The 288358-nt window shown below is 46.9% G+C and overlaps 2 protein-coding genes and 2 non-coding genes across 5 annotated transcripts; 3 read left to right on the forward strand and 1 right to left on the reverse strand.

The window, feature by feature from the left end:
- Positions 1-29295: 29295 nt before the first annotated feature.
- Positions 29296-124985, reverse strand: patl1 (PAT1 homolog 1, processing body mRNA decay factor). Of its 2 annotated transcripts, none has more exons than XM_068059842.1 (19): positions 124845-124985; positions 103686-103788; positions 102093-102256; positions 101805-101888; positions 94934-95128; positions 80028-80135; positions 78221-78298; positions 70563-70735; positions 69321-69416; positions 67214-67394; positions 65173-65296; positions 58341-58438; positions 56956-57015; positions 55666-55817; positions 55209-55368; positions 45749-45892; positions 44567-44658; positions 37388-37537; positions 29296-34593 (listed from the first exon to the last, which is right to left on the reverse strand). In XM_068059842.1, exons 1-19 carry the CDS (start codon positions 124884-124886, stop codon positions 34572-34574), a joined length of 2226 nt encoding a protein of 741 aa, XP_067915943.1. In that variant the 5' UTR covers positions 124887-124985; the 3' UTR covers positions 29296-34571. The 2 variants fall into 2 exon arrangements, with proteins under 2 accessions (XP_067915943.1, XP_067915942.1); XM_068059841.1 differs by having other exon boundaries at positions 70563-70738.
- A 7132-nt stretch (positions 124986-132117) lies between these two features.
- Positions 132118-132190, forward strand: trnak-uuu (transfer RNA lysine (anticodon UUU)). Its single transcript has one exon. It is a non-coding gene; the product is annotated as a tRNA-Lys (tRNA).
- A 3626-nt stretch (positions 132191-135816) lies between these two features.
- Positions 135817-135889, forward strand: trnak-uuu (transfer RNA lysine (anticodon UUU)). The gene has a single exon. It is a non-coding gene; the product is annotated as a tRNA-Lys (tRNA).
- Positions 135890-229036: 93147 nt separating this feature from the next.
- LOC137385211 (probable G-protein coupled receptor 139) lies at positions 229037-239494 on the forward strand. The gene is made up of 2 exons (XM_068060200.1): positions 229037-229106; positions 238581-239494. The coding sequence occupies exons 1-2, from the start codon at positions 229037-229039 to the stop codon at positions 239492-239494; spliced, it is 984 nt and encodes a 327-aa protein (XP_067916301.1).
- The last annotated feature ends 48864 nt before the right edge of the window (positions 239495-288358 follow it).

The raw sequence follows: 288358 nt of genomic DNA on the forward strand, positions 1-288358 counted from the left end.
TATAAAAAGTGAAGTGTCTTTCAAAACAACACTTGGTCAGTGTGTTCTGGGCTAGTTACCATCACCTGAGGGGAGTGGCGAGGAAGATTCCAGAGTTTAGTTCCCCCTTCTGGGCCCTGGGTTCTTGGCGTTGCTTTTTGGCTTCTACAAGACATTACAAGGCTTTGTGGGGAGAGGGCAGTAAGTGTTTGGTCACTCCAATCATCAGGTACGCTAGCATAGTGGTTATGTTGCTGTGTAATGACCAAGGCAGGAGGAGTGCACTGTTTATTCTAATTCCACTTCACAGGTCACAACAGATATTTAGATTTTCCCATTTACCAATATGGTCAATCATAAACTCTATTTTTCCCAGAATAAAACACACCAACCAGGTTTCTTTAATAAACAACAACATTCTGAGTTTATTATCAATCAAGTCTTAACCAGTAATGAAGTAAAGCATAAACACACAGATTGAAATATTAAAGTTCCCTTTTTACCTTCGACCCTCACACACACATTTCACATACATACACCGGTCAACTGGTAAAATAAAAGGGATTTTTGTTCAGAGCTCTATTACAGACAAAAAAAGCACTTGGGCTGAACAGTTGCTCATTATTTGAACAGCGGTAGCAGTGAGAGTGCGAGCCAGGGGGCAGCTGGGAAGGTAATTTTCACTATAAATTACGTACCTAGTGATTCGGCAGCTTCTTTTTGAACAGCGGTAGCAGTGAGAGTGCGAGGCAGGGGGCAGCTGGGAAGGTACGTTTCAGTATAAAGTACTTCCCTAGCGATTTGGCAGCTTCTTTTTGTACAGCAGTAGCAGTGAGAGTGCGAGGCAGGGGGCAGCTGGGAAGGTAAGTTTCACTATAAAGTACTTACCTCGTGATTCGGCGGACGTGGACATGGGGACTGCTGGGTAAGTGAACTTATATATTCGGGCAGTGGCTAAACCCGAAACACTACACCTGCAGTGTCTCTCACACATCCTCCTCCTCTAACCAAAAAAAAAGGACTCTTGTGTGGAGGGTTTGGTAAGGTAAGGTTTTCCTTTATTTTTACTTAATCTCTGTGTCAATTTAGAGCAGAGGGGATGGAAGCTAGGGCAGTTGCATGCTCCTCTTGCAGGATGTGGGAGGTAAGGGTCACCACTTGTGTCCCTGCTGACTTCACCTGTGAGAAGTGCACCCAACTCCAGCTCCTCGCAGACCGCGTTAGGGAACTGGAGCTGGATGAACTTCGGATCATTCAGGCGGCTGAGGGGGTGATAGAGAGCAGTTATAGGGAAGTAGTGACACCTAAGTTACAGGATAAAGGTAGCTGGGTGACCGTCAGGGGAGGGAAAGGGAATAGGCGCACAGTGCAGGGATCCCCTGTGGCCGTTCCCCTCAATAATAAATATACCGTTTTGGATACGGTTGGGGGGGACGACCTACCAGGGGAAAGCCACAGCGGTCAGGTCTCTGGCACTGAGCCTGGCTCTGTGGCTCAGAAGGGAAGGGGGGAGAATAGGAGAGCGATAGTGATAGGAGATTCAATGGTTAGAGGAACAGACAGGAGAGTCTGTGGTCGCGAACAAGACTCCCGGCTGGTATGTTGCCTCCCGGGTGCCAGGGTCAGGGATGTCTCGGATTGAGTCTACGGGATTCTTAAGGGGGAGGGGGAGCAGCCAGAAGTTGTGGTACACATCGGTACCAATGACATAGCTAGGAAAAGGGATGAGGACCTGAAAAGCGAATATAGGGAGTTAGGTTGGAAGCTAAAAGGCAGGATGAGCAGAGTAGTAATCTCAGGATTGTTACCGGTGCCACGTGCTAGTGAGGCTAGAAACAGGGAGCGAGTGCAGCTGAACACGTGGCTACAGAACTGGTGCAGGAGGGAGGGATTCAGATATGTGTATCATTGGGATACCTTCTGGGGAAGGTGGGACCTGTACAAGAAGGACGGGTTGCATCTAAACTGGAGGGGCACCAATATCCTGGGCGGGAGGTTTGCTAGAGCTCTTCAGGAGGGTTTAAACTAGTTTGGCAGGGGGATGGGAACCGGAGCTACGCATCAGTGGATGGGGTAGCTGTTGAACAGGCAGATACAGAGTGCAGAGAGTCTGTGAGGAAGGTTAGACAGTTGACAGGGCAAAGTTGCAGTCAGTATGATGGGTTGAAGTGTGTCTATTTTAACGCAAGGAGTGTCAGGAATAAGGGTGATGAACTTAGAGCATGGATCAGTACTTGGAGCTACGATGTTGTGGCCATTACGGAGACTTGGATATCACAGGGGCAGGAATGGATGTTGGATGTTCCGGGGTTTAGATGTTTCAAAAGGAATAGGGAGGGAGGTAAAAGAGGTGGGGGAGTGGCATTGCTAATCAGGGATAGTATCACAGCTGCAGAAAGGGAGGTCGTCGAGGAGGGTTTGTCTACTGAGTCATTATGGGTGGAAGTCAGAAACAGGAAAGGAGCAGTCACTTTATTGGGAGTTTTCTATAGGCCCCCCAAAAGCAACAGAGACACGGAGGAATAAATTGGGAGGCAGATTTTGGAAAGGTGCAGAAGTAACAGGGTTGTTGTCATGGGTGACTTCAACTTCCCGAATATTGATTGGAACCTCCTTAGTGCAAATCATTTGGATGGAGCAGTTTTTGTCAGGTGTGTCCAGGAAGGTTTCCTGACTCAATATGTAGATAGGCCCACTAGAGGGGAGGCTATGTTGGATTTGGTGCTTGGCAACGAACCAGGCCAGGTGGCAGATCGCTCGGTGGGAGAGCATTTCGGTGATAGTGATCACAACTCCCTGACCTTTACTATAGTCATGGAGAGGGACAGGAGCAGACGGGATGGGAAAATATTTAATTGGGGGAGGGGAAATTACAATGCTATTAGGCAGGAACTGGGGAGCATAAATTGGGAACAGATGTTCTCAGGGAAATGCACGACAGAAATGTGGAGGTTGTTTAGGGAGCACTTGCTGCGACTGCTGGATAGGTTTGTCCCGATGAGGCAGGGAAGGGATGGTAGGGTGAAGGAACCTTGGATGACAAGAGATGTGGAACAGCTAGTCAAGAGGAAGAAGGAAGCTGACTTAAGGTTGAGGAATCAAGGATCAGACAGGGCTCTAGAGGGTTACAAGGTAGCCAGGAAGGAACTGAAGAATGGACTTAGGAGAGCTAGAAGGGGACATGAAAAAGTCTTGGCGGGTCGGATTAAGGAAAATCCCAAGGCGTTCTACACTTATGTGAGGAACAAGAGGATGGCCAGAGTGAGGGTAGGGCCGATCAGGGATAGTGGAGGGAACTTGTGCCTGGAGTCGGAGGAGGTAGGGGAGGTCCTAAATGAATACTTTGCTTCAGTATTCACTAGTGAGAGGGACGTTGTCGTTTGTGAGGACAAGGTGAAACAGGCTGATATGCTCGAACAGGTTGATGTTAAGAGGGAGGATGTGCTGGAAATTTTGAAAGACATGAGGACAGATAAGTCCCCGGAGCCAGACGGGATATACCCAAGGATATTACGGGAAGCGAGGGAAGAGATTGCCGCGCCATTGGCGATGATCTTTGCATCCTCACTGTCCACTGGAGTAGTACCAGATGATTGGAGGGTGGCAAATGATATTCCCTTGTTCAAGAAAGGCAATAGGGATAACCCTGGGAATTATAGACCAGTCAGTCTTACGTCGGTAGTGGGCAAATTATTGGAGAGGATTCTGAGAGACAGGATTTATGATTATTTGGAAAAGCATAGTTTGATTAGAGACAGTCAGCATGGATTTGTGAGGGGCAGGTCATGCCTCACAAGCCTTATTGAATTCTTTGAAGATGTGACAGAACACGTTGATGAAGGAAGAGCAGTGGATGTGGTGTATATGGATTTTAGCAAGGCGTTTGATAAGGTTCCCCATGATAGGCCCATTCAGAAAGTAAGGAGGCATGGGATACAGGGAAATTTGGCTGTCTGGATACAGAATTGGCTGGCCCATAGAAGACAGAGGGTGGTAGTAGATGGAAAGTATTCAGCCTGGAGCTCGGTGACCAGTGGTGTTCCGCAGGGATCTGTTCTGGGACTTCTGCTCTTTGTGATTTTTATAAATGACTTGGATGAGGAAGTGGAAGGCTGGGTTAGCAAGTTTGCCAGTGACACGAAGGTTGCTGGAGTTGTGGATAATGTGGAAGGCTGTTGTAGGTTGCAACGGGACATTGACAGGATGCAGAGCTGGGCTGAGAAGTGGCAGATGGAGTTGAACCTGGAAAAGTGTGAAGTGATTCATTTTGGAAGGTCGAATTTGAATGCAGAATACAGGCTTAAAGACAGGATTCTTGGTAGTGTGGAGGAACAGAGGGATCTTTGGGTCCATGTCCATAGATCGCTCAAAGTTGCCACCCAAGTTGATAGGGTTGTTAAGAAGGCGTATGGTGTGTTGGCTTTCATTAACAGGGGGATTGAGTTTAAGAGCTGCGAGGTTATGCTGCAGCTCTATAAAGCCCTGGTTCGACCACACTTGGAATATTGTGTTCAGTTCTGGTCGCCTCATTATAGGAAGGATGTGGAAGCTTTAGAGAGGGTGCAGAGGAGATTTACCAGGATGCTGCCTGGACTGGAGGGCATGTCTTATGAAGAAAGGTTGAGGGAGCTAGGGCTTTTCTCATTGGAGCGAAGAAGGATGAGAGGTGACTTGATAGAGGGGTACAAGATGATGAGAGGCATAGATAGAGTGGATAGCCAGAGACTTTTTCCCAGGGTGGAAAGGGCTATCACCAGGGGGCATAATTTTAAGGTGATTGGAGGAATGTTTAGGGGAGATGTCAGAGGTAGGTTCTTTACACAGAGAGTGGTGGGTGCGTGGAATGCACTGCCAGCAGTGGTAGTAGAAGCAGATACATTAGGGACATTTAAGCGACTCTTGGATAGGTACATGGATGATAGTAGTATGAAGGGTATGTCTGTAGTTTGTTCCTAGAGTAGGTTAAAGGTTTGGCACAACATCGTGGGCCGAAGGGCCTGTACTGTGCTGTACTGTTCTATGTTCTATGTTCTATTATTGAAGAAAACAGTAGATGAGATATGTTGTGTCCCAAAACTGGCCTCCAAGTGTATGTAGACAGGTCACTGGAATCTTTTAGAAAAGTTCTTTTCAGGTGGTGTTGAGAATTAATTTAGAAGGCTTTTCTTCAAAGTCAGGAGATGAGATGAGTTGACACAGTGGACTTCTCAGGGTCTTTTAGAGAGGTGCTGGAAAGCTGAGCTGGGTTGTGGTCTTCTCTTCTTCCTTGGGAATTCTCTTCTCTTCTTGGAAGTTCTCTTCGCCAACTCCAAACAATTCAAAAAAGCAACCAGAAATAGAAAGTCCATCTTTTGACCTGTCACTTCCCTGCACACAACTTCCCCAATTACCAGGGTTGCAGTTCTATTTTTAACTTGAGTCATGTGACAACCAGTAACGGTTGTTGTCAAACCAGTCCTCTTGATGACGCTCTTGGAAAAAAACTGTCCAACATTTCTTCAGTTTGACGATGAATGCCTCAAAAAAATATATATTTAACAAAAACAGAAGCACTTTAACAACAGCTGGACCAATAATCGAACAGTCTGGACTAAATCTGGAGATAACAGTGCAAATTGGACCACAACAGCTGGGAAATTTCAATTCAGTTACTTAAATAAATTTGAATAAAAAAGCTAATATCAGTAATGCTGACTGTGAAACTACTGGATTGTTGTAAAAACAAAACTCCTCATGCTCTTTTGGGAAGAAAATCTGCTGTCCATACCCAACCTGACCTTTTATGTGACTCCAAACCACAGCAACATGGTGGACTCTTAACTGTCCTTTGAAATGCTGATTAAGAGACTCCCAAAACTGCTATGAAAAACTATAATCCAGAGGGACTGCATTACCCTTCTCAAGAAGATGCCTCACCCACCACCCGTTCAAGGGCAAATAGCGATAGGCAATAAGTGCTGCCCACATCCTGTAATGAATCAAACAGGAATCGTGGTGCGTGGGGCAGACTCAGTGATAGGCACTGACATGTTGCACCACAGGCATTTGACAAAATTATTGACTCAACCACAGACATGGGGGCAATTAATCTGTTATAAAGTGTAGAGCCAATCTAATGCCATCAAAACACATTTTTCCCGATAAGTAAAGTAGCTAAGCATAAACGGAGATCAGCACAACTGTATTAGCTAGCTAACAAGCAAACTAGTATGCAATTCACACAGTGTCAGGAGTGCAAATTCATCCAATAAAGCATGAAACTCGAAGAGAATTGTTGTTGTGGTTATTGAGGTGAGGCATGTATGAACCCCCTCTTTCTGGTCTAAAGGTTCTTGACTTTACTCTTGAGATCAGTGGCACACAACAACTTAGATACTGTTTCACTAAATGTGATGCACCTTTATTAAATCTCTAAGCAATCTTGCCATGGAGAATACACCAGTTTATGGTGACTGACATTTATGAACAGTTGCTGAGATATTGCTGAAAACAGACATTTTGTCGAAGCTTTTCATCTTGCACTCGTCAGGACAATTGCAATTGGAAAGAATACCAATGTATGGGAAGCAACAAATTTATACTGTATGAGAAGAGAGTGCTGATTGTTTGGTAGTGGACTCTGAGTGCAATGAAGTGCAAGACGAAAAGCTTCGACAATATGTCTGTGTTCGCAAATCTTTGAGCAATCGTACATAAATGTCAGTCACCATAAACCGGTGCATTCTCCATAGCAATGCCTCTACCAATCAGAGTCCACTTGCCAACCAAACTCTCTTCTCATACAGTATAAATTTATTGCTGCCCTTAAATTGGTATTCTTTCAAATTGTCCTGATGAGTGCAAGACGAAAAGCTTCGACAAAATGTCTGTTTTCAGCAATATTCAAGTTCAGTACTACCAAACGACAATAGTACATACTCAAAATGACACGGGTTGCTTAGGAATCCCGCGAGCTAGGGTCCATCTTAGGTGGTCAGATCTTGACCAGTCCACTCTACCGACTGTAGTAACAATGTCCTTGAGGCCTGTGGCTTTATACACCTTCCTGACCCTGGCCCTTGGCATATAAGGCAATACCTTAAATCGGATCTTCCGATTGGGTTATTAATCCCACCCTGGCCATCCAGGACCACCCCCACGTGGTCATAGCCTGCCCTCAGCTGGGGGTTGTCTCTGGTTGCATGTCAATAATGAGTATGATTACTGTATCTTGGGGCAGGAAGAAGGAAATGCCCTGACACATCGGTGGGTGTGTCTGTTTTAGTTAAAGCTGTCCCAGCAACAATGTCTCCCTTCATAACTCTATCTTCTTACCACCATGTGACAACCTCTGCCCACAGGACTCCACCACAGCACGACTCTAATATGAAAGAAATAAAAGTGCGGTTTCCATGATTAAGAGTGATTAATACAATTCAGGTAAATAATGTACTGGCTTACATCAGCCACCCTTTAAGTGAATAATTTCAATTTCTGAGAACATTACTACACGTACGTAAGCTTTTCTTGCTCTGCACGTAGGCTTTTAGTCCATTGTTTCAGCTTTCTACATCTACATCGGCGACAGAATCATAGAATAGATCTATGACAATAATCAACTGCAGAACAACTAACTCATGGGAGCTGATTGGTATCCAAGGGTGGACTTCAATATTACTTCCTCAGTCCCATATCCCACCAAGACCGTTGTTTGAGGGTTTGAATTTCCTGCAGGATCTCATGATTTGTCTGTTGTAACTGATAATATATTTTCTGGGATTTATCAATCCTTTCCCGCAGCTCGACGAGATGTTCTGGTAGTGGGAGAATATCACAAGCAAATCTTTCCACATTCTTCCACAATTCTCCTTTACTCATGTCCCGTGCTGTTATGACCGTAAATATTCACCAATTCTCTTTCCTGAACCCTCACGGCTCTTGCAGGGGTAAAACAAAATGTAGGTAAGGTTACCGGGCATTTCAAATTCGACCCATACTGATACCATTTCCTATTTGTGGTAACAAAATACTCCCCTTCCCCTACATAGGCTTATTGAGTAGGCTTCGAGATTGCCTTCACTACCTCCACGGTACAATCTACTTCCATGATATGAAACCCACAGGTCAACTGACCATGTTTTTCCATCCTATAGGGACACATCACTTTACCCCTTCGAGTGTTACAACCCTCCAGACAGGTTCCCATCAGCTAAATTCACTGCATACGGTAAGATATCATGACAGTACATGGTTATCCACTTCTATAACCCTGATATTCTCAACTATATATATCGGAAGTGGTGTCACCCCCTGCGGTATTACATACATACGAACATACGAATTAAGAGCATGATTGGGCCACTCAGCCCCTCGAGCCTGTTCTAACATTCAATAAGTTCATGGCTGAACTGATCACTCCACATTTCCACCTACCCCGATAACCTTTCACCCCCTTGCTTATCAAGAATCTATCTACCTCTGCCTTAAAAATATTCAAAGACTTTGCTTCCACCGCCTTTTGAGGAAGAGAATTCCAAAGACTCATGACCCTCTGAGAGAAAATAATTCTCCTTATTTCTGTCTTAAATGGGCGACCCCTTATTTTTAAACAGTGACCCCAAGTTCTAGATTCTCCCACAAGAGGAAACATCCTTTCCACATCCACCCTGTCAAGACCCTTCAGGATCTTATATGTTTCAATCAAGTCATCTCTTACTCTTCTAAATTCCAACAGATACAAGCCTAGCCTGTCCAATCTTTCCTTGTATGACAGCCCGCCCATTCCAGGTATTAGTCTAGTAAACTTTCTCTGTACTGCCTCTAACATCCTTCCTTAAATAAGGAGACCAAGACTGGACACAGTACTCCAATGTGGTCTCACCAATGCCCTGCATAGCTGAAGCATAACCTCCCTCCTTTTGTATTCAATTCCCCTCACGATAAATGATAACATTCTATTAGCTTTCCTAACTACGTGCTGTACCTGCATACTAACCTTTTGCGATTCATGCACGAGGATACCCAGATCCCTCTGCATCTCAGAGCTCTGCAATCTCTCACCATTTAGCTAATATGCTTTTTTATTCTTCCTGCCAAAATGGACAATGCCACATTTTCCCACATTATGCTCCATTTGCCAGGTCTTTGCCCACTCACTTAACCTACCTATATCCCTTTGAAGCTTCCTTATGTCCTCTTCACAAGTTACTTTCCTACCTACCTTTGTGTCATCAACAAATTTAGCAACCATATCTTCGGTCCTTTCATCTAAGTCATTTCTATAAATTGTGAAAAGTTGAGGCCCCAGCACAGATCCCTGTGGCACACCACTCGTTACATCTTGCCAACCAGAAAATGACCCATTTATGCCTACTCTCTGTTTCCTGTTAGCTAACCGATCTTCTATCCATGCCAATATAATACCCCTAACACCATGAGCTTTTATTTTCTGCAATAACCTTTGATGTAGCACCTTATCAAATGCCTTCTGGAAATCTAAGTACAATACATCCACCAGTTCCCTTTTATCCACAGCACATATAACTCCCTCAAAGAACTCCAATAAATTGGTTAAACATGATTTTGCTTTCACAAAACCATGTTGGCTCTGCCTAATTACCTTGAATTTTTCTCAATGCCCTGCTATAACGTCTTTAACAAGAGCTTCGAACAATTTCCCTAAAACAGATATTAAGCTAACTGGCCTGTAGTTTCCTGCTTTCTGTCTCCCTCCCTTTTTGAATAAAGGAGTTACATTCGCTATTTTCCAATCTAATGGAACCTTCCCTGAATCTAGGGAATTTTGGAAAATTAAAACTAACGCATCAACGATCTCACTAGCCACTTCTTTTAACAGTCTAGGATGAAGTCCATCAGGACCTGGGGTCTTGTCAGCCCTCAGCTCCAACAATTTGTTCAGAATTCACCACTTCCCTGGTGATTGTAATTTTCTTGAGTTCCTCCCTCCCTTCCACTTCCTGACTTACAGCTAATACTGGGATGTTATTTGTATCCTCAATCGTGAAGACTGATGCAAAATACCTGTTCAATTCATCTGCCATCTCCTTATTATCCATTATTAATTCCCCAGACTCACTTTCGATAGGACCAATGCTCACTTTGTTAACTCTTTTCTTTTTTAAATATCTATAGAAACTCTTACTGTCTGTCTTTATATTTCTATCTAGCTTTCTCTTGTACTCTAATTTTACCTTCCTTATCAATCTTTTCGTCATTCTTTGCTGTTTTTTATATTTTGTCCAATCTTCTGATCTGCCTTCCATCTTTGCACAATTATATGCTTTTTCTTTAAGTTTGATAGTATCCTGAACAGTTTTAGTTAACTACAGATGGTGGGTGCCACCCTTGGAAGTTTTCTTTCTTATTTAAATGTATCTATTCTGTGTATTCTGAAATAGCCCCTTAAACGTCTGCCACTGCATCTCTATTGACCATCCCTTAACCTGATTTGCCAGTTCACTTTAGCTAACAGTGGTGCAGTGGTAAGTAAAGTACCAATCCCATCACCTTAACACTTTCCTTTATACAAACTATCAGTACAGGATATACCTGTACCAAACCTCTGAGTTGACACACAGTGATGTTGTTTTTATATTTAGTCAATGTTTCCAAATAGCTGTCATTAATCCATGACGGCACTTCCCCTGTGTGAATTTGCCTCATGTTGTCACGGGCTTGCTCCACCAACCAGGAGCCATACATAACACATGCATCATTCCTGGCAGCCTCATTGGAGGCATTCCTTTCCTCCCGGATGGGTTTATTGATAGTCCTAGCATGACGTTCCAATTGTTCCCCCACCTTTACCAGGTGGACTGTTGAAGAGGGCAAGTAAAGGGTAAAGATTAGCTAGCTTCATGATGAACCGGGCTGGAGTTGCACAAACACAGATGCAGCTGCCAGCACACAAGGGGAAGATGTGTGCAGGGTGAAGATTTCCGATGAACCACAAGGTGCTGTCTGTTCACGGTCACAGGAACAAAGGCGATGTGAATTTTTAATACAGAGTGTAATAAGTGTTCATTGCTCGAGGATAACGTGGTCTGCTGACATGTACTTTTGAGCTTTGGTTAAAGGTTGTGCAACCACTGCGAACGTGTCTTCATTGCAATAGGATAATATAATCACCGTGTACCAGTGAGCTTTGATTAAATAATGTCAATTTCATGTCAACCCGTGATTGGTGTATGCTAATAATTGGATGTATCTGAACTGTATAATAATGATGGAATGTAATTGATCGGGGAACTGTACGGGCTCGCTGGATACTTGCGCCTCCCTTGCATATGCTTGAATAAACCGGTGGAAAAAGACTTGAGTCCCGTCTGGTGACTGCAGGTGCTGAGGCGAGTGAACTCCCACGCCAACTGTCATAGTGTGATCCTCTTTTAGCTCAGAGTCCTGGTTGATATTTTCTCGAATCAGAATGTCCTTAATTTTCCTCTTAAGTTTTTGCATCTCTACCTCCGGAGAGACCAAATAAAAACTATTCGTTAATGAAGCGCCCGTATTAAACATTGCGGCTGCATCATTGACTACCTTTATTTTCCTCCTTGATTTAATCCCTACCGCTGCAGACTTGCCGTACTGTTTCCAACCCACTGTCCCTGCCTCTGAGCCAATGGCTTGATCCAGCACTTGTCCCAGCAGGCTCTCACACAGACTCCTTGCCTTTTTACCATACCAATCCAGTTATCCTATCCCTGTTAAGTCCAACATCGCTGGTACCACCTCCTGGTGCACATCATGATACGATTATTATCCCAGTGGGTATTAATACTAAACCATTCGAAGGACCAGACATGTGTTTAGGACACTCCAATGCCTGACTCTCATTACATCTGAGGGGTGGTGACTTGGTCGGTTTCTTCAGCAATACTACCCTTACTCCCAATGGTGTCCTCCAAGCACACTGTTTCTGAACAGGAACATGTGTACACACTCTTGTTCTCCCTCCGTCTGATTCCAGCAGACAGTACTAGCTTTACTATCGTCATACTGTACCCAAACAGACCTTCCTCCTAAATCTCTCTTCTCATATCCCCACTCTAAAGTCACTAGTTTCCACTTGGACCAAGACAGAGCCGTTCCCCGGGTTCCACGTCTACTGCTGTCACGTCCATGGGTGTTTTTCTTTGGCCTCCTTATCTCGAGAGACAATGGGTAAGCGCCTGGAGGTGGTCAGTGGTGTGTGCAGCAGCGCTTGGAGTGGCAATAAAGGCCAATTCTAGAGTGACAGGCTCTTCCACAGGTGCTGCAGAAATATTTGTTTGCCGGGGCTGTTACACAGTTGGCGCTTCCCTTGCGCCTCTGTCTTTTTTCCTGCCAACTGCTAAGTCTCTTCGACGCGCCACACTTTAGCCCCGCCTTTATGGCTGCCCGCCAGCTGTGGCGAACGCTGGCAGCTGACTCCCACAACTTGTGATCAATGTCACAGGACTTCATGTCGCGTTTGCAGACGTCTTTAAAGTGGAGACATGGACGGCCGATGGGTCTGATATCAGTGGCGAGCTCGCTGTACAATGTGTCTTTGGGGATCCTGCCATCTTCCATGCGGCTCACATGGCCAAGACATCTCAAGCGCCGCTGACTCAGTAGTGCTGTCACGTCCATGGGTAACACGAATCCATACTGCGGCGAAATCATGAGGTTTAACGTTTAACCCAGCAGCGGGACTAATCCTAGCCCTGAAGATTGTGGGTTGTGTGCCACATGCCATTTCCCTTCTATGCACAACAACCTCAGAGTGGCCTGCATCAGCTGCCTTGTGAAATGACTGCCTTGATTCCCGAGGGAGTCCCCATCTAGCGAACGCTTCTCTCCCTGATGCTTTTGCTGTGTATTATGCTGGTGCCACCCGCATAGATGTCTCTCCCCTCTGGGTGTGTCTGGACTTTAAATCCACCACTGTTATCCCACACCCCTTCCGGTAGCTGACACCCATGGAAATGCCTCCACCCAGTTGGTAAAATGATCCAGCAGCACCACCTGAATGTCTCATCCTTCTTCGAGGTTAGGAGCGGCCCTGTGAAATCTATCTGAATGCACTGCAAAGGCCCATCGACTGCTCGAGTGTGTCCAACAGGCCTTCTGTGTGGGTCTGGATTGTTTGCAGCACAGACTAAACCATCTTTACAGTAATCCTCCACATCTCCCCCTGCCTATGGGGCCACCATCCGACCATATTAACACCCTTCCACTGTGCCAGGACCTCCGTGCGTAGACTACCTCCATCACCTCTTGTCCGTACCCTTCAGGCACGATCGTGACATGTAAACATGGAGACTGAACAGGTAGTGTAAGGAGTGGGAAATTCCCGAGGATGGGTTTACTGCATAAATGACAGCTGCTGCTCCCGCCTGCCGTGTGTTTGGAAATTTCACGTCCACTTTTACACCTCTTTGGGGGGCCATCGAAACCAAACCCCTGTCTTCCGTTCCCCTTTCTCCACAAAGCTGGCTCGACACTGTCCCCTCCTGTAAACGGCCCCTCCAGTAATAACCTGGTCGGAGTGCAGTGGGTGGATTAGAGTCACTCGGATTCCAGTGGGCATGGCAAAATTGCTTGGTGGCGAACAAATGCCTTTCGCAGACGGAATATTCCCTTTCCTACCTCGGTTAGTACCCTTGAGGCGTCAGCTAGACTGTCCACTGACCTCTAGAATGAGAAGTGCACTTAAACTAACGCCCGTGGCTGTCTACTTCTGCAGTGAAGTCCTTCCCTGGGCTCATTGCTGCCAGTGCTGGGGCTGCCTGCAAGTCCCCCTTTCAACTGTGCAAACGCGCTCGCACATGCTTTCATCCCAATGCCACTTCGAGCTCCTTTGTGCAGGAGTCTCAACAGGGGTGCAGCCGTAGCTGCGGATCCTTCAAGAAATTCCCTGCAGTATCCTGTCAGTCCCAGGACTGGTCTGAGAGCTGTGACCGAGCCTGCTCACTTCAACTCTTGCACTGCCTTACGCTTTTTTTTTTATTTCCAAAATATACTTTATTCATAAAAATCTGCAAAAATTACATTGCCAAACAGTTTCAAACAGCACCAAAAAATACAAACATTGCAAGGGAGATCAGTTTCCTTCTATACTGTCATGAGTTTCTTCACAACCCTTCCGTTTCACTATTGTCATGCCAATTACAGTTTTACATTTACAGCAAAAAAAAATATCAACGATACAGTTTGAGGGGTTTCCCATGGATCCAGCCCCTCAGTCCAGCTTGGTGGGGGAACCTTACACTGTGGTCTTTCCCCATTGAGCCTTTGCTGTGGCTGCCCCAAGCTTTAGTGCGTCCCTCAGCACGTAGTCCTGGACCTTGGAATGTGCCAGTCTGCAACATTCGGCGGTGGACAACTCTTTGCGCTGGAAGACCAGCAGGTTTCAGGCAGATCAAAGGGCGTCTTTCACCGAATTGATAGTCCTCCAGCAGCATGTTTGTCTCGGTGTGCGTCCCTGGGAACAGCCCGTCGAGCACAGACTCCTGTGTTACAGAGCTGCTTGGGATGAACCTCGACAAAAACCACTCCATCTCTTTCCACACCTGCTTTGCAAAGACACATTCCTTCCTCTAAGGCTCTCTCTCCATGTCAGACCCAAGAACTGTACCTCCTGCTTGCCCACTTGACCCCTTTTGGGATTCACTTTTCAGTCCTGCCTTCCGCAGCTATCCTAACAGTTCCTCTAACAATTCCCGATGTTCTTCCAGAGAGACAGAGAGAGTATCAGGAGGGGAGCTTTACAAAGCCATCGGGGTGAGGAGACAGGTGACCTTATATAATTTAATCTATATCATTCAAACATAAAATAAGACTTGATCGCTTCATTAGTTGGAAATCTAAAGCAAATCTTATAATTTATAATAGAGTGGGAGAGAGAGAGACCAGCAGGGAATGTGTTCGCTCATATTCGAACAACCGAATACATAAGCTGTAATAAATATTATTAGCGTTTATCAGTATTTGTAAGGTTTACTAACAGTCGTCAGGTTTATTAGAATTGGTAACGCTGTATTAGCATTGGTAAGGTATATTACCAGTTGGAAGGTCTACATATGTGTGTAATCAAGAAAAGTATAACTTTAGAACAAGTGAGTGACTGGTGAGTATTACTTTTTTTGAGTACGGTTTTTTAACCAGTGATTGATTTTAATAGGATTTATCAGTACTAGTATGGTTTTATTAATAATTCTACGGTGTTGTAGTATTGGTAAGGTGTTTTATTTTTTAGCAGTAACAAAGGGTCAACTAATAAATAAAGGAATGACAGGGGTGCTTCAACCTCGAGAGTGCTATGTGGGAGCTCCAGGATGCTTCATGTATCCTGGAGAACCATTTGTGCAGGAAGTGTTGTCAATTGAAGCAGCTTGAGCTCCGGGTTTTGGAACTTGAGCAGCAGCTGGCGACACTGCGGTGCATTCATCAGGTTGAGAGCTACGTGGGTAGCACGTTTATAGATGTGGTCACCGCACAGCTTAAGAGTATGCAGGGAGAGAGGGAATGGGTGACCACCAGACTGTCAAAGGGAGTGAGGCAGGTAGTGCAGGAGACCCCTGAGTGCATCTCACTCTCCAACAGGTTTTCAGTTCTGAATACTGAGGAAAGTGATGCTTCACCTGGGGACTGCAGCCAGAGCCAAGTCCATGGCATCACAGGTGGCTCAGCTGCACAGCGGGGTACAGGGAAGACTGGAAGAGCCATAGTGATAGGTGATTCAACAGTCAGGGGAACAGACAGGTGTTTCTGTGGCTGCAGATGTGAATCCAGGATGGCGTGTTGCCTCCCTTGTGCCAGGGTCAAGGATGTCACTGAGTGGCTGCAGAGCATCCTGAAGGGGGAGGGTGACCAGCCAGCAGTCATGGTCCACATTGGAAACAACGACATAGGCAGGAAGAGGGATGTGGTCCTGCAGTCAGAATTTAGGGAGCTGGGTAAGAAATTAGCAAGAAGGACGTCAAAAGTAGTAACCTTTGGATTACTCCCAGTGCCATATGCAAGTGAGTATAGTAATAGAAGTATAAGACAGATGGATGCTTGGCTGGAAAGAGGGTGCTGGAGGGAGGGCTTCAGATCCCTGGGACATTGGGACCAGCTCTGGGGGAGATGGGACCTGGACAGGCCGGATGGGTTGCACATGACCAGAGCTGGGACTGAGTTCCTTGCGGGACGTTTCGCTCATCCCTTTGGGGAGGGTTTAAACTAGTTTGGGAGGGGATGGGGACCTGAGGATGGGCTCAGCTGGGGCAAAATCAGAAATGAAAATGGAAGGTGGAAAATTAATGGATGAGTCTGGAAGACAGAGGAAATGGGGGTTAGAAAAGAAAAATAAAAGAGTTTGGCTGTGCTCAAGGGTATCTATTTCAATATAAGGAGTATAGCAAATAAAGCAGATGAGCTGAGGGCACAGATAGACACATGGCAGTATGATATCATAGCTATTACAGGAACATGGCTGAAGGAGGGACAGGAATGGCAGCTCAAAGTTCCAGGTTACATGATTTTCAGATGCGATAGGGAAGGAGATAAGAAAGGAAGGGGAGTGGAAATTCTGGCCAAGGAAACAATTACAGCTGTGAGGAGGGATGATATGTGAGAAGGTTCATCAAATGAGGCCATGTGGATTGAGCTAAGGAACAAAAAAGGGGCAATCACACTGCTGGGAGTGTACTATAGACCCCCAAACAGTCAGAAGACCAGTCAGCCTGACGTCGGTAGTGGGGAAAATTCTAGAGTCCATTATCAAAGATTATATAGCAGAGCACTTGGAGAACAGTGGTAGAATCGGGCAGAATCAGCATGGATTTACGAAAGGGAAATCATGCTTGACAAATCTACTAGAATTCTTCGAGGATGTAACTAGTAGAGTTGATGGGGGGAGGGCAATGGATATGGTTTATTTGGACTTTCAGAGGGCTTTCGACAAAGTCCCACATGAGAGATTAGCGTGTAAAATTAAAGCGCATGGGATTGGGGGTAGTGTATTGTGATGGATAGAAATTTGGTTGGCGGACAGGAAACAAAGAGTAGGGATAAATGGGTCTTTTTCCGAATGGCAGGCAGTGACTAGTGGGGTACTGCAGGGATCGGTGCTAGGACCCCTGCTATTCACAATATATATTAATGATTTAGATGAGAGAACTAAATGTAATATCTCCAAATTTGCAGATGAGGGTGAGTTGTGAGGAGGATGCAGAGAGGCTTCAGGGTGATTTGGACAAGTTGAGTGAGTGGGCTAATGCATGGCAGATGCAGTATAATGTGGATAAATGTGAGGTTATCCACTTTGGTAGCAAAAACAGGAAGGCAGATTATTATCTGAACAGCAATAAACGGAGAGAGGGGAATATGCAGTGAGACCAGGGTGTTCTTGTACACCAGTCGCTGAAGGTAAGCATGCAGGTGCAACAGGCAGTAAAAAAGGCAAATGGTATGTCGGCCTTCATAGCGAGAGGATTCGAGTACAGGAGCAGGGATGTCTTCTTGCAATTATACAGGGCCTTGGTGAGGCCACACCTGGAATATTTTGTGCAGTTTTGGTATCCTTATCTGAGGAATGATGTTCTTGCTATGGAGGGAGTGCAGCGAAGGTTTACCAGACTGATTCCTGGGATGGCGGAACTGACGTATGAGGAGAGATTGAGTTGGTTAGGATTATATTCGCTGGAGTTCAGAAGAGTGAGGGGGGGATCTCATAGAAACCTATAAAATTCTAGCAGGACTTGACAGGGTAGATGCAGGAAGGATGTTCCCGATGGTGGGGGAGTCCAGAACCAGGGGTCATAGTCTAAGGATACGGGGTAAACCTTTCAGGACTGAGATGAGGAGAAATTTCTTCACCCAGAGAGTGGTGAGTCTGTGGAATTTGCTACCACAGAAAGCAGTCGAGGCCAAAACATTGTACGTTATCAAGAAGGAGTTAGATATAGCTCTTGGGTCTAAAGGGATCAAAGGGTATGGGGCGAAAGCCGGAACAGGTTACTGAGTTGGATGATCAGCCGTGATCATAATGAATGGCGGGGCAGGCTGGAAGGGCCGAATGGCCTACTCCTGCTCCTATTTTCCATGTTTCTATGTTTCTAAGAGCAAGTATCGGGCGGCACAGTGGTTAGCACCGCAGTCTCACAGCTCCAGCGACCCGGGTTCAATTCTGGGTACTGCCTGTGTGGAGTTTGCAAGTTCTCCCTGTGTCTGTGTGGGTTTCCTCCGGGTGCTCCGGTTTCCACCCACATGCCAAAAGACTTGCAGGTTGATAAGTTAATTGGCCATTAGCAATTGCCCCTAGTATAGGTAGGTGGTAGGGAAATGTAGGGACAGGTGGGGATGTGGTAGGAATGTGGAATTAGTGTAGGATTAGTATGGATGGGTGGTTGATGGTCGGCACAGACTCGGTGGGCCGAAGGGCCTGTTTCAGTGCTGTATGTCTAAACTAAACTAAACTAAATATGTAGACAAATCTCTGAGAAGTGCAAGAACAATAGGGCAGTAATAGTAGGGGATTTCAATTACCTCAATATTAACTGGCATAGTTTTGGTGTGAAAGAAATTGAGGGAGCAGAATTCTTGAGGTACATTCAGGAGAAATTTTTGGCCCGGTATGTAGCAAGTCCAACAAGAGAGGGTGCAGTTTTAGATTTATTTTTAGGAAATGAAGATGGGCAGGTGGAAGGAGTGGCAGTGGGAGAGCATTTTGGTGATAGTGATCATAATTCAGTTAGTTTTAACATAATTATGGAAAAGGACAGAGATAGAACAGGAGTCAGAGTTCTCAATTGGGGCAAGGTCAATTTTACTAAACTGAGGAGTGATTTGGCGAATGTAGACTGGAAACAGCTACTTGAAGTTAAATCAGTATCAGAACAGCGGGAGGCATTCAAAGGGGAGATTCAAAGGGTTCAGAATAAACATGTTCCCACAAAGAAAAAGGGTGAGGTGGCCAAATCTAGAGCACCCTGGATGTCAAGGAGTCTGCAGGGTAAGATGAGACAGAAAAGGAAAGTTTATTTCCAACACCGAGAACTCAATACCACAGAAAGCCAAGAGGAGTATAAAAAGCGGAGTGGTGAAATCAAAAAGGAAATTAAGAAAGCAAAGAGAGGGCATGAAAGAATATTGGCAAGCAAAATCAAGGTGAACCCAAAGATGTTTTATCAATACATTACGAGTAAGAGGATAACTAAGGAGAGAGTAGGGCCCATAAAAGACCAAAAAGGTAACCGATAGGTAGGAGTGGAAGATGTTGGTATGGTTCTTAATGAATACATTGGCTGGAATTTTTCGCTTACCGGTGGCCCCGGGGCGGATTCGCCCGAAGCGGATCAGGTCCCCGATCCCAGTCCGTGGCTGCCTGGCCGCCGGCATCACACGCTGATCACCTAATCAGCGGGCCCGCGGCGCAACTCCGAAAAGAAATGGCGCACGCCATTGGAACGTCAGCATCATTGGGGGGGGGGCGGGACCACATACGCGGAAGGCTGATTGTAAGCCCGACATAAAGGATTACTGATTTGAAACAGAGCCCTGAGTTCCCCATTTGATGTGAAGGAAGATACAACTGTGTTAAGGTCTGGAGATTTCAACATTGAAACAAAGACTGGGAGACAACAATATTGCTGTTAGAGGTGATGGAGGGCAGAAGCAATCGCGTTCCCCCCCCCCCCACCCCCACCCCGATTTTCTGACGATTCACTGCAGGTGCTCCTCCAAGCCGTTGAGGAGAGGAGAGACATTCTGTTCAGCTCAGATGGGAGAAGGAGACCCTCCGAAGTGACCAAGTGGGCCTGGCTGGAGGTTGCGGAGGAGGTCAGCAGCCGAGGCGTAGTGAGGCGTACATGGATATAGTGCCGCAAGCTCCTCAATGATCTGCTTCGCTCTGCCCGGGTAAGGGGCATTCCTCATTCATCTAATCGGTTATGTGCCAAGGGAGGTGTTTTGTGCACCCATGATGCATTGTGGAAGCCCTGTATGATCAATGCCTGGCTGTTGCCTTGAAATGGGACACATGATGGGCAAGTCTGAGATGAACGCTGATGCTGTGGTGTTAAAGTTGCGCCCAACACTGTCACAGCAGTGAAATGCAACACCAACCCTTTGGGTGACAGCGTCATATGCCATTGACTATGGATAAAATAATTATCTTTGTTTATTCAGGAAAAGAGGGCACTCAATGCCTGGGAGAGGTCACGTACTGGTGGTGGTGTGGCCACCCAGGCATTCCTCACCAGAATGGAGGAGGCTGCCTTAACTATAGCAGGGGAGGAAGGAGGACGCGCCGTGGCAGATGGTGAGGCCGGTGTACCTGGCCATGAGAGTGAGTGTTCCAGAATGTGGTGTAACACTTCATTATGGGGAGTGGGGGGGGGGGGGGAGCTGGTGAGGCTGCGCTACTGTGCCAATGATTTGGTGAATGTCAAATGCACTGAATGTTGCCCTCAATTGTAACATCACCCAGATGTAACCATGCTGGAGGCACAAACTTGTGCTTAATTCTGGATTGATGATGAAACTGATCACAATGCTTTTCCCAACAGGTGGAACCCAGCATGTGCCAGGAAGCTTTACCGTTGCCCGACCATCCACCTCTGAGGTGGAGGAGGGCGCCTCAGAGGGTGCACCGTCCCATCATCGCGACGCACCAAGTACCACAGCAGGTACTGACACTTGGGTTGGGAGGACTGTGTCTGGGGAATCAATGTCACATACTGGTGTGAGCACAGCACAGTTGCCGGACCAGACACCAGAGGCAGAATCGGCCGATGCATCACACGCTCGGAGGAGAGTGGGATGCCAGGCCAATGCAGAGCCGCAAGCTGATGACGTGCCTCTGAGATCATCCTTTCGTCGGGCGATGTTGCAGGTGCAGAATGCGGTCCATGGGAATCTGGCGGAGTTGCCTGAGACGTTGCGCGCTGTGACTCATACTCTGGAGACATCCATCCAGAGGATGAGTTCAGCAAACTCACAGGCATTTGAACATCTGGCTTCCTCTGTTGATAGACTGGCGGCTGCAGTGGAGGGACCAGTTCTTCATGCAATTCGGGACCTCAGAGCGAGTGTGGCCTCCCTGGACCAGAGCATCAGAGAGCAGAATCTGATGCGACTGCGCCAGGTTTGGACACTCAGCACTCTGATGCCACCATTGAGGACCATCCAAGCCTCACGAGGGCACAGGAGCAGCAGATTGCATATGGGAGCTCCTCACACGGTGCCTCTAATGCATCCTGCAGCTCCTTGCTCCCTGCACCAGGGACATGTGAACCGCTAAATCCTGGGGTGATAGAGGGTGCTCATGATATTTGTCATGAGAACCCTGAGATGTCAGGGCCCTCACGGCCGCGAGCATGCAGAGGACGTCCGCCCAAGTCTTCAAAAGCAGGGCGGCAACAAGACCAGCCACCTGCCTCTGGTAAGTCTGGTGGCGAGGGGTCATGCACATGAATGAGCACGCGTAAACAGATTAAGAAAACACTTTAATTTCACTATTGGTGCACTGGGTGACTTGAAGTACATTTATTTGATTTGTTAAATAATAGTGTTTGATTAAATTGGAGATTTTACCATTGGACATGTCATTCCTGAAGTCAGATATTACGTAGTCAACTCAAGTTGTCTCAGATGTGAGGCCACACATTTGGGTCGCGTCTCTCATGATGTGATGGATTGGTTATTCGCTTTGCCTCACCCCCTAAAGGTTAGAGATTTTGCACTGTCAGATCCTCACAATGATTAATGTCAGAAAGCAGATTGAAATGTGTGAAGATTTATATCATTTCAACTGAAACACGCTTCTATTCGAGATTCCCTTGTTTCTGTAGCAGTTAGAGCCAAGTTACATTCAGCTTCCTCTCCATGATCATCATTAGACTGATGCCCATCTTCCTCATCAGAAACGTCGTCATCATCTGATGACACATCGCGCTAACATTGATTATCCTCTATGGCATCTCCATGTTCAATCGCCAGGTTATGCAAGGCACAGCAGACGACAATGATTCTGGAAACCCTGGACGGTGCGTACTGCAGTGATCCACCAGAGCAGTCAATACACCTAAATCGCATCTTTAGGAGGCCTATGGTTTGCTCGATCGTCACTCTGGTGGCCGCATGGCTCCCGTTGTATCATTCCTCCGCCTCACCCTTGGGTTCCTCACTGGCGTCATGAGCCATGTCTTCAGACAATAACCCCTGTCGCCAAGTATCCATCCCTCCATTCTGTGTGGAGGACTGAAAATTGCAGGCACCTGTGAGTTGTGGAGAATGAAAGAATCATGACAACTAGCAGGGTAATGTGCACACAGCTGCATGATTCACTTCCGATGATCACAGACGAGCTGAACGTTCATTGAATGGAATGTCTTGCGGTTCATGAATGCCCCCGACTGTCCAGCTGGTGCTCTAAGGGCCACATGAGTACAGTCTATCACACCCTGTACCATTGGAAAGCCGGATATAATACTGAAGCCTCTGGCTCTCTCAGCTTGACTGGTTTGTCCGTCTTGAACGTGGTGAAATGGTCAGCACGTTGAAACAATGCATCAGTCACAACCTTTATGCAATGGTGCGCTGCTGATTGTGAGACACCGCACAAGTCTGCAGCTGAGGCTTGGAAGGAGCCAGACGCACAGAAGTTAAGAGCTACTGTGACCTTTAGAGCGACTGGCATTGGACGGCCACCGAGACAGGTTGATGCAACATCCACTGCCAGCATCTCACAAAGAGATGTGACAGTCTCCCGTGACAGCCGCAGTCGTCTTCTGCACCGGCGTTCTGACTTCTGACAGCTGACCATTTGTACTTCTGTCAATCACTGAATCACTGTCCTCCTCATCTGATGATCCACCTCCAGAGTGAACAATTCCCATTGTTGAACAGCAGAACAAATGCTTTGACCACAGGTAATAGCTTCCAGCTTTTGTGACTGGCTCACTTCAGGCAATAACTAATATTACATGGGTCCCTATCAGCAGTGCATAACATTCAGATTAAACCTTCTGCACAACCTGCAAGTTACAACCCTTGTTCGGACACACAAATAACATCAGCATGAATAAAGTTCAATAAATACATTTTTACCTCCAACTCCCTCATGAATCAATGCCTGCCGCCCTTTTGAACCTGCCGGGTTCCCAACACGCCCCACGACCCGATTAACGGCCAGAAAATCAGATACGTAGCGTAAAATCTCTGACAATTGGATCCTGAATTACCTTAAGTACTTCTCAATTGATGTTAGTCGGGCAGCGAGCGCAAACTCGATCGCGCCCGACTTCCCACGCTGGTTAAATTGCGTCATCGCGTAATGACGCCGGGGACCCGGCCCGACGTCTTCGCGCACCATTTTTCCCTCCGCACGACCCCGACGGGACCCGATTCTTAACGGTAAAATTCCGGCCCGTGTGTCTGTCTTCACAAAAGAGGGAGACAATGCAGATATTGTAGTTAAGGAGGAGGAGTGTAAAGTATTGGATGTGATAAACATAGGGAGAGAGGAAGTATTAATGGGAGTAGCATCCTAGAAAGTTGATAAATCACCAGGGTCAGATGAAATATATCCTGGCTGTTAAAAGAAGCAAGATAGGAAATAGCAAAGGGTCTGACCATCATTTTCCAGTCCTCACTGGATACAGGTGTGGTGCCAGAGGATTGGAGAATTGTTAATGTTCTACCTCTGTTTAAAAAGGGAGCAAAGGATAGACTGAATAATTACAGGCCAGTCAGTCTAACCTCAGTAGTGGGCAAATTATTGGAATCTATTCTGAGAGACAGGATAAACTGTCACTTAGAGAGGCACAGGTAAATCAAGGAATGTCTGCATGGATTTAGTCATAGAGTCATAGAGTTATACAGCACAGAAACAGGCTCTTCGGCCCATCGTATCTGTGCTGGCCATCAAGCCTATCTATTCTAATCCCATTTTCCAGCACTTGGCCCGTAGCCTTGCATGCTATGGCATTTCAAGTGCTCATCTAAATACTTCTTAAATGTTGTGAGGGTTCCTGCCTCTACCAATCCTTCAGGCAGGGCATTCCAGATTCCAACCACCCTCTGGGTGAAATTTTATTTCCCTCAAATTCCCTCTAAACCTCCTGCCCCTTACCTTAATTCTATGCCCCCTGGCTATTGACATCTCTGCTAAGGGTAAAAGTTTCTTCCTTTCTACCCTATCTATGCCCCTCATAATTTTGTGTACCTCAATCAGGTCTCCCCTCAGCCTTCTCTGCTCGAAGGAAAATAATCCTAGCCTATCCAGTCTCTCTTCATAGCTGAAATGCTCCAGCCCAGGCAACATCCTGGTGAATCTCCTCTGCACCCTCTCCAGCGCAATCATATCCTTCCTATAGTGTGGTGACCAGAACTGCACACAGTACTCCAGTTGTGGCCTAACTAGCGTTTTGTCCAACTTGATCGAATGCTTTGAAGAAGTAACAAGAAAGATAGATGTGGGTAGTGCAGTTGATGTGGTCTACATAGATTTTAGCAAGACTTTTGACAAGGTCCCACATGGCAGACTGGTTAAAAAATAAAATCCCATGGGATCCAGGGAGATGTAGCAAGGTGGGTACAAAATTGGCTCAGTGGCAGGAAACAAAGAGTAATTGTTGACGGGTGTTTTGGTGACTGGAGGGCTGTTTCCAGTGGCATTCTGCAGGGCTCAGTACTGGGTTCCCTGCTTTTTGTGGTATATATTAACGATTTGTACGTAAATGTAGGGGGCATGATCAAGAAGTTTGCAGACGACACAAACGTTGGCCATGTGGTAGATAGCAAGGATGATAGCTGTAGGCTGCATGAAGATATTGATGGTCTGGTCAGATGGGCAGAAAAGTGGCAAATGGAATTCAACCTGGAGAAGTGTGAGGTGATGCATTTGGGGAGGTCAAACAAGGCAAAGGAATACCTGATTAATGGGAGAATACTGAGAGGTGTAGAGGAAGGGAGGGACCTTGGAGTGAATGTCCCCATATCCCTGAAGGTAGCAGGACAGGTCGATAAGGTGGTTAAGAAGGCATATGGAATCCTTTCCTTTATTAGCCGAGGTATAGAATATAAGAGCAGGGAGGTTATGCTGGAACTGTATAACTCATTGGTTAGGTCACAACTTGAGTACTGTGTGTAGTTCTGGTCACCTCATAACAGAAAGGATGTAATTGCACCAGAGAGGGTACAGAGGAGATTTATGAGGATGTTGCTGGGACTGGAAAAATGCAGCTATGAGGAAAGATTGGATAGGCTGGGGTTGTTCTCCTTGGAACAGAGAAGACTGAGGGGAGATCTGTTTGAAATGTACAACATTTTGAGATGCCTGGATAGAGTGGAGGTGAAGGGTCTATATCACCTTAGCAGAGGGTCAGTGACGAGGGGGCATAGATTTAAAGTGATTGGTAGAAAATTTAGAGGGGAGATGAGGAAATCTTTTTCACCCAGAGGGTGGTGGGGGTCTGGAACTCACTGCCTGAAAGGGTAGTTGAGGCAGAAACACTCAACTCATTCAAAAGGAGTCTGGATATGCACCTCAAGTGCTGTAATCTGCAGGGCTCGGACCAAATGCTGGAAGGTGGGATCTTTTTTCGGACGGTACAGACACGATGGGCCACGATGATTCCCTGGTTTCTGAAAATAGCAGGAGCTCGTCTACGTACTGGATCATACTGGTCGGGCTGGATAAACTCTGACAGACACTCTGCCATACATTGGTGAAATATCAGTGGGCTATTGTGCAATCCCTGGGCAAGGAACTTATCCTGCACTCAGTTACTCCACCACTCACCATCTCCATCTGCTGGTGGCCCTCTCTCACTGCAGTTCCTGCCCCCTCTCACCATCTCCATCTGCTGGTGGCCCCCTCTCACCATCTCCATCTGCTGGTGGCCCTCTCTCACTGCAGTTCCTGCCCCCTCTCACCATCTCCATCTGCTGGTGGCCCTCTCTCACTGCAGTTCCTGCCCCCTCTCACCATCTCCATCTGCTGGTGGCCCTCTCACTGCAGTTCCTGCCCCCTCTCACCATCTCCATCTGCTGGTGGCCCTCTCTCACTGCAGTTCCTGCCCCCTCTCACCATCTCCATCTGCTGGTGGCCCTCTCTCACTGCAGTTACTGTCCCCCTCTCACCATCTCCATCTGCTGGTGGCCCTCTCTCACTGCAGTTACTGTCCCCCTCTCACCATCTGCTGGTTGATTGAGTTTTTTTGAGGAAGTGACGAAGATGATTGATGAAGGAAGGGCAGTGGATGTTATCTATATGGACTTTAGTAAAGCCTTTGACAAGGTCCCGCATGGCAGACTGGTACAAAAGGTGAAGTCACACGGGATCAGAGGTGAGCTGGCAAGATGGATACAGAACTGGCTCGGTCATAGAAGACTGAGGGTATCAGTGGATGGGTGTTTTTCTGAATGGAGGGATGTGACTAGTGGTGTTCCGCAGCGATCAGTGCTGGGACCTTTGCTGTTTGTAGTATATATAAATCATTTGGAGGAAAATGCAGCTGGTCTGATTAGTAAGTTTGCGGACGACACAAAGGTTGGTGGAGTTGCGGATAATGATGAGGATTGTCAGAGGATACAGCAGGATATAGATCGGTTGGAGACTTGGGCGGAGAAATGGCAGATGGAGTTTAATCTGGACAAATGTGAGGTAATGCATTTTGGAAGGTCTAATGCAGGTGGGAAGTATACAGTAAATGGCAGAACCCTTAGGAGTATTGACAGGCAGAGAGATCTGGGTGTACAGGTCCACAGGTCACTGAAAGTGGCAACGCAGGTGGATAAGGTAGTCAAAAAGGCATACGGCATGCTTGCCTTCATCGGTAGGGGCATAGAGTATAAAAATTGGCAAGTCATGTTGCAGCTGTACAGAACCTTAGTTAGGCCACACTTAGAATATTGCGTGCAATTCTGGTCGCCACACTACCAGAAGGACGTGGAGGCTTTGGAGAGGGTACAGAGGAGGTTTATCAGGATGTTGCCTGGTCTGGAGGGCATTAGCTATGAGGAGAGGTTGGATAAACTCGGATTGTTTTCACTGAAACGACGGAGGTGGACGATCGACATGATAGAGGTTTACAAAGTTATGAACGGCATGGACAGAGTGGATAGTCAGAAGCTTTTTCCCAGGGTGGAAGAGTCAGTTACTAGTGGACATAGGTTTAAGGTGTGAGGGGCAAAGTTTAGAGGGGATGCGCGAGGCAAGTTTTTTACACAGAGGGTGGAGTGTGCCTGGAACTTCCTGCCAGAGGTGGTGGTGGAAGCAGATACGATAGCAACGTTTAAGAGACATCTTGACAAATACATGAATAGAGGGATATGGGCCCCGGAAGTGCAGAAGGTGTTAGTTTAGGCAGGCATCAAGATCGGTGCAGGCTTGTCGGGTGAATGGCCTGTTCCTGTGCTGTACTGTTCTTTGTTTGGTGTCCCTGTCTCACTGCAGTTACTACCCCCTCTCACCATCTCCATCTGCTGGTGTTCCCGTCTCACAGCACTCACATGCCGCTATGGGATTCACCTCAACTACTCCTTGTGGTCGCAAATTCCACTTCCTCATCAATTTCTGGGTCAGGAAGTTTCTCCTTAATTCCCTACTGGGTTCATTTGTGATTAATCTGTGCTGCTCCAATTCTGGCTTCACTGCAATCAAGCTAACACTTCAAAAAGTGCTGACTTAATTGGCTGTAAAGTGCTTTGGGGTGCCTGGAGGTTGTGAAAGGCACTGAAAATGCAAGACTTTATTTTTTCGCCAGTATTCTGTGAATTCTGGAAGATTGTGGTTATTTCCTTCAGAATCCACGGGCGCATATTATCTGGGACGCTGACATTTCTCACTTTATGCTTGCATGTCTGCTTGACTGACCTTTGCAACACCCTCGAGCTGCCCTTACACATTAGGCCTGTCAGCCACCCCCCCCCCCTTGTCATACCGAGGCAAAAATACTGCACAAAGCTGGAACCTGCGTAGCACCTGTTATGCCAAGGTGACTCGTTCGAAGTTTTCAAGATATTCGGGGAGAACTGATAGTTTCCCACATAGGGTAAGTGAAGAGAAGCTGTGGGGTTGTCCACTTGGGCAGGAGGAATATGAAAGCAGATTATATAAAGGGAGACAGACTGCAGAATGCTGCCGTAGAGAGAGACTGGGGCGTGAATCACAAAAAGTTAGTACGCGGGTACAGAAAATAATTAGGAAGGCAAATGTCATGTTGGCTATTGCTGCAAGAGAGATTGAATATAAAAGTAGGGACGTCTTGCTCCAGCGATACTGGGCATGGGTGAGACCACATGTAGCGTACTGTGGAGTGTTTTGGTCACCTTATTTAAGGAAGGATAAACTTACATTGGAAGCAGTTCAGAGGTTCATTCGGCTCATTCCTGGGGATGAAGGAGTTATATTCTGAGGAAAGGTTGAGCATGTCGGGCCTATACTCATTGGAGTTTAGAAGAATGAGAGGTGATCTTATTGAGACACATTAAGATTCTGAGTGGGCTTGACAGGGTAGATGCTGAGAGAATGTTTGCCTTTGTGGGGGAATCTAGAACTAGGGGGCAGTTTCAAATTAAGGGGTCTCCCACTGAAGATGGGGATGAAGAGGAATTTCTTCTCTCAGAGGGGTGTTAGTGTTTGGAACACTGTACCCCAGAGAGCAGTGGAGGCCGAGTCATTGAATATATTCAAGGCTGAGTTAAACAGATTTCTAATTGACAAGGGGGTCAAGGGTTATAGGGGGGGGGGGGGGGGGGGAAGAGGCAGGAAAGTGGAGTTAAGGCCACAGTCAGATGAGCCATGTGATTATCGAATGGTGGAGCAGGCTCGAGGGGCCGAATGGCCTTACTCCTGCTCTTATTTATGTTATGCCCACTGGTGGCTGGGGAGCCTAGGACCAGCGGACATTGGCTTAAAGAGGAGCCAGGCCTTTCAGGAGTGAAGTTAGGATTCACTTCCACACACAGAGGGTGGTAGAAGTTTGCAACTCCCTTCTGCAAATGGCAGTTGATACTGGGTCAGTTGTTCATTTTCAACCTGAAATTGGTGGATTTCTTTTCAACCAAGGTGTTAAGGGAGATTATGGATTCCGCAGGTCACAGATTCGTCATGATCTCATGAATGTTGGGACAGGCTCCAGAGGCTAAATTCGCTCTCTTCCCATTGCTACGTGCTCACTGATGGCACTGAAATCATTCTAGTGTTCCCATCAGAGAAAAGGACGATTCATCCTCTCCATCTGGGGCTCGACTTGTGACCCAGATCTCGAGAGTGTGCCGATCTCAGGGTGATCTTATACTAAAAATGCCTCTCACCAAACTTCATTCCTCCGTCAGAAAGAGAACACCAGGAAATGTTGCCCAGTTACATTTTTTTTTAATGAAAGCAAAAAAAAAAGTTTAATTTTGGTATTTTAAAAACATAACTTGAATACATTTTGTAAAAGCAAAATCATTTTCCACGTTATGAGCATCACCGCAAGAACACACCCAGAGAGTGACCGGGGGAGGGGAGGGGGGGGGGGGGGGGGGGGGGCGGGTGGGTGGGAGAAGGGGAAATCGAAAAAAGAAAATAAGAGCCCATCACAATGTGTGTGTGTTTGAGGGCATAGCAAATATCGCCCCAGGTTTAACCAATGTCACCTTCACACACATAGTTCAGAGGTTAATTGCCAGCTAAACCCTACATCTTTCTAACCTGTCCATTAGGTACTTAAAAAGGCAACTTGTTTAAAATATATTTTAATGTTTATTTTTCTTATAAAGTGAGAGTTCACATCCCCAATAAGGAATCAAATGTACAGACATGAGGAGTTGACAAACCCGGGCATTGCGTGGGGGGGGGGGGGAAGGAGACAGGAGATTTAAGTCTATTGTTTCCTCTCTCTCTGACAATTGTTTGCCCTGAAACTACAAGGGGCAAAACGCTTCCGCAACGGAGTTTGGCTGCTTGGAGGTGCTGAAGCCAGGGCAAGCGGGTACCCCAGCCCTGAAGAGTTTTCAGAGTGACTCGGTGTGGGACCGTAATAAAGGTGGATGTGTAGCGGAATCAGAACTGCCAGATGGGGAAGGGAGGAATGGGGGAAAAAGTGTGTGCGTGTTTGGAAATGGCAAGACACAACTCGAGTAAGTTTGGACAGGGTTCACGACAGGCAGTGAGCGATGCAAGTCACGTGAGCGGGGGTTCACTGTTTGAGGCCCCGCAGGAGCCAAGGACGAGGCTGTGGCCAGCTACAGTCACACATCCCACCTGCCGAGGATCCCAATGTCATCGGAAGGTAACCAGGTAAAGCATCTGCAACGAACCTGACACTGCCCCTCAACGCAGTCGCAAGATCACCCACTGCATCATCACCCCCCACCCCGCAGTGCAGCAACTCTTCGGCAACACTACTGTAGGCGACAGCCACCTCCATCAAGTTGAGCACACCCACAGGGGCAGAACATCACTCGGTCATGGAGGCATCACTTTTAAAGCCCTTGTCTACACATGCCGACTGTATCTGTACTGATGTTAATCCAGCTCCCTCACACAGTCTCTCAGTAACCCCTCTCCCCCAGCACCCTGTGTTACTGACTGCATCTCTACTGATGTTAATCCAGCTCCCTCACACTGTCACTCAGTAACCCCTCTCCCCCAGCACCCTGTGTTACTGACTGTATCTCTACTGATGTTAATCCAGCTCCCTCACACAGTCTCTCAGTAACCCCTCTCCCCCAGCACCCTGTGTTACTGACTGTATCTCTACTGATGTTAATCCAGCTCCCTCACACAGTCTCTCAGTAACCCCTCTCCCCCAGCACCCTGTGTTACTGACTGTATCTCTACTGATGTTAATCCAGCTCCCTCACACAGTCTCTCAGTAACCCCTCTCCCCCAGCACCCTGTGTTACTGACTGTATCTGTACTGATGTTAATCCAGCTCCCTCACACTGTCACTCAGTAACCCCTCTCCCCCAGCACCCTGTGTTACTGACTGTATCTGTACTGATGTTAATCCAGCTCCCTCACACAGTCTCTCAGTAACCCCTCTCCCCCAGCACCCTGTGTTACTGACTGTATCTCTACTGATGTTAATCCAGCTCCCTCACACTGTCACTCAGTAACCCCTCTCCCCCAGCACCCTGTGTTACTGACTGCATCTCTACTGATGTTAATCCAGCTCCCTCACACTGTCACTCAGTAACCCCTCTCCCCCAGCACCCTGTGTTACTGACTGTATCTCTACTGATGTTAATCCAGCTCCCTCACACTGTCACTCAGTAACCCCTCTCCCCCAGCACCCTGTGTTACTGACTGTATCTCTACTGATGTTAATCCAGCTCCCTCACACAGTCTCTCAGTAACCCCTCTCCCCCAGCACCCTGTGTTACTGACTGCATCTCTACTGATGTTAATCCAGCTCCCTCACACTGTCACTCAGTAACCCCTCTCCCAGTGCTTTGTGTGGACTGCATCTCCCTCAGCGCTGTGACTGACTGCATCTCCCTCAGCGCTGTGACGGACTGCATCTCCCTCAGCGCTGTGACTGACTGCATCTCCCTCAGCGCTGTGACTGACTGCATCTCCCTCAGCGCTGTGACTGACTGCATCTCCCTCAGCGCTGCGACTGACTGCATCTCCCTCAGCGCTGCGACTGACTGCATCTCCCTCAGCGCTGCGACTGACTGCATCTCCCTCAGCGCTGTGACTGACTGCATCTCCCTCAGTGCTGTGACTGACTGCATCTCTACTTAGGTTAATGCAGCTCCTTCTGTGATGGTGACAACAGTGGTTGGACAATTAGTTTTCTTTTGGCAGGGCGGGGGGGTGGGGAGGGGTCAGGGTGGGGGAGGGAGTGGCGATTATCAGTGGAGCTCTTGACTCTGAGGATTTCTGCCCCCTGCAAAACACTAAGTAAAAACCTCAGCTCAGACTTCTGACACTCCGGGATCAGAGATCACAATCTATTCAACGAGTGACACACAGTCACACCGATTAAACGTCCAAAAAAGAAAAAGATATATATAGATTTGTGCATTTATACCCGCACAGCTCAGTGACAACATAATCCTGATAACACGGTGCCCACATCAATCAGAGCCAGTTGTACAGCTCTGATCTTGAACAAGTCCAGTTGCAGCCTATGTACAAATCCACCGGCAGACCGAATCTTTCAACAGCTCTCACCTTGGGGCAGTGTTCTGGAAACCTGCAGCCCCCTCACCACCATTCCCCTTCACCTCTCCACCGCACCCCTCTTGTTGCTACAGCCCTTCCCACCGACTCATACCCTCCGCGTGACTCGGTGCTAGTCGACTGAGGGAGGCATCGCAAAGCCGAACCCAACTGCGCCCTCAGACAAACTGCCCACTCTCGCTGGTACAGTGAGGTGGGGAGGGAGTGGGGGGGAGGGGGGGGGGGGGGCGGGGGTGAGACGAGGTCGCTAACTGTTCCACATCGAACAGTCTGAGGACCCTTTAACATGATCGGAATCAACTCGGGCGACAGCAGCTCTCTGAGGAAGGAGCTGCCCCCTCCCCTCCCTACCCGCACCCCGTCCCCCACCCCGCATTCAGACAGAGACATCGGACAGTAATGGGAGCAAAGACTGCGCGTGCGCAGCGAGTCCAGACGGTTAGCGGTTTAGATCTGCAGAAATGCAGCGGATTAATAGACGTCGGTTTTTTAAAAAAAAAAATGCTTTTCTGTATATATTATATAAAAAAAAACAATAAGCAGCTCAAATATCATCTTTGCATCATCTTCTGAAGACACGCGGCTTTCCCAAACGCACAGGGGCTCCCTCAGTCGCGGGGGGGGGGGGGAGCAGCAATCCAATTTCCAAACACTGCTGAGCAAATGAAGCCGCTGGAGCTGCCAGGTCCAGTGTGACCACATCTCCTGCCCTTGGCCATTTTATCTGGCCTGGGGTCCTGGACTGTACCATTCAGCTCACACCGCCTCCGCCCCTTCACCTCCAGCGTGAATATTATTTACAAACCCCCATTGCCCCCACCCCCCCTTTTAATAATTCTTTTTTAAAAAATGCTTCAAACGATCGATTACAAAGCGATCGAGAAGTACCAACCCGATCGAGCGAAGAAAGGGGGGGGGGCGGGGGGGGGGGTAAATTAAGACGCCAGGCCGCCACTTCACTCTCGCGGCGTCCGCCCAACCCGGGTGGCTTCCACTCGTGGTGAAGCTGTTGGCATCGCGGGTGCCTGCAGATCGAGCATATACCAGCGCCCAACAGCAACCCTCCTGCGAGTGCACCCACACTGGTGCCAGCCCTTGGCATTGGCCGAAATCCGCTGGGGGGGGGGGGGGGGGGGGGGCAAAGTGGGTGTGGCGGGGGCCAAGAAAAATAGCCTGTCTCTGCTGACCGGTCAGTTTGAACACCCGCCCCCCACACCCCCCACCGCAACTTCAGAGCTGGTTCTGTTTCAAATGGCAAAACATGAGCACCAAATAAAAAAAAAAGGGGATGGTGGCAAGACTAGGTGGAAACACAAGGCTACGGAGGGGAAGAGTCTAAGAGGGCAGGGAAATGACGCCTTCGCCACGCCTCCCTACTCCATTCACCCACCCTCCAAAAAGATTATTTCCGCCCAAGACCTTGGTGGCCAAATCCAGCGAGGGCGAGCAAACGGGAGGCTGGCAGCCCAAAGGCACCAGGGCTTCACGGCACAGACCCGCTGCCAAGTGCCAATCAGCGGGACCCAAAACTAAAGGGCGAACCGGAAACCGAGCTGGTTGGTGAACAGTCATCGACGGCAACGCGGGTTGGAGGTGAATTCTCTCCCAATTGGGGAATTCACTGTGAACTGGACGTGAATTCAACGTGAACGAGATGCGAATTGAAATTCATTGCGAATTGGTTATGAATTCAATGTGAATTGAAGTTCATTATGAATTGGCTGTGAATTCAACGCGAATGGGATGTGAATTCATTGAGAATTGAAATTCCAGGCCAACTGGGCGTGAATTCAGTGCTAACTGGTGCGTGCGAACACGGCAATTTTTTTGACATTATCTTATTTGACATTTGTGATGAACTCCTGACTTATAAGCGGACCCGGTGTTTGATCTGTGCAGATAGCAGCCCGACAACTTGGACCCCTGCAGGTGCCGGCTGTGCTGCTGGGTTTTTCTCTCTTGCTGCCGCTCCCAGCGACCTGGACATGCACACAAACACAAACACACACTCTCTCTCTCTCTCTTTGCCCCTTACAACCCGTCACTCTCTCTCGCGACCTCCCCCATCGTAGACCCAGACATTTCGACAAGACGGTTTAAAGGGGCACCGCCCTGCTTCGTGAGCTGCCACCCTCTTTTGAAACCAGACCTCAACGCATTGCACACGTACCAGCCCTCGCCTCCCCCCCTCCACCGAGCTCATCCTCACGTTGACAGCAAAGGTCGGGGGGGGGGGGGGGTGAGGGGGGGGGGGGGAGGAAAAGCCGGCCTCCTTCTCAGTCCACACAGCCCACCCAACCGGGATCTCGGAAAAATAAAGCCGGAAAGTTTCGGTTTGACTGGAAGCAACTCCGTGCCTGTTGCCCGCTCGCGGTCGCTGGCGAATCCCGCGCCTGGGATGTCATGGCTGGCGGGATACCCCGGTGTTGACCCCCGGCGCACCGTTCTGTGCCCTCTTCTACCGCGGCTTCCCGGAGAGCCTGCCGAGGGGGTAAGAGAGAAGAGAACACGTGTTAACGGAAGTGATTGAGACAGACGGTTAACAGTCAGCGGGGTGGAACTGGGCATGCGTGCCACCAAATAGCCACGATGTAACAATACGTGGATGGGGCTCTCACTGTCTGTGCTTTCACCCTCTGGGGACTTGGAGGGTTAACTCCATCGCCAGACAGAGGCGATGCAGAGCATCTCTTTCTGATGGGGGGAACTGGGTGGAGCAGTGGCTCAGACAACATGGCAGAGGAAAGCGTCCCAAGGCACTTCACAGGCGCGACCTTCAAACAAAATCTGACACCAACTCACCCAAGGAGATACTGGGACAGGTGACCAAATGCTTGGCCACACAGGTTTGAAGGGGTGTATTGAAGGAGGACAGAGAAGCGGGGAGGATTAGGGAAGGAATCCCAGAGTTTAGGCCCAGGCAGCTAAAGGCACAGCCGACAACAAGGGGGGGGGGGGCGGGGGAGAGATTAAAATCAGGGGGAACGTGCGAGAAGGCCAGAATCGGAGGAGCGCAGAGATCTCGGAGGGCGAGAGAGAGGCCGGAAGAGGTTGCAGAGTCGAGGAGGAGGTGGAGGTGGTGAGGCCACGCAGGGACATGGGGACAAAAGTGAAGATATTAAAACTGAGGTGGGCCAGCCACCCACGCAGGCCAGCAAGCCCGGGGAGTGGTGAAGAGTGAAAAAGACTTGGTGCGGGTTAGGACACGGGGAACAGAGTTTTGGACCAGCTCAGGTTTCTGTCAGGGTGGAAGATGGGAGGCCGGCAAGCACCGGAGCAGTTGAGTCGAAGGGGGGGGTGTGACAAACATGAGAATGAGGGCTTCAACAGCTGACAAGCTGAGGCAGGAGCCGAGTCGGGCGATGTTAGAGAGGTGGAAGTAGGCGGTCTTATGATGGGGAGCAGTTGCGGTCAGCACACTTGAGAGAGGACGTGGGGGTCCTTGAGACGGTGAAGTTCCAGGGATGGGGGATTTTAGTTACAAGGTTAGGTTGGAAAAGCTGGGTTTGTTCTCCTCAGAACAAAGGGGATTGAGGGGAGATTTAATACAAAAGTACAAGATTATGATAGACTTAGATAAATTAGACAAGCTGTTCCCATTAACTGATGGTAGAAGGCCTAGGGGACACAGATTGAAGGTTGTGGGCAAGAGATGCAGGGGGAATATGAGGAAGAACCTTTTTTTTTTTAACGCAGCGGATGGTAATGACCGGGAACACGTTGCCCACAAGAGTTCTGGAAGCAGAGACAATCAATGGCTTCAAGAGGAAGTTGGATGACCACTTGAGAGAAATAGACTTGCAGAGCTACGAGGATCGAGTGGACCTGACTGGATTGCTCCGCGAGAGCCGGCACAGACTCAATGGGCTGAATGGCCTCCTTCTGTGCCGTAAATGACTACGAAAACAAGGTTGTGAATGGTCTGTCCTTTCAAAATGCTGGGATCTGGAACCATAATCCTCCTGGATCAAATCCCATCCTGTTCACTCCCACCAAGTACAATCCCCAAATGAACCAAGCCCCCTCCTCATTGCTATCATTTTTTTCCCCATTCACTCTCACTGTGATGAATGGATACTGTTATGATCCTGTAGTTTTTTTTTCTTTGCCGGGAAGAATGCAACGTGCCTTTAAGGCTGGAAAAGGAGCAGTACTGCTTAAAGGCCAGAAGCTCCAGAGACTGAGTCAAAGAATGCATTCTCGTTGCCCCGGGATACAGCCACTCAGAGACTGAAGATCGAGAAATACAAAGTTGACTGTTTGAACTCTCAGACACAGACAGCTGGACCAGCAGATACTGAAGGAAAAGAGAGCTCTCTCGCAGTTTATTTGAACCCTATTTATTATCCTCTCAGAATTCTGATGTCAAACCAGATTAATTTCTTAAAAGAAAATAACCAAATTCCTTTAACTACTGAACTGTAATTGTTCAAATTCATCGCTGGAAAATAAGAGCATGAATTCAACTGCTAAATTAGACTACGGACCGTTGAAGAATCTTTTTTCCCCCATTGGACGGCTGAGGACTTCAAGCAACCTTGGACTGTTCCACATTGGAAGATTTCGCTTCGGCAGGAGCAAAAATATGCAAGGACTCTAATTTTTTTCTACTTTAAATGCTGTTTATATCTTAGTAGTGTTTAAAAATTTAGTTTTGCTAATTAGTTAGTTTGTTCATCTGAAGACACGTGGTTTGGTTTGCCTCATTCGGGGGTGAATACATGATACCATTTAGCTGGGTCTTTATTTAATTTGGAAAGTTTAAAATGATGTTAGGATATCTGTGGAGGGACGGGATTGTATTAACAGTGCATTTCTCCCACCACAATCAGAATCGTATATTTTGATTGGGAGCTTTGACCGGAGCGTAACAATACTTCAGTCCAAGCTGCCATTCAGGGTTGGGAAATCTTTAGAATACTCACCCTCAGAGAGGTGTGGAGGCTCAGCCATTGAGCACATTCAGGACTGAGATCGACAGATTTTTGGATCCTCAGGGAATTGAGGGATATAGGGAGAGCAGGGGAAAGTGGAGTTGATGTGGATCAGCCATGATCTTACTGGGTGGTGCAGCAGGCTCAAGGAGCTGTCTGGCCTCCTCCCTGCTCCTATTTCTTGCCTTGTGTTCTCCATGAAGCATCTCCAGTCGGAAAGTGCTTCGGAATATCCATGAGCTCAGGAAATGTGTGGTTTGAAATGGCAGTTCCTCCTTTCTGTTTGCACCCAACGGCAACGCCTGCAATTCCGGCGCACCCTTGTCCAGCTGATACTCACTGTAACTTGGACTCCAGCAGGTTCAGCGTCTGCCTGTCGACATAGTGGGAGAACAGCGCCAGGAGATTCGTGGGCACGAACGTAGGTTTGGCCAGTGATGCCTGCGGCATCTGCAGCAGCTCCCGGGTCACGGCAAACACCAGCTCGGTCCTAAACAGTCGGGGAGTCAATGATCAAATCAACAAATCCACTGAGGCTGAATTCAAACAGATCACACCCCCACCCCCCCATTAACATTCCCAGGACAGGTAAAGCACAGGGTTAGATACAGAGTCAAGCTCCCTCTACACTGTCCCATCAAACACTCCCAGGACAGGTACAGCACAATGGCATTTTAATTTGAGTTTTTTGTTTATTTATCTGGTTTTAATAAAGTTATTTTAAAACTGTAAATATGTATATAAAGGGGGCCTGAGGAATAAAGGCCCCCTCGATGTGAAAAATATAAAAGGGGCCTGGGGTATAAAGGCCACCTTATAGAAAAAAAAAGAAAAAAAAAAAACCAAAAAAAAAAACAGGGTTGGCTGCTGTCTAATTTGAGTGTTGACTGCTGATTGCAGCAACGAGCCTCAGCTGAGAGTGCTGGTGGCAGTTGGAGGTTGCTGAGGTGGAGAGAGGAGCTACACTGAGCAGAGGAAAGCTTCAACAATAATCACCATTAAAAAGACAGGACAGAGACTTTTGCTGGAAACAAGGCTTTGTCTGGAGGTGGGTGCTGAACACCAGTAATTTGCTTTGCTTTGGACTGTTGGGGGAGGAACAAGTGGCCGGAACAGCAAGGGGTGGGGCTGCCAATTCAGCAGGAATCTGTGCTGCTGCAACAAGCACACAGGGAAGCTCCATCCCCACCCCAATTGCCCAGCCTGGGTCAGCTGAAGCTGCCCAGCTAAAGAGACGGAAGGGGATAGATAGTGCCTGGGCAGTTTCAGCTGACCTAGGTGAAGACGCCTCCCCCAACCAGAAGACCAAGTGTGCTGGCAGAGACTGTTTTAAGTGTGCTGTGTGCACCACCTCCAGAAAGCAAGTCATCCCTTACAGCCTGTCTTTCCCTCCCTTCTATTCCCTCAGTCTCTCCCCTAACTGTTGTTTGTGTTTTTATATATATTCAATATCTTCTGTGAATCTTGTGTTATTCGGTTTGCAGGCCTTCAATTTGGGGTGGGTTTAGCTCTTAGACCCATGGCAAGCCCTTCATCACAGGTGGCAGGGCCCTCTACTACCTATGCAGCTGCAGCCTCTGTGGCTGCCCACGCAGCCCCGTCACCCTTTAAATTTATAACATCCAGCCATGTCGGCCTCTCAGCCATTGTTGCAGCCTCAAAGATGTACGGGAAGGCTGTGTTCTTTTTGAAGACCGAGCGGGCAGTGTCCCTGGCCCTGAGTAAAGGGATCACTGTGGGGGGGACCTTCCTGCCAGTGGACTCTCTGGGGGCCACTGCGCAGTGGATACGGCTATCAAGCGTCCCGCCCTTTATTCCCAGTGAGCTCCTCCTCCCCGATCTGCACCATCTGGGGGAGCTAAGGTCGGAGATCATCCCAATCCCGCTCGGACTTCGGGAGCACAGCCTCCCACATGTCTATTCCTTCCACCGCCAGCTATTTGTGCAGCTGGCACAGGAGGTGGTATTGGAGGGCCAATTTTATGTGGAGTTCCAGGGGATGGCCTACCGCGTGTTCTGGACCTCGGACGTGACGCAGTGCCATGTCTGCAAGGGGGTGGGGCATGTTCGTAAGAACTGCCCCAACCTCCCAGCCGCCAACTCCACCTCGGCGGCCCAGTGTGGCGCCACTGCACCTCCTCCCACTCCCTCTAAATCTCCGATAGACATCGCTCAGTCGTTTCCGGAGGCTGTGATTTTCATGGCCTCTAGCAGGGAGGGGAGTGCCCGTCCGGGTGGAAGGAAGGCGCAGAGGAAAAATAATCAAAAGGTGCATCCCCTGGACACATTGACACAACCTGAGCCTGAGCTCAGCCCAAGGCCCGATCTCGGGGAGCCCACTTGCCCCAGGGCTGGGCTCAGGCCCAGGGTGACTTAAAAAAAAGAGGGTGCGGAGGTTGAGTCCTCTGATGACATGGAGGTCTCTGAGCCTCCACGCCCAACTGGGAAAAAGAGAAGGCACCCCTCCACAGAGGTAACACAGGGCCCTGAGGTGCAGGGCCCATCTGTTGGAGGGGAGCTGTCTCCTGTTTCGGGTCCCCAGGTTCCCCCTGCCACCACCATTAAGGCTGCAAAGTCTGGGCAGGTGCTCCCTACCCCTCAGGATGGAGGGGAGGGGGAGGTCCCTGTACATGAGGCCCCTCCTGGAGGAGTAAATGGAGGCCTGCTTGTGGTGGGGGAGCCTGGGGACGCCGCCCATTCTGCAACTTGATCGGGTGCCCTGAGTTGAGGGGAGGGGGAGGAGGGGGGAGGAGGGGGGAGGCGAGGCCCCAAAGGGTCGGCCCTCCCAGCCAGAGTCCACCACCAACCAGGACACACCCAACCCGGTTGTAACTGAAAATTTTATCCTATCTGCTGGGGCTGTGGGTGCTGGCGGAGCAGGAGATGGCCTCCTCTCCCTGCCTCTGGTCTCGGCTCTGGCTGGATTTCCACAGTCGGGAACTGCCGTTTCCCCTGGACCGCTCATTGGCCTGGGGACGGAAGTGGAGGGGGGTCCTGAACTGTTAGCGCCCATAGGCTCCAGTTTCACTGAAGAACCCAGAGAGGACTCCTCCACCATCGATCCTGGGGGTGGGATCGTGACGTTGGCGGGACCAGCTGGCACGGCCGGGACGTCCACCCTAGTGTGTGGTGGGTGTGTCGGCCACTGGCGGTGATGACCCGGAGGAGGATGGGGATTCGGTGTGGGGCACAGAGGACCACCTTGATTCCATCGCCAGTGAGGTGGTGGAGTCCCTTGTGCCTCCCACCGAGTCTCCTCTCATCTCCACGGCGGAACTCCGGGATTTCCTCGCGGCATGCAAAGCTTACCACAATAACGTTCATCTGGCCCTCGGCCGTTGGTCGAATCTGGCGCTGATCATACAGTCCGTCCGTGCCGCCCTCAAGAAAGCAGGCAAGGGCGCGGGCATGAAACTGGTTGAGAGGCGCCGATTTAATGCGTTCCTCAATGGGTTGCTGGGGGGAAGGGCAGGTGGAAGGGCAGGTGCAGTTCCACTCCCTCCTCAGTGAGGTGTCGGCGACGGTTTTTAAGTACCTTAAACATGAAGATAACCATAGCCAGCCTCAACATCAACGGCAGCAGGGGGTCTCACCACAGATTTCACAATCTCTCAGTCCTCAGGGAAGGGAGATATGCGGTGAGCTTTCTGCAGGAAACCACACCGTTCCAGGAGACAAAGCCACCTGGCTCCTGGAGTGGCAGGGTGAGGTCTACATGAGTCACCTCACCCCCTATTTCTAATGGGGTGACTATCTTGTTGGCCCCGACTTTTCAGCCAGAGATCTTGGGGGTCAAGGAGCTAGTGCCGGGCCGCTTGCTCCACCGAGCCGTTCGCCTGGGGTAGCGTGCCGCTCCACCATCTGAACATGTACGTGCCCAGGCCCGGCGCATTGCAAGTGCGCTTCTTTGATGAAGTGTCCGCTCTCTTGAGCTCCATCAATAGCGGCAAGTGCATCATCCTCCGGGTGGGTGGGGGGGGGGGGGGGGGGGGGGTGTGGGGTGTTATTTTAAATTTACTCTCAAGGTGGGGGATTGCTCCGGTCCCCAGTGCGGCCAAGCATCGGTGGAGAAGTTGAGGGGACTAATCAGCTTCCTCAACTTGGTGTACGTCTGGTAGAATCTCCATCCTGACTCCAGCGCCTTCATGTGGAGGTCTGGAGGAGGGGGGTCCCGAATCGACCGCCTCGACTTTTCACAGGCGGACGTCTCCCGCATCTCGGCGGCCTCCATGCAGCTGGTGCTGTACTCGGACCACCATCTGGTGTGGGCGGAGTTCACTCTGCTCCGCACGCGGGCAGGGTCCGCGTACTGGCTCTTTTACAACCAGCTGCTGGAGGACGAGCGATTCCGGGACTCGTTCTGTCAATTCTGGACCTACTGGAGATAGAAGCAGGGGGGCTTCCCCTCCTTGAGGATATGGTGGGATCTGGGCAAGACTCACATCTGCGTCTTCTGTCAGGAGTGCGCGAAGAGGTCGACCCAGAGGCCTCGGTCATGCCGTCACGGACCCGGCCCTGTGGCAGGCTTATAAAGGGTGCGCTGAAGGACCTGCAGCTCATAGGGTCCCCGAGGCGCGTTCCTGAGAACGTGGATCCAGATTCTGGAAGGTTTGGACCGCGCCTCACCCTTCCTCTGCTCGCTGGAAAAATGGCGGGGATCCATAAGCAGCTCGTTGAGCTGCTGGCCGATGACAGATCCTCAATCGTGGATCCGGAGGGAATGGGCCTCCTGGTCCTTACCTTTTGCAGTGCTTTGTTCTCTCCGGATCCGTCCAGCGAGGAAGCGCGCAGAGTTTTGTGGGAGGACCTGCCACCTGGAGGTGCCAAAGGATTGGAGGCTCCGCTCATGTTGGCGGAGCTGACCGGCGCTCTCCACCAGCTCTCGAGGGGCAAATCCCCAGGGCTGGACAGACCGTGGAGTTCCTCAGGGCGTTCCGGGACGTCCTGGGGGACGATTACGCTTGGGTCCTGGGGGAATGCCTGGCGACTGGGGAAATGCCCCTCTCGTGACGCAGGGCGGTCATCGTCGTGCTGCCGAAAAGGGGCAATTTCCGCCTGCTTAAAAACTGGCGTCCGTTCCCCCTCCTCAGCACAGATTATAAGATCTTTGTCCGGGCTATGTCTATCTGCCTGGGTTCCATGCTGACCCACATGATCCATCCCGACCAGTCCTACACTGTCCCGGGCCGGTCCAACCAGGACAATATCCACCTGGTTCGGGACCTAATCCATCTTTCCCAGAGAACTGGTCAGTCGGTCGCCTTTCTCTCCCTCGATCAGGAGAAGGTGTTCAACAGGGAGGATCACCAATACCTTTCCGGGACTCTGCGCGCTTTCGGACTTGGGCAGCTTTTTGTTGCCCAGGTCCGACCTATATACGCCACCGCAGACTGTCAAGTCAAGGTTAACGGGTCCTTGACGGCGCCCCTTTGCTTCGGGAGTGGAGTGTGCCAGGGATGCCCCATGTCCGGCCAATTGTATACCATCTGCGTGGAGCCGTTACTGTGTCTGCTTCGCAGGAGGTTGACAGGATTGGCTCTGCCCGAGCCGGCCACGCGGGTCGTCCTCTCGTCTTGTGCCGATGACGTGCGCCTCGCGGTCACAGATTCCGTTGACCTGCGGAGGATGCGCGACTTCCAACAGACCTTTTCTGCCACGTCCTCCGTGAGGATCAATTGAGAGAAATGTTCCAGTCTCCTGGTGCGTCAGTGGCAGGTGGACTCCCCACTGGAGGAGTTAACACCTTTTGCGTGGAGCACCACGCACCTCCTCTATCTGGGAGTCCACCTTAGCCCCGCTGAGGAAGCCTGGCTGGCAAACCGGTAGGGATTGAAGGCGAAAATCACCACTCAGTTGGGGCGCTGGACAGGACTGCTCCGAGTGCTTTCCTACAGGGGCCGAGCGCTGGTCATGAACCAACTGGTGGCCTCGATGCTGTGGTACCGGTTGGTCACTCTGTCCCTGCCCCCTGCATTCGCCACCAAGAAATTCGTCGATTTCTTCTGGGGCAAGAGGAAACACTGGATCTCTGCCATGGTCCTGAGGCTCCCGATCGAGGAGGGCGGGCAATCGCTGGTGTGCGTCCTCACCCAGCCGGCGACTCGCCGCCTTTGGACCCTGCAGATACACCTGTATGTTGAGCGTCCTCCCAGATGGTGTACACTGGCGCTGTATTTTTTCCACCAGCGTCACTACCTTCAAGACAACACGCAGCTCCCAGCGGAGACCGTTAGCTGCGCCTCTCTGAGTGAGTTGCCGGACTTGCCTCAGCTGTCCGGGCAGCCGGCTCCGAGGACGGACCGATGGGCAGAGGAGTAGCCGAAGCCCCCGGGACGCCCCTCACCACGGGTGACGAGGGGGCTCGGGAGCGCTCTGCGCTCCTGGCTGAGCTGACCCCCGCTCGGCCGGAACTGCTCATTGGACCCAGGCCCTGAAACCCTCCTCAGGAGCCGGTCCCGCACAACTCGAGCCGCCTCTCAGAAATGCCCTCCGTGCCATTCCAAACGGTGCGGAGGGGTTTCCTGTACGAGCTGCTCCTGCACACTCTCCACTTCCTCACCTTTGTCAGCCAGCCGGACAGGCCCTGGTGGTCTGTGTTGCCATCTGGCGGCGAGGGGAAACCCGGGTGAAGAGCTCTCTATGCAGGAGTCCTCCCCTTTTGCATCGGGGACCTGGGGTGGAGGGTGCTGCACGGGGCAGACCCGTGCAATAGGCTTTTAAGCAGGTTCACGGACTCCCAGGCCGCCTGTAATTTGTGCATTCCACGTATATATGGAGTGTGCGAGGTTGCAGCCCCTGTTTACATACTTAAAGGGGCTGTTCCTCAAGTTCTGGCTGGACTTCAGCCCCACGCTCCTGATCTTTGGGCACCCGATGCGGAGGGGCGTGGGCCGGGAGGAGGATCTCCTCTTCGGTCTGCTCCTGGGCCTGGCCAAGGTGGCAATTCACAGGTCCAGGCTGTGGGCCGTCGGGGGCGGTGGGGGGGTCCGTCTGCCCTGATTGCCTGCCCCTCTTCCACAGTTACGTTCGCGCCCGGGAGTCCCCAGAGAAGGAGCATGCGGTGTCCGCCGGCACACTTGAGGCCTTCCGCGACCGGTGGGCACCGCAGGGACTGGAGTGCATCACTGACGCCGAGAATGGCATTTTAATTTGAGATTTTGATTTATTTATTCGATTTTAATAAAAGTTATTTTTAAAATGTATATAAAGGGGGCCTGAGGAATAAAGGCCCATCGACATAACATACACAAAAGGAGCCTGGGGTATAGATGCCACCTTCAAAAAACCTTGGGGTTAGATACAGAGTAAAACTCCCTCTACACTGTCCCCAAACATTCCCAGGATAGGTAGAGCATGGGGTTAGATACAGAGTAAAACTCCCTCTACACTGTCCCCATCAAACATTCCCAGTATATGTAAAGCACGGGGTTAGATACAGAGTTAGAGGGACGGTGTCAGCGGCTGGGGTACTGGGTAGACAGGCCAACACAGCCTGTAAAATCACAAGGGTGAGACTTACCACCTATTATCCTGCATCAGTTCACTGGCTGCCTCCGAGCTCTGTAACCTCTCTCCTTGGCTCAGGATCATGTACAACAATGTCAGTCCGAACTAGCAAAACAATGGGAGAAACACACTCAAAATTAAAGAGAGCTTGCATTTTATCGACACAGAACCATTCCCAACCTCCAGATGTCCCAAAGCACTAAACAGCCAATGAGATACTTCAGTGAAGTGTCGTGATTGTTGTAAAGAATCGCAGCAGTCAATTTGTACACAGCAAGATCACAAACAGAAATTGTGGGAACGACTGGATGATTTTTTTTGTAATTAATGCTGATTGAGGGATAAGTATTGGTCAGGGTAGCAGGAATAACCCCCCCCCCTACTCTTCCAAATAGTTCCACGGGATGTTTTATGGCCACCAGAGCGCGCAGATGGGGCCCTATTTTAAAGACCTACCTGAAAAATGACACGCCCAACAGTGCAGCGCTCCCTCAGCACTGACCCTCCCTCAGTACTGACCCTCCGACAGTGCAGCGCTCCCTCAGCACTGACCCTCCGACAGTGCAGCCCTCCCTCAGCACTGACCCTCCGACAGTGCAGCGCTCCCTCAGCACTGACCCTCCCTCAGTACTGACCCTCCGACAGTGTAGCGCTCCCTCAGCACTGACCCTCCGACAGTGCAGCCCTCCCTCAGCACTGACCCTCCGACAGTGCAGCCCTCCCTCAGTACAGGCAGCGGGGAGTGCTGACCTGAAATTTGTGCTCAACTCTCTGGAGTACCACACACAGTAACTGTTGCACACTGTCCAAGCTGAAGAGATTTGGCTTCATGGTTCCTTCAATCTCACCCGTTCTCATATCTCCTTTATCTGGGTGGCTATTTGTCACTTGTGCCCCCGTGAAGTGCTTTGGGGCACCTTTCCCACATTCGAAGACCATCTAAATATCACTGAAAACTCCTTTCTAAACTCCTCCAGCTCCTATAACCCTCCCCATCTCTGTAACCTCCTCCAGCCCCTACAACCCTTCCTCTCTCTGTAACCTCCTCCAACCCCTACAACCCTCCTCATCTGTAACCTCCCCCAACCCCACATCGCTCACCCTCCCCCATTACACCCCATTCCCCGTCCCCTCCCTCCCTCATTCACCTCACCTCTTTGCCCTTTTCCCTCATATTCCCACCCATTCTCCATACCTTGTTCTGCAGGATGGAGGGGAAATGGCTCCCGGGTTGGCCGGATTGAGCTGATCCTGTCAGCTGCTGTAGGAGTTCGGTCAGTGCGCTGGAGGGGAGCCGGCTGACCAACAGGGAGCAGGGTTCGGTAAGGCAGGGCAGCACCTGCAAAGGGACAGGATGGCACAAGATCAAATCAGATAAACACACGCTCTGACACCAGGTCAATTCCACGACCGGCAGCTCTGAAGCACAACTTCAATCTCTCTCACACACGCACAAAATGCACTGTGAAGATGTAGGAATCTCCACATAAAGACACCCTGAAACACATTGGACAAGCCAGGGCCATTGTCACCAGTTTCAATAGTCATCGGGCAGCTTCCCTTGTCCCATCCACCCGGACCCACCTCCACCTCGCTCTCCGGCTCTACAGTCCTCACTGGTTGCTGCAGCTTAATCTCACTCAACCCTCTGCCAGCTCAGTGACTCCTGCTGCACAGTTCTCCAACACTGTATTCACTCCTCAGAGTGTCAGGGTCAGATACAGAGTAAAGCTCCCTCTGCACTGTCCCCATCAAACACTCCCAGGACAGGTACAGCACGGGGGTTAGATACAGAGTAAAGCTCCATCTACACTGTCCCCATCAAACACTCCCAGGACAGGTACAGCACGGGGGTTAGATACAGAGTATAAAAAAAAAAAACGGGGGTTAGATACAGAGTAAAGCTCCATCTACACTGTCCCCATCAAACACTCCCAGGACAGATACAGCACGGGGGTTAGATACAGAGTAAAAAAAAAAAGAAAAAAAAAAGAAAAAAAAAATGGGGTTGGCTGCTGGCTAATTGGAGGTGTTGAGTACATCAACGAGGTGCAGTTGACTGTTGCTCTGTGCAGAGGCTGGAAGACTGCTGCAACAGGGAGAGACTGAGACTGAAACAAAGGGCTTCCACCTGTCTTTTTGAAAGAAGAAAGCAGGAGGCTAGAAGAACTGACAGCTCTTGTAAGTTTGAGTTTTGTAGCCCTTTCATTGATTGTTGTGGGGAGGGGGAAAGGAAGAGACCGGAAGACCTTGGGTGAGGTTGCTTGTAAAAGAAAAAAAAAAGCGGGGTTGGCTGCTCTCTGATTGGGAGTGCTGAGTGCCTGAACGAGGTGCAGCAGTCAGTTGCTGGAGGTGCTGCTGGAGAGGGAGAGCTGAGGAGAGAACTGCAAAAACTTTTGAACAACTTTTGCTGCAGAGGAGAAACAGACTTTGGAATAAGGCTGTATTTCGAGGTGGGTGTTGAGCACCAGACTTTGATTTGGACTGTTGTGGGGGGTAGAAGAGGCCAGAACAACAAGGGGCGGGGGCAGTACAATTTTGCAGGGACCTGTGCAATTGTATTTGACTACACAAGGAAGCTCCCTCCCCACCCTAATTGCCCAGCCTGGGTCAGCTGAAGCTGCCTGGCTAAAGAGACAGAAGGATCTAGCTCGTGCCTGGGCAGCTTTTGGCTGACCCAGGTGAAGACCCCTCCCACAACCACAACCAGAAAACTGGAAGACCAGAAGACGTGGAGTGGTTAGAGTGCTCAGAGTACCACCCTTTAAAGGAAAAAAAGCAAAGTCATCGCTTGCAGCCTGTCTTTCCCCTTTCCTGTATACCCTCAGCCGCTCCCCAAACCTACTAGCTGCTTTTTCTTGGGAACTTTGTTTTTTTTGTTTGCTTGCCTGCAATTTGGGGGTGGAATTGGCTCTTGAACCCATGGCAAGCCCATCATCACCAGTGGCGGGGCCCTCTGTGGCTGACCACGTGATCCCGTCACGTTTTAAATTAATTACATCGAGCCATGGGGTAAAAGAGCTATCCCCACCCCAATATGTCTATAGAGGCCTGTGTAAAGGCAATGGCCGAGGTTGTCGGCCCCTCGGCCGTTGTAGCAGCCTCAAAAACGTACGGGAAGGCTCTGTTCTTCCTGATGACCCAGCGGACCGTGTCCATGGCCCTGAATAAGGGGCTCACTGTGGGGGAGTGGGGGGGGGGGCGGAGACTTACCTGCTGGTGGACCCTCTGGGGGGGCCACTGCACACCGGATAATGTTATCAAATGTCCCGCCCTTCATTCCCAGTGAGCTCCTCCTCCCCCACCTGCACCATCTGAGGGAGGTAAGGTCAGAAATCACCCCAATCCTGCTAAGTCTTCGGGAGCACAGCCTCCAACATGTCTACTCCTTCCGCCGCCAGCTATTTATGCAGCCGGCGCAGGAGGAGGTCACAGAGGACCGTTTTAACGTACAGTTCCAGGGGACGGTCTACCGCGTCTTCTGGACCTCGGACGGGGCATAGTGCCATGTCTGCAAGGGGGTGGGGCATGGTCGTAAGAACTGCCCCAACCTCCTGGCCACCAACTCCACCTCGGCTGCCCAGTGCGGCGCCACTGCACCTCCTCCCACTCCCTCTATACATCCTACAGACACCGCTCAGGTGGTTCCGGAGGCTGTGGTTTTCACAGCCTCCGGCGAGGAGGGGAGTGCCCATCCGAGTGGAAGGAAGGCGCAGGGAAAAAATAAACACCGAGAGGCACATCCCCTGGACACCATGACACAACCCGAGCCTGAGCTCAGACCAAGGCCCGTTCCCAGGGAATCCACCTGTCCCAGGGCTGGGCTCAGGCCCAGAGTAACAAAAAAACAAAAGGAGGGTGCGGAGGTGGAGGCCTCTGATGAAATGAATGTCTGAGCCTCCGCGCCCAACCGGGGAAAAGGAGGAGAAGGCACCCCTCCACGGAGCTAACACAGGGCCCTCAGGTGCAGGTCCCCAGGTTCCCCCTGCCACCGCCATCATCAAGGCTGCAAAGTCTGGGCAGGAGCTCCCTACCCCGATGGATGGAGGGGAGGGGGAAACCCTTGTACGTGAGGCCCCTCCTGAAGGAGTAAGTGGAGCCCTGCTTGTGGTGGAGGAGCCTGGGGACGCCTCCCTTTCTGGGTCGGGTGCCCTGAGTGGAGTGGAGTGGAGTGGAGGGGAGGGCGAGGCCCCAAAGGGTTTGCCCTCCCAGCCAGAATCCACCCGACCCGGTTATAACTGAAAATGCTGCCCCATCTGCTGGAACTGTGAGCGCTGGCGGAGCAGGAGATGGCCTCCTCTCTCCGCCTCTGGTCTCGGCTCTGGCTGGATTTCCGGAGTCGGGAACATCCGACTCCCCAGGACCGCTCATTAGCCTGGGGATGGAGGTGGAGGGGGGTCCTGAACCGCTGGCGCCCATAGGCTCCAGTTTCACAGAAGAACCCAGAGAGGACTCCTCCGCCATCGATCCTGGGGGTGGGATCGTGACGGAGGCAGGACTAGCTGGCGCGGCCGGGACGTTCCCCCCACAGTGTGTGTTGGATGTCTCGGCCGCTGGCGGTGATGACCCAGAGGAGGATGGGGACTCTGTGTGGGGCACGGAGGACGACGACCTTGATTCCATCGCCAGTGAGGTGGTGGAGTCCCTTGTGCCTCCCACAGAGTCTCCTGTCAGCCCCGTGCCGGAACTCTGGGATTTCCTCACGGCATGCAGGGTTTGCCGCAATAACCTCCAGCTGGCCCTTGGTCGAATCTGGCGATCATCCGGTCCGTTCATGTCGCCCTCGAGAGTGGACAAGTGCGCGGGCGTGAAACTGGTTGAGAGACGCCAATTTAATGCGTTCCTCAATGGGTTGCTGGGGGAGTGGAAGGCCAGGTGCAGTTCCACTCCCTCCTCACAGTGAGGTGTCGGTGATGGTTTTTAAGTACCTTTGACATGAAGATAACCTTAGCCAGCATCAACATCAATGGCAGCAGGGGATCTCACTGCAGATTCCACAATCTCTCAGTCCTTGGGGAAGGGAGATACGCGGTGAGCTTTCTGCAGGAAACCGACACCATTCCGGGAGACGAAGCCACCTGGCTCCTGGAGTGGCAGGGTGAGGTCTACATGAGTCACCTCACCCCCTATTGCTAGTGGGGTGACTATCTTGATGGCCCCGACTTTTCAGTCAGAGGTCTTGGGGGTCAAGGAGCTCGTGCCGGACCGCTTGATCCACCTCGCTGTTCGCCTGGGTAGCATGCCGCTCCACTTTGTGACCGAGTATGTGCCCAGGCCCGGCGCGTTGCAAGCGCGCTTCTTTGAAGAAGTGTCCGCTCTCTTGAGCTCCATCGATAGCGTCGAGTGCATCATCCTCAGGGGGAATTTTAACTGTACCCTCGAGGTGGTGGATCGCTCTGGTCCCCAGCGCAGCCAAGCGTCGGTGGAGATGTTGAGGGAACTGATCAGATCCCTCAACTTGGTGGACGTCTGGCGGAATCTCCATCCCGACTCCAGCGCCTTCATGTGGAGGTCTGGAGGAGACGGGTCCCGTATCGACCGCCTCTAATTTTCACAGGCGTACGTCTCCCGCTTCTCGGCAGCCACCATGCGGCTAGTGCCGTGCTCGGACCACCACCTGGTGTGGGCGGAATTCACTCCGCTCCGCGTGCGGGCAGGGTCCACGTACTGGCACTTTAACAACTGGTTGCTGGAGGATGAGCGATTCCGGGACTGGTTCCGTCGATTCTGGACCGACTGGAGAAGGAAGCAGGGGGGCTTCCCCTCCTTGAGGCTATGGTGGGATGTGGGCAAGACTCACATCTCTGTGTCTTCTCAGGAGTATGCGAAGGGGTCGACCAAGAGGCGGGAAGCCGAGATCGGGCGCCTGGAGAGGGAGGTGCTCGTCTTGGAGACCCGCCTCGGTCATGCTGTCGCGGACCTGGCCCTGTGGCAGGCGTATAAAGAGAAGGGCGCGCTGAGACACCTGCAGCTCATCGGGTCCCGAGGCGCGTACGTGAGGTCGCGGATCCAGATCCTGGAAGATTTGAACCGTGCCTCACCCTTCTTCTACTCACTGGAAAAATGGCGGGGGGTCCGTAAGCAGCTCATTGAGCTGCTGGCCGACGACGGATCCTCAACCACGGATCCGGAGGGAACGGGCCTCCTGGTCCTTACCGATTATAGTGCGTTGTTCTCTCTGGAGGACCTGCTGAAGGTCAGACCAGAGGGCGCCGATAGATTGGAGACTCCGCTGACGTTAAAGGAGCTGACCGGCGCCCTCCACCAGCTCTCAAGGGGCAAATCCCTGGGACTGGACGGGCTGACGGTGCAGTTCTTCAGGGCGTTCTGGGACGCGTGGGTCCTGCGGAAAGCCTGGCTACTGGGTAAATGCCCCTCTTGTGGCGCTGGATGGTCATCGTCCTGCTGCCGAAGAGGGGCGATCTTAGCCTACTTAAAAACTGGCGTCCGGCCTCCCTCTTGAGCACGGATTATAAGATCTTCGCTCGGGCTATGTCTACCCACCTGGGCTCTGTGCTGGCCCACATAATCCACCCCAACCAGTCCCACACTGTCCCGGGCCGGTCCATCCAGGACAACATCCACCTGGTCCAGGACCTGATCCATCTTTCCCAGTGGACTGGTCTGTCGGTCTCCTTTCTCTCCCTCGATCAGGAGAAGGCGTTCGACAGGGTGGATCATAAATACCTTTTCGGGACTCTGCGCGCTTTCGGACTCGGGCCGCATTTTGTGGCCCAGGTCCGACTTTTATACGCCGCCGCAGAGTGGTTTTAGTTAACGGGTCCTTGACGGCACCCCTTCGCTTTGAGAGAGGAGTGCGTCAGGGATGCCCCATGTCCGGCCAATTGTTTACCATCTGCACAGAGCCGTTCCGGTGCCTGCTTCGCAGGAGGTTGGTGGGATTGGCTCTGCGCAAGCCGGCCATGCGGGTTGTCCTCTTGGCTGATGCCAATGACGTGCTCCTCACAGTCACAGATCCCGTTGACTTGTGGAGGATGCGGGACTGCCAGCAGACCTTTTCTGCCGCGTCCTCCGCAAGGATCAATTGGGAGAAATGTTCCAGTCTCCTGGTGCGTCAGTGGCGGGTGGACTCCCTGCCGGAGGAGTTGACACCTTTTGTGTGGAGTACTACGCACCTCGTCTATCTGGGAGTCCACCTTAGCACCGCTGAGGAAGCCTGGCCGGCAAACTGGCAGGAGTTGGAGGCTAACGTCACTGCTCGGTTGGGACGCTGGACAGGACTGCTCCGAGTGCTTTCCTACAAGGACCGAGCGCTGGTCATAAACCAACTGGTGGCCTCGATTCTGTGGTACCGCTGGTCACTTTGGCCCCGGCATTTGCCGCCAAGATCCAGAAGAAGCTTGTCGATTTCTTCTGGGGCAAGAGGAAACACTGGGTCTCTGCCACGGTCCTGAGTCTCTCAATCAAGGAGGGCGGCCATCGCTGGTGTGCGTCTGCACCCAGGCTGCGAATCTCTGCCTTCGGACCCTGCAGAGATATCTGTACGTCGAGTGTCCTCCCAGATGGTCTGCGCTGGCAATGTATTTTTTCCTCCAGTATCACTGCCTTCAAGCCGACACGCAGCTCCCGGCGGAGTCCGTTAGCCGCGCCTCTCCGAGGGAGCTGCCTGTCTTTTACTGGAATCTATTCAGAGTCTGGAACATGGTCGCCTCCAGTCAGGGCGTTCCCCCGCCGGCTGAGGAGAGCACACTGACTGTCCGGGCAGCTGGCTCCGGGGCGGACCGACAGGCAGAGGAGTAGCCGAAGCCCCCGGGATGCCCCTCACTGCGGGTGATGAGGCGGCTCGGGAGCGCAGAGCGCTCCTGGCCGAGCTGACTCCCGCTCGGCTGGAACTACTCTTTGGACCCAGGCCCCGAAACCCTCCTCGGGAGGGTTTCCTGGTCCTGCACAACCCAAGCCGCCTTTCGGAAATGCCCTCTGTGCCATTCCAATCGGCGCGGAGGAGTTTCCTGTACGGGCTGCTCCTGCACATTCTCCACTTCCTCACCCTCGTCAGCCGGCCAGACAGGCCCTGGCGGTCCGCGTTGCCAACTGGCGGCGAGGGGATACCTCGATGGAGGTCTCTCTACGCGGGGGTCCTCCCCCTTTACATCGGGGGCCTGGGGTGGAGGGTGTTGCATAGGGCAGTCCCCTGCAATAGACTTTTAAGCAGGTTCATGGACTCCCAGGCCGCCTGTACTTTCTGCTGCCTGGATGAGTCTGTGTTCCACGTATATATGGAGTGTGCGAGGTTGCAGCCCCTGTTTGAGTATTTGAAGGGGCTGTTCCTCAGGTTTTGGCTGCACTTCAGTCCCACGCTCCTGATCTTTAGGCACCCGGTGCGGAGGGACGTGGGCCGGGAGGAGGATCTCCTCATCGGTTTGCTTCTGGGCCTGGCCAAGGTGGCAATTCACAGGTCCAGGCTGCGGGCCGTCAGGGGGTCTGTCCTCCCTGATTGCCTGCCCCTCTTCCGCGGTTACGTTCGCGCCCGGGTGTCCCTGAGAAGGAGCATGGGGTGTCCGCCGGTACGCTTGAGGCCTTCCGCGACCGGTGGGCACCGCAGGGACTGGAGTGCATTGTCGACGCCGAGAATGGCATTTTAATTTGAGTTTGTGGTTTATTTATCTGTTTTTAACAGTTATTTTTAAAAAAATGTATATAAAAGGGTCCTGAGGAATGAAGGCCCCCTCGACATAAATTAGTTACAGAGTAAAGCTCCCTCTACACTGTCTCCATCAAACATTCCCAGGACAGGTACATCTCGGGGTTAGATAGAGTAAAGCTCCCGCTATACTATCCTAACAATGAGGCTAACAGGGAGTGGTCATTAACTTTTTGCCCACGACTGCAGCTAAATCCCCTTCGAACAGCCTGGACAGTTTATGTTGTGTGAACCAGAATCCGTTTACAGTCGCACGCTTCAGAGAGAGGTCTGTTAGATGTGTTGCCAGATATCAATGTCAGGAAGCAATCCCCAATGACTCTCATACCTTGGTGTCAACAATTACCCTCGAAACTGGGGCATATTTTGGGGAACAGAGATGGGTGATCTAATGTTGAGAGTTAAAGGGTTAAATGAGGAGCACAGGTTGTACAGCTTGTGTTCTCTTGAGAGTCGAAGATTAAGGAGTGAACGAATTGAGGTTTTTTTAAGATGTTTAATGGTGTTGATAGAGATAGACTGTCCAGAACGGGGCTTAACCTTAACATTGGAGCCAGGCCATTCAGGGGTGATGACAGGAAGCACTTCTTCACACAAAGGGGAGTGGAAATTATTTTTTATTTTTTCTTGTTTAGAGATACAGCACTGAAACAGGCCCTTCGGCCCACTGAGTCTGTGCCGACCAACAACCACCCATTTATACTAATCCCACATTCCCTACCACATCCCCACCATTCTCCTACTACCGACCTACACTAGGGGTAATTTACAATGGCCAATTTACCTATCAACCCGCAAGTCTTTGGCTGTGGGAGGAAACCGGAGCACCCGGCGGAAACCCACGCGGTCACAGGGAGAACTTGCAAGCTCTGCACAGGCAGTACCCAGAACTGAACCCGGGTCGCTGGAGCTGTGAGGCTGCGGTGCTAACCACTGCACCGTCCACATCCAGAGCTCTCTCCCCTCAAGAAACTATTTAGGCCGGGGTTGAGGGGGGGGGGGGGGGGGGGGGGTGGGGTCAACACAGAATTTCAGAACTGTTATTGATTGACTCTTGTTGAGCAAGGGTATGAAGGGTTACGGAATCAAGGCGCTTGGGTGGAGTTAAGATACGATTCAACCATGGTTTATTTGAACGAGGGAAACACGCTCGAGGTAGGTGAGTGGCCCCTCTCCTGTGTAGCGTGCTCAAGTGACCCAATAGCCTCCTCCTGTTCCTGTCTAACAGGCTTGAGGGGCTGAATGGCCTCCTCCTGGTACTTTGCTCCTGAAGAAGTGTTTCCAAATCTTTTGATACGCGCTGAGCGTGGAACATTGGCCAAAATACTGGAAGAACACAATTCTCTTCATCCAAACGTGGTCTGGGTTAGGTTGGATAAGCATGGGGGTTTTTTTCTTTTCTTCCTGCACCAAAGGAGATCGAGGAGAGGTTTGATTGAGATTTATTATTGAGGTTTAGATGAATTCGCCAAAGAAAAGCTGTTCCAATTAGCTGATGGTACAAGGAATAGGGTTGAAGATAAGATTTAAGTTTTTGGGTGAGAGATGCAGGGGGGCAGGAGGGGGGGGGGGGAGGGGACGTGAGGATGATTTTTTTTTTTTTAAACACAGCGAGTGGTGATGACCTGGAACTCGCTGCCTTCGAGGTTGGTGGAAGCGGGGACGATGAATCACTTTAAGCGGAAATTGAATGGGCACTTGGAAATAAACCTTGCAGGGCTACGGGGATAGAGCAGGGAAATGACACCGACTGGAATGCTCGACGGCGAGCCGCCACAGACTCGATGGGCCAAAGGGCCTCCTTCTGCGCCGTCATGGCCTGGAATCAAACGGCTCATCCGGATGAGTGCCCCTCGGAGCCTGACCCATGTGCTTGGGCCGCAGGGCAAACCCCTGACCTCCTGAGCTCGAAGAGCTGGGCGGCTGTCAGTGACGGAGCCAAGGGGCCCACGCAACTCCAGCTCCCCTCGGCAGCCCGCGAGCGGTCACTCACCTCGTCCTGAGTGTCCTTCTTGACCAGGTAGGGGAGGTTGCGGGCGGTCGCTAGCACCACGTTGGCGGCCTGCTCGGTGCCGAGGAGGAGCAAGACCTTCGCAGCCAGTCGCTTGCCCTTACGTATGCACATGATCTGCACAAAGTGCTCGTCGCTGACTCTGTGAACAGGTTGGGGGAGGGGGAGACAGTTACAGCGCTGCAAATAACTCACGCAATCGCAAAGGGGGGGGGGGGGGGGGGTGGGCGCCATTCTGTCTACTGCGCCCACCCTGGCTCCCCGAAAGAATCATCCCCTTAGTCCCACTCCTCAGATCCTTCCCCGTTCAGAGCTTGGACCCCGTATCGCCAGCACCGCAAACCGCTTCTGCCCTGTGCCGACCGCCCACCCCGCAGTTCCCCCCCCCCCACCCACCCCCCTGCCCCCCACACCCCCTCCGACCCCAACACACACTCACCTCTCGGTGCTGTGAGCCTGCTTCCCCCGCAGATTCTCGTACATCTGCAGGATCTTGGACTTCCTGTGCTCCAGCACGGCAGGCCGCTCCTCCTCACTCACCTGCAGGAACTTCTTCTCCAAGTCCTGCACTTCCAAAACCAAACTGTACGTCTGAAAACATGGGGAGGGGGGTGGTGGAGGGGGGCAGAGACACAGAGGTGGTCAGGGTGCAGGTTACAAGCAGAAGCCCCACACCAGGCTGCACCTTTTGGAACCCCAACAATGTAAGGCAGCACACAACCGCTGTCTCAACAAGTGGAGTGGGCTCCAATTAAAAACTGGGGTTGTGGCCCCGCTATCTTGGACAGAACCTCCAAAAACAGCATCTTCTGCCACCGACACACCGAGCAGTGTGTGCCATCCACAAGACACCAAGCTCCTCCAAGAGCACCTTCAAAACCCCTGACCCCTGAAGGATGAGGGTAATCTCCTCTCATCCCATCAACATACACCTCCATTCCTTTCACCCTCATTTGCTTATCTACCTTCCCCTCAAATGCATCTGCGACCTCCATTGTTGTTTCTTAACTGGGGGCAGCAAGGAGGGAAACAATTTACATCCAATCTGAGTCATCCCTCACCTCAGAATGATACTGTGAGGGAGCTGGATTAACATCAGTAGAGATACAGTCAGTAACACAGGGTGCTGGGGGGAGAGGGGTTACTGAGTGACAGTGTGAGGGAGCTGGATTAACATCAGTAGCGATACAGTCAGTAACACAGGGCACTGGGGGGAGAGGGGTTACTGAGTGACAGTGTGAGGGAGCTGGATTAACATCAGTAGAGATACAGTCAGTAACACAGAGTGCTGGGGAGAGGGGTTACTGAATGACAGTGTGAGGGAGCTGGATTATCAGTAGAGATACAGTCAGTAACACAGGGTGCTGGGGGGAGAGGGGTTACTGAGTGACAGTGTGAGGGAACTGGATTAACATCAGTACAGATACAGTCAGTAACACAGGGTGCTGGGGGGAGAGGGGTTACTGAGTGACAGTGTGAGGGAGGTGGATTAACATCAGTTGAGGTACAGTCAGTAACACAGGGTGCTGGGGGAGAGGGGTTACTGAGTGACAGTGTGAGAGAGCTGGATTAACATCAGTTGATATACAGTCAGTAATATTTATGGCCGGGCGGACGGGCTGGTAAAATTTTAATTTTGGCATTCGCAGCATCTGATCCAAATCATGAAAGCTTTCTAAAAACAGGCAAGCCTGTCTCCTGCCAGAAAGTTGGGATGCTGAGGACTCACCCGCTCAATGGTGAAGAGTATCTGTCGCCTCTTGTCCCGCACTTGCTTCTCCTTTGTCTCCTATGGCAAGTGGAGGGGAAAGGGCAGAGGATGAGAGCCTGATACTGAATTCAGCAGAGACTTGCAAACACAAAACATTTCTTGGGAAAATCGGCTCCAACCTTCCTCGAGACACGCTTGCTCACAGCGCATGGCTTCAAGGCAAGTAACAGCTTCGCCTGTGACACAATTGTCAGTGTGGGGGGGGGGGGGGGGGGGCGGTGTCTCCAGATACACCTGTAACCCTCAGCCCCTCCCTCAGTGTCAGTGAGAAGGGGGAGGTCTTCAGATACACGCGTAATCCTCACTGTCAGTGTGAGGGGGGTCTCCAGATATATAAATGTAACCCTCAGCCCCTCCCTCAGTGCCAGGGTGAGGGGTGTCTCCAGATACAAACCGCCTCGCCCCCCGTCCCACACAGGACCCCATTACAGACAGACTGACACAAACAAACAGAGCCCCCCCCCCTTCAGAGAGAAAGAGACAGACAGACAAATACACAGAAGAGAGGCCCCATTACAGACAGATACACAAACAGGGGCCCCCTACAGAGACAACGCCCTTCCCTCTCAACCACATCCCACCACACACACACAGCCGCAGTGGAAAGCCCCAGGTTCCACTGCCAGTCAGTGACGAGCGCCCGAGTTGAGCTACAACTGTGCAGGCATCAGGTTTAATGGTGATAACTCCACTGTAAAAACTCGCATTTGTCGAGTGCCTTTCATGATGTCAGGATGTTCGAATACGCTTCATAGCCAATAAAACACTCTTTTTGAAGGGTATTCACTGTTGTAATGTAGAATGCGAGGCAGTCAATTTGGGCTCAGCAAACTCACAGAATATCAATGGGATAATGAACCGACGTTCACATCCTTTACCCGTGATGTTTGTCACATGACTTCCATTGGCCCCTTGCAGGGGCAGAGATCTCAAGCCCTTCTTCAAACACTGTTCGGGGTATATTTTACATCAACCTGAGTGGGCAATACCTTGGCTTACTGTCCCATGGCGACACATGGCAAATCCAACAGTACTGCCCATTCGACAATGCAGAACCCCCTCAGTACTGACCCTCCGACAGTGCAGCACTCCCTCAGTACTGGCACCTGGGGAATGCCAGCCTGGATTATGACGACCGAGTCTCTGGAGTCTGGGACTCAACTACAAAACCCTCTGACTCAGAGCATGAATGGGTGCTATCCCTTGAGTCACAGCTGACATAGCGTAAAGCTACAAGAGGGGAAGCCAGTCCCTTGAGTAAGGTACAGAGTTAGGTCAATAGCCAGGGACCGTCACGCAATGCAACGTCAAAGGATCTAAGAAAAAAATGATCGACAACTTACATCATCATCCATGCGCGTTGTCACCACAGCATCGATCATCTTGCGAGGGTTGTTCACGCTGGATACGGTGAGTTTCCCCAAGGACCCCTCGAACTGCACTGCAACCAATAAAATGGCCATCAGCACCACCAGCTTTTTGTATTATTTGTTCATGGTACACTGTCATTAGCAAAGCCAGCATTTACTGCCATCCCTAATTGCCCTTGAGAAGGTGGTGATAAGCTGCCTTATTGAGCCGCTGCAGTCCATATGGGGTAGGTACACCCACAGTGCTGTTAGGAAGGGAGTTCCAGGATTTTGACCCAGCCACGGTGAAGGAATGGCGATATAGTTCCAAGTCAAGATGCTGCGTGGCTTGGAGGGGTACTTGCAGGTGGCGGTGTTCCCATGCATTTGCTGCCCTTGTCCTTCTCGGTGGCAGAGGTCACAGGTTTGGAAAGTGCTGTCCAAGGAGCCCTGATGAGTTGCTGCAGTGCACCTTGTAGATGGTACACACTGCTGCCACTGTGTGTCGGTGGTGGAGGGATTGAATGTTTGTGGACGGGGTGCCAGTCAAGCGGGCTGCTTTTTCCTGGATGGTGTTGAGCTTCTTGAGAGTTGTTGGAGCTGCACCCATCCAGGCAAGTGGAGAGTATTCCATCACACTCCTGACTTGTGCCTTGTAGATGGTGGACAGGCTTTGGGGAGTCAGGAGGTGAGTTACTCACCGCAGGATTCCCAGCCTCTGACCTGCTCTTGTCGTCACGGTATTTATATGGCTGGTCCAGCTCAATTTCTGGTCAATGGTAACCCCCATGATGTTGATGGTGGGGAAATTCAGTGATGGTAATGCCATTGAATCTCAAGTGTGTTGGTTAAACTTCCAACAGCAGCAGCACCGGGCAGGAAATTGCTCCTCCAACACTCCACAGGCAGGTATAGCATGGGGTTACATACAGAGTAAAGCTCCCTCTGCACCATCCCAAACACTCCCAGGACAGGTACAGCATGGGGTTAGATACAGAGTAAAGCTGCCTCTACACTGTCCCATCAAACACAGCACGGGCAAGATAGAGTTTTACAGTACCTTAACCCCAGGCACCAGCTTTAACATGTAGTGTTATAAGAAATGGGACCTTTAATAACTGGCATTTCTCCTAACAGTGTAGAATTCTTACAGAAATACTTCTGTCTCTTATTAAGAAAGATGCTATGGCAGACAGCCAGGACAGCATAAGCCTGCTATCACTGCCAAGGACATAACTCTTACACAGGCTCCAAAACAAGACATTCCTAAAGCTGATAAGATGCAGCCTCGAGCCCTCCCGAGACAAGTGTCTGGCAGAAGTTTACAAGCTATCCCAAGCACGAGATAAGTGAAAAGTGACTTCCATCTTTCACGCGGGTCATATGCTTCTTCTGTCTATTTACCTTCTGCATCATATTTAAACTGCTACTTCTCAATATTCATTACATAAATTTAATAAACTACTTGAAAATTACTGATGAGTTTTCGACTCCCCTTCTTTGGGTAATCTGACTCCCAAATCTAAACCTCCATGTGCCACTTCAAATTCTCTGACATCCACTAGTTATCGTGTTTGTGGCCAACCTATTCCACATCAGAGGTGTAGTTATCAGAAACAGGAGACCTCAGTCTGCTCCATCGCCACAGGACCTCCACCCAGATCCCAGAGAGTGAAAGGCCGCTCGGGCCTGTCAGAGGGCCGTGGGCTATTGGGACTGTTCCAAGGATTGCCCGACAATGCCTCAAATTTCAAGTCCTCACCCTTGTTTTCAAATCCCTCCATGGCCTCGCCCTTCTCTATGTAATCTCCTCCAGCCTCTACAACCCTCCGAGAACTCTGTGCTCCTCCAATTCTGCCCTGTTGCACATCAGTGAACCTGACTGCTCCAACTGGCTGTGCCTTTATACAAACATACGAACTAGGAGCAGGAGTAGGCCAATCGGCTCCTCGAGCCTGCTCCACCATTCAACAAGATCACGGTTAATCTGATTGTATCCTCAACTCCACATTCCCACCTATCCCCAATAGCTTTCAGCCCCTTATCAAGAATTTAGCTACCTCTGCCTTAAAAATATTCAAAGATTCTGCTTCCACTGCCTTTTGAGGAACAGAGTTCCAAAACTCACGACCCTCAGAGAAAAAAGTTCTCATCTCTGTCTGAAATGGGCGACCCCTTATTTTTAAACAGTGACCCCTAGCTCTAGATTCTCCCACAAGAGGAAACATCCTTTCCACATCCACCCTGTCAAGACCCCTCAGAATGATATATGTTTCAATCTAGTCACCTCTTAATCTTCTAAACTCCAGCAGATACAAGCCAAGCCTGTCCAACCTTTCCCATAAGACAACCTGCCTATTGCAATAGTCGAGTAAACCCTCTCTGAAATGCTTCCAACCCATTTACATCCTTCCTTAAGTAAGGAGACCAATACTGTATACAGTACTCCAGATGTGGTCTCAACAGTGCCCTGTATACCTGAAGCATAACCTCCCTACTTTTGCATTCAATTCCCCTCACAATAAACAACAACATTCTATTAGCTTTCCTAATTAATTGCTGTACCTACATACAAGCCTTTTGCGATTCATGCACTAGGGCACCTCTGCATTTCAGAGCTCTGCAATCTCGCACCATTTAGATAACATGCTTCTTTTTTATTCTTCCTGCCAAAATGGACAATTTCACATTTTCCCACATTATACTCCATTTGACAGAACTTTGCGCGCTCACTTAACCTATCTATATTCCTTTGTATTCTCATGTCCTCTTCACAACTTACTTTCCTCCCTGTCTTTATGTCATCAGCAAATTTAACAACTATCCCTTCGGTCTGTTCATCCAAGTCATTTCTATAAATTGTAAAAAGTTGAGGCCCCAGCACGGATCCCTGTGGCACACCACTTGTTACATCTTGCCAACCAGAAAATGACCCATTTATGCCTACTCTGTTTCCTATTAGCAAGCCAATCTTCTATCCATGCTAATATGTTACCCCCTACACCAAGAGCTTTTATTTTCTGCAATAAATTTTGATGTGGCACCTTATCAAATGCCTTCTGGAAATCTAAGTACAGTACATCCACCGGTTCCCCTTTATCCATAGCACATGTTACTTCTTCAAAGAACTCCCATAAATTGGTTAACCATGATTTCCCTTTTACAAATCCGTGTTGACTCTGCCTGATTACCTTAAATTTTTCGAAGTGCCCTGCTATAACATCTTTAATAATAGCTTCTAACATTTTCCCCAAGACAGATGTTAAGCTCACTGGCCTGTAGTTTCATGCTTTCTGTCTCCCTCTTTGAATAAAGGCGTTACATTTCCTATTTTCCAATCTAATGGATCCTTCCCCGAATCTAGGGAATTTTGGAAAATCAAAACCAACGCATCAACTGGCCACTTCTTTTAAGACCCTCAAAGTCCATCAGGACCCGGGGACTTATCAGCCTGCTGCTCCAACAATTTGCTCAGTACCACTTCCCTGCTGATAATTTTCTTCAGTTCCTCCCTCCCTTCCATTTCCTGATTTACAACTATTTGTGCGATGTTACTTGTATCCTCTATGGTGAAGACCGATGCAAAATATCTGTTCAATTTATCTGCCGTCTCCTTATTTTCCCTTATTAATTCCCCAGACTCACTTTTGATAGGACCAACGCTCACTTTGTTAACTCTTGTCTTTTTTTAAATATCTGTTGAAACTCTATCGGTCTTCATATTTCTCACCAGCTTTCTCTCGTACTCTAATTCTTTCCTCCTTATTAATCTTTCTGTCATTCTTGGTTGCTTTTTATATTCTGTCCAATCTTCTGATCTGCTACCTATCTTTGCGCAATTATATGCTTTTTCTTTTAAGTTTGATACTATCTTTAACTTTTTTTTTTAGATAGAGTGGGTCCTCCCCTTGGAATTTTTCTTTCTCATTGGAATGTATCCATTCTGTGTGTTCTGAAATATCCCCTGAAATATCTGCCACTGCATCGCTATTGACCTATCTTTAACCTACTTTGCTAGTACACTTTTGCTGGCTCTGCTTTCATGCCTTTCATGAAAGCTCTTATTTAGCTTTAAAATACTGGTCTTAAACCCACTCTTCTCTCCCTCAAACTTAATGTAAAAATCAATCAGATTATGATCGCTGCTGCCTCGGGGTGCCTTCACTATGAGGTCATTAATTAATCCTACCTTGTCGCACAATACCAGGTCTTGTCTTGCCTGCTCTCTGGTTGGCTCCAGAAGGTTTGGGTCTAAGAAACTATCCCGAAAACATTCTATGAACTCAGCTCGGCTACCTTTGCCCATCTGATTTTTCCAATCTATATACAGATTAAAATCCTCCATGATTATCGCCGTACCTTTCTGACAAGCATCCATTATTTCTTCCTTTATACCCCGTCCTGTGGGGTTACTGTTAAGTGGCCTGTACACCACCTCCACAGGTGAGTCTTTGCCTTCATCATTCCTCATCTTGACCCAAACCACTTCTGCATCCTGGTTTCCTGAACTTAGGTCATCCCGCTCTGTTGTGCTAATACTATTAATTAACAGAGCCACCCCTCCACCTTTTCCTCGCTTCCTGTCCTTCCTAATTGTCATGTACCTTTCAATATTCAGGTCGCAATCGGTCACCCTGTAGCCATGTGTCTGTAATGGCTATAAAATGGTACATACTTATTTCTATTTGCGCTAACAGTTCATCTGTTTTGTTTCGAATGCTACATGCATTCAGATACAGAGCCTTTAAGTTTTGTCCTTTTATTATTTTTGTAACCTCTGGCCTTGTCTGATTTACTCTCCAATTTGTAATCAATGTCCCTTCCTGCCACAGTCTGTTTATCTTTTCCCATATTAATACCTTTCTTTCTTGCCTTGTCTCTACTCTTTGATTTACCACCTCTTCCCAAATCTGATCCATTGCCCCCCACTATTTAGTTTGAAACCCTCTCTTCCCTAGTTACGCACCTCATTTGAACCAGCACGATTCAGGTGTAGACCGTCCCAACAGTACAGCCCCCACATTTCCCAGTACTGGTGTCAGTGCCCCACAAACTGGAAGCCACTTCTATCACACCAGTCTTTGAGCCATGCACTCATTTCTCTAATCTTATTTGCCCTACTCTAATTTGCACGTGGCTCATGTAATAATCCAGAGATTATATCTTTGAGGTTCTGCTTAATTTGGTGTCTAGCTCCTCATACTGACTATGCAGAACCTCTGTCCTTGTCCTGCCTATATCGTTGGTACCTTGGTCAGTCTACTCATCCACACTGCAGCCCTCGCTCTTGTCCATTCAAGCTGCAAGAACCTCGAACTTATTGCTCAATTGCAAGGTCTGAGGCTCCTCCACTCTCACATTCTCGATCCCCTTATCTGCCTGACTCGCAGTCACCCCCCTCCTGTCCCTGACCACTGACCAAAACAGATGACCCTATCCTAAGGGTTGAGAGTGCCTTCCGAAACCAATTGTCCAGGTAACTTTCCCCCTCCCTGATGCATCGCAGTGTTTGCAGCTTGACCCAAGCTCAATGGCTGAGTCGAAGCTCCTCAAGCCACCAACACTTACCACAGACGTGGTTGCCATGAATTGCCGTGGCATCCAGGAGCTCCTACATACTGCAGTTGTGACACATGACCTGTCCTGCCATCTTTATTGCAATAAAATTACATTCATTTTTTTTTCTTAATTTATCATTTCCCTCCTTAACGAACTCCCTCACTTATTAAACTCCCTTCTTCACACTCTGTGCCCTCCAGCAGCACTCAATGCAGACAAACAGCACTGAGAGTCCCCTGAATTTACACTCTCTGAAAACAATGATATGTCAGCTTTACTCGAGCTCTGCTGGAGCTCAGAAACCAGTTTAAGCTAGCTACTTAATTAACTCGCTGCAGCTACTCAGAGATTGTATCCCCGTTTAAAACAGTAAGAAATCGAACTTGCTTCTTAACTTACAGTAATTTCAATTAATTGCTAAACGTAACCCAAACAAAAACTAGACTTGAGAGATTAACCCTAAAAATCCACTCACTTCCCAAACTCCCGTCTTCACATTCTGTGCCCTCCAGCTGCCTTTTAAAAATGGGACGTGGGCATCACTGGCAAGGCCAGCATTTGTTGCCCATCCACTATTGCCCTTGTCAACTGACTGACATTTCAGAGGGCAGTTAAGAGTCTACCACATCGCTGTGGGTCAGGAGTTACATGTAGGCCAGACCAGGGAAGGACAGCAGATTTCCTTCCTTAAAGGACATTAGTGAACCAGATGGGTTTTCATGACAATCGATGATCGGTTCATGGTATCAGTACTGGGACGAGCTGACAATTCCACATTTAAAAAAAATTAATTGCATTTAAATTGCACCAGCTGTAATTGTGGGATCTGAACTGGTGTTCCCAGGGCATTAATTTGGGCCTCTGGATTACGAGTGCAGTAATATTACCATTGCGCCACCATCTCCCGCCTATCCCATATACTATGGACTTACCCTCCCTAAACACCTCCGCCCCCTCTCTCTCTCTCCCCTCCTTTACAATCCTCCTCAAAAGCTACCTCTATGACCAAGCCTGTCCTGATCGCTCATGTGGCATGGTGTCAAAATTATTTATTGCTAACGCTCTTGTGAAGTGCCTTGGTGGGAGTGGAGGGGTGGGGGATATGTTTGCTACATTAAACATGCTATATACAAACCCCCACCTCCCCCCAAACACCACCCTCAACATTTAGATCATGGTTGAGAAACAGGAGATCCACCGTCATTCTGTTCCCGTGCTGACCCTTGACCTGAGCCCGCGCTGCGTGGACACAGCGATCGGGCGTTACCTGGCCGGTACGTGTGCTCCAGTTTCTCCACCTGCGGCGTGATCAGCTTTGTCCGCTCCTTCTTGGGGCCCTCGTTATTCAAGTCCAGAGCTGCCTGCTTCTTGTCCAATCTCTCGAAGTAGTTCTACGTTGGGAGAAAGGAACGCCGACAAGAGATGAGCAGAGAGACTGGTGTCTTTACACACAAATCCTTAAAGGTGGCACGGCAAGTTGATAAGGCGGTTAAGAAAGCAGATGGGTTACTTGGTTTTATAACTGGAGGCACAGAATTTAACAAAGAAATCAGACTTGAACTTGGTCAATCAATGGTAGGTCTCGGCTGGAGTATTGTGGACAATTCTGGGCACCAGACGTCAGGAAAAGGTGGAAATGGTGCAGGGGATGTTTACCAGGACGATACCAGGGACTTCAATTATGAGGAGGGGTTGGAAACATGAGAACTGTTCTCCTGGCAACACAGAAGATTAAGAGGTTTTGAAGTTGACGAGACGTTTTGACAGGAGATAGAGAAAAACGATTCCCTTTTGGTGAGTGGGTCAAGAACCAGAGGTCACAGATTTAGAATCATTGGTGAAAGGACTAAAGGAGAGACGACTCATTTTGTTTTACTCGACTTGTGGGGATCTGGAACACTGTGTGAAAAGGTGGTGGGAACTGATTCCATGAATAACTCAAAGTGAGTTGGTAAGGTATCAGAGAAGGAAGAACTTACAGGGTTACAGATAAAAAGGACATGGAGGTAGCAACTGCTGGCTCTTTGAAAGAGCAGTCAAGGCCACGATGGGCCAAACGGTCTCCTTCTGTGCTGTAGGTTCCTATGAACTTGGAACTGCTCCAGCTGGAATACCAGCAGAGGTGGGGAGAACCCTTTTACATCGCTGAGCCTCAGTTTGCAGCCAAGATAATCAAGCTGCTGGGAATGGGGGTTTCCGCTTCTCATGCTCTCCGTCCACCTCCTGAACTGGGAAATGAGAGGGAGCTCCAGTAAAGGATCCAGACCATTGGCATTCTCTTCCTTAGGGAGAATATACACAACATGGAAGCAGGCCAGTCCGTGTTCGCGGTTCCCCTCCTCGCCAGATAACAGTTCGAGTCACAGTTACGTGGAATTACATCTAATTGTACAGCACAGAAACAGGCCATTAGGCCCAAATGGTCCATGCTGGTGTTTGTGCTCCACACGAGCCTCCTCCCACCACCACTTCATCTGACCCCCCCATCACCACTTCTATTCCTTTCTCCCTCATGCGTTTATCCAGCTTCCCCTTAAATCCATCGACACTATTCACCTCAACCACTCCCTGTGGTAGCGAGTTCCACATGCTCTGGGGAAAGAAGTTTCCCCTGAATTCACGAATGGATTTTTTCGTGACTACCTTATATTGATGGTCCCTAATTCTGGGCGACCCCCAAAACTGCAAACATCTTCTCCATGTCTACCCCATCAAAACGCTTTGATCTTTCTTCAAAACCTCCAGCAGGTCACAAAAGAGCCCCATTGTTCAGCCTTGCCAGATAGCTGTAACCTCTCATTTCTGGTATCATACTTGTAAATCTTTTGCTCGTTTCCCAGTTTCTCTATATTGTTTCTCTAACATGGAGGCCAGAAATGTATTCGTACTCCAAGGTCTAAGCAAGGTTCTATACAAGTTTAACATAATTTTGCATGTGGGGCTCAGTATCAGAGGGCACGATTAACTAGCTCAGCACAGGCCGGGATCGGAGCCTGGGCCTTTCCTGCTCAATGCGTGTGGGGCTCAGTTCCACACCAGCTGAGATCAGGATAAAACTGCATAGGCCAGGATCCGAGCCTGAGCCTTTCCTGCTCTGCATGTCTGGGGCTCAGCAACATAATGGGTGCAATCAGACTAACTCAGCACAGGCCAGGATCGGAGCCTGGGCCTTTCCTGCTCTGCGTGTCTGGGGCTCAGTACCACACCAGGTTTGACAACAGCTAAACTCAGCACAGGCCAGGATTGGAGCCTGGGCCCTGCGTGTTGATACTGCATGAACCTCTGCCGACACTCCCAGCTCTTCCTACCTGATAGTAGTAATCGTCCAGGTAGGGGTCTGCACTCTGTAGCTGCATCATTTGGATCTTGCTGACCCACTCCTTCTCCCGCTGGGTCATCAGGTTGCTGTAGGGGTCCTTCTTCATCTGCTCGTGATAGCTCTCCCTGCTGTGCCTGTCTCCTCCAGAACCATTCTGCCCTCGGTGCTGGCTGAGAGGGAGAAAGAGAGAGAGCAAAAGGATCGGGTGAAAGTGAAAGACAGTGTGACAGAGAGAAGGAGAGGGACAGAGAAAAAAAGAAACAACGAATTGTGAAGAGAGAGAGGAGAGCACGCGATACAGAGAGAGAGAGAGAGAGAGAGAGAGAGAGAGAGAGAGAGAGAGAGAGAGAGAGACACAAGAGACCAACATTGCTTTCCAGGTCTTGTGATTGACATCTGGCTCCAGACTGTATCTGCAACATTCAGTAAATGCACTTCCTGCTATTTATCCATGCCCTCTCCCACTGATCCTACATTCCTCCCTGCTTGGAATCAGCTACCGGCATTGACAAGATTCCCTCTTTAGACCAGAATCTCACACTGCTTTTTGAAGAGCTGGCAAATCCTGCAACCACCACTACCATGCAGCAACATCTGCCCCAGTGCAGTGTCGGGATGATGGTTCAAGAATGGAGGCTGGCCAGTTCACAGCGGGAAAGTGGAGGGGAACTCCCCTTCTATCACTGATGCTGTGAGGCATAACAACTCAGACCAAATAGGCAGCTACAAGGGCCTCGGTTTTATGTCTCGTGGGCAGGACAGCGTCCTCAGAGGTGCCACTGCAGGCTCAGGGCTGACAGTGGAGTTCAAATTCACAGACAGATTAAAGATCTTTCTACACTGTCCCAACAAACACTCCCAAGACAAGTACATCAAGGGGTTAGATGCAGCGTAATGCTTGCTCTATACTGTCCTGTCAATGCGTCTCAGCGTCAATCTCAGAATAATCACCCCAAGTTATTCAAACATTTCTGTTTCCTCATTAGTAAATGCACTTTTGGCCCCTCTGTTTGGGACTGGATTTGATTCGAGGTCCCAGAGGGGGAGAGAGAGAGAGAGAGAGGACCGTCTCTGACCCACTCACCCTTCCCGCTGCGCATTTTCCCCTTTCAAGTATTTGTTCTATTCCCCTTTTGAAAGTAACTATTGAATCAGCTTCCACAGCCCTTGCAGGCAGCACATTCCCGATCACAACTCGCTGCGGGGAAAAAGAATATCAACTTCTTTCATTTTTAATGGCCAATCACTTTGAATCTGGTTACCGATTCTCTCCCATTAGAAACAGTTTTTCCTCATTTACTCCATCAAAACCCTTAAAGATTTTGAACACTTCCATCAAATTTCCCCTTATCCTTTGCCCAGCTTCTCCAGTCTCTCCACATGAACTGAAGTCCCTCATCTCTGGTATCATCCTGGCAAAGCTCTTCTGCACCCTCTCCAAGGCCTCGACATCCTTCCCAACAGGTGGTGCCTGGAACTTTTTTTTTAATGCATTCATGGGATGAGGGTGTTACTGGCCAGGCCAGCATTTATTGCCCATCCCTAATTGCCCTGGAGAAGGTGGTGGTGAGCTGCCTTCCTGAACCGCTGCAGTCCATGCGGGTGCAGGTACACCCGCAGTGCTGTTAGGAAGGGAGTTCCAGGATTTTGACCCAGCGACAGTGAAGGAACGGCGATATAGTTCCAAGTCAGGATGGTGTGTGGCTTGGAGGGGAACTTGCAGGAGATGGTGTTCCCATGCATCTGCTGCCCTTGTCCTTCTTGGTGGTAGGGGCCGCGGGTTTGGAAGGTGTTGTCTAGGAGCCTTGGTGCGTTGCTGCAGTGCATCGGTGATGGAGGGAGTGAATGCTTGTGGATGGGGTGCCAATCAAGTGGGCTGCTTTGTCCTGGATGGTGTCGAGCTTGCTGAGTGTTGTTGGAGCTGCAGCCATCCAGGCAAGTGGAGAGTATTCCATCACACTCCTGACTTGTGCCTTGTAGATGGTGGACAGGCTTTGGGGAGACAGGAGGTGAGCTACTCGCCTCAGGATTCCTAGCCTCTGACCTGCTCTTGTAGCCACGGTATTTATCCGGCTACAAAGTGAAGAGTTACTTACTTCCTGGAGTTCTGTAGCTGGAGCCGCTGGTTGAGAAGGCGCCGGTGCTGGGGGTGAAGGTGGGTAGTGTCCGCTCGGAACATGGACTGCGAAGCCCTGAAAGATCAAGATGTTCAGGAATCAGTCTCTTGTAAGCATCACAGAACAACTTGCATTGACATGGTGCCGTTAACAGAGTAGAACATCCCAAAGCTCTTACAGGAACGATTAGCAAAGAGGTGAAGAATTTCGACTGTGCCTTTCATTACCTCAGGACGTCACAGAGGGATTCACAGTCAAAGAGATATATTTGTAGTGTGGCCACCGGTGTAATGTCGGAAATGCGGCAGCGATTTGCACACAACAAGCTCCCACAAGCAGCACTGTGATAATGACTGGAAAATATGTGGCGTGTTTTTGATGCTGATCGAGGGATAGACATAGCCACGGATGTCACAAACAGAATTTGACACCAAGCCACATAAGGATGACAAACGTTTGGTCAAAAAATAAAAAACGAGCGTCTTAGAGGAGACAGGGGCGGAGAGGCTTTGGGAGGGAATTCCAGAGCTGAAGGCCGAGGCAGCTGAAGACAAGGCCGCCAATGGTGGAGGGATTCACATCAGGGATGTGCAAGGGACCAGGACTGGGGAAGCATAGGCATGGCAGAATTGTCGGGCTGAAAAAGGTTAGAGAGAAAGATGACGGTGAACTAAAAACAGTAAGTGCTGGAAATACTCAGCAGCATCTGTGGAGAGAGAAGCAGAGTTAACGTTTGATGGTCAGTGACCTTTCATCGGAACGGATGGCAGGTCAGAGACCTGAAACGTGAACTCTGTTCCTCTCTCCACAGATGCTGCCCGACCTGCTGAGTATTTCCAGCACTTTCTGTTTTTATTTCAGATTTCCAGCATCTGCAGCATTTTGCTTTTATTATATAGGTAAGGGTGAAGCCTTGCAGGGATTTGAAAACAGGAGAAAGGAATGTAAAATTGAGGTGTTGCTGAATCAGGAGCCAATGTTGGTCAGCAAGCACTGAGAGGGGTTTGATGGCTAAACAGAACTTGGTGCGAGTTAGGATACAGGCAGCAGAGCTTGGGAGTGAGGTGGCTGGGAGAGTGTTTGGATTGTCCAGATTCGGTGTGAAGAAGGCACGGACGAGCTGTCTTCATATATTCCTCCATCGCGACCAGAATGGGTGGTGTGCAGACCCATGTCCTGACCAAACTGTCACAGATCCTCACCCCCACTGCCCCCCTGTACCTTATGTTCTGCAGGTGTCCTGCAGCCGCCGGGCTGAAGTAGGGCCGGAAACCGGTGACGGACGGTATCATCTGTCCCATCCTGCTTTGCAGCAGGTTGGCGTTCATGGCTGTCAGCGGACTCCGTACCAACCCTGGGACTCGGGCAAAGTGGCTTGGGGACATCCTCCCCGTCTGCTGTCGTGGGGACAACGAAGCACAAAGTCAAAAACACACGCGCACACAGAGGGGGTCACGTCTGCTCAGGATCAACAAGATATAAGGCCACAAACACCCACAGAGAGAGTCACATCTGCTTTAAGTCAAAGAGGTCAAACAGACACACGCCTACTAAGTATCACATCTGCCCGAAGTCAATCAGGCACAAAGCGAAACACACACAATGAGGGCCTTGTCTGCTCGGGGCCGATAATATCAAGAACACAGACACACACAGAAGGTCACATATGCAATACTCAATAATGTATCCCCAGTGAGGGTTCAGCCCCTCCAGGAGAGGAGAGTGGGCGAGTTTGAAGACCCAAACAAACCACAACTGGCAAAAAATTCCATGAGTCAGCAAGTTGAGCAAAGCTCCCTCTAAACAGTCCCCATCAAACATTCCCAGGACAGGTACAGCACAGGGTCAGATACACAGTAAAGCTCCCTCTACACTGTCCCCGTCAAACACTCCCAGGACAGGTACAGCACAGGGTCAGATACACAGTAAAGCTCCCTCTACACTGTCCCCGTCAAACACTCCCAGGACAGGTACAGCACAGGGTCAGATACACAGTAAAGCTCCCTCTACACTGTCCCCGTCAAACACTCCCAGGACAGGTACAGCACAGGGTCAGATACACAGTAAAGCTCCCTCTACACTGTCCCCAAACACTCCCAAAATAAAAGAAAAAAAAATGGGGTTAGCACTGCAGCCTCACAGCTCCAGCGACCTGGGTTCAATTCTGGGTACTGCCAGTGCGGAGTTTGCAAGTTCTCCCTGTGACCGCATGGGTTTTCGCCGGGTGCTCCGGTTTCCTCCCACAGCCAAAGACTTGCAGGTTGATAGGTAAATTGGCCATTGTAAATTGCCCCTAGTGTAGGTAGGTGGTAGGGGAATTGAGGGAAGTTGGGGTTGTGGTAGGAATATGGGATTAATGTAGGATTAGTATAAATGGGTGGTTGATGGTCGGCACAGACTCGGTGGGCCGAAGGGCCTATTTCAGTGCTGTATCTCTAAATAAAAAATAATAAATAAATACTCCCCAGGACGGTACAAAAAAAAAACTGGGTTGCTGCTATGTAATTGGGACTACTGAGTGCAGCAACGAGACTCAGCTGACAGTGCTGCAGTCCGTTGTAGGAGTTTCTGCTGGAGAGGGAGAGCTGAGGAGAGCACTGCAACATTTTTAACAACTTAAAAAAAAAACAGGGTCAGATACACAGTAAAGCTCCCTCTACACTGTCCCCAAACACTCCCAGGACAGGTACAGCACGGGGTTTGATGAGTTCCATACTGGACTGTATTTTCCAACTGAGTTATCAAAGGAGCTCAACAAAATTAGTTTTACAAATAAAATAAAATAAAAAAAAACGGGGTCAGATACAGAGTAAAGCTCCCTCTACACTGTCCCCCATCAAGAAAAAAAAAAAAAATGGGGTTAGATACAGAAAAAAAAACAGGGTTGGCTGTTGCTTGATTGGAGGTGCTGTCTGCTGATTGCAGCAACGAGCCTCAGCTGACAGAGCTGGTGGCAGTTGGAGGTTGCAGAGGTGGAAAGAGGAGCTGCATTGAACAGAGAGACAGCAGTTCCAAACAAGCAGAGGAAAGCTTGAACAACAATCACCTTCACAGTGAAGAGACTTTTGTTGGAAACAAGGCTTTGTTTGGAGGTGGGTGCTGAACACCAGTGGTTTGCTTTGGACTGTTGGGGGATGAACAAGTGGCTGGAACAACAAGGGGTGGAGCTGCCAATTCAGCCGGGATCTGTGTTGTTGCAACAAGCACACAGGGAGGATCCCTCCCCACTCCAATTGCCCAGCCTGGGTCAGCTGAAGCTGCCCGGCGAAAGAGACGGAAAGGGATAGATGGTGCCTGGGCAGTTTCAGCTGACCCAGAAGACCAAGAGTGCTGTGTGCACCACCTCCTGAGAGCAAGTCATCCCTTACAGCCTTGTCTTTTCCTCCTCTATACCCTCAGTCTCTCTCCAAACCTGTTATTTGTTTTTTATATAAAGTATCTTGTGAATCTTTCCTTTTATTCGATTTGAAAGCCTACATTTTGGGGTGGGTTTAGCTCTTAGACCCATGGCAAGCCCTTCATCACAGGTGGCAGGGCCCTCCACTACCTATGCAGCTGCAGCCTCTGTAGCTGCCCATGTGGTCCAGTCACCCTTAAATTGATAACATCCAGCCCTGGGCTGAAGAGCGATCTCCACCCCAACACATTCATTGAGGTCTGCGAAAAGGCAATGGCCAAGGTTGTCGGCCCCTCGGCCATTGTTGCAGCCTCAAAGATGTACGGGAAGGCTGTGTTCTTCCTGAAGACCAAGCGGGCGGTGTCCCTGGCCCTGAGTAAGAGGCTCACTGTGGGGGGACCTTCCTGCTGGTGAACCTTCCAGGGGCCACTGCGCAGTGAGTAGTGCTATCCAACGTCCCGCCCTTCATTCCTGGTGAGCTCCTCCTCCCCCACCTGCACCATCTGGGTGAGGTGAAGTTGGGGCTCACCCCAGTCTTGCTTGCTCTTCGGGAGAACAGCATCCAACATGCCTACTCCTTCCGCCGCCAGCTATTCATGCAGCTGGCACGGGAGGAGGAATTGGAGGGCCAATTTAGTGTGGAGTTCCACACTACCGTGTCTTCTGGACCTCGGACGGGGCACGGTGTCATGTCTGCAAGGGGGTGGGAGACGTTCAAAAGAAATGCCCCAACCTCCCGGCCGCCAACTCCACCTCGGCGGCCCAGGGTGGAGCCACTGCACCTCCTCCTACTCCCCCTACACCTCAAAGACACTGCTCAGCCTGTTCCGGACGCTGTGGTTTTCACGGCCTCCGGTGGGAAGGGGAGTGGCCGAAGTGGAAGGAAGACGGGGAGGAAAAATAAACATCGAGAGGTGCGTCCCCTGGGCGCCGTGTCACAACCCGAGTCTGAGCTTAGTCCAAGGCCCGCACCTGGGGAATCCACCTGCCCCAGGGCTGGGCTCAGGCCCAGGGTGACCAGGCAAAAGGAGGGTGCAGAAGCAGAGGCCTTTGATGACATGGAGGTCTCTGAGCCTCCTTGCCCTCATGGGAAAGAGAGAAGGCATCCCTCCACGGACTGTCGGAGGGTCAGTACCGAGGGAGCGCTGCACTGTCGGAGGGTCAGTACCGAGGGAGCGCTGCACTGTCGGAGGGTCAGTACCGAGGGAGCGCTGCACTGTCGGAGGGTCAGTACCGAGGGAGCGCTGCACTGTCGGAGGGTCAGTACCGAGGGAGCGCTGCACTGTCGGAGGGTCAGTACCGAGGGAGCGCTGCACTGTCGGAGGGTCAGTACCGAGGGAGCGCTGCACTGTCGGAGGGTCAGTACCGAGGGAGCGCTGCACTGTCGGAGGGTCAGTACCGAGGGAGCGCTGCACTGTCGGAGGGTCAGTACCGAGGGAGCGCTGCACTGTCGGTGGGTCAGTACCGAGGGAGCGCTGCACTGTCGGAGGGTCAGTACCGAGGGAGCGCTGCACTGTCGGAGGGTCAGTACCGAGGGAGCGCTGCACTGTTGGTAATGTCTTTCAGATGAGTTGTTAAACTAAGGTCCCGTCTACCCTCTCTGGTGAATGTAAAAACACCCTCGCTGACAACTGGCAGATCAGCGGGTGTATTCTTCATGGTTTCAATATTGGGGCCAATATTTAGCCATCAACCAACATCACGAAAACAGATTATCTCGGAATTAAAACATTCATGATTGTGGGAGCCTGCTGCGTGCAAATTAACTGCTGTGTTCCCTATATTAAAACAATGACGACACTTCAAAAATAAGTCGTCATTCATTTTCTGTAAAATTCCTTGGATGTTCTGAGGTGATGAAAGGCACTGGACAGTCATCAATTGTGAGAATCACTCCAAAACTTGTACCTGTTTTCAATGCACAGCTCTCAGACCAGTTATACCTTGTCCCTTTTTAGTCTGAAATTATGGAGAGCAGATTGCGAGCACAAAGTGTTCGCATGGGGTTGTGACACAGGCACTTAGCGACAGGGTGTTGCAAAGTACCCGAGTTCCTGCAGAGCAGAGTTATACAGTCATCTGCGTACCACTAGACATGCGAAGCTTGCCAGTTAGTGGCACCTTTATACCCCAGGACCCTATTATGTACTTCATGTCGAGTCTTTATTCCTCAGGACCCTCCTTATATACATTTTATAAAATAATTTTATTAAAACAGATAAATAAAACAAAAGTCAAATTAAAATGCCATTCTCAGTGTCAATTATGCACTCCAGTGCCTGTGGTGCCCACCAGTCGTGGAAGGCCTCAAGCCTACCTGCGGACACAGCACGTTCCTTCTCCAGGGAGACGAACATATCCGCGGAAGAAGGGCAGGCAATCAGTGCGGACGGACCCCCAGATGGCTCGCAGCCTGGACCTGTGAATTGTCACCTTTGCCAGGCCCAGGAGCAGAAAGACGAGGAGATCCTCCTCCCGGTCCACGCCCCTCCGCACTGGGTGCCCAAAGATCAGGAGCGTGGGCCTGAAGTGCAGCCAAAACCTGAGGAGCAGCCCCTTCAGATACTCAAACAGAGGCGACAACCTCGCACACTCCATATATACATGGAACACAGACAAGTCTTGGCCGCAGAAATTACTGGCGGGCTGGAAGTCGGTGACGAGGGAGCTTCGGAGTGCGGAGCATTCCCGGCTGAGCTGACCCCTGCTCAGTTGGAACTACTCATCGGACCCAGGCCCCGAAACTCTCCTCTGGATCCAGTCCCGCACAACCCGAGCCACCTCTCGGAAATGCCCTCTGTGCCATTCCACAGGGTTTCCTGTACGGGCTGCTCCTGCACACTTTCCACTTCCTCACCTTTGTCAACCGGCCGGACACGCCCTGGCGGTCAGTGTTGCCATCTGGCGGCGAGGGGAAACCCCGGTGGAGGTCTCTCTACATGGGAGTCCTCCGCATTTACATCGGGGACCTGGGGTGGAGGGTGCTACACAGGGCAGTCCCATGCAATAGGCTTTTAAGCAGGTTCATTGACTTCCAGGCCGCCTGTAATTTCTGCAGCCTAGACGGGTCCGTGTTCCACGTATATATAGAGTGTGCAAGGTTGAGCCTGTTTGAGTAGTTAAACTAAGGTCCCGTCCGACTGTGCAGTACTCCCTTGGTACTGACCCTCTGACAGTGCAGCGCTCCCTCGGTATTGATCCGCCCACAGTGCAGCGCTGCCTCGGTACTGATCCGCCCACAGTGCAGCGCTGCCTCGGTACTGATCCGCCCACAGTGCAGCGCTGCCTCGGTACCGACCCTCCGACTGTGCAGCGCTCCCTCGGTACTGATCCGCCCACAGTGCAGCGCTGCCTCGGTACCGACCCTCCGACTGTGCAGCGCTCCCTCGGTATTGATCCGCCCACAGTGCAGCGCTCCCTCGGTACCGACCCTCCGACTGTGCAGCGCTCCCTCGGTACCGACCCTCCGACTGTGCAGCGCTCCCTCGGTACCGACCCTCCGACTGTGCAGCGCTCCCTCGGTACCGACCCTCCGACTGTGCAGCGCTGCCTCGGTACCGACCCTCCGACTGTGCAGCGCTCCCTCGGTACCGACCCTCCGACTGTGCAGCGCTCCCTCGGTACCGACCCTCCGACTGTGCAGCGCTCCCTCGGTACCGACCCTCCGACTGTGCAGCGCTCCCTCGGTACCGACCCTCCGACTGTGCAGCGCTCCCTCGGTACCGACCCTCCGACTGTGCAGCGCTCCCTCGGTACCGACCCTCCGACTGTGCAGCGCTCCCTCGGTACCGACCCTCCGACTGTGCAGCGCTCCCTCGGTACCGACCCTCCGACTGTGCAGCGCTCCCTCGGTACCGACCCTCCGACTGTGCAGCGCTCCCTCGGTACCGACCCTCCGACTGTGCAGCGCTCCCTCGGTACCGACCCTCCGACTGTGCAGCGCTCCCTCGGTACCGACCCTCCGACTGTGCAGCGCTCCCTCGGTACCGACCCTCCGACTGTGCAGCGCTCCCTCGGTACCGACCCTCCGACTGTGCAGCGCTCCCTCGGTACCGACCCTCCGACTGTGCAGCGCTCCCTCGGTACCGACCCTCCGACTGTGCAGCGCTCCCTCGGTACCGACCCTCCGACTGTGCAGCGCTCCCTCGGTACCGACCCTCCGACTGTGCAGCGCTCCCTCGGTACCGACCCTCCGACTGTGCAGCGCTCCCTCGGTACCGACCCTCCGACTGTGCAGCGCTCCCTCGGTACCGACCCTCCGACTGTGCAGCGCTCCCTCGGTACCGACCCTCCGACTGTGCAGCGCTCCCTCGGTACCGACCCTCCGACTGTGCAGCGCTCCCTCGGTACCGACCCTCCGACTGTGCAGCGCTCCCTCGGTACCGACCCTCCGACTGTGCAGCGCTCCCTCGGTACCGACCCTCCGACTGTGCAGCGCTCCCTCGGTACCGACCCTCCGACTGTGCAGCGCTCCCTCGGTACCGACCCTCCGACTGTGCAGCGCTCCCTCGGTACCGACCCTCCGACTGTGCAGCGCTCCCTCGGTACCGACCCTCCGACTGTGCAGCGCTCCCTCGGTACCGACCCTCCGACTGTGCAGCGCTCCCTCGGTACCGACCCTCCGACTGTGCAGCGCTCCCTCGGTACCGACCCTCCGACTGTGCAGCGCTCCCTCGGTACCGACCCTCCGACTGTGCAGCGCTCCCTCGGTACCGACCCTCCGACTGTGCAGCGCTCCCTCGGTACCGACCCTCCGACTGTGCAGCGCTCCCTCGGTACCGACCCTCCGACTGTGCAGCGCTCCCTCGGTACCGACCCTCCGACTGTGCAGCGCTCCCTCGGTACCGACCCTCCGACTGTGCAGCGCTCCCTCGGTACCGACCCTCCGAATGTGCAGCGCTCCCTCGGTACCGACCCTCCGACTGTGCAGCGCTCCCTCGGTACCGACCCTCCGACTGTGCAGCGCTCCCTCGGTACCGACCCTCCGACTGTGCAGCGCTCCCTCGGTACCGACCCTCCGACTGTGCAGCGCTCCCTCGGTACCGACCCTCCGACTGTGCAGCGCTCCCTCGGTACCGACCCTCCGACTGTGCAGCGCTCCCTCGGTACCGACCCTCCGACTGTGCAGCGCTCCCTCGGTACCGACCCTCCGACTGTGCAGCGCTCCCTCGGTACCGACCCTCCGACTGTGCAGCGCTCCCTCGGTACCGACCCTCCGACTGTGCAGCGCTCCCTCGGTACTGCCACTGGGAGCACCAACCTACAATATGTGAGTCGAGGATCTCGAGTGGGGCTCGAACCTACGACCGACTGACTCAGAGGAAGGGTGAGTGCGCTCAGTGGCTGACCCTGAGCCATGGCTGACACCTGCATAGCAATCTCAACCCTGCAATGTGAAACACCGAGTTGACACGAGTTGAGCAGTGTCAGCAGTCAGGCCGTGGTATGATCAACTCATTCTTCCCCTCATTACATGATGTACCTGGGCTGTTCCAAGTAGAAGTGGGTTCAGCACTTGGGTGACGCTGCCTTGGAAATGGTGGGCACGCAGTGAGGAATTCTGAAGAGGGGAGAAAGGAAAAGAAAGTGAATAAATGGCAAGGTGCAGTGATAACACAGCAGTTCATCAGAACCATCTGTTCCTGGAGAGTTCAGGGCAACAAGGAGGAAGGTTAGACCCACAACAGGCCGATCCAGTCAGCTCCCACTCATCGCTGTACTGCTATGATTACAGCACACTCTCCCTGATCCTAAAGTGTACCCTCATGCTGGTCACCACTCTCCCTCTCCTCCCTCACCCGCAGCACCGTCTCCCTCACATACCCTGGCCTCACTCGCCCTCCCCCACCCTGCATACCTTGCCCCGTGTCTCCCCACTCTCCATACCCCACACCTTGACACCCCTCGCTCCGCGTGCCCGCCTCCCTCCCTCTCTCCCGTTCCCGCTCGTTTCCACCCCCTCCCGCTCTGCATCTCCTCTCCCCCTCCGCGTCCCCCCCCCTCTCCCCCTCCGCGTCCCCCCCCCTCTCCCCCTCCGCGTCCCCCCCCCTCTCCCCCTCCGCGTCCCCCCCCCTCTCCCCCTCCGCGTCCCCCCCCCTCTCCCCCTCCGCGTCCCCCCCCCTCTCCCCCTCCGCGTCCCCCCCCCTCTCCCTCTCCGCGTCCCCCCCCCTCTCCCTCTCCGCGTCCCCCCCCCTCTCCCCCTCCGCGTCCCCCCCCCTCTCCCCCTCCGCGTCCCCCCCCTCTCCCCCTCCGCGTCCCCCCCCTCTCCCCCTCCGCGTCCCCCCCCCTCCCTCTCCGCGTCCCCCCCCTCCCTCTCCGCGTCCCCCCCCTCCCTCTCCGCGTCCCCCCCTCTCCCTCTCCGCGTCCCCCCCCCTCCCTCTCCGCGTCCCCCCCTCCCCCTCTCCGCGTCCCCCCCCTCCCCCTCTCCGCGTCCCCCCCTCCCCCTCTCCGCGTCCCCCCCCTCCCCCTCTCCGCGTCCCCCCCCTCCCCCTCTCCGCGTCCCCCCCTCCCTCTCCGCGTCCCCCCCCTCCCTCTCCGCGTTCCCCCCCCCTCCCTCTCCGCGTCCCCCCCCCTCCCTCTCCGCGTCCCCCCCTCCTCCCTCTCCGCGTCCCCCCCTCCCTCTCCGCGTCCCCCCCCTCCCTCTCCGCGTCCCCCCCTCTCCCTCTCCGCGTCCCCCCCCTCTCCCTCTCCGCGTCCCCCCCCTCTCCCTCTCCGCGTCCCCCCCCTCTCCCTCTCCGCGTCCCCCCCCTCTCCCTCTCCGCGTCCCCCCCCTCTCCCTCTCCGCGTCCCCCCCTCTCCCTCTCCGCGTCCCCCCCCTCTCCCTCTCCGCGTCCCCCCCCTCTCCCTCTCCGCGTCCCCCCCCTCTCCCTCTCCGCGTCCCCCCCCTCTCCCTCTCCGCGTCCCCCCCCTCTCCCTCTCCGCGTCCCCCCCCTCTCCCTCTCCGCGTCCCCCCCCTCTCCCTCTCCGCGTCCCCCCCCTCTCCCTCTCCGCGTCCCCCCCCCTCCCTCTCCGCGTCCCCCCCCTCCCTCTCCGCGTCCCCCCCCTCTCCCTCTCCGCGTCCCCCCCCCCTCCCTCTCCGCGTCCCCCCCTCTCCCTCTCCGCGTCCCCCCCTCTCCCTCTCCGCGTCCCCCCCTCTCCCTCTCCGCGTCCCCCCCTCTCCCTCTCCGCGTCCCCCCCTCTCCCTCTCCGCGTCCCCCCCTCTCCCTCTCCGCGTCCCCCCCTCTCTCTCATCCCCCCCACTTCGTCTTTCTCCCCATCTCCCACTACGTCTACCTTGATAGTGTACTTACCGCAATGTTAAGCAGCTGGGTCGGAGACATCCTCTCACTGAAGGGGGCAGAGAATCGCTGGTGAATCGGAGCTCGCACGTGGACAGGGGTGGGGCACAAGATGGACGGCTGAAAGAGCGGACAGAGAGCAGTTAGACTTGAAGCCCAGTCCCAGACAGAACGGTTACAACAATTTACATTGATATCCCTCATTTAACATAGCAATATGCCCCAAAGCACTTAAAGGAGGAGAGATTATCAAACTTAAATGGACACCAAGCCACGAGATCTCAGGACAGGTGGCCAAAAGCTCAGTCGAAGGGGCAGGATTTGAGAGGAGGGGACGGGGGTGGGGGGGGTCGGAGGGAGGGGGGGGACGAAGGATGGGGAGGAAAAGGACGGGAGGTGTGGAGGGAGGGTGCAGGGGGTATAAGTCATGCTTCAGCTATACAAAAGCCCTGGTTAGACCACACTTGGAATTACTATGAGCAGTTCTGCACACCATTCCTGAGGAAGGATATATTGACTTTGGTTGGAGTGCAGCGCAGTTTTACCAGAATGGTTCCTGGTCCCTAGGGTTAAATTAAAAGACAAGACTGCACAAACTAGGGTTGTATTCCCGAGAATTCAAACGGTTAAGTGATTCGATCGAAGTTTCAAGATATTGAGGAGAACAGAGGTCAGGAGAGAAACTATTCCACTAATTCAGGGATCTAGAACTGGGGGAACAGTCCAACACTTAGAGCGAAATCTTTCAGGAGTGAAATTAGGAACTACTTTTCCAAAGGGTGGTAGAAGTTTGGAACTGCCTTTCACTTACTGCAATCGATGCATGATCAATTTGTTAGTTTTAAATCTGTGAATGGTAAAAGTTTTATTGACCAAAGGTTTCTAAGGGATATGGGGCAAAGGCAGTTCAGTCACACATCGACAATGATCAAACCAAAGGGGGGGGAACAGACTCGAGGGACTGAATGGCCTCTTCCTACGTTTCTATGAGTGGAATCGATTCACATCACAGTCAGCAATAATCAGTAGAATGAATTCTGAGTCAGTGCTAATATCTGGAGTGAAGATGTGGAATACACCCCCATGAGTCAGTCAATGCCACTGCATGGAGTGACAAATGTGTGGAATGGATTCCCACAGTCAGTGCTGATAGACAGAGTGAAGGATGCGTGGAGTGGGTTCCTCTCAGAATAGCTCAGGAGTAATTCACGGGAGGGCGAGGGAACTGTATTCGAGAACTGTGCAAATATCAAAGAGAAAATGCCTGGAGAGGGAGGGAGAGGAGTCAGATGCAGATTTTTGAAGTCAATTTATTCAAACATCTTTTCTCGGGAGCATCTCCAATTTCCCCTGGCCTGCTGCTGAGTGCAGTTCCAAGATGCCATACCTCCTCCCCCACCCCACCCCCAAAAGTATCCAGTCTCCCTTAGCTGTATTGATAGGCCATTTGGCTGTGGGATGGCCTCAGAGACCACCCTGATCTTGTGCATGCCCGACCTACACCCACCCAGTGGTTAGTGGTCAGCTGTAGGCTCCGTGACGTATTTTACACCCCTTCCCTTCTAGAATCGTAAACAATACCGCACAAGAGGTGCCCCTTCGGCCCAGCGTGCCTGCAGCAGCTCTTTAAAAGAGCTGTTCATTTCATCCAACTCCCTTTCCTCATCGTCCTGCAAGTTTCTCTCTTCAAGTATTTATCCAATTTGCTTTTCAAAAGTTTCGATTGAACGTGCTTCTCCCGCCCTTTCCAAGCAGTGCATTCCAGACTGCAACAGCTCACTGCATCAGAAGTCTTTTTTTCCTCACATAAAGAATTAGGGGCAGGGGTCGGCCATCCAGCCCCTCGAGCCTGCTGTGCCATTCGATAAAATCATGGCTGATCTGATTGTGGCCTCAACCCCATTTTCCCTGTCTGCCTCCCATAACTCTTGCCTCTCAATGACCCAACCTCCACTGCTCTCTGGGGAAGAGAATTCCACAGCCTAACATTTCTCCTCATCTGTCTTAAATGGGAGACCCTTATTTTTAAACTGCGTCCCCGACTTCTAGATTCCCCCAGAATGAGAAACATCTACCCTATCACGTTCCCGCAGGATCTTTTCTGTTCCAATAAGAACACCTCATTCTTCTGAGCTCCAAATGGTATAGGCCCAACTTGCTCAACCATTCCTCATAAAACAACCCCTTCATCCGAGGAATCAGTCGAGTGAACAGTCTCTGAACTGCTTCGAATGCAAATATATCTTTTAAGGAAGGGGACGAAAACTGTACACAGAAATCCAGATGCTCCTCAGGTCACTTCTGGTTCTTTCGCCAATCACATCAAGTCCGTGTCCTGTGGTAACCGACCCTCCTCCCACCGCAAACACGTGCTCCTGATTTGATCTATCACAGTGCTTCATGATTCTGAAAATCCGATTAAAAATCCCCTAACCTTCTCTGCTTGAAGAAGAACAAGTCCAGTTTCTCTAGCCAAGAATCATGGCTACCATTTGTCAAGATCTGCAAGCTTAGCACAGGCCCAGATTGGGTCTTGCCTACTCTGTAAAGCTGAGGGCACTCAACAGGAAGGTCCAAGAGAAGAGAAGCAAAAGAAGGAACATTGGACCTTCTCTACTGTACGGCCTGCCTGTGGTCTTAAGGTTCTGTCCCTCTTGTCCTAGATTCCCCCACCAGCAGAAAAAGTTTCTCCATCGACCTCCTTTCAAAATCCTTAAAAGCCTCAAGTCATCCCCTGCCCTCTACCTTCCATGGAACCCAAGTTCAGGTTATGTAATCTGTCCTCATAACCTAAACCGTGGAGCCCTGGTAACATTCTGGAGAATCTGTGCTGTACTCATTCCGAGGCCCAGAGATCCTTCTAAAGTGCGGCGCACGGTCCTTTAGATGTGGTCTAACCAGGGCTTTGTGTCGCTGTAGCAGAACATTCTCCCCTTGATATGCTTGCCGTCTCATTAGAACATTACAGCGCAGTACAGGCCCTTCGGCCCTCGATGTTGCGCCGACCTGTGAAACCATCTGACCTACACTATTCCATTTTCATCCATATGTCTATCCAATGACCACTTAAATGCCCTTAAAGTTGGCGAGTCTACTACTGTTGCAGGCAGGGCGTTCCACGCCCCTACTACTCTGAGTAACGAAACTACCTCCAACATCTGTCCTATATCTATCACCCCTCAACGTAAAGCTATGTCCCCTCGTGTTTGCCATCATCATCCGAGGAAAAAGACTCTCACTATCCACCCTATCTAACCCTCTGATTATCTTATATGTCTCTATTAAGTCACCTCTCCTCCTCCTTCTCTCCAACGAAAACAACCTCAAGTCTCTCAGCCTTTCCTCGTAAGACCTTCCCTCCATACCAGGCAACATCCTAGGAAATCTCCTCTGCACCCTTTCCAAAGCTTCCACATCCTTCCTATAATGCGGTGACCAGAACTGCACGCAATACTCCAGGTGCGGCCTCACCAGAGTTTTGTACAGCTGCAGCCTGACCTCGTGGCTCCGAAACTCGATCCCCCTACTAATAAAAGCTAACACACCATGTGCCTTCTTAACAGCCCTATTAACCTGGGTAGCAAATTTCAGGGATTTATGTACCTGGACACCAAGATCTCTCTGTTCATCTACACTACCAAGAATCTTCCCATTAGCCCAGTACTCTGCATTCCTGTTACTCCTTCCAAAGTGAATCACCTCACACTTTTCCGCATTAAACTCCATTTGCCATCTCTCAGCCCAGCTCTGCAGCCCATCTATGTCCCTCTGTACCCTACAACATCCTTCGGCACTATCCACAACTCCACCGACCTTCGTGTCATCCGCAAATTTACTAACCCACCCTTCTACACCCTCATGCAGGTCATTTATAAAAATGACAAACAGCAGTGGCCCCAAAACAGATCCTTGCGGTACACCACTAGTAACTAAACTCCAGGATGAACATTTGCCATCAACCACCACCCTCTGTCTTCTTTCAGCTAGCCAATTTCTGATCCAAAGCTCTAAATCACCTTCAACCCCATACTTCCGTATTTTCTGCAATAGCCTACCATGGGGAACCTCATCAAACGCCTTACTGAAATCCATATACACCACATCCACTGCTTTACCCTCATCCACCTGTTTGGTCACCTTCTCAAAAAACTCAATAAGGTTTGTGAGGCACGACCTACCTTTCACAAAACCGTGCTGACTATCGCTAATGAACTTATTCTTTTCAAGATGATTATAAATCCTATCTCTTATAACCTTTTCCAACATTTTACCCACAACCGAAGTAAGGCTCACAGGTCTATAATTACCAGGGCTGTCTCTACTCCCCTTCTTGAACAAGGGGACAACATTTGCTATCCTCCAGTCTTCCGGCACGATTCCTGTCGACAATGACGACATAAAGATCAAGGACAAAGGCTCTGCAATCTCCTCCCTGGCTTCCCAGAGAATCCTAGGATAAATCCCATCTGGCCCAGGGGACTTATCTATTTTCACACTTTCCAAAATTGCTAACACATCCTCCTTGTGAACCTCAATCCCATCTAGCCTAGTAGTCTGAATCTCAGTATTCTCCTCGACAACATTTTCTTTCGCTACTGTAAATACTGACGAAAAATATTCATTTAACGCTTCCCCTATCTCCTCTGATTCCACACACAACTTCCCACTACTATCCTTGATTGGCCCTAATCTAACTCTAGTCATTCTTTTATTCCTGATATACCTATAGAAAGCCTTAGGGTTTTCCTTGATCCTATCCGCCAATGACTTCTCGTGTCCTCTCCTTGCTCTTCTTATCTCTCCCTTTAGATCCTTCCTGGCTAGCTTGCAACTCTCAAGCGCCCTAACTGAGCCTTCACGTCTCATCCTAACATAAGCCGCCTTCTTCCTCTTGACAAGCAGAAGTAACTTCTTTAGTAAACCACGGCTCCCTCGCTCGACAACTTCCTCCCTGCCTGACAGGTACATACTTATCAAGGACACGCAGTAGCTGCTCCTTGAATAAGCTCCACATTTCGATTGTGCCCATCCCCTGCAGTTTCCTTCCCCATCCTACGCATCCTAAATCTTGCCTAATCGCATCATAATTTCCTTTCCCCCAGCTATAATTCTTGCCCTGCGGTATATACCTGTCCCTGCCCATCGCTAAGGTAAACCTAACCGAATTGTGATCACTATCACCAAAGTGCTCACCTACATCTAAATCTAACACCTGGCCGGGTTCATTACCCAGTACCAAATCCAATGTGGCATCGCCCCTGGTTGGCCTGTCTACATACTGTGTCAGAAAACCCTCCTGCACACACTGGACAAAAACTGACCCATCTAAAGTACTCGAACTATAGTATTTCCAGTCAATATTTGGAAAGTTAAAGTCCCCCATAACAACTACCCTGTTACTCTCGCTCCTGTCGAGAATCATCTTCACTATCCTTTCCTCTACATCTCTGGAACTATTCGGAGGTCTATAGAAAACTCCCAACAGGGTGACCTCTCCTCTCCTGTTTCTAACCTCGGCCCATACTACCTCAGTAGACGAGTCCTCAAACGTCCTTTCTGCCGCTGTAATACTCTCCTTGATTAACAATGCCACACCCCCCCCTCTTTTACCATCTTCTCTGTTCTTACTGAAACATCTAAATCCCGGAACCTGCAACATCCATTCCTGCCCCTGCTCTACCCATGTCTCCGAAATGGCCACAACATCGATATCCCAGGTACCAACCCATGCTGCAAGCTCACCCACCTTATTCCGGATGCTCCTGGCGTTGAAGTAGACACACTTTAAACCAAGTTCTTGCTTGCCAGTGCCCTCTTGCGTCCTTGTAACCTTATCCCTGACCTCACTACTCTCAACATCCTGTACACTGGAACTACAACTTAGGTTCCCATTCCCCTGCTGAATTAGTTTAAACCCCCCGAAGAGCACTAGCAAATCTCCCCCCCAGGATATTGGTATCCCTCTGGTTCAGGTGAAGACCATCCTGTTTGTAGAGGTCCCACCTACCCCAGAAAGAGCCCCAATTATCCAGGAAACCAAAACCCTACCTCCTACACCATCCCTGCAGCCACGTGTTCAACTCCTCTCCCTATTCCTCGCTTCGCTAGCACGTGGCACGGGCAACAACCCAGAGATAACAAGTCTGTTTGTTCTCGCTCTAAGCGTTGGAAAAGTTAACACTTCATTAGCTTTTTTGATTCGCTTTTGTACCTGACTGCTATATTTTAGTCATCTCTGTACATGGACCCCTAAATCTCTTTCGATCACCACTGTTCCTAGCTTTTCAGCATTTCAGCTTTGAGTACAGGAGCAAGGATGTCTTACTGCAGTTATACAGGTCCTTGATGAGACCACATCTGGAGTATTGTGTGAAGTTTTGGTCTCCTTATCTGAGGAAGGATGTTCTTGCCATGGAGGGAGTGCAAAGAAGCTTTGCTCGGCTGATTCCTGGGATGGCAGGATTGACATATGAGGAGAGATTGGGTCGACTAGGCCTATGTTCACTAGAGTTTAGAAGAATGAGAGGGGATCTCATAGAAACTTATAAAATTCAATTAGGACTGGACAGGCTAGATGCAGGGAGGATGTTCCCGATGGCTAAGGAGTCCAGAACCAGGGGTCACAGTCTCAGGATACGGGGTATGCCATTCAGACCCGAGATGAGGAGAAATTTCTTCACTCAGAGGGTGGTGAACCTGTGGAATTCTCTACCACAGAGGGCAGTGGAGGCCAGATGATTAGGTATATTCCAGAAGGAGATAGATATATTTCTTAATGCCAAAGGGATCAAGGGATATGGGGAAAAAGCGGGAACAGAGTACTGAATCAGCCATGATCTTTTTTGAGTGGTGGAGCAGGCCTGAAGGGCCGAATGGCCTACTCCCGCTCCTATTTTCTATGTTTATTTAAATACTTAGATATATTCTTTTCTGGTCCAAGGCAGATGGCCTCCCACTTACCTACACCGAAATCCATCTGCCACAGTTTTATCCACTCGTTTAATCTATCACCGTCACTTTGCAGTTTTGTGCTCTCATCTACACTATTTTCTATGACTCGAATCTATATCATGGGCAAATTTGGATATAAGGGGAAGACCAGTGGAGTGGGACTAATTGGATAGCTCTTTCAGTGTTCATTGTATCACAAGGTTTATGTTGGCTATGGAAAAGGACAAAGAACATAAAGAGTAAGAATAATTAACTGGGGGAAAGCCAACTTCAATGGGGTAAGAATTGGAATCAAGGGTTGGAAGGAAAAGTGGCAGCTGAACAATGGACTACTTTCGAAGAGCAGGTGGTTCGGACAGTCAAGGCATAGTCCCTCAAAGGGGAAAGGTATGGCAAACAAATCCACAGCTCCCTGGATGACAAAAGAGATAGAGTCCAAGATGAAGAAAAAAGCGTGCTTACGACAGATTCAGGTGGATAATATAATGGAGAACGAGGGTGAATGTAGAAGGTTCAGAGGGGAGGTGAAAAAGCAAAGAAGAGAAGAGGGAGTATGAAAAGAGGCTGGCAGCTAACATTAAAGGGAATCCTAACGTTTTCCAAAGGCACATAAATAATAAGGAGGTTGTAAAAGGAGAAGGGATGATTAAGGACCAAAAAGGGAATATACAATTGGAAGTGGGGGGGAAATATCTGAGGTGTTAAATGAATACTGTGCATTTGACTTTACCAAGTGTCACGGAACTGTATTTTTTCCTCCTCTATTTAAAACAGTGTATCTTTAAGACAGAGATAAGTTTTATATTTCTGAGGCAGTGTGCCAGCTGCTCTCGTTACCTCAGCGACAGCAGGAGAGGTCACATGGTGTAATGTTTCAATTTAACTGTGTGTAAAAACCAGCTAAAACCAGTTTTGAGACACACCAGCGAAGCGTGCTTCCTGCAGGAAAGGAGCTGTCTCTTTCTCAGCAGAAATTCTACAATGAGCTACAGGCCATGTTAATTCCCAAGGAGGAAAAAAACGCTTTGTAGAGACCATTTGCATTCATAAGATCATAAGAACTATGAGCAGGAGTAGGCCGTCCGGCCCCTCGAGCCTGCTCCGCCATTCAATAAGATCATGGCTGATCTTTTCGTGGACTCAGATCCAGTTACCCGCGCTCTCACTGTATCCCTTAATTCCTTTATTGTTCAAAAAGATATCTACCTTAGCTTTAAAAACGTTTACTGAAGAAGCGTCAACTACTTCACTGGGCAAGGAATTCCATAGATTAACACCCCTCTGGGTGAAGAAGTTCCTTCTCAATTCAGTCCGAAATCTGCTCCCTCTAATCTTGAGGCTATGCCCTCTTGTCCTAGCTTCACCTGCCAGTGGAAACATCCTCTCTACTTGTATCTTATCTATTCCCTTCATAATTTTATATGTTTCGATAAGGTCCCGCCTCATTCTTCTGAATTCCAATGAATATAATCCCAATCTACTCAGTCTCTCCTCATAAGCCAACCCCCTCAACTCCGGAATCAACCGAGTGAACTCCTCTGCACCCTCTCCAGTGCCAGTACATCCTTTCTCAAGTAAGGAAAACTGCACATAGTACTCCAGGAGCGGCCTCACCAGTACCTTATCCAGCTGCAACATAACCTCTCTGCTTTTAAACTCAATCCCTTTAGCAATCAAAGACAAAATTCCATTTGCCTTCCTAATTACTTGCTGTACCTGCAGACCAAACTTCTGCGATTCATGCACAAGGACACCCAGGTCTCTCTGCATAGCAGCATGCTGTAACTTTTTACCATTCAAGTAATAATCCTTTTTACTGTTACTCCTACTGAAATGAATGACTTCACATTTGTTAACATTGTATTCCATCTGCCAGACCTTTGCCCACTCACTCAATGTATCTATGTTCCTCTGCAAAGTTTCACAGTCATCTGCACACTTTGCTCTGCCACCCATCTTAGTGTCATCTGCAAACTTTGACACCCTACACATGGTCCCCAACTCCAAATCATCTATATAAATTGTAAATAATTGCGGTCCCAACACCGATCCCTGAGGCACACCACTAGTGACTGATTGCCAACCAGAATAGCACTCATTTATCCCCACTCTCTGCTTCCTGTTAGTCAACCAATCCTCTATCCATGCTAATACTTTACCCCTAACGCCATGCATCCTTATCTTATGCAGCAGCCTCTTGTGCGGCACCTTGTCGAAGGCCTTTTGGAAATCTAGGTACACCACATCCACTGGGTCCCCATTGTCCACCTTGCTCGTAATGTCATCATAGAATTCCAAAAGATTTGTCAAGCATGACCTGCCCTTCATGAACCCATGCTGCGTCTGCCCAACGGGACAATTTCTATCGAGATGCCCTGCTATTTCTTCCTTGATAATAGACTCAAGAACTTCCCCACTACAGAGGTTAAGCTAACTGGTCTATAATTCCCCATCTTTTGTCGACCTCCCTTTTTAAACAGTGGCGTCACATCTGCTGTTTTCCAATCTGCTGGGACTACCCCAGAGTACAGCGAATTTTGGAAAATTACCGCCAGTGCACCTGCTATTTCTCCCGCCATCTCTTTTAGTACCCTGGGATGCATTCCATCAGGGCCAGGAGACTTATCAATCCTTAGCTCCATTAGCTTGCCCAACACTACCTCTTCCGTAATAATGATTGTTTCCAGGTCCTCACCTACGTTCGTCTCTGTCAATTACTGGCATGTTATTAATGTCCTCCACTGTGAAGACCGATACAAAATACCTGTTCAATGCCTCGGCCATTTCATCATATCCCATAACTAAATTCCCCTTCTCATCCTCTAAAGGACCAACGTTTACTTTAGCCACTCTTTTTCGTTTTATATATTTATAGAAACTTTTGCTATGTGTCTTGATATTCTGTGCTAGTTTTTTCTCATGTTCTATCTTACTTTTCTTTATAGCTCTTTTTGTGGCTTTCTGTTGACCTTTAAAGTTTTCCCAATCTTCTAGTTTCATGCTGTTTTTGGCCACTTTGTATGCCTTCTCTTTCAATTTTATAGCCTCCCTTATTTCCTTAGACACCCATGGCAGATTACTCCTTTTCTTCCAGTCCTTCCTTTTCACTGGAATATACTTTTGCTGAGCACTTTGAAAAATTGCTTTGAAAGTCCTCCACTGCTCGTCAACTGTCCCACCATAAAATCTTGGTTTCCAGTCTACTTTAGCCAAGTCCTCCCTTATTCTATTGTAGTCCCCCTTGTTCAAGCGCAGGACCCTGGTATTGGATTTTATCTTCACACTCTCCATCTGTATTCTAAATTCAACCATACTGTGATCACTCCTTCCAAGAGGATCCCTAACTATGAGGTCATTAATTATTCCTGTCTCATTACACAGGACTAGATCTAGGATAGCTTGCTCCCTCGTCGGTTCCATTACATTCTGTTCAAGAAAACTATCACGGACACACTCAACGAACTCCTCCTCAAGGCTACCTTGACTGAGCTGGTTCGACCAATCTACATGTAGATTAAAATCCCCCATGATAATTGCCGTACCATTTTTACAGGCATTAGTTATTTCTTTGTTTAACTGCCCGCCCCAATGTGATATTATTTGGTGGCCTATAGACTACGCCTATCAATGACTTTTTCTTCTTCGAGTTTCTAATTTCCACCCAAATGGATTCAACCTCATTCTCCATAGAACCTACATCATCTCTCAGCACCGCCCTGATGTCGTCCTTGAATATCAGAGCTACACCACCTCCCTTACCTTCCTGTCTGTCCTTCCGAATAGTCTGGTACCCCTGGATATTTAACTCCCAGTCGTGACCAACCTGTAACCATGCCTCCGTAATGGCTACCAAATCATATTCATTCACGATGATTTGTGCCGTTAACTCATCAACCTTGTTACGAATGCTACGAGCATTCAGGTCAAGTGCCTTTATGCTAGCTTTCTTACCCTCATGATTTCCAACATCTCTAATAATAACTCCTGAGTTATCCTTCCTTTCTGCTTCTTTCATAGTCTGCCTTGAACTTAAACCCTCCTGCACACGTTAACCTGCTGCTTACCTTTTTATTTACCATCATACCCCCTGTCGTTTTCCCTTTCCCTTCCCCCCGAGTCACCCTATTTATCCGTTTCACGAGAACACTGGTTCCAGATTGGTTCAGGTGGAGACCGTCCCATCGGTACAGCTCCCCCCGGTTCCAAAACTGATGCCAATGCCCCATGAAATGGAACCCCTCTTTCCCACACCACTCCCTTAGCTACGTTTTTACTTCCCTAATATTCTTATCCCTAAGCCAATTTGCACGTGGCTCGGGCAGTAATCCGGAGATTATGACCCTAGAGTACCTGTTCCTTAATTTCGTTCCTAGTGCTTTATAATCCCCAAACAGGTCCTCCATCCTAGCCTTGCCTATGTTGTTAGTCCCAACGTGGACCACAACAACTGGATCCTCCCCCTCCCACTCCAAAATCCTTTCAAGTCGGTCAGAGATGTCCTGCACCCTGGCACCAGGCAGGCAACACACCATGCGGGACTCCCGATCCGGCTTGCAAAGGATACTATCTATCCCCCTAATTATAGAATCCCCTATAACTACCACTTGTCTTTTTGCTCCCCCCTCTTGAATGGCCTTCTGCACCATGGTGCCATGGTCAGTTGGCTCATCCTCCCCGCAGCCCTTTTCCTCATCCACACAGGGAGCAAGTATCTCCTACCTGTTGGATAAGGTCAAAGACTGAGGCTCCTCCACTCCTGAACTCAGGATCCCCTACCTGCCTCACTTGCAATCACACCCTGTTGTCCCTGATCACTAACTGAATTTGAATTACTTAATCTACCAGGTGTGACTGCCTCCTGAAACAAAACGTCCAGGTAACTCTTCCCCTCCCGGATGTGCCGCAGTGTTTGAAGCTCAGATTCCAGATCATCAACTCTGAGCCGGAGTTCTTCCAGCAACCAACACTTGCTGCAGATGTGGTCCCTGCCGTTCACAATGGGGTCAGCCAGCTCCCACATCATACAGCTACAGCTGGACATAGTAAAATTCCTTTTCTTTACTTCTAAACGAAGAGTCTTGGCTTCAAGATTGAATCTCTCCTGACTGTTTTCTGCAATGCGCTTTCAAGTTTCGATTGAGACACTTTCAGTTTTAAAATCCTTGTTTAAAGAACTGTTTGACTCCTGCTGCAGCTGAAGTGCTTTGAATGCCTATCTATTTGAAGGACTGTTTCATCAAATCCATGTGGAGACTTCGAGTGACATTTGATTATTATTATGCTAGGATACCTCACCCATCAGCAACATAACCCACAAAGACTTATAACCCAGTTATTTATTACGGAACAGCTAATTATTAAAATATTGTTTATTTTTTTAAAAACGGGTAACCGTTGATTTTCATGAGACAGAGAATGCGGGAGTTAGGTTAAAAGAAGTTATATGGTCTTTAGACACAGGTTTATCTGACAGTGTTTCAGATTTAGTTTCAATAAATAATTTGTTGTTGTTTAAAGTTACCTGGCTTGGTCTGTTTTATTCTGGAGGTTACTAGAGTGTTTAATTTGGCTGTTCTCCGTTCGGGTGGGAAAACTTTAATAATATGATGCAACTGGTAGAGTGATGGGACTGAATTGACAGTGCATTGCTCTCGCCTCAGACGTAACACAAGGGAGAGGCTGCTATCCAGGCAACAGTGAAAGAGGAGGTAATTAATACACTAGATGGATTTAAAATTGATAAAGAGAATGTATTAGATAGGCTGGCTATACTTAAAGTTGATAAAGCCCCAGTACTAGATGAGATGCATCCAAGGATACTGAGGGAAATGACAGTGGAAAATGCAGAGGCACTGGCCATAATTTGCCAGACTTCCTTAGACTCAGTGGTGGTGCCAGAGGACTGGAGAACAACAAATTGTGTAAAGATAAGCCCGGCAACTGCAAGCCAGTCAGTTTAATTTCAGTGGCGAGGAAATTTCTAGGAACAATAATTGCAGACAAAATTAATAGGCACATAGACAAACGCGGGTTAATTAAGGAAAGCCAGCACAGATTTATTAAGGGAAAATGTTTGACTAACTTGGAGTTTTTCGAAGAAAGGAGGTCGATGAGGGTAACGCTGTTGATATGTTGTCCATGGACTTCCAGAAGGCATTTGATACAGTGCTACACAATAGACTTGTGAGCAAAGTTATAGCTCGTGTAATAAAAGTGACAGTAGCAACATGGATATGCAATTGGCTGAGAGACAGGAACCAGAGAATCGTGATTAATGGATGTTTTTCGGGCTGGAGGAAGGTTTGTATTGGAGACCCTTGCCCTTCTTGATATATATTAATGACCTAGACCTTGGTGTACAGGCACAATTTCAAAATTTGCAGATGATACGAAGCTTGGAAGCATTGTGAACTGAGAGGAGGATAGTGTAGAACTTCAAAAGGACATAGACAAGTTGGCGGAATGGGCAGACAAGTGACAGATGAAGTTCAATACAAGAAATGTGAAGTGATTCATTTTGGTTGGAAGAACATGGAAAGACAACATAAAATAAAAGGTACAATTCTAAAGGGGGTGCAAGAACAGAGGGACCTGGGTACATATGTGCATAAATCATTGAAGGTGGCAAGACAGGTTTGAGAGAACGGTTAATAGAGCATACAGTATCCTGGCTTTTATTAATAGGGGCATAGAACAAGAGCAAGGAGGTTAGATTGAACTTGTATAAGACACTAGTTTGGCCTCAGCTGGAGTACTGCATCCAGTTCTGGGTGCCACACTTTAGGAAAGATGTGAAATTATCAGAGAGTGCAGAGAAGATTCATGAGAATGGAGAAGTTGGGACTGTTTTCCTTGGAGAAGAGAAGGCTGAGGGGAGATTTGATAGAGACATTCAAAATCATGAGGCCTCTGAACAGAGTCGATAGGGAGAAACTGTTCCTGCTCATGAAAGGATCGAGAACGAGAGGGCACAGATTTTAAAGTAACGGCAAAAGAAGCAAAAGCAATAAAAGGAAAAACGTTTTCACACAGCGAGTGGTTAAGGTCTGGAATGCTCTGCCTGCGAGTGTGGTGCAGGCAGGTTCAATCGAGGCATTCAAAAGGGAGTTAGACTGTTATCCGAAAAGGAAGAATGTGCAGGGTTATGGGGAGAAGGCTAGGTAGTGCCAAGAATGAATTACTCAACCTGAGAGCCGGTGCATACAAGATGGGCTGAATGGCCTCCTTCTGAAAAACTGGAATAGGCACAGTGGGCCGAATGGGCTGCTTGTGTGCTGTATGATTCTATGATATCACACGGACCTACAGCAGGGACCAATCCAAATTGTACAGACCATGCAGCTTAGCAACAATTTGCATTTACATAGCATCTTTACTGTGGTAAGCCATCACAAGGTGCTTTGCAGGAGCATTATCAAATGCTATTTGACGCTGGGCCACATAAGGAGATACTGGGGCATGGGACCAAAAGCTTGGCCAAAGAGGCAGGTTTCGAGGAGTGCCCTAAAGGAGCAAAGAGAGGCGGAGGGGGAATTCCAGAGCTTAGGGCCCAGGCAGCTGAAGGCATGGCTGCTAATGGTGGAGCGATTAAAATCGGAAATGCACAAGGGGCCAGAACTGGAGGAGCACAGGAGACGCGAGAGTTGTAGGGACTGGAGGATATGACAGAGATAGGGAGGGGGTGAAGTCATGTAGGGTTTTGAACACAAGGGTGAGATTTTAAAAAAATCGATGTGTTGCCAGTCAGCGAGCAGAGGATGTGATGGGTGAACGGGACATGGTGCGGGTTAAGATAAAGGGAAGTGGAGTTTTGGGATGAGCTCCAGTTTACGGAGGGTTCAAAGTGGGAGGCCAGCTGAGAGAACGTTGGAATAGTCAAACCTTGGTGCGGAGTTGGGGGTGGGCAGAAACAGAAGCAGGGATCAGTGTTTAAGCAGCAGATGAACTGGAACCCGGATGATACATACCTGCTGGATGGTGATGTGGCCCATGTGCTTGGGGGGTGTTCCGATGGGTGCCGTCCGCACAGGAGGGCTCCCGATCACAGGGGAGGAGGACCTGGGAGGGGGGGCACGGTCCGACAGGTCTCTCTCTTCATCGTGCCCGAAGATTGGCCTCTTGGGCAGAATGGAGTCCTTGGATCCAGACAGCATCCGATTGTCCTGTAGGAGGAGGAGGTGGTGGTGGAGGAAGTGATGACGATACATTTGTGCCAGAGAGCGTTAGACATTCAGAGTTCTGCACGTTACATCGGAACAGAAGGGGGCCCTCCATCCCTTGAGCCTGTTACACATGAACAGGAAGAGGCATTCAGCCCCTCAAGCCTGTTACACAGGAAGAGGATAAAACCATTCAGTTCCCTCGAGCCTGTTATACTAGGAATAAGGGGAGGCCATTCAGCTCCTTGATCCTGTCAAATGAGGAACAAGGAAGGCATTCAGCCCCTCGCGTCTGTTGCATAGGAACAGGACGTAAGAAATAGCAGCAGCGGACCATACGGGCCCTCGAGCCTGCACCACCATTCAATACGATTCACGGCTGATCATCTGCTTCAATTCCACTTTCATGCCTGCTTCCTACATCCCTTGATTCCCTGAGACACCAAAAACCTGCCTATCTCAGCCTTAAATATACACAACGACTGAGCATCCACAACACTCCGCAGTAGACAATGCCAAAGATTCACAACGCTCAGAGAGTGAGAGGTCAGCGCGCACAGCGGAATAAAGCAGCAGCAGAGAGACAGAGAGAGAGAAAAAAAAGTGCATCGCGAGAACATATCAACAGAAAAAAATTGAGTGTCACAGGGCAGCAAGTATTTGCTTGGTTATTGAGCAAAAAGGGTTTTTCCCCTCTCTAAACCTGGGCAGTAGTTTAAACTAGGCACGGGAAACTACAGACTACTGCACTAAATTTACAACTTAACTAGTTAAAGCCAAAAAAAACACAAATAGGTAAAACATTTAACTTAACTCCTTAAAAAAAAAGGGGCATCAGCAAAACGCAAACAGCTGATTGGCGAGTAGCTGGTGAATTGGTATTTATTTAAGTCTTAAGTTTATTTCTGTTAAGTGAGTTAATAGTGTAACAAACAGGGGCATGGCAAGGCATCTCAGTCCCATGCAGTGCACACCCTTTTCCATGTGGGAACTCCTGGATGCTTCTCATGTCCTGGACAACCACAAATACAGGAAGCATAGTCAGTGAGAGCAGCTCAAAGCTCCAGGTGTCGGTGCCAAGTGGCAGCTGCAACACCGTGGCGCATCTGCCAGATTAAGTTTTGTGGATGGCACGCTTCTGAATATAGTCACCATCCAACTTTAGGGTGAGCAGGCAGAGAGGGAATGGGTTACCGCTAGACAGTCAAGGAGGATCAGACAGGAAGTGCAGGCGTTCCCAATCTGTGTTCAGTTCTGAATACTGATAGCAGTGATAGGAGGGCAGCCAGAGCCAAGTCCATGACACCACAACTGACTCTGCTGTTCCGTGGGGGGCAGGAGGAAGACTGCGAAACCAAGAGGGATAAGCCATTCTATACTCTGGGGAACAGACAGGTGTTTCTGTGGCCGCAGACGTGAATCCTGGATGGTATGTTGCCTCTGTGGTACCAGGGTCAAGGTTGTCACTTAGCGGCTACAGAGCACTCAGGCGGTGGGGGGGGGGGGGGGGGGGGTTGGGGAGGGGGTTTGAGGGGGGTGTGGAGTGGGGTAAACAGCCAGTCATCGTGCTCCATATCGGTAGCAATGACGTGGGCAGAAAAAGGGATGAGTTTCTGCAGGCATAATTTCGGGAGCCAGGAAACAAGCAAGAAGGATATCAGAGATCATAATGCCCAAATTACTCCAGGTGCCACATGCTAGTGAGTATAAAGTGGAGGATGGAGTAGATGCATGCATGGCTGGAGAGACAGTGCAGGAGGGAGGGCTTCAGCTTGTACCTGTACAGGCCGGACCCGTTGCACCTGAACAGGGCCGGGACCAATGTCCCTGCGCAGCATTTGCTAGTTCTATTTGGCGGGGTGGTGGGGGTTTGCACTAACTTGGCAGGGGTGTAGGAACAAGGAGATAACATTAGAAAGGAAAAAACATGGTGCAGAGAGAATTGGGGACTTCCTGAGTAGCTCTTACAGAGAGAGCCAGCATGGACACGACAGGCCAAATGGCCTCGTTCTATGCTGTAACCATCGTAGGATTCTACGGAAAAATTTCTCATCTCAGTCCTAAATGATCGACCTCTTTGTCTGAAGACCGATTCCTCTGCCAGGGGAAACAACCTCTCAGTGTCTACCATGTGACACCCCTTCAAAATTCTGTATCTTTCAATGAGATCACCTCTCATCCTTCTCAAGTCCAGACTGTAAAGGCCCAATTTACTCAACCGTTCAAAGGACAACTCTCGCATCCCAAGCACCAATCTAGAAATATACAATCATAGAAATTTTCAGCACAGAAGGAGGCCATACAACCCATCGTGTCCATGATGGACAACAAGCCTAATCTCACTTTCCAGCCTTGTAGGTTCCGGCACTTCAAATGTGTATCCAAGAACTTTTTAAAATGTTCTGAGGGTTTCTGCCTCTACCACCCTTTCAGGCAGTGAGCTCCAGATCCCCACCACCCTCTGGGTGAAAACGATTCCCCTCGAAATCTCCTACCTTTCCACCCTAAATCTATGTCCCCAGGCTACAGACCCCTCAACCCAAGGGAACAGGGTCTTCCTAGCCACGCTACCTGAACCCCTCAATTTTATACACTTCAATTAGGTCTCCCCTCAGACTGCTTTGTCCCAAAGAAAACAACCCTCGCCTATCCAATCTTTCCACATAACTGAACTTGTCCAATCCAGGCAGCATCCTCGCAAATGTCCTCTGTACCCTCTCTAGTGTAATCACATCTTTCTAATTGTGCGGTGACCAGAACTGCACGCAGTACTCCAGCTGTGGCCTAACTGGTTCTTTGTACAGTTCTAGCGTAACCTCCCAGCTCTTATATTCTATGCCTCGACTAATAAACGCAAGTATCCTGTTTGCCTTCTTGACCACCTTATCTACCTGTCCAGCCACCTTCAGGGACCTGTGGACATGCACTCCAAGGTTCCTCGATTCCTCTACACTTCTCAGTATCTGACCATTTATTGTGTATTCTCTTGCCTTGTTCGCCTTCCCCAAATTCATTACCTCACACTTCTCTGGATTGAAGTCCATTTGGTACAATTCCGTCCACCTGACTAGTCTATTTATATCTACTGACCCTTCGCTGTACAACCTCCATGCAAGTACATCCTTCCTTAAATTTGCAGACCTAAACTGTGCACAGTACTCCAGGTGTCATCTCAAAGAATTATAGCAAGACTTCCTTATTCTTGTACTCCAATCCCCTTGTAATAAAGACCTATACGTCATTTGCCTTGTTAATTGCTTGCTGTACCCGCCTGCTAACTCTGTGTTCACTGTACGAGTATGCCCAAGTCTCTCTGAAGGAGGAGGCCATTGAGATATTTCATCCCAAGATCCCTGGGAGTATCAATATTTTAGCGGGGGATGGCATCCAGGGAGTGTTGCAATATTTATGGGGGTCCCTGGGTGTGTCTGAAAAATGTTCAGCGGATAATGCAGGGCATTCCTGGGACTGTCGATATTTATGGCCGGGGAGGTTGCTGCAGGAGGAGGGTGGCTCCCTGGGAGTGGGTTAATATTTACTGGGGTGGTTCCCTGGAGTTTGCCAATACTTACAGCAGCAGGGGCTTGGGAAAGAGGGGGTCAGTGGAAGCGTGTCAATATTTATAACTAATTTACAAGTCCATTCACTGTCCATCTTTTTCATCCCTTGTAACTGTCTAAAGCTGAGGAAGACTGTTCGCAACCTTGGTGTTGTAGGGTTGACCACATATCCACACCATCACCAAGATTGTCTACTTGCATTACCCTCACATTGCTCAACTTGGACCTTCCCTCAGCTCATCTTCTGCTGAAGCTCTCATCATTGCCTTTTTTTTCCTCCAGACTTGATTATTCCAACACTGTCCTGGTCAGTCTCCCATTTTCCACCCGCCATCATCTTGTGCTCATCCAAAAGTCTGCTGCCTGTCTCTTAGCATGCACCAAATCCCAACCACCCATCGCCCATGCCTGCTGGAGATCACTGGCTCCCTGCCTGACCAAGTCTCCATTTTAAATCCTCACCCTTGTTTTCAAATCTCTCCATGGCTTCGCCCTTCCCTACTTCTAATCACCTCCGGCCTTCTAACCCTCTGAGATCCCTGTGCTCCTCCAATTTCAGCCTACTGTGCATCCCTGATTTTAATTAATCCACCATTGGCAACCGGGCTTTTCAGCTGTCTTGGCCCTAAGCTCTGGAATTCCCACCCTCAACAGCTCCACCCCTCTCTCTCCTCTTTTAAGACGCTCCTAAAAAAAAAATGAACCTCTTTGATCAAGCTTTTGCTCATTGTTCCTGACTGCTCCTCCTTTGACATGTCGTCAAAAAAATTCAAGTTTTTTTTAAATTAATGGCGTTAGGTCCCTTTGGACATTTTACATGAAACATGTATGTTGTTGTTACTGGGAAACCCCTGGCAATGTCAATATTTACAGGGGGCAGGGCACCCTGAGTGTGCTTCAATATTTATAGGGCAGTCCAAAGCGAGTGTCTTAATATCTATGGGTTGGGGCAGGAGTCTCTATGAGTGTGCCAATAATTACAGCAAGTTCGATGAGTGTGTCCAACATAGAAACAGGCCATTCAGGCCAACAGGTTCATGCTGGTACTTATGCTGTACGCAAGTCTTCGCCAATCCTTCTTCACTGGGCGGCACAGTGGCGCAGTGGTTAACACCGCAGCCTCACAGCTCCAGCGACCCGGGTTCAATTCTGGGTACTGCCTGTGTGGAGTTTGCAAGTTCTCCCTGTGTCTGCGTGGGTTTCCTCCGGGTGCTCCGGTTTCCTCCCACATGCCAAAGACTTGCAGGTTGATAGGTAAATTGACCATTAGAAATGGCCCCTAGTATAGGTAGGTGGTAGGGAAAATATAGGGACAGGTGGGGATGTGGTAGTAATGTGGGATTAGTGTAGAATTAGTATAAGTGGGTGGTTGATGGTCGGCACAGACTCGGTGGGCCGAAGGGCCTGTTTCAGTGCTGTATCTCTAAAACTAAAACTGAAAAAACCTCACCCTATTAACATATCCTTCTATTCCATCCCCCTCATGTGTTTATCCAGCTACCCCATAAGTGCCTCTATTCTATTCACCTCAACCATCCTTGTGGTTGTGAGTTCCATGTTCTCAACACTCTGTGAGTAAAGATGTTCCTCCTGTGGTGCATAAATGCTGGCCTGGACCAGTTGGGCTGGATGGCCTGTCTCTGTGCTGTTACCTCTGCGGAGGTCCATGTTCTAAACGTCAAGAGATTTTGGGAAGCCTCTGGGATCCAACTTCCTGCTCTGGGGAAACTGAAGCTAGGTCCTTGGAGTGCAGAGACTGACAGATACAGCATCTCGACTTCAGCACGCTTTGGTATGGTGCATGTTTGTCTCCCGGGGGGGGGGGGGGGGGGGGGGTGGGGGACGGCTCAGTACCACACTGGGCAAGAAAACTAACTCTACCATCCTTGTGCATCTTTTTCACACCTGCTCCAATGCCTCGACACCCTTTTTAAAATACAGAGACCAGTACTCCAAGTGTGCTCTAGCCAAGGATCGAGACAACTTTAATGTATATTCTCCATTGCATTTTCGGTTCTGTTCCTCCAGAAATGAACCTATGTCGCTACTTTGTGATTTGTCTATCTGTGCCTCCAGATCTCTCTGTTCCTTTTCTAATCTTTGCCAGTTCTGATGAAAGGTCACAGACCAGAAACGTTAACGCTGCTTCTCTCTCCACAGATGCTGCCTGACCTGCTGAGTATTTTCGGCACTTTCTGTTTTTATCTCTGTTCCTTTATCACTTTCAAACATTTCCACTGGCATTACCATCGCAGAATCCTCCACCATCAACATCCTGGGGTGGCTAGAGGGGTGGGGAGGTTGTCACCATTGACCAGCAAGTTAACTGGACCAGCCACATAAATACTGTGGCTACAAAAGCAGGTCAGAGGCTGGGAATTCTGTGGTAACTCACCTCCTGACTCCCCAAAGCCTGTCCACCATCTACAAGTCACAAGTCAGGAGTGTGATGGAATACCCTCCATTTGTCTGGATGGCTGCAGCTCCAACGCTCAAGAAGCTTGACACCATCCAGGACAAAGCAGCCCGCTTGACCGGCACCCCATCCATTGGCACCTACAATATCTTCTCCCTCCCACAGTGGCAGCGTGCGTACTATCTACAAGATGCACTGTAGCAGCTTGTCAAGGCTCCTTCCAAACCCGTGACCTTTATCATCGAGGAGCACAAGGGCAGTAGATGCACGGGAACACCACCACTTGCAAGTTTCCCTCCAAGTCAAACACCACCCCGACTTGAACGATTTTGCCGTTCCTTTACTGTCGCTGGGTCAAAATCCGGGAACACCCTTCCTAACAGCACTGTGGGTGTACTGACACCACATGGTCTGCAGCGGTTCAAGACGGCGGCTCACCACCACCTTCTCAAAGGCAATTAGGAATGGGCAATAAATGCTGACCGAGCCAACGACTCACATCCCATGAATCAATTAAAAAAAAAACATTTTCCAAGGAGTGTGCAGCCTTCCTTATTCTTCCTCCCAAAATGCGACACCTCACACAAGCATCGATGAAATTAATTTGCAACTTACCCATTCGGCAACTTTAATAATGTAGAGGGAGCAGCAAATTTCACTTGAAGAAACTGGAAGTGAAATCAAGAAAAATTAATCGACATACCTCTAAATGGGAGAGGAAGGGATTTCCGAGTCCTCCAAACACCATGGGCCCATCCCACATACTGGGGTTCGGTCGAGGAGGTGCCTGCATGAGAGATACAGGGTCAGTGAATGAGATTTTTAACAGGCTGGCACCAAACAGTGGCAAGCCAGCTGGTCGCTGTCGCGTCAGCGCTCGACCCAAGAATCCATCCTCCCTGAAGGGGGACAAGTGTGCTGTTGGATACTTGGATCAGGCCAGGTAAACTCATCTGCACTGGATGGCTGGAACGCACCAGGTTTAACTCACCTGCAGCGGGGAGTTGGAAGGCACGGCCCTCATGATGGCAGGGTCCTCTAGGTCGCTGTCGATGACCAGCTTGCTAATGCTCTCCGCCAGGTTGTTCTCCTTCAGCAGATCATCCGGATCCCCCGAGTGCCCGTCCAGACACTCGTGCTGCTCCTCCCAGTCCTCTGCCAGACCAAAGTTCAAAAGGGTCAGACGGAGCTTTGACTTCCTTCGCTATCTACCTTCCTTCTTAAGTGGAGCATCAAACAGATGTATAATCACACTCCCCCAACTCTCCCCTGAAGGGCACTCACAACTTCAAGCCTGAGTCCAGACAGCAATTGACTTGCCACCCAAAAAGCCTCTTCACCACTGCTGTCAAATTGCAAAGCATTTAAAGCACAGAAGCAGGCCATGCGGCCAAACTGGTCCATGCCGATGTTTATGCTCCACATGAGCCTCCTCCCAGCCCTACTTCATCTCACCCATTAGCACATCCTTTTATTCCTTCCTCCCTCATGTCATTACCTAGCTTTCCCTGAAATGCATCTACGCGATTTGCCTCAATTACTCCCTTGTGGTCGCGAGTTCTCATTCTCATCACTCTCTGGGTAAAGTTGTTTCTCCTTGATGGGGATACAGTTTAGGTAGATGCATGCTGCGGCAGCATTGGTTTGGGAGGGGGTGGGGGGGGGGGGGGAAAAAAGAGGAGAGGGGAGGGTACAAGGCTGTGGTTAAAGGCCCAGCACACGCCCCGGGGAATTCTGCGCAATGGATTCTCACTCCCTAGTCTCTCAAGGGAATTACAGTTCACCTCCCAGGAGCCGGTGGTCCTATTTTGAAGAACAGGGGGCGTTCTTCTTGGTGGTCTAAGGCCAACCAATTAACCCTCTACCAACACCCAAAACAGATGATCTGGTCATTATCGCATTGCAGTTTGTGGAAGCTTGCACTGTGCAAATTTACTGCCGTGTTTCTTACTTTATAACAATGGCTACACTTCAACAGGTACTTCACTGACTTCAGCGTTTTGGGGCATCTCGAGACCGTGATAGGCGTTGTATCAATCCAAGGCATGTGAAGGCAGTGCATGGCACGGACCTGAGCCATGGCGAGCAGATCTGGGAGGTCCACGGTCCCTTATCCACACTGAGGTCTGGACTAACACAGAGGATGGCGGCTCTAGAATTTGCTTCAGTGATCCCAGCGCTAGGGAGGGGATTAATCATCCACGATCCTGCTGCTGATCACTGTCCAGAGACCCATGGTTAGAGGGGAAATCAACCATGGACCCCACTCCTCATCACTGTCCAGTGACAATGGGTTAGAGGAGAAATCAACCAGGGTTCTTCCTTCTGATCACTGCAATGGGTCAGAGACCACTGCCCAGCTCCACTGTGGATGCTGCGTGAGGATGGATGATACCCACCCCCGTCCCCCACATGGTTGAATACTCTGCTGATCATGTCTGAGCTTCCAATGAACAAGGGGTCACTCAAATGTACGAGCTACACGTGGTGGCCAAATGCCAGCGCAAGTCAGAATTGGTAGACAGGAGAGGGAGAATATCCACACGTTAATATTCAATGGGCACCCAAACAAACCGCGACTTACCCACTGCCCCGGTCCCAAACGTATCCTCATTGAACTGGTCAATATCATGGTCTTCCTCGCGGAGGGCTTCTTCATCTTCCTCAATTGGGCTGTCATCGAGGGACTGTGAGAGGAGAACATGGAGACAGTTACTGGTGAGATCATACCTGAGAGTTACTGTGTACAGTTCTGGTCTTGATATCACACTGGGAGTTACTGTGCACAGTTCTGGTCTTCATATCACACTGGGAGTTACTGTGCACAGTTCTGCTCTCCATATCACACTGGGAGTCACTGTGCACAGTTCTGCTCTCCATATCACACTGGGAGTCACTGTGCACAGTTCTGCTCTCCATATCACACTGGGAGTCACTGTGCACAGTTCTGCTCTCCATATCACACTGGGAGTCACTGTGCACAGTTCTGCTCTCCATATCACACTGGGAGTCACTGTGCGCAGTTCTGCTCTCCATATCACACTGGGAGTTACTGTGCACAGTCCTAACCTCCATATCACACTGGGAGTCACTGTGCACAGACCTAGCCTCCATATCAGACTGGGAGTTACTGTGCACAGTCCTAACCTCCATATCACACTGGGAGTTACTGTGAACAGACCTAGCCTCCATATCACACTGGGAGTCACTGTGCGCAGTCCTAACCTCCATATCACACTGGGAGTTACTGTGCACAGTCCGAGCCTCCATATCACACTGGGAGTTACTGTGCACAGACCTAGCCTCCATATCACACTGGGAGTTACTGTGCACAGTCCTAACCTCCATATCACACTGGGAGTTACTGTGCACAGTCCTAACCTCCATATCACACTGGGAGTCACTGTGTACAGTTTTGATCTCCATATTTTAAAAAGGATATAGAAGCACTGGAGGTGGTGTAAAAAAGAATCACAAGGATGAGACCAGACCCGAGAGCTTGCAACTATCTGAAAAGGCTGAACAGGCTGAGGTTCTTTTCTCCAGCAAACCAAAGGCTGAAGGGTGACCTGATAGAACTCTTAAGAATATGAAAGGGTTGGCTACAGTAGCTGTAAAGATGGTGTTTCCACTTGTTGGGGAGATTTAACTAAAGGCAAGACATAATATAAGTCTCCGATAGGTTATTCAGGAGAATGTTCTTTATCCAGGGAGTGGCGAGAATATGGAACTTGCCACCACAGGGTGTAGTCAAGGCGACGAGCAACGATGCATTTAAGGGGAAGCTGGATAAACACAAGCGAGAAAGGGATAGATGGAGATGCTGATAAGATGAAGAGGGATGGGGCTGAGGCTCGTTTGGAGCAAAAACACCAACACGAACCTATTGGACCTCTTGGAGTCTGCACAGCTGCCACACAGGGAGGCACAGGGTGGGGCCCCATGCCATCAGCTCCCCATTTTAATCCAATTGGCTGAGTACCAGTACAGGGACATGGAACAGGAGGAGGCCATTCAGGCCCTCAAGCTTGCTCTGCCATTCAATGAAATCAAGGCTGCTTTGACTCCGTATTTCTCAAAACCCTCTGCTTGCACAAATGTACTCATCTCAGATTTAAAATTAATTGACCGAACATGTCTTGCTTTTTGGCGTTGGAGGTGGTTTGGGGTGGGGTGGTGGGGAAGAGATGGTTGGATAGATCCACTTCTCTCCTGAATGGTCTGGAATTCTTCACCCAGAGAGCTGCGCACACTCAGCCGTTGAGTATATTCAAGGCCAAGATGGATGGATTTTTGGCCACTCGGGATAAGGTGGGAAAGCGGAGTTGAGGTCGATCAGCCATGATCTTATTGATGGCGGAGAAGTCTCAAGGGACTGAATGGCGTCCTCCTGTTTGTTATGTCCCCTTGTCCCAGACAGCAGAAAAAAGCTTCTCTCTATCTACCCCATCAATTCCATTCAAAATTCTAAAAACTACTATCAAATCACCCCCTAATCTGCTGTGCTCCAGGGATTACATTTCAACTATTATTCAGTTCAAACTCTCAAGACAGATTATGGATACTTCTCCCTCATCGGTGTCTGCTGTGGCTCAGTCAGTAGCACTTGCACCTCTCAGGTCACGGGTTTAAGGCCTACTCCAGCTGCTTGAGCACAAAAATCTCAGCTGACGCCAGCCAGTACTGCGGGAGTGCTGCACTGCTGAAGGCGCTGACCTTTAAATGAGATGCTCAAGCGGGGGGCCCGTCCACTCTCACAGGTAGATGTCGAAGATCCTGTGACCATGATTGCTAAGAGGAGCAAGGGGAGTTCTCCATGGGTGTACTATGGCCCAATATTCAACCAATGTCAATAAACAAAAAGGTTATAAGGTCATGATCACATTGTGGGGAGCTTGCTGTAAGCAAATTGGCTTCTGCATTTCCTCCATTGCAACACTTTAAAAGTACTTCACTGGCTGTAAATGGCTTTGGCACATCCTGAGGTCAGGAAAGGCGCTACGGAAATGCTAAGCTCTTTATTTCTCTTCCTGATTCAAAATTCAGTCCAGACAGAATCAAAATGACAACCAATCTGCGCACAGGAAGATCCCGCAATACATGTGTTCAGTCTCAAGCCAAGTCTTTTGGGGGACACTGGCTGCACCCAGAAAACTGGTCCCAGTACAGTGGTCAATGTTTTGGGTGCACACGCTAGATATTCTTGCTGTCAGCCACTCCTAGGAGGATCCAATGTCCCCGATGACCTGGAGCACATCTTTACCTGTGCAACAATCTGCAACAAATTGCATTTGTATAGTGCCTTTAACGTAGTAAAGTCCCCAAGGTGCTTCACAAAAGCCACAATCAGTTAAGAAGTTGACACGTGGACACATTAGGAGATACTGGTGCAGGTGCTCAAAGGATGGTTTCAGGGAGTGTCTTAAAAGCTGGAGGAGAGATTGAGGGAGACAATTCTGGAGCTGAGGGCCAAGATAGCTGAAGGTATAACCTCCAATGGCGGAGCGATTAAAATCAAAGGCACGCAACGACAGCTCACTATCCTCATTACATAACAATAATAAAGGTGACACTTATCGGCTCTCCAAACATACACTTCTTACGCTGCGAATTAAGCCAGACTCAAACTGGCTGCGTGTCTTTGCTGATCATCCCTATTTTAAGCAAACAACTGTTACTGTTGTTTTGGGAAGCTGGAATATGACCAGATTGATCACCCACCCTGAGCCTGGCACTAGAAATATGACCCTTTGAAGTTGCAATGCTGCGGAAGGCAACCGACTGCCTCTCCCATAATTACATTCAATCACTATTCAATCTGCAACACAAGCCAAATTCCCTTATCGTTTGCCTGCATCAAAACACTGGAATACCTTTGCTTCACTAAAAGAAATGTCCCATTGCACATTAACTGGAACATAAGTGTCTTCCAACTCTGTATATCTTCCATGTTCATAGAAAAGCACAAATAACCCCCTGCGCATGATTTCATTAGGTGATACATACAAGATTCTGTCCCCTCGCTCTGTCTCTATTCCCGCCCCACACTCTCCTCCCATACCACACTCCAGCCTCTCCCACCCCTCCTGTTCCCACCCTCATTCCCCACATCTATGTCTCTTGCTCTACCCTGTCTCCTGCTTCCCCACCGCCGACCCTGGTCTGCTCCCTCTTCCAACGCCTCCCACTCTGTCTCTCTCCACACCCCTCCCTCTCTCCTTCTCCCCGTCAGTCTCTCTAACTCTCACTTCTCTTTCCTCCCCTCAACCCTTCCCAGTCTCTTTCTCTCCGCCTCCCAGGTTCTCTCTCCCTCCGCCGCCCATCTCTTTTTTTCTCTCTGTCTGTCTCCACTGCTCCGGCTCTCTCTTTCATCCTTCCCAGTCTCTCCCCCTCGCTCCCCTCACCGACACACTCTCTCTCTCGTATAATAAACAAAACGAATAAATGCTGGAAATACTCAGCAGGTCTGGCAGCATCTGTGGAGAGAGAAGCAGAGTTAACGTTTCAGCTCAGTGACCCTTCTTCAGAGACACACATTCAGACTGAGTGTGGCTTAATTCGCACACCCCACACTCTCTCTCTCTCCCCACATACCACACCCCTCCCCAAACCGCAGCTCGCTCTCCCTCCCTCCTGCCAGCCCTAGCTCTCTCCCTCGTTTCCTTACACCCCATCTCTCTCCCGCTCTCTCCAATCCCTCCACCGCCTTGGCTCGCTTGTTCTCTCCAGCTCCCTCCCACTCCCCTGCCCCAGCTCTGTCTGTCTGCCTGTCTCTCACCCTATATCTCTCTCCCTCCCTCTCCTTCTTCCCACCCCCCTCCGCCACCCCACCGCCTGGCTCTGTCCTGCTCCTATGTCCCAGCTCTCCGCCCATCCCTCTCCCCCACCCGGTCTCTCTCTCCTTCTCCACCTTCCTCCCTCTCTCCCATCCCTCGGTCCAACCCAGATCTTTCTCCTTCTCCGCCTCCCTCCCTCCCTGCCTCTACCCCCCACCCCAGCTCTCTCTGTCCATCCCTCTCTCCCTCACACCCCATCTCTCCCTCCCTCCCTCTCTCTCCCTTCCACCTCCTCCCCTATCCCTCTCTCTCTTCATCCCTCTCCCCCCACCCCAGCTCTCTCTCAACACACACCACCTCTATCTCCCTCCCTCCGGCCCCAGCGCTGCTTCTTTCTCCCACCCAGATTCTCTCCCCACCCCCACACACCTCACTCTCAGACTCCGTCTCTCTCCACACCCCCACTTTCTTCCTCCCTTGCGCCCCAGCTTTCTCTCTCCTTCCCTCCCCCCAGCCGTCTCTCTCCTCCCCATCTCTCTCTCTCTCTCCCCCCACCCTCGGCGCTCTCTCTCTACCACCATCCTTACCCCACTCATTCTCTCCCCGGCCCCGGAGCGCTCTCTCTACCACCCTCCTCCCCCAATCTCTCTCTCTCCTTCCATCTCCCCCGCTCTCTCTCTCTCCTTCCTTCGACCTGGCCTCAGTGCTCTTCTCTCCCACCCAGACTCTGTGTCTCTCTCACTGAACCTCGCCAGCTCTCTCCACCCCTCCCTCATGCCCGAACCCACTCTCTTCATCGCCCAGAGGTCCCTCCCACCTTCCTACCAGCCCTGGCTCTCTCTCTCTCCTCTCTGTCCCTCCCTCTCCTCCGCCTGCGCTCTCTCTCTCTCTCTCCGCCACTCTCTTGGGCCCCAGCGCTCCTTCTCTCTCTCCCACCAGACTCTGTCTCTCTCTTTCTCTCTCTGCCCTCCGCACCCCCCCCCCCCACCCAGCTCTCTCCACCCCTCCCTCGTTCCCCAGCTCTCTCTCTCACTATCATCCAGAGCTGTCTCCCTCCCTCCCTCTCCCCTGCCGGCATTCTCTCCCATCCAGATGTCTCTCTCTTTCTCCCCCCCTCCCTTGGCTCACTCTGTCGCTCCCTCTCCCCCATCCTGCGTTCTCTCTAACTGCCCCCCCATCTCTCTTCCCCTTTCCCCCAAACCCTTCCCGATGTCGTTCCCCCTCCCCTTCAAACGTCTCTCTCCCCACCATCCCGGCTCTCTCTCTCTCTCCCCTTCCCCTCCCTGCGTGTCTCTCACCCCCCCCCCCCCCCTTCCGCCAGTCTCTCTCACCCCATCTCTCTGTCGCTCTTGCTCTCCCCTCCCCGGCCCAGTCTTGCTCTCCCCTCCCCCCGCCCAGCCTCGCACTCCCCGCTGCGCATCCCCCCTCCCCATCCCAGTCTTTCACTTCCCCCTCCCAGTCTCACTCTCCCCCCTTACCCTACCGCCTCTCTCCCCCTCCCCTCTCTTTCTGCAACCTCCTCCTCCCATCTCTCTACCCCCTCCCCCAACCCGTCTCTCTCCCCTCCCCCTAACCCATCTCTCTCTCTCCCCCATTCGCTCCCCCTCACCCATCTTTGCCAAACATGGAGTGTAAGCACAGCATTCTTTATCGACCCTTGTCCACAAACTACAGGTCAGCCCGCCAGTTCCCAGAGCAAACCAATTTACACAGCTCCAGGAATTAGATTTTACATTTTAATCTTCCTCCGACCTTCACATTTTTTTTTGTCTCTGTGAATTTGAGGAATGTCTGTCATTCCAGCGCTAACAGCAAACATTCTCAAGACCGGGTTAGATACAAAGTAATGTTCCTTTTACACCAAACCATCAAAGCTCCAAGGACAGGTAGTTTTGAAAGCTCAAAATCAGTCAGAGCACCCGCAGCCCTTTAGGGCAGGAAGTTACAGATTTCTACTACCTTTTCTGCGGAAAAACCATTGCTTGATTTCACTCCTACGGGACCTAGTTCTAATTTGAAGATTATTTCCTCCTCTTCTGAATTCCCCCAAAAGCACAAATTCGCTTGAGGTAGTCTTTGAACTCGATGGAATCTTAGAATAGCTACAACACAGAAGGCCACCATTCAGCCCATTGCGACAATGCTAGCTCCCTGCGAGAGCAACTCACCTCGTCCCATTCCCCCACAGCCCTGCCATTTTGTCCTCTTCAGATAATTATCCAATTCCCTTTTGAAGGCCTCGAATGATTCTGTCTCTGCCACACTCTCAGGCAGTGCACTCCAGGCCCCAACCACTCGCTGCAGAAATAGGTTTTTCCTCATGTCACCATTGCTTCTTTTCCCCATCACATGAATTAGTGTCCTCTGCTTCCTGACCCTTCCACCAATGGCAACAGTTTCTCTCTATCTACTCTGTTCACAGCCCCTCGTGATTTTTAACACCGTGAAATCTTCTCTTCTCAAAGGAGATGAAACCCAGCATCTGCAATCTATCCAAGTAACTGAAGTTCCTCATCCCCGGAACCATTTTAACAAATCTTTTCTGCACCCTCTCTAATGCCTTCACATCCTTCCTAAATTGTGGTGCCCAGAACTGGACACAATACTCCAGTTGAGGCCAAACCAGTATTTTATACAGATTTATCCTAACTTAAGAAATAGGAGCAGGAGTAGATCATATGTCCCCTCGAGCACGGCTGATCCTCAACCTCAAATCCACTTTCACGCCTGCTCCCCATATCCCTTGGTTCTCCAAAAGACCAAAAATCTGTGTCAGCTGTAAACATATTCAATGTTGGAGCATCCACAACCCTCTGGAGTAGAGAAGGCCAAAGATTCACAACACTTGGAGTGAACAGCTTTCTCCTCATCTTGGTCCTAAATGGTTGGCTCCTTATCCTGAGACTGTGTCCGTGTTCTGGATTCCTCGGCCAGGGGAAACAAGCTCTCAATGTTGACCCTGTCAAGCCCCTTCATATGTGTCAATGAGATCACCTCTCATTCTTCTGAACTCCAGAAAGCATAGCCCCAATTTACCCAGCCTCGCATCATAGAGCAACCCTCTTGTCCCAGGAACCAATCTAGTGAACTGTTGCTGTACGGCCTCCAATGCAAGTATATCCTTACTTAAATAGAGACCACAACTGTGCACATTAAGGCACACAGCCATAGAGTTATACAGCACAGAAACAGGCTCTTCGGCCCGTCGTGTCCATGCTGGCCATCAATCACCCATCTATTCGAATCCTATTTTCCAGCACTTGGCCCATAGCCTTGTATGCTATGTCATTTCAAGTGCTCATCTAAATACTTGTTAAATGTTGTGAAGGTTCTTGCCTCTACCACCTCTTCAGGCAGTGTGTTCCAGATTCCCTCTGGGTGAAATTCTTTTCCTCAAATCCCCTCTAAACCTCCTGCCCCTTACCGTAAATCTATGCCCCCTCCGCTAAGGGAAAAGGTTTCTTCCAATCTATCCTATCAATGCCCCTCATAATTTTGCACACAATCAAGTCCCCCCTCAGCTTTCTCTGTTCTAAGGAAAACAACCTCTCTTCATAGCTGAAATGCTCCAGCCCAGGCAACATCCTGGTGAATCTCCTCTGCACCCTCCCCAGTGCAATCACATCCTTCCTATCGTGTGGCGACCAGAAATATACACATTACTCCAACTGTGACCTAACTAGTGTTTCACACAGCTCCATCATAACCTTCCTGCTCTTATATTCTATGCCTTGGCTAATAAAGGCAGGTATTCCACATGCCTTCCTAACCACTTAATCTACCTGTGCTGCTGCCTTCAGTGATCTATGGACAAGTACACCAAGGTCCCTCTGTACTTCCTCGGGTCCTACCATCCATTGTATATTCCCTTGCCTTGTTCGTCCTCCCAAAATGAATCACCTGACACTTCTCAAGATTAAATTCCATTTGCCACTGCTCCACCCATCTTACCAGCCCATCTATATCGTCCTGTAATCAAAGGCTTTCCTCCCCACTATTTACGACACCACCAATTTTCGTGTCCTCTGCGAACTTACTGATCATACCTCCTATATGCCTGTCTAAATCATGAATGTACACTACAAACAGCAAGGATCCCAGCACTGATCCCTGCGGTACACCACTGGTCACAGGCTTGCACTTGCAAAAACAACCCTCGACCATCACCCTCTGCCTCCTGCCATTAAGCCAATTTTGGATCCAATTTGCCCTGGATCCCATGGGCTCTTACTTTCTTGACCAATCTCCCACGCGGGACCTCATCAAAAGCCTTACCTGAAGTCCACGTAGACGACATCACCTGCTTTACCCTCATCTACACACCTCGTCACCTCCTCAAAAAATTCTATCAAATTTGTTAAACATTATCTCCCCCTGACAAAGCCGTGCCACAGGAAATCAACTGGTGTTGTGAAAAAAGATCCTGCCTCTGCTCATATTTCCTTGTCTATAAAATCCTATTGCGACTAACATTTTTGTCACACTTACATTATAAATTCTTATTGCAGTGCTCATGGAAACGGCCTGTGCAAGTTCACATCATCCTGCAATTGGAGAGTCCGGCCACAAGATGGCGCTAAAGAGCACATCTGAACAGCTTAGCTTCACCCACCGATTCAGCCCCCAACTAAGCTAATTTTAACTGGACTGAGAATTTCTATTTTAAGTTTTATATACATTAATACTGCTTCTTCCCCGCAGTTTTAAATCTCTCCCTGCTGTTTAAGATGACCAGTGAGACTCTCATTCAGGGCCCTATTGCTGTCGAGCAGCGAGCCACTCGTGTGTCCCATTTACTGTGGACATTCCCTCCCCATGAGCCTCTAATGTGACTCTACCCACTGGCCTGCAGCATCACAGTCCTCGATCTGTGCCCCGTCCAATTATTCCCGCTGCCCATCACAACTCTACATTTCCTCTTCACTCCCTGTGTCTAGCTCTGAGAGATCATACCCTTGCTCCGTCCTACTCGATCACACATTGAATCACTCCGTCCCCACTGTAGCTATCTTTGCCCACATTTCCCAATCACTACATCAATCGCCACCAGTCACAGTGCAATTGCTGGTTCTGACCACAAGGCAGTACTATATCTCCTTTCCTGAACGTTTTCAGCGTTTTTGAATTGATAAAGCCCTGAATAACACGGTCAACAATTAAACATTTCACAGCAATGTGACTAAACATAGCCATTGAACTACCTTTTAATACTGAACTAATATTCTAATTTCCAAGGCCTCAGCTTCTCAAGTCTGCTCTTGGACTGGATATTAACTTCCCAACAGACGAAAGTGCTTTCAATCGTATCTATCCATTCTGAACAGTTCAATCAACAGGATGTGAATTTCTTTGCTTTTTGTAGTATAAAATCTCCCCCCTCCATAATAATACTAAGACTCAGACCCAATCCAGGTAATGCAGAAAGAAATAAGGAAAGCAAAGAGAGGGCATGAAAGAATATAGAACCATAGAAAAATTACAACACAGAAGGAAGCCATTCAGCCCGTCCTGTCTGTGCCAGCCAAAAACTAGGCGCCCAATCCAATTTCACCTTCCAGCACCCGGGCCACAGCCCTGCAGGCCACAGCACCCCAGGTACGTTCCAAAAGAATTTAAAATTTCTGCCCCCACCACCATACCGCCCCTCCCCCCCAGTAACCGACCAAGGAAAGCTTATGCCCGACACCCAGAACTCAAAACTACAGAAAGCCAAGAGGTGAAATCTAAAAGGAAGTTAGGAAAGCAAAGAGAGGGCATGAAATAATATTGGCAAGCAAAATTAAGGTGAACCTAAAGATGTTTTATCAACACATTAAGAGTGAAAGGATAACTAAGGAGAGAGTAGGGCCCACAAAAGACCAAAAAGGTCACCTACGTGTAAGGGCGGAAGATGTTGGTATGGTTCTGAATGAATACTTTGCGTCTGTCTTCACAAAAGAAGAGGACAATGCAGATATTTTAGTTAAGGAGGAGGAATGTGAAGTATTGGATGTGATTAACATAGAGAGGGAGGAAGTATTCATGGGATTAGCATCCTTGAAAGTTGATAAATCACTGGGCCGGATGAAATATACCCCAGGCTGTTATAAGAAGCAAGAGAGAAAATAGAAGGTCTGACCATCATTTTCCAGTCCTCAATGGATAAAGGTGTGGTGCCGGAGGATTGGAGAACTGCTAACGTTGTACCACTGTTTAAAAAGGGAGGGAGAGAGGGATAGACCGAATAATTACAGGCCAGCCAGTCTAACCTCAACAGTGGGCAAATTATTGGAATCTATTCTGACAATCCTTGATTTACCTGTGCCTTTCTAAACTGTCACTTAGAAAGGCACAGGTAAATCAAGGATTGTCAGCATGGATTTGTTAAGCGAATATCTTGTTTGACCAACTTGATCAAATGTTTTGAAGTAGTAACAAGGAAGACAGATGAGGGTACTGCAGTTGATGTGGTCTACATGGATTTTAGCAAGGCTTTTGACAAGGAACATGGCAGACTGGTTATCAAAAAAATCCCATGGGATCCAGGGAAATGCAGCAAGACGGATACAAAATGGGCTCAGGGGCAGGAAACAAAGGGCAATAGTTAATGGGTGTTCTAGCGATTGGAAAGCTGTTTCCAGTGGCATTCCACAGGGCTCAGTACTGGGTCCCCTGCTTTTTGTGGTAGTATATTAACGATCTGGACATAAATGTGGGGGCATGATCAAGACGTTTGCAGACAACACAAAGATTGGCCATGTGGTAGATAGTGAACAGGATAGCTGTAGGCTGCAGGAAGATATTGATGGTCTGGGCAGATGGGCAGAAAAGTGGCAAATGGAATTCAACCTGAAAAAGGTGAGAGGTGACACATTTCAGGAGGTCAAACAAGGCAAAGGAATACACGATTAATGGGAAAATGCTGAGAAGTGTAGAGGAAGTGAGGGACCTTGGAGTGAATGTCCACAGATCCCTGAAGGTAGCAGGACAGGTCGATAAGGTGGTTAAGAAGGCATATGGAATCCTTTCCTTTATTAGCCGAGGTATAGAATTTAAGAGCAGGGAGGTTATGCTGGAACTGTATAACTCATTGGTTAGGCCACAAATTGAGTACTGTGCGCAGTTCTGGTCACCTCATTACAGAAAGGATGTAATTGCACTGGAGAGAGTACAGAGGAGATTGACGAGGATGTTGCCAGGACTGGAAAAATGCCGCTATGAGGTAAGATTGGATAGGCTGGGGTTGTTCTCCTTGGAACAGAGAAGGCTGAGGGGAGATCTGATTGAAATGTACAACATTTTGAGGAGCCCAAATAGAGTGGAGATGAAGGTCAATTCACTTTAGCAGAGGGTCAGTGACGAGGGCGCATAGATTTGAAGTGATTGGTAGAAAAATTAGAGGGGAGATGAGGAAAAACATTTTCACCCAGAGGGTGGTGGGGGTCTGGAACTCACTGCCTGAAAGGGTAGTTGAGGCAGAGACCCCCAACTCATTCAAAAGGAGTCTGGATATGCACCTTGAGTGCTGTAATCTGCAGGGCTATGGACCAAATGCTGGAAGGTGGGATTAGAATTGGTGGATCATTTTTCTGCTGGCACAGGCACGATGGGCCAAATCGTCTCTTTGTGCGTTAAACTTTCCATGGTTCTATGATTATGCCAGGCGTGGTCTCACCAAAACCTGATATAATTGTAGCCAGACTTCCTTATTCTTGTAGTCCAAATGCTTTCAATGACGGCCAATATGCTGTTTGCCTTCCTAACTGCTTGCTGCACCTGCATGCCAACCTTTGTGCTCCATGTACGAGTACATCCAAGTCTACTGATCAACATTTACAAGTTTCACCCCTTGTAAAATTATTCTGCTTTTCTGTTCTTACCAAAGTCAATAATCACAGACTTTCCCACATTATACTCCATCTGCCACCTCGAGGAAGACCATTTACAGTTGCTCTGGAAGTGAGTCTTAGAAGAACTGCTAGGACTCGGCGTTTCATGCCCATCTTCTGGAGAAAAGACTAGATCTGCCGAAGAGGTGGGTTTACATTTGATGGAGGCTGAGTGTGGGCGGGATCTTGCTGACCATTAGTCAGGCTTAGCGTGTTCCGTGATTGGACAGGAGATGCTGTTGTTCTTGCTCCTGATCGTTTCTCTAATCTACCCTGCGCTCGTGCTTTTGCTGTGTGGTGGATCTAGAGCGTGTGGAGGGTTTTCAAGTTGGTTGCACTTCAGTCTGTCGGCTGCAGAATGGGTGGCTGTACGATCCTTAAGTAGGGGTAGCCGGATGTCACGGCTGAGTGGGCTGCTGCCTTGGGAGACGGTGTGGTGTTGATTGATCTCCATGACCTCCCGGCATGTCTGGTATGCCATTGCGTAATGTAATAGATGAGTTGGAAGTTGGAACATTCAATGCTGTGTTTGTTGAGGTGAGCATGCTTGACACTAGCTGATTTGTCGCATTCACTGTGTTTGAAGCAGCCTGGGTGTCCGTCGAGTCTGGTTTGCAGCCTGCGGGACCCGTTTCCCTCTTTAGACAAGCCCACAGTCACACAGTATGCTGTAGATTCCTGGTTTGTTGAGATGATTTCTTATCTTTGTGGGTGTGGAGGACAGAGTGGAGCTCCTTTGATGACTTGCGTCAGACTTCTCAGTCCCCTGACTCCAGTATGCGATGTCATCCAGGCGAGATGGATCCAAGGGAAGCTGACTCACGTCTTGACTGAGGTTGTTATTCCACTGTGACTAACAGGTGGATGTGTGTAGATCCGGTGGGAAGGAAATTCATCGAGTTGAAGTGTAGACTTGATATTGCTAAGTTCTTGTTTCTTGTCGCTGATGGAGTAGGCTGATGACCACCTTCATGTGCGGCTGCATCAAGCTGCGTGTAGACCTCCAGTACGCAAACTCCAAGTGTCACTACGTGCTGAGGTTCTATCTGTCCCCGGTGTTGCGAAGGATGGGCCTGGTCACATTGCCGCGGAACACTCCATGCAGTTGGACCGTGCCGTACCACCTATCCTTCGTGGAGCAGTTTTTGCGGGAAAACACCTTTGACCACCGATCCATCAGGCAGTGGTCTGCACGGAATGTCCTCAAGGCCCTACGGGAAAAGGAGACGGTGGATCCTGTTGGATGGTTCACCGAGCAGACTGCCAAAGTCGTTTGGCGGAATGCCTCATCACCAGAACTTTCAAACAAGCACCAAGATGTAGCTTGGCTGGTGTTGAGAAGAGCCTTCCCTGTCAGATCCTTCCTGCATGCCCGGAGTCTCACCCCCTCCGCACAATGCCCCCGCGGTGGCTGTGGTGGGGAAGAGACAGTTGCCCACCTCCTTCTGGAATGTGTCTTTGCAAAGCAGGTGTGGAAAGAGATGCAGTGGTTTTTGTCGAAGTTGATCCCAAGCAGCTCTAACACAGGAGTCTGTGCTCTACGGGCTGTTCCCAGGGACACACACCGAGACAAACATCAACTGCTGCTGGAGGACTATTAATTTGGTGAAAGACGCCCTTTGGTCTGCCCGAAACTTGCTGGTCTTCCAGCGCAAAGAGTTGTCCACCACCGAATGTTGCAGACTGGCTCATTCCAAGGTCCAGGACTACGTGCTGAGGGACGCACTAAAGCTTGGGGCAGTCGCAGCAAAGGCTCAATGGGGAAAGGTCACTGTGTAAGGTCCTCCTGCCATATCATAATGAGGGGCAGGAACCCAGGTAAACTCCCTCAGGCTGTATGCACCAGAGAATGTTTTGGTTATGGTCACGCACATACAAGTGCGATGATACAACATGCACGGACTAACACTGAAGAGTTATGAAAAAACTGACTTTGTCTTCAAAACAAATGAAGCTTTATCTTAAAAAGTGAAAATGGTCCAAGAAAAAGGGGGTTGGCCTTTAGTGTATCCAAACAGTCTGACAAAGACAAAGGACAAAGCTTCAAAGCCAAAAGGCGTCAAGAAACCCATCCTACACCTATCCTAACACCACTCCTGAAGTGAATGGCTTCTTGTAAAACAGAAGTGTGAAGTAGCCACGTTCTGGGCCAATGTGTGATCATCCTGGGGAAGAAACCAGAATGTCTCACGAGATGAGAAGTGACACAGTTTTACCTTAAAAAAAGACAGCCACAGACAGACAGAGAACATAAGAAATAGGAGGAGTAGGCCATTCAGCCCCTCAAGCCTGCCCCCACCATTCAATAAGATCATGGCTGATCTGTCCCTGGCCTCAACTCCTCTTTTGTGCCTGCTCCACATACCCCTCGAGATTTCAAAAATCTATCTACCTCCTCCTTAAATACATTTAGTGACCTAACCTCCACAACTCTCTGAGGTAGAGAATTCCGGAGATTCACTACCCTCTGTTTCAGTTTTAAATGTGTGGCCCCTTATTCTGTAACTATGTCCCTTAGGTTGACATTCCCCCACCAGTGGAAACATATTCTCAACATCTACCCTGTCAAGCCCCGTTAGAATCTTATATGTTTCAATAAGATCACCTCTCATTCTTCTAAACTCCAATGAATAAAGGCCTAACCTGTTTAGCCGTTCTTGATAAGACAGCCCCTTCATCCCAGGAATCAGCCTTGTGAACCTTTTCCAACGCTAGTATATCCTTCCTTAAATACAAGGACCAGAACTGTATGCAGTACTCCGGGTGCGGCTTCACCAACACCTGTACAGTTGTAACAAGACTTAACTATTTTTAAACTCTTAACCCCCTAGCAATAAAGGGCAAAACTCCATTTGCCTTCCTAATTACTTGCTGCACCTGCATGCTAACTTTTTGTGCTTCATGTACAAGAACACCCAGATCCCTCTGTACTGAAGAATTTTGTAGTGTTTCTCCATTTAAATAATAATCTGCCTTTTTATTCTTCCTACCAAAGTGGATGACCTCACACTTTCCCACATTGAACACCATCTGCCAAGTTTTGTTCCCACTCACAACTTGAGAGAGAGATGTGAAAAAAATCTGACATCTACCATCATACAGCAGAGAGAGCTGGAAGTCACCCAACATCTTCAACAGAACCTTCAATCAAGAGAGAAATCTACAATCATTTCAGGCCTGCAACCATCTCGAACTTGGGTCTCAAGAAAATTCAACAGCTATATCGTAACCTTTCTTCCCCCACTAAAAAAAACACCTTCCTCTTTCCCTTCTCAAACTGTTCCTTCGTGTGCACGCATGCGTGTGTGAGCGAATGGCTATGGCTACGAAAATTTCAAGATGAGGCATATGGATCAATAAACAACTGATTTTCTGCTTTTAAAACCTACAAGATAACTTGTCGCTGTCTGGTTATTAGAAAAATAAAACACCAAGGGGCTAAACTCTACTGGAAATACAATTGCTGTGGTCAGGTGGGGAGTTGAACGGCCACGTCACACCATGTGATGGGAACAGCATGTAATGCAAACGTACGTTGTATATAAAATGGAATGGCAAGAGTAGTGAGGCAGCTCATGTTCTGTATCCAAAGAGACTGATCTTTACTGCAATTTCTGAAATGTCCAATTTGAATTGTTTTACATTTTTTTTTTTACAAATTTTATGAATAAAGTATATTTTTAGGAAAAAAAAAACGTCGGGTCCTAACAGTTCTTTGGAGAACTTTTACAAACAAAGCAACTGATATGGTGTAAACCGTACATCGTCTTACTCAGTCTTACCACTCACATGAAAACCTTCAAACAACAATCTGCCACCATACTGCCCACTGACTTCAATCTCTTTGCAGCCGCTTTTTGTCCACCTCACCTAACTTTTCTCTTTGCAGCCGCTTTTTGTCCACCTCACCTAACTTTGTATCGTCAGCAAGCTGATACATTAGTCTTGGTCTCTTCGTCTGAGTCATAAATATAGATTGTAAACAGTTCAGGCCCAGAACTGATCCTTGCGGCACTCCATTCGTCACGGCATGCCAACGTCCTTGTTTTTGTACTCTGTGCCTCTATTTATAAAGCCCGGGATTCATATGCCTTGTTAACCCTTTCTCAAACTGCCCTGACACCTTTAAAGATTATTGCAGAGATACTGGCAGGTTGGAGGGGAGGGGAGGGGAGGGGAGGGGAGGGGAGGGGTGGGGAGGCCTTTTAAGCGGAATACGGTTCCTGCGTGAGGGGAGTGTGCATGCGTTTGATGTTCTACTCTGGCTCTACACTTCCCCTTCCCCCCCCTCTCGGCACCCTCTCTTCCCCCCGCCCCTCTCCTCTCCCCCTTCGCCCCCCCACTCTCCTCCCCTTCTCCCCGCCCCTTTCTCCACCCCCTCTGCTCGCCCCCTTCTCCCCCCCTCCACTCCTCTCCCCCCTCCACTCCTCTCCCCCCCCTCGCCCCCCCTCGCCCTTCTCCCCCCCACTCCTCTCCCCCTTCGCCCCCCCCACTCCTCGCCCCCTTCTCCCCCCCTCCTCGCCCTTCTCCCCCCCACTCCTCTCCCCCTTCGCCCCCCCCACTCCTCTCCCCCCTTTCTCCCCGCCCCCTTCTCCTCCCCTCTCCTCTCACCCTTCGCCCCCCCCACTCCTCTCCCCCTTCGCCCCCCCCACTCCTCTCCCCCCTTTCTCCCCGCCCCCTTCTCCTCCCCTCTCCTCTCCCCCTTCGCCCCCCCCACTCCTCTCCCCCTTCGCCCCCCCACTCCTCTCCCCCTTCGCCCCCCCCACTCCTCTCCCCCTTCGCCCCCCCACTCCTCGCCCCCTTCTCCCCCCCACTCCTCGACCCCTTCTCCCCCCCACTCCTCGCCCCCTCCTCGCCCCCTCCTCGCCCCCCTCTCCTCTCCCCCTTCGCCCCCCCACTCCTCTCCCCCTTCGCCCCCCACTCCTCTCCCCCTTCGCCCCCCCCACTCCTCTCCCCCTTCGCCCCCCCCCACTCCTCTCCCCCTTCGCCCCCCCACTCCTCTCCCCCTTCGCCCCCCCCACTCCTCTCCCCCTTCGCCCCCCCCACTCCTCTCCCCCTTCTCCCCCCTCTCCTCTCCCCTTCTCCCCCCTCTCCTCGCCCCCATCTCCCCCCTTCTCCCCCCTCTCCTCTCCCCCTTCGCCCCCCCCTCTCCTCGCCCCCTTCTCCCCCCTCTCCTCGCCCCCTTCTCCCCCCCACTCCTCTCCCCCTTCTCCCCCTTCTCCCCCCCACTCCTCTCCCCCCCCTCTCCTCTCCCCTTCTCCCCCCCCACTCCTCTCCCCCTTCTCCCCCCCCACTCCTCTCCCCCTTCTCCCCCCCCACTCCTCTCCCCCTTCTCCCCCCCACTCCTCTCCCCCTTCTCCCCCCCTTCTCCCCCCCCACTCCTCTCCCCTTCTCCCCCCCCCACTCCTCTCCCCCTTCTCCCCCCCCACTCCTCTCCCCTTCTCCCCCCCCACTCCTCTCCCCCTTCTCCCCCCCCCACTCCTCTCCCCCTTCTCCCCCCCCACTCCTCTCCCCCTTCTCCCCCCCCACTCCTCTCCCCCTTCTCCCCCCCACTCCTCTCCCCCTTCTCCCCCCCACTCCTCGCCCCCTTCTCCCCCCCCCTCTCCTCGCCCCCTTCTCCCCCCCTCTCCTCGCCCCCTTCTCCCCCCCACTCCTCTCCCCTTCTCCCCCCACTCCTCTCCCCCTTCTCCCCCCCCTCTCCTCGCCCCCTTCTCCCCCCCACTCCTCTCCCCTTCTCCCCCCCACTCCTCTCCCCCTTCTCCCCCCCACTCCTCGCCCCCTTCTCCTCGCCCCCTTCTCCCCCCCCTCTCCTCGCCCCCTTCTCCCCCCCCACTCCTCTCCCCCTTCTCCCCCCCTCTCCTCGCCCCCTTCTCCCCCCCCACTCCTCTCCCCCTTCTCCCCCCCCACTCCCCCCCACTCCTCTCCCCTTCTCCCCCCCACTCCTCTCCCCTTCTCCCCCCACTCCTCTCCCCCTTCTCCCCCCCACTCCTCTCCCCCTTCTCCCCCCCACTCCTCTCCCCCTTCTCCCCCCCACTCCTCTCCCCCTTCGCCCCCCCTCTCCTCTCCCCTTCGCCCCCCCTACTCCTCGCCCCCTTCTCCCCCCCCACTCCTCTCCCCCCTCTCCTCGCCCCCTTCTCCCCCCCCACTCCTCTCCTCGCCCCCTTCTCCCCCCCCTCTCCTCGCCCCCTTCTCCCCCCCCTCTCCTCGCCTCCTTCTCCCCCCCCTCTCCTCGCCTCCTTCTCCCCCCCTCTCCTCTCCCCCTCTCCTCGCCCCCTTCTCCCCCCCCCTCTCCTCGCCCCCTTCTCCCCCCTCTCCTCGCCCCCTTCTCTCCCCCCTCTCCTCGCCCCCTTCTCCTCCCTCTCCTCGCCCCCTTCTCCTCCCTCTCCTCGCCCCCTTCTCCTCCCTCTCCTCGCCCCCTTCTCCCCCCTCTCCTCGCCCCCTCCTCTCCCCCTCTCCTCGCCCCCTTCTCCCCCCTCTCCTCACCCCCTTCTCCCCCCTCTCCTCACCCCCTCCTCTCCCCCCCCTTCTCCTCGCCCCCTTCGACCCCCCCACTCCTCTCCCCCACTCCTCTCCTCCCTCTCCTCGCCCCCTTCTCCCCCTCTCTCCTCGCCCCCTTCTCCCCCCCCTCTCCTCGCCCCCTTCTCCTCGCCCCCTTCTCTCCTCTCCCCCCCTCTCCTCGCCCCCTTCTCTCCTCTCCCCCCTCTCCTCGCCCCCTCTCCTCGCCCCCTTCTCTCCTCTCCCCCCTCTCCTCGCCCCTTCTCTCCCCCCTCTCCTCGCCCCCTTCTCTCCCCCCTCTCCTCGCCCCCTTCTCTCCCCCCTCTCCTCGCCCCCTTCTCTCCCCCCTCTCCTCGCCCCCTTCTCCCCCCCCTCTCCTCGCCCCCTTCTCCCCCCCTCTCCTCGCCCCCTTCTCTCCCCCCTCTCCTCGCCCCCTTCTCTCCCCCCTCTCCTCCCCCTCTCCTCGCCCCCTTCTCTCCCCCTCTCCTCGCCCCCTATGGGCGGCACAGTGGCGCAGTGGTTAGCAATGGGCGGCACAGTGGCGCAGTGGTTAGCACCGCAGCCTCACAGCTCCAGGGACCCGGGTTCGATTCTGGGTACTGCCTGTGCGGAGTTTGCAAGTTCTCCCTGTGTCTGCGTGGGTTTCCTCCGGGTGCTCCGGTTTCCTCCCACATGCCAAAGACTTGCAGGTTGATAGGTTAATTGGCCATTATAAATTGCCCCTAGTATAGGTAGGTGGTAGGGAAATATAGGGACAGGTGGGGATGTGATAGGAATATGGGATTAGTGTAGGATTAGTATAAATGGGTGGTTGATGGTCGGCACAGACTCGGTGGGCCGAAGGGCCTGTTTCAGTGCTGTATCTCTAAACTAAAACTAAACCCCCTCTCCTCGCCCCCTTCTCCTCGCCCCCTCTCCTTGCCCCCTTCTCCCCCCTCTCCTCGTCCCCTTCTCTCGCCCCTCTCCTCGCCCCCTTCTCTCGCCCCTCTCCTCGCCCCCTCTCCCCCCCCTCTCCTCGCCCCCTTCTCCCCCCCCTCTCCTCGCCCCCTTCTCCCCCCCCTCTCCTCGCCCCCTTCTCCCCCCCTCTCCTCGCCCCCTTCTCCCCCCCTCTCCTCGCCCCCTTCTCCCCCCCTCTCCTCGCCCCCTTCTCTCCCCCCTCTCCTCGCCCCTTCTCCCCACCCTCTCCCCCCCCTCTCCTCGCCCCCTTCTCCCCCCCTCTCCTCGCCCCCTTCTCCCCCCCCTCTCCTCGCCCCCTCTCCCCCCCCTCTCCTCGCCCCCTTCTCCCCCCCCTCTCCTCGCCCCCTTCTCCCCCCCCTCTCCTCGCCCCCTCTCCCCCCCTCTCCTCGCCCCCTTCTCCCCCCCCTCTCCTCGCCCCCTTCTCTCCCCCCTCTCCTCGCCCCCTCTCCCCCCCTCTCCTCGCCCCCTTCTCCCCCCCTCTCCTCGCCCCCTTCTCCCCCCCCTCTCCTCGCCCTCTCCTCGCCCCCTTCTCCCCCCCTCTCCTCGCCCCCTTCTCCCCCCCGTCTCCTCGCCCCCTCTCCCCCCCTCTCCTCGCCCCCTTCTCCCCCCGTCTCCTCGCCCCCTCTCCCCCCCCTCTCCTCGCCCCCTTCTCTCCCCCTCTCCTCGCCCCCTTCTCCCCCCCTCTCCTCGCCCCTCTCCCCCCCTCTCCTCGCCCCCTTCTCCCCCCCTCTCCTCGCCCCCTTCTCTCCCCCCTCTCCTCGCCCCCTCTCCCCCCCTCTCCTCGCCCCCTTCTCCTCGCCCCCTTCTCCCCCCCTCTCCTCGCCCCCTTCTCCCCCCCTCTCCTCGCCCCCTCTCCCCGCCCCCTTCTCCCCCCCTCTCCTCGCCCCCTTCTCCCCCCCCTCTCCTCGCCCCCTCTCCCCGCCCCCTTCTCCCCCCTCTCCTCGCCCCCCTCTCCTCGCCCCCTCTCCCCCCCCTCTCCTCGCCCCCTCTCCCCCCCCTCTCCTCGCCCCTTCTCCCCCCCTCTCCTCGCCCCCTTCTCCCCCCCCTCTCCCCCCCCTCTCCTCGCCCCCTTCTCTCCCCCCTCTCCTCGCCCCCTCTCCCCGCCTCTCCTCGCCCCCTTCTCCCCCCCCTCTCCTCGCCCCCTCTCCCCGCCCCCTTCTCCCCCCCTCTCCTCGCCCCCTTCTCCCCCCCCTCTCCTCGCCCCCTCTCCCCCCCCTCTCCTCGCCCCCTCTCCTCGCCCCCTTCTCCCCCCCTCTCCTCGCCCCCTTCTCTCCCCCTCTCCTCGCCCCCTTCTCCCCCCCCTCTCCTCGCCCCCTTCTCTCCCCCCTCTCCTCGCCCCCTTCTCCCCCCCCTCTCCTCGCCCCCTTCTCTCCCTTCTCTCCCCCCTCTCCCCCCCTCTCCTCGCCCCCTTCTCCTCTCCCCCCCACTCCCCCCTCTCCTCTCCCCCCCACTCCCCCCTCTCCTCTCCCCCTTCGCCCCCCCCCACTCCGACCACTGTCCCGCCTCTCCCCGGGGGGCGGGAAGAGCCTCAGGCAAGGCCCGAGACTGTGAGGCCGCGGCCTGTCCTGACAGGGCGGAGAAAGACCCAAGTGACGCGGGCCATCTGTTAAGCGGCACCTCCTAGCCGCCAGCCTCGGCGTTCCTTACCTGGCGGCCCGCTCCTCCCAAGGCGAACATGTCCTGGGACATGGCGGATCCCGAAACCCCGACCACCGCCGCCGCTAACTCATCTCGGAGTCGCCATCACCGCCCCACCGCGCTTGCGCGCACTGCCCGACCGAGCATGCGCACGAACGTCTCTCCGCACCTTCCGCTAACTCCCACAACGCCTGCGCACTCCGGCCAGCCGGCCGCCCGACCATTGTGCGCCTGCGCAGATAAAACAGCTGCGTTGAGCCTCCCGGCAGGGCGGCAAGAAGCATGCGCGAAGAGGTTTCTCCCCCAGGCGGGGCGGGGGCGGGGGCGGGGGCGGGGGCGGGGGCGGGGGCGAGGGCGAGCTCATCCGCATTGGGCATGCGCGGGAGAGGTTCGGTGAAGGGGGCGGGGCTGAAGTGCTGACGCCAATGCTCAGTCAGGCCCCGCCTCCCGAGGGAGGAGCAGAGAGATTCTGGCGGGTGGTGGACTGTCCAAGGGTGGCTTGTTGTTGCACAGGGACCTGAACTGCTTGGGGATACGCTGCGGGCGGAAAGAACCATTTCCAAGCTCTGCGGACCGTGCACCTATCGTTAGAGTGAAAGAGCACAGAAGGAGGCCATTCGGCCCACTGTGCTCGTCCTGGCTCCTGTAATAGTTCTCCAATTGGTCTCAGTGCCTTGCTATTTCCCCATTGTCCTGCAACTATCTTCCCTTGCTTGCATTGATCAAATTGCGAGGAGGTTCAAATCCCACCACGGCAGCTGAGGAATTCAAATTCAGAGAACTACATCAATTAAATAAGTCTGGAATTAAAAGCCTAGTATTGGTAACGGTGACCATGAAATTACCGCATTCTCATGTGAACTCAAAGGTTCTGAAGAAGGGTCACTGACCCGAAACGTTAACTCTGCTTCTCTCTCCACAGATGCTGCCAGACCTGCTGAGTGATTCCAGCATTTCTTGTCTTTGTCTCTCATATTAACCCACCTGATTCACCACTGTCTTTCGGGGAAGGAAATCTGCCGTCCTTATCCAGTCTGGGCCTACATGTGACTCCAAGCTCACAGCAATGTGATTAACTCTTCGCTACCCTTTGAAATGGCCCGAGCAAACCAGTCACAGAAAATGCTTGAAATACTCCGCAGGTCTGGCGGCACCCATGGAGAGAGAAACAGAGTTAAAGTTTCAGATCGTGACCAGTATTGAAGAAGGCAGCTCGCACGGCCTTCTAAGGGCAATTAGGGATGGGAAATAAATGCTGGTCTTTTTAAAAAAAAAAATCCCTTTTAAAATTAACTATTGAAGCTGCTTCCGCCAGCTTTTCAGGCTGCGCATTCCAAATCAGAACAACTCACTTTGTTTAAAAAAGGTTCTCCTCATCTCACCATTGGTTCTTTTGCCAATTGCTGCAAATCTGCATCCTCTGGTTACTGACGACTCTGCCATTGGAAACAATTACTCCTTATTTACTGTATCAACAATGAGAATTTCTATTGTGCTTTCAACATAGTAAAACATCCCAATGCACTTCACAGTAGTGAGCATCACACAAAATGTGACGCTGAACTACAATATTAGGACAGATGACAAACAGCTTACTCAAAGGAGTATGTATTAAGGAGCCTTTTAAAGAAGGAGAGTAAGGTGGAGAGGTATCTTCCCTGGATGCAGGGGAGATGCCAAAGGATTGGAGAGCTGCAAATGTGACACCCTTATTCAAGAAAGGGTGTAAGGACAGTCTGAGCAAGTACAGGGCAGTTAGTTAATCACTATCAACATCCTGGGCATCACCATTGACCAGAAACTGAACTGGACCAGCCACATAAATGCTGTGGCGACAAGGGCAGGATAGTGGCTGGGAATTCTGCAGTGAGTAACTCACCTCCTGTCTCCCCAATGCCTGTCCACCATCTGCAAGGCACAAGGCAGGAGTGTGATGGAATACTCTCCACTTGCCTTGATGGGTGCAACTCCAACAATACTCAGTACTCAGGAAGCTCGACACCATCCAGGACAACACAGCTCGCTTGATTGGCATCCCATCCACCAGCATCAACATTCACTCCCTCCACCACCGGCGCACAGTTGCAGCAGTGTGCACCATCTACAGCATGCACTGCAGCAATTCACCAAGTCTCCTTCGACAGCACCTTCTAACCCCGCGACCTCTACTACCTATAATGACAAGGGCAGCAGATGCAAGTTCCCCTCTAAGCCACACACCATCCTGACTTGGAACTATATTGCCGTTTCTTCACTGTCGCTGGATCAATACTTTGGAACTCCCTTCCTAACAGCACCATTGGTGCACCTACACCCCAAGGACTGCAGCGGTTCAAGAAGGCAGCTCACCACCACCTTCTCAAGTGCAATTAGGGATGTGCAGTAAATGCTGGCCTAGCCAGCGATGCCCACATCCACCGGAATGAATAACAAAAAGTTAGTTTAACATCAATGGTGGGTAAGGTTTTAGAAACAATAATCAGGGAACGTATCAACAGAAACTTAGAGAGGTTTCAGTTAATTTAAGATAGCCAGCATGATTTTGGAAAAAGTAGATCATGCTAAACTTATCTAACTGAAGTAACAGAGAAGGTTGATGGAGGGAATGTGCTGGATGTTGTTTATATGGATTTTAAGAAAGTATTTGATAAGGTGCCACATAAAAGGCTGGTTAACAAAATTAAGTCTGATGGAATAGAAGGGTGAGTGACCAATTGGATTAAAAAAAAGTTGGATTAAGGACAGAAAGCAGCGAGTCATGATAAATGGTTGTTTTTCACACTGGAGGATGGTAGACAGTGGCGTTCCCCCAAGCTTGTTTTGCTATATATAAATGACTTGGATCTTGGAATGCAGAGTAGAATCTCAAAATCTGCTGTTGAAGCCAAACTTGGAGGTACGGCAAACCGGGAGGGAGATATGAACCGCCTGCAACAGGACATTGATTGGCTAATGCAGTGGGCAGAGAGGTGGCAGATGGAATTTAATACTGACAAGTGTGGGACGAATTGGGAGAAGCAATAAAAACTTAATGGCACAGTTCTAAAGAGTGTGCAGGAATAGAGGGACCTGGGGGTGCATATGCATCGATCTTTGAAGGTGGCAGGATATATTGAGAGAGTGGTTAGTGAAGCATATGGGATCTTGGGCTTCATAAATAGAGGCATTGAGTACAAATGCAGGGAAGTTATGCTGAACCTTTATAAAGCTCTGGTTAGGCCCCAACTGGAGGATTGCATCTCGTTCTGGTCATCACACCTTAGGAAGGATGTGCAGGTCCTTGAGAGTGTATGGAGGAGATTTGCCAGAATGGTTCCAGGAATGGGGGATTTTAATTACATGGTTAGGTTGGAAAAGCTGGATTTGTTCTCCTTAGAACATAGGAGATTGAGGGGAGATTTAATAGACGTGTACAAGATTATGACAGACTTAGATAAGTTAGACAAGGAAAAACTGTTCCCTTTAACAAATGGCACAACGACAAGAGGGACACAGATTGAAAGTTTTGGGCAAGAGATGCAGGGGTAATATGAGGAAGCACTTTTTTTACACAGTGGATGGTAATAACCCGGAACTCATTGCCCACAAGACTGGTGAAAGCGGAGACGATCAATGGCTTGATGAGGAAGTTGGTTGACCACCTGAGAGAAATAGACTTGCAGGGCTACAGGGATTGAGCCGGGGAGTGGGACTGACTGCAGAGTTCCATGGTGAGCCGGCATGGACTCGATGGGCTGAATGATCTCCTTCTGTGCCTTAAATGACTCTAATTCCAGAGCTCAGGGCCTAGCCAGCTGAAAGCACACCACCATTGCATACTAATGGCGCGGGGAAGATGGGAAGCCAGACAGGAAACAGTTGGAATAATCAAGTCCTGTGGTAACAAATGCCCTGATGCAGGTTTCAGGGGCAGATAAACTGAAGCAAGAATGGAGTTGGGTGATATGACAAAGGTGGATAAAGGCAGTCTTGGTGCAAGTGGATATGTGAGTGACATTTGTGGTCGTGTACCATTCATCTTTTATTTTCCAAAATATACTTTATTCATAAAAAATCTGTAAAAAATACATTACAAAATAGTTCCAAAAAGCACCAAGTCAAAAAATACAAAGAGTGCAAAGGAGATCAGTTTCCTTCAATACAGGAGTGAGTTGTCTCACAACCCTTCCATTTCATTTTACATGCCATGCACATTTTACAGCAAACAAATATTTTTTGGAGACAGTTCAAGGGGTTTCCCATGGATCCAGCCCCTCAGTTCACCTTGGTGGGGAGGACCTTACACTGTGGTCTTTCCCCATTGAGCCTTTGCCGCGGCTGCCCCAAGCTTTAGTGTGTCTCTCAGCATGCAGTCCTGGACCTTGGAATGTGCCAGTCTGCAACATTCGGTCGTGGACAACTCTTTGCGCTGGAAGACCAGCACGTTTCGGGCAGACTAAAGGGCGTCTTTCACCGAATTGATAGTCCTCCAGCAGCAGTTGATGTTTATTTCGATGTGCGTCCCTGGGAACAGCCCGGAGAGCACAGACTCCTGTGTTACAGAGCTGCTTGGGATCAACCTCGACAAAAACCACTGCATCTCTTTCCACACCTGCTTTACAAAGACACATTCCAGGAGGAGGTGGGCAACTGTCTCTTCCCCACCACAGCCACAGTGAGGGCATTGTGCAGAGGATGTGAGACTCCGGGCGTGCAGGAAGGATCTGACGGGGAGGGCTCTTCTCACCACCAGCCAAGCTACATCTTGGTGCTTGTTTGAAAGTTCTGGTGATGAGGCATTCCGCCAAATGACTTTGGCAGTCTGTACCATCCGTCTCTTTTTTAAAATTTCCAAAATATACTTTATTCATAAAAAACTGTAAAAAATACATTACAAAACAGTTTCAAAAAGCACAAAGTCAAATAATACAAAGAGTGCAAAGGAGATCAGTTTCCTTTAATATAGGAGTGAGTTGCCTCACAACCCTTCCATTTCATTTTACATGCTATGTACATTTTACAGCAAAACAAATATTTTCTGGATACAGTCCGAGGGGTTTCCCATGGATCCAGCCCCTCAGTTCAGCTTGGTGGGGGGACCTTACACAGTGGTCTTTCCCCATTGAGCCTTTGCCGCGGCTACCCCAAGCTTTAGTGCGTCCCTCAGCACGTAGTCCTGGACCTTGGAATGTCCCAGTCTGCAATATTCGGTGGTGGACAACTCTTTGCGCTGGAAGACCAGCAAGTTTCGGGCAGACCAAAGGGCGTCTTTCACCGAATTGATAGTCCTCCAGCAGCAGTTGATGTTTGTCTCGGTGTGCGTCCCTGGGAACAGCCCGTACAGCACAGACTCCTGTGTTACAGAGCTGCTTGGGATGAACCTCGACAAAAACCACTCCATCTCTTTCCACACCTGCTTTGCGAAGACACATTCCAGGAGGAGGTGGGAAACCATCTCTTCCCCACCACAGCCAAAGCGGGGGCACTGTGCGGAGGGGGCGAGACTTCGGGTGTGCATGAAGGATCTGACGGGGGAGGGCCCTTCTCACCACCAGCCAAGCTACGTCTTGGTGCTTGTTTGAAAGTTCTGGTGATGAGGCATTCCGCCAAATGACTTTGACGGTCTGCTCGGGGAACCATCCGACAGGATCCACCGTCTCCTTTTCCCGTAGGGCCTTGAGGACATTCCGTGCAGACCACTGCCTGATGGACCGGTGGTCAAAGGTGTTTTCCCGCAGAAACTGCTCCACGAAGGATAGGTGGTACGGCACGGCCCAACTGCATGGAGCGTTCCGCGGCAATGTGCCCAGGCCCATCCTTCGCAACACCGGGGACAGATAGAACCTCAGCACGTAGTGACACTTGGAGTTTGCGTACTGGAGCTCTACACACAGCTTGATGCAGCCGCACACGAAGGTGGTCATCAGGATGAGGGCCACGTTGGGTACATTTTTCCCGCCCTTGTCCAGAGATTTGAACATCGTGTCCCTCCGGACCCAGTCTATTTTAGATCCCCAGACGAAGCGGAAAATGGCTCGGGTGACTGCCACAGCACAGGAGTGGGGTATGGGCCAGACCTGCGCCACGTAGAGCAACAACGTGAGTGCCTCGCACCTGATGACCAGGTTCTTACCCACAATGGAGAGAGATCGCTGCCCCCACATGCCCAACTTTTGTCGTACCTTGGCTACTCACTCCTCCCATGTTTTGGTGCACGCCCCGGCCCTTCCGAACCATATCCCCAGCACCTTCAGGTAATCTGACCTGACGGTGAAGGGGACAAAGGATCGGTCAGCCCAGTTCCCAAAGAACATGGCCTCGCTCTTGCCGTGGTTAACTATGGCTCCCGAGGCCAGTTCGAACTAGTCGCAGATGCTCATCAGTCTGCGCACGGACAGCGGATCCAAGCAGAAGACGGCGACGTCATCCATGTACAGGGAGGTTTTAACCTGAGTGCCTCCACTGCCTGGGATTGTCACCCCTCTTATGCTCGCATCCTTCTTAATAGACTCAGCAAAGGGTTCAATACAGCAAACAAACAAGACCGGGGAGAGAGGACAGCCCTGTCTGACTCCAGATTTGATCGGGAAACTTTCCGATTCCCACCCGTTGATTGAGACTGCGCTACTGATGTTTGTGTAGAGCAGTTGGATCCAATTGCAGATTCCCTCCCCAAACCCCATTTTGGAAAGCACGTCCATCATGTATGTGTGCGATATCCTGTCAAAAGCCTTCTCCTGGTCCAGGCTGATGAGGCAGGTGTCCACCCTCCTGTCCCGTACGTAGGCGATCGTATCCCTGAGTAGCGCGAGACTATCAGAGATCTTCCTGCCGGGTACAGTACAGGTCTGATCGGGGTGAATCACCAACTCCAGAGCAGATTTGACATTCGGTCGTGGACAATTCTTTGCGCTGGAAGTCTGTACCGTCCGTCTCACCGAGTTCCCAGTGGGTGCACTGGGAAGGATTTCTCAATGGGCCACCTCCATACTTGCTGTGCACATATTTCCACTTACTTTAAAGTCACAGTTAGCTCAAAATGAACGAGTTTTACTTTCACTTTACAGCCCCGAAGCAACAGAAAACATGAAAGAGCGTGCAGTTGGTAGAGTGGGAGGGCTGCAGTGGGGGAGGGTTTACAAAGAGCATTTGCGAAGCGAAGTATGTGGGAAGCAGTGAGAATGGGTGTGCTGGAGAAATGTGCTGAACAGACTGTATTAACTACAGAAGGAAATACAGATGTGAAGGATGTAATGTTCAATGCCAGCCAGTAAAGGTCGCTGTGTCAACTTTTTTCATATGAGCCCGGATAGCTCAGTCGGTAGAGCATCAGACTTTTAATCTGAGGGTCCAGGGTTCAAGTCCCTGTTCGGGCGCTGCTTTTAAATCAGATTTCTCAATTCCCATGAAGTTCTTGCTTTCTTTCCTGCTGTCTCAATAACCTAATTGATATGTTTTAACTCCTTCCCACAAAGCCCTGTATTTCAACTACAATTATTAATTTTTTTTTCTTAATAAAACTCTGCAACCAAGCCTGATTTTTTTGCAACGGTATTTTACAGCGGCACTTCTTCAAAGTGTAACTTGAGTGTTATTTTCATCGACAAGCTTCTTTTCGATGCAATGACACTGCATTGCATTACAGGCAAATTGGGTGCTGTCGGCATTGATATAAGCTCGCTGTTGTAAAAGATCCCACGATTCTATTTTGAGGGGGAGTGAGGGGGGGCGGATCTCATAGAAACCTAAAAAATTCTGACAGGACTTGACAGGGTAGATGCAGGAAGGACGTTCCCGATGGTGGGGGGAGTCCAGAATCAGGGGTCATAGTCTAAGGATACGGGGTAAACTTTTCAGGACTGAGATGAGGAGAAATGTCTTCGCCCAGAGAGTGTTGAGCCTGGGGAATTCACTACCACAGAAAGCAGTTGAGGCCGAAACATTGTATGTTTTCAAGAAGGAGTTAGATATAGCTCTTGGGTCTAAAGGGATCAAAGGGTATGGGGCGAAAGCGGGAACAGGTTACTGAGTTGGATGATCAGCCATGATCATAATGAATGGCGGAGCAGGCTCGAAGGGCCAAATAGCCTAATCCTGCTCCTATTTTCTATGAAGAAGAGCAGGGAGTTATCCCTGGTGTCCAGTGTTTATACCATAATCAACATAACCAAAGCACATTGCTGTTTGTGGGAGCTTGCATATGCAAATTGGCTGCCGTGTTTCGTATATGACTCCAGCAACTACATTTTCAAAGTGTTGGCTATAAAGTGCTTTGACGTGTTCAAAGGTCATGAAAGGTGCTATACAAATGCAACTCTTTCCTTCTTCTTTAAGGCATTATGAGGGAAGATGGCCAAAACATTGATCAAAGAGGTAGGTTTTAAGGATTGTTTAAAAAGAGAAAAGAAAGGTGGAGGACTTTAGGAAGGGAATTCCAAAGCTTCAGCAAAGTGATATCACAGCCATCAATGTTGAGCAACTGAAATCAGGGATGTTCAAGTGGCCAGAATTAGATGAGGTATCTCGGGGAGTGGTGGAGGGAGGTTGCTGGCGGTGTTGGAGGAGGTAACTGAGTTAGGAAAAGGCGAGGGATTTAAAAGCTAGCATGAGAATTGTCAAATCGAGACATTGCTTTACCAGGAGCCAAAGTCGGTCATCCTGGACAGGGAAAATGGCTGAATGGGACTTGATGCGAGTCAAGTAACAAGCAACAGTGTTCTGGGTGACCTAAAGTTTATGGAGGGTAGAATATGGGAGGCCGGCGAGGATTGCATTGGGATAGTCAAGTCGAGAGGTAACAAAGGCATGAATGAAGATTTCGGCAGCAGATCAGTGGAGGCCGGAGCAGAGTTGGGCAATGTTATGGAATTAGAATTAGAATTAGAATTAGAACATTACAGCGCCGTACAGGCCCTTCGGCCCTCGATGTTGCGCCGATCCTCTGACCTACACTATGAAAATAGATGGGCTTTGTGATGGCGCAGATGTGTGGTGGGAAGCTCATTTCGAGGTCAAATATGACACCAAGTGTGCGAGCAGTCTGGTTCAGACTGAAACAGTTGCAAAGGAGAAGGATGGAGTCAGGAGCGAGGAAAGGGAGTTTGAAAAGGCGACTGAAAACCATGCTTTGGTCTTCCCAATAATTAAATCACGGAAACTTCTGCTCATCCAGTACTGGATGTCAGACAAGCAGACTGATAATTTAGCAACAGTGCCCGGAGCTGAGAGAGGAAGTGTTGAGGTAGTCATCAGTGTACATGCGAAAAAGAATGCATCCTCGGGTTTTGGATGATGTCGCTCAGGAGCGGCACGTAGGTGCTAAATAAGGGGGATACCAGAGGTAGCTGTGTGGGAGTGGGAAGACAAAACATTGCAACTGATACTCTGGCTATGGCTGGAATGATAAGAAGGGAAGCAGGCAAGTGCAGTCCCAGCCAGCTGGGTGACAGTGGAGAGGCATAGGAGTAGGAGAATGGTGCAGTCAAACATGTCAAAGGCTGCAGACAGATGGAGAAGGATGAGGTGTCACTTCGGCTTTGTGAATTTGATAAGAGGCATTTCGGAACTGTGACAGAGGTGGAAATTTGATTGGAAGGATTCAAATGTGCAGTTATAATTTCATAGAATCATAGAATGGTTACAGAACAGAAGGAAGCCCTTTGGACAGTCATGATCATGCTGGCTCTCTGCCAAAGCTACTCCCCTGCTAGTCTCACTCCCCTGCCTTTCACCCTAGTCCTGCACCTTATTGCCCTGCAATAATTATCCAATACCCTCCGGTATCTGCCTCCACCTCACTCTCAGGCTGTACCTTCCAGATCCTAACCAGTCACCATATGAAAAAAATTGTCCCTCACGTTGAAATTGTGCCCTGCTCGCTAAAGTTTAGATGAAGAAAATCAGTGGTCCAAGTACCGACCACTGCGGAACCCCACTGTGTATATTCCTCCAGTCTGAGAAAGAAACTTTCACGACTCCGCTCTGCTTCCGAGTATTTTGTCCAATTCTGGGCACCACACTTCAGGAAGGACATGAAGATGTTCGAGGTGGCACAGAAAAGATTTATGAGAACGGTTCCAGGGGTAAGGAACATCAGTTTCACAGAAAGATTGGAGAAGCTGGGTTGTTCACCTTAAAGAAGAGAAAATTGAGAGAAGATTTGATGGAGATGTCCCACATCCTGAGGGTTCTGGGCAGAGCAGAACTGGTGAGCTTGTTCCCATTGGCTGAAGGGTTGAGAACTGGAGGGGACAGAGATTGAAAGTTTTGGGCAAGAGATGCAGGGGGCATATGAGGGAGAACTTTTATTTTTAACACAGCGGTGATAATAACCTGGAATGTGCTTCCACAAGGGTGGTGGAAGTGGAGACAAGCAAAAGAAAACGAAGAGGAAGGGCTACTGGGATCGAACGGGGGAGCAATACTGACTGGAGTGCTCTGTGGAGAACTGACATGGACTCGTTGGGTCAAATAGCCTCCTTCTGTGCCGTAAATGATCCCACCAAGCTGGACTGAGGGGCTGGATCCATGGGAAACCCCTCGACTGTATCGTTAATATTCTCAATTGCTGTAAATGTAAAACTGTAATTGACATGACAATTGTGAAACGGAAGGGTTGGGAAGAAACTCATGACAGTATTGAAGGAAACTGATCTCCCTTGCAATGTTTGTATTTTTTGGTGCTGTTTGGAAACTGTCTGGCAATGTAATTTTTACAGATTTTTATGAATAAAGTATATTTTGGAAATAAAAAAAAAAGATTCTACGACAGTAGTTGGTGTGAGTTGTGGCTTAGTATTTGTGAGATGAATGAGAGGATGGTCGTAAGTAAGTAAGTGTGTGAAAGACATGCGTTGTGCAGATGTGACTTCTGCAGAAAGAAATGTAAAATCTGCAGATTTCCAGCGTCTGCAATATTTTGCTTCTATTTTTATGTAAAATCCGCATGATGTAATGGTCGATATCAGCCAGTAAAGGTCGCTGTTGCGGCCCCTATGACAGAGCCCGGATAGCTCAGTCGGTAGAGCATCAGACTTTTAATCTGAGGGTCCAGGGTTCAAGTCCCTGTTCGGGCGCTACTTTTAAATTGCTCAAAACTTTCTCTTTGATGAGATTTCACGAAGCACAACCAACGCACCCAGATGTTTCAAATAGCGATTACGCTCTAATATCGCTGGTGCATTCAGCCATATCTTTGTGATCGTCAACTTTTAGTTTATTCCCTGTACATCCAGTATTTCCAGTTCTGATGAAAGGTCACAGACCTGAAACGTTGGCTCTGCTTCCCAATTTGATAGGTTTGTTAAGAAGGCGTATGGTGTGTTGGCTTTCATTAACAGGGGGATTGAGTTTAAGAGCTGCGAGGTTGTGCTGCAGCTCTGTAAGGCCCTGGTTCGACCACACTTGGAATATTGTGTTCAGTTCTGGTCGCCTCATTATAGGAAGGATGTGGAAGCTTTAGAGAGGGTGCAGAGGAGATTTACCAGGATGCTGCCTGGACTGGAGGGCACGTCCTACGAAGAAAGATTGAGGGAGCTAGGGCTTTTCTCATTGGAGCGAAGAAGGATGAGAGGTGACTTGATAGAGGGGTACAAGATGGTGAGAGGCATAGATAGAGTAGATAGCCAGAGACTTTTTCCCAGGGTGGAAAGGGCTATCACCAGGGGGCATAATTTTAAGGTGATTGGAGGAAGGTTTCGGGGAGATGTCAGAGGTAGGTTCTTTACACAGAGAGTGGTGGGTGCGTGGAATGCCCTGCCAGCGGTGGTAGTAGAAGCAGATACATTAGGGGCATTTAAGCGACTCTTGGATAGGTACATGGACGATAGTAGAATGAAGGGTAGGTAGTTACTTAGATCTTAGAGTAGGTTAAAGGTTCGGCACAACATCGTGGGCCGAAGGGCCTGTACTGTGCTGTACTGTTCTATGTTCTATGTTCTATGTTCTCTCTCCACAGATTCTGCCGCACCTGCTGAATATTTCCAGCACTTTCTGTTTTTATTAACATTTCCAGTTGATCTTTCCCACTGTCTTGCTAAAACACATTAATATGTGAATGTTTCCACCGTTTTCCACCTGTTTTTTCACATGCACTTATTTTCAAATATTTCTAGATTCAAGTTTCTGTTCAGACGATGCTTTCAAATCAAAATTCTCAAATCACTCATTCATGCACCACCACAAGACACAAGCAATGCACTCTGGCCTCTTTATATTATGTACTAAACATTTGAAAGCCCGCTCTGTTAATATTGTGGCATTGCCTGCTGGATATATGAGGCGATTTTTCGGAGGTATCATTTATTCAACATTAATGTGGATTGCATGATCGTCATCGTTCCTTTCTACCATGCAATCATTCCATTACCAGTTTGTAGATGCAGAAATTAAAATCATCATGAAACACAGGAGCAACATTGCTATTATTCTGCTTTATTGTACAATATTTCATTAACATTTATCAGCTTCAGAAATTAAGGTTTTAATTTGTCGCCCATGATATATGTATCGGTTTACTGAACTTCAAAAACTGCACTAGAAATGCCTTTATCATACCAATGGACTATGTTAAATGATAATTTTTTAATCCACTGGCTGGGGACATGAATAGTTTTTTTAAAGAAATTAAAAAGGAACAGATAAAAGGTGAATTTGCTAGCAGATTAAGATGGCCACCACATTTGCAACACAACATTCCAAGGCCGATGAGGTGCAGACAAAGTGACTGCATTGTTCCAGCAAGAACCAAGACTGCGGAAATTTAAGGAAACTTCTTCGGAACTTCTTGGGTTCCGAAGAATGGTCACTGACCCGAAACGTTAACTCTGCTTCTCTTTCCACAGATGCTGCCAGACCTGCTGAGTGGTTCCAACATTTCTTGTTTTTGTTTCAGATTTCCAGCATCTGCAGTATTTTGCTTTTAATTTAAGGAAACTGCCTATTCCCATTAGCAAGACATCAACACTACCACTTGAACAATGGGACTTTTATTGTGAGAAAGGAATCCCCAGATATGAGCTGTTTTAGTTGCAAGAAGCAATACACTACCATCTGAATCACTTGGGTGACTGTCATGTGTCATGATCCTGTAGTTTTTTTTCGGAATATGCGGTTTGCCTTTAAGGCTTGCAAGGGATCAGTATTGCTTTAAGAGCCGGCAAGCCTTAGGAGTTATAGGAAGGTGCATTTTCGTTGCCTTAGAAACAGCCATTTGGAGACTGCAATTCAAAGGGTGCATTCTCGTTACCACAGATATAGCCACTGGGAGTGAGCCTGATGCGATACATTTGTTATAATTCAGTTTTGAACTGGCTTTTAGTGAGACAGTTTGTTCTAATAGACTGTCAGAAGACACACACTTGCAGAAGACACAGACAGTAGTGATGAGCATACCTGGAAAAAGCTCTCAACCGTTTAAACCAAAGGAATAGGAATTTATTCTGTTTAATTAATATCTCTCAAAATTCTACAACATCAAGCCAAGACAGAGATCTCTGGTAATTTAAATTGAAGAAAGGGAAGTTAGACTGTGACAATCTTTTATCCCTCAAAAACGATAAAGTCAGATTGATTCTGTTGAAAGTATTTGCAAATCGTTAATTGTTGAAATTCGCTGGAGAAGGAATGCAACATCCTGTGAGGACATCGAGCAACATCCTGTGAGGACTTCAAGCAACATTGGACTGTAAATTTGCAAGGACTATTTTTTTCCAATTTAAATGTTGTTATATCTTCATAGTGTTTAAGAATTTAGTTCTTCCAATTAAAGAGTTAATTTGTTGCTTTAAAGCCACCTAGTTTGGTTAGCCTCATTCAAGGGATAATCGATGGTACAATTTGGCTGGGTCTTTCTTTAATTTGGAAAGTTTTTAAATGATATGTTAGCCGATCTGTGGAGTGATGGGATTGAATTAACAGTGCGTTGGTCCCACCACAATCAGAAGCATATATTTTGATTGGGGGCTTTGATAGGAGCGACCGATTGTAACATATGTGACAAGCCAACCCCCCTCCCCACATCTGTATGTTTTAAGCTGCTGTTTCTCTGCAGCAGGCTGACAAACATCTGGACTCTGACAAGTGTAGACCAAAGTGGGGGTTCCTTCATTTTCTTTCTCTCCATTCCAGCTTGCAAGTTTTGAACTGTGCTGCTGACTGACCACCTCTGCATACTCCAGCTGCAACCAGAGACCCCTTGAAGGAAGTCATGTGCATCGCTGTCTCCAAGAGACCCATTGAATCAACCATCTATCTTTTCAAACTGAAAGCCTCAGAACCATTCATTTAGAAATCAGCCGAATCACCAAATTTCACAGACTGTATACCCCTTTTTTTTTGCCATGTGGTCTGACTCGACCAATCTACCCTTTCCCACTCTGTAACCTATGTGTGTGTGTGTGTGTGTGTGTGTATGAAAGTTGGAGCAATTATGATTTTACTTAGATCGATTTATCTACAATAAAGCTAACCTCTTTCTTTCTTAAGCTCAAGAATACCTGTCATTTGGTTCTTTTTATGAGCATAGCACATAAATAATCAAAAGCTCACTGAATTGCCAAGTACACCCACTTTAAAAATAATTAAACCTGTTGCAGTCAAACAAAGAGAGGGCCTTGGCGATTTATCCACTTTCAAGGATGTCACACGCTCTAGTATCTCCCCTCTCATTATGCTAATCGCATCTAATTTTTCACATAACTCCTCTTTTACTACAACTTCTGCATCATCCCTCTCCTTTGTGAAGACAGAGGCAAAAAACTCATTAAGAACCCTGCTCACATCATCTGAATCCATGCATAAGATCCCTTGTACATCTCTGATAGACTCTACCCTTTCCTGCATTATCCTCTTGCTCTTAATGAACTGATTATTGATTTTACCTGCCAATAGTTTTTCCTGTCCTCTCTTTGCTTTTCTAATTTTCTTGTTTACTTCATGCCTGCACTTTCTATACTCATCTCGGCTTTCTAAAGTATTACGTTTTTTGTGATCGTCGTAAGCTTTCTTTTTCTGCTCCAACATACCATGTAAGCCTTCAGATAACCAAGGGGCTCTAGATTTGGCAGTACCACCCTTTATCTTTGTGGGAACATGCCTACATGGTGTCTGTAGTAACTCGCTTTTGAATGCCTCCCAATTGTTTGCCAATGATTTGCCTTCCAGAAGCTGTATCCAGTCGACGTTCGCCAGATTGCCTCTCAGTGGCAATTTGCCTTCCCCCAATTTAGAACTTTTACTCCTCTCTTATCTTTGTCCTTTTTCATGATGATGCTAAAACTAACTATTATGATCACTATCTCCAAAATGGTCACCTGCTGCTACTTCATCTATTTGCCCAGTTTCATTACAGTAGAATTGCCCCCTCCCCGCCCCCCCCCCCCCCCCCCGTTGGTCTTGTTCTGTGATGGCTAAAAATGTTCTCTTGAATGCAGTTCAAGAATTTTGTGCCCTTCATACTGTTTCTATTGCAGTTGAGGGAAGATCCTGTTTGACTAACTTGATTAATTTTTTTGAATAAGTAACAAGGAAGATAGATGATGGCAGTGCAGTTGATGTGGTCTGTATGGATTTAGCAAGGCTTTTGACAAGGTCGCACATGGCAGACTGGTTAAAAAATAAAATCCCATGAGATCCAGGGAACTGCAGCAAGGTGGATACAAAATTGGCTCAGTGGCCGGAAACAAAGGGTAGTTGTTGATGGGCGTTTTACCGACTGGAGAGCTGTTTCCAGTGGCTTTCCACAGGGCTCATTACAGGTTCCCCTGCTTTTTGTGGTATATATTAACGATTTGGACATAAATGTAGGGGGCATGATCAAGCCGTTTGCAGATGACACAAAGATTGGCCGTGTGGTAGATAGCGAGGAGGATAGCTGTAGGCTGCAGGAATATATTGATGGTCTGGTCAGATGGGCAGAAAAGTGGCAAATGGAATTCAACTTGGAGAAGTGTGAGGTCATGCATTTGGGGAGGTCAAACAAGGCAACGGTTTACATGATTAATGGGAAAATACTGAGAGGTGTAGAGGAAGTGAGGGACCTTGGAGCGAATGTCCACAGATCCCTGAAGGTATCAGGGCAGGTCGATAAGGTGGTTAAGAAGGCATGTGGAATCCTTTCCTTTATTAGCCGAGGTATAGAATATAAGAGCAGGGAGGTTATACTGGAACTATATTACCACTTGGTTAGGCCACAACTTGAGTACTGTGTGCAGTTCTGATCACCTCACTACAGAAAGGATGAAATTGCACTAGAGAGGGTTTATGAGAATGCTGCCAGGACTGGAAAAATGCAGCTATGTGGAAAGATTGGATAGGCTGGAGTTGTTCTCCTTTTAACAGAGAAGGCTGAGGGCAAATCTGATTGAAATGTACAAAATTTTGAGGGGCCTGGATAGAGTGGAGGTGAAGGGTCTATTCACCTTAGCAGAGAGGTCAGTGAAGAGGGGGTAAAGATTTGAAGTGATTGGTAGAAAAAATAGAGGGGAGATGAGGAAAAACATTTTCAGCCAGAGGATGGTGATGGTCTGGAACTCACTGCCTGAAAGGATAGTTGAGGCAGAGACCCTCAACCCATTCAAAAGGAGTCTGGATATGCACCTCAAGTGCTGTAATCTGCAGGGCTACGGACAAATGTTGGCAGGTGGGATTCGGACAGGTGGATCGTTTTTCAGCAGGCACAGACATGACTGGCCAAGTGGCCTCTTGCTGTGCGTTATACATTCTCTGATTCTATGATATTAGGGTAGTTGAAATCACCAATTATTATTGCCCTATTGTTTTTACACTCAGAAATTTGCCTACATATTTGTTCCTCTATCTCCCTATCACTATTTGGGGGTCTATGGTACACTCCTTGTAGCGTGGCTGCCCCTTTTTTATTTCTGAACTCAACGCATATGGCCTCGTTTGATGATTCATTTAGCATATCATCCCTCCTCAAAGCTGTTATTGATTCCTTCACCAATAATGCTGAACCTCCTCCTTTTTATCCCCCTCTCCATCCCGTCTGAAAACTCTATATCCAGGGATCTTGAGCTGCCCCTCTTGCCTCACTTTAAACCAAGTTTCCCTTAGAGCAACAATATCATGTTGCCATATATCTATCTGTACCCTCAGCTTTATTTGCTATGCTCCTCACATTTAAATAAATACCTTTTAACACTGCCAAATTCTAATGCTGCACACTTTTAAACCTTTTCTCATGGCACATATCAATCAATTGTACTTCACAAATTGCTCAAGATATGTCATTCTGAAAGGGGTTTCAAAATAATAACAAGGTTTATCGTGGTCTTCCTGCAATCATAGAACCATAGAAACTTACAGCACATGGTGCCATTCCACTTGTGGTACCTGTGCTGGCTCTTCGAGTATGTGTGCTAAGTCATACATGCCCTCTCTGTTTTCCCGAATCTTGAAAGTTTTTCAGCCGAGAGAGTGAAAAACTTTTAACATTATTTCTGGTTCAGCTTCCACCAACATTTCAGGCAATGCATTCCGGGTCCCAACAAAATGCAGCATAAAAAGTAAATTTTTCCTCATGTCGCCTCTGGTAATTTTGTTAATCAACTTGAATCTTTGCTCTTTGTTTGCTGATGGCTTTGCCTCTGGGCAGGTTCTCCATCTTTAAACTATCCAAACATCTCGTAATTTTGAATAATTCCACTAAAGCTCCCTTTGAGCATCTCCACTCGAAGGAGAACAATCGCAATTTCTGGAACAAAAGAAAAAAAAATGCTGGAAATATTCAGCAGTTCAGGCAGCATTTGTGGAGAGTGAAACATGTTGAACCTTTCAGCTTGATGACTTTTCATCAGATCTTGGAAAGGTTTGAAATGTAAGCAAGTGGAAAGGGGGAACATGGGGAAACAGAAGGGAGATTCTTTGATAGGGTGGAAGACAGACCTGATGAGTATTTCCAGCACTTTCAGTTTTTATTTCAGATTTCCAGCATTCACAGCATTTTTCTTTTATTTTACATTTTAAAAACAATGTCTGTAAAGTGCTTTGAGATGTCCTCAGGTTGGAAAAGAAGAATTACAAATGCAAGTCTTTCCTTCATCTTTAAGGCACGATTAAGGCAGATGGTCAAAAACTTGATCAACAAAGTAGGTTTGAAGGATTGTGTAAAAGGAGGAAAGAAAGGTAGAGGGCTTTAGGGAGGGAATTCCAAAGCTTCAGGCAGGTGATGTCACAGTCATGAATATTGACCCCAACTATTTACAATCTCTATTAATGATTTGGATACGGGGTTAGAAGGTACTATAACCAAATTTGCAGATGACACTAAAATAGGTGGGATAGTAAATTGCAATAAAGAAATAAGAAATTAAAAAATGGATGTGGATAGGTTCGGTGAATGGGCCAAAATCTGGCAGATGGAATTTAACGTGGATAAGTGTGGGGTTATCCATTTTGCTCAGAAGAATAGAAAGGCAGATTATTATCTAAATGGAGAGAAACTTCAGAGTGCTTCAGTGCAGAGGGATCTGGGTGTCCTCGTGCATGAATCACAGAAAACTAGTATGCAAGGAATAAGGAAGGAAAATTGAATTTTGGCATTTATTGCAAAAGGAATAGAGTATAAAAGTAGGGAAATGTTGCTGCAACTGTACAAGGCATTAGTGAGACCGCACCTGGAGTATTGCATCCAGTTTTGGTCCCTTTACTTGAGGAGGTATGCAGTGCATTGGAGGAAGTTCAGAGGAGATTGATTCCAGAGATGACGGGTTTGTCTCAGGAAGAGAGATTGAGCAGTTTAGGCCTTTACTCTCTAGAGTTTAGAAGAATGAGAGGAGATCTAATTGAGGTATATAAGATGATTAAGGGGATTGACAAAGTCGACGTAGAGAGGATGTTTCCTTTGGTGGGACAATCCAGAACGAGAGGTCATAGTTTTAGGATAAGGGGTAGCAGATTTAAAACAGAGATGAGGAAAAATTACTTCTCTCAAAGGGTCGTGAGTCTGTGGAATTCACCACCCCAGAGTGCAGTGGATGGCAAGCCATTGAAGAAATTTAATGAGGAGATAGACAGATTTTTAATTAGAAATGGGTTGACGGGTTATGGGGAATGGGCAGGAAAGTGGATTTGAGGCCGAGATGAGATCAGCCATGATTGTATTGAATGGCGGAGCAGGCTGGAAGGGCTGAATCGCCCACCTACTCCTGCTCCCAGTTCTTCTGTTCTGAAATCAGGGATGTTCAAGAGTCCAGGATTAAATGAGCACAGATATCTCGAAGTGTTGGGGAGGGGAGTTGCTGGTGGTGCCATTTCTCTATTCCCCATTATAGATTATCCTGACTCTGCCTGTAATGGACCCACATTTGCCTTAGCCAAAAGTGTCCATTTTATGTGCTGATAGAAGCTGTTACAGTCTGTTTTGATTTTTTTTTGCGAGCTTACATTCATATTTTATTCTCCCTTTCTTTATAATTTTCTTCGTCCTCCTTTGCTGTATTCTAAAATCCTCCCAATCCTCAGGTTTACTACTACTTCTGGCAAATTTATAGGCCTTTTCTTTTAATTGTGTACAATCCTTAACTTCCTTTGTTATCCATGGTTGACTGCCTTTTGTTTTGGGGTTTTTGTGCATTGAAGGAATGCATAGTTGCTGTAAACTATGGAATATTTCTTGAAAGACTATTCATTGCCTCTGTACTGTCATACCTTTTAATGTATTTTCCCAATCCACCTCAGCCAATTTGCCCCTCATACCTTCATAGTTTTCTTTGTTCAAATTTAACACCCTGGCTTCAGTTTGAACTGCCTGACTTTCAAACATGATGTAAAATTCTATCATTTTATGGTCACTCATCCCTAAAGGTTCCTTTACAATGAGATTATTAATGATCCCTTTCTCATTATGTAATAGTAGATATAAAATAGCCTGTTCTCTAGTCGGTTCCTCAACATACTGCTCGAGAAAACCATCCCTGACAGACTCCAGAAACTCGTCTTCTAGGGCATTAGTGCTCATTAGGTTTATCCAGACCATATGCAGATTGAAGTACTGTATTACCCATGCTACATGCTTCTCTAATCTCCTGATTAATACTATGCCCCACACTTCCCCTACTGTTTGGTGGCCTATAAACAACTCCTCCTAATGGAGACGGGTCTCTGACCTGAAACGTTAACTCTGCTTCTCTCTGCACAGATGCTGCCAGACATGCTGAGCATTTCCAGCTTTTCTTGTTTGTGTTTCCTACTAATGTTTTCTGCCCCTTGATGTTTTTCAGCTCCACCCAAACAGATTCCACATTTTGATCTTCCAATCTGAGATCTTCCCTTGCTAATGTTCTGATCCCATCCCTTATATTCAGCGCAACACCACCTCCTTTTCATTTTTGCCTGTCCTTCCTAAATGTTGAATATCCTTGAATATTCAGTCCCCAGTCTTGGTCACCCTTTAGCCACGTTTCCGTAATGGCAATTAGATCAGACCCATTTTCCTCCATTTGGGCCTTTAAATCATCTACCTTGTTGTGAATACTGTGTGCATTCAGGTGGAGTGCCCTTAACCTTGTCTTCTTGACATTGTGCATTCTAAGCCTAGTTGATGCTCACCTTTGTTTTGCCTGCCTTCTAATTTCACTTGCTACTTTTCTGCCTCCTGTTACCAGCTTTAGTTCCTTCCAATTTGAGCTACCCCTCAGGTTCCCATTCCCCTTGACAAGCTAGTTTAAACCCTCCCCAACAGCACTAGCAAATCAGCACATCATCTGTCATTGGGAGAAATGTACTAACTGTTACCAGTTCTGCTGGAAGCTCACAGACTTGAAACATTAACTCTGTTTCTCGCTCGACAGATGCTCCCAGACCTGCAGAGTATTTCCAGCATTTTCTGTATTTTTTTCTGCGTTGAGGGGTTGGATCCATAGTACCATTGAAAAAGTGTGGCACAGAAAGAGACCATTAAGCCCGTCTATGCTGGCTGAATAAATGAGCTGCCCAATCTAATCCCACCTTCCAGCACCTGGTCCATAGCCTTGCCGGTCACAGCACTTCAGGTGCATGTCCAGGTAACTTTTAAAAGAATTGAGGGTTTCTGCCTCCACCACCATTCCTGGCAGTGAATTCCAGATACCCACCAACCTCTGGGTGAAAACGTTTTTCCTCGTGTTTCCTCTAATCCTACTACAAATCACCTTAAATCTGTACCCCCTGGTAATTGATCTCTCTGCTAGGGGAAACAGGTCCTTCCTGTCTACTCTATCAAGGCCCCTCATAATTTTGTACACCTCTATTAAGTCTCCCTTCAGCCTCCTCTGTTCTAAGGAAAACAACCCGAGCCTATTCAATCTTTCCTCATAGCTGCAACTTTCGAGCCCTGGCAACATTCTTGTAAATCTCCTCTGTACTCTCACCACAGCAATAATGCCCTTTCTGTAATGTGGTGACCAGAACTGCACACAATACTCCAACTGCGGCCTAACCAAAGTTGTATACTGTTCCAGCATTACATGCCTGCTTTGGAATTGTATACCATGCCCAATAAAGGAAAGCATTCCATCTGTCTTCCTCACCACTTTACCTACCTATCCTACCACCTTCAGGGACCTGTGGACATGCAGTTCAAGGTCTCTCACTTATTCTGTCCCTCTCAATATCCTCCCGTTCAATTGTGTATTCCCTCGCTTTATTTGCCCTCCCCACATGCATTACCTCACACTTATCTGGATTAAATCCCATTTGCCACTTTTCTGCCGACTCAACCAAACCATTGATATCTTTTTTTAATTCATTCATGGGATGTAGGCGTCGCTGGCCAGGCCAGCATTTATTGCCCATCCCTAATTGCCCTTGAGAAGGTGGTGGTGAGCTGCCTTCTTGAACCGCTGCAGTCCATGTGGGGTAGGTACACCCACAGTGCTGTTAGGAAGGGAGTTCCAGGATTTTGACCCAGCGACAGTGAAGGAACAGCGATATAGTTCCAAGTCAGGATGGTGTGTGACTTGGAGGGGAACTTGCAGGTGGTGGTGTTCCCATGTATTTGCTGCCCTTGTCCTGCTAGTTGGTAGAGGTCGCGGGTTTGAAAGGTGCTGTCGAAGGCGCTTTGGTGCATTGCTGCAGTGCATCTTGTAGATGGTACACACAGGGGCCGTTCACTGGGATGGGAGTTACACAGGGTGGGCTGCTCACAGGGGAGATGATGCAGAGTGGGAATAAGAGTGGGGGGCGGGCTTTTACAGGGCAGGGGGTATTTGGAAAGGGAGGAGTCTTTGCAGTGTGGGCAGGAGGAGAATTAGAGGGTGTAATTCAGAGAGGGATTTAGTTATGTTTAAAATTGGTGGGGGGAGGATTCTTCAGGTTTAAAATTGGAGGGGGGAGGATTCTCCAGGTTTAAAATTGGAGGGGAGAGGATTCTCCAGGTTAAAAATTGGAGGGGGGAGGATTCTCCAGGTTTAAAAAGTTGGGGAGGGGGAATTCTCCAGTCTGTTCATGGGGGGTTTAGATGAGGGACTGGTCACGGGGAAGGTGGGTGTAAATACATGGGGGCCTGTTCCGGGTGGGGGTAAATACATGGAAGCCAGTTCCAGGGTGGGGGTAAATACATGGGAGCCTGTTATGGGGTGGGGGTACTTACATGGGGGCATTAACCAAGGGGGGATATTACATGAGGGTCTGTTCCGGGATGGGGGAATTGCACGGAGACCTGGTGCAGGGGTGGGGGTACTTACATGGGGGCATTTACCAAGCGGGGAGGTTATTACATGGGGGTCTGTTCCGGGGTGCAGGTAATTACATGATCCTGTTCACGGGGATAATTAGATGTGGGTCTCTTCCGGGGTGGAGGTTCTCGGATGGGGGCTGTTCGAGGGGGGGGGGGGCGATTATTAGATGGGTGTCTGCTCATAGTGAGGGTATGAGATGGGGGTTAGTTCACAGGGTGAAATCGGAATGGGGTCTGTAGACGAGGGGTATTAGATGGGCGGATTCGCGGGGGAGGGAGATTTGCAGGGGCGGTAATTCACGGGAGGGTGGGAAAATTAGCTGAGGCGGATTTTGAAGGGGGAGATTGCGGGGGTGGGGGGGGGCGCGAAATTTGTGGGGATTGGGTGATTTGCAGGACCTGAAGTTTGCAGGGGGATCAACTTGGAGGCGGGAGGGGAGGGATCTGTCGTGGTGGGCGGGGGGTAAATTGCGGGGCAAATACGTAGGGCGGTGAAGTTTGTGGGGGTGAATTTTGCGGGGGATGGATTTTGTGGGGGTCACAAGTTTGTGGCAGCATTTGCGGGTGGTGAAAAATTTTGCCGGGGTGGGAAATTGCTGGCGGGGGCGGGGGGGGGCGGGGGTTGGTGGTGGGGGTGGGGGTTGGGCTCTGAAATTGTCCACCAACAGAACAATCATTTCTGCATCCGATTTCAGAGTCACAGAATCGTAGATTGATAGAATTGCTACAGTGTAGAAGGAGTTGTGTCATTGTGTCTGCACCAGCTCTCCTAATGTGTAATTCACCTAATGCTATTCCCCCGCCCCTTCCTTTTAACCCTCGTCATTCTTCCTTTTCAGATAACAGTCTAATTCCGTTTCGAAAGCCTCGATTGAACCTGCCTTTAGTGACACACACAGGCAGGCAATTCTAGATCTTAACCACTCGCTGCATGAAAATGTTTTTCCTTAAGTCGCCTTTGCTTCTTTTGCAGATCATTTTAAGCGGGTGCCCTCTCATTCTCAATCCTTTCACGAGAGGAAAAAGATTTTCACGAGCCTCTCTGTCCAGATCGCTCATGATTTGGAATACCTCTGTCAAATCTCCTCCCAGCCGTCTCTTCAAGGAAAGCAGCTCCAAATTCTGCAATCTATATGAATAACTGAAGTTCATCGTCCCTGGAACCAATCTAGTGAATCATTTCTATACTCTCTCTGATGCTCTCACGTCTTTCGTAAAGTGTGGCGCCCAGAACGGGATGCAATACTCCAGCTGAGGCCAAACTCGTGCCTTACACAATTTCAGTGTGACCTTCTTCATCTTGCACCCTATCCTCTTATCAATGAAGCCAAGGATACACTATGCTTTATTAACCGCTCTCTGAACCTGTCCTGCCACTTCAATGACTTAGGCACATGTAACCCCAGGTCCCTATGCTCATGCACCCCCATGATCATTTCACCCTTTATGTTAGATTGTCTCTCCATGTTCTTCCTACTAAAATGCATCACTTCATATTTCTCCATATTGAACATCTTCTGCAACTTGACCACCCATTCCACCAACTTGTCTACGTCCTTTTGAAATTCTACCTCCTCTCAGTTCATAATTGTTCCAAGTTTCGTATCAACCTCAAATTTTGAAATTGTGCCCTGAACACCAAGATTTAGGTCATTAATATATAACAGGAAGAGCAAGGTTCGCAACACTGATGGCTGGGGAACTCCACAACAAACCTTCCTCCAGTTCCTGAGCTTCTCTTTACACCCTTTTTTGAACAAGGGTGTAACGTTTTCAATTCTCTAGTCCTTTGGCAACATCCTTGAGTCTAAGGAAGACAGGAAAATTATGGCCAGTGCCTCCGCAATTTCCACTCTCACTTCCCTCAGTCGCCTTGGATGCATCTCATCTAGCCTTGGTACTTTATCAACTTTAAGAAGAGACAGCCTGATACCTCTGCCTTATCAATTTTAACTCATACTAGTCTCTTAAATATCTCCTCTTTCACTGTGGTCCAGTAGCATCTTCTTCCTTGGTAAAGACAGATGCAAAGCATTGATTTAACACTTGAGCTATTCCGCCTTCCTCCATGTTCAAATCCCCCTTTTGATCCTAATTGGCCATGCTCCACCTTTTACCACCGTTTTACTATTAATATGCCTATAGAAGACTTTCAGATTCCCTTTGATGTTAGCTGCCAGTCTCTTTTCATACTCTGTCTTTGCTTCTCTTATTTGTGTTTTCACTTCCCCTCTGAATCGTCTATATTTAGCCTGGTTTTCCATTGCGTTATCCACCTGACATCTGTCACAAGCACACTTTTTCTTCTTTACCTTCATCCTCTACCTCCAGGGAGCTCTAGATTTGTTTGTTCTACCTATCCCCTTTCAGGGAATGTACAATGACTATGGCCAAACTATTTCATCTTTGAAGGTTGTTCAGCTATTGCTTTCCCTGCAAATCTTTGACTACAATTTATTCCACCCCGATCCATTCTTGCACCACTGAATTTGGCTTTCCCCCAGTTAATTATTCTTATTCTACATTGTTCTTTGCTCTTTTCTATACCCAACCTAATCCTTATGATACAAATACAATGATCACTGTCCCCTAAATTTTCTCCTACTGATGTTAGATCCACTTTACCCAACTCATTCCCACGAAACAGGCCCAGCAGTGCCTCCCTTCTCGTTGGACTGGAAACATACAGCTGTAGAAAATTTTCCTGAACACACTCTATGAACTTCTTGCCCTTCTTTGCCCTTTAAAATAATTCTATCCCAGTCTATATTTGGACAATTAAACTCTCCCATTATACCTGTTCTATAATTGTAGATGTGTTCCCCTTCATCCTTTCCACTGGTTGGTAGCTTATAGAACACACGGAGAAATGATATTGCTCCTTTTTTGTTCTTTCGGTCTAGTCAAATATATTCCAACTTTGACCACTCTGGGATATTCTCTCTCTCCAGCATTGCAATGCTCTGGTTAATCAATACCACCACTCCTCCCCCTTTTCCTCCTTTTCTATCTTTGCTGAACACCTTCCTTCCAGGAATAATTGCCAGCCAGTTCTGCCCCTCTTTGAGCCAGCTCTCGGTTAGAGCAACGACATCACATTTCCACATGTCAATCTGCGCCTAATTCGCCAATCTTAAGAATCTGATGTTGTTCAGCTCTTTGATGAATTGAGTCAACCAGTCAAATCTTTAACACTTTAAAGCCATCTGAACACTTGATTGATATGTCCTCCTGAATCTGACTTTTTCTCTTCAATATGATCCCTTTTGCTCAAAGACAGCCCCTTTCCCCAGTCTGCCCCCACCCTTTCTCTTCAATTTCATGACCACTTCTCATTCTAGGATTATTAGGAACAGGTGAGACCATTCAGCCCATCCTACATGTTCTGCCCCTTAGTCAGATCTTGGTTGATCTGTATCTTAAATTCTTTCTCTCACCTGGTTTCTGTAACCATTAACATTCTGGCCTAAAAAATATGAATATCAGCTTTGAAGTTTTCACTTGATCTCCGGCCTCAAAAATTACTGCAGGATTGAATTCTGGATTTATGCTAAACTATATCTGAGGAAGAGGTTCCTGAGATCACCCTGAAGGGCCTAGCTCTAATTTAAAGGTTATGCCCCCACCAGACCATTGCTTTTTTCTATTGTTATGACCAAGAAGGGAGGATTGCATTGTCTTTTCTACTTATACCTCTCCAAAGGTCACAGCATATATTTAAATGTTTGCCTCGTTACTGATGTAGCCAATCATATGCCCTATATTTTATATCCCAGAATAAAATGCAGCAAGATAGACTACTTTGGCCAAATACTTGCTATTTCTAGACTAAAAAGGGAAGATATGGAAGGAAATCAGTTGTCTCTTTTTTGGTCTGGCGACCAGTACACCGACATGTGTCACTGGGATCATTTCAGAAGCTGTGTGTTCTGGAGATGTCCAGAAGTATCCTCGTAGGCTTTCCAGGAGAAATGGAAGCACTTTTGTAACACTATCTTCTCCATCAACTGCGATAATCACCAAAAATATCTGTTACTTCACCCTTCCATCTTCTACATTCAATGAATACAAGCCTAATCTAGAGAAGTTGTGTTCCTAATTCAACAGTTTTCATCCTTACATCATTCTGGTAAATCTCCGCTGCACCCATCAAAGGCCACACATTCTTTCTGAATTGTGTTGTGAGAACTGAACTTTGTATGCTAATTATGAGATTTGCATGGCTCTACTATAACCTCCAACAATTTTGTATTCCCACCCACATGGGATAAAGGCTATTATTCCACCCACATGAGAACTTCCAGTTTCCATGGGACTTTCTATGTGACTATCTTTAATCATAAATAAATTCAGCTACTTTCTTCAGCCTTCTAAAGCATTTAACTTAAGAGCAAGAGGGATGGCTGAGAGATTAGCTGGTAGGATTACAACGAAGGGGATGGATTATGAGGGACTGGGGACCGTGATTACAGGAGCAGGGATGGCAAGAAGATTATACAGTTGAGATTCACTTCTCCGAAGTGAAGGTTTATGAGAATGATACCAGTGATACGTGTGGAAACCATGTGGATACATGGAGAATATTAGATAGTTCTCCTAACAGCAGAGGGGCTCAGCTGGAGACTTAATGGGGGAATTGCAAATTATGATGGTTTCTTTAGAGTAGGTGAGGAGAAATTGTTCCAACTGACAGATGGGTCGACAAGTAGGGGAGAAAGATTGAAGATAATTGACAAAGGAACCAGGGGAAGATGACGGCTGCTTATATTTTGGCAATGAGTTGTTATGAGCTGGAATGCACTGCCTGCAGTGCAATGGGAGCAGGTTCAATAGTAACTTTCAAAAAGGAATTGGATAAATAAATGAAAAGAAAGTATATGCTGGCAGTACGGAAAGAGCAGAGTGAGTGTGACTAATTTCATCACTTTCATCAAAGAACAGGAATGCAGAAACTTTGAGTTGAAATGTTACTGTCGGTGCTGAATGATTCCATGGGTCTAATACCTGAGTACATAGCAGATGACCTGCTACAGTGTGGGTGGAAGCAGTTTCAATCACCCGCTTCTGAACTCATTATTCATATCTGTGGTCTAGACGGGGGGAAAGACTAAAGCATTTTTCAGCTGTTTCTATCACATAACGGGTCATTCTCACGTTGGCAGGCTGTGACTAGTGGGGTACCTCAAGGATCAGTGCTTGGACCCCAAGTGTTCACAATCTATATCAATGATTTGGATGTGGGGACCAAATGTAATATTTCCAAGTTCGTGGATGACACAAAACTAGGTGAGAATGTGTGTTGTCAGGAAGATGCCAAGCGACTACAAGGGGATTTGGGCAGACTTAGTGAGTGGGCAAGATGTGGCAGATGGAATATAATGTGGAAAATGTGAGGTTATCCACTTAGGTAGGAGGAATAGTTGTGTAGACTATTTCTTAAATGGTAAGAGATTAGTGTGTGTATATATACAAAGGGACGTGGGTATCCTTGTCAGTAAGTCACTGAAAGCTAACATGCTGTTGCAGCAAGCAATTAAGAAGGTTACTGGTATGCTAGCCTTTTCGTAAGAGGATTTGAGTGCAGTCTTTGGTCTTTGAAGTCTTGCTTCAATTGTATAGAACCTTGGTTAGACCGCACCTGGAGTACTGCGTGCAGTTTTAGTCCCCTCACCTTAGGAAGGATATTATTGCCAGAGAAGGAGTGCAATTCCAGAATAGGACACAAACCAATTTGGACAGAAATGTGGGGACATTTCTTTACTCAGAGAGTTGAAGTCTGCGACTATTTGTTTCTGTCATCAGCAATGTAATAAACAGGAAAGGGTGATTTGGTGAATGTTTTCAAGCTAATAAGGGAAACTGATCGGGTAGACAGAGAGTAACTATTCCCACTGGCTGCGGTGTCTATAACTTGAGGCATAGTCTGAAATCTAAACGTGGTCTAAAAACCTTTCAGGAGTGAAATGAAGAAACACTTCAACACACCAGGTGTGGTATCAGTTTGGAACTCTCTTCCACAAATGTCAATTGATGCTGAGACACTTGTTAATTTTTAAATCTGAGTTTGAGAAATTTTTGTTAATCAAATGTATTAAGTGATAGGGGGCCAAGACGGGTATATGGAGTTAGAGCACAGATCAGCCATGAGATTATTAAATGACAGAACAGGGTTGAGGGGCTAAATGGCCTCCTCCTCTTCCTATGTTCTATGACAAAATTCCTGCTCTCACTCTCTGTGTTTCGCTCTCCATCTCGGACTGTGTTTTCTCTCTGTCCGGCTGTCTGACTAACCCACAAATATCAGACAGCCATTTTAGATTTGTTCTCGGTGGCCATTTTATGTTGCCACAGCACTGGGACATTTTTTTCAGAGACTGACTCCTAACTCATGTAAAGTTAGTGCTTCAAACGTGGCAGAGACACAGACATGGAGACACTGAGACACACAGTACTAGACAGGAGTGAATCATTCCCTTGTACCCATTGTGTTCTGTACATGTACAGGAACTGACACTGTATTAAATTCATTCATGGCATCCGGGCATCACTGACAAGATCAGCATTTATTGTCTATCCCAGATTGCCCTTGAGAAGGCGGTGATGATTTGCTATCCTCATTGACTGTCCTTGTTACCCCTACGAAAAACATTAATCATGCTATTCTGACACGATCTTCACTTAACAAATCCAGGCTAATTGTGTTTGATTAACCTGCACCTTTTGAAATGATGATTAATGTTGTTTACCAGAATTTGTTCCAATAATTTGTCCTCCACTGTGATTAGGCTGGGTGGCCTGTAATTACTTAGTCTATTATTTTCCCCCTTGTTAATCAACAGTACATCATTAGCAGTCCTCCAGTCCTTTGGCACCACGACTGTGACCAGTGAGAATTGGAAAATGATGGTCAGAGCCTCTGCTATTTCCTCCCTTGCACCTCTTAACAGTCTGAGTCTGGTGAATTATCAGCTTTCAAAGATGCTAAACCCCTTAATATTTCCTCTCTCACTGTTTATACCATCCAATATATCAAACCCCTCCTCCTCCATTACAATGTCTGCGTCGTCCCTCTTTTTTGAAGACAGATGTGATGTATTCATTAAGAACCATACCCACATCTCCCGCCTCCACAGGTCGGAAGAATGAGGAGAGACGAAATAAACTAAAGGATACAATTCGAAAGGGGGTGCAAGAACTGACAGATTGGAGGAAAGGAGAGAGACTAAATAAACTCAGACTGTATTCTCTGGAGCTGAGAAGAACGAGAGGAGATCTCATTGAAACATATAAGATTCTGAGGGATTGGATAGGGTAGATACTGAGAGATTTCTTCCGCTGGTCGGGGAATCTAAAACACTGGGAAACAGTCTCAGGATAAGGGGCTGATCATTTCGGACTGAGATGAACATAAATTACTTCACTCAAAGGGTTGTGAATGTTTGGAATTCCCTACTCCAGAAGGTAGTGGATGCTCCATCGTTCAATATATTTAAGGCTGGGATAAACAGATTTTTGGTCTTTCAGGGAATCAAGGGATATGGCGAGGAGGTGGGAAAGTGGAGTTGAATCCTCAGAGCACCCATGATCGTGTTGAATGGCGGAGGAGGCTTGATAGGCCATATGGTCTACTCCTGCTCTTATATCTTGTCTTCTTGTGTTTTCCCTCTGCCTCTCCCTCTCTCTCTGCCTCTCCCACTCTGTCTGTCTCTCTCGCTCCCTTTGTGTGTGTCTGTGTGTTTTGGTGTGTGTCTTTGTGTGTGAACCTGTGTGTCTGTGTATATGTGTGTGTCCTGTGTCTATGTGTGTGTGTTTCTCTGTGCTTGTGTGTCTGTGTCTTTTTTTCCTGTATCTGTGTGTGTTTGCCTGAGTATGTGTGTTTTTCTGTGTTTATTTGTCTGTGTATGTGTGTGTGAAATTCTCAGAGTCACTGGTTCCACGATGTAATCCTAAGGGCTCCTCACACCCTGTCTCCCCTTCCATAGGAACATGGGAGTAGGACTAGGACATTCAGCCCATCGACCCTGCCCTGCCATTCGATACGATCATGTATGATCATCCATTTCGATGCCTTTTTCCCACATTGCAGTGAGACTGGGACACCGGCAGATGGAGATGGCGAGAGGGTGCAGTAACTGCAGTGAGACAGGGACACCAGCAGATGGAGATGGTGAGAGGGGGGAGGCAGTAACTGTTTTCGACAGGGACACCAGCAGATGGAGATGGTGAGGGGGTGGGCAGTAACTGCAGTGAGAATGGGACACCGGCAGATGGAGATGGTGAGAGGGGGGCAGTAACTGGAGTGAGACAGGGACACAGGCAGATGGAGATGGTGAGAGGGGGCAGTAGCTGCAGTTAGACTGGGGCACCAGCAGATGGAGATGGTGAGAGGGGGCAGTAACTGCAGTGAGACTGAGACACCAGCAGATGGAGATGGTGAGGGGGGCAGTAACTGCAGTGAGACAGGGACACCAGCAGATGGAGATGGTGAAACGGGCAGTAACTGCAGTGAGATAGAGACACCAGCAGATGGAGATGGTGAGAGGGGGGCACTAACTGCAGTGAGGCAGGGACACCAGCAGATGGAGATGGTGAGAGGGGGGCACTAACTGCAGTGAGATAGAGACACCAGCAGATGGAGATGGTGAGAGGGGGGCACTAACTGCAGTGAGATAGAGACACCAGCAGATGGAGATGGTGAGAGGGGGGCACTAACTGCAGTGAGGCAGGGACACCAGCAGATGGAGATGGTGAGAGGGGGGCAGAGCAAGTCCCAGCCGCAGGGGTCAGATTCTCGATAAAATATAATCTCAGAACCAGACTTAAAATCATTTCAGTGCTCGGTGCTTTGAATATAAAATGTACTTTCTCTCCTGTGGGGAGATTAGTGAATGGAATATGAAATGGGGTTTAGTTCCAGTGTTTATCTCTTTCTATGATTTCACTAATTTCACAATGATATTGAGAGGGTATTTCACCACCTTCTTCAGCTCCTCTCTGAATTTAGTCTGGGTCACAGTGTAAATACATGTGTTGGTGCAGGAACTGAGAAGCTGCAGCATCTGTGATAGTTCTTGTGTGATATAGACAGGGTGTTTGTAGGAGGAAATCTTCGAATAACCTACAATTCGCCTATTAATTTTAAACACAACCCGGGTCGCCCATAACAATATAAAACTGCCGGATATACTGAGGAGTGAAATAATTGATTTTCTCCGATTCTCCATCTCTGGGTCTTTGTGATTCTCTCCATTGCTGTGGCCCCGGAATCCCCTGCGGACTTCACTGGAGAATAAAATACGTCTGACTGTCAGAACATTGAACAGCAAAATCAGAATGAAAGGGACACAAGGGGTTAAAATGCTGTCTAATAATTCAAATGCCCCCCATGTGGGGGAAGTGAAGAAGCTCGGCTTATGGATACAACCCATGGGAACATTATCAATAAAGTTCACTTTTTCCAGTGTAAAGTACCAGGGGAGAGACTCTAAACAGCCCAGCACGCTCACTGTTCCGACAACCAAAGTCGCCGTTTTCTCGTTGCAATATTTTGTTTTCAGCTTCTCACAACAAATAGCCACAAATCGATCACAGGTGAAAGTGACTGTGAGCCAGACAGAAATAAATGTGGCAGCAAAACTCAGAAAGAAAATCAGAGAACACACAGGAGTAATTGTCATGAATGAATCTGGGAAGTAAATTGGAACAATCCAATCCAATATGGGATCAGTGATAACGACCAGGAGATCAGACACTGCCATTCCCACCAGGTAGACAGTGATACATTTGGAGAGACCGCACTTTCCTCGGGACAGGATCACAATCGCCACCAGGTTAACTGGAAGAGAGAGAGAAAAGGAAGCAGAGAAATTACTGATCAGACCTGGAGACAAAGCAGCTGTTTGACAGGATCTGGGCTGAAATTTCCAGCTTTGTTGCTGCATCGAACAGTGAAAACTGATTCATTGACCTGGGCAGTGCTTTGTCACAGTGAAATGTTTGAAACACAATTATTAATAATGAATTGGGAAATTGATACAGAAAGTGAATATGGTCAACAGCGGATCTACTGGGAGTAATGAGTGAGGATGCAGTGTCAGTGGGGAAATGGGAAGGGGTTTTACTGAGATGGAATCCAATGGGTTAAATAGGAATTTGTCTCCAGACTGTTTGGTGACAGTGGAAGGTGCAGATGGTATGTTGCTCTGGGTTCAGAGAGCTGACAGGGGCCGGTACAACATGGGAAAAGGCTGAGATCTGCTGCGCTGAGTTTGAGGGTTGGGATTTATTTGGAAGTGGCAGCTGGAGGTGGAGCCAGTGAGTGAGATTGGGAGGGAGAGAAGGAAAAGGACATGTTGGAACTGGAGGAGAGACAGGAACCGATGGTTTGGGAAAGTGGATAAACTGCAGCAATGGATGAGGAGACAGAGGATTCAATACAGTGAGAGGAGAGGCTGAGATTCACAGGGAAAGAATGCAGCAGAGTGTTAGAGGAAATCTAATCTATAAATCCCAGTAACACAACTCAAATAATACATTCAAACAATAATACATGTGGTTATTGGTGTTGGAGAACAGTTCATTGGTTATACAATATAGTCAGTACATTTAGTTTGTACAGGCAATTAAATATAAATTTAAATATATTTCTGATATCAGCCTCGCTCTTTATTGAATTCAGCAGTCACAGAGATTTTAAAGTGCAGTATTTAAATAATGAATTACCATCAGTGAAGATCTGATTCTATGATGTTTATTCAGTCAGTAAGGAAAGAATAGGAAATTTCGACAAAACAAAACGGGAATCTGACAGAAATAAACACAGAGGATCAGGTCCAACAGTAAAATGAACACAATCTGACAACAGACAACTTCAACTCACAGTTTCTCTCACTAATTATTCTGAATATTTCAGCACTTTATGATAGTGAATTATTCACACTGCTGCTTCTTTCTCTTTACTTCTGCTTATCTCTTTCCCTCAGTTTCGTTCTCCCTGCTCCTTTCCTCCTTCCTTCTCTCAGTCACCCTCCCTATCTCTCTGGAGTACTCACACCCTACAAACTGATTCTTAATGCCACTTTTCACATACAATTTATTCCTAACATTCTGTGCCTGTGTTCTTTTCACCAGCCCCGTCTTCAATGATTCTATTCTCAGAGTCAGTTTGTTCAATGGTGAAATCTCTAAACAATTTAATGTGTCTACAGAGCCCCCAAGACTCCACCTGTTCACCTACACTCTTCACCTCATCTACAATGCATGAATAAACGAGGATTTCAAGCTTCTTCCAGACAAACTTCACAATCATTGAAATTCTTCCTCCTGGAATTATAAAGTCCACCGTTAGAATGTGGGATTGTTTCATTAATAAAACACCAGCATCAGCGCTGATAATCTACAGATAAATGGAAAGGCTTTTGATTCCAACTGATTGAGTATAAACCAATAAAACATCACATCAATATTTCCTATTTCACAAGGTATTCCAGTGACAGTGAAGCAGAGAAGGAGATGTGAAAGTGACAGCAGCAAACTCAGTTCAGTAGCCAGACCTCTGAAGCAGTGTCAGTCACCACGCTGAATTAAATAATATTTTATAACAGTGACAACCAATGAATACATTGAAATCCCAGTTAAACTGTACCATATCAATGGGGATGGAGGAAATTGTGCTGCCCCCTTGTAACACTGAGACTGTGAGCTGTCTCATTATCAATCAGTGAAAAAAACAATCATAAAAAGTATTCCAGGACTGGTTAGTTGCACATCATGAAAGTATGAACATTTCCTGATGGTCTGATTCTTGATCCTAACCGAGACATCTAATTCAATACACAGAATAATCCAGCAACAATGCCGGGGTTACTTAAACCAATACAATTGAATCCAGCTCCTGCAAGATGGCAAGAGTAGAGAATGAGGAGATTCCATCAGTAAATTGCTGGAAAAGAACACACACAGTGAGAAATAATACCGAGTACAGTAACACAGTTAATATCGATTGACACCATTAACAGCTGAGATACTGGCTTACTAGGAACTCCAGTTGCTGCAAGGACAGGATAATAAATGTCTTCTATCTGATAGATTACTGGATATCCCATTTCTGTGAGAAGCAGAGACTTCTGTTATCCTGGAATCCACAGCTCCAGCAGGCACTCTGAGCTGATCCATTCCAGTGAGTCCTGATTTATACAGGGAATATTTCTGTGAGAAGCAGAGACTTCTGTTATCCTGGAATCCACAGCTCCAGCAGGCACTCTGAGCTGATCCATTCCAGTGAGTCCTGATTTATACAGGGAATAAGTCTCCACTGATACCGTTATACCCCTGATCATTGCTATTAGTTACACTCACCCGAGCAAACACATTACATCAGCAGCTTTGCCTCTAGTAAATAATGTGATGGATAAAACACAATAATTTCAATGTCAATGATATTTTCTCAGTAAGACCTCTCTCGGGAATAAACCTGAAATCTGTACTCATACTGGACAGATGCGACAATTATGAGTGGCATCATTTACATTTTCCATATTATTCTATTGACCTTGTTCGCTCCTGACATTTCTATTGTAAATGTAACTAACTGTCTGCAGTGAACACTGAATCCATGGACAAAAACAATCCCGCTTCACTCTGTTCCTGCCTTTTCTCAGTTAAAATGTGAATTTTGAGTCTCTGATTCGGGACCACGTTCAGTGTTACTGTCTAGAAAATACTGTGGGTGATCTTAGGAGGCAGACACTGTACACATCCATTGGGAGGCAGTCATGGAGTGACAATATCACTGGGCTAGTAATCCAGAGGTCCAACCCAATGGCCTGGGACAGAGGTCCAAATCCGATCATGGCAGCTGCTGCAATTTAAATCCAATCAATTAATAGAAGTCTGCAATTGAAAACTAGTCTCTCTAATGGTGCCATGAGACTATCATAGTTTGCTGTAAAAACCCATTTGGTTCGCTAATTCCTTTTAAGGAAGGAAATCTGCCATCCTTACCGGGTCAGCCCTACATGTGGCTGCAGACCCAGAGCAATGTGGCTGACTCTTAACTGCTCTCTGAAACGGTCCAGCAAGCTGTCAAGGACAACAAATGCTGACCTTGTCAGCGGAACTCACATCACATGAAAGACTAAAAGACAATCTTATCTCCGCTATTTCACTGTAGATATTTATCTGTTTATTCCATAGTGGTTAATGGCTCCTGTAAAATTGGAACTGTGCCAACTCCTTTCCTCCAGTTCACTGCTGACCGGACACCCACATTCCACCTTCCCTCACTATTAACTACTCCAAATCCCTGCTTTCATGTCCAATACTCGCCAAGTCCATCTCACCCAACAGCTTCAGCCTAACTGACCTGCATTGGCTCCCAGTCCTCTAAGTGTGTAAATTTAGAATTATTCTCATTGGGTTAAAATTCGTCCATGTCCTCACCACTCTTCATCTCCTGCCACTCCTCTCAACCTGCAGCCGGCCCATCCGAGATCTCCCCACACCTCTGACATTGGTATCGTTCAGTGGGACTGACCCCACCTGGTTCCAATATTACTGATCTGATTGTAACCAGAGCATCTCCAGCAATGACCTCTTCTCACATCAGCATTATTACCTCTGGAGTCCCGGAACTTTCTATTCTTGTTCCCAAATCTTCCTCATCTACACACTGCCAGCTGGCCACATCATCTACAGATATGGGGTGAGCTTCCACATGTGGGCTGACAATCCCCAGCGCCAGCTCTCCATCATCTATCTCGACCCTCCTCTGCCTGTGTTATCAGAAAGTCTGTTTCCCATGAGCAGCAATTTCCTCCAATCAAATATAGTGCAGAGCAAAGCCTCCAACTTTGGTTCCACCACAAACTCCACAACCTTGTCACTGATCCCATCATTATTCCTAGCTGTTCTATCAGGATAAATATGATGTTGTGTAAAATATGCTCCCTATTCATCCCTGACCTGAGCTTCTGACCTGATGTTGTCTCCATTAGAAATCACACCTCCTTCCACCTCCACAACATCTCCGGCCTCTGTCCCTGCCTCAGCCCATCAGGCACTGAAAAGGCTCGATCACTCATCTGTGTATGATTGTCAGGTTGCTAAAAGCTACTAAGCAGATTTCTAATTGTTAATATCTAGCTATTATAAACTAACAATTTACCTTATTATTCTAAACTAACATTTAGCTTTATTACAGCCCTTCTTTCTAGTATGGTAAAGTGGGGAAACTTAGGAAATATGGCACAGTATAGACAGGATGTCATGGTAGAGGGATTCTGGGATATTATGTCAAGTTTTAAATTGTTTATTTGCAGCAAAAAGGTGAGACATTGAGAGCAGACAATGAAAACAGCTTCAGTGTGGAATTGTCTCATAATGAGATAAGGAACCTCGAAAAGTAAAAGCATTGAGATAAATTAGTGAACACAAAGGGATACTAATTGTACAAATTTGAAAGGTTAGCAACCACCACAAAATTATTCTTGGTTTGTTCATAAAGGCATCCTTTAGTACAAGACTAATCACTGATTGAGAGATGGGAGGGTTAATTGAAAAGCTGCCAGGATAAAATAAGTCATGTCTTTGATACTGTATGGCAGAGAATTTTCGAAAAACAATGAGACATAGAGAGAGAGAACGACCAATAACTTGAAGAGCAAAAACTGCAATAGAAAGAGTTCTGTGCTCTGCCGTCCAGTCTCTAATATGGGTACTAGAACTAAAGGTCACTGTTTAAAACATTTAAGACAGAGATAAGGAGATGCTTTCCTCTCAGGGGGTCATGAGTCTATGGAACTTTCTTCCTCAAAAGGTGGTGGAAGCAGAGTCTTTGAATATTTTTAAGGCAGAGATAGATAGTTTCTTCATAAGCAAGGGGATGGAAGGTTATCAGGGGTAGGCAGAAATGTGGAGTAATCAGTACAGCCATGCACTTACTGAATGGCGGAGCAGGCTCGAAGGGCCAAGTGGCCTACTTCTGCTCCTAATTCGCATGTTCATATGTAGTATTTGTGTCAGACTGTTAATTACTGCCTGAGCTTGTGACTGTAGTTTATCTGAAAACTGAGCAAATTTGTCTTTACCTTTATCTCAATAAAGTCGATTTAAAACATGCTTTGTGCTGTCAAGGATGAGGGCATAAACAACCCCTATCTTATTTAATCTTACATTATGACACCCCAGATGGGACTTGGCACATTGTGAACGCTTTCTGAGAGGAAAAGAAGGATCTCGAGTTCGTGAGACTGGCCAACTCGATTAGTTTAGAGATACAGCACTGAAACAGGCCCTTCGGCCCACCGAGTCTGTGCCAACCATCAACCACCCATTTATACTAATCCTACACTAGTTCCATATTCCTACCACATCCCTACCTGTCCCTATATTTCCCTACCACCTACCTATACTAGGGACAATTGCTAATGGCCAATTTACCTATCAACCTGCAAGTCTTTGGCATGTGGGAGGAAACCGGAGCACCCGGAGGACACCCATGCAGACACAGGGAGAACTTGCAAACTCCACACAGGCAGTACCCAGAATTGAACCCGGGTCACTGGAGCTGTGAGGCTGCAGTGCTAACCACTGCGCCACTGTGCCCGCCGATTCTTGGGAGGGAAAACCCTTTCGGCGAACGTGGAGAAATTGACAGACCCACCAGTGATCAAAGGCACTTATACAAAAATATATAAAGAGAATAAATGAATTCATGTTGTTAAAGATGATAACCGAGTCTTCGAGGGGAAATCCAAGAAAGTTAGAAAGTTCATTCAAGATAAGGTAGACCAGAAGAAGTTTTCAATCAAGATTTATTTTTCAACGAAGTTACATATAGTGATGCATCTGAGAATGTTTTCCTCCACCCCTTTGGAGACAAGCAAGGAAATTAACCCGCTGCAGCTGAATTATTCATTTAATTCACCACACAACATTTGCATTGCTGCGGGCAAAATGTATTTATTGGATATTATTCGACTTTCAATTTCTAAATTTACAAATAAAATTGGTCAGATTAACCTATTGGGCTTTGGGGCAGAGCTACAATGGATTCTTTGTGCTTTTACGAAACAGGTGACAACACTTTCCTGGGTCACATGAGAACTGATATCACTGCAAGAGATCCAGCAGCTTTAAGAATTACAGAACATATCTGCAGACATCAAATGTCACAGCATTGTCACAATTCGGTTGAAAGGCTTTGCCAATTGGAGGTGGTTGGATTCTCTCTTGTTGCAGATGGTCATTGCCTGTCTGTGTGTGTTTTTCTCTGCTCTGGCACCAATTTCTTCTGGTGGAGGTCAGAATGCGACGTCATAATTGACCAGTTCACGAAAGGAATGCTCATGGAATGAACGGTACAGTGACGGAGTGGATACAACATTGGCTGAGGGACAGAACACAGCGACTAGTGGTGAACAGCTGCTTCAGACTGGAGGGCAGTATCTTTGCCTGACATAATTTAATACAATTCTATTCAATCTCCCTTCAATCTCCTTTGTTCTAAGAAGACCAAACTCAACTTTTCCAACTTAACCTTGCAGCTAAAGTCCTCCATCCCTGAAACCATTCTGGTAAATCTCTGCACTCTCTCAAGGACCGTCACCTCCTTCCTAAAGTGCGGTGACCAGAACTGAACACAGTTCTCCGGTTGGGGCCTAACTAGAGCTTTATAAATGTTCAGCATAACCTCCCTGCTTTTGTACTCCACTGTACACAGTGTACATTGTGGGGCAGTGGTATTCTCCAGGGCTTTGGATTAGGACCACTGATCTTTTTGGTACATATTAATGACTTGGACTTGGGTTTACAGGGCATAACTTCACCATTGTGCCATCTGCAATGTAATAAACAGGGAAGGGAATAATAGTAGTAAATCTCTGTCTTCTCTGTTCTATAAAGCACTGTCAGGGCAGGTACAGTGTGGGGTTCAGGAGGATGGAGGCAGTCTGGTGAAATGGTCAGACACATGGCAGGTTACCTTCAATGCTGAGAAATGTAAAATTATGCATTTTGGAAGGAAGGCTGAGGAGAAGTGATATAAACTAAATTGTACAATGTGAAAATGTGAAAATGGGTGCCAGTTCAGATAAGAAATAGGTGTGTTTGAATGGACCTGCAGGTTTTGGTTGATACAATAAGGTGAGAATTTGAATTGTGTCCCTTGCAGATATACAGAATTGAAGGTATTTACAGAACACCACATGAAGTAGTTTATCAATGTCTGACAAACTTGAAAGAATTCAGACACATGGAAGAAGAGGAGAAGGGAACAATATACAAAACCTGAGACAGTCAGACAACAGCAGTAGGAAAATGAATCTCTTTTTATGGGTTTTAATTCGAAGGCCTGATCTGATGACTGAAACAGCAGGAGTTCAAATTCCAATCTGGGCTGTTGTGAAATTGAATACTGTTATTTCTGAAAAAAAAATCTGGAATTTAAAAAAACGTCTAGGATGGAATGATTCACTCCTGTCAACGAGTGCAAAGCCCACGTGTCTCAGTTTTGCTGTATTGATTGACGATTTAAGATGGTGGGGTAGAATGCCACATACCCAAGTTTGACAATGACACAAAAATAGGCAGCATTGTAAGCAGTGTAGCTGGAAGCATCAAATTACAAAAGATATTAATATCTTAAATAAATGGGCAAAACTGTGGTATATAGATTTCAATGTGAGCCAAAAAGACTAGAACAGAGTACTTCATAAATGGTGTAAAGCTAGAAACACTGGTGGTCCAAAGAGATTTGGGGGGTCCATGTCCATTTGAGTGCAGTGTAGATTTACCAGTACGATAACTGGACTCCACAGATTAAATTACGAGGTGATATTAGACAGACTATGGATTTATTGCCTGGAATTTAGGAGGATCAAGGTGATTTGTTCAAAGATGTTGAAATATTAAGGGGAACTGATGGCATAATTTGGGAGAAACTATTTCAGCAGCTTGGGAACATAGGTACAGGAGTAGGCCATTCAGCCCATCGAGCCTGCTCCACCATTCAATACGATCATGGCTGATCATCCACTTCAATGCCTTTTCCCCAGACTGAGCTTACACAGCACACTGAGGTAGAGAATTCCAAAGATTCACAACCCTCTGAGCAAAGAAATTTCTCCCCATCTCTGACCTAAGTGGCTTCCCGCTTATTTTGAAATTGTGTCCCCTGGTTCTAGACTCCCGAACTAAAGGAGACATCTTACCTGCATCTAACCTGTCTATCTCTTTAAGTATTTTGTATGTTTCAATAAGATCACCTCTCATTCTTCTAAAGTCCAATGAGTATAGGCCCAACCTGTTCAACCATTCCTCATAAGACAACCCCTTCATCCCAGGAATCAGCCGAGTGAACCTTCTCTGAACTGGTTCCAATGCATCCAGGCCTGACCATTTATCCACTTTCAAAGATGCCAAGAACCTTAATATTTCCCTCTCACTCCATTTATCGCATCCAATATTTCACACTCCTCCTCTTCAACTACAATGTCTGCATCGTTCCCCCTCTTTTATAAAGACAAACACAAAGTATTCATTAAGAACCATGCCCACATCTCCCACCTCCACACACACATTCCCTTTTTGGTCCCGAATACTCTATCCTTTGTTATCCTTTTGCTCTTAATGTATTTATAAAACATCTTTGTGATTTCTTCCCTTTTACTTGGTAATATTATTTTCTGTCCATTTCTTTGCTCTCCTAATTTGCTTTTTAATTTCACCCCTGAACTTGAGACACCCCTCTCGGCTTTCTGTGTTATTGAGCTCTCGGGAGCTGACATAATCTTCCCTTTTGTGCCTTATCGTACCCGGTTTGATCCTTGACATCCAAGGGGCTCTAGATTTGGGAGTCCCACCCTGTTTGTCTTTGTGTGAACATATTTGATCTCAACCCTCAGTAACTCTCACTGCTCTGACACTGATTGACCTTCAAGTAGCTGTTTCCAGTCCACTTTGCTAAAATCCCCCATCCCTGGAACCACCATCCCCTCTGCTCCCTCCAATGGACTCTCATATCCTTCCTAAAGTGTGGTCATCAGAATTGGATGCAGTATTCTGGTCGTGGCCTAACCAGAGGCTTAAAAACATTCAGCATAACTTTCATGCTTTTGTATTCAAACACAGAGAGACACAAACCCACACACAGACACAAAGGCAGCCAAATAAATACAGGCAGACTAACATGTCCAGATAAGCGCATGCACACACACACACACACACACACACACATAGAAATCCACACCCAGGCACATCCATTCCCACTGATTGAGAGAGAGAGAGAAACCCACACAGAGCCACATATATTTACATTGACCAACTTAGACAGATAAACACAAACACTTCCTCCGTGTATATAATGTTTTTACAAACATCAAAATCTCTCTGTTCTCTTTTTATATTTCATGGGTTTTAAATTTGTTGTTAATCTGATTTCACATGGACCAGGAGAAGTTTTGCTTTCCTTTTCTTGTCTTTGGGGTCAGGGGTCATGGGAAAATCCCAGTGTCTGTGCAGTCTGTGACTCCTGACCCAGCACTGTGACCCCGAGGGGAGGGGGTGGGGGGGGGGGGGGGGTGGGGAGCAGGGAGAGGGTTAATCCCAACCTCTTAAATGGACCTTGCACCATCAGAACTGCTCCTTAGGTTTAAACCTTCGAGTGAGTCAGTAGGAGTTTGAACAAGGATGGGAACAAATTAATATTGAATCATCCAATATTTATTTATTCAGTGATGTTAATAAACAGCAAATTATCTGTCAAGCCCAAATTCACACAAGTAATATTGTGAATTCGGATTAATAATTTTAAAGGAGAACCTGTTGTTAATTAATTCGTTTCATTTGCTAAAAATTATCATCACGACCTTGTTTAGTTCAAAATGTAATATTAATAAAGCCCTGAGCAAGACAGGAGCAGGCCGTTAGGCCTCTTGAGCCCGTCCAATCTCTTTGAGACATTTAACTCCTCAACCTCTCCCTTACTGTGTGTCTCTCTCTCTCACTGTCCCGCAGCCAGACTGTCTCTCTCTCCTCCTTACCCGTCTCTCTCCCTCACCCTGCCTCTATCTATCTCTCTCTCAACCCGTCTCTCTCTCTCTCTCCCTCACCCCATCTCTGTATCTTTCTTTCTCTCTCTCTCCCTCACCCCATCTCTCTCTCTCTCTCTCTCCCTCAGCCTCTCCATCTCTCTCTCCCTCACCCCATCTGTCTTCCTCTCTCTCTCTCCTTCACCTCATCTCTGTATCTTTCTCTCTCCCTCAGCCCGTCTCTCTCTCTTTCCCTCACCCCACCTCTCTATCTCTCTCTCTCTACCTCATCCCATCTCTAAATCTTTCTCTCTCACTCTCTCCCTCTCTCTCTCTCTCAGAAGAGGAGCATAGAATCATAGCATACTGTAACACAGTAGGAGGCGATTCGACAAATTGAATCTGTGCAGTCTCTTTTGAAGAGCAGTCCAGTTAGTCGCACTGTCCCACTCTTCCCACATCACCTCATTTTTTTCTGTCATTTACTGTCCATATCTTGTCTTCGGAATGCAGCATATAGCACATTCCAAAGTGATGTCTGTTAAGTGTTTATTTGTACAAGTGAATTGACCATTTAATATTTTTAACTTACTTAACCCTTGTGTTCCCACAATGATCAAGCTAGCAAATTCAACTGTGGCCACTTTGACTTCATCCCGTCGCGTCTTATGTACATTCTCACAGGATATCAGGTATAACTATAGTCATAGTTTTCAGCTGAAAATTGATCAGTTACATTGTTATTTCAGTCCATATTTACAATACACACGGAACCTTACTGTTGCAATAAGTTCATATAGTATCTATTCATCCCACTGGGGCAAAATGTCACTGGCTCAACATTCTCACTAAACACTGAAACATTCCAGAGAGCGAGGCTCACAAATTCAACACAAGTTTCGTCTTTTTGATTCTCCCTGGCCTGTTCTGATTCTCTGAGGGATTACTGATGCTTATCCTCCACATGAGCAGTCGTCCTAATCCCGTGTGCCTGTCCCACTCCCAAACCTGGCATCCGTTGACATTAAGGCAAGTGATACAGGAGCGTCTCAGTGAATGAAGCAGGTGAGTCTTGAGCCTGAGCCAGGCACAGTGAGTGACCTGGGTTAATCCGACACTCCAGGCAAACGGTGGTAGTAGTTTGGAACAAGTCTTCTACACACGCACCTTGATGCAAAATCAATTGTCGTTTTTAAATCTGAGATTGATCTCATCAAATGCCTTTTGAAAATTGAAATATTCTTCTTTCACTCTCTGTCCGAGTCTCTCTGTTTGTGTGTGTTTCTGTGTGTGTGCGTGTGTGTGTGTGTGTTTCTGTGTGTGTGTGTCTGTCGATGCTTGTTTCTCTTTCCTCTCTCAGACCCTTTGCAAAACTCCACATAAATCAGTTTGCCATTTTAAATCAGCTGCTTTTGGTTTCACCGCATCTGCAGAGATTGCACTTCCTTATGCAGGCTGGTAAGAAACCTGTATTCCGCAGTTGGCTCCAATGTTCCCGTGAAAATTTAGATGTTGTGCGTGCCCAGTTTTTTACCGTGAGCTGTTGCTTGAAATTTTTGAAGAATCTTTGAAGACGTGTGCTATTTATTGTGGAACAGGATCTGTGTGGGACCTTTGTGGCTGCTGCACGCAGGTTTGCAGGAACACTGACAGACGCCCTCCGACCCAATCTCTTCCTCTTTCTCTCAGGTACTCTCTCCCCAATGCTATCCTTCCCTTTCTCTGTTATTCTCCATATCTATCCCTGTTCTTTCTTACTGTTACTCTCTCCATCTGAATGGAGGAAGAGAAAGCGAGGCATATATAGAGGAAGATTCACTCTGTATCTAACCCAACACTGTACCTGCCCCCGAGTTCTGGACTCCCCCACAAGGGGAACATCGTCCCAGCATCCGCCCTGTAAAGTCCCCTCAGAATCTTGTATGTTTCAATAAGATCACCTCTCATTCTTTGAAACTCCAATGTGTATAAGCCCAACTTGTTCCATCATTCCTCAAAGATAACCCCTTCATCCCAGGAATCATCCCAGTGAACCTTCTCTGAACTGATTCCAATCCATCCAGGCCTGACCATTTCTCCACTTTCAAAGCTGCCAAACACCTTCATATTTCCCCTCTCACTCTGTTTATCCCATCCAATATTTCACACTCCTCCTCTTTAACTACAACTTCTGCATTGTTCCCCCTCTTTTATGAAGACATGCACAAGTATTCATTAAGAACCATACCCACATCATTAACCTCCACAGGTAGGAAGAAGGAGGAGAGGCAATCTGAACGAAAGGATATAGTTACAAAGGGGCTAACGATATATGCCTCTTCCTTGCTCTAATATAATCCTTGATTTCTATCATTAGCAATGGTGGGAACAATTTACCGAGGTTCTGTCAAGGTCCCCTCACATTCTTTATCTGTGTCTCTCTGTCTCAGAGAGATGGTGAAAAAACTATTGATGTGTTTCGTTCAGTTAAGTTTGATGTCAGTGTTTCCCCAGGATGTTGATGCTGGGGGATTCAGCGATGGGATAATGCTTTGAATGCCAAGGGGAAGTGGTTGGATTCTCTCGTGTTGCAGATGGTCATTGCCTGGCACTTGTGTGACGTGAATGTTCCTTGCCACTGGTCGGCCCAAACCTGAATGTTGTCTGGGTCTTGTTGCATGTGGTTCTGGATTGCTTCATTATCTGAGGCAAAATACTATCGATGCTGGAAATCTGGAAAGCATCGAGCTGAATCACTACCTCTGTTTCTCTTTCCACAGATGCAGCTTGCCCTGCTCAATATATCCAGCATTTTCCGCTGGGATCTCAGCTGAAGATGGTTGGGCTGAGGACACGACCCTGATAAACTCCTGCAGTGAAGGCCTGGGACTGAGATGATTGACTTCCAACAAGCACAACCATCTTCCTTTGTGCTTGGTATGATTCCAACCAGTGGAGAGTTTTCCCCCTGATTTCCACTGACTTCAGTTTTAGTCGGGCTCCTCGATGCCACACTCAGTCAAACGCTGCCTTGATGTTAAGGTCAGTCTCTCTTCCCAGTAGCAGACAGGGGTGAATCTTTCCCTTTGGCCCGTTGTGGACTGAACATGCTCTGCTTCTTCACAGCCTGATACAGGACTGTACACAGCCGATTAATGTAGCCCATCAAACACTCCCAGAACAGCTTCAGCACAGCTCAGGAACAGAGTACAGTTCCTTCAACATTCTCTCTCTGTCTCTCCCTCCAGCTATCTCTGACACTAGGAGAGAGACAGAGGGAGAGAGGGTTAGATATGAAGGCATATCTACAGAGGGCTGTAGAGAGGCACAAAGTTGGAGAGAGAAAGATTGTTGAGATGGATAAAAAGGATAATGTAAGATATTTTAATTTGATGTAATCCTTAACTGCTGTGTACACAAACATATAGGAGATAGATATGGAGACAAAAAAACACCGGGAGAGGGAGAAATGTAGATGAAGTTGGGGCCCAGGTGGATACTTTTGATGATCCAGAAGGAATGGACTCCATTTTAAACATCTAGCAAGCTATTCCACTGTGGGAGCCATCACATCCTCATGATATTGGTTGTGGAAATTTTATGCTGGCTTATTGGTTAATTTTTAAATCTGTGATTGATAGATTCTTGTTAACCAAAGATATTAAGAGATAAGGGGCAAAGGCAGGATATATGGTGTAAGTTAGATCACAGATCAGCCATGATCTCATTGAATGCTGGAACAGGATTGTGGTGTTAAATTGCATCCTCCTCTTCCAATATCCCCTGTGAAGTAGCCTTATTTCTCTTTTAGTCACCCTGTAAGTCTATGTCTCTCTGCTTCTCTCTTTCTGTCTCTCTCTCTGTCTGTTTTGGACAGTGTAGAGTGAGATTCACTCTGTATCCACCCCATGATGTTCCTGTCCTGGGAGTGTGTGATGGGACAACGTAAAGGTAAATTTACTCTATGTCAAACCCAACATTGTGCTTGGCTTGGGAATGTTTAATGGGACAGTGTAGCTGGAGCTTTGCTATGTATCCCTGTAATTTAGAAGGTTGTGGGATGATTTGATGAATGTTTTCAAGATAATGAGGGAAACTGATAGGGTGGACAGAGAGTAACAATTCCCACTGGCTGTCAGGAACTTGGAGGCATAGTCTAAAAATATAAACGTGGTCTAAAAATCTTTCAGGAGTGAAATGAAGAAACACTTCAATACACCAGGTGTGGAATCAGTTTGGAACTCTCTTCCACAAACAGCAATTAATGCTGAGACACTTTTTAATTTTTAAATATGAGTTTGATAGATTTTTATGAACAAAAGGTATTAAGGGGCAACATATTTATGTGGAGTTAGGTCATACATCAGCCATGAGCTCACTGAATGACAAAACAGGGTTGATTGGCCAAATCGCCTGCTCCTCTTCCTCTGTCCAACGACAAATATCCTGCTATCACTCTCTGTGTCTCGGTCTGTGTCTCTCTCTTTGTCTCTCGTTCTGTCTGTCTGTCTTTCTCTGTCTCTCCTCTCAAACATCTGTGAAAATCCACAAACGTTAGTCAGCCATTTTTATGCTGGTTTTCAGTGGTCATTTTATGTTACCACAACACTGGGACATTTATTTCAGAGACAGACTCCTCACCAATGTAAGGGCAGTGCTTAAAATGTGACAGAGACACAGACATGGAGACACTGAGACACACAGTACTAGAAAGGAGTGAATCATTCCCTTATACCCAATAATTTGCCCTCCACTGTGAATAAGCTGGGTGGCCTGTAATTACTCAGTCTATTACTTTCTCCTTTGTTAATAATTAACAGTCCTACAGTCCTCTGGCACCACGACTGTAACCAGAGTGGATTGGTAAATGATGGTCAGAGCCTCTGCTATTTCCTCCCTTCCACCTCTTAACAGTCTGAGCCTGGTGAATTATCAGCTTTCAAAGATGCGAAACCCCTTAATATTGCCTGTCTCACTGTATCCCATTCAATATTTCAAACCCCTCCTCATTGACTACAATGTCTGCGTCGGCCCCTCTTACCATAAAGCCAGTAGTCCAATGAAGAGTGCAGGAGGGCATGCCAGGAGCAGCACCAGGCATACCTAAAAATGAGGTGTCAACCTGGTGAAGCTACAACACAGGACTACTTGCATGCCAAACTGCATAAGCAGCATGCAATAGACAGAGCTAAGCGATCCCATAACCAACGGATCAGATCTAAGCTCTGCAGTCCTGCCACATCCAGCCATGAATGGTGGTGGACAGTTCAGCAACTAACTGGAGGAGGTGGCTCCACAAATATCCCCATCCTCAATGATGGTGGATCCCAGCACATCAGTGTGAAAGATAAGGCTGAAGCATTTGCAACAATCTTCAGCCAAAAGTGCGGAGTTGATGATCCATCTCGGCCTCCACCTGAAGTCCCCAGCATCACAGATGCCAGAATTCAGCCAATTTGATTCACTCAGCGTGATATCAAGAAATGACTGAAGGCACTGTATACTGCAAAAGCTGTGGGCCCTGACAACATTCCGCAATAGTACTGAAAACCTGTGCTCCAGAACTTGTCGCGCCCCTAGCCAAGCTGTTCCAGTACAGCTACAACACTGGCATCCACCCTGCAATGTGGAAAATTGCCCAGGTATGTCCTGGACACAAAAAGCAGCTGTGTGTACAGGACATACCTGTAACAGCACAAATGTCCAACCCGGACATATACCGCCCCATCAGCCTACACTCAATCATCAGTAAAGTGATGGAAGGTGTCATCAACAGTGCCATCAAGCGGTACTTTCTTAGTAATAGCCTGCTCAGTGACGCTCAGTTTGGGTTCCGCCAGGGCCACTCAGCTCCTGACCTCATTACAGCCTTGGGTCAAACATGGACAAAAGAGCTGAACTCAAGAGGTGAGGTGAGAGTGACTGCCCTTGACATCAAGGTAGCATTTGACTGAGTATGGCATCAAGGAGCCCTAGCAAAACTGAGGTCAATGGGAATCAGGGGGAAATCTCTCCGCTGGCTGGAGTCATACCTAGTGCAAAGGAAGATAATTGTGGTTGTTAGAGGTCAATGATCGGAGCTCCAGGACATCACTGCAGGAGTTCCTCAGGGTAGTGTCCTAGGCCCAACCATCTTCAGCTGCTTCATCAATGACCTTCCTTCAATCATAAGGTCAGAAGTCGGGATGTTCGCTGATGATTGCACAATGTTCAGCACCATTCATGACTCCTCAGATACTGAAGCAGTCCGTGTAGAAATGCAGCAAGACCTGGACAATATCCAGGCTTGGGCTGATAAGTGGCAAGTAACATTCGCGCCACACAAGTGCCAGGCAATGACCATCTCCAACAAGAGAGAATCTGACCATCTCTCCTTGACATTCAAAGGCTTTACCATCGCTGAATCCCCCATTATCAACATCCTAGGGGCTACCATTGACCAGAAATTGAACTGGAGTAGCCAAATAAATGCCATGGCTACAAGAGCAGGTCAGAGGCTAGGAATCCTGCAGCGAGTAACTCACCTCCTGACTCCCCAAAGCCTGTCCACCATCTACAAGGCACAAGTCAGGGGTGTGATGAAATACTCTCCACTTGCCTGGATGGGTGCAGCTCCAACAACACTCAAGAAGCTCGACACCATCCAGGACCAAGCAGCCCGCTTGATTGGCACCCCATCTACAAACATTCACTTCATCCACCACCGACGCACAGTGGCAGCAGTGTGTACCAACTACAAGATGCACTGCAGCAACACACCAACGCTCGTTAGACAGCACCTTCCAAACCCGCGACCTCTCCCAACTAGAAGGACATGGACAGGAAATGCATGGGAACACCACCATCTGCAAGTTCCCCTCCAAGTCACGCACCATCCTGTCTTGGAACTATATCACTGTTCCTTCACTGTCGCTGGGTCAAAATCCTGGAACTCCCTTCCTAACAGCACTGTGGGTCTACCTACTCCAAATGGACTGCAGCGGTTCAAGAAGGCAGCTTACCACCACCTTCTCAAGGGCAATTAGGGATGGGCAATAAATGCTGGCATAGCCAGTGATGCCCACATCCCATGGATGAATTAAAAAAAATGTATTCATTCAGAACCATGCCTGCATCTTCCGCCTCCACGGGTAGGAAAAAGGAGGAGAGACGATGTAAAGGACAGAATTCTAAAGGAGGTGCAGGAACAGACAGACCTGGGGGACCTTTGTACACACATCACTGAAGGCAGCAGAGCAGGTTGAGAAAGTGGTTGAAAGGCATTAGGTGTCCTGTGCTTTATAAATAGAGATATCAAGTACAAAAGCAAGGAGGCTATGTCAGACCTGTGCAAAACACTGGTTTGGCCTCAACAGGAGTATTGTATCCAATTCTGGGCACCGCACTTGAGGAAGGATGTGGAGGCATTAGAGAGGGTGCAGACAAGAGTCACAAGCCTGGTTCCAGGGATGAGGGACTTCAGTTATGTGGATAGATTGGAGAAGCTGGGGTTCTTCTCTGTGTCTCTGTCTGTCTTCCTCACTCTATCTCTCCCTCCTGCTATCTCTGACACGAAGAGGGAGACAGAGGGAGAGAGGGTTAGATATACAGGCAGAGAGTGGGCTGTAGAGAGGGACAATGTTGGAGAGAGAGAGAGAGATTGTTGGCGTGGACTGAAAGGGAGAATGTAAGATAGATTAATTTGATGTAATCCTTCACTGCTGTGTACACAAACATAAGAGACAGGTATGGAGAAATAAAACAGCGGGAGAGGGAGAGATGTAGATGAAGTTGGTGCCCATGTGGACACTTTTGATGATCCAGAAGGAATAGCCTCTATTCTAAATAGCAGGCAAGCTATTCCACTGTGGGAGCCATCACATCCTCATGATATTGGTTGTGAAAATGTTATGCTGACTTATTGGTTAATTTTAAAATCTGCGATTGATCGATTCTTGTTAACCAAAGGTATTAAGAGACATGGGGCAAAGGCAGGATATATGGTGCAGGTTAGATCACAGATCAGCCCTGGTCTCATTGAATGCTGGAACAGATTTGAGGTGTTAAATTGCATCCTCCTCTTCCTATGTCTGTTGTTAAATATCCTTCTTTCTCTCTCAGTCACACTATCAGTCTATGTCTCTCTGTTTCTCTCTTTCTTTCTCTCTCTCTCTGTCCGTTTCGGACAGTGTCAAGCGATATTCACTCTGTATCCACCCCATGATCTTCCTGGGAGTGTTTGATTGGACAGTGTAGAGGGAGCTTTACTCTGTACATTAATGACTTGATTTGGGTTTACGGGGCAGAACTTCAAAATTTGTAGATGGCACAAATCTTTGGAAATGTAGCAAAGAGAGAAGAGAATAGTAGCAGACTTCAGGAGGCTGTTGGCAGTCTGGTGAATTGGACAGACACATGGCAGGTTAACCTCAATGCTGAGAACTGTGAAGTGATGGATTTTGGAAGGAAGACTTTGGGAGAGGCAATCTAAACGAAATGGTTCAATGTTAAAATGGGTGGAGGAACAGAGAACCCTTACAGATACAGGAGCTGACAGTGTCTCTCTCTCTCTCTCTGTACCCTCTTTCTCTCTCTCCCCCCTTTTGCTGTCTCTCTTTCTCTTTCAATCCTGATCCTGACTTTTCTCGGAATCGTTCTTGGTTGAATAGTACCCTGAAATGTTTCAGTCTTACTGTTCCAAGGAACAAGTCACATTTCTGTGGTATTTTCTATATCTTAATGATTCAATTTGGAGCTTGCATTCTGTCAGGTAAATGTGGTTTCTAATTTGGACATTCCTGCATTGTGGAACTGTCAGTTGTCTGTGCAGGGACAGGATATCGGGGTGTTTGAATGGAGGTGAAGATATTGGTTGATTGAATCGGGTGTGAATTAGATTGTGGATTGCGTCCCTGAAGGTCTTTAAGCCGAAGTCATGAGAGAATGAAATGGTTTACCAATGTCTGAATAACATCAAAGTCTTTAGACATATGAAAGAACAAGATTGGGGACAATATACAAAAGCTGAGACAGTCAGGAAACACCAGTAGGAAGGTGAGTGTCTTTTGCAGTTTGTAATCTGAAAGCCTGAGCTAATGGCTGAAAAATCAGGAGTTCAAATCCCACATTGGGCTATTGTGAATTTGAATTTCTCTGAAAATAAAAAATAAATCTGGAATAATAAATCCTCCAAGATGAAATGATTCACTCTCACTGTTCTGACACTGATGTACCTTCAAGTAGCTTTTTCCAGTCCATTTTTTCTATCTCGCCTTCCACCGGCCCAGCTTCATTCCCGACAACTAAGTGTCAAACTGACTCATCTCTTGTTGACCTTGCTACGCACTGGCATAAAAAAGTTCCCCTGAATGCACATTTAGAATTCTGTATCCTTGACAGCTTTTACGCTAGTCTCAGTTATCAATGCACTGGTCAGGTCTGCAGTAGAACCTGCCTCTCTTTGTATTACACATAACCCTGTCTCTGCTATAAAAATGGTTTAAAAAGTGGAGAGAAAACCCTCCAATTTATACACACGATCCTAAGAAATAGGAACAGGAGTAGGCCATTCAGCCCCTCGAGCTTGTTCTGCCATGTCTGGATACAAAATTGGCTAGCCCATAGAAGACAGAGGGTGGTAGCAGATGGAAAGTATTCAGCATGGAGCTCGGTGACCAGTGGTGTTCCGCAGGGATCTGTTCTGGGACCTCTACTCTTTGTGATTTTTAGAAATGACTTGGATGAGGAAGTGGAAGGCTGGGCTAGCAAGTTTGCCGATGACACGAAGGTTGCTGGAGTTGTGGATAGTGTGGAAGGCTGTTGTAGGTTGCAACGGGACATTGACAGGATGCAGAGCTGGGCTGAGAAGTGACAGATGGAGTTCAATCTGGAAAAGTGTGAAGTGATTCATTTTGGAAGGTCGAATTTGAATGCAGAATACAGGCTTAAAGACAAGATTCTTGGTAGTGTGGAGGAAAGAGGGATCTTGGGGTCCATGTCCATAGATCGCTCAAAGTTGCTACCCAAGTTGATAGGGTTGTTAAGAAGGCGTATAGTGTGTTGGCTTTCATTAACAGGGGGATTGAGTTTAAGAGCCACGAGGTTATGCTGCAGCTCTATAAAGCCCTGGTTAGACCACACTTGGAATATTGTGTTCAGTTCTGGTCGCCTCATTATTGGAAGGATGTGGAAGCTTTAGAGAAGGTGTAGAGGAGATTTACCAGGATGCTGCCTGGACTGGAGGGCATGTCTTATGAAGAAAGGTTGAGGGAGCTAGGGCTTTTCTCATTGGAGCCAAGAAGGATGAGAGGTGACTTGTTAGAGGGGTACAAGATGATGAGAGGCATAGATAGAGTGGATAGCCAGAGACTTTTTCCCAGGGTGGAAAGGGCTATCACCAGGGGGCATAATTTTAAGGTGATTGGAGGAAGGTTTCAGGGAGATGTCAGAGGTAGGTTCTTTACACAGCGAGTGGTGGGTGCGTGGAATGCGCTGCCAGCGGTGGTAGTAGAAGCAGATACATTAGGGACATTTAAGCGACTCTTGGATAGGTACATGGATGATAGTAGAATGAAGGGTAGGTAGGTAGTTTGATCTTAGAGTAGGTCAAAGGTTCGGCACAACATCGTGGGCCGAAGGGCCTGTACTGTGCTGTACTGTTCTACGTTCTATATTCTATGTTCTATGTTTAATAAGATCATGATTGATCTGATAGTGACCTAAACTCCACTTTCCTGCCTGCCCCCCATAACCCTTGACTCCCTTGTATATATTCATTGACCCAACCTCCATTGCTCTCTGGGGAAGATAATTCCAAAGCCTAACCAACTGCTAGGGCAAAGAAATTTTCCTCAGCTCAGTCTTAAATGGCAGACCCTTTATTTTTAAACGGTGCCCCCCAGTTCTAGACTCCCCCACAAGGGGAACATCCTCCCAACATCCTCCATGTAAAGTCCCCTCCGAATCTTGTATGTTTCAATAAGATCACCTCTCATTCTTCTAAACTCCAATGAGTACAGGCCCAACCTGTTCAACCTTTCCTCATTAGATAACCCCTTCATCCCAGGAATCAGCCCAGTGAACCTTCTCTGAACTGATTCCAATGCATCCAGGCCTGACCATTTATTCACTTTCAGAGATGCAAAACCCCTTAATATTTCCCTCTCATTCTGTTTATCCCATCCAATATTTCACATTCCTCCTCTTTAACTACATTGTCTGCATCGTTCCCGCTCTTTTATGAATATAAGGTATTCATTAAGAACCATGCCCAGATCTCCCACCTCCATACACACATTCCCTTTTTGGTCCCGAATATTCTATCCTTAGTTATACTCTTGTTCTTCATGTATTTATAAAACATCTTTGTGCTTTCCTTGATTTTACTTGGTAATATAATTTCCCGACTATCTCTTTGCTTTCCTAATTTGCTTTTTAATTTCACCCCTGCATTTTCTTCACTCCTCTTGGCTTTCTGTGGTATTGAGCTCTCGGTATCTGACATAAGCTTCCCTTTTGTGCCTTATCCTACCCGGTTTGAACCTTGTTATCTAAGGGGCTCTAGATTTGGGAGTCTCACTCTGTTTCTCTTTGTGGGAAAATATTTGTTCTCAACCCTCACTAACTCTCATTGCTCTGACACTCATTGACCTTCAGGTTGCTGTTTCCGATTCACTTTACTGAACCCTCCCCTCCCTGGAACTACCATCTCCTCTGATCCCCCTGATGGACCCTCACATCCTTCCTTAAGGGTGACCAGAACTGGATGCAATATTCAAACCAGAGCTTTGTAAAAGTTCAGCATAGCTTCCATGCATTTGTACTCACACCTATTTATGAAGCCTAAGATGCCACATGCTTTGCTGACTGCTCTCTCAATATGTCCTGCCACCTTCAAAGATGTTTGTACATTTACCCCCAGGCCCCTCTGTCCCTGAACACTCTCTGGAACTGTGCCATTAAGTCTATATCGCCTCTCCCTATCACTTCTCCCAAAATACATCACCTCACATTTGCCTGTATTAAATTCCATCTGTCTTTTGTCTGCCCATTCTGCTCACCTATCTATGTCCTGTTGCAGTCGATTGCTATCATCCTCACTGTTTGCATCACCTCCAAGCTTGGGATCATCGGCAAATATTAAAAATTTACTCAAACACTAAAACATTCCAATACGCAAGGCTCACAAATTTAAGACAAGTTTCCTTTTCTGACTCTCGCTGGTCTGTTCTGATTTACTGTTGGGTGGCATCTGCCTAGATTTTGTGTTCTGGCCTAAACCCACAAACATATAACTCAGACGTAGGATTATTACCCACGGAGCCACAGCTGGTTCCAATGTGCCCAGAAATTTTAGTTGTTGTGCAGAGCCAGTTATTTTTTTCATGCGCTGTCCCTTTAAATATTTGAAGAATCTTTGCAGACCTGTGTCATTTATCGTGGAACAGGACCTGCGTGGTACCTTCCAGGCTGCTGCACACAGCTTTGCAGGAGCACTGAATGACACTCTGCATCCCAATCTCTTCCTCTTTCTCTCTGGTACTCTCGCCCCCTTGCTATCCTTCCTTCTCTCTGTTCTTCCCTCTCTATATCTATCCCTGTCTTTCTCATTGTTACTCTCCCCATCTGGATGGAGGAGGAGAAAGAGAGGCATATATAGAGGCAGCTTTTCTCTGTATCTAACCCCCACACTGTACCTGTCCTGGGAGTGTTTGATAGAACAGAGAAGACAGAGATTTGCTCTGTAGATGACTTGGCATGGCAGCATTTTATGGGACAGTGCAGACAGAGCTTTACTCTGTATCCTGACAATACTGGAAACTGATGGGGGAGATAGAGAGAAACTCTTCTCACTGGTTGGGGGAATCTCGGACGGGGGACAGTCTAAAAATCGAACATTTGTTGAAAAGCCTTTCAAGGGTGAAATTTATTAACACCTCTACACACAAAGGATGGTGGAATTTTGGAATTGTCTTCTAGAAATAACCCCTCCCTATCTCTGCAATCTCCTCCAGCTCCACAATCCCCCAATATCTGCGATCCTCTAATTCTGGCCTCTTGAGCATCCCCAATTTGAATCGTTCCACCATTGGTAGCCGTGCCTTCAAGCTGCCATGGCCCTAACTCTGGAATTCCTTTCCTAAACCTCTCCGTCTCACTAGTGCTCTTTCCTATTTGAAGACGCTCCCTAAATCCAAGCTCTTTGACCAAGTTTATGGTGCTGAAATCTGGAATTCTCCACTCACAGAGTTCTGGAGGCTAGGTCACTAATTGTATTTAAGGAAGAAACAGATACATTTTTGAAATCTCGGGGAGTCTAGGGTTATGCAGAGCAGGCCTGAAAGAGGAGTTCAGTCCTGGGACAGATCAGCAATGATTTTATTGAATCGCAGGGCAGGCTCGAGGGGCTGAATGGTCTACTCCTGCTCGTACTTCTTGTGTTCTTGTGTCTCGTCCAATATCTCCTTTCGTGACTTGGTGCCAAATTGTTATTATTTTTTATTCATTTGTTGGGTGTGTGCGTTACTGGCTAGGCCAGCATTTATTGCCCATCACGAATTGCCCTGGAACCTTCTTGAACCGCTGCCATCCAGGTGGGGTAGGTACACCCACAGTGCTGTTAGGAAGGGAGCTTCAGGATTTTAACCCAGTGACAGTGAAGGACCGGTGATATAGTTCCAAGTCAGGATGGTGTGAGGCTTGAAGGGAAACTTACAGGTGGTGGTGTTCCCATTCGTGTTTCCTGTTTGTTTGCTCTCTCTGACCCTTCTTCTTTCTAGACTTCCCTGTCCTCCTGTCCCTCTGTGTTATGAGAACCTAAGAACAGAAGAAAGTGGGTGCAGGAACAGAGAGACCTGGGGATATCTGTGCACAAATTGAAGTTGGTAGGGCTAGTTGAGAAAGTGGTTAAAAGGCATATGGGATCCCAGGCTTTGTAAATAGAAGCTTGGAGTATAAAAGCCAGGAAGTTATGATGAAGCTTTATAAAACACTGGTTCAGCCTCCACTAGTATTGTGGCCAATTCCGGACACCATACTTCAGGAAGGATGTGTGGGCATTAGAGAGGGTGCAGAAAATATTCACGAGCAAGGTTCCAGGGATGAGGCAATTCAGTTATGAGGATAGATTGGAGAAGCTGGGGTTGCTCTCTGTATCTCTCTCTGTCTTCCTCTCTCTATCTCTCCCTGCTACTAGCTCTGACACTGGGAGAGAGATAGAGCGAGGATAAAAAGACCAACAAATTCAGCAACCATTTCAGTAGGAGAAAAGCCACTAAAAATTCAACAACATCAGAAGGGGGAAAAAAACACCGATAAATAGGGCAATGGCACAAGCTGTTGGAGGGACGGGAAATGGTTTACGAAGGGACAGAGTATCTTATCACACCCGGGATGGTGTAATTGTTGCCAAAAAAGCCCATTTCAGTCTCCAATATGAAAAGGAGCGAGAGAGAGCTGAGAGGGAATGAGTTAATTTTGACTGAGTTAATGAGGGGGCAATGGCATCCTGCGGCTCCCACAATGCGGCGCGACTGGGAAACACCCCTTTCTGCGGTACAGGCCGCGCTGCATTCTGGGAGGAGGCTCCGCACATGCGCATCTCCACAAGCGCGCGTTAACCGCCGCTTTTTTATATTCTCCCGCGGCTCAGACGTTCAACTTTCCTCCATTGAGATCGACAGCTGAAGCCGCTTCTCCTTTTCCTTTCCGCTGCTTTTTGCGGAAGTAAGCGGCTGGCGGGCGATGTCATGCAAACATGGCGGCTGATGACACCCAGTCCCTCCATTCGCGTCAGTGAGCCCTGATTGGCGGCGTCGCCCCACGTCTTTGGAGGTCAAAGGAGTCAAAAGCTGCCTCCAGCCTCCGCACAGCCGCGGTTTGAGCGACTTGTGACCACTGGGGTGGGGGAGGGGCCAGCACCAGATTCTTAAAGGGACCCTGCACCGCCAGAACTGTCCCAAACTGTTAATGGGAGCCAACATGAACAGACAGAGCAAGAGAGTTGGAGAGCAAGTAATAGAGAGGGAAATAGAAAAGAGAGAGTGATGGGGGGAGAGAGAGAGAGAGAGAAATGAGATTGAAAGAATAATAGAGAGATGGAGAGACTGAGAGAAAATAGATGATAGGGAGAGAGTGAGAGATCAAGAGATGGCGAGAAATGGAGGGAGAATTTCCTCAATTGGACAGAGATGGAGAGAGAGTGATAGAGAGATGTGAAGAGAGATCAAAGAGATTGGAAGGTGGAGAGTGAGGGAGAGGTAGAGTTTGAGAGTGAGGAACAGATAAATGGAGAGATAAAGGCGAGGAAAGAGTAACAGAGCAGAAGAGAGAGATGGAGACGGAGTGGGAAGGAAAATGAGAAATTAGCGGAAAAGAGCAGACACAGGGCGTACAGAAAGTGTGAAAAATGAATGAGGGATAGAGTGCCCATCAGAAAGACAGGGAAAGTCCGGGATAGATGTGGGCAGAGAGAAAGGCAGATAGTGTGTTTGTGTGCTGTATGTGTGTGTGTGTGTGAGAGAGAGAGATCAGCACACGTTAACAGCAAAAAAAAGTCTTGCGGTGTCAAACAGTCATTTAATTGGGTGCACAATCAAAGAAAAGTAACTTTATCCCCGGGAGAATGAGTGGAGTCAGACATATAAAACAGATTACAGGTTAATGCCCAGATAAGCTTCATTAAAAATTAAAAGTTGCAGAGAGAAATCACCCAATAATGCTAGTTGCAACCCATTAGACTCAATACAATGATCCAAAAATGTTATCACTGCCAATCAAACAATTTCATCAGCTCAACAGCAAACAGTGAAATGGTCCACAAACAGCAGTGTTCAATGATTCAAGGAAGATCACAGAGCATGACAGAGAACATGAAGACAGACACAAAGTATTTGTTTAGCTTCTCTGCCATTGTCCTTTGATGAGAGGCTGAGTAAATTGGGCCTGTATTCTCTGGAGTTTAGAAGAATGAGAGGTGATCTCATTGAAACATATCAGATTCTGAAGGGACGGGATAGGGCCGACGCTGAGAGATTATTTCCACTGGTCGGGAAATGAAAGTCTCCCTTATCCCTTCCTAACCAGCTTATCCACCTGTCCTGTCAGCCTCATAAGCTGTGAACATTCACTCCAAGGTCCTGCTTTTCACAGACAAAGAGACAATGTTGGAGACAGTCATGTTATTAGGTTAGCTCAAAAGGCCAAATGTCAAATATAATCAGAGACTACTTTGGCTAAATACTTGCTATTTCTTGACAAAAAAAGAGGGAAGATATGGAAGGAAGTCAGTTGTCTCTTTTTTGGTCTGGAGCTGCGTCACTGGGATCGTTTCAGAAGCTGTCTGTTCTGGACATGTCGAGAATTATCCTAGTAGACTTTGCAGGAGAATGGAAGCACTTGCATAACACTATCTTCTCCATCTGCTGCTATAATCACCAAAAATATCTAAGTTACTTCACCCTTCCATCTTCTACATTCAATGAAGACAAACCTAATCTGTAGAAGTTCTTTTCCTAATTCAACAGTTTTCGTCCTTGCATCATTCTGGTAAATCTCCGTTGCACCCATCAAAGGCCACACATTATTTCTGAAGTGTGTTGTGAGAATTGAATTCTGTATGCGAATGATGGGCCTAAGCAGCGATTTGCATGGCTATACTATAACCTCCAACAATTTTGTATTCCCACCCACATAGGATAAAGGCTATTATTCCACCCATATGAGAACTTCCAGTTTCCATGGGACTTTCTATTTGACTATCTCTAATCATAAATAAATTCAGGTACTTTCTTTGGCCTTCTGAATCATTTAACTTATGTGCAAGAGGGATGGCTGAGAGATTAGCTGGTAGGATTTCAATGATGGGAATGGATTATGAGGGACTGGGGACCGTGATTACAGGAGCAGGGATGGCAAGAAGATTATACAGTTGAGATTCACTTCTCCGAAGTGAAGGTTTATGAGAATGATACCAATGATATGTGTGAAAACCGTGTGGATACATGGAGAATATTAGATAGTTCTGCTAACAGCAGAGGGGCTCAGCTGGAGACTTAATGGGGGAATTGCAAATTATGATGGTTTCTTTAGAGTAGGTGAGGAGAAATAGTTCCAACTGACAGATGGGTCGACAACCAGGGGAGGAATATTGAAGATAATTGACAAAGGAACCAGGGGGAAGATGACGGCTGCTTATATTTTGGCAATGAGTTGTTATGAGCTGGAATGCACTGCCTGCAGTGTAATGGGAGCAGGTTCAATAGTAACTTTCAAAAAGGAATTGGATAAATAAATGAAAAGAAAGTATATGCTGGCAGTACGGAAAGAGCAGAGTGAGTGTGACTAATTTCATCACTTTCATCAAAGAACAGGAACGCAGAAACTTTGAGTTGAAATGTTACTGTCGGTGCTGAATGATTCCATGGGTCTAATACCTGAGTACATAGCAAATGACCGGCTACAGTGTGGGTGGAAGCAGTTTCAATAACCCGCTTCTGAACTCATTATTCATATCTGTGGTCTAGACGGGGGAAAGGACTAAAGCATTTTTCAGCTGTTTCTATCATATAACGGGTCATTCTCACGTTGGCAGGCTGTGACTAGTGGGGTACCTCAAGGATCAGTGATTGTGCCCCAAGTGTTCACAATCTATATCAATGATTTGGATGTGGGGACCAAATGTAGTATTTCCAAGTTCGCGGATGACTCAAAACTATGTGGGAATGTGTGTTGTCAGGAAGATGCCAAGCGGCTACAAGGGGATTTGGGCAGACTTAGTGAGTGGGCAAGATGTGGCAGATGGAATATAATGTGGAAAATGTGAGGTTATCCACTTAGGTAGGAGGAATAGTTGTGTAGACTATTTCTTAAATGGTAAGAGATTAGTGTGTGTATATATACAAAGGGACGTGGGTATCCTTGTCAGTAAGTCACTGAAAGCTAACATGCTGTTGCAGCAAGCAATTAAGAAGGTTACTGGTATGCTAGCCTTTTCGCAAGAGGATTTGAGTGCAGTCTTTGGTCTTTGAAGTCTTGCTTCAATTGTATAGAACCTTGGTTAGACCGCACCTGGAGTACTGTGTGCAGTTTTGGTCCCCTCACCTTAGGAAGGATATTATTGCCATAGAGGGAGTGCAATTCCAGAATAGGACACAAACCAATTTGGACAGAAATGTGGGGACATTTCTTTACTCAGAGAGTTGAAGTCTGCGACTATTTGTTTGTGTCATCAGCAATGTAATAAACAGGAAAGGGTGATTTGGTGAATGTTTTCAAGCTAATAAGGGAAACTGATAGGGTAGACAGAGAGTAACTATTCCCACTGGCTGCGGTGTCTATAACTTTGGGCATAGTCTGAAATCTAAACGTGGTCTAAATACCTTTCAGGAGTGAAATGAAGAAACACTTCAACACACCAAGTGTGGTATCAGTTTGGAACTCTCTTCCACAAACGGCAATTAATGCTGAGACACTTGCGAGTTTTTAAATCTGAGTTTGATAGATTTTTGTTAATCAAAGGTGTTAAGTGATAAGGGACCAAGACGGGTATATGGAGGTAGATCACAGATCAGCCATGACATCATTAAATGACAGAACAGGGTTGAGGGGCTAAATGGCCTCTTCCTCTTCCTATGTTCCATGACAAAATTCCTGCTCTCACTCTCTGTGTTTCGCTCTCCATCTCGGACTGTGTTATCTCTCTGTCTTTCTGTCTGACTCTCTCTTCTCTCTCAGAACGTAATAACCCACAAATATCTGATAGGCATTTCAGGTTTTATTCTCGGTGACCATTTTATGTTGCCACAGCACTGGGACATTTATTTCAGAGACTGACTCCTAACTCATGTAAAGTTAGTGCTTAAAACGTGACAAAGACACAGATTTGGAGACCCTGAGACACACAGTACTAGACAGGAGTGAATCATTCCCTTGTACCCATTGTGTACTGTACACGTACAGGAGCTGACACTGTATTAAATTCATTCATGGCATCCGGGCATCACTGACAAGATCAGCATTTATTGTCTATCCCAGATTGCCCTTGAGAAGGCGGTGATGATTTGCTATCCTCATTGAACCACCTTGTTACCCCCAGGAAAAAAATAATCAAGCTATTCTGACACGATCTTCACTTAACAAATCCATACTGATTGTGCTTGATTAAGCAACACCTTTTGAAATGATGATTAATGTTGTTTACCAGAATTTGTTCCAATAATTTGTCCTCCACTGAGGTTAGGCTGGATGGCCTGTAATTGCTCAGTCTATTACTTTCCCCCTTGTTAATCAACAGTACATCATTAGCAGTCCTCCAGTCCTTTGGCACCACGACTGTGACCAGTGAGAATTGGAAAATGATGGTTAGAGCCTCTGCTATTTCCTGCCTTTCACCTCTTAACAGTCTGAGTCTGGTAAATTATCAGCTTTCAAAGATGCTAAACCCCTTGATATTTCATCTCTAACTGTTTATACCATCCAATAATTCAAAGCCCTCCTCCTTGACTACAATGTCTGCGTCGACCCTCTTTTTTGAAAACAGATGCGATGTATTCATTAAGAACCATACCCACATCTTCCGCCTCCACAGGTCGGAAGGATGAGGAGAGGCGAAATAAACTAAAGGATACAATTCGAAAGGGGGTGCAAGAATAGACAGATCGGAGGGAAGGAGAGAGATTAAATAAACACAGACTGTATTCTCTGGAGTTTAGAAGAATGAGAGGAGATCTCATTGAAACATATAAGATGCTGAAGGGATTGGATAGGGTAGATACTGAGAGATTACTTCCGCTGGTCGGGGAATCTAAAACACTGGGAAACAGTCGCAGGATAAGGGGCTGATCATTTCGGACTGAGAAGAACATAAATTACTTCACTCAAAGGGTTGTGAATGTTTGGAATTCCCTACTCCAGAGGGTAGTGGATGCTCCATCGTTCAATATATTTAAGGCTGGGATAAACAGATTTTTGGTCTGTCAGGGAATCAAGGGATATGGCGAGGAGGTGGGTAAGTGGAGTTGAATTCTAAGATCATCCATGATCATGTTGAATGGCGGAGCAGGCTCGATGGGCCAAATGGTCTACTCCTGCTCTTATGTCTTGTCTTCTTGTGTTTCCCCTGTGTCTCTCCCTCTCTCTCAGCCTCTCCCTCTCTGTCTGTCTCTCTCGCTCCCTTTGTGTGCGTGTGTGTGTCTGTGTGGTTTGGTATATGTGTCTTTGTGTGTGAACCCGTGTGTCTGTGTATATGTGTGCGTCTTGTGTCTATGTGTGTGTGTTTCTCTGTGCTTATGTGTCTGTGTCTGTTTTGTTCTGTATCTGTGTGTGTTTATCTGTTTCTATGATTTCACTAATTTAACAATGAGATTGAGAGGGTATTTCACCACCTTCTTCAGCTCCTCTCTGAATTTAGTCTGGGTCACAGTGTAAATACACGTGTTGGTGCAGGAACTGAGAACCTGCAGCATTGCTGCTGTTTCTTGTGTGATAAAAAGAGGGTCAGTGTAGGAAGAATAATGCTGAGTACCTGCAATTCGTGTATAAATCTCAAACACAACTAGTGTCACCCATAACAATATAAAACTGCCGGATATACTGAAGAGTAATATAATTGATTTTCTGCGATTCTCCATCTCTGGGTCTTTGTGATTCTCTCCATTGCTGTGGCCCCAGAATCCCCTGCGGACTTTACTGGAGAATAAAATACGTCTGACTGTCAGAACATTGAACAGCAAAATCAGAAAGAACGGGACACAAGGGGTTAAAATGTAATTAAAGAAGTGAAATGCCCCCCATGTGGGGGATGTGAAGAAGCTCAGTTTAAAGACACAACCCATGGGAACATTATCAATCAAGTAATCTTGTTCCTGTGTAAAGTACCAGGGGAGAGACTCTAAACAGCCCAGCACGCTCACTGTTCCCACACCCACAACCGCTGTTTTCTTGCTGCAGTATTTTGTTTTCAGCTTCTCACAACAAATGACCACAAATCGATCAAAGGTGAAAGTGACTGTGAGCCAGACAGAAATAACCATGGCTGCTGAACTCAGAACGATAATGAGAGAACAGACAGGAGTAATGTTCAGGAATAAATCTGGGAAATCAATTGAACCAATCCAAATCAATATGGGCTCAGTGATAACGACCAGGAGATCAGACACTGCCATTCCCACCAGGTAGACAGTGATACATTTGGAGAGACCGCACTTTCCTCGGGACAGGATCACAATCGCCACCAAGTTAACTGGAAGAGAGAGAAAAGGAAGCAGAGAAATTACTGATCAGACCTGGAGACAAAGCAGCTGTTTGACAGGATCTGGGCTGAAATTTCCAGCTTTGTTGCTGGATCGATCAGTGAAAACTGATTCATTGACCTGGGCAGTGCTTCGTCACAGTGAAATATTTGAAACACAATTATCAATAATGAATTGTGAAATTGATACAGAAAGTGAATATGGTCAACACCGGATCGACTGGATGTAATGAGTGAGGATGCAGTGCCAGTGGGGAAATGAGAAGGGGTTTTACAGAGATGGAATCCAATGGGTTAAATAGGAATTTGTCTCTCGACTGGTGGTCGGGAAGGTTTGGAAACAGTGGAAGGTGCAGATGGTTTGTCGCTGTAGGTTCAGAGAGCCGACAGGGGCTGGTACAATATGGAAAAAAGGCTGAGAGCCGCTGCGGTGAATTTGAGGGTTGGGATTTATTTATTTGGAAGAGGCAGCGGGAGGTGGAGCCAATGAGTGAGATTGGGAGGGAGAGCAAAAGGACCTGTTGATGCTGGAGGGGAGACAGGAGCTGATGGTTTGGGAAAATGGATAAACTGAAGCAATGGATGAGAAGACAGATGATTTAATACAGTGAGAGGAGAGGCTGAGATTCACAGGGAGAGACGGCAGCAGAGTGTTAGAGCAAATCTAATCTGTAGATCCCAGTAACACAACTCAAATAATATATTCAAACAATAATACATGTGGTTATTGGTGTTGAAGGACAGTTCATTGGTTATACAATATAGTCAGTACATTTAGTTTGTACAGGCAATTAAATATAAATTTAAATATATTTCTGATATCAGCCTCGCTCTTTATTGAATTCAGCAGTCACAGAGATTTTGAAGTGCAGTATTTAACTAAATTACCATGAATGAAGAACGTTTTCTATGATGTTTATTCAGCCAGTGAGTAATGGATGGGAAATTTCTACAAAACAAAATGGGAATCTGACAGAAATAAACACAGAGGATCAAGTCCAGCAGTAAAATGAACACAATCTGACAACAGTCAACTTCAACTCACAGTTTCTCTCACTAATTGTTCTGCATATTTCAGCACTTTATGACAGTGAATAATTGACACTGCTGTTTCTTTCCCTTTCCTTCTGCTTATCTCTTTCCCTCAGTTTCGTTTTCCCTGCTCCTTTTCCCCTTCCTTCTCTCAGTCGCCATGCCTCTCTCTCTGGAGTACTCACACTCTGCAAACTGTTTCTTAATGCCACTTTTCACATACGATTTATTCCTAACATTCTGTGCCTGTGTTCTGTTCACCAGCCCCGTGTTCAATGATTCTATTCTCAGAGTCAGTTTGTTCAATGGTGAAACCTCTGAATAATTTAATGTGTCTACAGAACACCCAAATCTCCACCTGTTCACCTACACTCTTCATTTCATCTACATTGCATGGATTAAACAGAATCAAAATCTTCTTCCAGACAAACTTCATCATCATTGAAATTCCGTCTCCTGGAATTGTAAAGTAAACCGTTCGAACATTGTTTAATTAATAAAACACCAACATCAGCGCAGCAGCTGAAAATCTACAGATAAATGGAAAGACTCTTGATTCCAACTGATAGAGTGTAAACCAATAAAATATCACAGCAATACTTCCTACTTTACAAGGTAGTCCAGTGACAGTGAAGGCTCCACAGTGAAGCAAAGGAGATGTGAAAGAGACAGCAGCAAACTCAGTTCAGTAGCCAGACCTCTGAAGGAGCGTCAGACACACACAGAATGAAATAATATTTTATAACTGTGATAACGAATAAATACATTGAAATCCCAGTTAAACTGTACCATATTAATGGGGATGGAGGACATTGTTCTGTCCCCTTGTAACACTGAGACTGTGAGATGTTTCATTATCAGTGAAAAGAGAATCATAAAAATATTCCAGGACCAGTTAGTCTTGAAACTATGACAATCTCCTGATGATCTGATTTTTGATCCGAACCAAGAATTCTGATTCAAATACATTCAATAGACAGAATAATCCAGCAACGATGCCAGGGTTACTTAAACCAATACAATTTAATACAGCTCCGGCAAGATGGAAAGAGTAAACAATGAGGAGATTACATCAGTAAATTACTGGAAAAGAACAGGCGGTTGTGTAACACACACACTGAGAATTAATACCGAGTGCAGCAGCACAGTTAATATCGATTTACACCATTAACAGCTGAGATACTGGCTTACTCAGAACTCCAATTGACGCAAGTACAGGATAATAAATGTCTTCTATCTGATAGATTACTGGATATCCCATTTCTGTGAGAAGCAGAGACTTCTGTTATCCTGGAATTCCCAGCTCCAGCAGGCACTCTGAGCTGATCCATTCCAATGGCTCCTGATTTATACAGGGGATAAGTCTCCACTGACACTGTTATACCCCTGGTCATTGCTATTAGCTGCACTTACCTGAACAAACACATTACATCAGCAGCTTTGACTCTAGTAAATAACGTGGTGGATAAAACACAATAATTTCAATGTCAGTGACATTTTCTCAGTAAGACCTCTCTCTCGAGAATAAACCTGAATTCTGTACTCATACTGGGCGGATGCTACAATTATGAGTGGCATCATTTACATTTTCCACATTATTGTATTGACCTTGTTCACTCCTAACATTTCTATTGTAAATGTAACTAACTGTCTGCAGTGTACACAGAATCCAGGGTCAAAAACAACCCCGTCTTAGTCTGTTCCTGTCTTTTCCCAGTTAAACTGTGAACTTTGAGTCTCTGATTCGGGACCACGTTCAGTGTTACTGTCTAGAAAATACTGTGGGTGATATTAGGGGGCAGATACTGTACACATCCATTGGGAGGCAGTCATGGAATGACAATATCACTGGGCCCCCCCCACAATTTATTCCCCCCCCACAATTTATATTCCCCCCACAATTTATCTCCCCGCCACAATTTATCCCCCCCCGCAATTTATTCCCCCCCGAAATTTATATTCCCCCCCCGCCTGTAAAATCCCCACCCTCCTTCCACAAATTTCTGACGGCAATATTTCCACCCTGAACATAAACCACCCCCCCACCCACCCCGGAATAGGACCTCTATCTGATATCCCTCCTGTGAACAGACCCCTTTCTAACTACCACTAGGAACAGACCCCCATGTAAATATCCCTCCCTTGAACAGACCATCATCTAATACCCACCGGAACCGACCCCCGTCTAATACCCCCAGGTACAGACTCCCATCTAATACCCCCGTCTAATACCCCCGGAACGGACCCCCGTCGAATACCCCCGGGAACAGACTCCCATCTAATACCCCCATCTAATACCCCCGGGAACAGAATCCCATCAAATACTCCCGTCTAATACCCCCAGGTACAGACTCCCATCTAAATACCTCCAGGAACAGACTCTCATCTAATACTCCCATCTAATACTCCCGTCTAATATCCCCGAAACGGACCCCCGTCTAATACCCCCGGGAACAGACTCCCATCTAATACCCCTGTCTAATACCACCGGGAACAGACTCCCATCTAATAACCCCGTCGAATACCCCCGGGAACAGACCCTGATCTAAATAGCCCCAGGAACAGACTCCCATCTAAATACCTCCAGGAACAGATCCCCATCTAATACCCTTCCTGTAAACAGGCCCCCATCTAAATACCCCCGGAACAGACCCTGATATAAATACCCCCAGGAACAGACTCCCATCTAAATACCACCAGGAACAGACTCCCATCTAATACCCTTCCTGTGAACAGACTCACGTGTAATACTCCCGGGAACAGACCCCCGTCTAATACCCCCGGGAACAGACTCCCATCTAATACCCCTGTCTAATACCACCGGGAACAGACTCCCATCTAATAACCCCGTCGAATACCCCCGGGAACAGACCCTGATATAAATACCCCCAGGAACAGACTCCCATCTAAATACCACCAGGAACAGACTCCCATCTAATACCCTTCCTGTGAACAGACTCCCGTGTAATACTCCCGGGAACAGACCCCCGTCTAATACCCCCGGGAACAGACTCCCACCTAAATACCCCCAGGAACAGGCTCCCATTTAAATACCTCTAGGAACAGACCCCCATCTAATACCCCTGGCAACAGACCCCCATCTAATACCCCTCCTGTGAACAGCACCCATGTAATTAACCCCCACCCTCCCTGTGAACAGTCTCACATCTAACTCCTCACCATGAACACACTGGAGAATCCCCACTGCCCCCTCCCATTTTAAACGTGGAGAATTCTCCCCCCCCCATTTTACATCTGGAGAATCTTCCCCCTCCCATTTTATACCTGGAGACTCCTTCCCCCACGCCCCCCACTGTAAATACTCCCCCTTTCTAAATACCCTCCTTATCCTGTAAAAGCCCCCCCTCTACTAATTCCCACCCTGTATCATCTCCCCCACGAACAACCGCCCCCGCCCGCCCCTGTGTAACTCCCGTCCCAGTCAACATCCCCGACCTCACCCCCACCCCCTCCCCCGTGTCATTCCAACCTCCATCACTTTTCTGTGTGTGGCTCTGTCTCCCGACTGTCTTTAATTCACTTTAATTCCTGGTCTGGATAAGCCACTGGAATTCCATCAACTGGCTCCCAGATGCCCGGCACTTTTAACTCATGTCCGGCCAAATACAGGGCCGGGCGTAGAGCAAGGACCACCAGAGGCTAACTGGCAATCTGAGCCTTTAATGCACAGGAAGATCCCAGACCCAGACATAGCCCTCACTGCAGAAAGGTGTTTCACCTGTTCTCCCCATCAGCTTCAAGAAATCAAACAGGGAGACACACAAACACACACACATACTGACTGGCACAGGGACGGGAGGAGGCCATTCAGCTCTTTGAGCCTGTCCCACCCATGTTAGATTCTGGCTGATCTGTCCCTTGCCCCACTGAGCCACAAGAAGACAGCTGGAGACAGTCGGGGAGCAGAGAGATACACAGAGAGATTGTGAATCGGCTGCCTGTTCAGCATCTCTCCCCTGTTTTTACCTCAATGGGAGCTGAACTGGGAGAACTGGAAAGCAGGATCCCGGCTCACAATCACCCTGTACAATCACAAGCACTAAGACAGCGAGTTCAAATCCACCCCCAGACAGAGGGACAGAGACACAGAAAACAGATCCCGGGATTAGGACAGAACAGAGAGAGAGAGAGAGAGAGAGAGAGAAATAAATGGAAAGGGAGATGGTGAATGACAAATGGAGACATACAGAGAGCTGGAGGTGCAGAGAGCAAATGCAGCGATGTAGATATTGAGAAAGATCGCAGACAGAGAGGGTGGAGGGGCAGAGATTCAAAGTGAGATGTGTTTGCAGATTAGAGAGGGGTGTCCCAGAACAGGGGTGGGGGAAATGCAGAGATAATCTTGCAGGAAAGGAGGAGCAGAGATGGAAAGATTCAGGGATTTGGAAGTGAGTGAGAGAACAAAAGGACTGAGAGAGAGACAGATAAAGATGCAGAGAGTCGCAGAAAGAGCGTGACAATGGAAACTTGAGGCTCTAGAGCGAGGCAGAGATAGAAAGGATGTTGAGAGATACAGAGATAGGGATTTAAAGATGCGAAGAAACAGAGCTAGGAACAAGGAGGACGGTGCAGGGAACAAGTTGCAGCAAGAGATGGAGAGAGGGAAATCTACAGGATTGCATTGACTGTTCTGGAGCAGTGCTTCCCAAACCATTTAATTCGGAGCGCCCTCCAGCCCCCTCCCTTGTAAAAAATCCACAGAGCCCCGAAAACACAAAATCAAAATACTGCGGATACTGGAAATCTGAAATAAAAACCGTGCTGGAAATACTGAGCAGTTCCAGCACTTTGTTTTTCTATCAGCTCCGAAAACACACAGTCTTCTTTTCTGTATCTATAAATGAATTTGACAATGACACATATATATTTATTATTATTTTCCTCTCCGGTTAAAGCCCTTGTCTGAGAATTCCACGTGGCCAAAAGATTCTCCCTCTGCAGCATCACAGCTGCAGCTTCCGAAAAGATTATCTTTGGAAATAAGAGAAATAAAATTGATTCAAACAAAGCAAAGCATTTTTGAACAGAAATAAAAACACAGCAAGAGCCCAGGGCTCTTTCTCTCACTGACATAAAACAATCTCTCAGTGACTCCCCAGCTTACAAACATATCCCCCGACACAGAGCCAGAGACGAGGAAGTGCGGATGTGTTTATCCTGTCATTTCCTGCTGTCTCTCTCTCTCTCTCTCTGCCCCTCTCCCTCTATTTCTCTGTGTGTGTCTCTCTACATTGTTTCTGCCTCACTGTAAAAACACACGAACACTGGTGAGCCCCATCCACTCTCCCATAGAATGATAGAGAGAGAAATCCAAATTCCCATCCCTGAAAATCTGAGTTCAAATGGACCCCAGGCGCTTCATCTCACTGTCAAATTCAGCCCACAGCTTAAAACACCAGCATTATTCGGGAATGAGAACAAGCCTTTACAAACCTTCACATTTCAGCCATGTAACTGCAAATTCACAGAAGCATTTGACACTCAATGAATTAATTTTTACAGTGGTCGTCACTGTTGCAATGTTGGAAATGCTGCAGGCCATTGGTGCACAGCAAGATTCCACAAGCAGCAGTGTGATAACAGCCGGCTGTCCCCTCCTCTCCCCCTCTCATTCCCTCCTTGTTTCTCTCACTCTACTGTGTCTCTCGTTTAACCTGCCACCTCCAGCTGTTTCTCACTCTCACTCTTTTTCTCTCCATCTGTTTCTGCCTCAGTATTGTAATGTACGAATTGATGCAAGGAATGTATGCACAGCAGGATCCCATAATGTGACATTGGCCAGATATATCCGATCAGAGACCTCAGAAAATGCTAAACTCCATCTTTAAACTTCTAACAGCTTCACTTTCAGCTCTTCTAACTGTTGTAAAATTCTTCTAAAAACATAGAGAAATCCACACTCAGACCCTCAGGAAGCTGAATTGTAAAGTGTCCTCATTGTTGTCATGTAGGAAATGCAGCACGGCACTAGATGCACAGCAAGATCCCACAAGGAGCAAAGTGATAATTGCCAGATTTCAGTCCCCAGAAAGGGTGCAACTCCCTCTTTAAACTGGGAACAAGCTGCTGATTCTGTCTCACCATTTCAAATAGCAACAAATCACATTTCTGTGTGTGGCATGTTTTTTTGATTTATTCACAGGTTCAATTGGAGAAGGTGAGTGTGAAACACAGACAGAGAAAGCATAGGGGGAGATAGAGACACCGACCAAAATGTGGAGCCAGAGAAAAACTAACGCCAGAACTACAGTGAAATGAATGAAAATGGGCACCGAGCCATCTTATTTAACTGTAAGCTTCCAAGCATTGCCCAATAGTCACGGAGAGGGACAGGAGCAGACGGGACGGGAAAATATTTAATTGGGGGAGGGGAAATTACAATGCCATTAGGCAGGAATTGGGGAGCTTAAATTGGGAACAGATGTTCTCAGGGAAATGCACGACAGAAATGTAGAGGTTGTTTAGGGAGCACTTGCTGCAACTGCTGGATAGGTTTGTCCCGATGAGGCAAGGAAGGGATGGTAGGTTGAAGGAACCTTGGATGACAAGAGATGTGGAACAGCTAGTCAAGAGGAAGAAGGAAGCTTACTTAAGGTTGAGGAAGCAAGGATCAGACAGGGCTCTAGAGGGTTACAAGGTAGCCAGGAAGGAACTGAAAAATGGACTTAGGAGAACTAGAAGGGGACATGAAAAAGTCTTGGCGGGTAGGATTAAGGAAAATGCCAAGGCGTTCTGCACTTATGTGAGGAACAAGAGGATGGCCAGAGTGAGGGCAGGGCCGATCAGGGATAGTGGAGGGAACTTGTGCCTGGAGTCGGAGGAGGTAGGGGAGGTCCTAAATGAATACTTTGCTTCAGTATTCACCAGTGAGAGGGACCTGGTCGTTTGTGAGGACAGCGTGAAACAGGCTGATATGCTCGAACAGGTTGAGGTTAAGAGGGAGGATGTGCTGGAAATTTTGAATGATATGAGGACAGATAAGTCCCCGGGGCCAGACGGGATATACCCAAGGATATTACGGGAAGTGAGGGAAGAGATTGCCTCGCCTTTGGCGATGATCTTTGCGTCCTCACTGTCCACTGGAGTCGTACCAGATGATTGGAGGGTGGCAAATGTTATTCCCTTGTTCAAGAAAGGGAATAGGGATAACCCTGGGAATTATAGACCAGTCAGTCTTACGTCGGTAGTGGGCAAATTATTGGAGCGGATTCTGAGAGACAGGATTTATGATTATTTGGAAAAGCATAGTTTGATTAGAGACAGTCAGCATGGCTTTGTGAGGGGCAGGGCATGCCTCACAAGCCTTATTGAATTCTTTGAAGATGTGACAAAACACGTTGATGAAGGAAGAGCAGTGGATGTGGTGTATATGGATTTTAGCAAGGCGTTTGATAAGGTTCCCCATGGTCGGCTAATTCAGAAAGTAAGGAGGCATGGGATACAGGGAAAGTTGGCTGTCTGGATACAGAATTGGCTGGCCCATAGAAGACAGAGGGTGGTAGTAGATGGAAAGTATTCAGCCTGGAGCTCGGTGACCAGTGGTGTTCCACAGGGATCTGTTCTGGGACCTCTGCTCTTTGTGATTTTTATAAATGACTTGGATGAGGAAGTGGAAGGCTGGGCTAGCAAGTTTGCCGATGACACAAAGGTTGCTGGAGTTGTGGATAGTGTGGAAGGCTGTTGTAGGTTGCAACAGGACATTGACAGGATGCAGAGCTGGGCTGAGAAGTGGCAGATGGAGTTCAATCTGGAAAAGTGTGAAGTGATTCATTTTGGAAGGTCGAATTTGAATGCGGAATACAGGCTTAAAGACTGGATTCTTGGTAGTGTGGAGGAACAGAGGGATCTTGGGTTCCATGTCCATAGATCGCTCAAAGTTGCCACTCAAGTTGATAGGGTTGTTAAGAAGGCGTATGGTGTGTTGGCTTTCATTAACAGGGGGATTGAGTTTAAGAGCCATGAGGTTATGCTGCAGCCTATAAAGCTCTGGTTAGACCACACTTGGAATATTGTGTTCAGTTCTGGTCGCCTCATTATAGGAAGGATGTGGAAGCTTTAGAGAGGGTACAGAGGAGATTTACCAGGATGCTGCCTGGACTGGAGGGCATATCTTATGAAGAAAGGTTGAGGGACTTAGGGCTTTTCTCATTGGAGCGAAGAAGGATGAGAGGTGACTTGATAGAGGGGTACAAGATGATGAGAGGCATAGATAGAGTGGATAGTCAGAGACATATTCCCAGGGTGGAAAGGGCTATCACCAGGGGGCATAATTTTAAGGTGATTGGAGGAAGGTTTCGGGGAGATGTCAGAGGTAGGTTCTTTACACAGAGAGTGGTGGGTGCGTGGAATGCACTGCCAGCGGTGGTAGTAGAAGCAGATACATTAGGGGCATTTAAGCGACTCTTGGATAGGTACATGGATGATAGTAGAATGAAGGGTATGTAGGTAGTTTGATCCTAGAGTAGGTTAAAGGTTCGGCACAACATCGTGGGCCGAAGGGTCTGTACTGTGCTGTACTGATCTATGTTCTATGTTCTAAAACACCAGCAAACCTCACAGACAGGTCTGGAAGGAGCAAGTGGCAAATGGGATTCCCTCCTGGGGCTGGTCCTTTAACCCCAGGCTTTCAACCTGTATAAAATTCCAGGGCCCCAATCCAAAAGGAACTACTTAACCCAGGGCCCCAGAGAGGAAATTAAACCTCGGGCTAATAAACAGACACAACTCACGTGGGCCCTTTGGATGCAGCCTGTGGACAAGGCCTCAGTCCGTCCCCTCTGCAGGAAGCTGCTGTCCAAGGATTCCTCATCCCAAACATTCCCTCTTTTCAACTTCACGATGCAGTTTTCAGAATAAAATTTCCTAAGGCAAGAGGGAGAGAGAGAAAATTGATTAAAAGGCATTGTTAAACAAAACTGCACAGCAAGAGCCCAGAAATTGCCCTCTGTTGCACAATACTCTCTCAGAGACTCACATATACAAACAAATCACAGTTAATAAACCAAAGGCGAAAAGGGTTCAGACAGTTCCCTCCACCAATGTGTGTCTGTCCCTTTATCTCTCTCCGTGTCTTTGTATCTCTCTCTCTGTTCCTATCTCAGTCACCCCTGTGTCCCTCTCTCTTGCTCTCTCTCTGTCCATATCGTTTTTTCCCCTCTATTTCGTATCTAATATTAGTTGAAATAAGCTATGAAATATTTCTGTCTCACCATTTAAAGCAACAACAAATCATATTGCAGTGTGTGGTAAGTTTTTAACTATTAAAGGTTTAAATAGAGAGACAGAGAGAGAAATCTAAACTATGAACTTCCGTAAAATGAATTGAAATGGACTCCGTACATCTTATTTAACAGTAAAGCTTCAGAACATTGTCCAAAGCACACAGATTATTCTAGAATTGTAACAAGCCTTTAGAAACTATCACATTTGTGACTTAATTCCTAGCTTTTGAAGCTCAATGAGTTAATTTTTAAAGCGGTTGTCATTGTTGCAATGTTGGAAATGCTGCAGGCCATTGGTGCACAGCAAGATCCCACAAGCAGCAGTGTGATAACAGCCGGCTGCGCCCTCCTCTCCCCCTCTCATTCCCTCCATGTTTCCCTCACTCTCCTGCGTCTTTCTCCCTCCTGTTACTCTCATTCAGAGAGACAGATGGAGAGAGACAGAGAAAGAGAAATCCACTCTCAGGACCTCACTCTCAATTCAAATGGTTGCCGCACATTTCATTTCACCCTCAAATTTACGGCACTGCCCAAAACACCAGCATTGTTTGGGAATTATACTGGCTTCAAGCTCAGGACTTTAATTCCAGACCTTCAGGAGGGCTTTACACACAATGAATTCACTTCTAAAATGCAATCACTGTTACAATGCAGAGAATTCTGCAGGCAAGCTGTGCACAGCAAGATCCCAGCAATGGTGACACTTCAAAATTCAGTTTACCAAGGTTTTGATTGTGGATTCCTTTCTCTCTCTCTCTCTCTGCCTTTCGCCATCTTTCTCTGCCTTCCCTCCCTGACCCACACTCCACCTGTCTCTCTCTCTCTCCATTTAACCTGCCACCTCCAGCTGTTTCTCACTCTCCCCGTTTTTTTTTCTATCTGTTACTGCTTCAGAATGTAGGAATTGATGCAGGGAATGTATGCACAGCAGGATCCCACAATATGATATTATCCAGATCTCCCATCACAGTCCTCAGAAAATGTTGAACTCCATCTTTAAACATATCACAAGCCTTTAGACAGCTTCACGTTCAGCTCTTGTAATTATTGGCCCTCAGGAGCAGTTGACAATCAATGAATTAATTTTGAAAGTGGTCCTCACTGTTGCAATGCAGGAAACCTGTAGGCAATTTGTGCACAGCAAGATCCCAGAGGCAGCAATATGATAACATGCAGATAATCTGTTTTTAGTGATGTACGTTTCGAGATCCCAGAGGGAGGAACATTGCTGCAGTTCGAAAATCTCAAACACCCCTCTCCCTGTATTTCTCCTGCTCCACCATGTACCTCATCCAGATCTGCTCCTTTTTCTCTCGATCTGGGATTTAATCTGGATTGAAACGTCCTCTGAAGTGTTTCTGTCACCGTTTAAAATAGCCACACGTCACATTGTGGCTCCTATCGATTAATGGTTAAAATAGAGAAAGTGCGGGGGAGAGAAAAGCAGAGGAAGATGGAGAGAGAACACAGAAATCCACACTCAGACCCTCAGGAAGCTGTATTTTAAAGTGTCCTCATTGTTGTCATGTAGGAAACGCTGCAGAGCAATAGATGCACAGCAAGATCCCACAAGTAGCAACGTGATAATAGCCAGATTTCAGTCCCCAGAAGGGGCGAAATGCCTTCTTTAAACTGGGAACAAGCCATTTGTGCACAGCAAGATCCCACAAGCAGCAGTGTGATTACAGCTGGCTACCTCTCCTCTCCCCCTCTGATTCCCTCCATGTTTCTCTCACTCTCCTGCGTCTCTCTCCCTCCTGTTACTCTCATTCAGAGAGACAGAGAAATCCATACTCAGACCCTCAGGAAGCTGAATTTTAAAGTGTCCTCATTGTTGTCATGTAGGAAATGCTGCAGGGCACTTGATGCACAACAAGATCCCACAAGCAGCAAATTGATAATAGCCATATTTCAGTCCCCAGAAAGGGTGAAAGTCCCTCTTTAAACTGTGAACAAGCTTCTGATTCTGTCTCACCATTTCAAATAACAACAAATCACATTGCTGTGTGTGGCATGTTTTGTTTATTAAAGGTTTAATTGGAGAAGGTGAGTGTGAAACACAGACAGAGAAGAGAAAGCTTGGGGGGAGATAGAGAGACAGGGAAAGGATGTGGAGACAGAGAGAAATCTAACCTCATAACTACAGTAAAATGAATTAAAATGGGCACGGGGCATCTTATTTAACTGTAAGCTTCCAAGCATTGCCCAAAACACCAGCCAAACCTCACAGTCAGGGCTGGAAGGAGCAAGTGGCAAATGGGAGTCTCTCCTGGGGCTGCTCCTTTAACCCCAGGCTTTCAATCTGTTTAAAACTCCAGGGCTTCAATCCAATTTGTGCACAGCAAGATTCCAGAGGCAGCAATATGATAATATGCAGAAAATCTGTTTTCAGTGATGTAAGTTTAGCGATCCCAGAGGGCGGGACATTCCTGCAGTCTGAAAATCTCAAACACCACTCTCCCTGTCTTTCTCCTGCTCTCTGCTGGAACTCGTCCACATCTGTTTCTTTCTCTCTCGATCTGGGATTTAATCTAGATTGAAACGTCCGCTGGAATGTTTCTGTCACCGTTTAAAATAACCACACATCAAATTCGAGTCATAGATACAGCACTAAAACAGGCCCTTCGACCCAGCGCTGACCATCAGCCACCCATTTATGCTAATCCTACATTAATGCCATTTTTACCCCCTCTCACATCCCACCTTCCTTCAATTCTCCTACCACCTACCTACACTAGGGGCACTTTTATAATGGCCAATTTACCTCTCAACCTGCAAGTCTTTGGCATAGGGCAGGAAACCAGAGCACCCGGAAGAAACCCACACGGCGAACTTGCAAACTCCACACAGGCAATACCCAGAACCGAACCTGGGTTGCTGGAGTTGTGAGGATGCAGTGCTAACCACTGCGCCACTGCAGGAAAGTCCCTCCCTCGCTGATCCCTAAACTTACATCACTGAAAACAGATTATCTGCATATTATCATATTGCTGCCTGTGGGATCTTGCTGTGCACACATTGTGGCACCTCTTGATTAATGGTTAAAATAGAGAAAGTGCGGGGGAGAGAAAAACAGAGGAAGATGGAGAGAAACCACCGAAAAATCCACACTAAATCCTTAGGAAGTTGAATTTTAAGGTGTCCTCATTGTTTTGCAGGAAATGTTGCTGGGCAATAGATGCACAGCAAGTTCCCACAAGCTGCAATGTGAAAATAGCTAGATTTTAGTCCCCAGAAAGGGTGAAAGTCCCTCTTTAAACTGGGAACAAGCTGATGATTCTGTCTCACCATTTCAAATAACGTCAAATCACATTGCTGTGTGTGGCATGTATTTTATTTATTAAAGGTTTAAATGGAGAAGGAGAGTGTGAAACAGATAGAGAAGAGAAAGCATGGGGGGAGATAGAGACAGGGAAAGGATGTGGAGAGAGAGATAAAGCTGAAAACTACAGTAAAATGAATTAAAATGGGGACCGTGCATCTTGTTTAACTGTAAGCTTCATAGCATTGCCCAAAACACCAGCAAACCTCACAGACAGGGCTGGAAGGAGCAAGTGGCCAATGGGACTCCCTCCTGGGGCTGCTCTTTTATCCCCAGGCTTTCAACCTGTTTAAAATTCCAGGAGCCCCAATCCAACAGGAACTAGTTAACCCAGGGCCCCAGAGAGGAAATTAAACCTCGGGCTAATAAACAGACACAACTCACGTGGGCCCTTTGGGTGCAGCCTGTGGACAAGGCCTCAGTCCATCCCCTCTGGAGGAAGCTCCTGTCCAAGGATTCCTCATCCCAAATATTCGCTCTTTTCAAGTTCATGATGCAATTTTCAGAAAGAAATTTCTTAAGGCAAGAGGGAGAGAGAGAAAATTGATTAAAAGGCATTGTTAAACAAAATAGCACTGCAAGAGCCCAGCAATTGCCCTCGGTTACACAGATAATCTCTCAGCAACACACAAGTACAAACAAATCAGTTAATAAACCAAAGGCTAAAATGGTTCAGACAGTTCCCTCCACCTGTGTGTCTGTGTGTCTGTCTCTTTATCTCTCTCCGTGACTCTGTATCTCTCTCTGTTCCTATCTCAGTCGCCCCTGTGTCCCTCTCTCTCGCTATCTCTCTGTCCATACTGTTTCCCCCCCTCTATTTCATATCGAATCTAAGCTATGAAATATTTCTGTCTCGCCATTTAAAACAACACCAATTAAAGCTTTTAAAGGTTTGATTAGAGAGGCAGGGAAAGAAAGCTGGAGAGAGACAGAGAGAGAAATCTAATCTCAGAACTTCAGTAAAATGAATTGAAATGGACTCCAATCATCTTATTTAACAGTAAAGCTTCAGAACATTGCCCAAAGCACACAGATTATTCCAGAATTATTACAAGCCTTTAGAAACTATTACATTTGTGACTTAATTCCCAGCTTTTGAAGCTCAATGAGTTAATTTTTAAAGTGGTTGTCATTGTTACAATGTTGGAAATGTTGAAGGCCATTGGTGCACAGCAAGATCCCACAAGCAGCAGTGTGAGAACAACCGGCTGCGCCCTCCTCTCCCCCTCTGATTCCCTCCATGTTTCCCTCACTCTCCTGCGGCTCTCTCCCTCCTGTTACTCTCATTCAGAGAGACAGGAAAATCCACTCTCAGAACCTGACTGTCAATTGAAATGGCTGCCGCACATTTCGTTTCACCCTCAAATTCACGGCACTGCCCAAAACACCAGCATTATTTTGGAATTATAACAAGCCTTTAGACAGCTACACATTTCGGATGTTTAGTTTAGTCTTGCGAGTTGGGCCCCCAAGAGGAAATTAAACCTGGGACTAATAAACAGACACAACTCACGTGGGCCCTTTGGGTGCAGCCTGTGGACAAGGCCTCAGTCCGTCCCCTCGGGAGAAAGCTCCTGTCCAAGGATTCATCGTCCCAAACTTTCCCTCTTTTCAACTTCACTTTTCCAGAATGAAATTCCTCAGTGGAAAGAAGGAGAAAAAATTGCATTAAAATACAAGCTGAGGATATTTTACACCAAATAGCACAGCAAGAGCCCAGGTTTCCTCTCTCAGTTACACAGACAATCAGCAATATTCAAATACAATCAAATCACAGTTATAAACCAGATTGAGACAGAGTGAGCGCACACACACACAGATACACACACTGAACCAGACTGGGGAATGTGTCCACTCTCTCTACAGAGAGAGTGAAAGGTGGGTTTTGTGATTGGAACTCTGATCTTCCAACCCAGTTATATCCTGAGTGAGCTGTTTGCAAACTCCACCCCTTGAGCCTCTGACATGTTGGGCTAACTCTCAATCTCCTGCCTCAGGGGCCTGTCCATTGATATGTTAATCCAAGGACAGGACCTTCCTGTCTCTTCCAGTCCATTGATATGTTAATCCCAGGACAGGACCTCCCTGACTCTTCCAGTCCATTGATATTTTAATCCCAGGACAGTAATGTTTTCAGCCATCTCTTAGTTAATTTTAAACCTTTAATTCTATCCCTGCAGTTTGAAAGTATCAAACACCCCTTAAGTCCACACACTAAACCCACAATACAGGACTGGGCAGATAATGGGGATTGTTACTCAGGCTGTGTTTGGGGATTTTTACTGACATCAGTATGAATTGTAAACTGTCGCCCCTTCCCTCACTTCTAAAGTCTCTCAGGGTTGTTGTGTGCTGACAGCTTTTTCAATGTTCAGTCCCTTGCACACAAATAAATGTACAGTTTCTCCTACAAGCTGTTTCGCCCTCCCTCTTCCACTGTTTCTCTCTGTCACTCCCTATCTCTCTCTCTCTGTCTCTCTCAGGACAGGGCAGACACTGGGGATTGTTACTGAGGTTCTGTTGGTCATTTTTACTGACATCAGTGTGGATTGTAAAATCTGTGTGTGTGTGTCCCTGTATGTGTGTGTCCCTGTATGTGTGTGTCCCTGTGTGTGTGTGTCCCTGTGTTTCTGTGTGTGTGTGTGTGTGCCTTGTATGTGTGTCTCTGTGTGTTTGAGTCTCTGTGTGTGTTCCTGTGTGTGCGCGCGCCTGTGTCTGTGTGTTTGTGTGTCTGTGTGTTTGTGCGTCTGTGTGTTTGTGTATCTGTGTGTGTCCCAGTGTGTGTGTGTTTGTGTGTGTGTGTGTGTCTGTGTGTGTTTCGGTCTCTGTGTCCCTGTGTATGTGTCTGTCTCTGTGTCCCTGTGTATGTGTCCCTGTGTGTGTGTGCCTGTGCCTGTGTGTTTGTGTCTGTGTGTCTCTGTATGTGTGTGTCCCTGTGTGTGTGTCTATGTGTGTTTGTGTCTCTGTGTGTGTCTGTGTGTGTGTGTGTGTGTGTCTGTGTGTGTTTGTGACTCTGTGTCTGCATGTTTGTGTGTGTGTGTGAGACAGAGTCTCAGAGTCCCCTTTCTCCATCTCTATCTCTCCTTCTGTCTCTGTTTCTCCCTCTTTCTCTCCCTCTTTCTCTGTCTCTCCCTCTCCCACAGTCCACCTCTCTCATAGAAACATAGAAAACAGGGACAGGAGTAGGCCATCCGGCCCTTGGGGCCTGCTCCGCCATTCAAAAAAGATCATGGCCGATGGTCTAATACAGTACCCTGTTCCCACTTTCTCCCCATATCCCTTGATCCCTGTAACATTAAGAAACATATCTATCACCTTCTTGAATAAATTTAATGACTTGGCCTCCACTCCCTTCTGTGGTAGAGAATGCCACAGGTTCACCACCCTCTTCCCCATCTCTCTCTCCCCCTCTATCTCTCTCTCCCCCTCTATCTTTGTTTCACCCTCTATCTCTCTCTCTCTCTCTCCCTCTCCCCTCTATCTCTCTTTCCCCGCTCTATCTCTCGCTCACCCTCTATCTCCCTCTCCCCGTCTATCCTTCTCACCCCTTCTAGCTCTCTCTCTCCCCTCTATCCCTCTCTCCCCCTCTTTCCCTCTCTCACCTTCCATCCTTCTCTCACCCTCTATCCCTTTCTCCCCCTCTATCCTTCTCACCCCATTCTATTTCTCTCTCACCTTCCATCCCTCTCTCACCCTCTATCCCTTTCTGCCCCTCTATCCCTCTCTCCCCCTCTCCTCTATTCCCCTCTCACTCTCTATCTCCCTCTCCCCCTCTATCTCCCTCTCACCCTCTAACCCTCTCTCCCTCCCCATCTATCTCCCTTTCACCCTCTATCCCTCTCCCCCTCTATCTCTCTCCCTCCCCATCTCTCTCCCTCCCCTCTATCTCTCTCCCTCCCCCTCTATCTCCCTCTCCCCCTCAATCTCCCTCTCACCCTCTCTCCCCATCTATCCATCTCTTCCCCTCTATCCCTTTCTCCCCCTCTATCACTCTCTCCCCTCTATCCCTCTCCCACCCGCTATCCCTCTCTCCCCCTCTATCACCCTCTCACTCTCTATCTCCCTCTCACCCTCTATCTCCCTCTCACCCTCTATCTCCCTCTCACGCTCTAACCCTCTCTCCCACCCCCTTCTCTCCCTCCCCCTCTACCTCCCTCTCCCCCTCTATCTGCCTCTCATCCTCTATCCCTCTCTCCCCCTCTATCTCTCTCGCTCCTCCGCTATCTCTCGCTCTCCTCCTCCAGCTCTCTCCCTCCCCCTCTATCCCTCTCTACGCCTCTATCCCTCTCTCCCCCTCTAACTCTCTCCCTTCCCCTCTATCTCCCTGTCACTCTCTACCTCCCTCTCACTCTCTATGTCCCTCTCAGTCTCTATCTCCCTCTCACTCGCTATCTCCCTCTCACTCGCTATCTCCCTCTCCCCCCTATCTCCCTCTCCCCCTCTATCACTCTCCCCTTCTATCGCTCTCCCCCTCTATCTCCCTCTTCCCCTCAAACTCCTTCTCCCCATCTATCTCACTCTCCCCCTCCATCTCCCTCTCCCCATCTATCTCCCTCTCATCCTCTCTCCCTCTCACCCCCCATCACTCTCCCTTCCCCTCTACTTCCCTCTCACTGTCTATCTCCCTCTCACTCGCTATCTCCCTCTCACTCGCTATGTCCCTCTCCCCCTCTATATCCGTCTCCCCCTCTATCTCCGTCTCCCCGTCTATCCCTCTCTCCCCCTCTATCCCTCTCCCTCCCCTCTATCTCTCTCTCACCCTCTATCATCCTCTCGCCCCATCTCTCTTTCTCCCCTCTATCTCTCTCCCCCTCGACCTCCCTCTCCCGCCATCTCCCTCTCCCCCTCTATCTCTCTCTCTCCCTCTATCTCTCTCTCCCCCTCTATCTCTTTCTCTCCCCTCTATCTCTCTCTCACCCTCTATCTCTCTCTCACCCTCTATCTCTCTCTCTCCCCTCTATCTCTCTCCCTTCCCCTCTATCTCTCTCCCTCCCCTCTATCTCTCTTCCCCCTCTATCTTTCTTCCCCCTCTATCTCTCTTTCCCCCTCTATCTCTTTCTCCCCTCTATCTCTCTATCTCCCTATCCCGCCATCTCCCTTTCCTGCTCTATCCCCCTCTATCTCTATCTCCCCCTATCTCTCTCTCTCCCCCTCTATTTCTCTCTCATTACCCCCTCACTCTCTCCCCCTCTATCTCTCCCTCTCCCCCCTCTATCTCCCTCTCCACCTCTATCTCTCTCCCTCTCCCCTTTATCTCTCTTTCCCCCATTCTATCTCTCTCCTCCTCTATCTCTCTTCCCCCTCTATCTCTCTTCCCCTCTATCTCTCTTCCCCTCTATCTCTCTCGCCCCCTCTATCTCTCGCTCGCCCCCTCTATCTCTGTCCCCCTCTATCTCTCTACCCCTCTATCTCTCTCCTCCTCTATCTTTCTCGCCCTCTCCATCTCTCTCTCGCCCCCTTTATCTCTCTCCCCCTCTATCACTCTCTCCCCCTATCTCTCTCTCCCCCTCTATCTCTCTCCCCCCTCTATCTCTCTCCCCCCTCTATCTCTCTCCCCCCTCTATATCTCTTCCCCCTCTATATCTCTCCCCCTCTATCTCTCTCTCTCCCTCTATTTCTCTTTTCCTCTCTCTCCCTCTCCCTCTAACTCTCTCTCTCTCCCTCTGTCTCTTTTTGTCGCTGTATGTCCCAATCCATCTCTCTCTGTCTCTGTCCATCTCCATTTCTAGTCTACTTGTGTCCTCCTCACGGCGTACTGTCCCACCTAACCTTGTATCTCTCTCCTTCGCTCCGTCTCGCTCTCTCTCTCTCTCTCTCCCTCACCCCAATGCACCAGTTGAGACTGTATTTGACCACGCCTCTGTTTATATGATACCCGGCCCTGTCTCTGGTATAAAAGTGATTAAAACGTGTTTTAAAATAGGTGAGGTGCCTGTGCGATCCCCTCTATTTTATATGTACAGGTGGAACTCCCTCCATTTTTAGATAGAACATAATACATAGACCATAGAACAGTAGAGCAGAGTACAGGCCTTTCGGCCCCTGATGTTGTGCCGAACCTTTAACCTACTCTAGAATCAAACTACCTACATGCACTTCATACTACTATCATCCATGTACCTATCCAAGAGTCGCTTAAATGTCCCTAATGTATCTGCTTCTAGAACCTACTTCTGACATCTCCCCGAAATCTTCCTCCAATCACCTTAAAATTATGCCCCCTGGTGATAGCCCTTTCTGCCCTGGGAAAAAATCTCTGTCTAGCCAATCTATTTATGCCTCTCATCATCTTGTACCTCTCTATCAAGTCACCACTCATCCTTCTTCGCTCCAATGAGAAATTGGAGATGTAGAGGGGGAGCTCTTCCATTTGTTATATAGACAGGGAGCTCCCTCCATTTTATACATAGAAGTGCATCTCCCTCCACTTTATATGTAGACGGTGAGCTCCCTCTATTTGTTCTATAGACAGGTATCACCCTTCATTTTATACATATCTCTCCCACTTCCTCAACCCGTCTCTAACTCTTTCTAATTGTTACCCGGTTTCTCTCTCTCCCTCACCCTGTCACTTTCTCTCTCTCTCCCTCACCCTGTCTCTCTCTCTCTCTCTTTCTCTCTCACCCTGTCTCTCTCTCCCTCACCCTGTCTCTCTCTCTCTCTCCCTCACCCTGTCTCTCTCTCTCCCTCACCCTGTCTCTCTCTCTCTCTCTCTCTCTCTCTCTCATTCTCTCTCTCTCTCTCTCCCTCACCCTGTCTCTCTCTCTCTCTCTCTCCCTCACCCTGCCTCTCTCTCTCCCTCACCCTGTCTCTCTCTCTTTCTCTGTCTCCCTCACCCTGTCTCTCTCTCTCTTTCCCTCAACCGTCCTCTCTCTCTCCCTCACCCTCTCTCTCTCTCTCCCTCACCCTGTCTCTCTCTCTTTCCCTCACCCTGTCTCTCTCTCCCTCTCCCTGTCACTTTCTCTCTCTCTCCCTCACCCTCTCTCTCTCTCTCACCCTGTCTCTCTCTCTCCTCTCTCTCTCTCTTTCTCCCTTTTTCTCTCTCTCCCTCTATCTCTCTTTCTCCCTCTATCTCTCTCTCTCCCTCTATCTGTCACTCACCCTGTCTCCCTTTGTCGCTGTCTATCCCTATCCATCTCTCTGTGGCTCTGTCCATCTTCCTTTGTAGTCTATTTGTGTCCTCCTCACAGATTATTGTCCCACCTAACCTAGTATCTCTCTCCTGCGCTCTCTCCTCCATCTGTCTCTCTCCCCAATCTCTCTCTCCCCCATCTCTCGCCCCCATTTCTCTCTGCCCCCATTTCTCTCTCTCGCCCCATTTCTCTCTCTCTCTCCCCACCCATCTCTCTCTAAGTGTCCTGTTATCACATCCTTTATGGGCGGCACAGTGGCGCAGTGGTTAGCACCGCAGCCTCATAGCTCCAGGAACCCGGGTTCGATTTCGGGTACTGCCTGTGTGGAGTTTGCAAGTTCTCCCTGTGTCTGCGTGGGTTTTCTCCGGGTGCTCCGGTTTCTTCCCACAAGCCAAAAGACTTGCAGGTTGATAGGTAAATTGGCCATTACAAATTGTCACTAGTATAGGTAGGTGGTAGGGAAATATAGGGATAGGTGGGGATGTTTGGTAGGAATATGGGATTAGTGTAGGATTAGTATAAATGGGTGGTTGATGTTCGGCACAGACTCGGTGGGCCGAAGGGCCTGTTTCAGTGCTGTATCTCTAATCTAATCATAATCTAATTTTTATTATAGATTCGAGCATTTTCCCTATGACTGATGTTAGACTAACATGTCCTTAGTTCCCCATTTTCACTCTCCTTCCTTTTGTAAATAGTGGGGTTACATTTGCTACCTTCCAATCTGCCTCTGTCCCTGGCTATCTGTCTTTCCACCCCCCCCCATCCCCCTCTATCTCTCCGCCTCTGTCTTTTTCTCTGTCTCTCTTTCTCTGTCTCTGTCCATGTCTCAGTTTGTGTCTCCTGTACACCATCTCTCCCTCCCGCTCTCCCTCGCTCGCTCTCTCTCTTTCTCCCTCTCTCCCTCCCTCTCTCTCTCTGTCTCAGAGTTACAGCTCAGATGATTAACCTCTTTATCCATGTGTTTTGAAGACGGGACTTTGCCTCTCTCCCATTTTCTAGGATGTTGCCAGGACTGGAGAATTGTAGCTATGAGGATAGGCTGGGGTTGTTCTCTTTGGAACAGAGAAGGCTGAGGGAAGATCTGATTGAAATGTACAAAATTTTGAGGGTCCTGGATAGAGTGGAGGTGAAGGGCAGAGAACCATAGCAGAAAGGTCAGTGACGAGGAGGCATAGATTTAAAGTGATTGGTAGAAAAATTAGAGGGAAGTTGAGGAAAATCTTTTTCACCCAGAGGGTGGTGATGGTCTGGAACTCACTGCCTGAAAGGGTAGTTGAGGCAGAGACCCTCAACTCATTCAAAAGGAGTCTGGATAGGAACCTCAAGTGCCATAAGCTGCAGAGCTCGGACCAAATGCTGGAAGGTGGGATTTGAAAAGGTTGATCATTTTTTGGCTGGTACAGAGGCGATGGGCCAAGTGGCCCCTTTCTGTGCCATAATATTTCTATGATGACCTCTCCAACTCTATTTCTCCTACTGTTACCCTCTGAATCCCAGTCTCTCCCTCTCTGTTACCCTCTCAATCCCAGTTTATCCCTCTCTGTTACCCTCTGAATCCCAGTCTCTCCCTCTCAGTTACCCTCTGAATCCCAGTCTCTCCCTCTCTGTTACCCTCTGAATCCCAGTCTCTCACTCTCTGTTACCCTCTGAATCCCAGTCTCTCCCTCCCTGTTACCCTCTGAATCCCAGTCTCTTTCTCTCTGTCACCCTCTGAATCCCAGTCTCTCCCTTTCTGTTACCCTCTGAATCCCTGTCTCTCACTCTCTGTTACCCTCTGAATCCCAGTCTCTCCCTTTCTGTTACCCTCTGAATCCTTGTCTCTCACTCTCTGTTACCCTCTGAATCCCAGTCTCTTTCTCTCTGTTACCCTCTGAATCCCAGTCTCTCCCTCTCTGTTACCCTCTGAAGCCGAGTCTCTCCCTCTCTGTTACCCTCTGAATCCCAGTCTCTCCCTCTCTGTTAACAAAGAACAAAGAACAGTACAGCACAGGAACAGGCCATTCGGCCCTCCAAGCCTGCGCCGATCTTGATGCCTGCCTCAACTAAAACCTTCTGCACTTCCGGGGACCGTATCCCTCTATTCCCTTCCTATTCATGTATTTGTCAAGATGCCTCTTAAACGTCGCTATCATACCTGCTTCCACCACCTACCACGGCAGCAAGTTCCAGGCACTCACCACCCTCTGTGTAAAGAACTAGTCTCGCACATCCCCTCTAAACTTTGCCCCTCACACCTTAAACCTATATCCCCCAGTAACTGACTCTTCCACCCTGGGAAAAAGCTTCTGACTATCCAATCTGTCCATACCGCTCAAAACGTTGTAAACCTCTATCATGTCGCCCCTGCACCTCTGTCATTCCAGTGAATGCCCTCTCTCATAGCTAATGCCCTCCAGACCAGGCAACATCCTGGTAAACCTCTTCTGTACCCTCTCCAAAGGCTCCACATCCTTCTGGTAGTGTGGCGACCAGAATTGCAAGCAATATTCTAAGTGTGGCCTAACTAAAGTTCTGTACAGCTGCAGCATAACTTGCCAATTTTTATACTCTATGCCCCGACCGATGAAGGCAAGCATGCCGTATGCATTCTTGACTACCTTATCCACCTGCGTTGCCACTTTCAGTGACCTGTGGACCTGTACGCCCAGATCTCTCTGCCTGTCAATACTCCAAAGGGTTCTGCCATTTACTGCATACTTCCCACCTGCGTTAGACCTTCCAAAATGCATTACCTCACATTTGTCCGGATTAAACTCCATCCAAGTCTCCAACCGATCTGTATCCTGCTGTATCCTCTGACAATCCTCATCACTATCCAGAACTCCACCAACCATTGTGTCATCCGCAAACTTACTAATCAGACCAGCTACATTTTCCTACAAAACATTTTATATACTACAAACAGCAAAGGTCCCAGCACTGATCCCTGCGAAACTCCAATAGTCACAGAACCTCTGCATCCCAGTCTCTCCCCCTCTGTTCCCTCTGAATCTCAGTCTCTCCCCTGCTGATACCCTCTGAATCCCAGTCACTCCCTCTCTGTTACCCTCTGAATCCCAGTCTCTCCCTCTCTGTTACCCTCTGAATCCCAGTCTCTCCCTCTCTGTTACCCTCTGAATTCCAGTCTCTCCCTCTCTGTTACCCTCTTACTCCCAGTCTCTCCCTCTCTGTTACCTTCTGAATCCCCTCTGTTACCCTCAGAATCCCAGTCTCTCCCTCTCTGTTAACCTCTGAATAACAGTCTCCCCCTCTCTGCTACCTAACCAGAGCTTTATCAATGTACAGCAAACATGTTGGGAAATGTGTCAAAAGCTGTTTCTATTAAGACATTGCTGCATTGTTGAAGTGTGAACAATCTTTGCAGAGACAGGAAATAGGGGTGTTTGAATGGATCTGTAGGGTTTGGTTGATGCAATAAGGTGAGAATTTGAATTGTGTCCCTTGCAGATACACAGAATTGAAGGTATTTACAGAACACGACATGAAGTAGTTTACCAATGTCTGACAAACTTGAAAGACTTCAGACACATGGAAGAAGAGGAGAAGGGAACAATATACAAAACTGGAGACAGTCAGACAACAGCAGTAGGAAAGTGAATCTCTTTTTATGGGTTTTAATTTGAAGTCCTGAGCTGATGATTGAAAAAGCAGGAGATCAAATCCCACACTGGGCTGTTGTGGATTTGGATTCTTATTTTTCTACAAACATAAATCTGGAATTTAAAAATCTTTAGGATGGAATGACTCACTCCCATCTACTCGTGCAAAGCCTGTGTGTGCTGTAGATTTGCTGTTTTGATTAACACCTTAAGATGATGGGGTAGATTGCAACATAACCAAGTTGCCAGTGACACAGCATAAGGCAGCATTGTAAGCAATGTAGCTGGAAGCATAACATTGCAAAGAGATATTAATATCTTAAGTGAATGGGCAAAACTGTGGTCGATAGATTTCACTGTCAGCAAAAAAGACTGGAACAGAGTACTTTACTATGAATACTATCATGGCTGATCATCCACTTCAATGCATTTTTCCCACACTATCCGCATATCTGTTTATGTCATTGGTATTTAGAAATCTGTCAATCTCTGCTTTAAACATACTTAATGACTGAGCTTCCACAGCCCTCTGGAGTAGAGAATTACAAAGATTCACTACCCTCTGAGTAAAGAAATTTCTCCTCATCTCGGTCCTAAGTAGATTCCCCCTTATTTTGAAATTGTGTCCCCTGGTTCTGGACTCCTCAACCAGGAGAAACATCTTACCTACATCTACCCTGTCTATCACTTTAAGTATTTGTTGGTTTCAATGAGAATTTCCCTCATTCTTCGAAACTCTAGAGAACACAGGCTTACTTTCTCCAATCTCTCTTCATAGGACAGTCCCATCCTCCCGGCAACAAGTCTGGTGAACCTTCGTTGCACTCCCTCTATGGCAATAATATCCTTCCTAAGGGAAGGGGACCAAAACTGTACACAGTACTCCAGGTGCGGGCTAACCAAGGTTCTATATGATTGAAGCAAGACTTCACTACTCCTGTACTCAAATCCTGTACGCCTTCTTAATTGCTGCAACTGCATGTTAGCTCTCGGTGACTTATTGACGGGGACACCCAGGTCGCTTTGTACATCTACACTTTCTCTTACCAGTTAAAAAATACTCCGCACATCTGTATTTCCTTCCAAAATGGATAAGCTCTCATTTTTCCACATCATATTCCATCCACCACATTCTTGCCCACTCACTAAGTCTGTCCAAATCCCCTTGAAGCCGCCTTGCAACTTCTTCACAACACACATTTCCAAGTTTTGTCATTGGAGAACTTGGAAATATTGCATTTGGTCCCCACTTCCAAATCATTGAAGTATATTGTGAACAGCTGGGGCCCAAGTACTGATCCATGCGGTCACAGCCTGCCAATGCGAGAATGACACGTTTATTCCTACTCTCTGTTTCCTGCCTGTTAACCAATCAACCTGAATTCATGCCAGTATATTACCTCCTGTCCCATGTGCTTTAATTTTGCTATTTAACGGCATATTCTGTATGCTTTTTATACTGTAATTGATTGATCCCTAATAATTGATCAAATCTGACATTGATTATTGCTTGAAAGTCTCAAGGTTTACTTTCCTCCCAGGGCTGCTTAAAAGTTGGAGTTACCTCAGTGTTTTGGAAATATCAAATTCTGATCCCACGCCCAGGAAAGTATTTTATATGATGGGACGCTGCAAATGTTGTTATACTCTGTATGCACGGTACCTTCATGTTGCAATAAGATGTTATAATCTCTATTTAGATAACTCTCATCCCACAGGGGCAAAATTTCACTGGGTCAACATTCTGACCAAACACTAAAACATTACAGAAAGCAAGGCTCACAAATTCAACACACGTTTCCTTTTCTGAGTCTTGCTGGTCTGTTCTGATTTTCTGTTGGGTAGCATCTGCCTAGATTTTGTGTTCAGACCTGAACCCACAAACGTATAACTCAGAGGCTGGATTATTACCCACTGAGCTACAGCTGTCCCCAATGTTCCCAGAAAATTTAATTGTTGTGCATGGCAAGTTTTCTTGTCCGATGCGTTGTCCCTTTAAATATTTAAGAATCTTTGAAGACGTGTGTTATTTATCACGGAACAGGACCTGCGTGGTACCTTCCAGGGTGCTGCACACAGCTTTGCAGGAACACTGACCAACACTCTCCATCCCAATCTCTTCATCTTTCTGTCTTGTATTCTCTCCCCATTGCTATCCTTCCCTCTCTCTGTTCTTCCCTCTCTATATCTTTCCCTGTATTTCTCACTTTTCCTCTCCCCAGCTGGATGAATGAGGAGAAAAAGAGGCATATACAGAGGCAGCTTTACTCTGTATCTAACCCCACACTGTTCCTGCCCTGGGAGTGTATAGTAGAACAGAGAAGACAGAGACTTGCTCTGTAGATAACTTGGCATGGCAGCATTTGATGGGACAGTGTAGACAGAGCTTTACTCTATATCCTGGAATCAAGAAGGGTAAGGGTTGATTTGATCAAAGGTTACATGATAATACTGGAAACTGATGGGGGAGATAGAGAGAAACGCTTCTGACTGATTGGGGGAATTTCGGACTGGGGGACAGCCAAAGAATCGAACATTTGTTGAAAAGCCTTTCAAGGGTGAAATGTATTCACACTTCTACACAGAAAGGGTGGTGGAATTTTGGAATTGTCTTCCACAAATGACCCCTCCCTATCTCTGCAATCTCCTCCAGCTCCACAATCTACTAATATCTGCGATCCTCTAATTCTGGCCTCTTGAGCATCCCCAATTTGAATCGTTCCACCATTGGCGGCCGTGCCTTCAAGCTGCCAAGGTCCTGACTCTAGAATTCCTTTCCTAAACCTCTGTGTCTCACTAATGCTCTTTCCAATTTGAAGACGCTCCCTAAATCCAAGCTCTTTGACCAAGTTTTTGGTGCTGAAATCTGGAATTCTCTATTTCGCAGTGTTGTGGAGGCTAGGCCACTCATTGTATTTAAGGAAGAGATAGATACATTTTTGAAATCTCGAGGAGTCGAGGGTTATGCAGAACAGGCCTGAAAGAAGAGTTGAGTCCTGAGACAGATCAGCAATGATCTTATTGAATGACAGGGCGGTCTCGAGGTGCTGAATGGCCTACTCCTGCTCCGACTTATTGTGTTCTTGTGTCTAGTCCAATATCTCCTTAAGTGACTTGGTGCCAAATTGTTATTATTTTTTATTCATTTGTTGGATGTGTGCGTTACTGGCTAGGCCAGCATTTATTGCACATCACGAATCGCCCTTGAACCACTGCAGTCCATGTGGGGTAGGTACACCCACAGTGCTGTTAGGAAGGGAGCTCCAGGATTTTGACCCAGTCACAGTGAAGGAACGGTGATATCGTTCCAAGTCAGGATGGTGTGAGACTTGAAGGGAAACTTGCAGGTGGTGGTGTTCCCATTCGTATTTCCTGTTTGTTTGCTCTCTCTCCCCCTCCTTCTTTCCAGACCTCCCTGTCCTTCTGTCCCTCTCTGTCATGAGAAGCTAAGAACAGAAGAAAGTGGGTGCAGGAACAGAGAGACCTGGGGATATCTGTGCACAAATTGAAAGTGGCAGGGCTAGTTGAGAAATTGGTTAAAAGACATATGGCATCCCAGGCTTTGTAAATAGAGTATCAGAGCAAGGAGGTTATGAAGAAGCTTTATGAAACACTGCTTCATCCTCAACTAGTATTGTGTCCAATTCTGGACACCGTACTGTAGGAAGGATGTGGGGGCATTAGAGAGGATGCAGAAAAGATTCACGAGCAAGGTTCCAGGGATGAGAGACTTGGTTACGTGAATAGATTGGAGAAGCTGGGGGTTGTTCTCTGTGTCTCTCTTTGTCTTCCTCTTTCTATCTCTCCCTCCTGCTAGCTCTGACACTAGGAGAGAGACAGAGGGAGAAAGGGTTAACTATGAAGCCAGGAGAAAAAGACCAACAAATTCAGCAACCATTTCAGTAGGAGAAAAGCCACTAACAAATTCAACAACATCAGAAGGGGTAAAAACACCGATAAATAGGGCAATGGCACAAGCTGTTGGAGGGACGGGAAATCGTTTACGAAGGGACAGAGTATCTGATCACACCCGGGATGGTGTAATTGTTGCCAACAAAGCCCATTTCAGCCTGCAATATGAAAAGGAGCGAGAGAGAGCTGAGAGGGAATGAGTTAATTTTGACTGAGTTAATGAGGGGGCAATGGCGTCCTGCGGCTCCCACAATGCGGCGCGACTGGGAAACACCCTTTTCTGCAGTACAGGCCGCGCTGCACTCTGGGAGGAGGCTCCGCACATGCGCATCTCACAAGCACGTTAACCGCCGCTTTTTTATATTCTCCCGCGGCTCAGACGTTCAACGTTCCTCCATTGAGATCAAGAGCTTTCGCCGCTTGTCCTTTTCCTTTCACCTGCTTTTTGCGGAAATAAGCGGCCAGCGGGCGACGTCACGCAAACATGGCGGCCGATGACACCGCAGTACCTCCAAACGCGTCACTGAGCTCTGATTGGCTGCGTCGCCCCACGTGCTTGGAGGTCAAAGGAGTCAGAAGCTGCCTGCAGCATCCGCGCAGCCGCAGTTTGGGCGACTTATGTGGGGGAGGGGTCAGCACCAGACTCTTAAAGGGACCTGCACCGCCAGAACTGTCCCAAACTCTTAAAGGGACCCAACATGGACAGACAGAGCTAGAGAGTTGGAGAGCAAGTAACAGAGAAGGGAAATAGAAAAGAAAGAGTGATGGGGAGAGAGAGAGAAATGCGATTGAAAGAATAATAGAAAGATGGAGAGACTGAGAGAAAATAGGTGATAGGGAGAGAGTGAGAGAGCAAGAGATGGTGAGAAATGGAGGGAGAATTTCCTCAGTTGGACAGAGATGGAGAGAGAGTGATAGAGAGATGTGAAGAGAGATCAAAGAGAAAGGAAGGTGGAGAGTGAGGGAGAGGTAGAGTTTGAGAGTGAGGAACAGATAAATGGAGAGATAAAGGTGAAGCGAGAGTAACAGAGTGGAAGAGAGAGAGAGACAGAGATATAGACAGAATGGGAAGGAAAATGAGAAATTAGCGGAAAAGAGCAGACACAGGGTCTACAGAAAGTGTGAAAAATGAATGAGAGATAGAGTGCCCATCAGAGAGATAGGGAAAGTCCGGGATAGATGTGGGCGGAGAGAAAGGCAGATAGTGTGTTTGTGTGTGTGAGAGAGAGATCAGCACATGTTAACAGTAAAGAAAGTCTTGCGGTGTCAAACAGGCATTTAATTGGGTGCACAACCAGACTAAAGTAACTTTATCCCCTGGAGAATAAGTGGAGTCAGACATATAAAAACAGATTGCAGGTTAATGCCGAGAGAAGCTTTATTAAAGGTTAAAAGTTGCAGAGAGAAATCACCCAATAATCCTAGCTGCAACCCATTGGACTCAATACAACGGTCCAAAAATATTATCACTGCCAATCAAACAATTTCATCAGCTCAAAAGCAAACAGTGAAATGATCCACAAACTGCAGTATTCAATGATTCAAGGAAGATTACAGAGCATGACAGAGAACATGAAGAAAGCCTCAAAGTATTCGTTTAGCTTCTCTGCCATTGTCCTACGATGAGAGGCTGAGTAAATTGAGCCTGTACTCTCTGGATTTTAGAAGAATGAGAGGTGATCTCATTGAAACATATCAGATTCTAAAGGGACTGGATAGGGTCGACACTGAGAGATTATTTCCGCTGGTCGGGAAATGAAAGTCTCCCTTATCCCTTTCTAACCAGCTTATCCACCTGTCCTGTCGGCCTCAGGAATCTGTGAACGTTCACTCCAAGGTCCCGCTGTTCACAGACACAAAGACAATGGTGGAATCAGTCATGTTGTTAGGTTAGATCAAAAGGCCAAATGTCAAATTGTATCACAGTTTGATGTAATCCTGTGTACATAGACGTACAAGAAATAGGCATAGAGTGTGAAACATCAGGAGAGAGGGAGAAATATAGATGGAGAGGGTAACTGTGAGAAAGGGAGAGATAGGCATGGAGAGAGAAGTGGAGAGCTACTCTTACTGGTAATCTCTCTCCATCTCCGTCTTCCACTCTCTCTTACTCACTCAATCACTAGTTCCCCTCCCTGCTACTCTCTCCATGTTTATCTCTCTCCTGTTCACTCTATGTCTGTACCTCCATCTGTACCCTCTCAATCTCAATCTCTCGCTGTGTCATATCTTCAATGATGCTGCTGCATACAGCTTTGCAGGAACACTGACCGACACTCTCCATCCCAATCTCTTCCTCTTCCTCTCTGGTACCCTTTCCCCCTTGCTATCCTTCCCTCTCTCCGTTCGACCCTCTCTATATCTATCCCTGTCTTTCTCACTGTTACTCTCTCCATCTGGATAGAGGAGGAGAAAGAGAGGCATTTATAGAGGCAGCTTTACTCTGTATCTAACCCCACACTGTACCTACCCTGGGAGTGTTTGATGGAACAGAGAAGACAGAGATTTTCTCAATAGCCAACTAATAGCTTGGCAGAATTTTATGGGACAATGTAGATGGATCTTTACTCTGTATCCCTGGAATTTAGAAGGTTAAGGGGTGATCTGATCAAAGTTTAAAGTGGTGGATTGGGTGCCAATCAGGGGGACTGCTTTGTTCTAGATGGTGCCAAGCGTCTGGAGTGTTGTAGGTGTTGCACTCATCCAGGCAAGTGGAGAGATACCATCAGACACCTGACTTGTGTCGTGCAGGTGGTGGAAAGGCTTTGGGAGTCAGGGAGTGAGTCACTTGTAGCCACAGTATTGATGTGATTTTGTCAGCTCAGTTCCTGGTCAATCTTTCCCCAGGATGTTGATGCTGGGGGATTCAGCGAAAGGGTAATGCTTTGAATGCGAAGGGGAGGTGGTTGGATTCTCTCTTGTTGCAGATGGTCATTGCCTGTCTGTGTGTGTTTTTCTGTGCTCTGGGACCAATTTCTTCATGAGGAGGTCATAATGCTGCATCATAATTGACTAGTTCGCGAAAGGAATGCTCATGGCATGAACGGGACAGTGAAAGAGTGGATACAACATTGGCTAAGGGAAAGGACACAGAGATTAGTGGTGAACAGCTGCTTTAGACTGGAGGGCAGTATCTTTGCCTGACATAATCTTATACACTACTATTCAATCTCCCCTCAATCTCCTTTGTTCTAAGGAGACCAAACCTAGCTTTTCCAACCTAACCTTGCCGCTAAAAGCCCCCATCCCTAAAACCATTCTGCTAAATCTTTGCACCCTCTCAAGGACTCTCACCTCCTTCCTTTATTGTGGTGACCAGACCTGGACACAGTTCTCCTGTTGGGGCCTAACTAGAGCTTTATAAATGTTCAGCATAACCTCCCTGCTTTTGTACTCACTGTATACAGAGTACATTGTGGTGCAGTGGTTTTCCCCAGGGGTTTGGATTAGGACCAGTGATCTTATTGATATATATTAATGACTTGGACTTGGGTTTACAGGGCATAACTTCAACATTGTGCCACCTACAATGTAATAAACAGAGAAGGGAACAGTAGTAGTAAATCTCTGTCTTCTCTTCTGTAAAACAGTGTCAGGGAAAGTACAGGAGGATAGAGGCAGTCTGGTGAAATGTTCAGACACATGGCAGGTTAACTTCAATACTGAGAAATCTAAAATGATGCATTTCGGAAGGAAGGCTGAGGAGAAGCGATATAAACTATATAGTACAATGTTAAAACGGGTGCCGGTTCAGAGAGATCTGGGATTTCATTTGTGTCACTTTTTATGTCGGAAAGATTCAATTTGGGAATTGCAATCTGTAACTTGAATTCAGCTTCATCCTGAAAAATGTGAGCAAACATGTTGGGAAATGTGTCAAAAGTTGTTTCCATGCAGACATTCTTGCATTGTGGAAGTGTGAGCTATCTTTGCAGAGACAGGAAATAGGGGTGTTTGAATGGACCTGCAGGTTTTGGTTGATGCAGTAAGGTGCGAATTTGAATTGTGTCCCTTGCAGATACACAGGATTGAAGTTATTTACACAACACCACATGAAGTAGTTTACCAATGTCTGACAACTTCAATGTCTTCATACACATAGAAGAAGAGGAGAAGGGAACAATATACAAAACCTGAGACAGTCAGACAACAGCAGTAGGAAAATGAATCTCTTTTCCTGTGTTTTAATTTGAAGGCCTGAGCTGATGATTGAAAAAGCAGGAGTTCAAATCCCACAGTGGGCTGTTGTGAATTTGAATTCGGTTTTCTCTAAAAAAAATATAAATCTGGAATTAAAAAACATCTAGCATGGAATGATTCACTCCTGTCTACTAGTGCAAAGCCAGTGTGTGTCTCAGTTTTGCTGTATTTATTAACGATTTAAGATGATGGGTAGAATGCCACACACCCAAGTTGCCAATGACACAAAAATAGGCAGCATTTTAGCAGTGGAGCTGGAAGCATCAAATTACAAAGAGATATTAATATCTCAAGTGAATGGGCAAAACTGTGGTAGATAGATTTCAATGTCAGTAAAAAAAAGACGAGAACGAAGTACTTTATAAATGGTGAAAAGATAGAAACACTGGAGGTCCAAAGAGACTTGAGGGGTCCATGTCCATTTGAGTGCAGCATAGATTTACCAGAATGATAACTGGACTCCAAGGGTTAAATTATGAGGTGATATTACACAAACTAGGGATGCATTCCCTGGAATTTACGAGGATCAAGGTGATTTGATCAATGTTGTTGAAATATTAAGGGGAATTGATGTGCTAGTTTGAGAGAAACTATTTCGGCAGCTTTGGAACATAGGAAGAGGAGTAGGCCATTCAGCCCATTGAGCCTGCTCTGCCATTCAATACTATCATGGCTGATCGTCCACTTCAATGCATTTTTCCCACATTATCCCCATATCCCTTTATGTCATTGGTATTTAGAAATCTGTCAATCTCTGCTTTAAACATACTTAATTACTGAGCTTCCACAGCCCTCTGAAGTAGAGAATTCCAAAGTTTCACAACCCCCTGAGTAACGAAAATTCTCCTCATCTCTGTCTTAAGTGGCTTCCCCCTTCTTTTGAAATTGTGTCCCCTGGTTCTAGACTCCTCAACCAGGAGAAACATTTTACCTACATCTACCCTGTCTATCGCTTTAAGTATTTGTTGGTTTCAATGAGAATTTCCCTCATTCTTCGAAACTCTAGAGAATACAGGCTTACTTTCCCCAATCTTTCCTCACAGGACAGTCTCATCCTCCCAGCAACAAGTCTGGTGAACCTTCGCTGCACTCCCTCTACGACAATAATACGCTTCCTAATGTAAGGGGACCAAAACTGCACACAGTACTCCAGGTTCGGTCTAACCAAGGTTCTATACAATTGAAGCAAGACCTCACCACTCATGTACTCAAATCCTCTTGCGATAAATACTAACATACCATTAGCCTTCTTAATTGCTTGCTGCACCTGCATGTTAGCTTTCAGTGACTTATTGACAGGGACACCCAGGTCACTTTGTACATCTACACTTTCGAATCTCTTACCATTTAAAAAATACTCTGCACATCTTTATTTCCTTCCAAAATGGATAAGCTCTCATTTTTCCACATTATATTCCATCCATCACGTTCTTGCTCACTTACTAAGTCTGTCCAAATCCCCTTGAAGCCGCTTTGCATCTTCCTCACAACACACATTCCCAAGTTTTGTCGCCTGAGAACTTGGGAATATTACTGTTGTTCCCCACATCCAAATCATTGAAGTATATTGTGAACAGCTGGGGCCCAAGGACTGATCCTTGTGATCACAGCCTGCCAATGTTCAGCACCATTCATGACTCCTCAGATGCTCAAGCAGTCCATGTAGAAATGCAGCAAGACCTGGACAATATCCAGGCTTGGGCTGATAAGTGGCAAGTAACATTCGCGCCACACAAGTGCCAGGCAATGACCGTCTCCAACAAGAGAGAATCTAACCATATCCCCTTGACATTCAACAGCATTACATTCGCTGAATCCCCACTATCAACATCCTTGGGGTTGCCATTGACCTAAACTGAACTGGAGTAGCCATATAAATACCGTGGCTACAAGAACAGGTCAGAGGCTAGGAATCCTGAGGCGAGTAGCTCACCTCCTGACTCCCCAAAGCCTGTCCACCATCTACAAGGCACAAGTCAGGAGTGTGATGGAATACTCTCCACTTGCCTGGATAGGTGCAGCTCCAACAACACTCAAGAAGCTCGACACCATCCAGGACAAAGCAACCCGCTTGATTGGCACCCCATCCATAAACATTCACTCCCTCCACCACCGACGCACAGTGGCAGTAGTGTGTACCATCTACAAGATGCACTGCAGCAATGCACCAAGTCTCCTCAGACAGCACCTTCCAAACCCGCGACCTCTACCAACTAGAAGGACAAGAGCAGCAAATACATGGGAACACCACCACCTGCAAGTTCCCCTCCAAGTCACACACCATCCTGACTTGGAACTATATCGCCGTTCCTGCACTGTCGCTGGGTCAAAATCCTGGAACTCCCTTCCTAACAGCACTGTGGGTATACCTACCCCAACTGGACAGCAGCGGTTCAAGAAGGCAGCTCACCACCACCTTCTCAAGGGCAATTAGGGATGGGCAATAAATGCTGGCCTGGCCAGCGTCGCCCACATCCCATGAATGAAAAAAAAAATTTAAGCTATTTCTGGGATATCACTTGCACCCTATATAGTGAAGATTGATGCAAAATGCCTGTTTAGTTCATCTGCCATATCCTTGTTTTCCCTTAATAAGTCCCAGACCCACTTTCTAGAGGACCAATGATTCCGCTGTTAACGCATCTCTTTTTTTTTCACGTATCTAGAAGCTCTTGCGATCGGTATTTATATTTCCTGCCAGCTTTCTCTTGCACTCTGTTTTTTCCATGCTTATTAACCTTTCTGCCGTTTTTGGTTTGCTTTTTTTTTGATATTCTGCTCTACCTTCAGACCTGTCACCCATCTCTGCACAATTATATGCCTTTACTTTAAGTTTGATGCAATCTTTAACTGTTTTATTTAACCACGGATTGTGGGTCCTCCCCTTGGATTTTTTTTCTTTCGCATTGGAATGCATATATTCTATGTATTCTGAAATATCCCCTTAAATGTCTTCCACTGCATCCCTATTGACCTATCCCTTAGCTTACTTTGCCAGTTCAGCTTTGCTAGCTCTGCTTTCATGCCCTCATAATTGTCCTTATTTAATTTTAAAATGCTAGTCTTAGACCCACGCTTTTCTCCCTCAAGATGAATCTAAAATTCAATTAAATTATGATCGCTGCTGCCTAGGGGCACCTTCTCTATGCGCTCAGTAATTGATTATTGAATGCTGAAAATCCGCATACAGCATCAGGATTCAACATCCACGATGGCGACCAAAGAGCAAAATACTGCCGATGCTGAAAATCTGAAGTAAAAATTGAAATTGCGAGAAAAATCTGGACCAGTTTGGCAGCATCTGCAGAGAATGAAACAATGTTTACAGTTCAAGTCGATGACCTTCCATCAGAACTCTTTCTTTCTCCTCGGGTGCTGCCAGGCCTGCTGAGTATTTCCAGCATTATGACGGCAAATTTGGGAAGGCTGCTCACCCTGCATGATGCGAGGGCAGGAGACAGGGACATCATTCTACTGGGCTGCTCCTGGAACCTGCAATCCAGACCGGTGTGATAGCACCAGGAGCAGGGCCTGGTCATGTTGCCCTGGCTTACCACAAGTGGGCGGGGCCGGAGCTACCTGCTATGCGATTGCTTCCTGGCTTCCTTTGTCATGTGACATAGAGACAGGTTTCTGCTCCTGTTGAGAATTCGTCTGTTGTCGTTCGCGTGGGCAGGGGTTAGAGTTGGCCATGTTGAGGCCAAGACTATAATAGGGCCACGAGCTGAGTGGCCCTGGCATAACCCAAACTGAGCATCAGTGAGCAAGTTATTGCTGACTAAGTGCCGCTTGATAGCACTGTTGACGACACCTTCCATCACTTTGCTGATGATCGAGAATCGATTGATGGGTTGGTAATTGTCTGGAGTGTCGTTCTGCTGCTTTCCACATAAAGAACATACTGGCGAAATTTTTCACATTGCCTGTAGATGGCAGTATTGCAGCTGTACTGGAATGGTGTGGATTGGTGAGCAGTCAGTTCTGGAGCACAAGGCTTCAGTACTAGAGCTGCAATGTTGTCAGGGCCCATAGCCTTTGTAGGATCCAGTGCTTTTCTTGATATCACTTGGAGTGAATCGAACATGAGCAGCTTGATTTCTGTTTCATTTGTCCTGTCATACTAGAACGACCCCTTAACAAAGCCTTTCGATTTTCTATAACCCTTCCTTTTATAATACACCACTCTTCTGTCCACGTTTATCTTTTCTGATCATCAGAGCTCCTCGAATTTTCTCCAAGACCTCAGCCCATCTTCCTGCATGAAAAGCATTCATATGTGTAGAAATAAAATGGAACTCATTCTAGTTCTTTCCACAACAGGAGGACTATCAAATGGCACAGAAGCCAATTTGGTATTTCGCTGACAGGTAAATCGATTGGAACTTTCATCTGTGATATTCATGGCCATAATGTTCGTGTTGTCATACATCTCTACAATCGTCATTGAAGAACAACCCTCCATTACCTGTCAGAAACTGAGCTGGTGCCCCAGGTGTGTTCCTTATCCTCTTTCCTTGATTATGTTATAGAAAGAGTCATAGAGTCATAGAGAGATACAGCACCGAAACAGGCCGTTCGGCCACTCTTAAGAAGTATTACTGTAGAAAGACGGAAACTGATCGTCAGGTCTGAAAAAAAAATGTAGAATGGACGATTTCTGCCTTTATCACATATCTTCAGATACATGGCTTCTACCTGGTTCAAATCATATGCCAATGAAAGATATGCAATGCGTCTGCGTCCTCTGATACTTGTTACACATTACACACTGCTCACTAATTTTTTGCTTCACCTCGTATACTCTTCATCAACCACACCTGCATCCTTTAGCAGAATTGTTAACCGCTGGCAAGTAGAGTGAGCAAATTGTCTATGTAATGTAAAGACAAGTTGTTTAATTCTTTGATTCTTATCAACTGATGCCATAAATAATAATTGTCTAAAAAGCTGATGTAAACCATCATGGATTGTTATGGGAATAAATTATTGCCCTGAATGGATATGCTGAAGATCCATTGACTTTCCAAACATTGTTGCCTAAACATGCTCCATTTTAAGTTTCATTTGTGCCTTTTTAATAGAAGGTTCACGAACAACATCGAGAATACTTCTCTGCAACGCTACAAAAGTATTACAGAATGCACCAGATACATTGACTTACTTCCATCATAGTCAATGGAATTACAACTCTCTTTCTTGATCTCAACGTATTGTCATCACCAAGCCTAAAGCCAGTTGTACTTCTATGATGCTTTACCTGCCGTCAATCCTCACTATATTGTGAATATGGATAACACTTTAACTCACCTGTTCGACAAATTTTGAAGAGCAAGCACTACCTAGCATTACACAGCTGAATGGGTCTGAAACTAATACATTAATCACAAGACTAAGACTCCTTGTGACCAGTACAATTCGTTCATATTCATCATTATCTTCATGTTCTGCCTCACAAATCTCTATGCTAAGTGGAATTTCAAGGACCCTGCCTCTCCACTTTGGATAGTTCATTGCATATTGATACTTCTAGTCAAATCTGAAGCTCATCCGAACTGTTTCTTGGGTACTTGTGGGATTCATGTGTCAACTACTGCTGTTACAATTCTGTCGTCTGCTGTAAATACATATCTGCAAAACGTTTTTCCATCCTCATTCCATCGTTCTGTAATCCTTGAACGGAACTGACGTCTGTGTCCAGTATATGGATCACTTCTGGATCTGGCACTCATTGAGCCCTCTACTGTTTGTGTCACCGTGGAAGGTTCCATTTGTTCAATCAAGGCTGCTGGAAATGACTCCTAACCAGGCCTTTTTAAATCAATGCAGCAGACATCTGATCCAACAGGGACTCTCCCTCTGAGAAACAAACAGTTAGAACCAGGAGCCTGTCCACATGTGGCACAACAGCAACATACAGCATTTTAAATGCTAGTATTGAACCCGGGATCGCTAAAGTGAACGTTGTTAATATTTTATACAATCTGTTGAAATCCACAATATGTTCCCCCTGTTATGACCGCGTAAGACAAAGCCCCAAATTAAAATATATAATTATGATTGCGGTGGAAGCAATGCACTATTAATTCAGTCCCATCGCTCCACATGTGGCAGCATATTTCCTTATAACTTATAGCTTCTTATTGATAAATATAACTCCCATATTCGCATATTATAAAATTAACAATTATTCAATTTTTAATTAGCTCACTGAAAAAATAAACATAAAGTCTTTGCAAGTTACATTCCTGACGATGGGAATCTTCCAATGTAGAAACAGTCCAAGGTCGCTTGAAGTCTTCACGGTGGTCTGATGGGAAAAAATCCTTCATAGATTGGAATTTAGCAGTCCAGCTGTTGCAGCATTAAACTGTCCCTTCAGTGATGAACACAGCAATACTGATACTTAGTTGACAAAGAACAGCTTTTCTTATTTTCTTCGGGAATTTCTTTGGATTGTTGCTTGATAGAATTTTCAGAGAGAAAACATAGCTTCGCTTTGTATAAATTTGAGAGAGAAACATCACATCCCTTTCAGTTCAATTCTCATCAGAACTCTCTCTGCTCAAACCAATCAGTGCCAGCTAATTTTCAAAGTCAAACGGCAACATTTAATCACGTGACCTCTCTCTTGCTGCTGTGGCTTGGCAACCAGAATGCACTCTGGCAGACTGAGACACCGGAACTTTCTTCTTTGAGGTGCACTGAAATGTTACAGGCTTGAAGAAACACACAATATTTCTGAAGAGAAAAAAATAGAAGACCACAACACTCCTTTGAATAATCATCTGTTTTCCGAAATCTGTGGCAGTCTGACCATGCTTCATGGGCATTTAATGGATCACCTGTCTTTAAATTTCATCCAAGAACTCTAATAGAAAATCCAGAAGACCCAAACCTTCATCAATATCCAACTGATGGGCATCCAGCCCACAAAGTACTTTTTATGACTTACTTCTGGTAGGAAGTGGCAATGCCAAGGCCATATTTTGTTTCATTTTTGTTAGGGGTGTAACACGTTCCCACATATCCACTTAATGTTTCCACTGGTCATATGGGTCAGACGCTGAGAACATCTGATGATAATCATACCCCTATAACCTACACTTGCTTTCTGCCATTTCTCACAATGTCTACTTTGTCTCTGTCTAAATTTAATTCTTTGCTTCCAACCTTCAACGTGAGTCTGTCATTCTCTATGAACATACAATATTCACGGAATGCAGTTTGCTAAGGCTAGTACTGCAACCAGTCTTAACTCAGTCTTACATTTATATACAGAGTTAAACAACACTCAGATGCACCTCCGAAATCATCCACACCACATTTTTAATGTGTCTCTCATATGTGATCAAGTCAAAACCCAGTAGGGACCATCTGCATATAACTAAACACAATTAATATGCAAATAATAACATGTACTGGAGAGCATGGCCTGCACTAATGCTGCAGGACTGGGGTTATCACCATTATTCAGGCTTTGATTCAATGCCTGATATGGACGATTTGGAACACTATGACTGAATCAACGACTGGGTAGCCATTTAGTTAAGATAAGGCTGTTCTCACTGCTTCTGTAAGAAAATAGCTGATTGCTACGACCGGAATATTTCATGCCTATGTATTAACCATTTTGAAATTGTATATGAATTTCTATACCAGCGAATAACAATACAACAGGTTATTCTTAATTTGATGTATCAGAAAAAAAACAAATTCTATTTAAATGACTGTAATTAATGCCAATTAAGATGTAACCTGATTGACTCCCTCGGGGATGTATTCAGGTATAAGTAGAGGTTCCCTTCAATTGCCTGAGCTATACGCCAGTAAGAGTCTTTCAGCTCGTGCAGAATTCATTGATTTTCTCTGAAAATGGGACAAGTAACTATTCTACTGATAAAAGAGATTTACTATCCGATTCTTGCAGCCATCAGTGTCCCTGGTGAGACATGGCAAACTCTTCTAATTATTGTATTCTATCATTGGATTTTTCTGTCATTGGAAATGAATATTTTCCAGCCCGAATTGCACTTGAGAAGGTGTTACCTTGTTTTCTGCCCATAGTGATTCTTCTTTGTGCTGGACAGTAATGAGGAGCGCTGATTCATGAGCTGAGGAGGGCAGTTAGTGGTAATCAGGAGGTCGTTTTGTTTCCCATGTTTGAAAAGATGCGTTGGAGTGCAGAATGTAAGCAGAGCTTGGAAATATGAGTTTGGTGAGTGGGGATTTGTAAGTGTCAATATTTTTCTTTAAATCTGGTCTGCAGTTAGCATTTAACTGGAATTTACTTTCTTAACAATGTAAAGGAGAAAGTGTAGCAGTCACCTGAGTTGATCTGCTCGCTAATCGGTTTTCCATTCAGAATACTGGTAAGGATGTTGGTTCCTCTGGTGAATGCAGTCAGAGCCAGGTTTGTGGCACCACAAGTGGCTCAGCTGCACAGCAGGGAAGGAAGAAGAGTGGAAGAGCAATCGTGAGAGGGGATTCATTAGTTAAGTGAATGGACAGGTGTTTCTGAGCAACATACTTGGCTCCAGAATGGTATGTTGCCACCCTTGTACCAGGGTCAAGGATGTCACAGAGCAGCTAGAGGATATTCTTCCGGGGGAGAGTGAACATCCAGAGGCCATGATCCACGTTGTTATCAACGACATATGTAGGAATGGGATGAGGTCCTCAAAGAAGATTTTAGAGAGCTGGGAAGTGCATTAAAAAGCAGGAGCACAAAAGCAGTAATCTAAGGATTACTCCCAGTGCCACATGCGAGTAAGCAAAGGAAGAGGAGAATTGAGCGATTAAACACATGGTTGGAGGACTAGTGCAGGAGGAAGGGCAGCAGATTTTGGAGGCTTTAGGGCCTGTTCAGGAGCAGGTGGGACCTGTACAAGATGGACGGGTTGCATCGTAGCAGGACTGAGACTAATAACCTCGCAGGAAGTATTGCTGTACAGTTGGGGAGGGTTCAAACTAGATTGGCAGTGGGGTGGGAACCTGATAGGGAGCTCATATTCTAGTAAGGCAAAACTGGCAACTTGTCAGGGGTGTGGGAACCAGGAGGAAAAAGCAGAGAAGAATGTCAAGGTGCACAACTGAATACTGAGAGATAGATAGAACTGGACTAGGGAATAGTAAGTTATGAGGTGGGGTCAGAGTGAGGGAGAAAGTAATAAAGTCTAAATCATGGTTAATGGGCATGCATGTGAATACAGGGCATGTGGTTAATAAGATTGGTGAAGTAGCGGCACAGATTACCATGTGGAAATATGTTGTTATGGCTGTAGACAAGGGCATGACTGTGTGTTAAATATTTCTGGATACAAGGTGTGCAGGAAAGATAGAAATGGTAAAAAGGGCGAGAGGTGGTGGCATTGATTAAGGAGACAATTGCAATGCAGGTGAAAATGATTTCTCAGAGGGGTTGAGGGCAGAATCAATTTGGCTAGAGCTAAGGAACAAAAACAAACGTGCAGTTATATTGCTCAGTATCGTCTCTCAGTAGCCAACTAGTGGGAAGGACGTGGAGGAACAACTTTGCAAGGAAATTAGAGAGGCACAAAAATTATATGGTGGTTATAATGGGGGACAGTAATTGTCCAAACACAGACTTGGATAATAGTAGTGTAAAGGGCAGTGAGGGGTAACTGTTCCTACAGTCTGTTCAGGTAAATGTTCCACAGCAGTATGTTTCTAGTCCAATAAGAAAGGAGGCACTGCTGGACCTGGTTCTTGGGACTGAGGTGCACAAAGTGGATCAAGTATCTGTAGTAGATCATTAAGGGGACAGCCATCATTGCACCATGTAGTTTAGGCTAACGATGGAAAAGGACAAAGAAAATCCAGAATTAGAATAATTAACTGGAAGAAAGCCAACTTCAATGAGGTAAGAATGGACGTGGGATGAATAAATTGTAGTCAAAAGTTGTCAGGAAAAACGGTAGCTGAACAATGGAATACCTTCAAAGAAGAAATAGTTCGGGCATCGTTATGGTATGTTCCCTAGAAGGGGAAAGGTAGGTCATATAAAGTCAGAGCTCACTGGATGAAGAAGAGCAGGAGTTTAAGTTAAAGAAGAATGATTGTGCTTATGACAGATGCCAGGTAGAAAATACTATTGAGAACCAGGACGAATAAAGAAGGTCCAGAGGGGAAGTGACAAAGCAAATAAGAGAAACAAAGCAAGAGCATGAAAAGGGACAGGAAGCTAACATCATAGAGAACCCAAAAGTTTTCTATAGACATATAAATAGTAAAATGCTTCTGAAAGGAGGATTGGGCCAATTAGTGATCATAAAGGGGATTTGCACATGGAGGCAGAGGGCATTGCTGAGGTATTAAATGAATACTTTGCATCTGTCTTTACCTAGGAAGAAGATGCAAACCAGGAATGGTGGAACAGGAGGTAATTTAGACAGCAGAAGTGCTTAAAATTGATAAAGGGGGCATATTAGATAGACGGTCTGTACTTGAAATGGATTACGCATCAGGACCGGGGTAGATGCAGCCTAGGATACTGAGAGAAGCACGGTTGGAAATCGTGGAGGCACTGGCCATAAATTTTCAGTTTTCCTTAGATTCGGGGGTGGTGCCAGAGGAATGGGAAATTGAAAATTTCACAGTCTTGTACAAAAAAAGGATGCAAATTTAAGCTGAGAAACTACAGACCAGTCATTTTAACTTCAGTGGTTGGGAAAACGCTAGAAATGAAAATTCGTGACAAAATTGATAGTCACGTGGACAAATGCTGATTAATTAAATAAAGCCAGCATGGATTTCCTAAGGGGGAATCATGTTTACCTAACTTTCTGGAGCTGTTTTGAATAGCTAACAGAGAGGGTTGATGAGGGAAATGCAGTTGATGTGGTGCACGTGGACCTTCAAAACCGTTTGATACACGGCCACACAACACACTTGTGAACATGGTTATAGCTCATAGAATACAATTGACGGTAACAACATGGATACGGAATTAGTTGAGTGACAGGAAACAAAAAATAATGGTTAATGGATGTTTTTGGGCTGTTGGAAGGGTTGTAGTGGAATTCCCCAGGGCCAATGTTGAGACCCTTGCTTTTCCTGATGCATATTAATGACCTACACCTTGATATACTGGACATCATTTCAATGTTTGCGGATGATACGAAACTTGGAAGCATTTTGAACTGTGAGGGGGATAGTGTGGAAGTCCAGAAGGACATAAACAAGTTAATGCAGCGGGCAGACAGGTGGCAGATGAAGTTTAATGCAGAGAAATGTGACGTGTTTCGTTTTGGTAGGAAGAACATGAATGGACAATATAAGATAAATGGTACAATTCTAAAAGTAGTGCAGGAGCAGAGAGACCTGGGTGTATATGTGCATAAGTCATTGAAGGTGGCAGGACAGGTTGAGAGTGCAGTTAATAAAGCATACAGTATCCTGGATTTTATGAATAGGGATATAGAATACAACAGCAAGGACGTAATGTTGAACTTGTGTGAGGCACGGGTTCGGCCTGAGCTGGAATATTGCGTCCAGTTTTGGGTGCCACACTTTCGGAAAGACCTAAGGACATTGGAAAGAGTACAGAAAACATGCACGAGAATGTTGCCAGGGATAAGAAACTTCCATTATGAAGATAGATTGGAGAAATTAGCGCTGTTTCCCTTGGAGAAGAGAAGGCTGTGAGGTGATTTGACAGAAGTCTGCAAAATCATGAGGGGTCTGGGCAGAGCAGATAGAGAGGAACCATTCCCACTTGTGAAAGTATCGTGAACGAGTGGGCAAAGATTTAAATCATTTAGTAAGTGAAGCACAAGTAACATGACCAAAATCCTTTCCACACAGCAAGTGGTTAAGGTCTGGAATGCACTGTCTGATAGTGTGGTTGAGGCAGGTTCAATTAAAGCATTCAAAAGGGACTTAGCCTGTTATACGAAAAGGGAGAAGAGGGCGGATTGGAACTGAATCAATTGCTCCTTTGGAGAGCCGGTGCAGACACGATGGACCGAATGACCTCCTTCTGTGCTGTAACAATTCTGTGATCCTGAGAATTTCTAGGGTCCTGAATTTAATGTTGAGAACTATCAGGACTCCTCCCAACATATTGCAAGTCACTGTGCTGATACCTGTAGGATGTTGACAGAAGAGTCTCGTCCATTGGCTGATTGGAAAGACTCTGTGAGTATGGATGTTCCTTGGCTAGTATATGAGTCCTCTCCCAATTTTTGTCTGATTTCCCCAGATGTTAGTGAGGAGGAATTTTCTGTTTCTTCTGGCCTGTGTCTGTGTTTTTCATGTTCAAATACAAGGCTCATTTTCATGCTGATCTGTTTTTATTGTTATTGATAAAAACGGATTCAACTTCCAATGCTAATTCAGAGAGTGGTGAAGAGTCAACTACATTAGAATCATAGAGACATAGAGTCGTACAGCATAGAAACAGGCCCTTCGGCCCACCGCGTCCATGCTGACCATAATCTTTACACAGAGAGTGGTGGGTGCGTGGAATGCGCTGCCAGCGGTGGTAGTAGAAGAAGATACATTAGGGGCAATTAAGCGACTCTTGGATAGGTACATGGATGATAGTAGAATGAAGGGTAGGTAGTTAGTTGGATCTTAGAGTAGCTTAAAGGTTCAGCACGACATCGTGGGCCAAAGGGCCTGTACTGTGCTGTACTGTTCTATGTTCTATGTTCTATGTTCTATGTTCTATAATGTCTATCTATACTAACCCCACCTGCCTGCATTAATTCCATATCCCTCTATGCCTTGCTCATTCAAGTACCTGTCCAGATGCCTCTTAAATGTTGCTACTGTTCCTGCCTCCAGCACCTCCTCAGGAAGTTGATTCCAGATACCCACTGTTCTTTGTGTGAAAAATGTACCCCTTTGATCCCTTTTAAACCTCCTCCCTCTCACCTTAAATCTATGCCCTTTGGTTTTAGTCACCCCTACCATGGGAAACAGACTCTGGATATCTACCCTATCCATACCCCTCTCGCCTCCTTCGCTCCAGAGAAAACAGACCCAGCCTATCCAATCTCTCTTTATAACTCAAGCCCTCCAAACCAGGCAACATCCTTGTGAATCTTTTCTGCACCCTCCCTAGATTAATCACATCTTTCCTGTAGTGCGGTGACCAGAACTGCACACGGTACTCCAAATGCGGTCTAACCAACGTTATGTACAACTGTAACATGAAGTCCCAACTCTTGTACTCAATGCCTCGGCCGATGAAGGCAAGCATGCCATACGCCTTCTTCACCACCCTGACTACCTGTGTTGCCACTTTCAGGGAACTATGTACTTGCACCCCAAGGTCACTCTGTTCAACAACACTCCCCAGGGCCCTGCCATTCACTGTATATGTCCTGCCCTGGTTTAACTTCCCAAAATGCATCACTTCGCACTTGTCTGCGTTAAATTCCATTTGCCCACTTTCCCAGTTGATCTATATCTGGTGTAACCTCAGACAACCTTCTTCACTGTCCACTATACAACCAACTTTGGTGTTATCTGCAAACTTACTAATCATGCACCTTACATTCACATCCAAGTTATTAATATATTTGACAAACAACAGAGGGCCCAGCACGGATCCCTGAAGCACACCACTGGTCACCAGCCTCCAATCTGAAAAAACAACCCTCCACTACCACCCTCTAACTCCTATCAACAAGCCAATTTTGTATCCAATTTGCGAGCTCACCCTGGATCCCATGTGTTCGAAAGGCTCTGAAGTCACATATAGGTCAGACGGTACAAGGACTACAGATTCCCTTCCCTAAAGTATATTAGTGTACCAGTTTCAAAGGAGGAAAAAAAACTTACAATGACATCATGGGACATTTTGTAAATTGACTGGTTGGGTAAGTAACAACTGTTAGTGCCTGTAAATAGCTTAAAAAGTCAGGGGAGAGAAATTTCTTCAAAAAAATCTCAAAAACTACCTTATAAGTGTTAAGTTTCGTAATACTAAAGCGTGCTTTTTTGAAAAAACAATAGTGTAAGTTATTAATAATTACTAGCAATTATTATTTTTTTACATAATAAGTTGTGTTTCTTTTTAAGGAATCAAGGTCCCTAGTGCAAATAATCTAAATTTTTTGAGTAATTTAAGGGAATTAATTAAGGGTAAGTCAAGGCAGGGCAGCTTGGCAGCGTGCAGTGCTCCTCCTGTGCAATGTGGGAAGTCAGGAATACTTCCAGTGTCCAGGGAGAACACGTGTACAGGAAGTGCTTCCAACTGCATATATTCGAAATCCGCGTTTGCGGATCTGGAGCAGCGGCTGGGGACACTGTGGAGCATCTGTGAGGCTGGGGTCATCGTGGCTAGCGCATACCAGGAGGTGGTCACACCGCAGGTAAAGACTGCTCAGGCAGAAAGGGAATGGTTGACCACCAGGCAGAGTAGAAGACCTAGGCAGGAAGTGCAGGAGTCCCCTGGGTCCATATCCCTCTCTAACAGATTTTCCACTTTGGTTATTCTTGTGGGAGATAGCTTTTCAAGGGAATGTCACAAGAGCCAAGTCTATGGCACCACGGTGGATCAGCTGCACAGCAGGGGAGGAAAAGGAGTGGGACAGCTATAGTGATAAGGGATTCTATCGTAAGGGGTACAGATAGATGTTTCTGTGGCCGCAAACGAGACTCCAGGATGTTATGTTGCCTCCCTGGTGCTCGGGTCAACGATGTCACGGACTGGCTGCAGGACACTCTGAATGGGGAGGGTGAACAATCAGAGGTCAAACTTTACACTGGTACCAACGAAATAGGTAGAAAGAGGGATGAGGTCTTGCAGCAGGAATTTAGGGAGTTAGGTAGTAGATTAAAATTAGGACCTCAGAGGTTGTAATCTCTGGATTATTCCCAGTGCCACATGCTAGTGAGTATAGGAATAGGAGGATAGAGCAGATGAATGAGTGGCTGAAGAGATGGTGCAGGCGGGAGGGCTTTAGTTCCTTGGATCACAGAGTCTGTTTCTGGCGAAGGTGGGACCTGCACAAGTTGGACAGGTTGCACTTGAACTGGAACTGGACCAGCTTCCTTACTGGAAGGTTTGCTTGTGCTGTTGGGGGTGAGGGGGCGGGGTTAAACCAATTTGGCAAGGGGAATGGGATACAGAGTGGAGGTACAGTAGGAGGTGATGCACAGCCAAATATTGAAGAGAAATTAAGTCAGTGTGGAAGGTGGAGCAAATATAGATCTGTTAAGGCAGAAGCGAATAATGCATCTATTTTAACGCAAGGAGTCTTAGAAGTAAGGCAGATTAATTGAGGGCGTTGAGTAACACATGGGAATATGGTATTATTGCTATCACAGAGATATGGATGAGGCAAGGGCAGGACTGTCAGCTCAATATTCCAGGGTATAGAATATTCAGGAGTGACGGGGGGTGCAGGGGGGGGGGGGGGGGGGGGCTGCGGGGGGGAGGTTGTAAGAGAGGAGGTGGCATTGCACTCTTGATCAAGTAGTCAATTATTGCAGTGAGGAGCGATGATATCTTACAAGGTCCTTCAAATGAGGCTATATGGGTAGAACTTAAAAACAAAAAGGGGGCAATCACTTGGCTGGAAGTATACTACAGTCCTCCAAATAGCCAGGGACAGATAGAAGAGCAGATTTGTAAGGAAATCTCAGAGAGGTGTAAAAATAATCGGGTAATAATTATAGGGGATTTCAACTTCCCCAATATTAACAGGGATAGTCTTAGTGCAAAAGGCTTAAAGGGTGCAGAATTCTTAAAGTACATCCAGGAGAGCACGTAGAAACTCCTGCAAAAGAAGGGGTGGCACTGGACCTAATCCTAGGGAATGAAGCCGGACAAGTGGTAGAAGTGTCAGTGGGGGAGAATTTCGGGGATAGTGACCAGAACGCTGTAAGAATTAAGGAAGTTATGGAAAAGGACAAAGATGGACCATAAATAAAGGTACTGAATTGGGGGAAGACCAATTTCAATTTGATAAAACAAGATCTGGCCAAAGTGGACTGGGAGCAGCTACTTGTAGGAAAATCTACATCAGACCGGTGGGAGTCATCCTAAAAGGAAATAGTGAGAGTTCAGGGCCAACATGTACCTGTAAAGGTAGGACCAACAAGTCCAGGGAACCCAGGATGTCAAGGGATATAGAGGATTGGATAAAGTAAAAAAAGAGGTTTGTGACAGATTCAGAGCGCTGAAAACAGCGGAGGCCCAGGAGGAGTGTCGGGGGTGCTTAAGAAAAGCACTTATGGGAGCGAAGAGGGAGCATGCAAACGCACTGGTGGGCAAGATAAATGAAAGTCTCGAGGCGTTTTGTAAGTATATTAAGGGCCAAGAGTATAACCAAGGGAAAAAGGACCAAAGTGGCAATCTGTGTGTAGAGCCGTAGGACCTAGGTGAGGTTTTAAATGATTGCTTTTCATCTGTGTTCACTTTGGAGAAGGAAAATGTTGGTGTAGAGATCAGGGAGGGGGATTGTGATATACTTGAACAAATTAACATTGAAAGGGAGGAGGTATTAGCGGTTTTATCGGGCTTAAAATTGGATAACTCCCCAGGCCCAGAAGAAGTGAATCCCAGGCTGTTATGTGAGGCAAGGGAAGCGATAGCAGGGGTTCAGACACATTTTTTGTAGATAGACGAGATAGGAACATAGTTTTTCCCTTAGCGGATGTGTCAGTAACCAGGGGGCAAAGATTTAACGTAAGGGGCAGGAGGTTTAGAGGGGATTTGAGGGGTAAAAATCGCTCAGAGGCTGGTTGGAATGTGGAACACACTGCCTGAAGGACTGGTAGAGGCAGGAACCCTCACAACATTTAAGAAGTATTTACATGAGCATTTAAAACGCCATAGCATACAAGGCTACGGGCCAAGTGCTGGAAAATCGGATTAGAATAGATAGGGGCTTGATGGTCAGCACAGACACGATGGGCCGAAGGTTCAGTTTCTGTGCTGTATAACTCCATGACTCGAGTTCAGTTATTCAGAACAATCTGTTATCTTCGTTTACAACGTTACTGATATTAGTTTTTTTTTCAAAGAAAATACCCGATTTCTTTAATTAACTGAACTTGATGTCACAAACCACTATGCTGGCCATTGAAACACCATTGTGGATTATGAATTTGCCGTTAAATAGTGTTAACTGATTCCCAATACGCATGTTGGATTAGGTACTGTGTTGTAGAAATGATAACATTACATAGTCGGTGTTTACCAGAATCAGCTGTTTATGCCTCATGCCTGCACATTTTGCCACCACTTGCAGAGTGAACTGTGAAACTGCTCATTACAACGTGCGTGTGGATTTCCCAGGGAATGTCATCGTAACATATCCTGTTGTCACACTCTTCCATGTTGATAATCACACTGAATGGGCTAAACTACTCTCAGAAGTAATCTTCACATATATTTCAATCTCTGGAACATAATTTCTCTTCTCTTTCTTTCATACAGCGAATTTGCTGACAATTGTTATTCTGTCCCGAGGAAATTGCAGCCTTTCCAAGTGTATCTCTATCTATATAACGGCCATGGCAACAGCGGATCTACTGGTCATGATGATCAATGTAATATTGTATTATATTTTCAGTTATCACTTTCCATTTTCATTTCTGTCCCACACTCCCGTGTGTCAGTTCATTCTATATATGACTGTTGTCACCCTCGATTTGTCTGTTTGGTTCACTGTCTCCTTCACATTTGATAGATTTGTCGCTATTTGCTGCCAGAAGCTGAAAACAAGGTATTGCACTGAGAGAACAGCGGCTGCTGTAATAACAACATTCTCTGTTCTGATCTTCTTCCAGAACATCCCCTTCTTCTTTGCATTTGAACCTCAGCAAATAATTAATAAGGTGCAGTGGGGCTGCCTTCAAAGTGCAGCTTATTTTTCCTCACCTCTTGGTGCAGCGCACCTCTGGTTTCACCTAGCTTGGATCGTTTGGGTTCCTTTTACCTCAATTTTCTTGTTTAATAGTTTGACAATCAGACATATTGTAGTGGCCAGCAAAGCCCGTAGGGGACTCCGAGGCCACAAGAGTGATAATCAGTGCGATCCAGAAATACAGAAACGAAGGAAATCCATCATTTTACTCTTCACTATATCGGCGAGCTTTATATTGTTGTGGCTGACAGCTGCCCTTACTGTTTCAATTACTGGACTGGCAAACATCAATGATTCCCAACGTGACCACAAAAACGCTCGGTATATTGCTTCAGAAACCGGAGCTATGCTGAAACTTTTAAATTCCTGTCCAAACACGTGTATTTATGCAGTGACCCAGAGGAAATTCAGGAAAGAGCTGAAGAAGATACTGCAATCTCCCAGGATATTAATATTAAGATTTGCTAAAAAATGGAAGAAATAAGAGATAGAGTTCCCCTTGGAACAATCGAATTCACTTTTATCTCATACTCCAGCTGAGTTGAGCTTCTCTCTTCTTACAAATGTATCAAGATGCTTCTTGTAACAACTCACAGGTACATGACTATACTTGCACCCTTTGTGGCATTCAACGGCAGCATTGACTGTGGGTTTCCACAGTTCGATGGCTAAGGACTCCTGCCAAATAAGTACATTCCGATTAAAGAAAGAATGATGTCAGTGGTGACGTGAACTTAATTAATAGCGTAGATTTTTTGATAAGAGAGCTTACTGCATGATACTGTGCAACTATCATTCAGTTCTACCGTGAAATTGGACGTAAAGACTATCAGTTTTAGTGTAGGATTCGGTCATTTGGAACTCCTGGTACTGTATATTTCTCGCAGGTTTGCTTCAACTGTAGCAAGGGTTGATTTCAGCTGAAACGGTTATTTAATCCCTCTCCTAGTAAGGAAGAGGGGTTCTGCTGTCTTCTATGCATTGTTTCACTGTTACACTATTTTATTAAACGCGATGTTACATTGCCTCGTTTGATCTGCTTTTCTCTGACGTCTCTATTAATTAGAAATTTTGAAGATTGTCCCTCGATTTTAAAATGCTATTATGTGTTATTTGCTGTTGAAGAAGATATTATAGGGAATCTGTTGCAAATAATCAGAATCAGTGACCCAGTTAAACAGGCAAATGTGTGCCAGAATGTCTAAAAATAGAAATAAGTAGTAGGAGCATTTGATTCAACAATATGCAAAATATAATTGTGATGTGTTGTCTTGGCGCACAGACATTTACATGCATCAGTCTATCTTGACTGGTGATATACGGCAATGTCCATTGCAAGGCTGTGGAATCAGGGCTCCGCCGGTTCCACTGGGGACCTGCATTTGAAGGCATCTGATAGAAACTTGAGCCAACTGAGCTCCACTTGTGCCTGAGATGAAACTGCTTTCCAATTTGAACTACCGTGGATTGGATGCAGATTGGAAGCTGTCGAGGTTCGATTTCATCTGCGACTTGTTTAACCCGGTTAAATATTGAACAGGACCATTGCAGTGCGCATTGTATCATAGAATCACCGGATCACAGAATTTCTGCAGTACACAAGGAGGCCATTTGGCCCATCGTGTTTCTGTTAGCTCTCTGAATACCTGGTGCCACTCCCTCACCTTCTCCCTGTCACCTCCAACATGCTTCATTTTCAGATAACCATCTAATTGCCTCTTGATTGCCTCGATTGAATCTACCTCCACCACACTCCCGGGCAGTACATCTTTTCATGCTTTCTGTGATTGATCAGCATCGGATATATTGGCTGCTCTACTGATTTAAATTTTCTTCAAAATTGATTGACTCGACCGGTTTCTTGTGTTTTTTTTGCGCAATCGTTTTTTGCAATTTTATCACGCTGTCTTTCATCTTATTTGTAATGCCGTTATTTTCTGTCGAATGCGAGAATTTCCCGACTCCAACACTTGGGCACAGAAGGGGAGGCATAATTTTAGGTGGAAGTTCTTACCTTGCCTTTCTACAATGCGCTAGGATCCTCAAGGACGTGCAATAATTGAGCTCAAGAGATTGCTAAAGAGTTCTCAATGATTGTACGAATCGGCCATATTGGTATAAGGGCTGAATTTTACCATTTTCAAAATCAGAATTTTAAAAATCAGAATTTTACTCCTGATATCTCTTCCTTTTTCCTCAACTGCAGATCCCCTCTCACTGTGGTTGACAGTGCCTTCAACTGTGTCTCGCCCACTGCCTGCACTTCAGTCCTCAGACCTTCCTGTACCTCGCAGAACTGCAACAAGGCTCCCCTTGTCCTCACTTTGCACCCCACCAGTCTCCACATTCGGACGATCATCCTCCGCCATTTCCGTCACCTCCAGCTTGAAGCCACCACCAAACGCAACTTCCCCTTCCTTCCCTGTCAGCATTCTGAAGGGACCATTCCCTCCACGACACCCTCACCTACGCCTCCATTAGCCCCAACACCTCATCCCCTTCCCACATCATCGTCCCATGTAACCGCAGGGGGAACAGACCCCCATGTAATTAACACCCGCCCCCCCCTTGGAACACACCTCCATGTAATATCCCTGCTGTGAACAGGCACCTGTCTAATTACCATCCCTCCCTCCAAACCCTCCCAGTGAACAGTCGCAAAACTAAACCTACCATGAACAGATTGGAGAATTCCCCTCCCCCCAAAAAATATTCGTACTTGTGATTTCTCCCCCACCCTCCCATTTTAAACCTTCGGCTCCTTCCTCCCCTTCCCAATTTAAACGTAGAGAATCCACCCCTCCAATTTTAAAACTGGAGAACACTCCCCCCTCCTATTGCAAACATAACTAATTCCCTCTCTGAATATTGCCCTCTAATTTTTCCCTGCCCTCACTGTAACGATCCTTCCCTTTTTAACTATCCCCATGCCCTACAAAAGCACCTCCCCCTAACTATTTCCCACTCTGTATCATCTCCCCTGTGAACAGCCCACCCTGTGTAAATCCCATCCCAATGAACAGCCCCCTGTGCAATTCCAACCTCCGTCACTTTCCTGGTCGTGCCTGCATCTCCCGACAGTCTTTAATTCATTTTAATTGTGGTTTGGATAAGCCACTGGAATTGTAGCAAATGGCTTCCAGACCCCCAGCACTTTTAACTACTGTCCGGATAAACACAGGGCCAGGCATAGAGGAAGAACCCGCAAAGGCTAACTGGCACTCTGAGCCTTTAATGCACAGGAAGATCCCAGTGCCAGACACATCCCTCCCTGCAGAAAGGTGTTTCACCTGTTCTTCCCATCACCCTCCTCAGCATCAGGGAATCAGACTGAGGTGCACGCACACACACACACACTGGTTGGCACAGGGGCAAGAGGAGGCCATTCAGCCCTTTGAGCCTGTCCCACCAATGTTAGATCATGGCTGATCTGTCCCTTCCCCCATTAAGCCACAATAAAACAGGCAGGGACAGGCAAAAACGCCATAGCATACAAGGCTACGGGCTAAGTGTTGGAAATTATTCTGGGATTAGAATATCTAGGTGCTTGATGGCTGGCATGGACAAGATGGGCCAAAGGTCCTGTTTCTGTGCTGTCTATAACTCAATGACAGTTGGGGTGCAGATACACAGAAAGGCAAAGAAACAATGGGCTGGACTTGGACTTAGTGCCAATAGTGTAAACCGGGCAGGGGCGGGGGGAGGAGGCGTTTGTGAATCGCCCGCTGTTCAGCATCACCCCCTTGTTTTTACCTCAATGGGAGAAAAATTCACGAGAGATGGAAAGCAGGATCCCAGTTCACACTCACCCTGTATAACACCATAGCAGCGAGGTCAAATCCATCCCAGAAAACAGACATCCAAGGATTAAGACAGAACAGAGTGAGGGAGAGAGAGAAACACAAATGGAGAATGAAAGAGAGGCAGGGAATCAGAAACCAGTGAGAGAAACTAAGAACAAAGAGCAGAAATACCAAGAAGGGCAGAGATAGAGATGGAGAAATACGTATAAAAATCTGGAGGTCTCGAAAGAGAATGCAGCAGCGATGTAGATATTGTAGGACCAGGACAAATATAATCGCTGACAAGTTTGCTTGTGGTTTTGGAAAAGGTTGAAACAAGCTTGGCAGGAGGAGGGAAAACTGACAATAGATTCAGAAGGGATAAAAGCAGAGCAGGAAATGGAAGGGAGAAAAATAACAAAAAAAATGCTTTAAGGCAGAGCAAATAAAAATTGTAAAACAGAAAAAAATGGGGTCTAGTTGTGCTAAATGTTATATACCTAAGTTCAAGGAGAGTAGTGAATAAGGCAGATGAGCTGAGGAAACATTGTTGCACGGGAGTATAATTTTTCGCTCTTACTGAATAGCATAGAGAGGGTCAGAAATGGCAGCTGAATATCCTTGTTACAGGGTTTTAGACGAGATAGAGATGGGAATAAGTAGGGAGATGGGTTGGCAATATTGCTTAAAGAAACAATTATACCCTTGATAAGAGATATATTAGAGGGATTGTCAACTGAGGCAATATAGAATTGACAGGAACACAAAAGGGGCCACCACACTGCTGGGCGTGTACTATAGACCTCCGTGGGAGATAAAAGAGCATCGTTGTATGCACGTTTCTGACAAATGCAGAAAACAAGTAAGGCAACAACAGTGGGTAATTTAAATTACCCTCATGTTAACTGGGCTATGGTAAGAATAAGGGGTTCTGAGGGTATAGAATTGCTAAACTGCATTCAATAGAACTTTAGTAACCAATATGTGGAATGCCCAACAAGAGGAAGCAGGAAATTCTGAACAGAGTATTCGGAAACGGAGCTGAGAAGTTCGAAGGGGTATCAGTGAGAAAGTACATCTGTGGTAGTGACTATAATTTGTTCAGATTGAACATATTTATGGAAAACAACAAAGATACAAATAAGGAATAAAGTTTCTAAACAGAGTGAAGGCTATTTTTACCAGGCTGAGAAACGATTTATAAAAAGTGGACTGGAAACTGTTACTTTAAGGATGTGTTTCAACAGGTTCAGGGAAGACATTCTCCAATAAAGTGAAAGGGTGACCCTGACAAATCTAGAGCACCCAGAACTACAATGTGCATAGAGGGTTAAACAATGCAAAAATGCAAGCTTATATCAGACACCAAGCGTGAAATACATCAGAAAACCCCGAACAGTAAGGAAGGCGTAGGATTGAAATTAAAAGGAAAATTGGGAAAGCAATAAAAGGGAACGAGCAAATGCTGGTAGGTAAAATGAAGGAAAGTACAATGATGTTATATAAGTACATAAAGGTCAGAGGCTGGCCATTCCACGGCAGGTAACTCACATGCTGACTCCCCAAAGCCTGTCCACCATCGACAAGGCAGGTCAGGAATGTGATGGAATACTCTACACTTGCATTATTGAGTGCAGCTTCAACAACAGTCCTGAATCTCGACCCCATCTAGAACAAAGCAGCCCTCTTGATCGGCACTCCATCCACCATCATAAACATTAATCCCTCCACCACCGATGCACAGTTGGATCAGTATGTACCATATACAAGATGCACTGCAGCAACTCGCCAAGCTTCCTCGGACATCACCTTCCAAACCTGCGATTACTACCACCGAGAAGAAAAGGGGCAGCAGACACATAGGAACAGCACCAACAGCTAGACTCCCTCCAAACCACGCACCATCATGACTTGGAATTATATCTCCGTTGCTTCACAGTTGCCGGATCAAAAACCGGAAAACCCCTTCCAAATAGTACTGTGCATGAACATGCACCAGAAGAAGATGTGATTACACTGAGCAGGAGCTAAACTTTGCCCTGACTGGAAACTTATAGCCACGAGGAAAGATTGGATAGCCTTGTGTTGTTTCCTTTGGAAAACAGGAGGCTGTGCAATGAGTTAGTTGAGCTGTTAAAGGTGATGAGGGAGCTAGCTGGAGTAAACTTGACGAACTAGTTACTTTATCAGAGTCGTTAATATCCGGGACGGGTGGTGGGGGGGGGGGGGGGGGGGGGGGTGGTGGTGGTGGTGGTGGTGGTGTGGTGGGTGGGTGGCGAGTGGTTGTGTGGGGTACAGAATTTATGTAATTGGAAGAAGGGTTGGGGGGGGGGGCGGTGAAACAGGTTCTTTTTTTCACCAAGACGATGGTATGGACCTGGAATTCAATGCCGGGTATGATGGTGGAGGTAGAAATTTCACCGCATTTTGAAAGCTCGTGCATATCTACCTGAAGGGCAATGAACTGCAGGGCTAAGAACAAAATGTAGGAAGATGGGATTAGGCTGGGTAGCTGTTCGTCAACAGGCGTGGACACTCTGGACCGAGTGGCCTCCTTCTAGGTCAGAATTTTTCTATGATTCTATTGTTACCCCTCTGAGACTGACCACTACTTCAGGTTGTCGGGAATGTGCAGATTTGCGTAGAATTCCTAAAGTCAGGTTCAGTCTCTCACTATTCGGACACCCATCCACCGGTGAAGTCCGATTGCGTTTACTGGAGGTGGCAGTCACTGAAACCAGCGAAGATTTAAACTTTCCAGATCCCACATCGCCATGTGAGAATCTTTAATATGTTACATGTTGTTTAATGAGGTGAAAGAGCAATTTTAACAGCGATGCGATAAATAAAATTCGTTGAACAACAGAACTTGCCCTGAAAGCACAATGCCATCACCGTGGAGTGCTGTTCAATGATTAATTAGTGGAGATTAAGCCAAATATTTGAAATAGTTATGTTTTATTTAAATGTATATTTTAACTTCTACCTTCATCCCATACCTATATTGCAATGTTTTACACGTGCTATGTAAAATAAACATGATTTCAGTTCTGTGCTTTTTGCGTCTTGCCTGCAAAATCGATTAATGTGATTGGCTGACAGACAGCCTGATGACATCAGTGCTGCTTCACGCTGTGAATGCATCATAAAGAACGTTTCAATCAATTGCAGCCCTGCTGAAAAGCGCTCGAGGTAAAATTCTTATCAGAGAATTCAGGAGATCTCCGAGCGAGACTTCCTTCGTTCATTATGTCCCATATGATATATTAACCACTTTTTCAACCTGGCTGCTTGCGCCACATTCAATGATTTGCGCACATATATCCCCGGCTTCCTCTGCTTCTGCACCCACTTTAGACTTGTATCCTTTATTTTATATTGGCACTCCTCGCTCTTCCTACTAAAATATATCACTTCACATTTCTCTGCATTACATTTAACCTGCCACGTTTGCGCCCATTCCACTAGCCTATCTATGTCCTCTTAAAGTCTATGATTGCTCTCCTCGCAGTTCACAACACTTCCAAAACTTGGGTCATCTGCAAATGTTGAACTTATATCCTGTGCACCCAAGGCATACGAGATGCTGGGCTTTATAAATCGAGACAGAAAACGCAAAAGCAAGTATGTTGTGGTCAACCATCATAAAACAATGGTTCAGCCTGACCTGGAGTACTGGGTGCATTTCGGGGCTCCACACTTTAGGATGAATGTGAAGGCATTTGTGAAGGAGCAGAAAACAGTTACGATAATGCTTCCGAGGTTGAGCCACCCCTACCTCTTCCCCATCTTAGCTAATGTCCTCAAATCCTCCTGGCTCCACATAATATTGTCAGCGCCTGCCCACTCACACCGAACGGCAAGAATATCATGTTGTGGCGGACACCCGCCCACCTGCTGACCTTTGCGGACCTGGAAGCCACGCAGCAATTTTATGTGGCCCAGGCCCTTAATTGGCCTCAGTAAGGATTTCTGTCCCTGATGGCTGGCATCTCTTCAGTCCTCAAAGTGCCGCTATGAGCAGTGGCAAGAGGAAGGCCTTAAGTGGCAATTAGGTGGTCACTTAAAGAGCTCAATTGGCGTGGGGTGGGCAGGCCGTTCTCCACTTCCCGCACCTGGTAAAATGGTAGTGGGGGTGGGTATACGATGAGAATGGCACCATCTGCTTCGAACTAAATTTTACACCTCAGCCACCTCCAGCTTGCTCCCAGGTTGGGTGATACGCAAAATCCCTGCGAATATTTCAGTTCCTCACCATCACCACCAAATATTTGCACATTTAAGAAAGAGTATATTTGCACTGGTAGTGGTGCAGCGTAGATTTACCAAATTTGTCCCTGGGATGAGGGCGTTGTTCTTTCATGAGAGGCTCAGTAAATTGGGCCTTTATTCTCTGGAGTTTATAAGAATGAGGGGCGATGTAAGTGAGCCATACAAAATTCTGAAATGGCTTGATAGGGTAGAAGATGACAGACTATTAGCGCTGGTTGGCGAATCTAGAATGTGGGGCACAGCCTCAGGATAAGGGACCAAACATTCAAGACTGAGATGAGGAGAAATTGCTACACTCAAAGGTTGTGAACCTTTGGAATTCTCTGCTCCAGAGGGTTGTGTATGTTTCATCATTGACTATATTTAAGGCTGGGATAGATAGACTTTTGTTCAGAAATGGAATCAAGGGATATGGAGAGTGGGCAGGAAAGGAGCATTGATGCCTAAGATCAGCAATGACCGTATTGAATGGTGGAGCAGGCTCGATGGGCCATATGGTCTACTTCTGCTTCTATTTCTTGTGTTAGTGTACACATAATATCACCAGTGGAAGATCACCACACCGAATATCCTCAGATTCTCCCTTCCATATCACGTTTAGCTCCTCTCCAGTCCACCTAAAATGCTCAGCTGCTCCCCACCAGACCTAATATTCTTAATTTCTCACCATCACATACCACCCTCATCACCTCCCCACGTTCTCGTAATATCCTCAGAGTCTCACAAGCTGCTACTGAAATTTTCTGCTTCTGCACACCACACATAATATCGTCAGTGCTTCCATGCTCCCTCCCAGGATGCACAGCTTCCCCCCACGCACCCCCCATCCAATATCATCAGCTCCGCCCCAACCAACCTGGCATGCTCTGATCTTCCCCAACACCATAAATATCCTTAGCTTCCTCGCAACATCACTAGCATGTTCAGCTGCTCTCCATCTCCACATAATATCCAAAGCTATCCCCGCTCCCTATGTAATATCCACAGCTCCTGTATACGCCCAACTAGCATCATCAGCTCCCTCCCGCACCCAACCGATATCCTTTGCTTGCACACACCACCACCAAATATCCTGGACTCCCCCCACCGCCAAAGAATATCCTCAGCTCCCCCCACACTCAGCTGATATGCTTTCTCCAGTCTGTTCACGGGGGTTCAGATGTGGGACAGTTCACTGGTAGGGTGGGGGGGGGGGGGTACTAATGATATGGGGGCCTGGTGCCAGGTGCGTTATTTGTTTGGGGTCAGTTCATGGTGCTGGTAATTAGATGGGAGCCTGTTCACAGAGGGTTATTAGATGGGGTCTGTTCACAGGGAGGGGGTGGGGTAATTTGATGAGGGCCTGGACACAGGAGGTAATTCGATGGGTGTCTGTTCACGGGGGGTGGGGGTAATTAGATGGGAACCTGTTCACGTGGGGATAGTTAGATGGGTGCCTGCTCACGGGGGTTGGGGGGGGGGGGGGGTCGGGCGGGGGTTTGCGTGATTAAGTGGGGTGTGTTCACGAGGGAATAATTAGATGGGGCAATTGGATGGGAATCTTTTAATGGGGGTATTAGATCAGAATGTTTTAACGGTGGTAAAAAGATGCAGGAATGCTCCTAGGGGTAATGAAATGGGGCCTGTTTATTGGGGTCAGTTGTGCACAGTGAGTGTCAGATGAGTGACTGTTCAATGGAGTGTATTTAGATGGGGTGTTGCTCCCAGTGGGTAATTAGATGGGTGTCCGTTCAGCGACGTGGGATTTGTTCATGTGGAGGGTGCAATTTGTGGGGGGAGTGAATTTGCGGGGGTATACGTGGGGGGAGGTTTTTGCGGGGGTAATGTTGTGGGGGGGGCATGTGTGAGGGGAATTTGCGTGGGCGGGGGGAAGTTTGTGCGGGCGGGAAGTCTGTAGTGGGGGGAATTTGTGAGTGAGATTTGCAGGGGGGAATATGCGGCAGGAATTTGTGGGGTGGAAATCTGCAGTGAAGGGAATTGTGTGGGGTGCAATTTGCTGGGGCGGGGCTGGGATTCTATATGAGAGGGCATAGAATATTCTTATCAGGGAATTAGTTTGGAGGAGGAATTTTCGGGGGTGGGGTGGAATTTGCGGTGATGCGAAATTTGCGTGGAGAATATTCGTGTGGGAGGGGGAGCTGAATTCCGCGTGGCAGAACTTGTGCCGGGAGGCAAATTGCATGGGGGGAATGTTGTGTGGGACGGGAATATGCGTTGAGGGGAAATGTGCGTGGGTATGGAATATGCGGGTGTGGGGGTTGGGGACAATTTGCGGGAGTGAAATATGCAGGGATAACCTGCCGGAGAGAGGGGGAGGGGATTTTCAGGGGGGAATTTACTGGGAGGTTGTATGATATCCAGAAGAGAGGAAAGAAGCACAGTTAAAGAGAGGGACAAAAAGCAAGAGAGAAAAAAGGATAGAAAGACTGCACGCAGAAAAATAAGTATCAGAAAAAGTCAGAGGCAGAACAAGTCAGAGGAAGAGTTAGAAAAGGTCGGTGAAATAGAGAAAGAGACTGCAAAAGCCAGAGAAATAGAGAAAGAGATTGAAAGGCAGAGAAATAGAGAACAGAACAAAGATCAATATAGAAATGACAGAAGAGAAATAGGGAAAATACAGCAATAGACAGAACAGAGCGAAAGAGACAGAAAGAGAGCAAGAAAGAGAAAAGACCAAAAAAAAAAGAAATAAAGACAAAAGGCAGGTAAACGTGGAGGGAAAAGGTCGAGTGAAAGTACTGGAAGGAAAAGAAAAAGAAGAAATATTGAAATTGCAAGAACCTTTGGGACAGACAGAAAGCTGGTGAGATAGAAAGACACAAGGAGAATCATACACAGAGAAACACAGAAAGAGGGAAACAGTGAGGGAGAGAGATTGTGTGTGAGAGAGAGATCGAGAGAGAGAGAGATTGAGAGTGAAATTAAGAGAAAGATTGAGAGAGACATTGAAAGAGATTGAGAGAGAGAGTGAGAGAGATTGACAGAGAGAGAGACTGACAGAGACTGAGAGAGCGAATGAGAGCGATTGAGAGAGGATGATTGAGAAAGAGAGAGAGATTGAGATTGAGAGACAGAGAGTTTAAGAGAGAGACGGATTAAGAGAGCGTTTGAGAGAGAGAGAGGTTCAGAGAGAGAGATTGACAGAGAGAGATATTGAGACAGATCGAGAGAGAGATTGAGAGAGGGACAGAGACTGAGAGAGAATGAGAGAGAACGAGATTGAGGGAGACAGACAGATTAGAAAGAGAGGGATTAGAAAGAGAGAGATTAGAAAGAGAGAGATTTGAGAGAGAGAAATTGAGAGAGAGATTGAGAGAAAGAGATTGAGAGAGAGGGAGATTGAGAGAGAGAGAGTTTAAGAGAGAGGCAGATTAAGAGAGAGTTTCAGAGAGTGAGATTGAGAGAGATTGACAGAGAGAGAGAGTCTGACGAAAGACATTGACAGCGATAGATATAGAGACAGAGTGAGAGAGAGATTTTGAGAGAGAGAGATTGAGAGGGAGATAGTGCGATTGAGAGAGTGAGATTGAGAGAAAGAGCGAGAGAGATAGAGATTAAGAGAGAGACATTGAGCGAGATATGGAGAAAGACAGAGACAAAGAGAGTTAGAAAGAGAGAATGAGAGAGAGAGATGGAGAGAGGGAGATTGAGAGAGAGATTGAGTCAGAAGAAGGTAGAAAGGCAGAGAGATACAACAAAGATGTGATACTCACCATCCCACATGGTCTGCACTCCATCGTTGGAATCACATCTTCTCTCCATCAGCTCGCCTATGAGGAAAAGATCCAGGACTGGGGCATTGTGGTGGGAATTCTAGAAAAGGGTCATGACTGGGACAGAGAAAGAAGAATTCGGGCTGCACTGCCTCACACACATGCACACACTGTAAGCAGCGTGCAATTTATCTGTGCACAGACTCCTGGAGCCTGAGACACAGAAACGCACATTCAGACACCAGCTGCATGGAAAAAAAGAATGGTGGCTGATGTTGTCCTAATATATCCCAAAACCTGTCACTCAACACCCAGTCCACCCAAAGTACAGCTCATCCAACCAGCTCTCAGCTTCCTCTATCTGGACACTCCCTCCCTGGTATTGGACAGAACAAGGTGAGTATCTGTGTAAACAGGGAATGGTGGAGGGATAGTCCAGTCAATGTGCCAAATCGATTAATCCAGACTGAAACCTGTCTGTGTGTGTCTCTCTCCCTCCACCAAAACCTCATTAACGGAGAAGAAAAGCTGTTGTCATTTAAAACCTGGAGAGGTCGGTTTGGATAATGACCATTTGGCACAAATTGCATTCAATGCCGTTCACTATTCACCTCCAGTGTACCTAAAGGTCAGAAAATGACTGAAGATGTCCCGCTGCAGATACTTTGAAATTCTGGCAAAGAGTTTTTGTTGCTGCAATAAACTGTCACATGTTTCCTTTTGCATCCGGACTGGTTTTTTTTTATGTCTCCTGGGGGATTCAGAGGGATTTCTGCTCATCACTTGTCTAAATTCAGGAACTACCAGCGACTCTGCACCTGCCGGCCTGGAAAAATACATTGTAATCAAAATCTTTCCCTCAGTTTGGAGACATGAGGAGAGACTGTTTCCAAGAACAGAGGGGGATCAGGAAGCAGCAAACACACATATTGAACGCGATTGGCAATCTCTGAAATGTAGGCAACATGAGGAGAGAAGCAATGACTGGAAATGACTGTCTGGCAGGTTGGTGGAAACAGATTCAATATGAACCTTTAAAAGACAATTGGATCAAATCTTCAAATCCTCTTGCTTATAGTAGAGAAGAGATCAGCACAGAAAGATGAGAGAAAAAGATGTCATAAGTGTAATGATGAAGAATTCGACACAACTTATTCAGAGAGTTTTATTTTGTAAATGATTATTTGAAACTTTATTTGATTCTGTTGTTTTATTTATGCATTATGTTAATCACTCAAAACAATTTGCCAAAGAGGAACCAGTTTAATGTTAAAAGTATTTACACAGTTGGGAATTAGCCAGTTGACAGAATTATATTGCAATTCTTTTATTGAGCATCTCATGTTTACATCAATTAAATTCCTCAAACTTTTGGAAACTTTCAAATTCTCTAACACAGTATCTTGCCCTAAAACAATGGCTCAGCATTACTATATGCTGGTTTTCCTGTCTCAGTGCAGTTACTGCCCCTCTGACCATAGCCATCTACTGATGTCCCTGCCTCACTGCAATTACTATCCCCTCTAACCATCTCCATCTGCGGTTCCCTTGTCTCACTACATTAGCTGTCCCTCTCCCATCATCTCCATCTGCTGTTTTCCCAGCTAGGCAATCGGATACGGTTGCAGTGGTATCGTGGTAATATCACTAAATGGCATTGCAGAGCCCTGGCCAATGGTATGGTATCTTGATCCAAATCCCGCCCTGGCAAACAGTGACCTTTTAGTTCAATTAATAAAATCTGGAATTTTAGAAAAAGTCAAGTTTGATTGTCACCATAAAACCATTGTCAATTGTTGTAAAACCCAGCAGTTTCACTGATGTGCTTCAAGGAAAGAAATATGCCATTCTTACCTGGTCTGGCCTAAATGTTATTCCAGACCACAGCAATGCGGTTGACCTTAATGTCCTTTGAATTTGCCTGCCAAGAACTCAGTTTAAAGGCAATAATTGCTGGCCGAGCCAGCGACGCCCAGATCCCACAAACTAAAAATAAATAAAAATGATTTACACTTCCGTGACAAACAAAGTGAGGATGGATGGAGTATAATTATATTAAACGCAGATTTAATATTATCAGTTTAGTTAGCCAATTGTGGTGTCTGTCTCAGATCTATACTTAGCGCCCCTTATATGGTAAACATGTCTTGGGCAGTGGTCAGGCAATCAAATGTAGCTCTTTAAAAAAATACTCATAGGCAAGGATATAAATATCTCCAACAGGAAAAAGTTATCAAATTACCAGTCTTAGGTGCACTTTTCTGACTTTCAGTGGAAAGTTCTAGACATTTTTGAAGTTCGACACTGTATTACTTTAACAGTTCAAATTCTCATTGTTTGTCCCAAGAATTTCTTTACAAGCAATTGAAATCAGCCAGATCGAACTGCCAATTTCTACTAATTATAATTCTATTTCATTTTGAGCCCTGGAGAATCTTTACAGCCTGATATGCATAATATATTTTAAACAGAAATCAAATATTCCCATTTTATTACTGGCATTACCATACTTTGCTTGTTTTTCCTCTCTATCTTAGATGAAATTGTAATTTCTTAAAATTAACATGCTAAATTACACCGGATTTTCAAAATTTCAGCTGTTTCCAAATTCAAATAACAGTGTTGTCGGGGTGACAGGTTTTGTTAATGCTCCATTTAATTTCACCCAAAATAAATTTTATTTCTATAGTTCTTTTAATACTTAGGAACCACATAAACTGCGTTTTCATCATTTTTTTTGTTGAATGAAATTTTGACTATCCCCTTAAATGTCCAATAAATTCCCCTTTGACTGCTTTAAATTACCACTCATATCAATTTAATTTCGTTTATCCATTTCAATTTTTTATGCCCCGCTTTGGTGGTATAGCAGTCTTTGTTTTACATTAAAGACAGAAGTGCTTGCAACTATCTCTCCTTCTCAAGCACATTGCCTTGGATGATAACAAATAAAACTTATTGAAAAGGCAAAGCCTTTAGCCCAAATGGTGACCATGCTGTGAAATTTGACGTCTGCAGTTAAGTTCTTAAATTCTTAAAGCTGCTGAATCTTTCGCTGGGGCATCATTTCTCATGTGCCACTGGAAACCATCGACACCTGTTTAACAAAAAACACAAAGAATTCATTGTGGCTCTGTCCCTGAACCCAATGAGTTAATCGGCCCAATTATATCTTACAATTTAGAAACTTCAAATTAAATAATGTCCAATTATTACTCTCAGCTGTGCAAAAATTGAATGGTGAATTAAATGGAAAAAGAACAGCTGCAGCAGCAGTCAGCTCCTGATCTCAGTACAGCCTTGGTTCAAACATGGACTAAAGAACTGAACTCAAGAGGTGAGGTGAGAGTAACTGCCCTTGACATAAAGGCAGCATTTGACCGAATATGGCATCAAGCAGCCCGAGCAAAACTGGAGTCAATGGGAATCAGGGGAAAACTCTCCACTGGTTGGAGTCATACCTAGCGCAAAGGAAGATGGCTGTGGTTGTTGGAGGTCAATCATCTGAGCTCCAGGACATCACTGCAGGAGTTCCTGAGGATAGTGTCCTGGGCCCAACCATCTTCGGCTGCTTCATCAATGACCTTCCTTCAATCATAAGATCAGAAGTGGGGATGTTCGCTGATGATTGCACAATATTCCACACCATTCACAACTCCTCAAATACTGAAGCAGTCCGTGTAGAAATGCAGCAGGTCCTGGACAATACCCAGGCTTGGGCTGATAAGTGGCAAGTAACATTTGCGCCACACAAGTGCCAGGCAATGACCATCTCCAACAAAAGTGAATCTAACCATCTCCCTTTGACCTTCAACAGCATTACCACCGCTGAATCCACCACTATCAACGGCATAGAGGCTACCATTGACCAGAAACTGAACTGGAGTAGTCATATAAATACTGTGGCTACAAGAGCAGGTCAGAGGCAAAGAATCCTGCAGCGAGTAACTCACCTCCTGACTCCCCAAAGCCTTCCCACCATCTACATGGCAGAAGTCAGGAGTGTGATGGAATACTCTCCACTTGCCTGGATGGGTGCAGCTCCAACAACACTCAAAAAGTTCGACAGCATCCAGAACAAAGCAGCCTGCTTGATCGGCACCCCATCCACAAACATTCACTCCCTCCACCACCGATGCACAGCGTTAGCAGTGTGTGCCATCTACAAGATGCACTGCAGCAATGCACCAAGGCTCCTTCGATAGCACCTTCCATACCAGCGACTTCTTTCACCTCGAAGGACAAGGGCAGCAGATTCATGGAAACAGCACCGCTTGCGAGTTCCCATCCAAGTCACACACCATCCTGTCTTGGAACTATATCGCCATTCCTTCACTGCTGCTGGGTCAAAGTCCTGGAACTCCCTTCCTAACAGCACTGTGGGTGTACCTACCTCACATGGACTGCAGCGGTTCAAGAAAGCAGCTCACCATCACCTTCTCAAGGGCAATTAGGGATGGGTAATAAATGCTGGCCTGGCCAGTGATGCCGACATCTGATGAATGAAAAGAACCATTTAGGAGGCATCTCGACTGGTACTTGAATGAGCAAGGCATAGAGGGATATGGAATTATTGCAGACAGGCGTTATTAGTATCGATAGGCATTATGGTTGGCATGGAAGATGTGGGCCGAAGGGCCTGTTTCTATCCTCTATGGCTCGATGACCTCATCCCTCTTTCTTCCTATATATTTGGTACCAATGTGGACCACGAACTCTGACCCTGCACCTCTGTCCTCTAGGATGCCCTGTAGCCGCTCGGTGATATCTGTGACCCTTACAACATGGAGGCAGCATACCATTCTGGAATCATGTCTGCTACCACAGAAACGCCTATCTGGTCCCCTAAATATAGAATCCCCTATCACTATTGCTCCCTTTTCCTTTCTCCTCCCTCCCTGCACAGCTGTGCCACCCATAATGCTCTGGTCATGACACTCACTGGACTCCCCAGAGGAACTCTCTCTGCCATTGGTACTCAGAACTGAACACCAGTTAGAAAGTGGGATGCCCTCTGAGAACTCCTGCACTACCTGCCTTGACCTTCTCGTCTGTCTGGCAGCCACGCAGTTCCTCTCTGCCTGTGCTCTTCTAAGCTGAGGGGTGACTACCTCCTGAAATGTGCTATCCATGTAATCCTCTGCCTTGTGGATGCACCACAGTTGCCTCCAGCCGCGGCATGAGTTCCGAAACCCGGATCTCAAGCTTCTGCAGATGCGTACGTCCAGGACACGTGGTGTGTCCACGACTTCCAACATGCCACAGGAGGCATATTTCGTTTGGCCGAGCTGCCCTGCCATTACTTAGTTTTACAAACTAACTATTTCCAGTGTAATGACTTACCAGTTACTTGCCAATCAGCTTCTTCCCCTGTTCAGTGGAGGCTGAAAATGCAGTAAAAAAAAAGAGAGTGCAAAGAGCACCTTTTGTCCCTCGTCAGTAAAATCCCTCACACACAACTCACAACTTTACTCTGACCATACAGCACCATTCTAACTATTAATTATTAATAAATTACACTAATTAAAACATTTGTAGTACTAACCTTATCACTTAGAGGTTAGCTATTTGAGTTTTTAAGGATTTTTTCTCTCTCTGACTTTAAACGTATTTACAGGCAAGAACAACTGTGACTTACCAATCAATCAGATACAGATTTCCCGTGATGTCACTGTAAGTTTTCTTTCTTCCTTTCCAACACAGCGCCGACACAGCGAGAGAGAGAGAGAGAGAGAGAGTAAACCAGCCACCGCTCAGGACCGCCTCCTCCCAGGTCCACTGCATACTGCCACGGCTCCTGATCCACCTCCTCTCAGGTCCACCTATCGACTGCCACTGTTCCGGATCCACCTCCTCCCAGGTGCACCTCTCCGGATCTACCTCATCCTAGGACCACCACTGACTACCTCTGCTCCAGAATCAGTGCTGCGTTCCTCCCAAGACCATTATATAATTCCAGAGATGTGATGCCTAAAACTGAATGTGTAATCTACTGATGGGACTGATCGAGGTATCGTACAACTGAAGCATAACATCCTTTGCCTACCTAAGGATTTGACAAATTAGACAACATCACATTATCCCTGGTCATTGCTTTGTCCACGTGTCTAGGAGCCTGCAATAGTTAGGAAGCTGGCACTTTCAACTACCCTTTCTCCCATGTGGCTTCGAGTTTGTCTCAATCGAGAAAATACTCTGATTTCCCTTCTTGGTTTCGCGGTACAGGGCTTCAAAGGTAACCATTACTGATCTCATTTAATACAGTTTTACGCCCCTCAATTCATCTTCCTATGTCCCTTTGTCAGCTCCCACTCCCATTTGCATGACTTATTGTCCCGCCTTGTTTTAAGTCGTCTTCAAACTTAGATACATAATTATTGATTGCTTCATTCAAGTCATGAATAAATATGGTGAAAAGTTGACTCACCAGTGCAAATCCCAGGGAAATATCACTGGTCACTTCAGACCCAGTTTTTAAAGAGTGTGTAGTTGTTGGGAAGGAACATGTGGAGTGTTTAGTTTTCATGACAGAAGGTGGGAATAAGTTGGTAAAACATCAGAATTCTATTTCAACTGGCTCAGGATTCAAGTACTTGTTCGGTGCTGCATTTTAATCAAGATTCTCAATTGCTGTTTTCATGTAATCCGATACAACACTCAAAAAATCACGGTGATCGCTTTTGTATTTCAATTTCTAAACTTTTCATTGAAATCTGATTCTTCATCTTGAACACTGCTGGTGCCACATTTCCCACAGCTTTTTTGAGGACTGGGTTCCAGATTATGATCTAACCTTTGCGTGAGCAAAAGATTTGTGTGTTCTCTCCTAAATGGCCAAGAGCTCATTTTAAACTTAATCACGGGAACTGAATTTGTCACGTCTAACGCGGGTGTTAAAGACCATGTAGTTTGTAGGAGGGAGAGTATTTGTGAAGTGAGGTTTATAGAGGCAGTCAGTCTTGCAGCGTGAGACAAATAAACTGTACAGGCGAGATTACTGAATCGTGGAATGCAACACAATCTGACACTTCTTCTCATTCTATTCTTTTCTCTCAATCTAACTCTTCTCAGTCTTTCATTTCCCTTCATATTTAACTCTTCTTTCCATTCTGACGCCTTCTGCCCTACCTCAGCCACATCGCTGCACTGTAACCCCATCTGATAAATCAGATTTCTTCTTAATCTGCCACTTTCTCCTCAATCAAATATTTTCTCAACCTGGAATAAAAACAGAAAATGCTGTCTCTACTCAGCATCTTCTCAATCTGACCCCTTTCCCTCAGTCTGACCTGTTTTTCCGATCCGATCTCTTCTCCCAAATCTGACAGATGTTCTCAATATGATCCTTGCTCCACTCCGCTCCCTGATTTATTCTCTCCAAATTGACGATTTCTCTTCAAACTGAAGACTGCAACCGAATCGGAACCTTTCTCCCGACCTGAACTCCTCTCGCCAATCCAGCCATTTTTCCTCAGTCTGATGCCTTCTGTGCAATCTGGTTTCATGGGAAAGGTTGAATAGCCGAGGTATATATCGTTGGCTAATTTGACATTGTCCATTTTACATTGTGAGCATAAGTTAAAATTAGCCCATAAAGTTCCAGGCTGACAATGTTGTCCCGAGATGCGAGAAGCAATCGCTGATAGGATCCTTAATTGAGTTGGATCTGTGCCCCGCTCCTTACAGGGCTGCAAATAAAAAAACACAGCAATGTTCCTGAACCTCCAACCAACCCAGATCTGGATCTCAACACTTGAGGGGGTGTTGCGCATTGACATTGATGATGGGTGGCTGCAGGGGCTGTGATTGTGGTGTTTGCATTTGTTTCGGGTTTTTGCATGTTTGTCGATGATAAGAACTAGTCTGGCAATTCGACAAGTCCTCTCACTTGTTGCCATTTATGCAAATCCAGAACATACTTTCTTGAACATCCATGCTACCTGGAATCCGGGCCCGCAGTGAACAACGTTTGGGAAAACAGGGTGGACATAGGAAAGAGCAGTTGGGTGAATATTAAAGCGCAGTGTCACCCAATGACCTTCACTGTGTCAGCCAGCGTGCTGGAGGTGGGGCCGGCATTTGCAGGAGGATAGACAGAAAACAATTAGTTTCAGAGCAACTTTTATTTGCGGCACAAATAATGATAATTTATTCAACAGAGTCTGTTCGAACAATGCACTCTAACCAACAATCCTCCGAATCTACTTAGTCTCTTCGAATTACAGCAAAAAGGATTCTTGAACACAACTGTAGAAAGGTCTCCCGATAACAGCAGGGTACTTTCTCCAGCAACATGCAGAGAGTGAAAGATGATTACATATTGCTAATTATGTACATAAAATCAATTCCAGAAATTGACAGCAGTGCTGTTTCTACGTGTTGAGTGATTAACCAATCATCTCCATTCAGGCTGGGAATAGTGGTGCCACCAATGCAGCCTCGACGACTATTATGCAAGAAATACATGCATACTATCGACATATTTGTGGTAATATGTCTTCTGAAAAAGAGATCGGTAACCTGTCTCTCCTTCTCGAAAAAGGAAGTCCACTCCATTTCATTGGCACCGTTGCCAGGATCGAGGAAAATGAATACAGCACAAATACGTGTCCTGGTCCACGATACTATAAACAGTGAACTACTAAACCATAAAGAGCAGGAAAGTACCAGGTCCTAAACTGTTGCAGAATTAATTGGCTGGGGTCGGGGGAGGATCAGGACCAGATTACCCAGATTAATCCCCGTGACAGGAACCAGATGGGAACGGGTGCAACGCTGGTTTTACGCAATGCCTGAATCTACTGTCAGTTGAATTCAAAGGAGAGTAATAGTGGGAGAATGTTGAAAATGGCCTGTTAGGTTCCCACCCAAGTTAGAAAAGCGTAGAGTAATTCCACATAGCAGGAAGCCATTTGGCCCAACGTGCTTGTGCTGGTTCTTTGAAAGGGCGATCCAATCAGTCCCTCATCCCTGCCCTGCATATTTTTCCCTGTTATTGAATTCTCTTCGTCAGTTACAATTGAATTTGTTTCCACCGCCCTTTCTGCCATCTATACCAGATTATAACAACTCGCTGTATATATAAAAAAACTGTGCTCCACTCTGGGTCTTCTGCAAAATAATGAAAATTTGTTCCCTCCGATTACAGACCCTACTTCTAGTGTAAACAGTTTCTCCTTATTTACTTTATCAAATCCCAATAAAAATTTGAACACCTCTGTTAAAACTTTCCTTAACCTTCTCTACTCCAAGGAGAAGAAACCCAGCTTCTTTATTCTGTCCACAGAATTGAAATCTCTGATGCCACTTACAATTCTAGGGAATGTCTTAAAGTAAACTCATTAGATTCTATTCAATGTAAGATGTATGTGTGTATGTGTATGTTTGGGCGGCAGCTGGCGGGGGCGGGGCGATGTGGTTGGTGGTGTGGGGGTGATGCAGCTACTGGAGGCGAAGAGTTCACTCCACTGTTTACGTGAGACTTCATTCCACAAGCTGAATCATGAAGAGTTGACGCACAATCGATTTTTCGACTGAACTCCTCCTCAAGAAGTCATAAACATCTTCGGTAAGAAGGCAAGTCGGACCATATGGTGCAAAACGTAGGAAGGAAAAATATCAAAAAAAGTCATGGTGCAGCTTTTAGCTTATTCCAGTCATGTAAACAATTGAAGTGCACTGTAGGATAATATGGGCGTCCATTTCAGAAAGATCAGAGCTGTCGTATTCCAGGGTAACCTTTGATAAAAAGAGAGACAGAGAGAGGGGGCGGGGTGGGGAGTGTGGGTGGGGGGGGGGGGGGGGGAGAGGTGTGGGCGGAGTTGTGGGGGGAGGGAGAGTTCAGAAGAACGTTTTCATTAATAGCGCTCCTTACCAATGTTATGACCTTTCAAAAAACTTGACACCCACTTAAGTGCTTTTGAATATGGGCATAACATAAGAACATAGGACATGGGAGCATAGGGACAGGAGTAGTCCATTCAGCCCATTGAGCCTGCTGCGCCATTCAATATAATGATGGCTGATCATCCACGTCAAGTCCCTTTTCCCACACTATCCGCATATCTCTTTATGTTGTTGGTATTTAGAAATCTGTAACTCTCTGCTTTAAACATCCTCAATAATTGAGCTTCTGCAAACCTCTGGGGTAAAGAATTCCAAAGATTCTCACCCTCTGAGTAAAGAAATTTCTCTTACATGGGATTGACGAAAGATAGTGCGGAGAGGGAAGTGGTGGGACTCTTATAGGTAAAAAGTTGAGCAAAGGCGTGAGCTGTTTTGATTGATCTTCGGCCTGAATTCAATAAAACATATTTTGGCATGTCAGCGTCACTGGAGTATTGATCTATTTATTTCACAAATCGTGGTTTAAAATCGTACCATGTTTGGAATTGGAACATGAGATCGCGGGGAGGGGGGCGGGGAGGTTGGGGGTTGCGGTCAGACGAGGGTTGTATGTATATGGGGAAGGAGTTGGATCTGGAGGTGGAGAGGTGAGAACATGCAGGTGCAAATTTACAGGCAGGCATTAGGTAAAACAAGGAGAAGGGAAAGATGCTAATGATAGGTGAAAGAAACAGGGGAAGGGCAGAAAGGGAACGGATGGACTCATGTGATAGACGAGAGGGTTGGCAATATGGGGGTAGGGCAGAATAATAAAGAAAGGGGGAGACAGAGAGAACGTAACTTGGAATAAGAGTGAAAAGAAGAGAGGGTAAATATGTGTATATACCGGAAATGGTGGCAGAAGAAGATTCAAAAGTAAATTTAAAAATGCATTGGTTAAAGTGGTTAAATACCTGAAGTGAAATGATTTTTAGAAATATAGGGGATCCCCATGAGGAGTGTCATTAATTAGAAAAGTCTTCTTAAAGCTGGCACAGTGATGGTGCTTCAAATGTTCCCGTTATGTGCTCTAAGATTCAATTCCTCAGTTCGCAAATTTCTCTTTATTCTGTTTATTGCGTAGTTTTGTGCTGAATAAGCAAGATACATTCTGCAATAGAGAAAGCAAAGCAATTCACGAACTGGACTTAGTCCCCATGGTGCCAAATCATCTTCCTGCTGAAACTCCGATTGTGCCAATGACATCATTTCTAGACCGGTGGTAAAGGCGTCATACTGCTATCGGTCTGGTCTTGGAGTATCTGTATTTGACAGGTGTCTTTCTGAATAGTCGATTCATTTGGTGGCTGTGAAGTAAAACGGGATTGATGTAAAAATGGGAAACAAACAAATAGTCAATCAGAGAAACTGTCACAAATGATGATTCTGTTTAAAGGATGAAACTTTTCAATAACAAAGAATCATAGTGAACGTTGCAATATTTTTCATTACAATACTTTAGGGAGGTAAACACCAAATTCTTAATTGATCTGGAAGCTGTAGTGTGTCAGCCTTGGCTCAGTTGATAGCAGTCTCACCTCTGAGTCAGAACATTGTGATTTCGTAAGCTTGTGCTGACTATGCAAAATCCGCAGCCAAGAATTCGAGTTTCCATGCATAGATGATTTTATTTATTGCTAAAATTAACTAAGCAGCAACTGTATTAAAGGCAATATTAAACGTTTAATTCTGATAACAGGAAGCATAATACAACATGTCTATTCTGGATTGCGAGATGATCGGACTCTGAATTGAAGAGGCAAAGCAGTTGAGCTGGACAACAAAAGAGCTGAAAATACCACTTCTAATAATAGGTCAAATAGCAGGTTCACTCTGGCCTTTTTCCTAAAGGTATCCTATTGTTCCCTGTCTGCTTCTTACATTCACTAGCTCAGCATTTTCCCGAACCAAGCTTGCGAGGTTAGCTAGCATGTCACAAAGATGTTAGCATGCTATAAAGAGGCAGACCTAATGGGAAATTGACAAATAGAAATTGTGAATGACCATACATCCCCCTTCTATTAAGTCTTAATAATCCTTGAAGATCATAACTTGATAGATTTTATAGAATGAGCGAAATTACAGCACGTAAGGAGGCCTTTCTGCTTGTCAAACTTAAACCCACATCCTCAATTTATTTCTCCATAACACGTATCCTCAAGCAACTGTCTAATTCCTGTTTAAAATTATTTGTGAATCAGCGTCCATCACTTTTTCAGGTAGAATGCCTCACATTCCTACAATTCTCTGAGTAAAACAAATTCTTCTCATTTCCCCTCTATTTGTTTGTCAGCGATTTAAATCTTTGTGCCTTGGTTATTGACACATTCACTACAGGCAACAGCCGTTCTGTACCCCTTTATGCAAAACCTCTTAGCATCTTGAAAACCTTAATTAGGTAACATCGAAACCCTTTTTGTTCCAAGGAGTGCAGCCCTAACTTTTCAAACCTCTCCTTTCATCTGGAGTTTCTCATCCCTGGTAATGTCTGTGAAAACCTCCCATGCATCCATTTTAAGACATTTACACCTTTGCAGAAGTATGATCCTTCATTTGGCACAACACCATAGCTGAGGACTAACTAGAGAATTTTTCTTTTTACATACACTATGATTTTATATTCGATGCCTCGATTTAGAAATCAAAGCGAGACCCATGTTTTAACTGCCCCACCACACACCTCCCCCACCCCCTCCCAACCTATCAACTTGCCCCGTCACGTTTAAGGATTTATGCATACGCACAGCAAGGTTTATCTGTTCTTCTGAACTTTTCAACATTGTCCTATTTATTGTATACTGTTTTTCTTTTCGAATTTCCAACATGCATGACATTGCACCTCTCTGCATTGAACTCCGTCAGCCATTCTTCTGGCCATTCCATAATTCAGTCCAGATCATGCTGAAGTCGACAACTGTCCTCATTACTATCTACTGCATTTTCAAGTTTCGTATCATCTGCAAACTTTGCAATGCTCCTCCTGATACCCGACTGCATGTGGTTTTCAAAAGTTAAAAGAGCAATGGACCCACAATTAATCATTGCAGTACACGACTGCAAACCAAAACCCAGTTTGAAAATCATGCATCCTCCACTAACACCCTCAGCTTATTATCACGGAGCCAATTCTGCAGCCATATTTACACTTCTCACTTGATTTCACGGATTTAAGACCAGACTCGAGGTTGACACTCCAGTGCAGTTGGAGGTGCCATTTTTCAGATGCAAGGGCAGGAAAGACTGGCATTTAAGAAAGTTTTTCAGCCAATTAAGTACTTTTGTTCTGAAGTGTAGTCACTGTTGTAATGTCGAAAACACAGCTGCCAAGTTGTGTGCAGCAAGTTCCCAAAAGCAGCAATGTAATACTGACCAGACCATCTGTTTTTAGTGAGGTTGATCCCTGGGTAAGTGCAGTGCAGGGCAGGGCATGCAGCAACATTCTCCTACTCTTCTTCAATATTGTGCCATCCTTTTCACCCAGCGTAGAGAGTGGAGAGGACCTCAGTGTAATGTATCAACCTAAAGCCGTTTCCTTTGGCTGGGCAGACCTTCCTCCGTACTGCAATGGAGTGTCAACCTCGGTGTATTGGCTGAAGTCTGAGAAATTACATCGAGGGCTAATTTTCCCACTCAGGTGGATTTAAATATCCCATGGTATAATTTCAATGAAGAGCAGAACACTTCCACGTGTCCTGCGTCTATATCTGCCTGCCAACCAACACACACAAAACATTATCTGATTATTATCACTCTAATGTTTGTAGGACTCTCCTTTAGTCACTGTAAAACGCTTTATAATGTCATGAGATTTGCGTTATGGATGTAAGTTCTTCCTGTTCAGATCAACCAGAAATATTAACTGCTTATGCTTAACTACCAACCTTATTGCCATGTATTTCAGAATTTCCGCACAATGTCTTGCATCCAAGACTGAAAACAGCGATTGATATTGATAGCTCCGAAATCATCAGGACCCAGAGAGTGACTGCTAGGAACAAACTGAATATCTATATATGAATGAGAAGAACATGTTAAGGGCAGTCAGAAATAAAATAAAAGGTGTCTCGCAACGAGAATAGTGGTAAACAGCGTGACGGCCCTCTTCAAGAAGAAACTCAACTCAAAGCATTAGCATAAAACAGCTAAATTTGGGCAATGGTGTGGAATTGATCATTGCTAGTTTCACGAACCCGTTATTGGAATCCATTTTTCTGATCTCATGATGTTCTGTCTAAATTACTTCAACACAAAGTAACACCTTGCATTTTACGTCATTTTAATCCAATTATTTCATCATCATAGTAAAGGTGACGTTCGATGGTGCATTTGGGAATTAATGGGCTGTGGAGCGAATATTAAAATCATACAGTACAGGCCATTATATTCATCGTTCCTGTTTCACTTTTTTGATAGATTTCTCCAATTACTCCTACTATTCCTTCCCTTCCCACAGAGCACTGTATTTTCCCATTTCCACCGATATATACTATTCCTTTCACAATGTTACTTTTGAATATGCTTCCATCAACTTTAAAGGAAAGGTGATTTCGACAGTTTTGGAGGGCATTATTTAATACGAACGAACAGGTTGTGGCCTGAGAAGCCTGAGCCATTACCTTATTTACAAATAGTCAGACGTTTCATAGGCTAGACGTAGAAAATGCTTTTTTCCCCACTTTTGGGTGACTCCGAAATGTGGAATATAAGATAGTCACTTTTTAATCCAATAAAGAATTCAGGAGAAAGGTATTTAGCCCTGTGAACGGTTAGTATGACGAACTGGTTTCTGCATGGAGTAATTAAATGAATAACATAGATATTTTTAAGTGGAAGCTAATTCACTGAACGAGAACATCCTAATTATTACCTCGTTATCTCTCGATTCGACTATTCCAATACTCCCTTGTCTGACATTCCATTTGCACCATTCTTAAATTTACACTCATCCAAAATAGTGCTGCCTGTATCCTAACTTACAACAAGTCCCGCTTGCCCAGCATTCCTACTCACGAAGACGGTACAAAAAGCCTTCCGCTTTCAACAAGCTTTTGGTCACCTGAGCTTACATTTTCTTATGTGGCTTGTTTAAAGTTTGTATGATAACCCGCTTGTGGAGCACTTCAGGAAGTTTCACGATGTTTAAAATGCTATATAAATGCAAATCGTTGTTGTTGTATTGAAAGGTACATACTAAGTTTGGTGGAACAATGCTCATGTGGAGCATTAACTGCAGAGGGTGCCACTTTTGTGCTGTGCATTCTTTGTTATTCTATGCAAATTAAATCGAACACATACAGACCTAACTTTGCTGATTTACAAACTTTACTCGTCTATTAAGATTTAACGTCTGTACTTACATAACCAGCAATGAGACAAGAATGCTCTGCACTTGTAGAGTTGCAAGGAAAGATTGAGGTCCAATCAGGGAACTCAAGGGAAAATAAGAATGCATCCGCTACAATCAGAAGGGCACTGATCAAATTCATCACCAGGCAGGCACACACCTTCAGAGAGTAAGCAGCAGTTAATTCAGATAGATTTACTTCATGATTGTTGATATTGCCTCAGTGACACATGATAGGAACATCTCAGATCAGTTCCACTGAATAGGTGATACAAAAATTAAAATGAAGCATTTTACTTGTGGATATAGCGCTTAATGAAATATGGCAGTTTATATAATAGGCATAAAGTATGATCCACCAAATTAGGATGTCTTTCAATCTAATTTCTCTGCACCTCACTTTAGAAAGAATTCAAAGAGATCCTTCTGGAGAGGGTGAACAGCCAGAGGTCCTGGTACACATTGTTACCAATGACATTGGTAGGAAGAGGGATGAAGTCCTGGAAGAAGATTTTAGAGAGAGGAAGGAAATTAAAAAGCAGGACCTCCAAAGCAATAATCTCAGGATTATTCCCAGTATCACGTAGCAGTGAGCACAAGATTAGGAAAATTGCTGGAGAATTCATTCAAGAGGAGGGCATCGGAATTCTGAGGCTTTGGGACCGGTTCTGGGGCGGGTGGGACCTGTACAAAATGGAGGGACCACACCTGAACAGGACCGGAAATAAGGGAGATTTGCGAGTCCTGTTGGGGAGGCGTTAAACTAGCTTGTCAGGGGGATGGGAAACTGAGGAGCTGCTCAAATTCGAAGGAAGTAACGCTGGTAACTGGAGGCAGAGAAGTGGCAAGTGACATTAGAAAACAGGAAAAACAAAGTTGAGCATCAACTAGGCTTAGAATGTGGACTGTCAAGAAGACAAGGTTAAGGGCACTGTACCGCAGCATTCGCAACAAGGTAGATGATTTACAGCCTGAAATAGGGTTAAATGGGTAGGATCTAATTGCCACAAATGAAACGTGGCTACATGGTGACCAAGACAGTGAACTGAATATTTAAGGGTATTCAACATTTAGGAAGGACAGGAAAAAAGGAAAAGCAGGTGGTCTTGCGCTGATAATAAGTGATTAGATCAGTGCAATAGTAAGGGAGGGTCTCGGATCGGAAGACTAAAATGCAGAATCTGTTTGCGTGGGGCAAAGAAACAGCAAGGGGCAGCAAACATTGTTAGGAGTTGTTTTTTGGCTCCCAAACAGGAGTGGTAGTGTGGGCCATGGTAATAATCAGGAGATTAGAGAGGCATGTGGCATGAGTAATGCAGTAATTATGGGTGCATATAGACTGAGCAAACCTAATGAGCTCTAATGCTGTGGAGGACAAGTTTCTTGGGTGTGTTAGGATGGTTTTCCAGAGCAGTAGGTTGAAAAACCGGCTATGGAACAGGCTATGTTAGATCTAGTATTATGTTATGAGAAAGGGATAATTAATAAACTTGCAGTAAAAAAAAAACTTTAGGGATGGGTGATCATAATATGATTTAATTTTACATTACGTTTGAAAGTGGGATAGTTCAATCTGAGGCCAGGGTGTTAAATTTGAACAAAGGGAATTATGAAGGTATGAGGGACAAATTGGCTGAGGTGGATTGGGAAATTTAATTGAAAGGTATGGCGGCGGTACATAGGCAATGGATAGTCTTTAAAGAAATATTGCATAGCTTACAGTAAGGCACAAAACCCCAAAGTAAAGGCAGTCAACCGTGGGTAATAAAACAAGTTAAGGAGTGTATAAGATTAAAACAAAAGGCCGATAAAGTTTTCATAAACAGTAGCAAACCTGAGGATTGAGAGGATTTTAGAATACAGCAACGGCGAACCAAGAAACTGATAAAGAAAGGGAGAATAGAATATGAATGTAAACTAGAAAAAATATAAAAACGGACTGTAAATATAAAATATAAAAACGTACAGGTAGGTAAAAAGGAAACGTTTGTCGAAGAGAAACGTGGGTCCACTACAGGCAGTGTCAGGAGAATTTATCATGGAGGAAAGAGAAATGGCAGTGAAGCTAAATATTTACTTTGTGTCTGCCTTCATTGAGGATGATACAGGAAATCTCCCAGAGTTATAGATCCCAGGGATTAGGGTGAATGAGGAATTGAAGGAAATTAACATTAGTAAGAATGTTATATTGCAGAAAGTAATGATGCTGCAGGTTGATCAGTCTCCAGGATCTGATATTCTACATCCAGGAGTATTGAAGGAGGTAGCTATGGAGATAGTGGATGCATTGATGACCATCTTCCAACGTTCTATAGATTCTGGCGCTGTTTCTGTAGAGTGGGAGGTCGAAAATGTCACCCCACTGTTTAAGAATGGAAGGAGAGGGAAAACAATAAAGTACAGACCTGTTAGCGTCACATTAGTCATTGGTAAAATGCTAGAATCTATTCTAAAAGATATGATAAATGGAAACTTGGATAAGAATAATCTGATTGGGAATAGTCAACCCGGATTTATGAATTGGAAATCATGTTTGACGAACCTGTTAGGGATGTTACTAACAGAATTGATAAAGGGGTGTCAGTGGACGTCGTTTTCTTGGATTTTCAGAAGCCTTTTGATAAAGCCTGCCACAGAAGATTGGTTAGCAAAATTAAACCACGTGGGATAGAAAGTAATATACTGGCATTGATTAAGTACTGGTTAACTGGCAGAAAACATAGTGCAGGAATAAACGGGTCATTCTCGCAGTGGCTAGCTATAACCAGTGTGATACCACATGGATCAGTGCTGGGGCTACAGTTGTTCACAACATATATCAATGAATAGGATGTGGGGACCAAATGTAATATTTCCAAGTTCACGGATGACACAAAAAAATGTGGGAATTTGTGTTGTAAGGAAAACGAAAAGTGGCTTCAAGGGTATTTGGACACTGGACAACAGCGTGGCGAATGCAATATGATCTGGAAAATGTGAGGTTATCCACTTTGGTAGGAGGAACAGATGTACAGAGTATTTCTTAAATCGTAAGCGATTAGAAAGTGTAGATGTACAAAGGGACTTGAGTGAACTTATCAATACGTCACTGAAAGCTAACATGCAGGTGCAGAAAACAATTTGGACGGGTAATGGTATGTTAGCACAAGAGGACTTGAGTACAGGAGTAGAGAAGACTTGCTTCAATTTTGCAGAAGCTTGGTTAGACAGCACTGAGAGTATTGTGTACAGTTTTTGTCCCCTTACCTTAGGAAGGATATTATTGTCATAGAGGGAGTGCAACGAAGATTCACCAGATTTGTTCCTGGGATGGTGGAACTGTCCTATGAAGGGAGATTGGGGAAATGGGGCCTGCCTTCTCTAGAGTTTCGAAGAATGAGAGGTGATCTAATTGAAACCTACAAAATACTTAAAGGGACAGACAGGGTGGATGCAGCTAAGATGTTTTCCCTGGTACAGGAGTCTAGAACAAGGGAATAAAATTTCAAAAACGAAGGAAGTCACTTCGGACAGAGATGAGGAGAAATTTCTTTACTCAGAGGCTTGTGAATCTTTGGAATTCTCTACCCCAGAGGGCTGTGGAATCTCAGCCATTGAGTATTCTTCAAGCAGGGATTGACAGATTTCTAAATACCAATGGCATAAGAGGATATGGTGATAGACTGGTAGCAAATCACACAATAATTAAGCTGAAAGTTTCTTCTGGGCGGCCTTTGAGACAAGCGAAGCATCACTAATACAGATGCTTGGCATAGAACGACTGTTATTGGGTAAAACCGATAGTGTGATAGTGTGAAATTTATTTCCAGTGATGTCATTGGAACAGATATATTGCACATAATTAAAATGAATTTACACCACAGAAATTGGCTATTCAGCCGAACCAGTGGATATCGGTGTTTATACTCCAGTCGAGTCTCCTCCCAGTTTACCCCCTCTCACCCTATGCTTCTAATCATTTCTCCATCATTTACTTATCCTGTATCCAGTGAAATGCATCTGTGATATTCGTCTCAATCATTCGCTGCGGTAGCAAGTTTCACATTCGAACCATTCTCTGGTAATGTTTTTTTCTACCCCCTAGAATTCTTATTGAAATTATTCGTGTCTATTTTATAGTTTTGGCTGTAGTTTTGGAGTCCTGTTGAGTGGAATGATTTTTTTTCTACATTCATCAGAATGAATCCCATCATAACCTCAAGAACCTCGGTGAGGTTTCATTTCTGTCTTCTGTTTATACACGGACGACCCCTCGCCCATTTCGATTTTCACGACAGTTATAACTGTTCAGTTCTGCTAATAGACTTGTAATGATTTGTTACATTTTATGCACTGCCTCCATGCCGTTTGTGACCAGAACAGTACACCGTACTCTAAGCGTGGTCTGATCAGAGTTTTATAAAATTTCAACGTAACATCTTTGCTTTTGAATTTTATCCCTTTTGTAATATGAAATGGAGAGCTGTAAAAACTGTGCGCTGCATCACTGTTATCTGTTGAACACGAGAACACAAGGTAATTCCAAGTCACTAATTGCAGTTGATGGTCATTTGTCGAATTCGCATTTAATCGGCTCAGGAAACAGGGATTAAAATGAAAACAGTGCACCTTGCGATGAAATATTTTCTTTATAAAAGAACCATTATACTTGTACTCACAAGACGTGTACTTGACACCATTCCCAGAACGCACCACAGGCTCCCACAAATTATAAACTGGAACGAAAAGTGTGAATATTAATTTCACTTGATAAAGCCTGTTTATATTTATAACAACAGTAATAAACAATGGATCATAATGTTTTGGTTGATTATTTACAGGCTTTTGCTGGTGTTGTCTCCCACGGATCTTTAAAGGTTTTTCACTATGTTTATTAATGAGTTATCAAGAGATGAAGGAATAGAGAGCCAAGTTGGCTGAAGACACTAAATAAGCAGGGTCAATAAGTAATGTCGAGGAGAGCAGAAAGTTGCAAACAACAAATGATTGCATTTATATAGCTCCTTTATCATAGAAATAAAGCAGCGTTAATTTGCCGATGAAACTGTGGCAGATTGAATTCAATGTTTGGTAAGAGTGAGTTAATTCATTATGAATCTAAAGAGATATATATTTTTCTTATATTCTTTCATGGGTGTGGGCGTCGCAGGCCAGGCCAGGCCAGCATTTATTGTTCATCCCTAATTGCCCTTGAACTGAGTGGCTTGTTAGGCCATTTAGAGGGCATGTAAGAGTCAACCACATTGCTGTAGATCTGGAGTCACATGTAGGCCAGACCACATAAGGACAGCAGATTTTCTTTCCTAAAGGACATTAGTGAACCAGACGGGTTTTTACAACAATCGACAATGGTTTCATGGCCATCATTAGACTAGCTTTAAATTGCAGATTTATTAATTGAATTCAAATTCCACCTTCTGCTGTGGTGGGATTCAAACTCATGCCCCCAGAGGAATACCTGGGTCTCTGGGTTACTAGTCCAGTGACAGCACCAGTACGCCACCGCCTCCCCAGAGTGCTTTCTCATTGGTGGGAAGCCAGTGGCAGTGGAGGAACTGAGAGATTCAGGTTCCATGCAGAGAAATCACTAAAAACTAGTGGCAAAGTACAAAATTTACCGAGGCATTTACATGAACGATTTGCACTCAGGAATCGGAAACACAATTTCAAAGGTTGTGGATGAATTCAAATTTGGGAGTTTTAGTTAATACTGAAAAAGACTGCGACAAAATACAAGAAGGCATTGTAAATTATTTTCAATACAGTGAAGTGTAAGGTGGTACATTTTGTGAGGTGGACAGCACCTTCCAAACCTGCGCGCACTATCACCTAGCCAAAGACTTTCAGGTTGATAGGTAAATTGTCCATTGTAAATTGCCCCTTGAGTAGGTAGGTGATAGGAGAATTGAGGATAGGTGGGGATGTGAGAGAGAAATGGAATTAATGTAAGGTTGGTATAAATGGGTGGTTGATGGTCGGCACAGACTTTGTGGGCCGAAGGGCCTGTTTCAGTGCTGTATCACGCTATGACACTCTCTCTGTATGACTGTAAGGACAAGGGCAGCAGATGCATGGGAACACCACCACCTGCAAGTTCCACTCCAAGCCACACACCATCCTGACTTGGAACTATATCGCCCCGTTCCTTTACTATCACTGGGTCAACATCCTGGAACTCCCTTCCGAGCGCCACATATACTGCAGCAGTTGGAGAAGGCAGCTCACCACCACCTTCCCAAGGACAATTCTGGGCGGGCAATAAATATTGGCTGAATCAGCGATGCCCAGATCCCATGAATGAAGTAATTGAAAAAGGAGCTCATATACTCATTGGAAGATAACAGTCTAAATGGGATAGAGGAATAAATGGATCTTGAGGGGTGGGGTACATACTCACAAGTCATTAAAAATAGCTACAGGGGTCAAACGCCACAAAAAATGCCAAAAGAAACACTAGGGTAAATTTCCAGAGAACAGCTTTGAAAAACAAGGTTATGCTCCCGAACATAAAATGGCTGTAAATATTCGGCCGTCTAATCTATTCAATTCTAACTGTCAAGTTCCTTCAAACATTTTCCATACTGACATTGAACAGAAACTCACCGACAGACCGCTCCACCAGTGTATTCTGTATTGTCCTGTTATGGATTGAGGAGTCAGAATTGACGGCGTCCACAAGGGTATAAAAAGCACTGCTAACACAATTTGGGCGACCTGCAAGAGAACAATAGCAAAGAAATTAAAGTGTATAAAATAAAACAAAACTTAACAGTGAGAGAGACGGGAGTTAGGGGAGAGATCAGGGAACAATACAAGTTTAATGACCCGTTTTGTGACGGGTAGGTCGTGCCTCACAAACCTTATTGAGTTTTTCGAGAAGGTGACCAAACAGGTGGATGAGGGTAAAGCAGTGGATGTGGTGTATATGGATTTCAGTAAGGCGTTTGATAAGGTTCCCCACGGTAGGCTATTGCAGAAAATACGGAAGTATGGGGTTGAAGGTGATTTAGAGCTTTGGATCAGAAATTGGCTAGCTGAAAGAAGACAAAGGGTGGTGGTTGATGGCAAATGTTCATCCTGGAGTTTAGTTACTAGTGGTGTACCGCAAGGATCTGTTTTGGGGCCATTGCTGTTTGTCATTTTTATAAATGACCTGGAAGAGGGTGTAGAAGGGTGGGTTAGTAAATTTGCAGATGACACTAAGGTCGGTGGAGTTGTGGATAGTGCCGAAGGATGTTGTAGGGTACAGAGAGACATAGATAGGCTGCAGAGCTGGGCTGAGAGATGGCAAATGGAGTTTAATGCGGAAAAGTGTGAGGTGATACACTTTGGAAGGAGTAACAGGAATGCAGATTACTGGGCTAATGGGAAGATTCTTGGTAGTGTAGATGAACAGAGAGATCTTGGTGTCCAGGTACATAAATCACTGAAGGTTGCTACCCAGGTTAATAGGGCTGTCAAGAAGGCATATGGTGTGTTAGCTTTTATTAGTAGGGGGGTCGAGTTTCGGAGCCACGAGGTCATGCTGCAGCTGTACAAGACTCTGGTGAGACCGCAGCTGGAGTATTGCGTGCAGTTCTGGTCACCGCATTATAGAAAGGATGTGGAAGCTATGGAAAGGGTGCAGAGGAGATTTACTAGGATGTTGCCTGGTATGGAGGGAAGGTCTTACGAGGAAAGGCTGAGGGACTTGAGGTTGTTTTCGTTGGAGAGAAGGAGGAGGAGAGGTGACTTAATAGAGACATATAAGATAATCAGAGGGTTAGATAGGGTGGATAGTGAGCGTCTTTTTCCTCGGATGGTGATGGCAAACACGAGGGGACATAGCTTCAAGTTGAGGGGTGATAGATATAGGACAGATGTGAGAGGTAGTTTCTTTACTCAGAGAGTAGTAAGGGCGTGGAATGCCCTGCCTGCAGCAGTAGTAGATTCGCCAACTTTAAGGGCATTTAAGTGGACATTGGATAGACACATGGATGAAAATGGAATAGTGTAGGTCAGATGGTTTCACAGCTCGGCGCAACATCGAGGGCCGAAGGGCCTGTACTGCGCTGTAATATTCTAATTCTAATTCTAATTCTAATTCTAATTAGATCATTAACAGGAAGATCTAAGAATCACCACCACAAAAACTCAATCCCCTCCATAACCGGGGCACCGTGGCTGCCATGTAACCTATCTGCAGGAATCACCGCATCAACTCGCCAAGGTTACATGGAAACACCACCGACGACCTCCACCATCTAAGAAGAGAAGGTGAGCAGTTGTGTGGGACGTGGCCACTTCCAAGTGCCCCTCTAAATCATACAACATCATGACTTGAAAATATGTCACGGTTCATTCATCCTCGGTTGCTCCAAATCCTCTAACTCCCCAAATAGTAGTATTGTTGGATCATCATTGTAAAAATGACTGCAGTGATTCAAGGCGAAGGCCCACCTCCATGATCTTAAGAGGTAATTAGTGATAAACACCAAATATCGACCTTCTCAGCGACGTACAAACCCCGACACTGACTCAAAAATTACTTAACTCACAAATACACTCATGAACATATTTGCGGATTAGTATACCTCATGGAATTCTGGACGTGGTGTTACTATTCCGCTAAGAATAGCGAAAGGAACTAATCTCCACCGTCTATTTAATGGTGTTCCTACACATAGCAGTTAGAATGGTATTGCTCAAGGCATCTTGACATTATTATATTGTCTGTTAAAATTATGATCTATCTGAGAACGAATAAAATGAAAACAAAAATGATTTAATCTTACACCCTTGGATTTCGGTATTCCCATCTGAGTTCCTCCACTGGTTACCCGTTTGGATGGTGGATGAATCTGGGAGCCTTCGTGCCTGACTGGGTTTTCTCTTACACCGGATTGTGGGTTTAGATGGTGAATGATGACGGTGACTTCTGTGCTCGGTGAAGTAGCCATGTTTCAAATGAAGACTGAACAATATACACTGAATAAATAAGAAGATAGTTCCATGCACTTTAACATGCCGACATTTCAAATAAAGCGATTAAAATAAGTGTTATGATATTCTAGCCTGATAACATCAATTTGCAAAATTACAAGCGAATTCTGGAATGTATTTAAATCAATTAATTTCGAATGTTATGAATCTGACACGTTTATGCCGTAAGCATAATGCCTTTTTTAAAATCTCGTACTCACGAATCACGTGTTGAGGATTTTAATATTTCAGTTCAATAAACCCAAATAAACAAATTATCGGGTGGCAATTTACTTCCCCAATGGGAAGAATGAATTTGGGCTCAATCGATAGCCATATTATTCATGTTGTTTTTGAAGTCGTTTTTATATCTGCCAGGCACTCGTTCTGATATCACAAGCACCTTCCCTTCAAATTATACTTTTGCTAAGATTATCGACCTAAATAAATTTTCCGCGGCAGTCTAGACTATTCTACCAAAACCGCCTCGTGCAAATATTTCCACTGAAGTTGAATATGTTTTAATAATTATCAAATAATAATGATGATAATAATATCAATAACAATACAATAATAAAATTTTAACAATATATTATTGTCATGGATGTATGACATTGCACTCTTTATTGCAGTAAAAAGACTCCTGACTTCATGCATGGGAAACTATTTCAGTTAGAAACATACAAGCTAAGACATTGTCCTAATTCTGCGTTGTGTTACCTGCAAATTCAATAATCAGTTGTTGGAACGCTGACGGGTCAAGAGCTTCCTTTTCGCCGAACAGGCACAGATTTCTGGGAAAATGTTATTCCAATTTCAAAATGGAACATTACAACAGCCATGCAGTTTAATTTACTTCTGTCATGGCAAACAGCAATCATCTAACGGCCAGATACAGAAATAGAAACGCATAGAATGATAGCTCCTGTGTAGAAATAAGAAATTCCTACGCTGACACTTAAGCACGAAAATTACAAACCGTGATTAAATACTTGACAACGGCCTTTATACTGAATGTATCCAACAAAGTTTCAAACATAGCACTTTCTCTGAAAATGTTTTTTCAGTGCTCTCTTTGCTTGAACCTTTCTAAACTTCCGATAAAATAGTCAGCATTTGAATATTATAAAGACAGACGATATGTCTGTCGCCTTATAGAATCAAGAATAAAACCTGGACTCACATTACAGGTCAGTATTCCGCATTCTTTCTTTCAAATATCAGTTATTCTCCTCCGAAATAAACTGAACTGCCCACAATGTCCGGAAACAAGATAAAGGGCTTGAACTCATGCTTCGAAAAGCCAGTGAGAGAACAGAGCCCAGCCCCAGGTCGTCATGGGAACGAATTTCCGATACAGGGTGTCGGGGGAACAATAATGTTCGTATATTTATGATCTAACTACTTCGCTAGAAATAACAAAAGGCACTAAAATCCATGGGTTAGTTGTGGATGACCACTCATACAATGGCTGGAACAATTTTAGTGATGCATCTTGAAAGTGAAGAAATTTGTTGAAACTTTGATCTATTTTATAAAGAATAAAACAATAACACAAGCGGTTTCAGCTTACACCCAGACTTTCAGGTCTTCCCATCCGAATCCATGGATTGGTTATCCTTCTTGTTGGTGAATAAGTCTGAGAGGCTCCCTGTCTCACTGGAGCCTTCCATCTCTGGGCTTGTTGTTAATTTCGGGACTGATGATCCCAGTTACGTGTTGCGTGGAGTAACCTTGTTCCAGCTAAAGATCGACATTGACTCACCGTGAATAAGAACACAGTTCCACCGTTATAATATGCAAATTATTCACTTAATAGTAAAGGCACCATGTTATTTATGATCATACAGTCTAATGATTGCAATTTGTGACATTTTAAGCAAGCTGCCACCGAATCCATAATGATATTATTCTCATTCATTTAATATCGATTGAAGTTATGAATGTGTTATTTTCTGGTCATATTATAAGGTTCAGTCTGATAGTTCGGTTTCACATTCCACTTGTTGGGGATTTTAATATAATATTGAACTAGACCGACGAAATGAAATCTCTGAACGAAACATTCTTCCCCAATCTTGATATTTAGATGGGGAATGAATTTGGGCCCCAATCAAGCGGAATATTATTGCTACGTTCATGCTTTTGTTTTCTTCTGGTATTCGACCTGCAATTACATGCGCCTTGCAGTTAAAGGATTTCACTATAATTATCGATGAAATTCAAGTCTTCCAGGGCATATTTAGCTTTATCTTCCAAAAAAAAAACGAATGAAAAGCTGCCTACTTAAATTACATGCCATTTGATATAATTATAATTATAACATATATTTTAAAACGGATTTAACTTTACTCCGGCTATTCAATTTGCATTATGTTGAGCACAATTTCAATAATCAATTATTCAAAAATACCCTGACGGGATGAGTTCCCTCTGCTTGCCGAACAAAAACAGATTTCCACACAGATATTTTCACTTTTTTTTTTCTAATTTCAAAATGAAATGCGTCAAGCATGCGGTTTAATTTACTTCTGTCCTGACAGACTACAATCGTATAACAAACAGATATAGAAATGCATACACATAGAAGATAAAACACAACAAAAGGGCCAGTTGAGCGAAAGAAACGTTGCTGGAGTTTAAGCTCCAATGGAGAAAATTCCTCAGACGACACATTTAACAGAAGTACTATCTTCGAAACCTTGCACCGGCATTCGCTATGTAACCGGTGCTGCAGTATTCAATCCCAGCTTGGAATTCCTGTGTCGAAATGGCAACGCAGGATATTCTGATCAGTACCCACAGGATAATGTAAGCAAACTTTGGCTTACATTTTAGAACATGAATGTTACCGACACTTTCAGGCTCTACATGCCCAATAGAGGCAATTCTGCCGTATTTATACAGGGGCACTTATCACATTTCTATCTACTTTTCATTTTGAACAATACCGCGAAGCCGGCATATCCAATATGGTGTGATAGTCACATAGTGCATGATCTCTTCAGTGGAAGGGGAAATTGTGTGGTGCATTGAATGGATGTTTCATTCCAAAGTGATCAGTGTACACCAATGCCCAATATGAAAATTGCTCCGTTGTTCACAACAAAGATACGACACTTTGGTAAATTAAATTGAATGTACAATATGGAGTCTCATACCTTATCTAGGATCATAGCTCATGGATTGATAATCTGCATCATGGAGAATCTTGGAAAAGCCTAGTGGGGGCAGCGGTAATAGAAATAAGTGATTGGCTCGCATTCAGGGACGCCTAGGGTCCTGTTCACTTGTGCAGCGAGACGGACTCACTGGGTCAACTGTTCTGTTTTAATGTAGTAACGTCTGTCGATGTGCTTGGCCGCAAGCATTTCAAAACGTGAGTCCAATCTATTTTATTCGGTCCAGAACTATCTTACTTAATTCAGTACAGCGGAGAACATCCTACACTTGAAAGAAGTATCGTGGTAATAGAGAACTGTAATGTGAGACTGGAATTTAAACTTAGTCTCATCAGACCACGGAAACTGAACAAGGGAGGGTAAATAGGCCGAATCGCATTCGTGAGCTGTTACAGGAAACGCTTGATATTCAGTTCTATTGCAGTCAACGTACTACCTGGCTAGCCTTCCTCTCAAAGCAAGTTTCACTCCATCTACGTGTCCTGGTGATAGTCCACACAAGGTTATTTTACCCATGGGTTAAATATTTGAAGTGAAGAATTTGGTCCCTGCACTAAAGTTGGGAACCAGATATCTATATGAATGAGCACACTGTCCTCACAATGATTCTGTCTGTTATGCATGCAATTTGAACCCCACGATGGGCTAGTTCTTACGTTTGGTTTATTTATTACAGAAACTTCAGGAATAACAACATGTCCATTTTCCACAGCTGAAACCTACGGACAATCTTCTTCTTGAGGGGATCAGTACGCTGTATACAAATAATGTCACTGTTCAAGGGGATCAGCATTCTCATACTGATACCATACCGATGTCTTAATTTTGTTCAAAAGCAAAATACTTATGATGAAAGTTCATCGATCTGAAATGAAACCTCTGTTTCGCTTTCCACAGATACTGCCAGACCTGCTGACCCTTTCCAATATTTTCTCTGTTTTGGTGTTTAGTTTTCATAAGAAAATGTGACAAATGTAGTCTGGGGAAATAATGTTGACTGTCCCCGTGAGTTCGATGGTATAAAAGAATCCTTTATGTACACCAGTACGGGCATGTTTCCATTACTTACTCTGCTTTTTTCTCTGACGAAATACCGCATCTTGGTTGTAGTACCAAACGACAATATATGTACAAGACGCGCACAAGACATTAAATGGGTCATACCTGTGATTGCAACGGTTAGTGCACGTTGCCAATAGCAACAGAACCACAGCCAGTGGTTTCAAAAGCTGCACATTGTGGATGAAGAGAGTGAAAGCGAGAACAGACAGCAAGATAATGGACATTTTCTCTCTCGAGCAGTCATGCAATTATTTGGCAAAAAATATCCAGGTCGCACAGTTGCATTTATTTCCTCAGATAAACGAATAATAGGTTGGCGCAAGACAGAGGTGAGCCGTTTTGGCCATTTTCCCTGTGCTGACATTCATAAAAACATAGAAACATAGAAAATAGGAGCAGGAGTATGCCCTTCGGCCCTTCGAGCCTGCTCCGCCATTCATTATGGTCATGGCGGATCATCCAACTCAGTAGCCTGTTCCCGCTTTCGTCCCATACCCATTGATCCCTTTAGACCCAAGAGTTCTAACTAACTCCTTCTTGAAAACATACAACATTTGGCCTCAACTGCTTTCTGTGGTAGTGAATTCCAGAGACTCGCTACTCTCTGGGTGAAGATATTTCTCCTCATCTCAGTCCTGAAAGATTTATCCCGTATCCTTAGACGATGACCCCTGGTTCTGGACAACCCCATCACGGGGAAGATCCTTCCAGCATCTGCCCTGTCAAGTCCTGTTGGAATTTTATACATTTCTATGAGAGCCCCCTTCACTCTTCTGAACTCCAGTGAGTATAATATTAACGAACTCAATCGCTCCAGACACGTCAGTCCCACCATCCCAGGAATCAGTCTGGTAAACTTTTGCTGCACTCCCTCTACAGTAAAAACATCCTTCCTCAGATAAGGATGCCAAAATTGCACAAAATATTCCAGGTGTGGCCTCACACCTGCAGCAAGACATCCCTGCTTCTGTAATCAAATCCTCTCGCTATGAAGGCCAACATACCATTTGCCTTTTTTACTGCCTGTTGCACCTGCATGCTTGCCTTCAGCGACTGGTGTACGAGTACAGCCAGGACTCGTTGCATATTCCCCTCTCTCAGTTTATAGCCGTCAGATAATAATCTGCCTGCATGTTTTTGCTACCAAAGTGGTTAACCTCACATTTATCCACATTATACTGCATCTGCTATGCAACAGCCCACTCACTCTACTTGTCCAAATCACCCTGAAGCCTCTTTGCATCCTCCTCACAACTCACCCTCCCACCCAGTTTTGTCTCATCTGTAAATTTGGAGATATTATATTTAGTTCCCTCATCTAAATCATTAATGTATATTATGCATAGCTGGCGTCCTAGCACCGATGACTGTGGTACCCCACTGGTCGCTGCCTGACATTCAGAAAAAGACCCATTTATCCCTGCTCTTTGTTTCCTGTCGGCCAACCAATTTTCTATCCATCGCAATACACTATCCCCAATCCGATATGCTTTAATTTTACACGCTAATCTCTTATGTGGGACTTTGTCGAAAGCCTTATGAAAGTCCAAATAAACTGCATCCACTAGCTCCCCTCTTCAATTCTGCTCGTTACATCCTGGAGGAATTCCAGTAGATTTGACAAGCATGATTTCCCTTTCGTAAATCCATGCTGACCCTGCCCAATACTACCACTGTTCTCTAACTGCTCTGCTATAAAATCTTTGCTAACTCTAGAGTTTTCGTCACTCCCGACGTCAGGCTGACTAGTCGATAATTCCCTGCTTTCTATCCACCTTCCTTTTTAAATAGTGGGGTTACATTAGCTGCCCTCCAATCTGGAGGAATCTTGAAAGATGACCACCAATGCATCCACTATTTCAAGGGCCACTTCCTTAAGTACTCTCGAATGCATACCATCAGGCCCTGGGGATTTTTCGGCCTTCAATCCCGTCAATTACCCCAAAACGATTTCTCTACTAATACTGATTTCTTTCAGTTCCTCTCTCTCACTAAGCCCTGTGTTCCCCAACGTTTTGTTGCAAAACTAAAGCACAAAATGAACACTCCATTATTGTGTTTGTGTTAGCGGTGCTAATCCCTCAAACGCTTCTGTTATCTCCCCACAAAGTACCCGACTTTTTAAAATGTGGATTCCCTGCATGATTTAGCTGTTTACAAAATGAGAGGTTGATTACACAACTCCAGATCTGTTCCGAAGAAGGGTCACTGACCCGAAACGTTAACTCTGCTTCTCTTTCCACAGATGCTGCCAGACCTGCTGAGTGAATCCAGCATTTCTTGTTTTTGTTCCAGATCCATATTGGAAGGGATACATAACCAGCTATATAGAAACTCCAAAGTGTTGTACTGTTCCCTATGTCTCATCGAATCTTTAACTCCCTTACAGAGAATTATATCAGGATTTTACATGCATAATTCAGAACATTGCAATATCGCAGATTCTGGCAACAACAGAAGGCAATTTTCATTGCTGATGAATAATGCCGTAATTGAGGCAATTTGACCAGGTACGGCATTGTAATGGCGATGTCACAGGATTTTTTAACTCTGTGTCCACGATTCATAATCCGGAGAATGCGAGTTCAAATCCCAAAATGGCATTTTGAGAATTTGAATTCATTTTCTTTAAAACAAGTCTGTAAATCAAAACAAAAACAAGAAATGCTGGATTCACTCAGCAGGTCTGGCAGCATCTGTGGAAAGAGAAGCAGAGTTAACGTTTCGGGTCAGTGACCCTTCTTCGGAACTGTAAATCAAAAGCTGGTGTCAGTAAAAGTAAACATGAAGGAGTTGGATTGTAGGAAAAACCACGCTGGTTCACTAATGTCGGTCTTGAACTCATGTTACTCCAATGCTTAACAGGGCTTGGCCTATACGTCACTCCAGTCAGAAGTCAGCGTGGTTGACCTTCACCTGTCCGTCTGAAGTGCCCTCACAAGCCAGTCAGTTATCTCAGGGCTACGTGGGAAGGACAATACATGGCAGCCTTGAGAAATGAACAAGTCAATGGATTGGATATTGCAGAGTGTGGAGGATGTTGACAGCCAACTTTCAGCTCTCGCTTTCATGATGACTTCATGTGCTTGTAAGTACAGAAATAGGATAGTACAAATGAAAATGTGGCTGAAGACATACTGTGAGAGAGGACTTTAGTTTCCTTGGACTTTGGTACCAGTTGTGGGGAAGGTGATCTGTACAGGTTGGACAGGTTGCACCTCAACAGGGCCAGGACAAATATAATCGCTGACAAGTTTGCTTGTGCTTTTGGAAAAGGTTGGAACAAGCTAGGCAGGAGGATGGAAATCTGACAATAGATTCATAAGGGGGAAAAGCAGAGCAGGAAATGGAAGGGAGAAAAATAGAAAGAAAAATGTTTGTGAGGCAGAGCAAGTAAAAGTTGGAAAACAGAAAAAAATGGGGTCTAGTTGTGCTAAATGTTATATATCTAAGTTCAAGGAGAGTATTGAATAAGGCAGATGAGCTGAGGAAACATTGCTGCGCAGGAGTATAATTTTTCGCTCTTACTGAATAGCTTAGAGAGGGTCAGAAATGGCAGCTGAATATCCTTGTTACAGGGTTTTAGACGAGATAGAGATGGGAATAAGTAAGGAGGTGGAGTAGCAATATTGATTAAAGGAACAATTACACCCTTGATAAGAGATATGTTAGAGGGATTGTCAAATGAGGCTATGCAGAATTGAAAGGAACACAAAAGGGGCGACCACACTGCTGGGAATGTACTATAGACTTCCTTGGGAGATAAAGGAGCATCGTTGAATGCAAGTTTCTGACAAATGCAAAAGAACAGTAAGACAGTAACAGTGGGTATTTTAAATTACCGTCATGTTAACTAGAATACGGTAAGAGTAAAGGGTTCTGAGGGCATAGAATTACTAGACTGCATTTAATAGAACTTTAGCAACAAATATGTGGAAAGCCCAACAAGAGGAAGCAGGCAAGTTTGGATAGAGTGTTCGGAAATGGAGCTGGGAAGTTGGAAGGAGTATCAGTGAGAATGTAAATTTGTGGTAGTGATTATAATTTGCTTAGATTGAACACCTTTGTGGAAAACAACAAAGAAAAAAGCAAGGAATACATTTCTAAACAGAGTGAAGGCTATTATTACTCCGCTGAGAAATGATTTGGTAAAAGTGGACTAGAAACTGCTACTTGAAGGTAACTCGTGTCAGAGTAGTGGGGATCATTCAAGGACGTGTTTCAAGAGGTTCAGGGTAGACATGCTCCTAGAAGAAGAGAAAGTGTGAGACTGACAAATCTAGAGCACCCAGGACGACAAAGTGCATAAAGGATTAAACAATACTGGTCGGTAAAATGATGGAAAGTACAAAGATGTTATATAAGTACATAAAGGTCAGAGGCTGGCCATTCCACGGCAGGAAACACATATGTTGATTCCCCAAAGCCTGTCCACCAACTACAAGGCAGGTCAGGAGTGTGATGGTATACTCTACACTTGCATTATTGAGTGCAGCTTCAACAACAGTCCTTAAGCTCTACCCCATCTAGAACAAAGCAGACCTCTTGATTGGCACTCCACCCACCTTTGTAAACATTTATCCTTCCACCACCGATGCACAGTCGCATCAGTGTGTATCATATACAAGATGCACTGCAGCAACTCGCTTGGACATCACCTTCCAAACCTGTGATCTCTACCACCGAGAAGAGAAAGGGCACCAGACACATAGGAACAGAACCAGGTTTCCCTCCAAACCACGCACCATCATGACTTGGAACTATAGCGCTCTTGCTTCACAGTTGCTGGGTCAAAAACTGAAACCCCCTTCCAAATAGTATTGTGCATGAACCTGCACCAGATGGAATGCAGTATTTGAAGGTGACTCACAGCAACCTTCCCACACGCAGTTAGGGATGAGCAATAAATTCTGCATTGGCAGCGACAATCACATCTCATGAAAGATGAACTAAAAGGGCACAGGATAACTAAGGAAAGAGTAGGGTTTGTTAGAGACCAAAAAGGTAACCTATGTGTGCAGGCAAAGGATGCGAGTAAGGTTCGTGGTGAATATTTTCTGGCTGTGTTACAAAATGTTGAGGCAATGATGATGGTGTAGTCAAGGAGAAAGAGTGTGAAATATTGGATGGCATAAACATTGCAAGAGAGGAAGTGCTGAAGAGTTTGACGTCTAGGAAAGTAGCTAAATCTCCAGTCCAGGAAGATATATACCCCAGAACGTTGAAAGAAGTAAGGGATAAAATTGCAGAAGCTCCGACCATCATATTGCAATCAACCCTGGTTGTAAGAGTGGCACCAGAGATTGTCAATGATGCACTTTTTTTGTATTGGAAGGAAGGGCTTATCCGAGTAATTATAGGCTTGTTAATTTAACTTCGATTGTGGGAAATTATTAGAATCAATTGTGATGACAGTATAATCCTTCACTTAGGCTTCGATTAAGCAAGGAAAGCAGTGCATGGATTTAAGGGAAGGTCATGTCTGGCTAATTTCATTGATTTGTTTGAGGAGGTGACAAGTAGGGTTGATGAAGGTAGTGCAGTGGAAGTGGCACATATGGATATTAGTAAGGCATTTGTTTAATTCCTACTTGGCGGCTTGGTCAAAAAAAGTAAAAGGTCGAGGGATCCAAGGGAGAGTCGCAACTGGATCCAAAATTGGCTTGCAGCAGGAAGCAAAATATGATCGTTTACTAGGAGTTTTGCGACTCAAAGACTGTTACCAGAGGAGTCTGCAGGGCTCAATAATCGGTTCCTTGTTTTTTGTACCTTATGTTAATGATTTAAACTCAAATGTAGGGACAATGATAAAGAAGTTCACAGCTGATACAAGAAATGGCTGTGAGTTGACAGTAAGGAGAAAAAATTAAACTTCAGGAAAATATAGATGGTCTTGTCAGTTGGGCAGAAAAGTGTAAAATTGAATTGAATCCGCAGAAGTTCCTGAAAGGTCGTTAAGAAGGCATATGTCATACTTTCCTTTATTAGCTAAGCCATAGCATATGAGAGCAGGCAGGTGCTAAAACTATATACAACACTAGTTTGAACACAGGGTAAGTACTGCATGTAGTTTTGATCACCCCATTTCAAGAAAGATGTGATTGCACTGAACAGGAGCAGAACTTTGCCCGGACTGGAAACCTATAGCTATGAGGAAAGATTGGATACCCTTGTGTTGTTTCCTTTGGAAAACAGGAGGTTAGTTGAGGTGTAAAAGGTGATGAGGGACCGAACTAGAGCAAACTTGGATGAACTACTTGCCTTCGCAGAGTCGTCAAAAACCGGGGTTTGAGGACGGTTTGGGGCACAGAATTTATGTAATTGGTGGAAAGATTAGAGGGGAGGTGAAACAAGTTCTTTATACACGAGGTCGATGGTATGTACCTGGAATTCAATGCCTGGAATGGTGCTGGAGGTAGAAATTTCACCACATTTTAAAAGTATGTGGATATCTACTTGAAGAACAATGAACTGCAGGGTTAAGGACAAAATTCAGGAACATGGGATTAGGCTAGGTAACTGTTCGTTCACAGTTCAGGCACGGACACTCTGGACCGAGTGGCCTCCTTCTGGTTTCAGAATTTTTCTATGATTCTGTAATTGCCCCTCTGAGACTGACCACAACTTCAGGTTGTCGGGAAAGTGCAGATTAGCGTTGAAATCCTAAAGTCAGGTTCAGTCTCTCACTATTCGGACACTCCTCCCACCGATGGAGCCCGATCGCATATATTGGAGGTGGCAGTCACTGAAGCCAGCGAAGGTTTCAACTTTCCAGCTCCCACATCGCCATGTGAAAAGCTTTAATATGTTAAATGTTGTTTAATGAGGTGTAAGAGCGATTTTAACAGTGATGCGATAAATAAAATTCGATGAACAACAGAACTTGTCCTCAAAGCACAAGGCCATCACCGAGGAGTGCTGCTAAATGATTAATTAGTGGAGTTTAAGCCAAATATTTAAAATAATTTTGCTTTTTAAAATATATATATTAACTTCTACCTTCACACCATATCTATATCTCAATGTTTCATATGCTCTATGTAAAATAAACACGATTTTAGTTCTGTGCTTTTTGCGTCCTGCCTGCAGAATTCATTAAAGTGATTGGCTGACGGACAGCCTGATGACATCCCTGCTGCTTCACGCTGTGAATGCATTGCAAAGAACGTTTCAATCAATTGCAGCCCTGCTGCACAGCGCGAGAAATGAAATTGTTATCAGAGAATTCAGGAGATCTCTGAGCGAGACTTCCTTCATTCATGATGTCCCATATGCTTTATGAACCGCTTTCTCAACCTGTTGTGCCACATTCAACGATTTGTGAACATATTTGCCCAGCACCTTCAGCTTCTGTACTCACTTTAGAATTGTATCCTTTATTTTATATTGCTACTCCTGGTTCTTACTGGTAAAATATATCACTTCACGTTAACGTCTAAATCCTCTGTATTGAATTTAATCTGCCACGTCCATTCCACTAGCCTATCCATGTCCTCCTAAAGTCTACGACTACGATCCTCACAGTTCACAACACTTCCAAGTGTTGGGTCATCTGCAAATGTTGAGCTTATATCCTGTACACCCAAGGCACACGAGATTCTGGGCTTTATAAATCGAGACATGCAGTGCAAAAGCAAGCAAATTGCGCTCAACCATCATAAAACAATAGTTCAGACTGATCTGGAGTACTGACTCCAATTCGGGACTCGACACTTCAGGATGAATGTAAAGGCATTTGAGAAGCGGCAGAAAAAGATTTACGATAATGCTTCCAAGGACGAGCCACCCCTACCTTTTCCCCATCGCAGCTAATATCCTCAACTGCTCCTGGCCCCACAAAATATTGTCAGCGCCTGCCCACTCACACCTGATGGCCAAAATATCATGTTATGGCAGAGACCCACCCACCTGCTGAAAGTCGTGGGTGAGACCGCCTTTGCGGACCTGGAAGTTACGCAGAAATTTGACCTGGCCCAGGCTCTTAATTGGCCTCGGTCAGGACTTCTGCCCCTGATGGCTGGCAGCTCTTTGGTTTTGGTGGTGCCGCTATGTGCAGTGGCAGGAGGAAGGCCTTAGGTGGCAATTAAGTGGCCATTTATGGACCTCAATTGGCGTGGGGTGGGCAGGCCGCTTTCCACTTACCCACCACTGGTAAAATAGTAGTGGGGGCGGGTGGACGCTGAGAATGGCATCACCTGCCTCCAACTAAATTTTACAACCCACCCACCTCCGTCTTGCTCCCAGGTTGGGTGGGGCGCAGAATTCCTGCTAATATTTCAGCTCCTCACCATCACCACCAAATATTCGCACATTTTAGAAAGGGTAAACTTGCCCTGGTGGTGGTGTAGTGTAAACTTACTAAATTGATCCCTGGGATAAGGAGGTTGTCCTATGACGAGAGGCTGAATAAATTGGACGTTCATTCTCTGGAGTTTAGAAGAATGAGGGGCGATCTAATTGAGCGATACAAGATTCTGAAATGGCTTGATTGGGTAGAAACTGAGAGCCTATTACCGCTGGTTGGGGAATCTAGAATGTGGGGCACAGCCTCAGGATAAGGGACCAGATATTCAGGACTGAGATGAGGAGAAATTGCTGCACTCAAAGGTTTTGAAACTTTCGAATTCTCTACTCCAGAGGGTTGTAGATGCTTCATCATTGATTATATTTAAGGCTGGGACAGATAGACTTTTGTTCTCACAGGGAATCAAGGGACATGGAGAGTGGGCAGGAAAGTAGCTTTGAAGCCTAAAATCAGCAATGACCGTATTGAATGGTGGAGCAGGCTCGATGGGCTATATGATCTACTTCTGCTTCTATTCCTTGTGTTCTTGTACACATAATATCACCAGTGGAAGATTACCACACCGAATATCCTCATATTCTCCCTTCCCTAATATATTTAGCTCCTCTCCATTCGTAAAGACGTTGTTCTCATTCATTTAATGCCTATTGAAGTGATGAATGTGATAATTGCAGGTCATATTATAAGGTTCACTCTCAGGAAATGGTTCGATTTCACATTCCACATGTTGGGGATTTTAATATAATATTGAATTACACAGATGAAACGAAACCTCTGAAGGAAACATTCTTCCCCAATCTTGATATTTAGACGGGGAACGAATTTGGGCCCCAATCAAGTAG

This window comes from Heterodontus francisci, chromosome 28 (genome assembly GCF_036365525.1).
Source record: "Heterodontus francisci isolate sHetFra1 chromosome 28, sHetFra1.hap1, whole genome shotgun sequence".
Classification (NCBI taxonomy): domain Eukaryota; kingdom Metazoa; phylum Chordata; class Chondrichthyes; order Heterodontiformes; family Heterodontidae; genus Heterodontus; species Heterodontus francisci.

Bases quoted from the DNA above. Each gene is read 5' to 3' on its own strand.
- patl1 (XM_068059841.1), bottom strand. From the start codon at position 124,886: ATGTCCCAGGACATGTTCGCCTTGGGAGGAGCGGGCCGCCAG. The intron at 103,789-124,844 runs GTAAGGAACGCC...CTCCTCTCACAG, and splicing joins TGGGAGGAGCGGGCCGCCAG to TCCCTCGATGACAGCCCAAT. The intron at 67,395-69,320 runs GTAAGTAACTCT...TCTCCCTCTCAG, and splicing joins CAGCTACAGAACTCCAGGAA to CCAGCACCGAGGGCAGAATG.
- LOC137385211 (XM_068060200.1), top strand. From the start codon at position 229,037: ATGGGACAAGTAACTATTCTACTGATAAAAGAGATTTACTATCCGATT. The intron at 229,107-238,580 runs GTGAGACATGGC...TCTTTCATACAG, and splicing joins TGCAGCCATCAGTGTCCCTG to CGAATTTGCTGACAATTGTT.